Raw genomic sequence first — 251,818 nt, 5'->3', positions numbered from 1 at the left:
CTATGGATTAATTTAAAATAATTAAATATTAGTAAATAAATAAATAAGAATAAAATTTTGGGTATGTGTGTATATATATGTTGGGAACTGTGAAAACCTCAGAAATTGGAATAAATCTATGTGAACGAATCTCCAAAACCATCTATCTTGTTTTGAAAAAACCTCCAAAACCATCTATTTAAGTTCCATCTGAGTTCTCACCAATTCTAGTACCCTTTCTGGTATTTCAGCAAAGGCTCAGCAGTTTAAAATCTCATTCAGAAGATTTCAAGTACTTGTATACATGGGTGACATGTTATATTTTCTATCTTGGATTGAGGTCACTCCATTTCAGTGGACCCAATGACAATTTTGATGTGTTATCACCACATATTCTTTCTGTTCATCCAGCCCTGACAAAAGTTAGCCCTCGCCCTTTTCCAGGTGCTGATGATAGGGCTAAAAAAATAGAGCCTAGGATAATAGGATTCAGTGGGTAACTGCATAGTATTTCCTGGTGGTGAGTCCAACAGAGAATGGCTGGAGAAGAAGATGAGTTGGTAGTTCTAGGGAAAATGGGAACAGGTGCCATCAAGAAGCTAAGAAATAGAGAACCCAGGAGCATCGCTGAAATAAGAATGAGATGAGGGAGACTTCTACAGGTTGGGTCCTTTCTCTGGAAAACAGACTCTGAGACGGAGTTTGGCGTGCATGGTGTATATTGGGGAGTGTCCTTGGGATCAACACCTGAAGGGAAGGAAGGGAAAGACACAGAAGTGGAGAGAGGAAGAAATTGAGCTGCGATGTGGGGCTAATGATAGATTTGACCAGTTCATGGGAAGCTCATGGGTCTTTAGAGTTGTCTTGAGTTAAGTTGATACGGTCTGGCCCTTGTGCTCCAGCATCAATTAATCATTGGATGGAGGTGACCATCAGCTCCCTAAGGCCAATGCAATCTCTGAGGTATGAATGACTCAAAAGTACATCTTTTGGGTTTCAGAGCTCTGTATACAAATGCCTACTTGACATCTCTTTCCCCTCTCAAAACTGAGGAAAAGTTTGTGAACCAGGAGTGAGAACAGAGAGAGTAAGATGATGACGGCGCCTGTAGAAAAGTCACAGAATACAGAAGCCAGGGTACCAAAGCTTGTTTCACCCCTTTCACTATTTTACCAAGAGCTAATCATTATCCTAGAAATGGCTCCATTAAAAGTGTACCCAGATCTTCAAATGTTCCTGTAACCTTCATTCTTTCATGCAACAGTCCCCTCACAAGTGCACGAAACACGCGTGCGCACGCATGCACACACACGTGCGCGCGCGCACACACACACACACACTAATGCACTCCTTTCACACAATTGTGTGGATACTTTTTCCTTTTGCTTTGAAAATTGGTTTTCTTCTTTTATTTCATAATTCAGTGTTTATGAAAAGATCTTTAGGAATTAATACAAAACCAATGAAATTTAAAGATCTCTGAGCCAAAAGACTTTGGAAGGAAGAGTTTTAGGCCTTCAAAGTATAGGTGGCAGCCAACGGCTTCAGCTATTGAGATTTTCTTGGGCAGGAAAACTCTAGAATACTGGAATGAGACTTTCTTCCCCTCTCTCTCCCTCTTCTGACTCCAAATTGTTCCATAGGTCGAATATTGAAATGAAGAAGACTTAGAATTTGATCCTCAAAACTATGCTTTACCTCCAAAAATTTAGAGGAAGGAAAAACAAACAGGAAAACTTCAGCAGAATGAAATTGTACAGTTGTGGTGTTGGAAAAAGTACAGATTGGAAGCCAAAAGACTTGGGTTTCTGGTCCTAACTCTGCCACTGAAAGTAGCTGTGTGACCTTGAACAAAACACTGACATTTTCTTGGACTCTTCTATTAAAAAAAAAAAAAAAGTCTGGGCATGGTTATCTATAAGTTCCACCTCCCCCCACTTCTTTTTATTTTCTTTTTTCTTTTTTAGCTTGTAAAGCACTTTCATACTGGTTCTCCTTCATCCTGTTAAATTTGCTCAGTGGAATAAGGTTATTTTCTGTCCCTCAATAAAAATTTGGGCAGCTAGAGTGACTTTTTGATAACTTATAAGTAACACAGTTTCCCAGTCTAACTTTCCTTTTAATGCTGAGATTCTATTATTTACATAACTGCAAGTAACAACAGCACACATTTGCAGAGTTATGTTGAAATCAGAAATGTGCTTCCACATATAGTAATTCATTTGATCCTCACAAATGTTAACAGGTCAATGTGGTAGGGTAGGCAGGTAATAATATTTTTTCATTTTGCTACATGGGAAAGAAGTTAAGAGACAGTTAATTATATAGCATTCTTTCAGTCACAAGTTCTTCTTGAAAACAAAATTCAAATTGGCCTAATTTAAAATGAGAGCTCATTGACTAATGCAATTATAAAACCCAGGGGTGGATCTTCAGGTGCAGCTGGGTCCAGATGCTCAAACTACGACATTAGCACCTTGTTTGTTCTCCAGAATCTGGCCACTCTCTTCTGTGTATATTATTGATTAAATTAATAGATATTTATTGAAAGCTTATATTGTGTTAATCATTGTTGTAGGCACAAGGGGGTACAGTGAACAAAACATTGTATTTATAACAATGACTAATGCACAGCTATTTTAATAAATATTAATAAAATTTACATTCTTACATTTATGGAAATATTCATGAAATGTACATTCTAGTGGAAGAATAGAGCATAAACAACAAATAAATAATGTGTACTATGTCTAACAGTGATAAGTACTATGACTGTATCGGGAGAAGGTAAGAGTGAGGAGATATGTGTCTACTGTTTATATAGTGTGGTCAGAAAGGCATCTATAAGGTAATTACAAAAAGATTTAGTATGAAAAATTTCAAACATACAAAAGGAGAGAAAGTAGTTTGGATCCATCACCCAGTTTCACCAATTAACAACACTTTTCTAATTATGTTTCACCTATCTCCCTTCTACCTACACAGCACACACATACACACACAAAATCAAAATCATACATAGCGAGCCAATCCAAGACACCATAGCATGCCATCCATAGGTATGTAGTTATGACAGATGAGAACATTTTTAGTGTAATCTACAATAACATTGTTGTACGTAGCAGAATCAACAATAAACTCTTTAGTATCAGTGAATACCCAGTAATAGGGTGATGTATGAAAGACATAAGGGAGTAAGTCATTAGCTGTCTAGAGGAAGAGCTTTGCAGGCAGAGAACTGGGGGTCCAAATGCTCCACAGGGGGACCTATCTGGCATGTTTAAGGAACAGCATGGAAGCCAGTGTGGCTGGAGCAAAAGGAGCAAGGGGATGAGTGGGAGGAAAGAGGTCAGAGGCTGACTGGGAGCTCAGTCTCAGAGAGCATCGAGCAAGGTACAAACTTTACTTAGTGAGACTGGAGATTTCAAACAGATTACTAGGAGAATTTCAAGCAGATGTAGTGACACAGACTTTTCATTGAAAGAATCACTCTGGCTATATTGCGGAGAATGAACTCTAGGTATCAGGTTAGAAGAGCTAGAACTTTGAGAAACAATTGCAATATCCAAGCAAGAGATAATGATAGGTTGGAACAGGCTATTAGAGGCAATGAAAAGTGATTGGATTTGGGATATTCTTTGAGGGTAGAGCAGAAAGAGTTTCCAGCTGGATCAGCTGTAAAATGTGAGAGGAAGAAAGGTGTGAAAGACAACTCTATGGTTTCTGGCTAGGTAACTGGATCAATGGTGGAGCCATTTACAGGATAGAGAAGACCATGGGAAAAAAATGTTTGTGTGTGTGGACTCAAAGTTGCTTTTGGATGTGCAAAGATAATTGTCATCAATAAGTACTGATTGTCCCAGGGGAAGAGAAACTCTGACTGGCCAGGCCTGTGTTCTAAGTTCCCCCATTGAGCCAGGGTGGTCCTAGCATATGAATTGAGAGTGGGAAAGTTTGATTCCTCAGAAAGCTAAGTGAGAAGAAGGTCGAAGGGAATGCTGAGAGGCAGAAACCGTGAAAAATTGATGGTAGATATGGTACTAAAAACAGGAGACCCACACTTTTTAAAGTGAAATTTAACTGAAACAAACAAACAAACATAAAACAGGTTAACAGGTGACATAAGTTACAATATAGGCAAGAAATTAAATACTGAACTGTTTATATCTAATTTTCTGTTTTAAAGCTCCATGTTAGGAGCTCAAAATTAAACAGTTCTCAGCTCTATTCTATCCTGTTTCTGTTATCTAATGCAATGTAACAAATCACCTCAAAATTTAGTGGCTTAAAACAACAAACATTTTATTATTTTCATGGTCCTATAGATTGACTGGCCTCAGCTGGGCAGTTATTCTTCTGGTTTCATCTGGGTTATAGTCAGATGGTGGCTGAGAATGAGGTCATCTGGAGATTCACCTGGCATGCTGGGGCAGCTAAGGTCTCTTTGCCTGTCTGTGTAATGACAAGGTATCTCCTCTTCACATAGCCTCTCTACATGGTCTCTTCAGCAAAGTAGCCAGACTTCTTAAATGGCAGCTCAAAGCTCCCAAAAATAAGTGGTCTAAGGGGGAGAAGTAGAAGTTATGAGCCCTCTTAAAGGTAAGAACTGCAGTGTTATTTTTGCCCATTCTATTGGCTGACACAAGTCACATTCCAGCCTAGATTCAATGTGAGAATGGGAAATGGACCAACACAAGGGCATGGATACGAGGGACAATACTTGGAGAAGCTACCAAAACTGAATCATGTAAAACCCAAGATTTTTGGTCTATGCCAGCCTTGCCCAAAATTTATCTATAAAATACTGGCCTCACAAAATGTTCATAAAACAAAAAAGTATTGCCATGCCAATTAATTTAGAAAATGCTATATACTAAAACGATTTTAAAATATCATGCTGTCCATTAAAAATTAAGGATATAGAGAAGTTTTACACTAGAAAAACTCATATGACATTGTTTTATCTACAGTCTTAGATTATTGTAAAAAGCAGAGCCTGAGACAAGTGTTTGTGTGCAAGTAGATTTTTTTTTCTTTTTATTAAAAATCTTGAGGGACAGGAAGAGTGGAAGAGGAAAAGAAAAAAAAAATCCAGTCCAAGGGTGTACTATTGAGTTGATGAACACTGTGGCCAATGAGGATGTTATATGAATAGGGTCCACTGATGAGCTATATAGAGTAAACCTCAGAATATTCACTGCCTCCATCTCACATTTGTCGAAGATTTCCCCATAGGTGTTACCGTCCTCACATGTCTAAGATTGCACATGCACCAAAGCACTCAACAGGTTCCTGCAGGCATCTCAGCCTACGATGACAAAGAAGCCGTGAAACAGAAAGCATTATACCCAAGCAATAAAACTCTCTATCTCTCAGTTATCATGCCTGATTTCTTACAGACTATTCTTTCTGATATTCTGGTTGAATCCATCTTAGCATTGACACATCCATTGCACAGAATCACCTTTTCTCCATATTTACACTTGCTTACACGTCTACCATTCAGTATTCTCCTTTGTGGTAGATACAAGTTAATTGTCTACATAGCCCCATCCTTCCTAACTGCATTACACATGTGAATTGGGCGACATTGCTCCTACTCTCAGCTTAAGAGGTAAGCTATATTGGTTTCAAAGGAAATTGGTACATTCCATAAGCTAGACCTAGTGATTAGAGACAATTCTTAATTATTTTCTGGATGTCAATGAGGGAGTACATTACCTCAGTGGTTATTACAACTATAGAGAAAGCCAGCTTTGGGCTCAAGTCTATGCTGTGTGAGATAGAGTTAAGATAAAAAGACTCTGAAGAACCTGGGGTCAGCTCTAGCCTGAACCTAGATTCCTTAAACCTAGATTTCTCAGTTACGTGTGCCAATTAATCTTCTCTTTCACTTAATCTGGTTTGAGTTTGTTTTTCTTTTGTTTGTAACTTATTAAACTCTACCCTATTGCTTCTTTAAAAAGACCAAATTTTTGACTCAATTAATCACATAAGCTTATGAGATTAATTTCACAAGTCTTCATTTTTAGGATGTCTCTAAACTGTAGAAGAAATAGTATTTATTTGGCATGATTTCACAAAGGTAGAGCCCTAATGCCCTTCCAGAATCTGAGTTGGAAGAGTGTGAAAGGGAAAGGCCATTCTTTAAGAATAGATTTATCAATTTGAGGGGTGTTCTACAAAGTAATTGACCCAAAATAACTGACTCTTCAAAACTATCAAAGTCATGAAAGATTGAGTAATTGTTCTAAGTTGAAGGAGACTTAAGGAGACCTGACAATTAAATGCAACATGTAATCTTGGATTGGATCCTGGACTAGAAAAAAGATTGGCAGGACAGTTAATGAAATTTGAATACAGTCTATAAATAAGTTAATAATATTGAGTCAATATTTATTTTCTGATTTTGACAATATAGCTGTGTTTATGTAAGTTGTCAACATTCGAGGAAGCTGGATGAAGGCTACACAGGCATCTTTGTACTATTTTTTGCAATGATTTTGAAAGTTGGAGATTATTTTAAAATTAAAAGTTAAAATGTTTTTTAAATTAAAGAAATAAAGAACAGATTTGGAGTGACCTTTTTTAATGCATTGATTAGAATTTCCATTGCCATAATACTTTATGAATGTAGAGAAGATATGAGCCTATGAAACGGCCTGGAAACGCATGCATTTGCAAGACTTAGAATTAGGTTCTACCCCGAAGGATGCCAAACTGAAGTCAAATCTACTTCTTGTTCGTAAGACCTTATTAAGGGTCTCTGACCTGGTCTTGGAAGAATGTAAAAAAATGTTTTTGGTTTGAGAGTAAGACAGATGTCAATCCAGAAAAATTTTAAAGCAGATAATTAATCAAATAAGACTTTAAGTCTCAGAAGAGAGTGAAAAAGATCTGACAGAGAAATGCAGAGGAGACTCATCTGAGTGGGTTGTTTTGGCATCCATGAGTGAGTTGTAAGCCAGCATTTAGAATGGGTGAGCCTGGAAAAAAGATTTGGTGGAAAAAGAGGATGATTCACTTACCAATAATAATAGTGATAAATACTGCTGACAAGAAACTTTTAATTAGCAAATGGAAAATAAGCCCAAGACACATATGCTGAATCCCTTAGAAATGAGGTCAGAACAAATTCTTTTCAAAAATGGGAACATTTGCAGTAGCTCCTGCCCTGGAATTTATTGATCTTGTTTTTTTCGCATGTGGGAAATATATTCTCTCTTTCAGAGGAAATCAAATTCTTTTCCCACTGAGTTAACATCAATATTACTCTGAAATGTATCAGAAAATCAGGGCACAGCATATTTATTCATTTCTCCAAGTATAAAGAAATAGCTTGTTTTATTTTTCAGAATCAAGTATAATCCTGATTCATATTCTGCAATTGAAAAAGGAGGCCAGGACCAAATTCTGGGAAGTGAGCTCAACCAAAATTTGGAAACTTGTTTTGAGGACTTCCTGTTCTAGAATGAGGCATTGACTAGGGTGGAATAGATGACACACTAAAGACATTCGGGGGGAGAGATACTAAAGTTCTGTGCATAAAGCCTCTACTTGAGTTTCTACCTCATAGGTGGGCCACCCTATGTTAAATAGGGTAATCTCTGATTTTACCTTTTTTCCTGCCTTCTGACAGCGAATTCCCTAAAGTTTCTACTATGCCCGTAGTTCTCTCTCCTTGTCATTTCTCTTCTTCTTTTGTCTCTTTACTTCCTTATAGATCAATGGCAACAGTCTTCTTTGCTATCATCTGCAGAGTTTCATCTTGCGTGATTCTAGGGAATAGGGTGTTGGGAAGAGAAAAAAAGTGACAGCCAATAGCATTAAAAATCTTCTTCCCATTGAGGCTTTCTGGACCCTCCAACTCCAGATCCCATCCAGGGTTTGGTGTAACTATACAAAAACACTACCTTTTATATCATTCCCTTGAGGACCAATGCTGATTTCCAACCTGCTCTTACCCCTTGCTTAGTCAAAGCCCCATTTGCCAACCTCTTTGACCCTTCTTTTATACCCTGGAGTGCTTGGTGTTGATTGCATATTGTTCCCAATTCTTCACTGCTTATAATAAAAATTATATACTGATGCCTTTGCCAGGTGACTTTCCAGTGTCTCCTAGCAGAATGAACAAAATATAATCTGCATCCCATTGTCTTTGAGTTTAGCCATATGACTTGCTTTGGCCAATGGAATGTTAACAGATATCATACAATAGACGTCACACAAAAGATATCCTACAAAAGATAACAAGCAGGTTTTAAATGTGCTTGTATGGTTTGGCTTGCTCTCCTGTGTTTTTGCCATCTCTATAAGCCTGTCATACGCAGCTATTGTTTTTAGAATGAGAGATATATGGAATAGTCCTGAACCTGATCTTAAATCTGGCACCAAGTCCAACTAATTCACAACCTGAAGCAGAACTTCCCCAGCTAACTTGCACACAAATGCTTGCAAAAAGTAAGTGTTCATTATTATAAACCACTGATTTGTGTGTGTGTGTGTGTGTGTGTGAGATTTGTTATACAGCGTTATTTCAACAACAGCTGACTAATACAAGGACCTTTTGTATTTCCAGTAATGAACACATTCATGAGCTTTACCTAAAATTTATTACTGTATGAATTTGGGTGGGAGGAAAGTCCTCTCTTCCTATTCTTCTTCTCAATAGCAATAACACAGTCATGTGATCTGATTTAGCCAATCAGATGCTTGTCCTGCTCTCAAAACCTTGAGTGTGGGGCAAGTAATACAGATAAAAAGGAACAGTTTAGAAGTATTTTGTTGTTGTTGTTCAGTGGGAGTTATATCATAACCAGACTCTTCCTACAGTAAGATTTTGGTTGAGATTTTGCAAGCCTAGCCTGAGATATGGTTGTTGCCCCGTTTTCCAGCCTTGCTACCTATTCTGTAAACAACTAACTAATTCCTCTTCTGCTTCAGCTAACCATATTCATTTATTTTGTTTGCAACCAAAAATCCTGACTGGTACAAATAACCCATTTGAGAATGTAGAAATCTTTTAAATTTATTTTTAAGGCTCTAAAATCTCTGGAGACAGACGAGCTCCCTCCTCTAAAAATTATGTTAATACTTCTGTGAAACTATACCAAATGACATTGACAAGGAGTGTAAATCAGATCCATAATTTGGGAAATATCTTTCTTCAAACCTATATTAGCATTATTTTTCTAGAAGAGATCAGATTTTTCAGTCTTTTATGCCTTCATAAGTGGGGCTTTGACTTAGGCTATGGGTGGAATGAGATTGGAAATCAATATTGGATCTCAAAGGAATGATTTAGGTAATGTTTTTGTATAGAAGCAACTCAAAAAATTAAATATAGAATTACCACGTGATCCAACAATTCCACTTTCTGGTTGTCAAAGGAAATAAAATCACTATGTCAGAGAGATATCAGCACCCACATGTTCATCACAGCATTATTTACAATAGCCGAGACATGGAAACAACAGCAACAATAACAACAACAACAACAACACACACACACACACACACACACACACACAACGAAAACTCTTTAGCCATGAAAACACACCAGGAAATCCTGCCAACTGGGACGACATGGCTGTAACCTTGACAGCATTATGCAAAGTGAAAGGACAGATGGAGAAAAACAAATATTGTATGATCTCACTTATATTTAGAATACAAAAACTAAAAACAAAAAACAAAAACTCATAGAAAAAGAGATCAAATGTAGTTACCAGAGGTAGGGGGCTGACAGGGGAATTGGTAAAAATGTCCAGTTATAAATTAAATATGTACTGGGGAATGTAAAGAACAATGTGATGACTATAATTAACACTGCTGTATGGTACATTTGAAAGCTGCTAGAAGAGTAAATCCTAAAAGTTCTCATCTCAAGAAAAAACACTTTTCCCTCACCTTACCTTTTTTTTTTTTTTTTTTTTTGTATCGATATGAGATGATGAATGTCAGGTAAACTTATCATGGTCATCATTTCACAATATGTGTAGTCAAGTCATTATGCTGTATACCTTAAGCTTACATAGTACTGTACATAAAAAAAAATTAGAAGTCAAAGTCCTGGAGTTCTGGCTACTCTCTCTAAGCCTCAGTTTCCTCATCTATAAAATGGGCATAAATAAACAGATTACGTATTGTAGAATTGTACACTTGAAACTGATATAATCTTATTAACCAATGTCACCCCAATAAATTTAATAAAATTTAAAAATATGCACATAATAAATTGTATACAAAAAGATTTTTAAACCTCAAACAGCTTTACAGAAGAAAGTTGCTGTTAAATTCTGATTATATATTACTGTATCCATCTCTTCAATGAGAAAAAAAAAAAAACTTTATGGAAAGACTGATTGCCAGTGGCCGTTTCTGGCAAGCAATGAACATTGCAAGAAGAACAAAAAAAGTACAAGATTTAGACTTCTTGAGGTTTTTGGCCCAGCCTCCAGCTAGTCATGATTCCAAATGCTGGCCGGCAAAGCAATACAATCACATTTAGTTAGGCTCTTTTGCAATGTTATAGAACATGCATTGGGGAGAGTGGGCTGGGGGGTATGATCACCTGGGACTCCCAAGAATTCTGCAGAAGCTCAGCCAGAAGAGGCCACTGAGGCATTCCAATCATGTAAACTGAGTTATTATGTGAACCAAGTGTTTCTACTTGATCAGATATCAGAAAAATGGCCCAGCTAGTATGGAAGTGATGCTGGTGTGTTTGCAAAGTTACACTTATCCTGAGTGACTTCTCTTCAGAGGCACTGCCAGGCTATTGGTAAATTATATAGCCTAAGATAGAGATTGGCTTTGCTCACGGGTTTTGTCTTCTTGACTACATCTTTCCTAGGTAAACCCTTCTGTATAATTACTTTAATGAATGAATCTGTTACTACAGATTAAGGGATGGACTCTTATTTAGAGTCAGCAATCCTTTTCTCAATATACCAGTGGTTCCCAAAGTGTGGCACCCAAAGTAGCAGCATCAGCATTAACTGGGAACTTAGAAATTCAAGTTTCTAGGTTCCATCTCAGACCCACTGAATTAGAAACTCTGAGGGTGGGGCCCAGAAATCTATGTTTTTATAGACCCTCCAGGGGATTCTGACTCACACTAAAGCTCAGGAACCACTGCGCTACCATCTCCTTTGGCCTATTCATGAACAGAGTTCCAACAACTCTTCCCTCTCTCTTTGTTGGATCATTTTCCTTATTCATGTTGTTATTTTTTCCACTATAAAGCAAACATTCATTTGACCTCATGTTTCTTGTTATGACTTTGTTATTTGCTTCACTTTAGTTTTGATAAATAAAACTTTTCAGAAGAGCTGAGTTTTCCTCCCAGTCTCCTGTTAACTTACTCAAATTAGACTTTGCCATGAACACTCCAAAAAAAATGCTCCAATTAAGGTCGAACAGTGATCTTCATGCTGCTAAATCTAATGGACAATTTCCAATCTGCATCTTATTCGACCACGCCTTCTTACTAGGAATACTTCCTCACCTGGCTTACAGGTTCCCATGTTCTACTGGTTTTCCTTCTACCCCATTGACTTCTCTTTCCTGGTCTTTGTGGATTCACCCTCATCTCCTAGGCTTCTTAATGCTGTATGCTGGTATGCTGTAGAGTTCAGTTTTTGACAACTTCTCTTATTTATCTATATCCACTCTCTTAAGTGATCTCATTTTTATTTTCATGACTTTAAATATGAACTATATGTTCATGATTCTCAAATATGTATTTCCAACCAGGAAATGTCCCCTGAACTCTATACTCATTTATCCCACTGCCAAACTGACAGCTTCACTTGGATATCTACTAGATATACTAAAGTTAACATATCCCAATTTGACCTGATTTTTCCCTACCCACAATGAGCTGTTCATCCATAGTCTTCCACATTTCAATGATTGAAAATGCCATCCTTCCAGTTAAGGCCAAGAAGGTTAGAATTATCTTTTATCCTTCTCTTTTTCATGCAATACACATGCAATCTAAGACAAAATCATGGTGGTTCTACCTTCCAAGTACAATTGGAATCTGAATACTTCTTACCACATCCAGTTCCACCATCCTGGCCCCAGTCGCAACTATCCTTCACTTAGATTATTAAAATTGCCTCATGAATGGTGTTCTTGTTCTTCCATTGCTCTTCTACAGTCAATTCTCAGCCAGTAGAACAATCCATTTAAAAAAAAAAAAGAACATGTCGATCTTGGTCTTAAAGCCATGTAATGGCTCCTGTGATGTTGTAATTGATAATGAGAAATATATATTTGGTCTTCATCTGTTCCTGGCACAAACTTTTAAAACCCTTAGAAATTAACTAAATGATGAGAGCAGTAAAGATGTCTTTTATGTTAACAAGATAACTTTTGGAAAGCAGTTGAGGATGGGGGCTTACCGACAGGGAAACAAATTCATGTCAGTAGAGGGCTTAAGTTTCAGTCTCATTCCCTGACCTCTTGAGACTGAGTTCAGTCATAAATGGACAATGATTTAATTAATCATTCCTATGTAATAAAACCTCCATAAATATTCCAAAAGAAGGTTTGGAGAGCTTCTGTGTCAGTGAACATCTGGAGATTTGGGAACAGCAGCCCGCTCAGAGAGGGCATGAAAGCTCTGTACCTTTTCTCCATGCCTTGTCTTATGCATCTCTTCTATCTAGCTGTTCCTGAGTTGTATCTTTTTATAATAAACCAGTAATCTAGTAAGTAAAATGTTTCTCTAAGTTCCATGACCTGTTGTAGCAAATTAATCAAACCCAAATTGAGTTGTTAGAACCTCCAATCTATAGCCAGTGGATCAGAAGCACAGGTGACAAACTGGACTTGCAATTGGCATTTGAAGGGTGAGGAGTAGTCTTGTGGGACTGAGCCCTTACCTATGGGATGTGATACTGTCTCCAGATATATAGCGTGAGAATTGAGTTGAATTGTAAGACCCTCAGCTAGTGTTAGAGAATTGCTTGGTGTGGGGGGAAAAAAACCCACACATTGTAGTTGGGTCCAGAATCATAGCTCCTTATTTCATTCAGAGTCAAAATCAGAGTCCCCTGCCTCCCTCATTTGCCTCTCTGCCTCATATCCTAATTCTCTCCTCGCTTGCTCCTGAGCCAGCTACACTGAACTTGCTGCTTCTTGAACCCTTAAGGCTTGCTTTCGGTTCATAGCCAATGAACTTGTTGCTTTCTTCATCTGAAATGACTGGATACCTCTTCAACTTCAAGTCCTTTCAGAAATGTCACTTTTTAAAGCGAAGCTTATCTTGTCCACCCAAGTTAAATCGCAGCACCCTTACTCCATCTTACATATCCTGTTCTATTTTTTTCTCATTGTACTTACCATCTTCAACATACTATGTTACTTATCTATCTAGTTTTTTGCCTGCCTCCCTACACTAGAATAAATGTTTCATAAAGGCAGAAATCTTTGTCACAATGAACCCCTAGCTCCTAGAGCAGTTTCTGGCACATGGTCAGCAGTCAATAAATATTTGTTAATGTTCGATTGAATGAATAAATGAATAAATTACTTCATGAGTAAATGCATGTGGAGTTATTCGGGGCCTCAGTGATACTGACATCATCACTCTGTGTCTTTGATCTTAATATATCTTGTCCAGAAGAATTGGAAATTTTCCTCCAGTTGTCATAAATCCATATGGATTTCATTTTTTATTGCTATCATCACTGAACATCATATCTCTAAAATCTCAAATTAAACAGAATATAAAAATGAAAGGGGAAACAGAAAAGGAAACTGAACACCCAAACTATAAGTTGCAAGGGGAACTAACACTTCTAAGCTTGAAAGTATTCACTGCTGTTGGTGTTAGTTTTGTACTGAGGCCAGAAGAAACTGATGGCACTTAAAATGACTGCAATTAAGTTCAGTATACAGAAGGTCGGAAAAAATACAGAGGGTCCAGGTGACAGCCAAAAAGAGTGGCAGGACATTTCACATACAGGTCATGGGAGTTAAAATTGAGTGGATAACAAATGGATTATGGCTGTAACATATGAGAAGGTTTTGCAGTTTCTTCAGAAGCAGCAATGAACCCAAAAAGCAAATAGCGTCAGTTGCTCATTGTTGCTGTAACAAATTACTACAAACTTGCCTTTTTCCGCTTCTGTAGGTTACTCACATGCTTTGGCTATGGCTCCCTTTCCACCTCCAAAGCCAGCACTAGCCAGCCATTCAAGTCTTTCTTGTTATCATTACTATGACCCTGAAGGTTCTGGTTCCCACTTCCACATTTAAAGATACTCTAATTACACTGCGCTCATCTGGACAATCTAGAAGAAACTCCTCATTTTAAAATCAGCTATTATCAACCTTAATTCCACCTGCAACTTTAATTCCCCTCTGCCTTGTATAGTATCATATTCAAAGTTTCTGGAGATTAATACAAAGCAGCTTGTGGGGAGGGAATTATTCTGCCTACCATAGATGGTATCTGAATCACAACAGTTGTTGGTTGGTTGGTTGGTTGGTTGGTTTAGAAATGGGTTCTAGAAAAAAAAGATTCACCCAGAGAGCCTCCCTTTATTCCTGTTTCTCACTGGCAATTTAAAGTGTTGAGCACCCAGTGGCTGTGCAAAAACCAAAACAAAGACCAAGACAATATGACTGATGAAAAACTAAGAAGTATCTCTGGTCAACACTCAGAAAATATTTATTAGATAGAGGATTAAAAAGTAGAATAGGATTAGAGGTGCTTTTACTGGTAGGAGTGTTTAGGATCCCTTTAATGCAAATAAGACTATTTCTTACAACTTCCTATCTGTCATTATGTTTTATATTTGCAAACCTTAGAGATAAGTAATAGAAAATGGAAAAATTTTTACTAATAAATAATGTTTCACAGTTTCTTAGGGAATGCTGTTGGACTTCGATAAATCTACTGATATTTTTCTACTGACCTGTTTTCCACTGGTATAGATCATTTATATAACTAATTGATCTTCATCGAATTTCTTTCTTTCCCAGTTTCTATGAGTGTTGGTTAGTTAATAATGTATATGCAAACACTATATGAATAATGTATGCATTCATGAATTTGTCATTGGTAATACCCTTTGCTGGACTCTCAAAACAGCCCTGATGGAAGATAACATGGGCCCTGGGTAAGAAGCCTCTGTCATTTCCACTCTCTTAGAGATTCATTTCTCCATGCCTAAACTGTGCCCAGCACTCTGTAGGCCTTCAAAAAAATATTTGTGGTTTGATAGATTGGGTTAATTGTCTGTGAAATGAGTGAGTTGGAGCAGATGAACTTCCTCTTAGGTCTTACACAGGGTTCTTCAGAAGCAGATCCTAAGATGAAATTGATATGAAAGTAAGATGTTAAGGAAAGACTTCTAAGGAGGCAGGTAAATAGTTGAGGAGACAGGGCAGGGAAAAGGAAGAATCCAGGCCAAGGACTAATTTAGGGCAGATTTCCAGCCTCCACTCCAACTCCACCAGGAGACTCTAGGGTTTAAACCATACCTCAGAATTTGCACTTCCTTGAAGGAAGGGAGCTGCACCTTTTATATTCTAGTACCATGTACTAGTTGGCCAAAGGCCACTGTAGTGGAATGTGAACTCCCTAGCACTTTCAACTCTCAGCTAAGTGGACAAAGTGGCTTTAGCAGCCCGAAGAATGGTCTCGAAAAAAAAAAAAAAAAGCCACAGTTCTGGCTATTAAAAGCAAAAACACAGAAATCAAGGGAGGGAAATAGAAATGGTCAAAGAAATCAAAGGGGAGCTAAGTGGAGCTCCAACAGTGTTCGCTACAGCTTCTTTCAACTCTACAAAAATAGAAATATTGTAAAGTGACGATTTGTCCCTGTTGATATGTGCAAAAATTCACATTTTGAGAATTCTGAGAGATAGCTCTTTACTTGAGATACATTTGTCTTTAGCTTTGTTCCCAGGAGATCAATATTTTTCAGTGGTAAATCTGGCTTTAAATGACCATGGCATATAAAATTTTTTTCTCTGAGAAAATTCCATTTGGTTGTTTCAAGGGATATTTTGGACTTTTCTAGTCCAAATTTCACCATACTTGGAGAATTGGACTAGAATAATGCAGTTAACCACATACTCGATCCAAATGTCCTCTTGATTGGTTATGGTATTAATTTGGTTTAATATTGATGTTTTGGACATTATTCATGGCATAGTTAGAAAACCATAAAAATAAAACTTGAAGCATATGTTCTCTGGCTCGTTTCTGAACAAATATCCCAACAATTAAAAAAAAATTACTGAAAATAAAAGAAACCAAAGAGGCCCATTTCTTCATGATTTGGAACTACTGAGGGCAGAACAGTCCCTTGGAAGATTAAGACATTTCACTTGTAAAGTTTTAAATTAATCTGGTTTCCACTAAGGGCAGGTCAAAAAGGCACTTGAAAGCAAGGCAAACTGTTGGTTTTGGATCATTTTAATGCTAAAACACATATTTAAGCCATTTACACAAGATAAACTAACAATATTTTTGGCCAAGAGCCTGTCAATTATGATGTTAAAAGAGCAGCGTAAGAAACCATGAGTTGTTTGGGATGTAATTTGAGCCTGTTCTTTGGACCAGCAAAATTGTGAAAGACTAACATGTTCATATTTAGGACCAGCTTGTTTCTGTAGGCTTACAGGGCTTCTGTGTGTCAAAACACTCTTGGAGCTATTTATCTTTGTCTAAAAAGTGACTAGCAGGACTGCTGAGATACCATTTGGCCAACAGAGTTACAAACAACTCACTTAGAAACTACAGTAACTGATTATTAAATATACCACATATACTTCCAATCATAATGAAGATGTTGATGGTGATGGTGAAAAGAAGGTGTAAAAACTTTGGCAAGTTTTTTTTTTTTCTGTTGCTAGAGCATCCTGTTGCTTTTGCATTGGCTTTCCTTCCCCCTGGGTCTTGTTCCTCCAGGTATTGACGTAGTTGGTTCCTTTCCTCACTGAGGTAATAATCTAAGTCACCTCTTCTATGAGGCTTTTATAGGCTGATCTAATATCATTTTCCCTAACACAGAAACATGCTTTATGACATTGCTTTATTTTCTTCACAACAATCATCACTAACAAAAGTTACCTGTCCACTTACGTTTTTATGTATTTATTGTGGGTCTCCCCTAGGTTCACTATTCTTTTATGGAGAGTTCTGACTCATAGTCCAATCACCTTCCTATCCCAGTCCTGGCTCCATCCTGTACCATGAGGGGCCTTCAAACATGTATGTGGACAAGCTAGCTTGCCCATCTGAGCACCATTTAACACACCGTCATAGCTATAAAGTCTGAAGTATTGCAGAACGAAAAGAGAACTGGTTGCAATTTATCTTGAAATTTATTTTAAAAATTTACATAGTTTTATACCTGGGTAGAGTAATGGCTAGAAAGTTATAAAACCAATATAATTAAATGTAAAAGGTAGAATTTAAGTAGTAGATTAACAGGTGCTTGCTTTTTAATTTTTCAAGTTTTCTGTATATTTGAAATTTTTCATCACAGAGATTGGAAGAAACACAACAAAATTAAAGAAATGGTTTGGAATTCAGGAAATTTATGACTGGGTCCCAGTTCTGCCATTCATGCAACCATGTAACCTTGGACAAACCCCAAACACTGTGAGAATTATATTTTAAAACATAGTTTGACTATATTTTAGTCAGGACTCTTTTGGTTGGAAGTGATAGAAAGCCATCTTAAATTAGGGGAGAGAGAGAGAGAGAGAGAGAGAGAGAGAGAGAGAGAGAGAGAGAGAGAGATTGGCACCCATAACTGAGAGGGAGGGGGTTTCAAATCAGACCTTTGAAATTTCTCCCTATCTTTTAACTCTGCTTTTCTTCATGTGTTGGCCTTAGTTTTTCCAATTTCACATGGACTTTCTCCATGAAACAGGGAAGGGGAATGGCCACAGATTTTACATCTTTCTCACTTAGTAAACTCACATGCAAAAGAAGATTCTCTCTCCAAAAATCTATAATATAAGATTCCAGAGAAGAACTTGAATTGGCCTGGAAAGAGTCATGAGCTTAGACTTTCCCCCAGGGATGGTGTGTGATTAACTAGGCCTGGATCACATTCTCATACCTGGGCCAGACTGCCAGGGCACTTTGATGGAAAGACCCAGCAAAGCCACATAAATAGGGGTATGGATCAGTCTCCATAGTCCAAGAGACATTATTACCAGGACTGAAAGAAAGGGATACTGGAGAGAGAGAGGAAAAAAAATGAATGCCTCCCATAACTTGGGCTATTTAAGGAATCTTTTGTATTAATATTTTGTAAACACTGATCAGACTACTATGTACCTAGTAGATACTCAGAAAATGTTTTTTGAATGAAAGAATATGGCCAGTCAAAATGGCATAGAGGGTAAATGCTGTGCATACCTCCTCTGGTTACCACACCAAAATTATAACAAAACTACAGAGCAACCAGCACATGGAGTTACCTGAGATTTGGCTAAGCAGAAGTCCTATAACTAGGGACAAAAATAACAGGTCACCTCAAACTGGTAGGAGGGGTAGAAATGCAAAACAACCCAGTCCCACAACTGCATGTGGGAGAATCAGAAGGGTTATCTTGGCTGCAGAGACCCCTCCCTCACCTGAGGAGCGAGGAGTTCCAGCCCCGCACTGAGATCCCCAGCCAACGGTTCCAGGGCCAGGAAGAGAAGGCCTCACAACTTCTAGCTGTGAAAAGCAGCAAAGGTTGCGGCTGAGTGAGATAGAGGGCTGCAGAAGTCATGGATGTTCCTCTTAAAGGGCCTGCACCTGGTCTTAGGCCTTACTTGCTATTGGACTTGCTTGCTCTGAGCTTCAGCGCTGGGGAGCTTCAGTCCCAGGGGAGCCAGGGACATACAGGGAGGGGCTGAGTTGTTGGACTTCAGAGCAAAGACTGGAGGGGTAGACTTCTCTCAGATAGAGGTGCTGCAGTAACCATTGTTCCTTTGTTGAACCCTCCCATCTCTCAACCTGCAGACACAGGTGCTGCTGTATATGAGTTGTCATCAATCTAAATAACACAGGTCACTCTGCCAGGGGATTCCCTGAGACTCCTCCTTTCCCAAATTGTGGGCCCACCCAAGCCGCTTCCAGTGGTGTATTCCATACAAATGACCTGTCTTGGCTCTTACTGTGGACTTTTTAAAAATCTCTCAAAGGCTCACAAAACCCAGAGAAGCAGCATCTGGCCCCAGTGTGCCCTGTACCGCTTACCGAGCAGCCCCAAGCCCTGCACCAGTGGCAGGCAGCCATGGTGTCTGACTTGGCCCATCAAGGCACCTGTAAGCCCATCATGGGTGGCAACCATATGTGGATTGCTTGGTGACTGTTACCAGATGGCCTCAGAGGTGCAAAAGCTGCGGCTGAACTTGGCCTGCAGCCGAACCCTTCTCAGGACTCTGCCACTGGGCCCCACAAGACGCCTGCTACATAAAGCCACACTACTATGACTGGGAGACTTACGAGCCCTACTTAATACGTAGAAATGGTCACAGGGAGACAACTAAAATGGGGAGACAAAGAAGCATGCATCATATGAAAGAACAGAATAGAGCTCCAGAAACAGATCTAAACAAAATAGAGACAAGCAATCTACCAGATGCAGAGTTCAGAACACTGGTTATAAGGATGCTCAAGGAACTTAGGAGAAGAGCAGATGAATTTGTGATAATTTTAACAAAGAGATAGAAAACATAAAAATGGAGATTGAAAACATGATAAGGAACCAGTTAGAAATGAAGAATACAATATCCAAGATGAAGAATACATTAGAGAGAATCAACAAAGTGGATAAAACAGAGGATTGAATCAGCAATATAGAGGGTGGGGTAGCGAAGGACACCCAATCAGAATAGCAACAAGAAAAAAGAATACAAAAAAAGTGAAGATTGTTTAAGGAGCCTCTGGGACAACATCAAGCATAATAACATTCACATCATAGGAGTATCAGAAGGAGGAGAGAGAGAGCAAGGAATTGAAAACCTATTTGAAGAAATAATGACAGAAAACTTCCCTAATCTGGTAAAGTCAATAAACATATAATACCAGGAAGTTCAGAGTCCCAAACCAGAGGCCCACACAAAAACACATCATAATTAAATTGCCAAAGTTTAAAAATAAAAAGAGAATCTTAAAAATAGCAAGAGAAAAGCAGTTAGTTACTTACAAGGGAGCACCCATAAGACTGAAAAAAGTTTCTCAACAGAAACTTTACAGACCAGAAGGGCTTGGCACAAAATATTCAAAGCAGTAAAAACCCAGAACCTGCAACCAAGATTACTTTACCCAGCAAAATTATCATTTAGAATTAAAGAACAGATAAAGAGCTTCCCAGACAAGAAAAAGCTAAAGGAGTTCATCACTACCAAATCAGTATTACAGGAAATGTTGGAGGGACTTCTTTAAGAGGAAGAAAAAAATATGTATCAAAAATCTAAATACAGAATGATAATAATATCTATCAACAAGTACTTCAAATGAAAAAAAAAATTAAATACTCCAATCAAAAGATAAGGTGGCTGAACGGATTGGAAAACAAGCCCCTTACATATGCTGCCTACAAGAGACTCACTTAGGATTAAAAGACACACAGACCTAGAGTATATTGTGCTGAGAGGAGTAAGTCAGATAGAGGAAGACAAATGCCATATGATTACATATATATGTGGGATCTAAAGAACAAAACAAACGAATGAACAAAAAAACAGAAACAAACTCATAGATACAGAAAACATGTTGAGAGTTACCAGATGGGAGGGAGGTTGGTGAAAAAAGGGGAAGGGATTAAGAAGTACAAATTGGTAGTTATAAAATGCCATGGAGACATAAAGTATAGTAGCATAAGTAATATAGCCAATAATATTGTAATAACTATGTACAGTGTCAGAGAGGCACTAGATTTATTGGAGTGATCACTTTGTGAGTTATATAGATTTCTAATCACTATGCTGTACACCTGAAACTAATATAATATTGTATGCCAGCTATAACTGAAAAATAAAAAATATTATTAAAAAAGAATATGATAAAAAGCCAAGAAAATAACAAATGATTTAAAATGTTAGCAATGGGAAATCTCTTTAGAGATCAGCTAGTCTAACCCTTCATTTCACAGATAAAGGAAAATGAAGCCCCAAAAGTTTAAGCGATATTCTCAAGGACATGTGGTTACATCTAGAACTCAATTCTGATCTCTCATGCTGCCTTTCCACCTCTCTTTGAAGCCTGTTTATTTCAAACAGATTCCCTTTGCCCTCAACTCTCAATAGATTAACCATCAACTAATACCACCCAGGCATCTTTATAGCAAAGAAAATAGAGGCTAAAAATTACAAAAAAGAAAAGAAAAAAAAAAAAAAGAAAAAAATCCACCTTTGTTTAATTGTTATTCTAATGAGTTAAGCTTTGGATTCAACACAGGCAGGCTTTCCTAACAGAAAAGAAGACAGATTCTTTGGCTGCCCCTATAGTCAGCTTGTGGATAAAAGTATGTTTATACAGCTGGATTGGTCCAGAAGGAGCCAGGGCTGAAAACAGTTGGTGAGCAGGCTGATGGCAGGCGACAGCTGGGAGCATCTGTTTTCTGTTAGAGACACTAGTACTGTCCTCTGACCCTTGGGCCCAGCTTCCCTGTGGGTCTGAGTGTGCTCCCTGGTCTCAAGGTGCTGACAGCCAACTCACTTGCTAACACATTTTAAGGGTCCTCATGGATTAGAAAGCTCTGGTCTGGGATTTGGAAGTGAAGCTCAGAATTCAGATCTGGTGGGTGAAGGTATATGTATTCAACTCCCAAAGCACACTTTAATTCTATAGTAAAAACTGTCAGAAAAAACAGATCATCCATTCCTCTCTTCTCCTACTCTCTCCTCCCCTTTCCTCTCTCCTTCCTTTTGAGCTAAGCAATGATATTGGAAGAGAATGCTACTCTTAATTTTTGTAGTAAAGCAGAATTATGCTGCTCCTAATTTCTCTATAGCCATTAGCTACATAGGTCAGCATCTTGAAAAACAACTTGAGTCCTGTCTGCACAATGAATAGTTAGACTTTAATGGTAACCAAAAGATATGACTGGATGAAGAATGTCAGTCTTAGTTTGGATTCCCCTAAATATAGACCCTAAGACAGGAATTGACTTAGGTACAGGAAGCTTTTTGAAAGGTAGCTGTAGGTAGCAAAAGCGAGGGTCTTGGAAGGATAAAGCATGGAAGCCGGAAAAGCCAATATAAGGAAGCTTCATCGATCGCTGCTGTAGGCAAATCCAGGGCTCAGCATGCTGAGAACACTGAGAAGTTTACAAGATGTCTTTTAGAAATGGCCTGGAGGACAGAAAGCTGGAGCATTTACATCTTTCATTCATTGTGGGTTGCCACTGGGGTGTATTAATGCCCAAACACTTCCAGGATGTGCTCCTTGGGCATTACAGTTGAGCAAGCTACTGCAGTGCTGGAAATGGCCCTGGGCCAGAATGCAGAAAGACCAGGAAGCTGCCAGCCAGAGATGAAACCAGAGGCAGCCAAGATGTAGTAGGGATACCAGAGACATCTGCTAACAATAAACCCAGATACACTAGATTAATTGGTAATTGAAATGTGGTATTCTGTTATACTATCCTCTCTACTTTTGAATATCTTTGAAAATTTCATAAGAAGTAAAAAAAGAAAGTTGTTACTTAATATACAAATTTCTTTTTTTTTCAATGTCACCTTTCACACTTATGAAAAACATTGGAAAATATGCTAAATAATCTCATTTTTCTTCCAAGTATTATCAGGTGCACCTTGTGAAGATTATAAAGGATAGAGAAAAGTTATTGATTTTAAACTATATAAAATAATAAGGGTTAATAATTCCAAACAAATGATATGTTTTAAGTTTGCTAAGACTGCATTGAATTTACAGAAATAGACACTATAGCAATAGGCGGACATTAAGAAAAGTATAGAGACTGGGGAAGACTCTGACTGTTCTCTTTTTTAAGGCAAAGTTACACCCAAAGCATCCTGGACAATGAGCATCTGTTGTTTGTGCAGCCTAGGATAGCTTCCATGTCCACTGCTTTTGGAAAAGTTCCTCAATTTCTTTCCTCCATCCTATGCGGTTTTAGTGGGATTGTGAGTTCAAGGATTTTGCCTCCTATTGGACAAAGTGTGTATACATGATCCAATTTATGCCATAAGATTTTTTTTTCACCCTGGAATTTGAATATTGAACAGAGAAACAAAGTACCAGAAAAAGAAGTTGATTCATCTTGTGGTTTTACCTTGAAAAGCTTGTCTATTAGTACTTGCCAGGAAGCTAAAACTCCTTTGGTTCCTATCTTTCTGGAAGTTTTCCCATTGCCTCTGTAAGCTACCTCACTCTTTCAACAAATTCATTTTTTTTGTTGTTTGTTTTGTTTTACTTAATCAAAAGGGGTCTTGGTCACATGCAATTGTTGAACCGTTACTGAGTATGGCAGTTTGTATACAAGAATGCAACCACCAATTCCTTTCTTCCCTACAGACATATGTCATTCTTCCTATCAAGAGGTGGAAAGAGTCACACACCTCTTTAAATCTTATCTGGTCTTTGACTGGACTTTCTATGGTGCAAGTGGCCCTCTGTTAGTTCTGGGCTTAATTTGAGAGAATTGACAGTGTCCACTTCCTTTTTCTAGGAATGCCTGTACTAGGAGAAATCAGCTGCCATGTAAGAAGTTCAGTTACACTGTGACCTTCATGCTGTGAAGAAACCCAAATCATATAGAGAGGCTACATGGAGAGAGAGATGCCCAACAATTGCCCGGCTGTTCCAGCTATACTAGTCCAGACATCAGATATGCGAGAAAAGAAGCCTTCAAGTGACTCTAGCCCCAGTTGCTATATAACTACAACTTATAAGAGACTCTAAATAAACTCTGCATAGCTAGCTGAGCCTAGTCAATCTGAGAACTGTGAGTGTAAAGAATGTGTGCATGAGTATAGCAAAAGACCCTATTTCCAAATAAGATCACATTCATAGGTCCCAGCAGTTAGTATTTCAACATATCTTTTTTGGGGGGACACAATTAAAACCATAACAACTCCATATGGAAAGCGCCCAAATGACCATTTACAGTGGAATGGATAAATAAATAATCACACAATAAAATGCCACAGAGCAAAGAGAAAGAACATAAATATGGACTAATCTCAAAGCATAATGTTGATATAAGAGAGTTAAACTGTAAATTTTTTTTTTGCATAAAGTTCAAAAACAGACAAAATAGCTGAATAATATTAGAAGTCAGGATTACCCTGGGGAGAGGTTATGACTTCTTTCACTTGGTCTGAGTGATTATGCAGCATATTCACTTTGTAGTTATCAATCTGTACTTTTCTTTATTAATGTTAAATATCAATAAAATCTTATTTTCTTTTAAAGTCCCTGTCCTCATGAAACTGATCTTACAAGAGAGATGGTTGATAATCACAGTAAATGGGGAAAAATTATAGAGGACTAGCCTGAGCTATGTGCTGCTGACAATGATAAAACAGAGAGGGAACCAGTGAGGACTAGAAGGGGGATGTGATATCTGGTAATCTGGATGTTTATCTGAAAGTATTGAAATCAGGATCTTGAAGAGATAGCTGCACTCCCAGTTTCATTGCAGTATTATTCATAATAGCCAAGATATGAAAACAATGTAAATATCCACTGAAAGATGAATGAAGAAAATGTGGTATATACATACAGGAGAATATTATTCAGACTTAAACAAAAAATAAGGAAATCCTTCCCTTTGCAACAGCATGTATGAACATTGAGGACATTATCTTAAGTTAAATAAACCAGTAATGGAAGGACAAATACTTCATGATCCCACCTCTCTGAGGTATTAAAATAGTTTAACTCAGAATCAGAATGGTGGTTTCCAGGGTTTGGGGAGAGGGGAAATGGGGAAGTATTGTTTGATGGATATAGTTATATAAAATTACTAAGTTCTAGAGATCTGTTCTAAAATATAGGGCCTATAGTCAACAACATAATGTTGTGCACTTAAAAATTTGTTGAAAAGGTAGATCTCGTGTTAAGTTTTCTTATCCACCACTCCTAAACAACAAAAGAACACAGAAACCTTTTGGAGGTTATGGATATGTTTATTACTTTGATTGTGAGGACAGTATCACAGATGTATGCATATCTCCAAACTCAGTAAAATGTATACATTAAATATGTGCATTTTTTTGGTAAATTAAACATATCTCAATAAAACTGAAAAAAATAAAATAGAGTGGTCAGAGAAAGATGGTTGAGAAGCTGACACTGGTTTGGTTCAGTAAGTCTCATTTAATCTTCATGACAACCTTATGAGAGAATGAAGGATCGTTATATATTAAAATAAATTAAGTTAGGCAAATGTGGAGAAGGGCACTAAATTAAACCACAAATGGTTAGGACAGTTTGTTGCTCAGGAAACACATTTACAATTGTCCTATGAATCAGGGATGATGAGTTTCCTGGTCAGATACTTCACAGACAGACAGATAGATGGACAGACAGGCAGACCACAAGGATAAAAACAAGAGATGGCTACTGGGCTTCCTATAACCTTGCTAGTCTTTGTCAGGGCTCAGAAGACAATGTGTCGTCATCAGGGCTCGAAATGAGAGTCAAGTAATCTCTTGTTTGTCTTGCTCAAAGTTTAAAAAATTGTGGAAGAAAAAAGATATTTGTTGGAAGGATAGGGAGTAACTTATATAATTGAAAGAATGTGATACTTCTTATCACATTTACATAATTGTAGTACAATATTATTGTCTATGTTCATTATACTGTGCATTAGCTCTCTATGGCTTACTTACTACTTGTTATAAGTTTGTACCCTTGAACCTCCATCCTTTGGTAACCACCATTTCATTCCTTGCTTTTGACAGGTTTAACTTTTTCGATTTCAGATATAGATTTATCATACAGTGCTGTCTTTTCCTGTCTTACTCACCTTGCTTAATTTAATGTGCTTAAGGTCCATCCATGGTGTTGCAAATGGAAGGATACCCCCTTTCTCACAGCTGAAAAATGTTCCTTTGTGCATGTGTACCACATCTTTTTTTTTCTTATCCATTCATCCACTGATGGGCATTTGGATAGTTTTCATTATCTTGGCTAGAGATCTGTTCTAAAATATAGGGCCTATAGTCAACAAACTGTCCTATCCACCATTCTGATTCTGAGTTAAACTATTTTAATACCTCAGATAAGTGGGATCATGAAGTATTTGTCCTTCCATTACTGTGAATAATCCTGTGATAAACATGGGCATGCACATATGTCTCGTCAAAATTCTTTTTTCATTTTCTTTGTGTATATACCCAGAAGTGGAATTGCTAGATTGCATGGTAGATCTATTTTTATTTGAGGAAATTCCCTGTTTTCTACCCTTTTATTTTTAATCATAGAGAGGAATATTAGCAGAAAAATACATTGGATAATTCAAAAGTTATTACTAGCAGTTGAGAAATCTTTTCCATACAATTCACATATATTTTTTGATCCAGGAATCCCAGAGTGGGAATCAATTCCAGGGTCTCATTCCCATATTAGAACAAAACTCTCTTCCTTTTTTTCTTGATTGTTGGAGACACAAATTCTTGGTTGCACCCCACTCTTCTGAGGTGCTTTTCCCATCACCCTTTCTTCCCCATCTCTACAACTAGGCTAAAAAGTTCTGTGGTTCTCAGATTTTAAGTACATCGGAATCGCTTGGGGCGGGAGAGGGGGGAGGGAGGGCGTCTTTGTAAAACGTAATGTTGGATACCAAACCCAACATTCTCATTGGTTCAGTAACTATGAGGTGAGGCCTAAAAATTTGAGTTCCTTTTAAGAGCCCAGGTGCCCCCGAAGCTGCTGGACTGGGGACCATCTTTACTCCTTTTAACCTGTTTCCCAAGGCAGGTTTAAAGGTGGTTATATGTTAAAATATTCTTGTTAATAGTCATGTAAGGAAACGTTAAAGGGATCACATAGTTTACTGGATCTTTGTTTTAGATCTAGATGGTGAAAGGCCAATCACACATTCATTCATCCTAGGGCAAGGTTGGCCCCAGCAATGAAATGCTGGGAAAACCCCCGTTTTCCCTAGGGTGTAAGGGGCCCCCAAGGATTTTAATAAAATTAAGGTCTTAAGTGACACCTCAATAAATGACGGCTACTTTAATTTCGTTTTCTAGCACATAGCTAGTCTGCCAACCACTTAGAACAGTCACACCCGCCGACTCCCTAAGCGTCCGGGTGAAGAGACAGAGGTAAGGACGCCTGCGCAGCTCGGAACAACGTTCCAGATAGAGTAGGCACTGCAACACCGCAGCCAGGTGAAATGCTCTGGAGCAGAGGGTGGAGTCAGAGCGGCGCGTGAGCGTATGCTTCCGGCCACGTGGTTACACTCAACACCAATGGGAAGCAGAGACGTCACCCCCGCTTCCTCACCCTAGCAACTGACTGTGACTACTTCCGGTGCTCTAAGTGCTCGGGCTGACGCGGGTGAGTGTCCTTCTTTCTCACGCTGTCCGCGCTGCCGCGCTGCTTCCTCTGTCCTGGCTCTGTGCATTCGCTGGGACGTCCTCTCCGGGACCAGGACAGGGCGGTGCGCAGGATGCCCCTTGCCTGGGGCAATGCTGAAGGAGCGGTCCCGGGACGTCCCTCGTTCCCTCGGTCGCGCGTGGGGCCCGCGACAGCCCCCTTCCCAGCCTTGACTCCAGCTTCGCGGTCTCATTCCTGTTCCTGGGAAGGGACTATGTGTGGGGAGTTCTCGCTGTCTTTCACCTACTTTGCATTCTCGGGCTGCGGGTTTCTTCGAGTATGAGGCTTGCAGAGACGCGAGGGTGTGCGCCCTAGTCCTGCGTGCCCGGTTGGAGTCAAAGCAGCTCTGTGTGTAATAGAGGCCTGATTAGATTCCCGCGGGACGTTAGCATTTACTGTACATAGCGGAGGAGGAGGAGGAGGAGGAAGAGGAGAAGGAGAAGCTGGAGAGGAGGGTGAAAAACAGGAGCTGGAGGTGCCCTGGAAATTGAGGGCATCGTGTTTCCGGAAGGACGTTCAACTTGACTGGCCGCTGTAGGGGAGGGGATTGAAAGGTATTTTGGGGACCTTGTCACTGAGATCATTGACTACTAAGCTAAGGAATTTTTATACACGGGAGTTTAATAATTGTTTCTTTTAAATAAAGACCCCTTCCTCCCGACACCTCACCCCCTTTTTTAAAAAGCAGTGCATGCTTATTAAGTCGTGTCTGGGCAATGCAGAAATACTGAAAAAGAGATTACTTACAGTTCCACCAACCCAACATTTCAAGCTCTTTATATTTTTTATAGCACAGTCTTAATCTACTTTTGGTCATAGTGTATGTGTATAAAATGATTGCAGTTGGCCATCTATGTCTATGAATTCTGTAAGCAGATTCAACCAACCACAGTCAAAGATATTTGGAAAAAATGCATTGTAAGGGACTTGAGCATCCTTAGATTTTGGTATCTGTGGGAGTCCTGGATTCAATCTCTGAATACCGAAAAAGCCTTTTTTTTTTTTTTAATTTATTACATGGGTTTTTTTTTTTTCCTGAGATAAAGTTCACATGGCACAAAAATCCATCCTTTTAAATTGTATTTTCGTTGGTTTTTTAGTATAGTCACAAAGTTGTGCACCCATCATCATTACCTAATTCCTGAACATTTTTATCACCTCCAAAAGTAACTTTGTACCCATTATTGTCACTTCTCATTAGATCTAGCCTCTTCTTGCCTCCCTAGCCCCTGGCAACCACTAATCTATTTTCCATGTTTATGGATTTTCGTATTCTGAACATTTCATGTGCCCTTTTGTGTCCAGCTTTTTTCACTTAGCATAATGTTTGCACGGTTCATCTATGTTGTGTTATGCATCAAAACTTCATTCCTTTTTATGGCTGAATAGCATTTAATTAAATGAATTTGCCACATTTTATTTATCCAGCACCAGTTGATGGACATATGGGTTGTTTCCATTTTTGACTGTTATGAATAATTTTGCTACATACATCCAGGTACAACTTTTTGTGTGGACATGTTTTCAGTTCTCTTGGGTATTTACTGAAGGAGTAGAATTGCTGGGTCTAACTTTTTGAGGAACTGCCCTGTTTTCTAAAGTGGCCTGCACCATTAAGATATGAGGGTTCAGATTTCTCCATATTCTTTCTAACACTTAATTATCATTTTAATGATAGCTATACTATTGGTTGTGAAATAGCATCTCATTGTGGTTTAGATTTGCATTTCTCTGATAGCTAATAATATTAAACTTTTTCTGTGCTTATTGGCCCTTTGCATGTCTTTGGAGAAAGGTCAGTTCAATTCCTTTGCCCATTTTTTAAGTAAATTTTTTTATGTAGTCTGGGGAAGTCCCTTATGAAATATATTTGTAATTCTATTTTTTGCATTTTCTCCATTTTGTATAGCTTTTTTTTTTTTTTTTCATTTTCTTGAATGGTGTCCTTTGAAGTACAAAAGTTTAAAATTTTGGTGAAGTTCAATTTACTATTATGGTTGCTTGTGCTTTTGGTGTCATATCTAAAATCAAATGAAAGGGCATGAAGATTTACCTCTTTTTTCTAAGAGCTTTATAGTTTTAGCTTTTACATTTAGTCTTGATATAATATGTAGAGTTAATTTTTTATATGGTGTAAGATAGGCAAGGCATTTAAGTTCATTCTTTGCATGTGGCTATTCAGTTTCCCCTGCACCATTTGTTAAAAAGCTTGTCCTTTCCCCATTGAATGGCCTTGGAAACCTTGTCAAAACCAGTTGACCAAAAATATATAGATTATTGTTATCTTAAGCATTTTTCTATGTTGGACATTTAGCTGACTCCCAGGTTCTTTTTTTTTTTTTTTAAACCGTGTTAAACACAGCATTAAAAGCATAAAACGTTTTCTGTTTTTAAAGTTATTTTAGTAGAAAATGTTCTCAGAAGTTTAATTCCTGGGTGAAAGATGAAATAAGTATGTTTTGGAGCTCATTTAAAGAGGCATTAAACCTTCAGTGTCGTGATGTTAAGAGCAACAAAACACTTTATTCATCAGTTGCTGTAGCTTAAGAGCTGGATTTCTGTAAAAGCCTTTTGCTTTTAGAAGGATGGATTTCACAACTTCCTCCTTCAACTGCTTTTAAAAGACTAGGTAAATCTAGAGCAAAAATGTCAACACCAGAGGCAAACAGAAATTGTAGTTTTCTCAATGGCATAAAGGGTGAAAAAAAGTGTTATCACATGCAGTAGGAAAATAAAACAATCTTTGAGAGAAATGGGGTAAAAATTTAGACCTTAAATCAGTGCCATGAAAGTCACTGGATCAAAAATAATGTTTCATTCTGAGTTTCTCTTCTGGCTGTGATAATCAAGTTAATTTATATTCATCTTGGTCTGAGAGATAGTTAACTTAAATATTCTCTTTTAAGTTGATAGTACCCAGTGAAAAAAATGTTCAAATATAACAGGTTATTGGGAGAAAATCAAGTTGCCCATTCATTCTTGCATCTCAATCTTCCAGTTCTCCTTAGAGGTATCCTTGGTATTGTTGTTTGTGTCTTTATAGAGTATTTCATGCAATATCTCTGGAAAGATAATGTATACAAATTATACATTTTAACACTTTTGATACTTAGTGACAAATTCTTCAAAATAGTTACTCCAGTCTTTCAGTTGTTACAGTGCTAGTTGGAAATATTTTATTTTTGTTTGTATTTCTTTGAATGTTCCTTTCATAACATCGATATCCAGTTTATATTTTCTCATTTATATTTTGTCTTCTCATGTGTTTTTTTGGCGTGCTGTTTGTCTTGATTGGAGTTGTCCTTTATTAGATTTATTTTGGCAGCTTTTTGTGGATGAATGTTCTATAGCCTGGACTTGGAGAGAAAAGTTAAAATGTTTTTGTAACATTTAACACTAAGAAGTATGAGCTGAATAAGGGTCAAGGCAGTAGGGAAAAAGAAGTCAAATGCTTGAGGGAGAAATCTATAGAATTTGGAAACTAGGTGCAAATCAAGATGACTTTCAGGTAAGTTAGAAAACGATGATGCTATTAAAAAAAAATAAGGAGTGATATGGAAAGAACTAGACTTCTGGGGAAAGATAAATTTGTTTTGGGTAGGCTAAGAGTGAGGAAGATCCAGGTCGAGCTATCCAGACTTGTGGCTAGAGCTCAAGAGACAGATAGATGATAAAGAGTTAGGAATCATCGAGTTTACTGAGAGGATAGTTTGAAACATTGGCAGTGGTTGAAATTGCTGAAGGAGACATTTGAGGCTCATGGACAAGCTGTTTGAGAGTCATGTTAAGAGGAAAAAAATTTGGGAGGGGTTAGAGGGACCATGAAGAGCTAAAATAATAGATTAGCATGCCTGACAAGGAGGGCAGGGGATCTAAAGAATCAAAGGTTGCAAGCAGAGGATTAAGGCCATTGGGTTTGGTAACTTGGAAAAGATACATCTTATGGGTAAAGATACAATTTATGGGAAGCAAGAAGTTGTTCCCCCCGCCCTCACACAGCTTTATTAAGGTATAATTCATTTATCATATAATTTACCCACTTAAAGTATACAATTCAATGATATTTAATATATTCAGAATTTTATAACCATCACCACAATCAATTTTATAGCATTTTATAACACCCTAAAGAGAGCCTTCCCTCATCAACAGTCATTCCCCTCCGTTCTCCCAGTGCTAGGCAACCACTAATCTACTTTCTGTCTCTTTATATTTGCCTAACATGGACATTTCCTATAAATGGAGGTGAACAATATGTAGTCTTTTGTATCTGACTTCTTTCACTTTTTTCGAGGTTCATTCATGTCATGATGTGCCTCAGTACTTCATTTCTTTTTATGACTAAATAATGTTTCATTGTATGAATATTCCATGTTTTGTTTACTCATCACCAGTTCATGGACATTTGAGTTATTTTCACTTTTTGACTATTATGAATAATTATGCGCTAAACATCCATGTACAAGTTTTTGCTTGGACATGTTTTTAGTTCTCTTTGGTATATATACTTAGGAGTGGAATTTCTGGGTCATGCTGACTTTCTGTTTAATTTTTCAAGTTGCAGAGGATGACAAGTTGCCAGTGTTTTTGAGAAACAGTAAAACTAATTTTAATATCATCACTAGTAGGAAATTGAAAATGTCCATATTCAGACATATTATTCAGAAACAAGAATAATGGATCTATAAAATTGCTTTTGTTGTGTAAAACTATAACATGCTTATGCACAACTTTTATTGGAAACCTTTTGTGTTGAGTATTACTTCAGAGCTTAGCTGAAGTGTTAGACATTTTCCATGTGTATGTATTGATGTAAGAATGCTCCATCAATTTCAAAGTGATTTGTAATAATGACTAGAAATGTGATAAAAACATCACAGGGATATTTGATGTTAATCTATGGTCATGCTTTATTTTTTTACTCTTTAGTCTTAACTGTAGAGATCAAGTACTATGACTTATTTATTTATTTTAATTTTAGATTACCTATTGTTTGTGCTGCCCCAGAAGTTCAAGGTCCAGAAAAACAAAAGCAAAAAAAAAGAGTCCTTGGGCCAGTATTGTAGATTGGCCACATTTTTGTCTATTCCTAGGTAGGATGTGTGTTGAGGAGCTTCAGAATATGGCATTTCCCCTTTTGCTGCAGTTTTTAAGTGGGATCTCATAGGCTTGCCCTGTTTTGGAAATTGGACTTAACTAGTTGTCTTGTATTCCCATAAATAAATAAAAACTGTTTAATAAATAATACATTCAGATTGTTCAAAATTGAAAGGTGCAAAATGGTGAAGAGTGAAATTTCTATTACACCTTTGTCCATCAGCCATCCAAATTATCTACTGGTGACCGCTATTATACTATCTTTTGGTATATTCTTCTAGATAAATATATATACTTCATACATATTTTTAGCTGTATTATTTTTCCTCCCTTCTTTCAAAATGTGGTACTGCATATTTTTCTGTTCATGCTTGTTTTACTTACCAAAACGCCTTTAAGATTGGTCATTCCATATTTATGTATTAAAAACATTCTCATTCTCTCCCCCGGCTCCTCCCCTCCCCATCCAATGTCTGCTTTTATTTTTAACCCTTCCATCAAGACATATTGTTGGTTCATATCATTCCTATTACAGACAATCATTTAGTGTGCACCTGTGATTTTGTTAAATTTTGCCAAATTGCCCTTGTTGAGTTGTATTAATTTATGCTGCTGCTAGTAATGTATGGGAACTTCTGTTTCTCTATATCCTCAAAGCATAGTTGTTATCTTACTTTTTGATATTTGTCAATAAAAGTTAAAAAATGGTATTTGGGTGTAGTTTTAGTTTGCATCTTTCTTTCGAATGAGGTTTAGCATCTTTTGGTCTGTTTAAACTGTTAACATAATTTTTTTTTTGTGAACTGGGATTTGCCCATTAGCCTTTTTTTGTTTTTTTTTTTTTTAGTCATTTGATGGAACTATTTATTAGATAGGTCAGATCATTAATGGATTTTGAGTTAAACAAAAACTGATGTTGGAGAAGTTGCTTGATTTCTAATTCAGTTAAAAATATTCCAGTAACCATTGTGAATTGCAGGCTAGAGTTGTACATTGGATAGCCTGCTTACTTGAATTCTTTTTCCAGTCTAGCAAAACTTTGGGGCTAACATTTTTAGAGGAATTTGTTGAGATGGCATGGTTTGCAAAATAAATATATTTCAGATAGTCTCTGAGGGATGGCGTAGGTTGCTCAAGAAGTACCATATTAATTCATCTTCACATTTTATTTTTTTCAGACAAACTTGAGAAGTGGTTTAAAACCTCTCTTATGTTAAAAAGTCTATTACAGCAAACTTTATTCATTATAAAATGTATATGTTCTAATTTTTTATTTAATAAAAAAATGCATCTTATGACAGAGTAGCTTGAAGTTTAATATTACTTGGATATGTTTTCGTTTAAACTGAAGCCTTCAATTTTTCTTAAAGCCTGAGTTTTTACTCAGTCTATTTTTGTGGGGACTAAGTGGGCCCAAGATCATTTCATGACTGGGTCAGGCAAGATGACCTATGCTGACAGATGACCCATAATCATTTAAATTTAGCTGACACATGAATAAATAGAAACCTATCTCAGAGAAATAACCAAAGTCTAATAAAGATAATTGAGGTAGATTCTTGTGAAATCTTTGGAAGAAAATCCATCCTTAGAAAGACAGGCATTTTAATTCACTATTTATTTAATCAACTCAGTACTCTTTGTAATCAAAAAATTTTTCCCTGTGTTTATGAATATATGTAAACATTTTAATAGAACATATGCACATATATATTTGATTTAAAACTATTTGCCCTTTAAATTAATGTTATATAATAAAAATTATAACTCTTTCTAACCAGGAATTAAAGGAAGTTAAAATACCATATTGCAGTGCTTCTCAGATCATCTCTTGTGTAAAGGATCAATGAAAAACGTTTTTCAATTCGTTGGTGATCATTTCTTTTGTAAATGCAAAAATCAAAATCAAAAAGCAAAGCGAACCAAAACCAAACAAAACTGAAATATAGAACTGTGAGTGAAAGATAAAAATAAAAGCTCAAATTTTTATTAGATTTAACATAAAATTTTTCAAAAATATAATTATAAATGAAACATGAAGAAGCAAAAGAAATACAAAACAATACACATTGTTTATTGAAAATGTGCATGTAAAGCAATTAATTAATGTATTAATAAAATAATAATTTCTTGTACAACAAACACTGGTATGCAGACCACTCTTTGAGTAACACTGCTTTTTTGGACTAGGCAGCTAAGTCACTCTTTATGTTTTATTTTGGAAAAAAGACTTATGCCTCACCACACCCCCCTTTCCTCAATTTAGAATAAGATACAGATTTTCACATAACAGTATGAATCTAGGTGTTTATAACCCTTTTCCTGTTTAGAAAAATAAAATGCACCTCATGTCTAGCATTAATTTAACGTCATGTGTAGGAATGCTACATTTTCTAGGGCTTGACATTTTCAGCAATCGAGAATTATTATATTTTGTAAATGGAAATACCACTACTAAAAATAGAACGATGTCATATGTTTACAAAGACTATTGATATGCTAGAGCAATTCAAAAATAATAATGAAAGAGATATTTCATGTCAAACCTTGAGTTAAGGTTAGGACTATAAACATCAAATTATCTTTGGGGGTAAACTGCAGCTTCAAAGCGCCACTGGCGAATATTCTCAGAGAAAACAGGATATGGATTAAGTAGTTTCAACTACCTGACTCAGATTTTCTTTAAATCTCTGTGTCAATTTTTAAATGGTCTATTATTCCCTAATATGAAATGTGTTCTGCCATCATTATTGTTATTAAGGCAAGATTGCTGGAAGCTTATAAGAAAGATTAAAAACTTTGTCACATAAGTTGCTTGTAATTTACCTTATTAAATTTTATATTTCATCATTTTTCTGTTGAGGACCTCAGAAAAGATGCTTTCATGAAAATTAACAAGATTTTGCATAAGTGTTATTTTAATTTCTTGGTTTAGTCATATAATTTTGTTAGCATTCGTGTTTTACAACTGAACTGCGGAGAATTAAACTGTTTTCTTAAGAGATTCTAACAGCAGTGTGAATCTATATGTTGCTTCATTTCTTTAAGTAAGCAGCTATCTATAGATCTGAAATGTTCCCACCACACAAAAAATAGTAATTATGTCGAGGTGATAGATGTGTTAACTTACTTTATTGTGATCATTTTGTAGTATATACATGCATCAAATCATCATGTTGTACACCTTAAACTTACACAATATTATATGTCAATTATATCTCAATAGAGCTAGGAAAAAAAGTAAGCAATTTACACATTAGTTAAGGTTTGGTAATGTTGCCAGCATTGCCTGTGATTCTAGAATGTCCTAGAGATTATTAGCATTTGGTTTGGAGGGAGTAGAAAGTGATATTTAAGTTATACTGAGATTTTTTTCAACATAGGTAAAATAAAAGATAAAAATATTTTTGGACTCACTATGAAGTCTTTTTACAACAGTTCTTTTGTTTATATGTCTTCAAACAAGTACTGTCAGTTGATAGAGATATAAATTCTAACCTTTTTATATTCTTTGTATTACCCAGTTAAATAACTTTAAAATTAGGTTTTTTGAAAGTTATCTTTGTACTAATTTGTATAAGTTATATTCGTGTTAGTGGAAAGGAATATATACCATCTTGTCTGTTTTCCTTTAGGGTAATTCCTTTCCTGCAGTTACTTTTGGATGGGAGTATGCTCTTTTCCCAATAGAAGATGGTAATCTCAGAGAATGACCATGGAGAAGGGAACGAGTTCTGGAGAAGGGCTGCCTTCCAGATCATCTCAGGTTTCGACTGTTAAAATTACAGCCAAAGAATTGGAAACAAATCATAAAGAGAAGCGCGGGGGCTTTGTGTTGGTGCATGCAGGTGAGCTCTGAGTGAGTGAGTCAGAAGATGACAATGATGTTGATTTTTCTTTTTCTTGCCTTGAAGTACACTGAGAATTGAACTTCACCTCTGGAGGAGACGAACTGCTGGAGAGGAGTTGGAACCAAAGAGATTGACTTTGACATAGTGAGGGTCTTCCCTGATTTCCTACTTGGAAGATCTTATAAATGACAGTCCTTCCTATGTCTTCTTTACTCCACTACCCTATTACTGACTTTTATCCTAAATAGGTATATTTAGGTCGTGTTAAAACCAGACAAAGTAATTTTTTAAACTCTGGTTTGTAGTTTTAAAAATAATGCCACCAAAATATTTTATTGCCTCTTTTTGACAATGACCATTTCAGAGTGTAATTACACAGTCCTTGAACAAGTTTGGCTTCTTAATTTTATAAATGAGGGACCTTAATACCAGAGAGACTGAGTGGCTTCAGCCATATAGCTAGTTTGTGCTAGAACCAGGTGGAGAAACCTTTAAACGAGCCCTTTAGTCCCTGTCTAGTGCTCTTGGCAGTACATCAGCTTGTAATTTCTTCTTCAGAAGACCTCAAAGACAGATAGATGTTCCCTTGGGTCCCCCATCATTGAAGGGTCTTGGGTTTCAGAGCAGTGCACCTCTGCCCATATCTGCTCAGCAGGCCTTTTTTTTTTTTTCCTTTAGTCATTTTTATTTGCCTGCATTCAGATTCTAAAGTTCATGACCTCCACGAAGGAAGAGGAATGGTTGGGTCTCCTTTGAACTTTCCTCAGCCTGTCAGATAGGATGGGAGCAAAGTAGAATGGGAGCAAGGTTAGTTTTGGTATGGGGTAAGGAGTGGAATTGTTTCTTCTTGTCAAACTGGTATTCTGCTTGGTCATTAATCTTTGGCTATATTTGGACTGGACAACTTGGGAAGTCTTATGGAATCTAATCCAGAAGAATCTAAAAACAAAACAAAACAAAAGAAAACCCAAAACAAAACATGTTTCATTTCCTTGCCTTCCAAATAATTGTACTAAGAAACGAGGTAAATTTCTAGAAATAACCCTGGTTCTAGAACTCCTGCTTTCAGACTCATAGGCCAGTGTTCCTTCTAGTACACCATGTTGAAGGTACATCTTTCATAGTTCCCAGTGAGTTATTTTATTCAGAATGAGTATTTGAAAATTGTACAAGAAAAGGCTGACATTTATAACAAGCAACAACATAGAGCTTCTGATTAGTTGGCAAGTGTTGCTTTCTATGACTGTCATGGTGGTGCCTATCCTTTCTCAGACACACTTGATGTTAATCGCTCCTAGGGAAGGTTGGTGCTGGGGCCAGCAGTAATTGAAGGAAATCAGGGTTATGGCAGGATTGTGTGGATGAAGGGTGATCACTCCTCCTTCCTAATTTATTAGAAGATCAGATTGATCATGCAGAAGTATGTATCTTGCACAATTAAAGGATGAAATTTCAGTTCTTATCTAGTATAGAGATTTTATTGCCTTTTTTTTTTTAATACTAGAGGAGACTTATCCAAATTTTAGACATTCGAGTAGTATATTCTTGATTTTTCCCAGCTCTGTATACTACTTATACTGTTTATCCAATGTTAAAAATCTAAACACTTTTTTTTACTTAAAAATTTTAAAGAGAAAACTCTACCAAAATGGAATTTCCATTATCACGTGCATGAAGAGAAAATAAACTAATGCAAACAAAATGGGTGTAATTAAATTTTAGCTAGATCCTGTTTCATGTCAGTGACTGAGATCCTAAGCCTACCTTTCCTTTGTTAAATAGAGGAATTAGCAAGTGTTAAGCAGATATTAGATATACTGGAGCCATGTTGAGACTGTTTCCCTATTTTGAGCAGGAGTATTTATATGTTAATGCTATTAATGCTGCCATCCATACACTACAAGTTATCTGTTTGGCAATAGTGTCCCATGCTTTGGGAAACACTGCTGAAAAAAGACAACAGACCCGAGGTCATCTATTAGAGAACCATGAAGAGAGGCCTATAAAATATTGGCACATGTTCTATAAAGCATTCCTGAGAAACAGAATTAGAATTTGGGAGTATTATGGATTCCTGTTGCTTGGGTACCTTTTCTGCTCTCTTGGGTCCCTTAACCATGGCCAGTTCTTTCTGTGCCTTGAGAAAAGTTGGGTTAAGTTTGTGTCAGTCTTGGCCTTGTGTTAGAGTAGCCATTAGGCATAGAGATATAGTTCTTAACCTTCCTTATGTTGTAGCCCTATGGGGCCTTGTGAGCAAGGGTAGGAGAGGGGGGAAAATGGGAGAAGGTTTTAGAACTTTGATTAGAGTCTGATTATTATAGTAGGTTAAGGATTCTTGGTTTCTTTCTTATTTAAATTATTCTCAAATCCTTAACTAAGCAACTATTAGGGAAACAAATTTCAGAGCCCTTCTCTTGAGGAAGTTGCTGGGTGTTTGATTAAGAGACAGGGATTAACAGAATTTCTAATAGGAAGTCATGACTATACCGGCACTGAGGTTTCAGAGACATTCTGAACTTAACGTTTCAGGAGGTAAGAGGATTTAAAAGTTGGGTAGGAATGGCGATATTGGGGAGGTTGTGGACAGGTGGGATGTCCATACCCCTCAACTTCAAATGTTATTTAGAAACTACTTAGTTTTCTGAAGTTCCTTTTAAAAATTCTGGATTCCCAAATGGCAGATGCTTGCTAGAGGTCAACAGAGAGGAGCTTGAAGGGACTCTTTCCCTGGCACTGCCTGGATTATCAACTCCAGACCAAAAAACTCCTGGCTTTGGAGAGAAGTTTTTCAATGGGAAGGGAGTTGACCTTGACGAAACTTCTTTGGGGACATCAGCTATTTCTAGTGCTTCTCCCAGGAAAATAGCGTTTGAAAAAGGAGATAAGGCATGGTATTAAAAAGGTTGATGGTAGAGAAAGAAATCTATTAGATTTTTAAAACTCCCTGCAGTTAGGATAGCAGTTTTATTGTCACTAGGAGAACTATCAGTCTGTATGAACTATTTATATAGTATAAGCCAGATCTCTGATATTTTAGTGAATACTAATAATTGGTTGGTTTGTTCCACTACAGGTGCTGGTTATCATTCTGAATCCAAAGCCAAGGAATATAAACATGTATGCAAACGAGCCTGTCAGAAGGTATGAAAGAGATGTGCATGATAGAAATATTTCTGTTTTGACCATAAAGGAGCTTTACTTTGAAATTAAAAAACTTACGATTTGACTTATAAGGTAATCTTTGGTTTGGAACATAAAATATTTTTGCTCATATTTGTGAGGTTTATTTGTTTGTTTTGTGTTTTCTTTCTTTTCTTTCCTTTTCTTTCCTTTCCTTTCCTTTCCTTTCTTTCCTTTTCTTTTCTTTTCTTTCCTTTTCTTTTCTTTTCTTTTCTTTTCTTTCTTTTCTTTCTTTTCTTTCTTTCCTTTCTTTCCTTTCTTTCCTTTCTTTCCTTTTTTAATTCTCCAGATCATGCTTAGACTGTTCCCTTTCTCTCCCAGATTAAAGTCTGTATTTTTGGAATTATGGGCACATGGTGATATATCTTTTAATTTTTGCAAAGGCATTGAGCTCTGTAGAAGGAGTAGGGAAAACAGCTTAAAGACAACCAATGTGTCTTTCTGTAAAGGGGAGAAACAAAAATACTAACAAATGAAAATGAGTGCTTTTACTAGGGAGCTTATCCTGTATAATTTCTTTCAGTTTTTCATCATGCAAAGACTGTATCATAGAAATTCATTGTCATTCCTGAGTTAGCTTCGCCCTTGTGCTTTTTTCCTCTTTGGTTTTTGAGATTTTGCTAAATTATTGAATAGTTAATGTGGAGTCAGGGATAGACTCAGAAGAAATTTGTTTTTATTTTGATCCTGACTATTTACTTTTGTAGGCAAACCATCCATTACTTTTTATGCAAATAGAATGTGAATTGGATATTGTATATCAAGTAAATGTGATTCAGCTCTTTTGATTCATATTTATATACCATTTAAAAGAAATATTATACTTTATTAATGAGCCAAGCTTTTTCTTATGAATTAAATCTCATAAATAAATATGAGATTTATTTGTTATAGGGCTTTTACAAAAATTATAATAGAGCTAAAAGTTCTCTAAGCTTTGATAATTTTTACCTTATTTTTCAAAGTGTGAAATCTTCATTATCTTAAAGGAAATAAGTTTTACTCTATAAAACTACTATAGTCCTAGAAACCTAATACATTTGGAGTATATATTCAGCTTCCTCAATTTATACAATGAATGAACTTCTTAAAAATTTTGTATTTTGTGTTTTTGTTTGGCTTTCTTTTTATTGACTAAATTGGAGCTTTAAAGTTCATTTAGAAAGCAGTCTTCCTTCTTTTTCTTTCCTGTCTTAATTTATACCCAAGAAGCAAGCTGATTTTATGCACTTTTACTCTCTGTTGTTTATAGTACAGAAGAATGTTATTTGTTTATCTCATAAAATACATTATAGTGTCAAAAATGATTTTGTTAAATGTATATTTCCACCTAAGGATTCTGAAATGCCTCTGTGATTGGGAGTCACTGTTTTTTATAGTTAGGTGTGGGAGAGTAGTAAGAATGGGAGAAGAAGTTATTGGCTTAGTCTGAGATTCAATTATCTATATAAAATATGAATTGTCAGGATATTTAAACCAAGCTGAATTCATATAATTTCTATAACTGTCTGAGTTGCCCTGTGATGAATGAAGCCTTTTCCCTTTCGAAATTCCTTGCACTTTGCATTTAGGGGCTAGATTTTTTCATTGTCTTAATTTCAATAATATTAACTGAGCTATATCATAAACTATCCCAAATATAAACACTTGCTTTTTTAAAATATAAGTTGTTTGTATTTCAAAGTATGAAACAGAACTAGAATTCAATTTTTATTAACTCTTAATTTTTTTTTATACTTCTTTAAGCCTTTGGAAAATTTCTGGGTTGTTCGAGAAGCTGTGATTTTACAATGAATAATCTCTCCCCTTGTTTTCATAGGCAATTGAAAAGCTACAGGCTGGTGCTCTTGCCACAGATGCAGTGACTGCAGCTCTGGTGGAACTTGAGGTATTTTTTCTATTTATGTTTTATTTAAAATATTTGTGAGCTTACATTTATTCTTAAATGTTGTGAAACTGTTAGTCAATCAATTATATGACCAGTGTTTCCCAACAAAGTTATGAAGAAACTGTGATATTGTTAGGTGGTTTTCATTGGAGTCTTCTCTGAGTACTATAAAAAAATTGGTAAAATTTCCCTTTCTCCTGTTCTATGAAATACATGAATATAAAAGTTACTTTTGATTGGATCTGTATATTTCTTCCATATTTTCGGTACCATAATTCTTGAAGTTAACTTCCTCCAAAAGCAATGTATGTTAGAAAACAAACAGTTCCAACTGTTCAGAAGTGTCTAATGTGAAAGGGAGAGTTTCCTCACTGACCTAACAGTTCAGTGTATGTCCTGAAGCTGTGTTCTGTGAAGTATGTCTTGTACAATGTGATTCTTCGGTTGGTCTCCAGTTAACTGCAGACATTGAGGAATTTAGTGGGGAGGTGATCAAGTTTGCTGTAATCTTTTGTATTCAAGAGCGAGGGTCTCTAACTGCTCTTAATATGGAACCTTGAAGATGAGTTTGTCCAGGGGATATTGAGGACTTCAGAAGACTGACTTCTGCTGCTTAAACTTAGAGAAGATAGATTTGTATAAGTCAGTGTAGATAGAGTATTATAGTGAATGGTTTTTTGATTGAGAAGACAACTTGGGGAATCAAATAAGATAGAAAGGTAAAACAGATGAGTTTGAAGGAGGAGGCAATAGAGTAAATCTAACCAAGTTGACAGGATTGTGGCCCTCGTGTTTAAGCTCTCATATTAGGATACCTACCCTTATCATTGCCAGGCCTTGCTCTTCCCTGTGAAAATTGCCCAGGAGTTTACCAAAAGTCCTAGCTATGTTTCCTGTATATTTCCTTAATTAATTGTGGAGTTGCACTTTTGATCATTCTTTGTAGATTTTAATCTCTCCTGTTAACACTTTCAGCTTGGTTCTAGTGTAGTAAAGGAAGGTGAACATATATGGTGAGTTTCAGTTCTATCGTAGTTTGGTCTTGGTCCCAGAGGCATCTGACTTAGGGATATGTGGTCCCCTCCTATTGTGACTGGTACATCTTATACCAGCTCTACCAGTCATTAGCCATGTGTCTTGGGGCACCTCATAGCCTCTGTTTGACTCAGTTTCCCCATTTATAATATGGAATAATAATTTCTACTTTATAGAGTTGTGAAGAAAACTGAGTTAACATGGCAATCACTTAGAACAGTGTGAGGCACCTAGTAAACACCCCATAACTGTTAGCAATTATTACTATTATGAGGTGCTTTGGAAATGATATATATAAAGTGAAAATTTATGGTAACTATTAATGGTAAACTTTATAATGTCAAAGAAAGGTTAATTATATGTTGTGGATAAAAGGAGAAGAGTGATGTAAGGAAGAAGATTGATGTATGCTTACCACCAAATCTTACCTTTACTCAAAACACACACTGGGAAAGTTTTATCTAACTTAATTCAGTTGTTAATTGCAAATTACTCTCCTTTGTGCATGCAGAAGATGATGTCCTGAGATTACCAGTGCATGGAGTCAGTGTGGGTCTGGGGAAGGTTAATGCATAGCTGGGGGATATTCTGTAATGGCAACAATTAATACAAAATTGGGTGAAGTTAAGATTTCCTTAAAGTTATTCTTTTAGAATAACTTTAATTTTCTTAAGTAAAACTAATATAATGTTGAATATTTCATATTTTTCATCAGAGATGTATCAATCCTACTTTTAAAAAGTTTACTTATTTATACTTTAACAATGATTTAAAATATATTTTGGAATAATGCATTTCACATGACTAAGTGAACTTTATAATTTTGAATGATGACCTGTATTTTTTTAAGAGTGTGGATATGAAGGTTTTTCTTTTAAACAAATGTGTTCTATTATTTTTGATTATTATGTGGATAAATGGTAGCATAGAATACTGGCCTGAATGAGTTTAGTGTACCTTGCCCCCTTTAATTATTAAATTTAGGGAAGGATTTCCATGAATTATCTTTAAAAATTTATTTTTGTGTGGAATCTTTGAAATATATGTTAGTAGTTTAAAGGCTAAGGCTACACAAACTGGAAGAAGTTTCCTGAATCTTAAGAATTATGTTGGCAGGCATGCTAATACTGCCCTCTGCAGTTTCAGTCACCTTGCATAATTGTGATTTGTCACCTTTAAATAGGGTGAGGTTTTCAAATAAAGAATTCAGTTGAAGTATTGTAATAGTTTGGGTCAATCAAAAGATATCTGGAAATCAGATTCTAATATTTTTTGTACTTTGAGATATATAAGCAAATAACGGATCATTTTAGTCTACTAGAAAGCCCCAGAGAGTGTGATTTATACTGTTATGTTTAATTTGAGAGCAAATACTTGTCTTTAGTTTTGTTTGATCTATTCAGTAGGGTCCTAGTTCGATCTATGCAGTCTTGTCCTAATATTGACTACATATAGATAATCACTATACTTTAACTTTGGAATATACTTTTTGACTAAAACAAAACTGTACTTTTAAAACTTGCCTGTTACATTATTACTTAGGTAGATAGTGAAAATCAGTTTGAATCCTTGAACACTTTACTAACTGTGCATTTAAATGACTGAAATGGTTTAATAGTCCTTATTGGCTATAAGGGGTATCTGGCCTTGTATTTTGAAAAATATGAAAATTTTCAGTTATCCAAAAAATGGAAAGTACATTGATCTCAACTCAATGCCATAAAGGAGGAAGAGACAAAGTGAAAGAAAAGAAAGTTTTTTTGTATGTGACATGTAATAAAAAATGATGTGTGTAGGTGGCCTATATACTTATTTAGTACTCCCGGGCACATCGTTGTTGACCTTTTTTTAGAAACCGATTAACTGTATCTGGTTTCATTTATCTCGTCTACCAGTACAAATGAGTTGTATTTTCCTCAGACTACCACTTCTGGACACCAGAATGGTATTTCCTTTGTTGAAATAAGGGAGATGGGGCCAAGTGCATAAGTTCCTGTCTATTAAATTGACTAGCTTCTCTATTTAGGGTTTTGGGAGGCAAGGTGGCCATCCCAATAGGAGAGGTGTTTTGCAGTGTGGAAATGAAGATGATATGACACAAAAGTGCATTTTGTTTATCTATAAAATATGGGGAAGGAAATGGAAAGGTCAGTTTATAGATCATGTTTTAATTTATTATTAAGTCAATTCAATCCCATTCTTTCATTTAGCTATATATAGCTTTTTTGAGATTACCCTTATAACTATTGGGAAAGTGACTTCTATCCATTAGATAGTACAATTCTGATTTCACTCATAGTACAGAAGATAAATATTGTGAAACAATTTGATCTTTATATCTAGGTATATGCATTTGGAAGACAGTTGCTTTCATGGCTGCTTTTGAAATAGATTTTGGTTCAGGTAGTGAAAGTGAAATTCCAGACCATAATTTTGCACATTTCACGTGATATAGCTTCTGATATGAAGTTCTTCTTTGATGAAATTGGATATAGCTCAGGGTGGGTCTTGAAGCCACTGCTAAAGTAGAAAGTGTTTCATAGATTCTGATAGAAAATGTACTGGTACTCATAAAATACTGAAGCTCCCTTTGCATATAAATTTTTTTTTTTAAAAAAACACTAAGGCCTGGTTAAAAAGTTCTAATAAGCAATAAAGATTAAATATAAATGACAAACTTTTGAGAGGTTATATTCTTTTGTGAGAAAACTGATGAATCTGAGATTTTGAAGATCTTGATGTAGCCTTCGAGATATTTTGGTTAATTCATTTTGAAAATGGGTTATTTTGGTAGGTAGAATACTGTGAATTAAAAACGGTGATAGATATAGCTTTTACATTTCATATAGTGAAAGGCAAATTGCATGGTCCCATTCGTTAAGAATGTTTTGTTGGATTAATATTTTGTTATTCAAAGTGGATCCTGCTGTTCTTCTGTTGACTTTGATTTATCCTTTAAGGCTCCCTATGGTCAAGGAGTGATAAGTCAAGGTTGAAACTAGTTTATTGTCCAGATACTTTAGCATTTAAAAAACAGATTCTATTGGGCATGTTTTTTTATATCTGTCTGCTCAAAAGTCTTTGGATCTCTGTGTAATCCAATATAATGCTTGTTTATAAACTCTAGGAACCTTCTTTAAGAAGTAACTTCTTATCCAAATGGATGATAGTTTGGGGTATGATAGAAAAAAATAGATATTTGCATTATTTTATATTTATATTATTACATATAATATTATTACACATTTATCTGTATCTCTGCATCCTCTTATACCAGAGCCAATTCTGTATGCATGTCTATAACGCAGGAATCTCCAGACTGTTATCACTGTTGAGTTTCAGGTGTTGGTGGACCACCCACAGCCCAGGCCTCTGTGCAGCTAAGGGGTTAAGCCACACCCCTTCCCTTGGCTATATACTTTTGGCTGGAATTGTTTGTATGCCTTAGCAGGGAGAGAACTCCTAAGTCCTGCTAGTCCTTAAAATGCTTAGTGGTCATGGAGATTATGTGGCTCACTGCTGGCATATGGGCCTATCTAGGTTGGAAGGGAATGTTGAGAAGGACTGATAATAAACCCCTTTCTCTCAGCAAGCCTGTAGCAAGTTCATTTGTGGGGCTACTTTGTGAGTAGATGCTTAACCACACCCTACTCTGTACTCCACTCAAGTGTTTGGTTTTTAATTGCAAAAAAGTAGGAGCATCTGTTTTACAGCCATTTCTCTTTATTTGGGAGGTTAAGAAATGACTTAAATAAATGATCATCTCCATTCACCTGCATTTTTTCTTTTTCTAAGTAGAGGATAGCTGGTTAAACTTTCAGTGATTCCTTTTTTCCTCCCCTAATGCTTCCCCATAAGGCAGAACACATTGGAAAGACAGCTTGATGCATTTAACTCACATATACACAATTATGCATTTAACCATAATGTGACTGATGAGTCTAATTTTAGATCTGCTACCTTTGAAAAATCTTTTTTTTTTTTTTTTTTTTACCATCGATAATATCTTTTATTCTCTATACTGGGGGGCGTGGTGGGGAAGTTTTGTTTTTATATGTGTGAAGCAAGGCATTTTACCTTTTTTCCTTTGTAGTACTTCAAATATTTTCGTTGCATGAAGTTTGAGATGTGACTTTAGATACTCTTTTTACTTTTGTTTTCAGCTTGTATCATTGATTATTTTAGTCAATGACCCTATTTTGCCTGTCTGTTTAGCAGTGTTTCCAGTGGTGCTTCAGTATTTCTGTGTAATCTAGCTGTTTTATAGAGTCTTTATGTTTCTCTGCATTTTTTTTGTTTGTTTTATTTTTTGAGGTGTATACACACAGTTACACTTCATGGAGTTGCATCCAGCCAAGTATCCATGTTCTTCTTGTGAAGAGGCAGAGAAAATCACCTCTCCCAAGAATTTCCACCTTCTGACCAAGGGAAATGTGTCCTGAAGAGCTGTACGCAGACGGGAGGCAACTTGTTTGCTTGTTCTGCTGCTAGAGCATTGATTTAATTAGAAGACAGGCTGTGGGTGGCCATGTGCAGACAAAGAAGCACCAGACAGAGCCCAGTTAGCCTGGGACAGTAAAAGTAAGTTACATTCTTTTTAAAACACTTTTTTGAGTACCGATGCTGATTCTTGCCTTTAGTACTAAGGGGCAACTTGTAACTTACTGATTGTGTTTACACATTAGGTACATCTGTTCTTTTTCTGAGACTCTAGAAATTAAACATGTTCTCAGTACCTCCTTAGTGAAAAAGCAGTGATTTTTTTCCTTTCAATTTTTTAGGCTAAAACTGAATTATTATATTCTAGGTTAATTTTACACTGCATCAAAACTGTGTGTAGTTTTTGAACAGGTCAAAACACTTAAGTATAGAGCATGTTATGTTTTACCTTGTGCTGATGAGAACATGAAAAAATTTTTCACTCTTTTCTAGCCATTTATTGAGCTGTGTGGACCTTATCAGATGTATTCATTTTGGCTGAATCTGTTAGAAGATTTGGTCTAAGATCAGACTTAGCAGTTCCTGACGAGCATGTAGCTTTATATATGAGCCCTTATTTTGCTCTGGGAGTTGTTATTCTCCGAGAATATATTACATTTTGGAATTCAGTTTTAGTCAACTTAAGCTACATTTGGTAGTGTGGTGGAGTTGGTGGTAATTCTGTGTTTTAGCTATGTGGAAGCAATTTAGATTGAGTATAATTTTGAATTGAGTGTAAAATGTCTTCTTGTCCTATCTTAATAAAGATAATAGATTCATTGGCTCTTAGATTTATAGTGTGACTATTGAATCCTGTGTGTGTGTGTGTTTGAATCTATATCATTGGAGCATCAATTTTATAATCCAATACCTGTTTTTTGATTTTGTTTTTTGATATTTTATTTTATTTATTTTTTGCTTTTGGTAATGAAGGAACTAGGCGAAGAAGACTTTTCTGTGTTCAGCAAACTTATAGGCTGATACCATGAAGGTCAATCTGAAACACTCTTTTCGATTTTTAAGTTTTTGCCCATCTCTCAAACCCAGACCTCTATTCTGAATTGAGAAAGGAGTGAAGAAGAAACTTAAGTTACATAATTTTTAGGACTCCCATCAAGGTCATGTCCTAAATCCTGCTCCAAAGCAGAACAAAACAGGGTTTAATTTTTTTCATTCACTCTGTATCATCTTATTTTTATGTGGGTAGCAGGCTTTACCTAAGTGTTAGACTAATGAAGAATTGCATCTCACTATAGCAGAGCAAACAGCTTAAAACTGAATCCTAGGCATCCCAGTTGACAAAAGGTCTTTGGCCATTCCCACTGCCAAGGAGTTTTCACTGGCAGTCAGTTTCACTAAGGGTCCAGCCTCCTGCATGGTATACCTGTTTACTGACAATTCATGACAAGTGTATACTGTAGTACAGGGTGTCAACACCATCACACCTAGTAGGCTTCTCAGAATATCTAGAGTAAAGAACTTATGTTTTCCTCTTTCAGAGTATGTGCAGATGTTAACATTTTCTAGTGGGTTGGAAGTCTTTTTAATAATAATAATAATAAAACATAGGAGTTACTACTTATAAGTTAGTAATACCTCTCTCTCCCCATCCAATTCTAACCATGTCCTTACCTCACATTTAATAGAAGAATGGTTTTAGTTATTATAATTCCCTGGTCTGTTAGGATTTTTTTTTTTTGAGTGATATTTTCATATTATTGTCAACATGGTTAAATGATATAATTATTTAGGTTGAAGGGAAGTATAAATTGGTGCCAAACATGGCTTTGCTAGAGAAACAGCTACATTTGTCTTTTCTATTGTAGCTCATGTGGAAAGGACAATTTCAGGTACTGTGTATGTGTATGCTAACCTCTTCCTGGACATTGTAAAGAATCCAACTAAAATAAAATTTAAAACTATTTCAGATGTGCAGGTCTATTGAAGCCAATATTTTATTTTAGAGATTTGTGTTGCATTTGACAAGTAACTCTTTGTACTACAATTCTGTGGCTTTCAATTAAAAAAACCATGAAAATAAACTGCTGTGATGTCATTTTTCTGCTTAATTATATGTTTATTTGCAAATTAGTCAGGTTAATAATAGAAAGGAGTTCAGGACAGATGTGCAGTGTTTTTTCAGTAAAGTGTTTTAAATATTATAAATTTGAGAAAAATATGGTTCCAGATTATTATATGTCAGATCAACAAATGCTCTAATGAACAAATATCAACATTTATTGCATTTATTCTGACATTTCCAGAAGAGTTTGGATGCTTCAAGAAGATCATAAAAAGTCTTAGTTCCTAATACATATGCTGTTGTGTGTGAGGTTTTTTTTAAACATAAAGTATGTTTTCATTTGTGTAATTGAACAATTAAAAAATAAACTGTCACAGATACTAAAACTAGGTATTCAGTATACTGTATTTGACTCAAGTGTTCACAAAGTGTGATGCTGTGATACAAACAAATGTTCTCTCAACTTACTTCCATGATAGCTAAACTATTACTTTAACACATGTTTAAAGTAGAGCACTGTAACGATTTGGCTACATGTAATTCTGGACTGTCTAAGTTGAGTAATTTCCTCAGGCATTCCAACTTTGATCAACCACAGCAAGAACTTTTAGCATGTCTGTAAAGCAGCCAGTGCATCTGTAAATATGTCCTGAGGTAGAGAGAAAAGAGGGAATGCCAAAAAAGAAAGAAAACTTTCTATCATTAAGAAGCAATTACAGATGAAAATGGAAAGTTTTTTGCTTCTCTAGAACTCTTTTTAGATGATTGAGCCTCTGATGTCTAAGTATGCCCTGTGGTTCTGTATTAATGAATGAAAGATACTTCATTTGGGCCTAATAAAAATGTTTTCCAGCAAATTCTGCTGAAACTTATTGGTTAATGTTCATTAATTCTTTAACTTTTCATTCTTTATTAATATTAATTGGCTAAAAACACATAAACAATAGTATGTATCTGAGTAAAGCACATTGTTTATAATTGTTTATAATTGGCTAGTATTTGGTTGGAGATATTCTTACATGACCATGTTTTTAGAGAATACTAAGAATAGGCAGCATCACTACAGAAATAATCTCATATACCTTTTGTTTTTGATACATAGATGAAAAAGTTTTCTGGTTTTTAAGTTACTTGAAAATGAGTTTGCAGATGTCTACTGGTTTTTGTATACAGCATTAACTAAGAATGTTTATAATGCTAAATGGCTCTCTGCTATGTGGGAGCTGCATGTTTCTTGTATTTTTGGATATGACATGCTCATTTCACATGAATATAACTTTCCCTGGAGATCTTGTAAGGTGTAGTTAACAACTGCTTATAAATTGGATATTAAAATTGGATGATCTCTCTAGCTTCTTTCTGACATTGTTTTCTGTAGTCCCATGACAACAGATACCATGCCCTTCAGTTAGCTCCAGTTGTGAAAATTCTGCTTTTTAAGTCAACATTGTATCAAACATTAGGAGAGATTGTGATGTTCATGTTGCAGATCTCTATTTTTGTTCATATTCTCCAGTTAGTCATTAGAACAAGGTTAACATAGTCAAATAAAATTTATTAATGGTAAAAAAAAGTTTTACAGCAGTTTTACTTTCTTTTTTATTGAGAATTTTTTCAGAACCAGACAAAGGGCAGTACGATCGGTAAATTTAAACTCTTTAAGCTCATCTCCTGTATCATGAGAGGTGCAGAGAAATGGCTAATGGGCAAGTTAGGGGTTGGGGAAGATGGAAGGGCAAGGCCTGGATAAGCTAATTGTGATGTTCATAGGCAGAGTACTTGCGTGGATTTCTGAGTTGGTTACTTTGTTATTGTTTCTTTGTGTACCCCAGAGTTTTTCTTCCTGTAAATATTGTCCCTATGAATGCCATAATTTCTTCAAAATTTAATACTTGTTTAATTTCATGTGCCTATTGCCTTGATCTTGAAATTACTAAAGTTCACCTTGAGAACATAAGAGCCAATGTTTATAAAAGCTTTTTGAATTCTGTTATCTACTTTATATAGATTTTCATTATCTTTAAATCATTTTACCTGATTATCTCTTTGCCATTTTTTCCATGTTACTTGAACATTTATATTCCCTCTCCCATCTAACTGTGTAAGTTTTGTATGTGGGACATTTTAAATTTATTTTTTATATATTTTATTTTATTTTACTCCAAACCACTAGCTTCAAAGAGAATACCATGCTTTCTCTTAACATCTTGATTTTTGGCAATTCACCATTGCGTAAAGTTGTAGGTGAAGTTTTCTATACGAATGGTGATCAAGATATTTCTTGAGAAAATATCATGATATTTCATCATTCTTCTTGTATATTCTGGGTAAAAAGCTCTTCTGACTTATTTTGAAGAAGCAAAAAGGTATTATAAATTCTAATTGTCCTAATCAGAAGGTAATATGGCATTTCCGATCACTAGCCTGGCTCTTAGTAAAGATGTATCAACATATAGTAGTTAGATTGTAGCACAAGTTAAATGACTTACTTCTATATTTATCATCATGTTTTTTCTTTAAGTAGCAAGAGGTAAGAACATTCAATATTTTAAATATTCAGCTAAGCATGAGAATAAAATCACAATTTGTTGTCAGGACTGGCATTTATGACAAATGAAATCTGTATTGCGTGGAAAACTGAAGGCATGCCAAAGCTTAGATTTTGCATCTGGAGAAGTTTGAGACCTTATTAACCCTTGCAAAGTGATGTAGGCCAGAGGTTGCAGAAGAGACTGTTCATAGATGTGTGCTGAATCACCCATAGACAAATTCTTAAAATTCGGAATTTGTTGCCAATATTTCAAAATCGGGAGACTTATAAAAATCTGAACTTCTAACTTCTTTGGAAGAAAAAATGAGATCTGTCCACCTGGAGCGTACATTCTTTTAGGGCAGCGGTCTGCCAGGGCTGAGTGATAGCTGTTCCTTAAGTATAAGAGGCTATGTAACTAAGACTCTATTTCGGTTCAAGGTACAGCTGAAAATAAGGCTTGGGCAGAGATGCCACTTTTGTCTTGTTGGAAGGGCTGAGCAAATGAATCAACAGTTTACTTGTCGTTAATGCTCTAGAGGTTGCAAATTATGGCAACAGAGATTTCTACCAAAAGTAAGAGTAAAACTGGAATGGGTTTGATTTAATTTTTTAAAATTGGAATTGGACTTAAGTATTAACTAATTATCATAAAAATGCACTTCAAATCAAACTAAAGGCTTTTCAGAAAACTTCCCATTGAAGTAGTTTGAACCAGAACCAAAGAGTATCGCTCCAAAGAGTTTTACCTGGAGCTAATGCAGTCTTAGTCAACTAAGACTAAACCAAATTGTTCCTTTGTTTACTTCTAGTCCCAGGAGTAGAATATTGTTTTCAGTATTTGTGACAAAGAATGTACCAGAGATGACCATATTGTACTGATTTCCAACATTGTCTTGCTAATCTCCTAAAATATATTTAGCTTCTAACATCATTTATCTTGATTCCATTCCACTACTTCTTAATGGAAAGTTATTGATTTGCATGTAATATTTGTGGCTGCATCTTTGATGATTACCTGGAAGCTTCGTATGGCCTTTGCCCAGTGATTCTCTCACATTTTATTAATGTTTTTTTAGTTCATCCAGTTTTTCTCTAATAGCAATTGAATCCTGGCTCATGAGCGTGGTTAACATTTGTACCCTCTCACGGCTTATTTGTACTTTCTTACTCTCCACCTCCTCTGTGCTGTTGCTGATAAGTGCCTTTACAAGACTCCTCAAGAATAGGGTCTGTCGACAAAGTGAAGTTAAACAGCTTATAGAGTTTATTTAGGTCGGAGTTTCTCAAGGTGAGCTATATCATCCATCTGGATCAGAATCACTTGCAGTAGCTTGTTTAAAAAAAAAAAAAATGAAGATTCCTTATCTTCCCCTCACATGCTCTAACTCATAATTTTTGGAGATGGGAATCTAGAAATTTTTATTTCTGATTTTTAAAAAAAACTTTATATAATTGTAGATTCACATGCAGTCATAAGAAATAATATGGAGAGATCCCTTGGATCTTTTACCCTATTGTGGTAACAGTTTTTTTTTTTTTTAAAATTACAGTTAATTTTTTATTTTCAAAATTTTACATTATAGAGTCAAAACTTTTTAAATGTAGTATACATATGGAAAAGTATTTACGTTTATTGTTTTTTGGTAAAGGGACAGCTTTTTGAATTTTTCAGAGTGAACATAGCTGTGTGCAACCAGCACCCTGTTCAGGTAACAGAACATTTACAGCCCTCTAGAACAGGGGTCCCTAACCCCCAGGTTGTAGACTGGTACCGGTCCCTGGCCTGTTTAGAAAATGGGCTGCACAGCAGGAAGTGAGCAAAGCAAACTATCTGTGTTTGCAGCTTCTCCCCAACATTAGTGTAATTGTCTCAGCTCCACCTCATATCATTGGGCATTAAGTTCTCATAGGAGCACCCGTCCCTCATGTCAAAAAGATTGGGGACCTGTGCCCTAGAAGATCCCTCATGCCTCCTTCCAGTCGCATTAGAGTAAAGCCTCTTTGAAATGGAGTCAGGCGGCATGTAATTGTTTGTGTCTGCCTTTTTTAATTTATTGATTAGGGTGAAGTTCATAGAACACAACATAACTCATTTCAAAGTAAGTAATTCAGTTGTATTTAAACAATGCTTTACTATCACTACTTCTGTCTTGTTCCTAAACATTTTTATCTCTCCAAAGGGAACTCATACCCATTAAGCAGTTGCTCTCCATTCTCTCCTGCCACCCCTGGGGACCACCAATCTGCTTTGTCTCTATGAATTTACCTGGAGATTTCATGTAAATGAAATCATACAAATGTGCCCTTTTGTGTCGGGCATCTTTCAGTTAACATGATGTTTTCAAGGTTCATTCACATTGTAGCATGAATCAGTACTTATTCCTTTTTGTGGAATATTATTCAACATTATTCATGTATGAACCACATTTGTTTATCCATCCATTGATGGACATTTGAGTTTTCACTTTTTTTGCTATTGAGAATAGTGTTGCTGTGAACATTCCTGTTCAAGTATTTGAGTATAAATTCTGGGTCATATAATTATTCTGCATTTAACTTTTGTGAAACAACTAAACTTTTCATAGCAGCTGAAACATTTTATGTTACCACAGTTTGCAGGGGGTACAATTTCTCCATATTCTTGTCAGTACTTGTTATTTTTTGTTTTTGTGATTATAGCCATCCTCATAGGTGTAAATGGTATCTCATTGTGGTTGAGATTTTCATTGTAATGATGTTGAACATCTCTTCATATGTTTGTTGACCACTTGTATATCTTTTATAGAGAAATGTCTATTGAAGTCTATTCAAGCCCTTCATCCATTTTTTTTAAAAAATTGGGTTGTTTTTTGATAATGAAAGTTGTAGGAGTTCTTCATACATTCTAGATACCATATTACTCTTGTATTTTTCTTTATTTCTGAAATTATGTCAAAATAAACACTTAAAAGGAAAAATAAATTGTAACTACCCTTGTGATCTTCTTGTTATCCCTCTTATGGTCCTTTGAGCATTCCCAATACTTGTTCCTGTTTCCTGTACTGTTTCATTTTTCTCTAGCACATTTACTGCTATCTAATATGCTATCAGATTTATTTAATTTCTTATTGTCTGTCTCCCTTAGCTAGAATTGAGACTCCATGTGGGCAAGGTTATTTTCTGTTTGTATGTTTGTTTGTTTGTTTGTTTGTTTGTTTGTTTTTACGGCTCTATCCCCATAGTTTAGCTCAAGGATTAATAAACTATGGTTTACAAGCCAAATCTGAACTGCTGTTTGTTTTCGAATGGGCTGCAAACTAAGAATGATTTTTGCTTTTTTAAATGGTTGAAAAAGTCAAGAGAAGAATAACATTTTATGCCCCCAGAAAATTATATGAAACTCAGATTTCAGTGTTTATAAATGAAGTTTTATTGGAACATAGCCATGATCATTCATTTGTGTATTTTCTCTGGCTGCTTTCACACTAGAAAGGTAGAATTGAGTAGCTGTAGAATTTTCTGTGTGGCCTGCAAAGCCTGAACTGTAAAATATATTTGGCTCTTTACAGAAAAGACTTGCCTGGCACATAAGCATCCAATAAATATTTTGAATTAATGAATCTTAACCTATAACACCAGAGAGGAATCTAAATTGGATATCTTTCAACAGTCCAGTTCTTAAAAATTTGAGCTTAGTTTGCTACTAAACAACAAAATCCCTAAATGATTTTTTGGTAATGCATTTTCATTGGTCTTCATTCATCCTGTAAATAATGAGAATTGATGATGAAATACCAAATAATTTGTAGTTTCAAGGATAGTATCAGGTAAGATAGGTATGTTGCATAAATTTTACCAGCGTTAGTTTGAAAAAGACTAACAAGAATGGAGTATACATCCTGTTTTTATTCTCTATTTTAAAAAAACTTCAACTATTTTGAAACAAGCTATTTGAAATAGTTTGTTTCAAAAGTTGTTTGTTTTTTTTTCTTTACATTAATAAAGAAATGTAAGCTTTACATTAATAAAGCTACCTGCTTATTAATGAAGGCAGTAATTTCATTTTGATGTTTTAGCCTATTTAATTTTGAATAAGAAAGTATTATCACAAAGTTTTATTTTATATTTCATTCATCTAATGATGTGTTTGTTGAATTTGCACTTGAATAACAGTATGAATACTAACATGTTAGTAATTTCCTGTGTATGTCTAACTTCTTAAAGGAAGATTGGAAATTGGACAAATATAAATCATTTTACATAAAAATGATTTAATGTGCCAGTATAGTTTTTGTACATTTGAAAACTAAATTGTTTGCATCTATAAGAGCTGTTAATAGAGGTCTTATAATAAGATCTATACCCCAGCCGCAGAGGTACATTGTACCCCATAGCTTTGCAAACAGTTCTTATTTTATTTTATACTTTCAGCAAAAGACATTAAATGGGTAATACAGATTGTGTGGTTTATAGTGAAGGAGTAATGCTTTGAAGATCTTTGCCTTGGCTTGATGTTTCCAAATTTCATTAATAGGAAAAGGTTTCTGTGTCATGTTGGGGTTGTTTCCCTCTTGGCCTTCTTGCCCTCTGTTGGGTTAAGTAGTCAAAGCAATCTTATTTTTTTAAAAAGCTTTGTTTACTCTAAGAGGTATGAATAAGCTTAAAAAACATTTTGCCTTTAAAATTTCATCTTTTAGAAACTGAAAATACTATTGCCTGAATTTATTTCATTTCTCTTGTTTTAATTGTGAAAAGATTGGATTATTAACACTCTACTATATTTTCCCTGGCATTTCTTATAACAGTAACCTGCAAGAATCTATAATCAGTATCAGTTTCCTTAAGGGATTCTTGTTCACAATGATCAGTTATTCTAGTTATATCTGTTTTTAATTAATTACCATTCATTGTGCAAATATTTATTGGGTATCTACTATGTGCTAAGCACCTAAACTTGTAAGGTTTACATCAGACAAAATTATATACAATGTTACGTGGTAAAAAGTGCCATAAATAAATAAAATAGAGAAAACAATATGGTTGGGGAAATGCTAAGGGAAGAGAACTTCGAAAAGATGTCATTGAAGCAGAGACATCAATGAAATGGGGGAGAAAGCTATAGAGAGATGTCCGGGAAGGGAGTATTTGATTAGAGGGAAAAGTACCTCATTGTCCCTTTTTATCCCACTTCATTCTTCTTTGTAATACTTATCCACATGAGACAGCGGTTGTTTATATATACATGTACATGTATGTTTCTATACACAAAACAGTCTGTATTTATTAACTCTCCTACTAGAATCATTTACCACACTCAGCATTTCAAAGGAGCGAATGAACAAAAATAAAAGTCCTGAGGTGGGCGTGTTCTTGGTGTGTTCAGGGAATTAATTACAAAGAAGTCAGTGTAGCCAGTGCATAGTGAAGGACAGGGAAAGTGGAGGAAATAAGTTGGGAGTGGGAGGGAGGGGTCAGATCATGTAGGGCCTTTTAAACCTTGGAAATAGCACTTTGGATTTTATTCTGACTGTGATGGGAAGCAATTTTAGGTTTATGACAAGGGAGTAGCAGTCTGACAGATTTTTAAAGGACTGCTGGTTACTGATTGGACATAATGATTACTAGCTATATAAAATGATTCAGGTCAGAAAAATCAGTAACAAATGAGCATTTGAAAAGCTTATGATGTATATTATTTATAAGAGTAAAGTTAATATATAGGGTAATCAGTTTATATCAAGTGATAGGTATACTTTTTTGTTAGCTTTATTGAAGTTTTATGTACAACAAAACATCAATTTTAAGTGTACAGTTTGATAAGCTTTGACAAATGTATACAATCATGTAACCGCCAATATAATCACAAAATTTATGACATTCCCATCACCCCCATAATTCCCTCCTGTGCCTATCTGTAGTTGATTTCTTCCTCTCAGTGGTCCTTGGCAACCACTCTGCTTTCTATCATAATTTGGGCTTTTCTAGAATTTGGTATATATAGAATCATACAGTATGTGGTCTTTTGTGCCTGGCTTCTTTCACGTAGCATAATCATTTTGAGATTGATCCACATTGTTGGGTATATTAGGAATTTGTTCCCCTTATTGCCAAGTAGTATCTCATTGTATTGATATATCACAATTTGTTTATCCATTTACCAGTTAATGGAAATTTGAATTTTTTCCAACTTTTGGCTGTTCTGATTAAAGCTGATACGAACATTTGAATACAAGTCTTTTTGTTGATATATGCTTTTTTTTTTTTTTGATAAATACTTCAGAGTAAAATTGTTAGACTTATGATTAAGTGTATGCTTAACTTTAAAGAAAACTGCCAAACTATTTGCCATTTTCATTCTCACTAGCAATGTATGAGGGTTGCAGTTTCTCCACACTCTTGCGAGTACTGTGTCTTTTTAAATTTTAGCAGTTATAGTGGTTATGTGGTGGTATCTTGTGGTTTTAATTTACATTTCCCTAATGACTAATGATATTATGCATCTTTTCATGTGTTACTTGCAATATGTACATAAAATTGCTTATTAAAAACTGGATTGTTTATCTCATAGGATTGTATCGATTTTTAAAATATATTCTAGTTACAAGCCCTTTACCTTTATATTTTGTAAAATTTTTCTCCCAGGCTGTGACTTAATTTTTTTAAATAAACTTTTTATTTTAGAACAGTTTTAGATTTACAGAAAAATTAAGAAGATAGTATAGAGTAGTCACATTTACCCAACACCTGATTTCCCCTATTATTGGCATCTTATGTTAGTATGGTGCATTTTTCACAATTATTAAACCTATATTGACATTATTATTAGAGTCTATACTTCATTCAGAATTCCTTTGTTTTTACCTAATGGAAAAATCTTTTTTTTGTTGTTCCAAAGTTTTTCATCTTAAAATTGTTACATTTTTCATCTCTAGAAGTTCAGTTTATTTTTTTATAGCTTCTTTTTCTTTCCTTCTGATCCTCATGTTCTTTTATACTTACTTGAATATGTAGAGTATGTTTATGAAAGCAAGTTTAACATTGTTAGCTAATGTTAGAATTGTTTACTAAATCTATCTGTGTTGTTTCTGGGTTAATTTTTATTGTTTAATCATTTCGTGTGGTTATGGGCCATATTTTACTGCGTATTTGCATGTCTGGTCATCTTTGGTTTTAAACTAAATGTGAATCTTACATTTTTGGAGTTGGATATTGTAGCATTTCTTCAAATATTGTAGGACTTTGTCCTGGGACACTGTTAGTTTAAACCAGTGTGATCCTTTTGAAGTTTATTTTAAAACCTATTAGTGCAGGTCTAAAGTAGCCTTCTTTCTAGGGCTAATTTGACCCAACTCTTTAGGCTCTACCTCCTAAGATTTTCCTGACATCGTCACTATGGCTGATGGGAACATGGCCTATTCTTACCTCTGTGAGTTCCAGAAATTGTTCAGCTTACCAAAGTTTTCCAGCGGGTCTTATTTGGCCTTCATACTTTCCTTACAAGTAAGTATAATTCTTATTTAAAGACTAAGGGTCCCTTTGGGTCTCTGGAGCTTTCTCTGTGTAACTGTCTTCTTTGGGCTCTATACTGCATATTCAGGCCTTTCTGGCGTCCTTGAACTCATAACTTTGTTTCCTCAACTCTGGAGGAACTTTGGCTCTTTTTTGGGTTCCTCTTCCCTGTTCTATGACCCTCTTCCCTGTGCTATGGCCTGGAAAGTAGCTCTAGGAATTAAGTTGAGGCACCTGATTTGTGTCTCTTAGGATCAGAGTTCTGAGCCGGCTGCTGAATGAAGTCTGTCTGTTTCATATATTTTGTTTGATTTTCTAGTTAGGATTTTGACTTCATAGATAGAAACATAAGTTCAGTAGACATACTTATATAAATATATTTTGAAGTAGGAGAAACATTTTTGAAAAAAATTACTTCTAAGATATCTTTTAATTTTCTTATATACATTTTCCCTATGTATTTTTAAAATGTGAAATTTAAACCATCAGGCAGGAGTCATTTTCAGAATAACTTTGTTCAGTTTGTGATTTCTAATTGGATATTATGTTGAATTAATTTTGTAGACCTGACTAGCTGTTATATCTGATTCCAGAGGTTGTTGAGAGAATGTATACAGTTTCATTACATATGTGTATTTTGGGAATTACTAAATGTGGATGCTTTGCATTTTTTTCACATTTCAATTCCATTTTCACATACTTTGAAGATATACATGATTAGGCAAGGGAGGTTATATAGAGTTAAAAAACATTTGTAATATAGAAGTAATTGACTTTGCTTATAATCTCTTTGTTCCATGCTACAGAGACTTCTGATCTGAATTTTCATACTTTTCAAAATATGAAATAATCCAGGGCAAGAATTCAGTCTTCATCTGTTTTAAACCATGATCTTTCTTTAATTGTAATCTCTTTCTCAAGATTTAGTTGTAAACCGATTTAGCTAGAAGTATTCACTTGGAAGATCTTATTGATATTATTATGCCTAATTTTGCATACTCTTTCCTCCAACTCATAAAATGCCTTTTCTTATTGACGGTTTTATTTGTCTCTGAAGTTTGAAAGTTCTGATTCTTTCCCGTCTCTTTCTTCCTCTTTTAAATTCTTACTGCTATCATTCCATGCCAGGTGGTTAATATTTCAAGCCTACACTGAAAAACATTTAGTTTGATCGCTCTGATTTATTTCTTCCCTATTCATAGAATATGTGAATATGTCTGTTTATATTTCCTTGACCAAAATGCTCATCTTTAATTTCGCTTAACTGGCTTCTCACTGTTTTCCCAGTCAAGTCCAGATTTTGATGAGTGGTATAGGGCAATCTCCATATTTGGCTCCAGCCAACCCTTTTTGATAAATGTATCTTCTGTGGCTCTGACACTTTCCCATTGCCTACGTTTGGCTCACGTAATTTCCACCAACTGGTATTCTGCCTTCTGGCTAGAATGGAATGAAAGGGTATTGGATTTGTCAAATTCTTTTTCTGTGTCTGTTGACATGATTGTGGTTTTTGGGGGTTTTTTTTGGTCTTTTATTAACAATGTGAATTACATTGAGTTTCAGATATTAAATCAGACTCACTTTCCTGGGGTCCCTCTTATTCATGGTATATAATCCTTTTATGTTTTGCTAGTATTTCCTTGAGGATTTTTGTGTCAATATTCATAAGGTATATTGGTCTATAATTTTCTTTCCTCATGATGTCTTTGGTTTGTTTTGGAATCACAATAGTACTGGTATCATACAATGAGTTGGGAAGTGTTCTTTCCCTTTCTAGTTTATAGAACAGTTTATGAAGAATTGACATTAAATCTTTTTAAAGACTAATGGTATGTTAATTTTTGTGTTTATCTTTTAGGATTCTCCTTTTACAAATGCAGGAATGGGGTCTAATCTAAATCTCTTGGGTGAAATTGAATGTGATGCCAGTATAATGGATGGAAAATCCTTAAATTTTGGAGCTGTTGGAGCACTGAGTGGTATGTGTACATTATAACACACTACTTTTATTCTTAAAAAAACTGTAACTATTACCATTACATGCTGCCTAAAGACCTAGTCCAGTCTTTTCCATCATTCTTGCTCGAAATAGTGTTGAAAACAAACATTTTTCTTTCACCGAATTTAAAACATGAAATCTTACTTATGAATAGTTTTAAAAAAACAGTGAAATGGCTTATGTGCAGGTCTTTGTTAGAGTTTGATCATTATACTCCAGCCCAAGAGATTATAGACATTATAGCATATTCTACTAATTTTTTGATTATTTGAAATACAGATTTTTACAATTATTTGAAGTAATATATTTTTATTGTTAAAAATTGAAATGACATACAGGCATACCTCAGAAGAGATGTTGTGGGTTCTCTTCCAGACCACCTCAATAAAGTGAATATTGTAATTGAGTCACACAAATATTTTGGTTTCCCAGTGCCTGTTAAAGGTAAAAAAATAGATTCCCTTGGAATTTCTGTTTACACAATCGTATTACATGTGAATCGTGGCAGTTTTGCTTTTTCCTTTCCAGTGCTTAAATTTTTCAGTTTTTTTCTTGAATTATTATGCTGGCTATGACATCTAGTGCAGTGTTGAATATAAATGGTAATAGTATATGTACATCCTTGCTTTATTCCTGGTCTTAGAAAGAAAGCATTAAATATTTCACCATTCTGAATGCTGCTAGCTGTAGGATTTTCATCTATGCTCTTTATCATATTGAAGAAATTCCCTTCTATTCTTAGTTTGCTGATAGTTCGTATTATACATGAGTATCGAATATCATTAAGTGCTTTTCTGCATCTGTTGAGATGCGGATTTTTCCCCTTTATTTTGTTAAATACGATGAAGTTTATGATTGATTTTGGAACATTCCCTTCCTGGCATAAAGTCTTCTTGGTCATAAGTTTTTATTTTTTTATATTCTGCTGGATTTTATTTGCTGATGTTTAAGATTTTTGACATTATGTTTGTATAATAGATTGGTTTTAATTTTCCTTTCTTATAATATTCTTTTCAGGTTTTATCATGTTATGGCTTGCCTCATAAAATGAGTTGAGGATTTTTTTTCTCCGATCTTTGAAAAAGTTTGTGTACAATCGGAATCCTTTTTTTTTTTTTTTTATTCGGAAGAATTCATTAGTTATCCTATATTATTAGTGAAGGTTTTTTTTTTTTTTGTGGAAAGTTTAAAAAAATGGCATTTAATTTCTTTAACAGTTATAACACTGTATTTTCTTTTTCTTATTTTTTCCCAAGGAATTTGTCTTTCTCATATGAGTGTTCAAATTTATTTGCCTAAAAACTTTTTAGTTAGCTTTCTTTATTGATTTCTAGTTTAATTTTATTGTGGCCAGGGAACATACGCTGTATGATTCCAATCCCTTGAAGCTTTTTGAGACTTGCTTTATGGTCTAGCTTATAGTGTGTTGATAAATGTTCCATGTGAACTTCAAAAGAGTATGTATTTTGCAGTTGTTGGGTGCATGTTATATATATCAATTAGGTCTATTTGATGATTCATTTGTTCCAGTATTCTATATCCTTTCTGATTTGTGTGATAGGTAAGAACGGGTATTTCAGTTAGTTTTAATTTTAATTTTTTATTGTGAAATTTTATTGGTATTTAATGAAGTTTAATATGTTTGGAGGCCATTAACATTTTTCTGTGAACTATTTATACCTCTTGTGTGGCTTACCTTTTAAAATTCTACAATGTGCTTTATAATACTGGAATTAAAATTTTTTATTTGTCAAACATTACTTTCTCTTTTATGGCTTTTGTATTATGCATTTTTAATGGTTTCTCATAATTATAAGTACAGTCACCTATATTTTCTTCTAATACATGTATAATTTATTTTTATTTACCTCTTAAATGCATTGTTTATTTTTTCTGAAATGACCAACAAATGGTTCCTACATAATTTGTTGAGTAACAATAATAACAATAAAAATTATGATTTAATGGGTGACTGTTACACACTATGCATTGTTCTTTAGTTGTTTATATATTTTAAATCATTTATTTCTCATGAGATCAGTACTCATCCCATTTTACAGATGAGGACACTGAGACACAGGAGAGTTTTAGTAATTTGTTCAAGGTTACTGTAGTATTCTGGGTCCAACTAGGAGACAGAAACCACACAGTTTAAACAGGAAAAATTTAATATAAACAATGATAGAAGAGAGTAACTACATAAAGATGGAAAGAACACAAAGTATATCCTAGGGCAGAAGGAGAATACCCAAGAAAGGATAAACTTGAAAGGGGGCTATACCTTATAAAAGGTATGGTTGTTTCCTACTTTCAGGCAGAGAAATTGCTGGGGTACCTAACCCACAGTCACTGTGAGAGCTGAAACAATCTTTTGGGGTTCTGGTGAGCTCAGCCTGGTAGGTGGGCCCACAGAGGTCAGGAAGCCATGAGGATTAAACCTGTGTCAGATAGGATAAAGATTGGGCTTTCAGCTCATCAGACAGCCAGTCTCATGGGTCACTTGGCTATGTGTGCCTATTGGGCTGAGGAAAGGTGTGGGGATCAGTGACTTGAGCTGGGCACAGTCCTGTTTTTTCTGGGGCTGGCAGTTATGCTGCTGTGGCCTGAATCAGGAACAGGGGAAAACATGTGGTGGCCAGATGCTAGAGAAAGCTGCATCCTGCAGGCACTTAGCACTGGAGACACCCATGTGGGCCAGATAGTAGAGTAAAACTGGTGCTCTCCAGGAGCCTGGCCAGCAAGCCACCCTTTCCTCCTGTGCTGTGTCTCCAGTGCCCTCTACTGACAAAGCTTACCAGTGCCAGCTGGCAAAGGAAACATTTAAAGGGCCCATATCCATTTTCACAGATCAGGCAACAAAGGGTGAATTTGTGGCTGAGAAGCAATGAATTGATAGCTGGCACAGTTATAAAACAGTCTGACTCCCAGCAGTCTGTGTGCTTTCTACCTTTCATATAGTCTATTCTTGTCTTACTCATCTGAAATACTATCTGTATCATGTATTAAGTATCCAAATTCATGTGTGTCTGTCTGAACTTTAACTAATTCTATTTGATTGATATATTTGTCTCTTTTGTAAACAACCCACAATCTTTTAATTAGAATTGCTTTTAATGAGAAATGGTATCTAGTAAAGTGAATACCTCTTCATTTTTTTCCAAAAAGTTTTCCTGATGAATTTAAGAGCTTGTCATACATCGTGGGAATCCTTTTGAAGTTTTGAATTTGTAGATTTGCATTTATAAGTTTAATTTGGCAATTGCTAACGTCTTTACGATATTGACTCATAGGCAGGAATAATTTTAAGAGCTAGTGTAGAGATCTGAACTTTTTTTCCTTCTTTAGTATTTCATAGATTTTTGAGATAGAATTTTTTGGTAGTTAGCTAAATGCGTAGTCAGTTTTGTTTTATGTTAATCTGGTGGCCTCAATTTGAGTTTTTATAGCCTGTTTTTTACCACAGTTGTTTTTTTCTTTTTTTTTCTTTTTTTTTTTTTGGTATTAATTGTGTACTGAGAGGCTTCCTTAGGTTAGTAGTTAAAGGTATGGGCTCTCGCTTTAGCTGCCTTTGCTAAAATCTCAGCACTGTGATCTTGGGCGGGTAATTTAATCCTCTGTGCAAATGTTTCCTTATTATTCAGATGGAGTTCATAGGTGTATTTATGTGATAAAGTGAAGAGATCAGTTAATCAATCTGATACATTTAAGGATTGGCCCTGAGCCTGGCACATGTTAGATACTAAGTTACTATATTTTGTCAACCTCATCATTGTCATATTTGTTATTGTCATTGTCATCTCAATAATGTTTTTCAAACTAATACTTACTGTCCCATCATTCCTCCAAGATAAGCTCCCCCTTCTCACTTTTCACATTCTGTTTTTCCTCCTGGAAATAATCTGAACCATATGTTAGGTTACAATCTTGTATATACTTGGCCTATTATCCTCACCCTTACCCAGTTTGCAAGGCTTTTTCTTTATTTTATCTCTTTTTCTGGTGAGATTTAAAATTTTTGGCCATTAATTTTTTCCACAAGGTAAATTTGAAGCTGTTTGTCATCATGTTTATTCTTTAGAGGAAATTCATGGTTATGTTAGTAGAGGCCACATTTTCAGTTCATTTTTTAATTCTATTATTCTGTAGTCTATTGAGAAGGAACCTAATTTAAATATGTCTTATTTCAAATTCAGTCTTTGCTTGCTGTAGTATGTGACAAAACATGAGAATGTATATTTTATATTTGTTTTTGCATCTACTAGGTATTTATATATTTGTTGACTTGATCTGTTGTTGTTTATGGTAATTCAGGGTTTTCACTGGTATATAAAAGAAGAGTTTTCTAAGATATTTAAAGGTTATTTTATTGAGACTGCCACAAAACTGAGTGGGAAACTTGAACACATTTTTCTGACTTTATTTTCTGCCAATTTTATTTTATAGGAATCAAGAACCCAGTCTCAGTTGCGAACAGACTCTTGTGTGAAGGGCAGAAGGGCAAACTCTCTGCTGGTCGAATTCCTCCCTGGTAACCACTTTTTTCTGGCCGACTTTCCCTGGGTCTTTGGTCTACGGTGCATGCAGTGTTTGAAGGTTATTTTTATACACCTAAGGTTGATGCTGTTGCTTACATACCAGCAGCAGTATCTTGCCTTTGAGTTGAAGACTCACTTTGTTTTGTGATCTTGGAACACTATGTACACTTGATGGAACTCCAGATGGAATAGAATATTATGGATTAAAACAGAAAAAAGTTAATTTTTGGTTTTGTAATTGATTATAGGAATATTTTTGCTGTTACCAAGTGCTCAACTGGGGCCTTTTTATAATGAAACTTTAAAAGTATCTTACACACTGTAGAGTCTAAACTAATTTTTTATCTTGAGGAGTTTTTAGAATAAAAGTACTTAATTTTTTTCCTCTGGAGAAACACATTATGACACTAAGATTAGTAAGATCACATCTTATCTCTAGCGTTAACATACAATTTTCATTAAGAAAACTTTGAACTTTTCAAATATTTATCAAAGTAGAGAAAAAATTGTAAAGAGCCCTTACCAACCTGTCGTCCAGAGCCAATAATTGTTTGTGCCCTTCATCTACTTCATACGCCTCTCTTTTTTTCCACTAATATTTTAAAGCTAATCCTCAACATCATATTTCACCCCTAAATAGTTTTGTAAATTTGTCTGTTTGCAAAACATAACCATCATCCTGTTAGCATACTTAACATTATTAATAAATATGCCTTAGTGCTTGCCTAATACTCAGTATATATTCAGCATGCCTGGCTGTGAAGGTTACTGATGTTCTGTGTTAAAAGTTATGGCAGCAGTACTATAGAAATCACTTTATTTGACTGTTAATTTGAAGTCACAGAAAATAAATCAATACTGTTTTAAAAAATTTTGAAACCTTTTACCCAGACAAATTAAAGGTATCCTTTTAATCATATACTTCTCAGGTGTTTAATTGTGGTACCAAAAGTGTCAATTATAAAAAATTTTCAAAAAAATTAATTTTAAATATTTGTTTTAATAAAGCAAGGATAAGGAAAAGCAAATCTGATTTCTTGAGATCATTTCTAGTATGTGTTTCGTTGATATCAATAAATTTACTTATAACTCTGAAAGTAGGAAAAGTGATTTAAAAATTCTTGTATGTACTTTTCATAATTTATATTAAACCCATGTTATTTTGTTTAACTTGTATGAAGCCCACTAATCTAAATTTCTGTTTGTTTAGTATTTGTAGAATCTTACTACCCACATCTTTTTAAGGGAGTAATAGGTGTAAAGAGATTGTCTCTGGATTTACATTTTTCTCAATATTGATTTAAATGTCACTGTTTTCTTTTACCCATATTTGTTATTACACATAAAGATAATTAACCCTAACGAAATCAATTTAGAAGACATGTATGTACCCAGGTAAGGAGGAAACAATGCAGTTGTTTTAGTTGAAAAGAAAAATAGCCTCAAGCTGGTGGAAAGTATTCTAAAGTTCACCTACAAACCCATCACAGTCCCATTCCCGCTACTCCTTATGGCAGTTACCAAGTTGATTCTCACATTTATATGGATGAATGAGGGCACAATAATAGCCAAGACAATTTTGAAACAGATCAGAGTTAGACTTATTTACTGGCTATCATATTACTTTATAATACCATAGTAATGAAAACAGTTGATTTAAGCATAGAGATATGTAAAAAGATCAGTAGCGCAGAACTAGCAGTCTAGAAGCAGACTCAGTAGTTAAGTAAATTTAGTCTATAGTAGCAGTGTCATCTCAAAGTATTGTGAGGGGAAATAAAGATGGTATATTAAAAAAATTGTGTTGAAACAATTGGCTACCTAGTGGAAAAATGTTAATTTAAATTCCTTTGTCACATCATTAAAAAAAAGTTCAAACATGAAAATGAAAAAAGCATAGTATAAAATTTTCAGGAAAAATATGAAAGATTATGTTTATGACTTTGAGGTAGCAAAAACTTTCTTAAGAGTAAAAAATAAGGCTAAATATTGAAACATATGACAAATGAACATATAGAACTATTATACAACTGAAGGTACCACAATCTGAATTAAAGGACAATGTGGCCTTTAGAACTGAGAAAAATTATTTGCAGCATAGGTAGCAAAAAAAGATTAGTATCCACTGTGTTTAAGAACTATAAAATATCAAATAGAAAAAGACAACCAAAATTCTAAAAATTGACAAATGATACAAATAGACAATTTATAGAAAAGAAAATATTGATGGCATATAAATACACAAAAAGGTGCCCAAATCATAATATAAATCAAGAAATTGTGAATTAAAATAACAAAATGATATTTTCACCTTATTTAAAGTAGCAAAATTAACAAAGACTAATATCCAATAATGTTGAGTAAGTGGAAAATACAGGTTGTTTGTTCTATCGGTGGTGGGAACATAAATTGATATAGCCAGATGAGAGACATTTTGATATTATTTATTAATTTAAAAAATTGAAAATACAGATGCTGTGCACTCTTGCAATTATATATTTTAAGACACAACACTTTCACATGTACACAGGAAGGCTTGCACTACAAAAGAAGGTTACAGCAACATTGCTTGTGTGTAGAATTGTAAGTAACCTAAATATTCATTAATAGCTAAGTAAATTGTTTTCTTGTCATAGTATTAAATACTCTGCAGCATAAAATAAGAAGGAAATATTTATATAGTAACACTGATCTCTACAATGTAGGCTAAGAAACAAGTTGTTAAATGTTCGGTTTAACTTATGTTTTCTTAAAAAACTTATAAACTAATTTGATGAAGACCTGTTTCCTGCCACCCAGGTTAGGAAATAAAACATTACCAAGAGATGTAAGCTGACTAGACTGAACCCTTTATAATGTCATCCTAATCCTTACACCTCTGCTCCTAGGTAACAGTTGTCTTGAATCTAAGCTTTTCTTATTCTCTTAAATTCCTTTATAGTATTACAACATACACAATACTCTAATTTTCTGAGGCTACATATATATGTACATTGATATACAAAAATTGTCTGGAAGGAAGGTTGCCAAACTCACGTTGATTACTTTTGGGAAGGAGGAAGGAAAGAACAAGATGAGGCAATTATCAAAGAAGACATGTAATCTTATATTTACAAAGATAAAATATATGGGAAAAAGTGGTGGCCATTTCTCCATTAAAATGGCATATAGTGATGCCACACTTATTTGGAACTAGCTATTGATTTTCTGATGCACACAGTTCTTCAGCTTTATTCTTTGTTTTTTTGTTTTCAAATTGTTTTATACATTTTAGGCATTTTGCATTTCCACATGAATTTTAGAATTAACCTGTCAATTTTTATAAATACCCTGCTGTAATTTTAATTAGGATTACAAGATATCCATTTATTAAGAAATTTTTTAACAGTGTACAGGTCTTGCACAGCTTTTATCCAGTTTATACTTAAGTACTCCATTCTTTTTGATGCTGTGATAAATTGCCTATTAAAAATGTTAATTTCCATTTGTTCCTTGCCAATATATAGAAATATGATTGATTTTATTACATAGGTATATCATCCTGGGAATTTGCCAAATTTATTTGTTCTAGTACCACTTTTATAGATTCCATAAGATTTTTTATGTAAACAGCCATGTCCTCTGGGAATATTGTTTTACTTCTTTTGTTCTAATATGAATTCCTTTAATTAATATTTTTTCTTTATTACACTGACTAGGACCTCCAATGCAATGTAGAATGGAAGTGTGAGAGTGGACAAATTTTCATTGTTTGTGGTCTTAGGGAAGTAATGTTGGTCTTTTACTATTAAACATGATGGTTGTCGTAGATTTATCATATGTCTCTATTTTATGTTGAGAAAGTCCCCTTCTTTGCATAGTGGGCTGAGAGTTTTTAATAGGAATGGGTGATGCACTTTATCAAATGCGTTTCTGCATTTATTGACATGATCTTATAATTTTTCTTATTAGTCAGTTAATGTAGTGATTGGTTGATTTTTGACTGTTCAGGCAACACTTGCATTCCTGGGATAAATTCCACTTGGTTATAATGTATTATCCTTTTACTATATTGTTGGATTCAATTTGCTAATTATTTGTAATGAATTTTTACATTTATGTTAATAAGTGATATTGGTCTGTACTTTTCTTACAAATGTTTTTGGTTTGATTTCATTTTGCTTCTTGGATATACAGGGATATTTCATCAAATTGGAAAAAATTTTGGCTATTATATCTTCAAATATTTTTTTCTGATCCTCCCTTCTCTTCTATCCTTTAGGGCTCCAATTGCACATCTATTTGACCTCTTGTAGTAGTCTTATGGATCACTGATAATTTGTTAACTTTTTCCATTCACTTTTCTTTTTACTTCATTTCAAATAGTTTGTATTTTAATAAATACTCTTGAGCTTTATTCTAGGATGTGGCTAAGTTAGTGAGAAGCAGTTTCATTTTTTCAGGTCTTGCTTTATACTTTGTTACATGTGACTTGGGAAGCATTTAGCCTTGAGCTAGTTTTGCTTTGCTATTTGGGCCAAACCCTTCTGAGTACTATAACAGATGCATGTAGAATGAGGTTTTTTACTTAAACTGGTGGGAACAGGAGATGTTCCTGGCCTTGTATGAACTTGGGAATTGTGCCCTCTAAAACTTTCACGTCGTTCTTTCTCAGATTTTGGGTAATTTCCTCTTACACAGATACTGATCTCTACTCAGTTGAAGACTAGATGAGGACTCTGCAGATCTCCAGAGTCTTTTCTCTGTTAGCTCTCTCCTCTCTGGTACTCTGCCTTTTGAACTCTGGCCACATGGTTTCCCTGGATGCCAAGCTCTGTCTCTTCAACTCAGCAAAATTGCTAGGCTCTTCCTGAATTACCTTTCATGAGCTTTGCCCTAGAAACTCTAGTCAGGAAGCTGGAACAATCATAGAGTAGACCTTGTTTGTTTCCTTTTTCTCAAGGGTCACTGTCCTACATTGCCTACTGTATAAATGTCTAAAAACTAATGTTTTCTATATTTGTCTGATTTTTCTTTCATTGGTTCCAGCAAGAGTGTAAATTTATTCTGTTACTCCATCTTGTCCAGAAGTAGAAATCTTTCACATATATGGAAGTTCACTGTATACCTGTAGTAGTTAAAAAAAGACCCAATTCCTTGACTATCCCAAATTAACAAAACCAAATTTATCATGATTTTACTTTGAGCTTATTTACATGTGACCCTGATAAGTCTAATTTCTATAATGATAATAGCTAACATATATTGCATTTTTATTCTATGACAGGCACCGTTTTATTGGTTTGCATGCATTATAAAAATTATACAATGATTTATGAGAATAAGACACATTTTACAGATAAAGAAATTGAGTCCTATATTTGACTACTGTTATACTATTAGAATTAATAGAGTGCCTCCATTATCCATATCATACTAGAAGCAGCAGGTTAAAAGTAAAGGAGGAACAGCGAATCCTTTTATGATAATGAGAAGTAACTGTTTATACCCACTTAGTTATTAATTCACTTAGCCATTCATAATCATTTAGCAAATATTTATTGTTCACGCCCTGTGTGTTAAGCATAGAGGTAGAAAAAAATATTAAAAGCAGATGGAAGACTTAGAAGTTATGGTCCTCTGGTGTCATCTGTTCAGACAGATCACTCTATGGGGTCAAGAAGGCATTACGTATAATGAGTGTTTTCTAAGAAGTCCTTACATAAAAAAAAAAAAAACTCATTTATCTGTATACCTCATTGAGGAAAGCAGGAGGTCTATCTGTTTCAGCTGTATCTAAAGTTGTTAGAATTTTATAAACTCTTATTGCTTTGTTAGAAAAACTCTCAACAGAACCCTAGGCAGAACAGTGTTTCTGTGAGCTGAAAATTTTCCCTATTTTAAATTATTAAGTTATAGTCACCATGATATGTTGTATTGTTTAAGTATTGGTGTTTGGTCAGACTAGTAGAATATTTGATACTTCATAAACTTGATGGGACTATGACCATAAACTGTTATGTTTATGAATCTGTACCCTCGAATCTTTTTTCCTTCATTATGACAGGGTACAACTTTAATAGGCATTACCATCTACAATAGGAGTTTGGCCAGATCTGATCTGCTGACTGTTTTTTTTTTTTTTTGTAAATAAAGTTTTATTGGAATATAGCCATAGCCATTTGTGTGTGTATTGTCTATGGCTGCTTGTGCACTGCAAAGATCAAACTGAGTAGTTGCAACAGAGACATTCTGGCCTCAAAGCCTAAACTATTTACTGTCTGGCCCTTTACAGAAAAAATTTGCTGACTTCTAATATAGAAGTTATAATTTTTGGAAATTGTGTTTCTTTTGGTGAAAAAGAGAAAGCTAGACAAGTATTGTATTTTTATGTTTAGTATGAATGAAACCTAAGGTGCTCCTTAGATTCTTGGAGTTTTTGAGAGGCCAATTTAAGTTTTGGTATATTATTTCTTTTAAAGTAATATTTAATTTATTGTATTTCATAATTTAATTGAAATTTATTCTACTTTTGTTGTACGAATGTGGAAAATAATGACAGCCTAAAGACAAAAAGAAACATAAGACCTGCCAACTGATCAGAATGTATAGATTTAGTTGGATTCCTGTTCAAACCAACAGTTTAAAAAACAAAATACAAATAATAGTAAAAATTTTATAAGACAATCAAGGAAATGTGAACATTGGTTAAATATATTTTGATTCCGAGAATTTATTGTTAAAAAATTTTAGCTGTCAGTTGGCTATGTTGTGGTTATGTTTTTTAAAAAGTTATGTTTTGAGATACATGCAAAATATTTATATTTGAAATTATATGGTATCTGGGATTTGCTTCAAAATAATTCAGGTGGGGGTATAAATGAATGAGATTAACAATGTATTAATAACTGATGAAATAGGTTGATGATCCATTGGATGATTGGTGATCCATTTTCTATAAAGTATATGCTTGGAAATTTCTGTAATAAAAATTTTTTTTAAATATTTAAATTCTTATTTTTTAATTTGTTATATGTTATTTCTAAATACAACAAGTTTTCATTTCATTGTACTTTATGTGTCTGTAAGCTTTAAAAAATCAATAGCCACTGATTTGTCTTTCCTCAATTTTGTATATTTAAGATGAGCAAAGAAGTGATAAGTAAAATAGATAGAAATCAGTTTTTAGTTTGTTTTCTCCTATATCTTTCTCATTAATAATGTAATTTGATTGTTGGGGTCCCTGAGCATTCTTGAGAGCTTTCTGAAGTACTAAAATACACAATTTTAGACTAATTATCGAATCTTGGTTCTTTGAAAATGGGTAGTTCCCTCCCACACATAAGATTACCCAGATAGCCCTTTTTGGGATGTTTGTCTATCTTAGCACTTGCAGCAGCACTTACAGCTCAGCTTATTAAAGCTTTTAATCTACCCACATCAGGGCTGGTCTCAGAAGAGTGCCCTTGCTTTTTGTTTTATATTACTTTAGACTTGCTTTAATGTAAATTAAGGTGGGTATGATATGAAAAAAAAGTTTTGTTCTTTACGGGATTTTGACACCCTAGTTTATTATTATTTCTTAACATCTTGTTAATGTTTATTTAATGCTTAGTGTGCTTTAGGCACTGTTCTATATGCTTGGGATCTGTCGAAAACACAGATTCCCACTCCTACAAAGCTCGCAGTTATATGAGGAAGACAGAAATAAACAAGAAGGTGGAGAAAAGAAAAAAATGTGAAAAGAACAGAATAAGAGGGATTGGGAGTACTGGATAGGGCCATGCAATATGTTGGTGTTCAATTATAAATAAGTCTTATCAAGCACAGATATTGGAGTAGATGAGGGAATTTGGCCTTTGGGAAATAGGCTTGATAGAGGGAACAGTCAAGATGAAGGCCCTGAGACAGGAGCTTCTCTGGCATGTCTGTGTTTTTACAAGAGGCTGGCATAGAGTTAGCAAGGACACAAGAGGAGTAAGAGATGAGGTGAGGGGGCAGAAAGAATAGGATCACTTGGGAGATTGTAGATTCTTGTGAAAACTCGTTTTTACATAAGAGTTCTCATGAGAGATTTTGCAGGATTTTGAGAAGAGGAATGTCATTATCTGACTTGTGTTTTACAGGGATAGCTGGTGATAGACTGGGGTTGGGAGCAGAGCAAGGAAAGCATGAAAGTAATGAGGCCAATGCAACAATCCAGGTAACAGATGATGGTGGCTCAAACCAAGGTGGTAGCAGTGGAGTCGGTGAGAAGCTGTCATATTCTGGATGCATTGTAAATGTAGAGTCAATGGGATTTTCTAACTTGATTGAGGTGAAACTTCTTTGAAAGTTTTCTCCTTGGAGAGTCAGAAGACCGAGAATTTGAATTGATAATGCATTTAATGTTCTGGAAAGTGATTTTATTTTTGGAATGTTAATTTTTTTTTTAGCAAAAGCTTATGCAGCTTTACCACATTTTAAAGTGATTTCAAAAGCAGTTTACATGCCATTTTGTATGATGATGAGCTACTAGATAAGTAATTTTTGGTTGGAATTTAAAGTCAGATATTCAATATTCTTATCTATAAAATGGCACCCAAGTATTCACCTTCTTGTGAATGTTATAAAATGCTGAAAGTATTTAAAAACTTGAATAGCAGACAATGATAAATTGATTTTATTTGAACCAAACCTGTGAATGATTAAGAAATGGAAAATGAAACTAAGAATATTTTGTAAAATGCTACTGAGTCCAAATACTGGTATTAAACCCCAAATGAACAATGGACATGTTGAGAATATTGGATTCTACTCCAAATTTCTGTCCTGATTGTTTAATCTCTTAGTTTGGCATCTCTTTTACATCTTTGCACAAAGAGAAGTTATTTCTTAAATTCTTTCACTAGAAGAAGAAAGTGCTAAAAATGCCATCAGGACAGCTCAACTCAGATCCAAGTTTTTATTTAAGTTGTTCTTCCATTTGAACTGTATGGGGCAGCTTTTCTTTGTAGTTTCTTTGGTGGTCTTCATTTGATACAGGAATAGGAGACACCGTTTTCCATTTTCAGAATCCTTTCGAATTTTTTAAAAATGGAAGTTTGAAGAGGTAAAGTTGTTTATTCTTGTTGGCCCTCTCTCCTCTCTTTTTCCGATGTCTCCACAATTCCCTGCCTTTATGTACATTGGAAAACAGTTATTGGGCTTAACCATTCAGTTGGGTTTTTTTTTTTTTTGTGGAACCATTTAGATATGTTTTTGAGTGTCTACTTAGATTTTGTTTTGCCAGTCTGTCACTGACCTTATATTAACAATCAAATACAAAGGCTTCAGTATGTATTGCTTTGAGTTTTTAGTGTTGGAATGGTAGAATAGAAACAAAAAGTAAGGAACAGGAAACTAATGAGTAGGCACTTGTTCCAGGAATCCATTACTAGCTGGCTGAGATCTTTAGGAAGTTGGCTATAGAAGAAGATGAAGTGATTGATTATAATGGTAATTGCTTGCTATTATGTGTTAGAGAATGGGTAGTTAATTATCCTGCATGCTATTTGAAACCTCTGAAAATAAATCTTCTACAGTTAGCTTACAGTATCCTTTTATTTACTTCGTTATGTTGAAACTTGTGGTTTGGTGCATAAAAATTACTTTTGGAACATATCACAGTACTTTACTTCCACAGTAAAAAAAGATTCTGAGGGTCAGGTATATATTTTGTTGTATCAAGAGAAATGTAAGCACATCTCATTGTTTTTGGGCATCTCTAGATATACCCACTCATTTTGAGTTATACCATGTGTACTAGGCAAGAATACCATATCTGAAGACATTCTCTTAAACTTGACTCTTACCTCGATTAAATAGATCTTATTACATTAACTGAGAACCACGTCGATCCAAGGTAAATCTTAATATTTTCACTGGGAAATCAACTTTTTTTACTTGTTATGTTGAATTTTACCATTTTTTACTTGTTAGTTATTGTAAATGAAATGGTACCATTTCTAATTGTAAAATTTCTAATGGGACAATTTTTAAATAATTTTTTTGGCATATAGCCATATTATTATTTTGAAATAAATCTATAATTATATCAATATGCAAGACTTTTTCAGTTACCTTACTATATTTATTGCATATGTAGGAGAAAATTACACTGAATTTTTAAAAGAATAATTTTTCTGTTGTTAGCTTTTTAGTTGGAGAAGGAGCCTACAGATGGGCAGTAGATCATGGAATACCCTCTTGCCCTCCTAACATCATGACCACAAGTGAGTAAAAACTTTTCAAAATTAAGCTGTGTTAGCATATATACCTGAAAGTGTTTTACTGCTTTTGACCCATATAATACTGATATTTAAGGAAGAAAGCTTATATGTTGAAATAGTTCTAGTTAAAAGATGCATATAAAGTTATTTGATTTTAAGCTATCTTCGTATTCCTGAGATCTACACATTGCTTTCTCATGCCTTTATAGAAGTATTGCTGTAAGGTCCCATTTTCATAACTTAAAATAATTACTAATAATAAAATCATAAAACCACTCCTTTAGAGAGAGAGAAGAAAACAGGTCAACATTTAACTGCCCCTGAGCTGAGGAAGGTCTTTCTAGGTACCAAGTTCAAGAGAAGGAAAAAAGAAAGTGACCGTATAATAGTTAAGACTGCAAAAATACTTACAAATGTTACAAAGAGATACACCTTTAATCTATGAAGAAATTTATCAAATTAAAACCACACAAGTACATGTAATACTCTAACAGAAAAATGGTCCAAAGTCATAAATATATACGAATATGGAAATTCATATTAAAATGAGTACATGTTAACTTTGTTCCCTCTTAATGTATGAAAGAATTAAAAATATTGTATTATTGCTGGTAAGTGTGTGGTAAAATGAATATAATACATCGTAGGTACAAATGTAAATTGGCAGGAATTTTGGAGTACAGCTAAGTAAATAGTATATATCAAAAGCCTTAAACTTATTCTACTTCTAGAAACTTGTCACTAGAGACACAAAGGTTTATGTAGAAGGGTGCTCGGTGAGCATTTTTAAGAATATAAAAATATCTGAAAAAATCTTAGTTCAACATAAAGCAATGTTAGTAAATTATTATATATTCTTATAAAGAAATGTTATTAAGTAAATCAAAATTATTATCAAGACTAATATTTGATAATAATTAAATCTGATGACTAAAAAAAGTGAAAAATGAGGTTATAAATCTTTTTACATGTATTTTACATGTCTATTTAAAAAATCTTGGATGCATATTTATGGATAAAAAGATAAATATTAAAACAACACTTTTTTAAGTTAAATTTTTGTTTTTTTCTCAATGTAATCTATGAATATAATTTAAATAATCAAATGGAAAAATGAAGAATCATTAACTCCAAGAAAACCAACTAGTATAAACAAGAAATGATTATATATCATAGCAAGTATAAAAGTATCAGCTCTTAGTAATATTATGTTCAAAATGAATATTCATGTAGTTGGAAGTTTAATAGAGGAAGGATAGAGGGGACAGAAATGTGTATGTGGCAGGGAAGCCAAGAATAGGAGAGTTCTAAATTCTCGTGGTTCCCCATCACTCACTCTGCCTTAAAATCTATTACAGAGTTCGTGTATCAGGCAAGTGATTCAGGTCATCTAGTTCCATTTTGTTTTCCTTGAAGACACTCCATCTAGCCCTTTTGAGTCTAGAGTGGGTGCTCACTAGGCCTGCTGCATAATGGTTATCCTTGGTCACCTTACCATCATTTTAGGTTCCCTTTTCTTCTCTCCAAAATTGGATTCTTTGTTTCCTAAATCTCATGTGTTTTTCTTTCTTATTTTACTTCCTCATTTGGTTTATGCAAGACTGGAAATCATTTTCCCTTAGGATTTGAAGAAATTGCTCTCTAGTTTCCAGTCTCACTTTTATGCAGTCCATTGACATTTTGGTTCCCGGTTCCTTGTAGTATATTTTTACTCTTTGGAAGGAAGCTCTTAGTTCCCACATTCTATTATCTCAATGAAGCATCTTGGAATGGGTCTTTTTTATTCAGTATTCTAGGTACTCATTTTGCACTTTCAGTCTGAAAATTCATATGTATTGGTTTGGAAGAAATTAAAAAATATCTATTAATCTTTTCCCATATCCTCTATTTTATTTTTCTAATTTCTATGAATTAAATGCTGGATTGTGCTCAAATCTCTTGTTTTCTTTTTTTTTTAAAGGTTATTTTTCTTTTTAAACATTTCTGTTTTTTGTCCTACTATGTTGGAAGTTTCTTCAGTTTTTTCATTTTTTATTTATTTTTAATTTTTTATTTTTTTAATTTTAGGTGAAGTAACCGTTGGTTGACCTCACAGATTGCAAGGACCTTGTCAGTTTACAATCCCTTATTTTTTTATTGTTTACACGTACAGCACTTGGTCTTCCTAGCAGGCCTGACCTTGCTTAGCTTCCAAGATCAGGTGGGATTAGGGTTGTTCAGGATAGTACGACCATAGACTTCAGTTTTATCTCCTAAATCTTCTAATTCAGATGAATTTATAAATTTAGTTTTATAGTTTTAATTTCTAGAGATTCATCTGTGATTAATACTTTTAAAAAATAGAATACTGTTCTTGGTTTGTGAACTTTATATTTTTGCTTATCTCTCTTAGGATATTATGGTTTAAAATTTGTTCTTATCTGTGGTTTCTCCTTCTGTCTTTCTTTTTGTTCATTTGTTTCAGACCTTAATACACATTAGCAAATTTTCTCAACCATCTACTGACCCTCTGCTGTTATCCTACTCATAAATGTGGCACTTAAAAGCTACTTGGAGGCTTTGTGTGTGAGGGTAGGTCTGGGTGACCTCAAAGAGGGTGGTATTATCAGGCTTTTTTGTTGGGGGAATTCCTAAGTGTCCCCCCAACAGAATGTTTATACAATGAAACCAAATGTCTATACTATTTTTTTTTTTTTTTTTGGATTAGTCAGAGAGAAATCTTCCCAGCTCTGGGCAATAGGTAGTATTCTGGTATAGAACAAGGGAAGAGGCTGGAGGTTCCACCTTTCTTTCTCAAACTTTTATGTGAATCTCAGTTTTAAGTAGAGTGCCTTCTAACTGCTCCCAGCTGTGCTGGATGTCCACTAATTTGGGGTCCATCTGGTTCAGCCTCTCCAAAAAGTTAACCATGTTTTCTGTAAGCATAAGGAAGGGATTTAGGCATTTACTTGTTTCTTATTGACATTTTCTGCCAGTTCTCATGTTTTTAGTTTCAACCTGGCTTTTAGAGATAACAGGTGCTTTCTATTCTGAGCTCTCCTGTTGTTTTTTTTGGCAGGAATTAGTTTACTTTGGCAGAGATTAATTTGCTTTGTAATGTCTTGGCTACTAGGCATCCAGGTTCATCTTCTTCTACTCAGTTACTGTTCGTTCATCCATTTGCTTTCTTTTTTCTGTAATTGCATTGATATTGCCCTTCACATTATCATCATCCCTTGTATATGTCAGTTTTTTTTCCTCCTTAAATTTCTTTTTTTAGTAAGGTTTTCGTAGGGTGTGGAAATGAACTCATGTGTTTAGTCTGCCAGTTTTACTTCAGAACATTTATATAAAAAGGTATTATAAAATAACTATTACAAGATATTTTTCAGGTGACATTTTTTACTATATGTTAGTGTTTCATGCTTTTTCAAGAATATATGTATGTAATTATATAATTATGTGATATAATATATAATTATGTAGTATATAATCTTATGTAACATAACATAATGTAATATAACAATAGAACATAATATAATATATAATAATATAACATATAACATAATATATATTATATTATAGTATATGAAAATATCCTATATTGGGGAATTCTCTAATTCTTAATAAAAATTAGCTTGTGTATTTGCGGTAGTTAATAGTATGCTTTAAACTTGATTGCCTTTTAGGGAGCATAATTTGTAGATTTTTATCTCCCTTCAGTGTTCCAAAAGTTTATAGAATTTCTTTCTTTCATCTTAAAAGAATCCCTTACACATTTTCACACATACTTAATATTTCATTCCTTTATGTAGATCTGAAATTCTATCTGATAATCCCTGCAGCATGAAATGTGTGTTACCATTTCTGGTAATGTGGTAGGTGTAGTGGTAAAAAACATTGCAGCTTTCATTATTTCAAAATATCTGTTTTTTGATCTTACTTTTAAAAGGTATATTTTTTTGGATATAGTCTTCAAGGTTGGCAAGTTTTTCTCTTGTATTTTTTTTCATTTATTATATAAAATATACATAACAAAATTTATCATTTTAATAGTTTTAAGTGTATAATTTAATGGCACTAAGTACATTCACAGTTTTGTATAACCATGCATTTCCACGATGTTTTCATTATCCCAAAGAGAAACTCTGTACCTATTAAATTATTAAATACTAACTGTTCATTCTCCTTTCTTACCAACCCCTGGTAACCTCTGTTCTATTTTCTTTATCTATGAATTTGCCTATTATAGGTACCTTCTATAGTGGAATCATACAGTATTTGTCTTTTGTGTCTCGCTTATTTCACTTAGCATAATGTTTTCAAGGTTCATTATGTTGTAGCCTGTTTCAGAATTTTGTTTCTTCTTATGACTGAATAATATTCCATTGTATTCTTTTTATACTTTTAAAGATTTTATTGTCAATATCTTCTAGATTACACCATTTCTGATGGGAAGTCAGATATTTTTATCATTGCTTTCCTGTGTGCAATTTGTCTTCTTTTGTCTTTGACTTCTTTTAAGAATTGTTCCTTTATCTTTGGTTTTCAGCATTTTAACCATGATGGGTTTTCTTTGTATCTAGTTTTTACTGTGGGTTACTATTTTTAATTAAATTAGGAAAACTTTTAGACAGTTTTTCTTCAGCTGTTTTCTCTGGTTTATCTTCTTATTTGTTTTTGGGATTTCAATTCTACTTATATTAAAACATTTGGTGCTGTTACTTGTATTTGAGGCTCTCATTTCTTAACCTTTATTCTTTCTCGTTTTCTGAATTTTCCATAGAAACTAATCTCCCCCCCCCCCCCCCCCGGCCCCCACCATCTATCATCTATCTAAAGAGATTTATTATAAGAATTGACCTATGCAGGTATGGAGGCTGACAAGTCCCAAGATCTTCAGGGTCAGTTAGCAAGTTGGAGACCCAAGAATGTTGATGGTGTATTTTCAATCTGAATCCAAAGGCTCAAGAACTAGGAGAGCCAGTTGTTTAGTTCTAGTCTGAAGGCTGGCATGCTTGAGACCCAGGAAGAGCCAATGTTTCAGTTCAAATGAGAAGGCAGATGAAAGAAGTCAGTGTTCCCGTTTGAAGACAATCAGGAAAGAGGAATTCTCTTACTTAGAGGAGAATATTCCTTTTAGTTCTGTGAAGGCCTTCCACTGATTGGATTTGGTCTACCTGCATTCAACTTATTTATTTATTTATTTATTTTTTATTTTAATTCATTTATTTTTCTGCACCTACAGCACCTGGCCTTCCTAGATGGTCTCCCATCCAAGTATTAACCAGGCTCGACCCTGCTTACTTCTGAGATCAGACGGGATTGGGCATGTTCAGGGTAGCATGGCCATCAACTCAGTCAACTTATTTAAATGTTAACCTCATCTTCATTATGCATATCCTCACAGACATACCCAGAATAATATTTTACCAAATATCTGGACACATTTCATTTGTATGATTTATTTTGCATTGTATTAAAGTTCACTAATCTTTTCTTCTGCAGTATCCAATTTGATACTAATCTTATGTAATGATTTTTAAAAATACAAAATCTTGTGTTTTCAGTTCTGAAGTTTCATTTTTTAAAAATAGTTTCTGCATCTCTTAAAATTTCCTGTGTCTTCACACATAATACTCATTGTTAACATATTTATCATTGTTATTTTAAAATCCTTGACTGCTGATTCTAAAATCTAGATCATTTGTTGATCAATTTCTGTTGATAGGTTTTTCCTATTTAGTTGTATGTCTCATAATCATTTATTTATTTATTTATTTATTTATTTATTTATTTATTTATTTATTTATTTAATGGTGACATTGGTTAATGAAATCCAATAAGTTTTGGCTGTATACCACTTTAACAGTAAGGCATATATATATTTACACTGTGTGTTTACCTCCCACAGTTAGATTTTTCTGTCACCACATATTTGACCCCCTTTATCCCGTCTACCTCCCCCATCTTTCCCTACCCACTACCCTCTGGTAACCACTATTCTATAGTCCATGTTCATGAGTCTCTCTTTGTTCTGTTCATTTGTTGCTTTTAGGTTTTTTATCCCACATATGTGATATCATGTGATATTCAAATTTTTCTGTCTAACTTATTTCACTTAGCATGATTATCTCGAGGTCCATCCATGTTGTTGTAAATAGCAGTATTTCATCTCTTCTTATGACTGAGTAATAGTCCATTGTATATATGTGCTGCAGCTTCTTTAGCCAATCATCTCTTGTAGGATATTTCAGTTGCTTCCATGCCCTGGCCACTGTGATTAATGCTGCTATGAACATCGGTGTGCAAATATCATTTTAGATATGAGTTTTCAAGTCTTTGGGGGTAAATACCCAGTAGAGGGATTGCTGGATCATATTCTTAAGTCAAATTCTTAGTTTTTTGAGGAACCTCCATAGTAGTTTCCATAGTGGCCATATCAATTTGCAGTCCCACCAGCAGTATATGAGGGTTGCTATTTCTCTACATCCTCTTCAACATTTGTTATTACTTGTCATGTTGATTAGAGCCATTCTAACAGGTGTGAGATGGTATCTCAATGTGGTTTTTTTTTTTTTTTTTTTTTTTGCATTTCCCTAATAGCTAGTGATGTTGAGCATCTTTTCAAATATTTGTTGGCCATTTGTATGTCCTCTAGGGAAAAGTGTCTGTTCAGGTCCTCTGCCCATTTTTTGATTGGATTGTTTGTTTGTTTTTGTTGTTATTGAGTCATATGAGTTCTTTGTATATTTTGGATATTAGGCCCTTATAAATTTCTCATCGAAAATTTATTTTCCCATTTGGATGGTTGTGTCTTTTCCTTGTCGATGGCCTCTTTTGCTGAGCAGAAGCTTTCTAGTTTGATGTAATCCCATTTATTTATTTTTGCTCTTACTTTCCTTGCCTTTGAAGTCAAATTCATAAAATCCTCTCGAAGTCCAAGGTCTTTGAGTTTAGTTCCTATGTTTTCTTCAATGCATTTTATTGTTTCAGGTCTTATATTCAGGTCCTTAACTCATTTTGAGTTAATTTTGGTGTGTGGTGATAGACAACAGTCTAGTTTCATTCTTTTGCAGGTGGCTTTCCAGTTTTCCCAGCATCACTTATTGAAGAAGCTTTCCTTTCTCCATTGTATATTTTTGGCATTTTGGTCAAAAATTATTTGCCCATATAAATGTGGGTTTACTTCTGGATTCTTGATTCTGTTCCACTTGTCTGTGTGTCTGTTTTTCTGCCAGTACCATGTCATTTTGATTACTGTCACTCTGTAGTATAATTTAAAGTCAAGAAGAATGATGCCTCCAGCCTCGTTCTTTTTTCTTAGGATGGCTTTAGCAATTCAAGGGTCTTTTGTGCTTCTACACAAATCTGATGATTTTTTGTTCTATTTCTTTAAAAAATACCAATGGGATTTTGATGGGTATTGCATTAAATCCGTATAATGCTTTAGGTAATAAGGTCATTTTAACTATGTTGATTCTTCCAACCAAGAACATGGAAAATCTTTCCAATTCTTTGTATCTTCGATTTCTTTTAATAGGATCTTATAGTTTTCATTCTATAGGCCCTTCATGTTTCATTAGATTTATTCCTAGGCATTTTATTTTTTGTTGCAATTGTAAAAGGAATTATTTTTTCGACTTTTTTTTTTCTGACATTTCATTTTTAGGGCATAGGAACGTTATGGGTTTTAGAACGTTAATTTTGTATCCAGAAACTTTACTGTTTGTTTATTTCTAGTAGCGTTCTTGTGGAGTCTTTAGGGTTTTCTATGTAGAGAATCATGTCATCTGCAAATAGTGACAGTTTGATTTCTTCGTTTCCTATTTAGATGCCTTTTTTTTATCTTTCTCTTGCCCGATTGCACTCAGTAGGACCTCCAGTATTGTATTGAATAACAGTGGCGATGGTGGACAGCCTTGCCTTGTTCCTGATCTTGGAGGAAAGGTTTTTTAGATTTTTACCATTAAGCATACTGTTGGCTGAGGGTTTGTCATAGATGGCCTTTATTATGTTAAGGTACTTTCCTTCTATACTGACTTTGTTGAGTGTTTTGATCATAAATGGATACTGTATCTTGTCGAAGGCTTTTTCTGCTTCTATTGATATGATCATATTCTTATTTTTTAATTTGTTTATGTGGTGTATCACATTCATCGACTTGCATATGTTGAACCATCTCTGTGCCTCTGGGATGAAGCCTACTCAATCGTGGTGTATTATCTTTTTAATATGTTGCTGTATTCGGTTCATTAGTATCTTATTTAGGATTTTTACATCTGTGTTCATGAGAAATGTCTGTCTGTAGTTTTCTTTTTTTGCGTTATCTTTACCACATTTTGGAATCAAGGTAATATTGGCCTCATAAAATGAGTTTGCCTCTTCTTTGATTTTTTGGAAGAGTTTGAGGAGAATCTTTGAATCTTTGAAATCTTTGAATGTTCGGTAGAATTCACTGGTGAAGCTATCTCATCTGGGAATTTTACTTTTTGGTAGGTTTTTGATAATTATTTCAATTTCCATCCTGCTGATCGGTCTATTTAGATTTTTCATTTCTTCTTGATTCAGTCTAATAAGGTGGTATCTTTATAAGTACTTGTCCATTTCTTCTAGGTTATTAAATTAAGTGTTATATACTTTTCTTAGTATTCTTGTAAGATCCTTTGTATTTCTGTGGTGTCTAGTATTTTCCCCTCTTTCATCCCTGATTTTGTTTGTGTCCTTTCTCTTTTTTCTTTACTGAGTCTAGCCAGAGGTTTGTCAATTTCATTAACCTTCTCGAAGAACAAGCTTTGTCGCATTTATTTTTTTGATCGTTTGTTTTCAATTTCATTTATTTCTGCTGTAATTTTGATTATTTCTTTTCTTCTGCTGACTTTAGGCTTCATTTGTTCTTCCTTTTCTAGTTTTTTAAGATAAAGCATTAGAGTGTTTATTTGGGGTCGTTCTTGTTTTTGGAGATAGGCCTGAATGATATGAATTTTCCTTTTACCAAAAGTTTTGATATGTTGTATTATCATTATCATTTGTTTCTATGTATCTCTTGATCTCTCTTTTTATTTCTTCTCTGACCCAGTTATTCTTCACATCATGCTGTTTAATCTCCATGTATTTGTGTTTCTTCCTGATTTCTTTTTGCAGTTGATCTCTAGTTTCAAAGCATTATGATCAGAAAATATGGTTGGTATGATTTCAACCCTCTTATATTTATTGAGGTTATCTCTGTGTCCCAGTATGTGGTCAATCCTTGAGAATATTCCATGTGCACTAGAGAAGAATGTATAAGCAGCTGTTTTGGGATATAAGACTCTGTAAATGTCAATAATGTGTAGTTGGTCTAATGTGCCATTTAAGGATATTATTTCCTTATTGATTTTCTGTTTGGATGATCTGTCCATATCTGACAGTGGGGTATTTAAGTCCCCTACTGTGATAGTGTTTTGGTCTGTTTCTCCCTTTAGTTCTGTTAGTAATTGCTTTACATAGTTTGGGGCTCCCTGACTGGGGAATAGATATTAATAAGTGTTATGTCTTCTTGATGCTTGATTCCCTTTATCATTTCGAAGTGTCCCTCAGTATCTTTCTTTACCGTTTTTATTTTGAAATCTATTTCATCCGATATTAGTATTGCTACTCCTGCTTTTCTTTGAGTTCCATTTGCTTGGAATATCATTTTCCACCCTTTCACTTTGAGTCTATATTTGTCTTTGGAGCTGAGATGTGTCTCCTGGAGGCAGCATATGGTTGGGTTGTTTTCTGATCCAATCTGCAACTCTGTGCCTTTTTATTGGTGAATTCAGTCCATTTACATTTAGAGTGATTATTGAATAATGAGGTCTTCTTATAGCCATTTTATATTTTGCTTTTTGGTAATTTGATGTTTCCATTGCTTTCTTTTCCTTATATTTCAGTTTTTATTTATTTTATTTTATTTTTTTATTTTGGTTGGTTTTTGTGAGTTTTGCCTCTGGTCCTTCTTGTTTTATGTTATATATTTCAGTTCTGAATCTTTGGTGTGTGGTTGCCATTACGAATATGTAAAGGATAGTTATATATATACAGTCGCCCATTTTCTGCTGCACGTGCTTTATGTTCATTCCCCTTTGTAAACCTGGATATTTGAATCCTCCCCTTTTCAGTCATTATTGTCTCTGTTTGCTCCTATGTATGCTGAATGTTCATTACTATCTTGCTATAGCAAATCTCTTCTTATTGTTTAAGCTTATAGTGCCCCGTTCTTAATAAGGGTTGCACTCCTCTTCTTCTATTTGCCTGATAGTCATGTAACTCCTAATTATGGTTGGGTTTTTTTTTTTTTTTGTCGTTTTGTTTAGTTGAGCTGACCCCTTTCAGTATTTCTTGTATTGCAGGCCTCATAGTGGGGAAGTCTCTCAATTTTTGTATATCTGGAAAGATCTTTATTTTTCCTTCATGTCTAAAGGAGAGCTTAGTTGGATACATTAGTCTTGGCTGGTAGTTCCTTTCACTTAATATTTTGAATATTTGATTCCACTCCTTCCTGGCTTATAAGGTTTGTGGTGAGAAGTCTGATGATAATCTAATGGGTTTTCCTTTGTAAGTTACCGTTTTCTTCTCCCTGGGTGCTCTGAAAATTCTTTGTTGTTAATTTTTGATAATTTTAATACGATGTATTTTGGTGAAGGCTCTTTTGGGTTGAGATAATTGCTCTGTTTACTTCTTGAATTCCAAGCTCCAGCTTATTCCTAAGATTTGGGAAAGTCTCATCAACTATTTGTTCGAAAATGCTTTCTAGTCTCTCTTCTTTTTCCTTGCCTTTGATAATGCCCATTATTTTTATGTTTTCTCTCCTGATAGTGTCAGCTAGTTCTTGTATTTCTCTTTCATTATTTTTAATTCTTTGGTTTCTCTCTTCTTTCTTCTGATTTTTTATTTTAGATTTCTGTCTCCAATATCATTGATTCCTTCCTCCATTTGGTCGACTCTATTTCCTAAGGTTGCTATTTCATTTTTCAACTCTTGCAGTGTGTTTTACGTCTCCAGAAGATTAATTCTGTTCTTTTTGAGGGTTTCAGTCTCCTTGCTAAAGAACTCATTCTGCTCATCTAGATGTTTTTTCAATTCCTGAAATTGTTGATATGACTCATTTTGGAACTCACTAATTTTTTTTTTTTTTCAGAAGTACCATCCTAGAATCTCTGTCATTTAAGTTGCATATTTCTATGTCTGTAAGCTTATTTTCTGGAGATTTTTCTCTTTCTTTCTGAGATGCTTTGTCACCTTCGTTGTTCATGGTGTTTAGTGGACTATTTCTCTGCGTGGGCATTAATCAAGTGTATTTTCCTTTTTTTTTTTTTTTTCCAGAAGTTTTATTATATACAGGTCTCTCTTTAGCCTGTTGCAAAGAAGGCCCTTTTCTTTTGGTTTCCAGTAGGTGGTGTCTAAACCTCTTGGATCCATGCTTTATATAAAGCCTTAATGATGCCTTTTTTTTTTTCTTCTAGATGTTTAATTACACTCGCTACCCTTGGTCTCAGTCCCTGTTAGAAGTAACGACAGTTTCAGTAGCATTTCCTCAGGTTCCCCTGGGGCTCCCCTGCGGTCTATCTTGGAGGATATGGGGGGAGGGGCCCTCTGGGTTGGGAGTTGGGAACTGTGACTTAGCCTCGCTTTTGCAACCATGGTTGGTAAAAATCAACTGCTGTTTCTCTGTTGTCTCGCTTCTCTGCTTTCTGCCCTGATGACTGAGCCCTGCCATCGGCCACATGGAGGTCACTGCTCTCCCAGGCAGAGCTCTTCATGGTACTTGCTATACCTCCCTTCCCTCTCCTCCTGCAGAGAGCTCCAGACACTGCGAGAGGCAGTTTCTTTATTTCTCTCAGTCCACTGCTCAACAACTGGGTGGCTGTTCTGACCTGTGGTGACTCTTATGCATAGATCCTATGCTCAGACATGCTAGTGTGCAGTTTGGGTGTTTTTTATTGAGTTTTAGGTGTTCAGCTTATTGTTGTTTCAAGGGGAGCGATCTGGGGACATCTCTTACTCTGCTATGTTTCCAGCCATCTCATAATCATTTTTATTGGAATGTAGGCATTGTGGATGATATGTTTTAGAGACTATGGATTTGTTATCTTTGTTTGATTGAGATTGAGTTTTGTCCTAGCATGTAATTAAATTATTTGCAAGTAGCCTTCATATTGTCACAGCCTGGTTTTAGCCTTTGTTAACATGAGTCTTTTTTAGTTTTGTTTTTAATGCTGGAATCATTTCCTTAGTTCTAGCTTGTGGTCTTTCTTCGTAAGACAGGGCCTTTCTGGGGTTTCAGTGGAAAGGCTCAAACTCTAAACCTTGTCTTTCTCACAGTTTTTAGTATTTACCAAAATCTCTTGTCAGCTTTTTAGCTGTTTTTTTCCTCTCTAAACTCTATGGAATCTTGCATCCTTGTATGAATACTTAAGGCCTCATGCATGGATTTGAGGGGACATTTACATAGATTTGGGGCTTTTCCTCTCGTGGCTTCCTCCTTTCCAGGATTCCTCCCTCAATTTCCAACTGCTTCAGATCCTAAACTCAGGCCAGTGACTATAGTATTCTATTTGAGATCTATTTTCTTTGCATTTCACATCGTAGAGAGTGCCTGATGGTGAAATTTGTATGAACGTGGATCTCATCCAGTGGTTTTTTTTTTCTTTCCGTGGTTGAATACTCTCTCATTTATGCTAGCTTTTTGTCACTTGAATTCAAATATTTTTAAAAATATTTTGGAAAAATTTCATCCAGAGTTTATAGTTGTTATTGGTCTGTGGGTTAGTCTGATACAAGTTACTTACTCTTTCATTACCAGGAGCTAGAACCTATGCTTTGTAATTATGTAGTATTAACAAATATAATAATGCAAATAATAAAAAAATATAAATTAGCAATTATGAATTTGATATTATAAAAGTGATTATTTAAACATCATTGTTGTTACTTTTTAATTGTGTGGTACAGGAATATGTTATCTTTTTAAAAATTGGAGCATCCTGCATAACCCTGTACTTCCTCTTTATTTCTATTTCTAGTCTCCATCTCTCTACCATCCAGTAACCACAGTTGTTTTATTTGCTCCTTACCATATAAACAGAAAGATTGAATATATTATATTATTCTTTTTTTTAAGTTTTAGATAAATGGTGTTATAATATCTTTACGTTTTTAAATAAGCAATATTATAATATGATACTTATATTTTTGTCAGTAAAATATATTTTGAAGTCAACCCATGTTGATACATGTAGATCACTTAATTTTTACACTGATGATTAGCATTTTATCATATTTATTTAGCTGTTTATTAGTGGGCTTTCATGTTGTTTCTAGGTTTTTTCCATTTACATTGATAATCCCCAAAATATTCATGTATATATCACCTTAGACATATGTGTTTTATTAGAGTAGATAATTTAAAAATAAAATTGCTGACTTAGAGAATGTGCATTTATTGTTTTGCTGGCTTTTGCTAGATTCCCTCCTAAGAGGTTTGTTCTCTGTCCACTTTTGAGAAGCGCGGTTTTGTAAAGTAGCTGCCATTAATGACCATGAAGTAGCTCAGAGCATAGGTTTTAAAGGCATACACCTTTGTGTTACTTTTGTGGGCAGGTTACATCCAAAAAACTTTTCTTATAGAGATGCTGTGATTACTTGAGATAATATATAAAGAATTCTTACTCCAATTTCTGGAACATAGAAACAATCATGTGTTAACTGTTAAAAATATATATATATATATATAATTCTTACTATTATTAGTTTCTTGGATATGAAAATGATCCTGGTGATATTCTTTCATCAGAATTTAATAAGTCTAGCTCTTCAGCACTGAGTGAGGTATAACCATTAGAGCAATGATTCTCAACTTTGTTTGCATGTTAGAATCTCCGGCAAGCTTTGAAAAATTCTAAAGCCCTGGATGCACACAAAATCAATTGAACCAGCAACTCTGTAGATGGGACCAGGCATCTGAAGGCATCTGAAGTTTTTAAAGTTTTGTAGGTAGTTTCAATGTGCATTCAATTTTAACAATGTCTAGGATAGAGCTTGTACATTCTTTTGAGCTCTTCTAGAAGATTCATTAAAGTCAAAATTGAAAGGAAAATAATTTTGTTTTCTTTTGGTAAAGGATGACCTTAAATTGTTGTGCTACAAAGTTGCTAGCATCTGTTCCCTCCTACTTTTCAGCTATTTTATGCTTTGATTACAACTGAGGTATCTTTAAGTGAAGAGTAGATTAGGGACATTATTTTATCCTGTTAATTTATGGACATGATTCTTCTACAAGGAATCCTATTTTCTTCTTTTCTTTTGGCTCAATTGAATTCTTCTAGTTTTTCTATTTTTAAGTAGGCTACTCTGAAAGATAGCATGCACTAAGAACTGAAATTGACCCAAATTAACCACTATTTACACCTAAGCCTTCCTCTGGAAGTTACAAGCCTTTAATAGACCCCAGAGTTCCATAGTATTTAACATTAGACAGATTCTGGAAGGCCAATCGCTGTCTAGGTGGGAAGGTGGATTCCTGGTGCTTCCTACCCTGCCATCTTCCCTCTAGCTCTATCTTACTAATATTGTATTAGACCATTCTGATTTAAGGATATTAATCATATCCTATATCCCAAAACTATTTGCATATACTTAAAAATTTTTAAATGTCATGTATCATGTACCTCTGTACATGATATCTTTTGTCTTATAGACATTTTAAATTTTATATGGTTGTGTCTGTCAGTTATCTTTATGCTGGATTCTGGCTTTGATAACATTGTATGGAAAATCTTGTACTTTAAAATGAAAACAAAGCCAATCAAAATAGACAGTCTTTCTCAAAAAAGACTGATATTAATGCTTATATTTTTGTCCGATGGTTTAGTTTTTTTTGGTCTTTTAAAAAAGTTTTTATATGTTGAAATTGTTAATAATTTAAGATTTCATTTTGTGTGTTTGTGTGTAGCATAATGGAGGAATTTAATTTTTCCCCCTCACAGACAACTTACTGTGCCAAAACAGTTTATTGAATAAACATATCAATTTCTTACTGGTATGAAATATCACTATTATTCTCCAATTCCATTAGAGTATACATTAACTTGTTAATTTATTGCTCTGGTATTGTTTTTAGACTTTCTTTTGACGACAGCTCTGCTTCCAGCTAATTTTTCTAACAAATTATTTTTTATTTAAAATTTTCTTGGTTAACCTTAAAAATAATATGTTAGGATAACTTTTTTGTATTTCCATTATTTTGATTAATTTACACCAATTTGGGGAACATTGATAGGTGAATTATTTGAGTCTTCTGATCCAGAAAAGATTTATTCAAGACTACTTTTTTGTTTTTTAGTAAAGTTTTATAAAATTTTATAATTATCTTTTATTTTGGTTTTCTACATTTCATGATTTTTAAAAATCTGATTTACATTTTTAAAAAATTAAATTTATTGAGATAACATTGCTTAATAACATATACATTTCAAGTATAGAACTTTGTAATATGACAACTGTATAGTCTATGTATGCTCACTACCTCAAGCCTAGCCTCCTTCCGTCACCACGTATGTCATCTTCTTTACCATATTTACTCTCTCCCTACCCCCTTGCCCCTCTGGTAACCACCATACTGTTGTCTGTATCTACAAGTTTTTTGTTTTGTTTTGTTTTTTCATCACGATTAGTTTATCATTAGATATTTTGCATTTTTGGTTGGTACTATACATAATATCTTTATTTTGCTTTTTTAACTTCTTTATTTTGAACTTAAGTACACATACCTCTTACAGGTGAACAATTGTGGATTCTTGTTGATTCTTATATCATTTGTGCAAAAGGATAGTTTTGTTTCTTCCTTTTGAATCTTTTTATATATTTTTTTCCCTTTTATACTGACAGATTGTTAGGACGCAGTTTAATAGAAATGATAGTGGGCATCATAATATGTTTTTGATTGAAAATTTATGGCTATATGTTATTTTTAGGGAGTTTTTTCCCCAAGATTAAAAAAATTGTAAATGAATCTTATTTTATCAGAGTTTTGTTTTTATCTATTAAGAGGATTTTACTTTGTTAGTCTAACGGATTATATTTTTTTCTGTAAAGTTAAAACAACCCCCATATTCCTCATATTTTTCATATACTGTATCATACAAGAACCTAAGAACACTTTCCTTTTTCTCTCTTGCTAATAGTTGCCATATATTTTACTTGCATATATGTTAATAGTCCTACAAGAGACTTTGGTTAATTGATCTTATTATTTTAAAGAAATGACAGTCTATATCTAATAATGCTTGCTATCTTAAAGTCTACTTAGTCAATATTAAAATAGTTAAAATAGTGTCCTTTGGTTAGGGTTTTCATGTGTATCTTTTTCAATCCTTTTGTTCTCAATCTTTCTGTGTATTCTTATATTTAAGATGTATCTCTTAGAAATAACACATATTTACTAAAATTTTTTTTGGAGGGAAGATCTTTGTATTTTAAATGGTGCATTTAGTCCATTTACATTTAATGTAATTACTCATATATTTGGCTTTGAATCTACCCTTTTACTCTGCTTTCCATTTGTTTCACATGGTGATCTATCCTCCTTTTATCTAATTTCTTTCATTCTTTATGACAATTTTCCATTATTATGCTTTCTATTATGTTTATTTTACCTTCTTTTACCATTCATTGGAGTTAACCTAGAGATTTCAACATGCATACTTGACTTATGGATGTCTGTTAGAAAATACTTTTTACCACTTTTCAAAAAATGCAAGGGCCATAGAATTCTTGAATGAACTACATTTAACATCTTCCTAACTTCTGTTTTTTATAGTTTAAGATTTGTATGTATGTATTTAAAACGCTACAAGACACTAATTATTATTTTGTTAAAATCAATTTTCATTTGGTTTTGCCTAAATATTTAACCTTTTTTGGTGCTTAATCCCTCCTGCCCCCTTACTATTTTTGTCTTTGAGCTTTCATTTTGTATTATTTTCCCTGTTTCTGAAGAATACTTTTTAGTATTTTCATTATTACTGATCTTGCTGGTGATGACTTTGGTCATTCTTATTTATCTGAAACTATTTTTGTTTCACCTTCATTTCTGAAGGGTATTTTCACTGGATATAGTGTTTTGAGTCAGCAGATATTTCCTATTAGCACTTTAAAAGTTATCAGTCCATTGTCTCAGGCTTCATTGTTGCTGTTGAAAAGACTGCTGTCATTCTAATGACCATTCATTTGAAAGTAACCTTTCTTTTCTTTCTTGCTGGTTTTAGATTTTTCTGTTGTCATTCTTATTCTCTTTAATTTAGTGTATCTTGTTATGAACTTTTATGATTTTAATTTAATTTGTAGATATTCTTTGCAATTATTAAATCTGTGGATTAGTGGTTTTTATCATGTTGGAAGAATTGTTACCCAATCTTAAAAAATATTACCCATATTACATTCTTTTACCTTCACCGTCTGAAATTTTGATTAAATATAAAATAGACCTTCTCACATTATATTCTCTGTTCCTTAAACTTTTTTTTCTGTGATTTTTTTATTTTATCTGTTTCAGCTGCATTCTGAATAACTTTTTCTCATCAGTCTTTTAATTTACTAATTCCTTTTTTAAATATTCTATCACGTACTAAGCATGCATATTGAAATTTTAATTTTGATTATTTGTTTTTCCATTTCTTGAAGTTATATTTATTTTTGAAAAAGAATCTGTAATTTTGCTTTATAGTATGAAATAGAGATTATTTTATGTTTTTTGTCTAGTCTTTAGTCATTATAAGCATACTTGTTTAATATTTTTGCCTGGTAATTCCAATATCCGAGATCCATATTGGAATTTTTTTCTGATTGTTCACATTCATGATGCCTCATTTCCTTTGTACCTGGTTATCTTTGACTACATGCTTATCATTACCCTGGAATAGTTATTTGTGTAGATTCACCCATGGCCTAGGATGAAAATATCTTTCTCCAGATATTTTTTGCTTTTACTTTTGCCAAGTGTGTTACATCGTTTCTCCTTTACTCAGAACTCTCTACATCACTTCTGACACCAGATGTGTAGGTTTTCTGTGCCAAGCAACTCTCTAATACCATCTAAGTGTCCTATAGTTCAGTTTAATTCTGACACTAACTGGAGTTACAGACCCTACAGGTTAAAGGCTCAGTCTCTTAAGACTGTACCTCCCCTGCTTTAGATGCCAGTCAAAAGCCCAGGTTGTCACCTGGGCTTCCGACTGACAACACATCAGAGGTTTCCATGTCCACCTTTTAGGGTTTGATTAATTTGCTAGAGTGGCTTGCAGAACTCAGAACAACAGTTTACTTACTAGATTGCCAGTTTATTACAAAGGATATTAAAAGATATGAATGAACAGGCGATTAAAAGATATATAGGGTGAGGTCTGAAAGGGTCCTGAGTACAGGAGCTTCTGTCTTCATGGAGTTGTGGTGCTCCACCCTCCCAACACATAGATGTGGTCAGCCACCTTGAAGCTCTCCATACCTGTACTTTGGGATTTTTTATGAGGTTTCATCATATAGGCATGATTGTTAATTAACTCAATTACCAGTCCCCCTCTCCTCCTCAGGGGAAGAGGATGGGGATGGGGCTGAAAGTTCCAAGCTTTTAATCATGGCTTAGTTTTTCTGGTGACCAATCCCATCCTGAAGTGATTCAGAAGCCCATAAAGAGTTGCCTCATCAGAACAAAAGACATTCATATCATCCAGGAAATTCCAAGGGATTTAGGAGCTGTGTTTCAGGAACTGGGGTCAAAGACCAAATGTTAGAACAAAAGATGATCGTAGTACTCTTACCACTTAGGAAATTATAAGGATTCTAAGAGCTCTGTGCCAGAAATTGGGGGGCAGAGATCACTGTATATTTTCTATGATTTCACATACTATTAATCAGAATATCCTTAAACTTAGTTCAAAGCTTAATGTTCCTTGACCATCTAGGCCACATGTTTGCAAATCTATGCAAAGGCCCCAGTCAATCCAAAACTTCTCAGGCAAACATTTTATTTTCTTTCTAATTTCCTCCATTCTCCTTATTATCCTCCTTCTTGTTCTTGTTCTTTTCTTTCTCCTAAGACAATCTTGTGTGAATACACTTTATTTGAGTGTATTAGCCTTTTCAATTCACAACTTCTTGTGAGATATGTCTCCTCTAAAACTCCCACTTTTAATGGCCTGAGTTATGTCTTTCTTTGATGCTATTTATCCAAACTAATGTGTACTAGTGTTGGCAAATTTTCATAGTGCATTATTAATAGCTTTAGTTCTCAGTTTATCCCTAGAATTTAGTTTGGAACTATTTATAAGGTTTTTAATGCTTTTAAAGTAGTGTTTTTTTTTTTCATATTTTAGCTAACATTTTTAGTAATATTCAGATGGAGAGTTTCTCTGAATAATTTAGTCTGCCATTATCAGAAAACTTTGGTCATCTCTTCAGTGTTATATTCTAGTTCATAATTTTATCAGCTGAATCTAATTGGCTATTTAAACTTACAAGTTGTTTTAAATTTTTAATTGTTATATATTTTTTTAGTTTTAGAATCTCTATTTGGTTCTTCTATGAATCTGCTTATTTTATCTTTTGTTCCTTAGTTATATTTTCAGTATCTTCTTTTTATTTCCATGAGCATAAACATATTTTATATTCTCCATCTAATTATTGCAGTAGCTGAGGTCTTTGTAGGTCTAAGTTGAATTTTGCTTTCTGATATTTGGCTGACTTTTTATCTTGGCGCTTTATTTATCATGTGGTTTGTGCAAAAAAAAAATTTTTAACTGAAACATGGGAATTCTCTGAAGTCTGGTAAGTTAAGATGTGTTTTTCCAGGGAGTATTTGTATTTGTTCTATGGGTTTTTAAAGCATTAACACACTGAGATAATTTTTGAGGTCGCCCCCGCCCCACAGACTATGCAGGTAATGCGAATTCTTCTCTAAACCTATCTTAATGCCCTTGGTCATGAATTATCTAGAGACTTTTCCTCCCTTATATTATATCCAAGGGAGTTTCTTGTAAGTTTCTTGTTTCTTTGCATGTGGTGGCCATCCCTAGTTTTTCCTTTAACTAAACGTATTACCCTTTGGGGTTCCTTCCTTTTTTTGTGGATAATCTCCAGCAGGTTTCCTCATACTGCATTGTCCGCAGATTTCACCTCTTGTCCCTTAGGCACAGAGACCTTCAAAACCAAAATTGGCGGTGGCATGCATTAGCAGACCCCTGAGTAGCATCTACCTTCAGGATTCACTTGTCTATCTGTATTTGACCTTTCTCTTCTTTAACCTTAGATTATTTTTCATATTGTCCTGCTACCTCAGCATACATTGAAAAGACTTCTTTAACCCTTTACCCAACATTCTTAAGGATTTTGTCCTGAGAAGGCTCTTCAGGGTATCTCATCTTCCCCATTGCCCTAATATTTATCAAATGTCATTTTTAATGTTCTTTTTTATAGGATTCAGTTTAGCTGCATTTAAAAGAAACAAGAGGAAACTAGAGCTGGCAGAAAGGGTGGAAACAGATTTCATTCAGCTAAAGAAAAGAAGACAATCAAGTGAAAAGGTCAGGAGGTTATTTGAAATATTAATCAATGATGTATAATAATGCTATCTTTTATCTGCATTTAGATATGTAAGCTTTAAAATAGTTTGATCCAGTAGAAATATAATGCATGCCACATAGATACTTTTAAGTTTTCCAGTATTTACATTAAAAAAGTAAAAAGAAATAGATAAAATGAATTTTAATAATTTTTTTAAACCAGTAAATACAGACGATCACTTAAAAAATATAACCAATGAAAAATTACTAATGAGCTATTGAACTTTCTCTTTTTGTATTATGTCTTCCAAGCCAATGTGTATTTTACCCTTGTAGCACATCTTAATTATGACACTGAATTTTCATTGGAAATATTTGATCTGTGTTTGTATTTCATAAAAATTACAGTTGAAAAAGTAGTTTACATGACAAGTTACGTCAAACATACTTAAAACTTTTCAATAATTAAATTAAATATCTTTTAAAATTAAAATTAATTAAATTTTAATGAAATTAAAAATTTAGTATCTCATTTGTCCTTACCACATTCTAAGTGTTCAGTAGCTACATGTGGTTGATGGCTACTGTTTTGGAGCTTTAGATATTGATTCTTAACATGGCTATGTGGGGAGTAGAGTGTATTGTAAGGAAATGTATATATTGGATTTATGTAGATTTTTTAAAAAATACATTCTAATTCCATGTATATGTTTCTTATTGTTACACAGCCTTTGTTTGCATTTCACAAATCAGTGTCCTATCATGAGTCTATGTGTGGGATTTCTTAGGTGTTTTGAGGGTGGAAAGAAGTTGAAAACCACAACATTCTTGTTTGGTCTGGCTGGGGCATTTGTTAGCACACAGTTCATGATAAGTATCTCATGCTACAGTCATTTGATGTGCTTTGTACTCTCATTAGTGTCCTTTTTTGGTCAGTTTTTTTTACAATTGCTTATATACTGGTTCACGATTTCTGTCATTGTTTTATGTGGTTTACTCATATATAAATGCATAATATCATCTTTCATAGTGACATATTTCCACAATATGTTGTCACATTGGACAATTAATCACAAATTTTGTCCAAATCTTTAAATTTTTCTGCCAGAGAAAGAGTAGGAATTTAGGAAGAAAATGAACATTTCAATAAGCAGATCTTGGTGAAAGTGGATAATAGTGTGGTTTCCGTTTCTTGGTTTTTTGCATCTCCTGTGATGTCTGAATGAGAAAATTTAGGACTTTTGTCTTTCAAAAAAGTTGTGATAAAATTTGCATAAAGTGAGCAATTTAATTATTTTTATAAATGTATATACCCATGTAACCCATATACCTATCCAGACATAGAATGGTCTGGTTCCTTTACACTTCCTCCCAGACAATCTCCACCTTCTATAAACAATCACTGCTCTGATTTTTATCACCATAGATGTTTAGTCTTGCTCTTCAACTTTATGTAATTGGAATCGTACAGAATGTACTTTTTTTGTTTGGTTTCTTTCATAAAATGTTTTTAAGACATTGTCTTACTGTTTTTGTATCATTCTTTTTTGTTACTGAGTAATACTTCCTAGCATGAATATACTGTGATTTCTTTATGCATTCTCCTTTTGATGGACATTTTCTTTATTTCTAGGTTTTTACTATTATGAATAAAGCTGTTATGAACATTCTTTTTTTTTTTCATAGACATTAGTTTAGGAATTTTATGCCTAGAAATATCACTTGATTTTATAGAGAATATATTCAGCTGGTCTAATACAAAAGATTAATTTTTTTATTTAGAAAATATTTATTAAGCAGCTATTCTTGGTACTGAGCTGGTTAGTAAGAAAACAATGGTGAACAAGGTGGAAGAAATTCATGCTTTAATGAAAGTTTGCATTTTAGTGGATAGAGACAGAAACATATAATTAAAAGTAAGAAAGTCACTGTGTTTGGTAACCGTTAGGAAGGAAAAAACCACAAGATGTGATATAGAGTAAATGAGATGTGAGAGATGGAACGCCTTTAGTTAGGGTGATCAACAGAGACTTCTCTGAGGGCATATAACGTTTGAGGGGACATCTGAAAAAAAAGAAGCGAGTTTATGCAGAGTCAGTGGAACAGTGTTCCAGGCAGAAGGAACTGCATGTGCAGTGGCCCTGGTGGAGATTTAGTGTATCAAATGAATGGGGAAAAGGGTCAATGTGCCTAAAACAGAATGGGCACAGAGATAATGGTATGAGATGAAGCTGGAGAGATAGGTAGGTGCTAGCTCCTTTAAAATCTGATAGATCATGGCAAAGAGTTTTAATTTTATTCCATAAATAAAGAATTAAATGGGGGAGTTAAAAGTAGAGATGCTGTGCTTTCTCATTCACATTTTACAAAATTCTCTTGGGCTGCTCTGTGGAGAATGGATTGAGGGAGGAGGCAAGCACAGAAGGAGACTAGTTATAAAGTTATTACAGCTAGGAGATGATGGCAACTTTGATTATGGGTGTTGGGATGGAGATGGAGAGAGGTAAATATATCTAGGATATGTTTTGAGAGTTCCTGGAAAGACAGGAATTATCGATGCCTTAGATTTTGGTAAGGAAGAAAGAGAAATTAAAGCTTTTAGCCTTAGCAATTGAGTATTGCCATTTACTGATGTGAGGAGGGCTGGAGAAGATATGGCTTCATGGTGATAAAAGTGGAAAATGTCAAGAATTTTCTTAGCCTATGCACCCTAATGAACTCAATACCAATGCTTTCCATTTTCACCATAAAGCATATTATCTAATGCCAATTCTCAAGCTAATAGGTTATCTTTTATTGTGCCATTTCCTTTGCTTTTTTGAATTATGTGCCACCAAGAGCTTCATTATGCTTATTATTTTTATCATTGTAATTACGTAATTCATTAGGTCTCCTATACACTGAGGAATATTGATTTTAAAAATATAAAATTATCTAAAAACTAAGAGAGTTGAAACTAATTTTAAAAAATAGAGTTGGTTTATAAAAAATTGCTATAGAATTAAGTATGAACAAGCCAGCTGTAATAGATTGAAAAAGTCATAAAAATCTAGACGCATTCTGCATTCAGAGTGCATGTTAGAGTCTATGTGCTTGTTCTATTTTAGATAAAATGGAACTTGAAATCTTAAGACAATTCACTGTTATAGATTATGCAAGAAAGATGATATAGAGCATTTATTTGTGGGCCCACATTCAAACAAAAGGCTTTGTTCTTGTATGAAAAGATTGGCTAATGAATGAACCTTTGTGTTTTAAATTAAAGAAAATGTTTAAGTTATATATCTCTTTCTTTCTTTCTTTCTTTCTTTCTTTCTTTCTTTCTTTCTTTCTTTCTTTCTTTCTTTCTCTCTCTCTCTCTCTCTCTCTCTTTCTTTCTTTCTTTCTTTCTTTTTCTTTCTCTCTCTCTCTCTCTTTTCTTTTCTTTTCTTTTCTTTTCTTTTCTTTTCTTTTCTTTTCTTTTCTTTCTTTCTTTCTTTCTTTCTGATTCTCTACTTCACTGAGAGATTTTTCAACTTTTGAAAATTTCAACCAACCACTCATCATACTGGTTAAGAGGAATTCCAATAACAAGTTCAATATGACAAGAGGAAAGATTAACTATGGAGTTGGTTACATGGGTTTGAAGCTTATGTGTAGTTCAGGAGGGAGATTCCCATTTGGAAATTATTGGCATCAAAAGGAATATATGTACATGTGGCTGGATGAGCTCACTTAGGAGCGAGAGTGGATAGAGGTCTGAAAACTTAACCCTAGGGCAGTTCAACATATACAAGTTGAGAAGAAGAGAAACCAGCAAAAGAGAACGAAGAGACAGCCAATGAGGCAGAAGCATAAGCAGAAGAGTGTCTAAGAAGTCAAGAGAGGAGTGTTTGTCAGTCATCATTTGAGTCAAGTGCTACTGAGAAAACAGCTAAGAAAACAGAGGACCTGGTTATTGAATTTAGCACCTGAAGACTGTGGACCTGGATAAGGACAGTTCTGTGATATAGTAGATTATAGACTAGTGTGGAGTGGGTTGGTTGATCAGGCAGAACAAGGGCAGAGAATTCTTTTGAGAAATTTTGCCATGGGGTAGTGAGAGAGAGAGAAAGGGTCAAGAGATAGCACCATTGTTAGTTACTTCTGTGACTTCAGTGAGTCATTTAACATATGAAGTTTCAGTTTTCTTATTTTTTGGATGCGAATAGTGATATTCTGCTCTCTAACAGGGCTGTTATGAGAAACAAAAGTGATAATGGATGTTCAAGTGCTTAGTGGCTATCACTGACTTAGACCTATAGTCTTTGCTCTGTGGTCTTCATCTTTGAAGTCACTCAGCCTAAAAACAAAACAAAACAAAAAACTGCTACCTAAAGTAGTTACCCTGTGTGGAATCTTGTAATGGAGAAAGGGAGGATGGTCAAGGAGGTAGGTCTGGTGGGTGGAAAGATTGAATTCGGGCATGATTCAAATGGAGTATTTTAGACTTCTTAAATGAAGGAAAAATAGTTTTAAGACACAGAGTATATGAACTTTAATGTGTACAAAGCTCTGTGATTGACATTGGCCTACAAAAATGACTAGGACACAGTCCCTTGCCTTTCAGGAAGGATGCTGGCCAGAGGCTTCATTTTATAGATGTTTGCTGTATAACCTTAGTGGGCCTTGTTTCTATTAGTAAAGATAATCAAACATGCTCCCAGAAAGAAAAGAAGACCAGATAATGAACCAATTGGGCAGAAAATTATAATTTTTAAGAGGAAGTATGGTAATTTTTAGAAATATGACAGGAAAAGACAAACAGCTATTTTCTAAGTCAACCTGTATTTAGTTTTTTTCTCCCTGTCTTGTGTGTAAGTTTCAGCATAGTTTGGTTAGCCAGCATTGACTAAGGCCTGATAGTACTGTTGTGGCTACATAAAAGAAGATATGAATTGGGTATGTAAATATAATAAAAAGAATACAGCATTTAGTAACTTTCCTAATGTTCACATTTTTTGTTAATGTTGAAGGAGATACATATTATCTTGAAAGGAGTATTCAGTAGAGTAAGTCAATACTAGAAAGCCTGAAAATAAAGTAGGTAAATTTAGAAATTTTCGTTGCATTGATATTTCTTATTTTTCTTTGAAAAAGTAACTGATTATAGGGATGTTATAACAGTACTGATAGAAATCAAAATTAAAGCAAGATAAATATTAAATTAGCTTCTTAATAAATTAGAGTGCTTTTGTTTTCCTTAGTCTTTGACATTACACTTACATTTGACTTGATTTAAAATAAGAATGGTTAATCCATGGAATGCTTTGGCTGTACAGAATAGAAAACCTGATTTATGGCTTAGGAAGTGCATATTTGTCCCCCTTTTTCCTGGTCCTCTGCTGAATAATAAAAAGTTTAGAGGTTGTTGGTTGCTGCTGGTTGCTTATAGTTTGATGCTGGGGCCAACATATCTGGGATTCGCTTGGGCCTTTCTCTCATGCCTTTTGCCTTATGGGTGTAAATGGCTCTTAAAATTTTAGATGTCACATCTGTATTCAAGGTGAGAAGGCGAGAAGGTGGAGAGTGGGGAGACTAGTGCCAGATGTATCTGTCACTATTAATCTGGGATGCAAATGTTGTTCAGAATCTCCCTCAATAGGCCTCTCCGTAGTTACCTTTTGGAGGGTAGTGGAGAAGGGGCACAATTTGATCACGTGGATATTCCTGGTTGCAAGGGGGCCTAGAAAATTTAGGGCATTGTTTTAATTACTATCTCATAGGTCATGGCTTGCTACTGGACACATTGCCTTCCCAAACAAAGTAGCGGTTTTGTTGTCAGAGGAGGAGAAGGACTATGGTTATTAGGTAATTTGCAGTGTGTAGCAGGAATTGAGAAAGTTCTTCATCTCCTTCCCCAGAATTAACATGTCCCTTTTTACTGTAAACCAATATTGAGGTAAGTGGCTAATCTATCTACACATGAATCAAATAAAAACATATTTTGTCTTGACTTTCAGGACATATGGGTTTTAAAATATAATATTAAAAAATGAGGAATATAAATTCTTAGTAAATGTCCATTCTTAGTAATTGTCATCTCTGTTTCATCCGTGCATTTTTTTTTTTTTTTTTTTTGTGCACGTGTAACTTAGAAGGAAGACGTGCTGGAGAAGGAAAAGATTACTACTTAACTGTAGTATCGTGTAATATAAATATAGTTATTTAGTCTCTGTTCCACTCCCCTCTATGGGAGGACCCAACTCTTCTGGCTTTTTCTTTTACCCTTTTATTTTCCTTATGGTGCACAAACAGTTCATACTTTGCATAGTAACACTGGACCATAAAAATGACTGGACCAGGCAAAGAGATCTTACTGGCAAAATATTATGCTTGTTCCATGACTTTTATTTTGGCAAAACCCAAAAAACTCATATTATTGGTTATAAATGCATAGAGAAAAAAACAAACAAAAGTAAGTAAAACTAATATTTTTTTAGTACCCTAATTTAAAACACTAAATTAAAAGCATTAAGACTTATAAAGAGTTTTATTTCTGTGTAGAAAAGAACTTGTCAAGAGTTTGAACAGTGCTTGCTTTCTTATCATATAATTTATGATATGGAGTGAGCATTTTTTTATGTCACAGTGAACTGTCAAACTCCATTTTAGTTTAGAATTAGCTTTCAACATTTTATTCTTTGTTCTTTCCATGTTGTAAAATACCTCCCAGAGTTTCTTTCAGGTCAAGTTTTTTTGCCAGTGCCACTTCTTCTTGGATATCTTCATCCTTTTTGTCACAACAATGTTCCTTATTTATGTTGATACGTTTGTCTTCACTGAGTTTCTCTGACTGTTGGTCTAGAGTCTCTTAAATGGTAGCATTGTCGAACATTCCTACGTCAACCATTTCTTCTATAAGTTCATATATTTTTTATTAGCATTTTGATTCCAACATCATCACTTTTCGTTTCTTTGCTTTGGTTTCATCTTTGTTGGCTGATTCCCTTTTTTGATTATTAATTTTTGTAAAATTCCATGTGGAAGACAAGGAGGCAGTACAGCTACACTTTTGCTATCTGTGCACAGTGACTCATCACTGACAGACTTTGAAAGAAATGACAGATAAGATACTGATAACAATGAGTAACTGATCCTTATGTAGTGATCTTTGAGCTCAAGAGCTACCAGTGAAGTTTGTACGTTATGCAGTTATAGTTAATATACCATGATAACTGAAATTTGAACCATGTTATTGAGTGACTGGTATTATTTAACTAAGCTATGGTAACTAAAAGGCATATTTATCAGAATTAGGCAAAATGAGGATTGTGTTTCTGTAAGGGAAACTAAACTGTTTGTTCTGTGGAGTTTCCTTTGACTGAGTTTTGCTGGTCACATATTCATGGTGTAGTTCAACATGGTCTTTCGTAATTCCTGCAAATTGGTGTCTGGGTCTCCTCTGGCAGTATTGCCATGGACTCTCATTGCTGTTAGAATATTTGCTAATAATCCTTGTGGTATATATGATGAAGTGATACATGTTTTAAATTTATTTTTTGCTTTGTTTTGATACAAAAAGGAAAATGGCACTTGTGTTGGTATTAATCTTTATCATATTTGAATAAAGAAACCTTTCTTTTGGAATAAAGTGGTTATCTTGTTGGCCAAATACTGTTCATGGCTTACGCCACAGGACTGAATTTCTACAAAGAGGAGATGCTCACATAGGGAAAACAAACAGACTCAATGCACACCATAATCTAGATTTCATAAATATCAGTTTCAGACAGCTAGCCCTGAATATTACTAGAGGGACTCTTTTATTCTTAGAGTATTAAAAGAGGTTGGGGGTATTGTTTGATCTCAACATTTTTGATGTTTCAAACCTTTTTTTCCTCTTCATTTTTCACAAGCATATTGTTGAAATAGTTTCCATGTCTTTTTCTTTAATAACAGATTTTACAGTTGAATGTACATAGAATTCTTTACCTCCTCCCACCACTTTTACGAAGTAATTTAAGTTTTCAATTAATTTCATTGCTTTTTTAGGTAAAGTAATTCTTATATAGGGTAGTGAAATGAAAGATAATCAGGCCTTTTCCATTGTGTGACTATCTTTCATTTTTTTAATTTCTAATGAACAAGTTTAGAAAATTTTGCAATGCTTTATTCAATGTTGTGTGTTCAAAACCACTCTAAAGAGATGCTACAACTTTTAATTTTGCATTCTTTAGCCACCACATAGGGACATCAAATTGGCCACATGTTTCAGAAAGGAAATGTTGGGCCTTGCTTTGTGTGCTTCATATAAATATATTCTATTCTTTTGAAGTATATTGTGGGTAACATTTTTCCCTTTTATCCACCATCTTGAAATTATTATGTAAACGCTTAACTGTATCATACTAAATCACTGTATTTTTGGGTGAGAGGTAGGCTAAGATCAAAGACAATAAATGCACACAAAACAACATGTTTTCCTCAGATTGTTCTATTTGTACTGTATACATATCTGTGCATTAAAAGTGTAGGGAAAGGAGTAATTAGGATTTTATAGAAATTTACTCAATTTGGAGTTTTGGCATGTTTCTCAAGAAGATGGTTAATGTATAGATATATAAGTAAACAGAAGTTAAGAAATTAATTTGACTTTTCTTTTACATGAAGAAATATACTTTAAACATTTAAGTTTTTTCATAAAACTGAAAAATCTATCCCATGAAGTGATTATCTTCTGTTTGAAATTATTTCTTCGACTTGTAAGTAATATTTTAAAAATTACTTTTCCCTCACTTAAGACTATTTTGATTACTGAATAAGCCTATAGAATTTACATGTAAATAAGTAGGTAGGTCAATGACTTACATAAATGAATTACCAGATTACCACCACCTCATACATTTAGGTAGGTTATGGAGCCTGATAAGAATTCCTTAGCAGTATAACTTGATGGGAATTCTTTATTTGTCTGTGGTTTGCAGTTCTTTATGTCAATTAATCAGTTACCTAAATCCAGAACTCTCAGCCCTTGAAAGCTGGGCAATTGTAGTGTTTTTTCCCCCTTGTTTCAGGAAAAGCTACTAAGTTCTCATATAAAGAATCAAAAGCTAGTAGGTTGGATTTCTTCCCAAGTCTTCCTTAAATCCACACTCAGCTATGCCTTAAATACATACTGACTCTTAAAGTTATAAGTAAGATAAAATTGAGGCAAGATTGAGTAGTTAGCAAATCTTGATTACTGTTTTTATTTTGTAATGGAAGGAACCTGTGGTTTTCCAGGAGGCTTGTTATCAACTGGCTTCAGATATTGTCAGTCTTATAAATCTTCTCTCAATTTTTAGTATTCAATACCTCTGTCTGTAGAACCTCCTTTAAATTTTAGTGTTTAACGCGATCAGTGGAGGGGAAAGGAGCATTCCCTCATTGTTGTTGGAATAGTTTCAGTTGATCTCGTATATAGTGTAGAAGGTACTGTGTTGTAGCTTTCCTAACAGGAAATACCTCCAGTGAATGGAATTTAATGGGGACTGTATAGAAGCCTTCCTGTCTGGGAATTGGCTCAGACTGTGATGTTAAGAGCATTAGATTCTAAGTTAGAACTTTTAAATATCTCCTCATATGGTATTTCCATGCGCTAGTGACCTGAGTTGACCCATAACATAGTGATGCTGACACATGCATAGCTAATAAGACCAGCAGAATAAACCAGTGCATAAAAAGACAAATGTGTATGTGTGTATGTGCACACACACAGAGATCAATAACAAGGATGTTTTAAAAACAAATAATTAGGTTGAAGGAAAACTATCAGTGAGTCTTCGAAGGCTTGATTGGGCCACGTCTTCCCTAATCAGCCTAGAAGATTTTGAATAAAGAGTCAGGAGCTATTTTAGAATTCAAGACCTGAGGCTGGGATTACTTAAGGAGTGGAGGGAGTAGGACAGGCTGAGATGGAGTACAGTGGACTAGGCCTTCTAATTTAGGTCTGCCATTAACTAGCTCAGAGACCTTGGACCAACATGGAGCCTCTCTAGACTTCATTTTCCTCCGCAGTAAAGTCAGCATGCTGGACCAGATAATTACCATGATTCTTTTCAGCTTGATAATTCTCTAATATATTTTTATGGGCAATGTGAAATTTGTACAAACCCCTTTGATACTCTCATTAAGAGATTCTTTATTTAGTGTTTCCTAAACCTGGCTGACCATTTGATTCATCTGGGGAGTTTTAAAACTACAGATTCTTAGACTCTACTCTCAATATACTGAATTAGAATCTGCACGGATAGGTAATGTTGGACCAGCATTTGAGAATCATTGCTTTGTTCTGCTTAAATGTCACAGTGAGCCTAGAAAAGCACCTGTTTTGTTATCATATTTTAAATAAACACAGAACATTCCATGAGAGTTGGGAATTGCATGATTGCATTCAGTTAATAACTTCATATCCACTTTCACTAATTTAGTTCTCCTCTAGGTAGACTGGAGCTCTTTTCTTCTTGCTCCAGAATTTGTCATTGTCCGAAGGCACCTAACATAGCACCCATTTAATGAAACTTAGTTTAAATAGATGAATCTAAATTTATATTTCTACCCCCTTTTTCATGCCTTAAACGATTCCAACTGCTTATTACATAGTTTACTTCTTAGATCCATCATACCCTAACTCAGCATGTCTAGAGTCAAGTTTCATTACTCTCTCCTGGACTACTGCGTTAGCATTCTAGCCCATGTGCCCACAACTGCTGTTGCCCCTTCTAGTCAGTTCTACACACAGTATTTGTGGAACCATTGAAAAATGCAATTTGATTTTGTCATGCCCTCGTTTTAACTTTTCAGGCAGTCCCAACTGTTCTTAAGAATAAAGTGTAACTCCTTAATAGAGCCCAGAACTTGATGGGAGCAAGTGCCTATCTTTCTAACCCTTTGCCTTTTTGGGTCACGTTGTTCATCAAGATTTTTCCTGAGCCAAGTCTTTTGTTCCTATGATTCCAGAGCCCCAGGATATTGTCTCTCCTTTGCCCTCTCTCATTTTAAGCTGTCATGCCATTCCAACTGCCTGTGTTAGTGTGGTTATTTGATATGTTTCTCTTCCACTAGAGTGCAGGTTCTAGGATGATGGGGATCGTATCTGTTTTAGTTTATATAGCTTGGCATATAAGTGCTTGGTAAACATTTGTTTAATGAAAACATTCACTGTTATTTATTTTTGCCTGTTTCTTTTTGATAAATTTAGCGCTATCAAGTCCAATCCTTTTTACCTTTGATGGTTGGACAGTTGTAATATCTTTATAACTGGCTTCCCTGCCTACTTCTAGCCTTTCTCTGTTCCTCTTTAGTCCTATGTATTATTCCAAGATACATTTCCTTAAAAATACCTGCATTGGTCTTGTGTTTTCCTAGAATAAACCTTAATAGAATGTTTACTGTCTATAGATTAAAACTCAAACTTTTTAACCTGACTTTATGAATCCTTTTGAAACCTAGACCCAACCAACTTTTCCATTATCTCTCTTTTGGAATAATCTTTTTCTCTTACTAAATACATTTCTCTATTGATTTTTCATAAATTTGCTGAAAGTTCTCACTTCGAAGATTTTACTCATGTCTTTTTCCCTTCATAGAATAAATAATAGTTAATAATGAAATACTAGGCACTTTTCTGCTTACTGAAATTCTAATCTTAAGTCCTCTTCAAGAACCAGCTTGAATGTCATCCATTGGAACATATTTCTTTCTTTTACTTAGTACATGTTATAGACATCCAATAAATGCTTGTTGAATTGAATTATCTACACATTTACCATTTTGAGATTGCTGTGTGTGGTTATTTTATCATATTTGTGTAAGCTCATGGAGGCATGAACATTTTGGTTTTTTATACTTAGCACAGTGCCTAGAAACAGTGCCTTCATTCAGTACACATTACTAACTTAAACATCTACAATTAATGATTTTAATATTAATTTTGAGAAAGAGAAACATAGTGTTATTTTCTTTAATTGTAAATCTTATGGTTTTTCAGGATAAGTTTGAATCTATTATTTAAGTGCTTCAAGTATACATTGCTCCAAAGCTATGTTTCACTTTTAACAATAAGCTTGCATCTAGGGATATGATGAAAGAAGAGGGTTAGGTTATCTGAGATATTACTGATAATATTATTGCACTTCCTCAATATTGTAGAGATCTAAAGATACTATATAAATAAGTGACAGAAAAGACTGTCAGGAAATAATACCTTGAAACAGCCTACAATCTCACCTGACCATTCCAAAGAGGTGAGGCAGGAAGTGTCCACAAGGGGGCGTGCCCATCTAGAGAAACTTGACTGAGTTTCTTTCCTGTTATGTAGATAATATGGCTGTTTCATAAATGCACTTCTAGACCCTGTCTTGTTTTCTAGGAAAAAGAATGAACCCTCCCACAACAAGAATTTCTACCGGTTTTCTAGCACCTGTTTATTTGGGTTGTGTGATTTTCCAAGGAGGGACCGGGAACAGAATGGAAATGGAGATTGCCTTACAAACTAAGAAAAGTTTATGAAGCTTGTGATTGTGTGTGTATGTGTGTGTGTTTTCCTGCGTTGAGAACATTTTAATTTTACAAGTATTAGCATCTCTTCTATGGTCATTTTGGGTCATTTGCCCAAGAATAGGCACTGCTATATTTTCGTTGCTCCATCGATCTGTGTAGCCTAAAGTTATGAGGCATTTACCAGCAAGCCACCTTGGGGAGTGCACAGGCTCTGAGTGATGTTTCCACCAGAGGTCATGGCCTCATGGAATCGTTGGTTTTTCTTTTCAGTACTTTATCTTTGACTTCATTGTTATCACCAGTGAAACATGTATTGAGTGCTCGTTATTTACAGGTATTTAAGTAGGTTTTAGGGAGTAAATAGAGCATATTTGGTCCATCATATTAAACCGTAAAGAGAAATCACCATTCGGTATGCACTAAAAGAATGAAACCATAAATTAGAGCTACAGGAATTAGGATGTAGAAATCACTTTTAGCTCACCAAGTTTCTCATGGTAGGCTTTATGGAAAAAGAGGAATTTAAGCTGGGTCTTGAATAAAGGGTGGAATGTAGATGTGTAAGTGCAGAGAAAAGAGAAAGTCCTAGGTCTGGAAGTATGTGAGTGGGTAAGCTTGGTTGTGCTACAGCTTCTGCAGGACAGCAGTTTCAAACTCATATGCTTATGGGGCCAGGCAGGTAGCCTAAATGTGTGAGACAATCTGGCAAGGTGGAGCAGCTGGTGATGCATGTTCCATTTTATGGTATTCAAAAAAAATAAAATGTGTCACACCAAAAATACACTTTACTGTCAGACCAAACTCTGGTTTTGACAACTTCTTATGCCTGTGAGGACATGACAGTTGATAATATTCAACTGTCCACAGAATTTAGTAAAGTAAAATAGACCATATAGAAATTAAGTCCATAGCCCAAATCTCCCCTGAATGTCTGTCTACTTCTATTTGTGCTAATTGTACTTAGGAGCAAATAAGGAGAATATTTTGAAATATGTATGTGGTCTATCCTGGTGGCTAGTTGCATTAAACACAGGCTTTTGAGTGTTGGGAGTCTCTGAAAACATGATTGAGGTTCATTTAAATGGCATTAGAATTTCTAGGATATACTGTCATAATTAGTTCAGACTGTATTTTACATCAAAACATATTTAGCTCCTTTACTGCTCTTTGTAATTCTTTGACTTATTGCTATTTTCTAATAAGGCTTTAAGCTATTGAGGAATAAAAGAAGAAAAAGTATATGAGCATTTTCTCTTTGCTTTTTAATATGCTTATCTTTAGTAGTTATGTATTTATGATTTTGAAATAATTTCTATTTTTGTGAGTATATTCTTAATTGTATAGTCAAATAGATATTACTGTACCTTAAAGATCTCATGTAATAAAGTAACTTATTTTTGTGTTATTTAATTAGATGTCATATAGTTCTTGAATCTGGAGAGGGTCGAATTTAAATCCAGGTTAAATGATCCATCCCAATTGTCACGGTGTTTCATTGACAGGAATAGACTCCAGATTGTTCAAGTTACCTTTTAGTCCTTTATCTGTTATTCCCCACTGCTTTAAGACTCAGTTCAAAGGCAAATGGAGCTCTGGTATTTAAAAGAAAAAGTGTAATTTTATCCAGAGAAGGTAAATGTATGCCCTGAAATGAAAGAAAGAGCAGAGGTCCAGACCACGACCAGGTGTTCCTGAAAAGAGCCAAATTGGACAACTAAATTGAAAAAGGTTGCCTGCTCTTATTAAAGAGACTTTGCTGCTGTCTATTTAATTAGCAAGGTCTTAGCTTATGTATTTATGTGTTTTTTAATCTGCCCAGGTAATGAAGTTCATAGCCTATTAGTAAGTATTAGCTAGTAGCATGTTGTGCTATCTCTGTCATAGAAGTACAATGATATATGTGCCTCTATCAAGTGCAACTGCCAACTAATCTTGATTCTCTCCTTCTTCCTCGAACACATTTCCCAGATGGTGATGACTGAGTTTAAAATAGTAAAGGATGACCAGCTGTCCGGTGGAAAGTGCAAAGTTAAAGCTAATGTATAGTAAGGGTATTACTTAGAGCTTATAGGGAAGCAATTTGCAGTCAAATAAGCCAAATAGGTTAGTCAAAAATGAGAAGAATGTGATCTGGTGCTAGATGACCTAAGAGGATGGGAGGGCGGTAAAGAAGTGTTACTAAAAGAAAATATTGAATGGAGGCATGTGTGACCCATATCAAGACATAATTTATTTATAGATAAACCTAGAGGTTTAACGTTTGATAGTAAGAGTCTTGGAAGTTTGTTTTGAATAGTAGACCAAAGGGCATGCAAAACCTCCTGAGATAATGATCACTCTCATATTGTGAGAAATGAGTCTGGACTCATTGGCTGTTTTGGGGACCAGCTAGAGATTTCACAGCAGTTGTTTAAGGGCATACTTTTGGAAGAAAAAAAAAAAGATATTTAGGAGTGATGTGCAAAAGCATTATATTAGGGAAGCTCTAAATATGAAATAATCAGAGAGAAACATGTGAGGTAATAGTAAAAGTGCCGAAGATAGGCTGACTTTGGATCATGTCTATTAACTGAGCAAGATGCAGTTTCATTGGGCACAGAGTTTAATGAACGAGATTCAATTAAAAAATATTTACGACACTTTGTTAGTTGCTGCGTACATATGGATGAGGGACAAGACAAGCTACAAAAGATCCCAGAACAAGCCAGAGTATAAAGAGTCTTCCTGGAGAGCGGGGAATGAATGATGTGTTTTAGGTTGGGCTTTTAGGCACAGGGCTTCCTATGTGGTCGGGTAGGCCATTCAGGAAACTTTTCTGGAGTTATTTGAGAACACAGGACTTAAAGAAGGGCAGTGTTTTGATGTGGGGTGGGGGAAGGAATGTGAGAGACACATTTGCTTTGGACGAAGTGAGAGTAAGGCTGGAATGCCAGTTTTCTGCTATTTACTACAGAGAGACAAGGCTCCTGTTGGTAGAGAAGTTAGGAGGGCCTGCTGGGCCTTTGTAGAGATTTATGTGAGATACAGAGAGAATTACTGCTTTTCAGATTTAGTTCCTTCAGTTCATCCATTCCACAAGTAGTTTTTTCACAGAACTAATTTTTTTTCCTGATCTCTTTACTTAATGTTTATTTCTCTTTCTCTGATTTTTTATCTTTGTTTTCTCCTTTTCCTTTGTGTTCATTCTGTTCTCTTTCTTAAAATTTTTTTTTTCAATATTAGTTTCAAGTATACAGTACATTGGTTAGACATCTATATAATTCATAAAATGATCCCCCCCCAGTTGCTCTGTGCCTCAACCTTCCACCTAGCCATCATATTAACGCTAACTGCATTCCCTATGCCATGCTCCCCATCCCCTTGACCATCTATCAACTACTAATTTGTACTTCTTTAACCCTTCACCCAATTCTCCCAGTCCCCCAATATCCTACCCCACTGTCCGTTGCCAAATATCTTGTTCTCTTTCTAACTTTTTTAGTTGGACACTAAGCCTATTAATTTTTTTTCTTTCCTAATATCAACATTTTGAGTGTAAATTTTCCTATAATTACTACTTTGTGTCCCACAAGTTTAGAAATGTGATACTTTTATTATCTTTCATTATTTTTGCTCTATTTAGATTGCTTGTTTGATCCATGTTATTGAGAAGTGTATTTTCTTTTTTAACTACAACTTTTTTATTTATTTTTATTGACTCCTAACTTAAAGGTATTATAGTCAGAGGGTATATTCTGTTTGATATTATTTCTTGAAATTTGTTGTGATTTAGTTGATGGTTTACGGTATGATCAGTTTTTGTGGATATTTATATAGACTTGAAAAGAATTTTTCCTCTCTAATTATTGGGAACAGAATTCTATGAATGCCCATCTAATCAAGCTTTTTAATGTACTAATCAGGTCTTCTGTATATTTGCGATCATTGAGAGAAATGTGTTGAAATATCTCATTATGAGGTATGGTTTATCAATTTCTCCTTATTTGTCTGTTTCTGCTATTTGAGTCTATTCTTTTTAGACACATACAAATTCAGAATTATATCTCCTTGGCGACTCTGTAAACTTTCAGCATTTGCCATGTAGAGTCTCTTTATCTCTCTTAATTATTTGTATCTTAAAACTTATTTTGCTTTTCAATATAGCTACATTGTTTGGATTGGTACCTTTTTGGCAAATCTCTTTTTCTCCACCTCTGTCTTTTTACTTTCAACTTTTTAATATCCTTGTGCTTTAGGTATATCTCTTATAAATAACATATAGTCAGATATAAAAACCCAACTGACATGCTAATAACAAATTATTAATTTTAAAAACAGTATTACTTTTGATCGATATGCAGGTTTGTCATTTTATTTGTTTATCCATTTCTTGTTTCATGCCTGATTGTCCTTCTTGGATTATTGTCTTAGTCTGTTTGAGCTGCTATAACAAAATACCATACTGGGGAGCTTATAAACAACAGAAATTTATTTCTTATAGTTCTGGAGGCTGAGAGTGTAACATCGAGGTGCAGGTAGATTTGGTATCTAGTGAGGGTCCAATTCCTAGATAGCCATCTTTTTGCCGTAAATGAGGCAATGGAGCTTTTTTGGGACCTCTTTTCATAGAGGCATTAATTCAATTAATATGGGCTCTGCCTTTGTAACTTAATCATCTCCTAAAGGCCCCCACCTCCTAATACTATCACCTAGAGGGTTAGGATTTCAACATGTGAATTTTGGGAGGACTCAAACACTTATGCCATAACAATTGAAGTATGTCATTTATTTCTTTATTCATTCATTCAGTCAACAAATATTTATTGAGTACTTAAGAGGTGTCAAGTACTTTTCTAGGTACTTAGCATATTCAATGAATAAAACATATAGAGATTACTGCCTTCATGGAGCTTCCAATATTGTGACGGAGACTGGCAATTTAAATAATATAAAAATAAATTGTATATTTTAGAAGATGATGAGATGTTGTGGAAGTAAACAGAGCTAGGAAAGGGAAATTAGGTTTGTTCGTGAGTAGGAAGTAGGGAGGATGCAGAGTGTGGTAAACTCATTTTATGTACGTATGTATGTACATATGTATGTCTTTCTGTCTTTATTTTATTATTGTTTCTGAAGGGTAATTTTGTTGGGTGCCCATTTCTAGGTTTATAGTTACTTTTCTCTGAGTATCTTGAAGATATCATCCCACTGTCTTCTGGCTTCCTTTGAGCTTCTGGGAATTCTGCTGTCATGATCTTTCCTCTCTCTGGCTTTCTGGAGCTCTGCATTTTTTTCCATCAATTAGGGGAAATTTGAGCTGTTTCTCTTTAAATATTTTGTCTTCTTTATTCTGTTTATTTTTTTCAGTTGGACATACATTAGATTTTCTCTCATCCATATTTTTTACTATCTCTTTTATATTTTTCACCACGCCCTCCTGCTTACTATTAAAATCAAATGTGTATTAAATGTTATATGAATATAAGTGTGTTCTACTATTAAGAAAATGTTGAAATTTTTTTTTGGTCCTGATGTTTTGAATTCTTGGTTGTGTACTTTAAGAGTAATACATCAGCTATTGATTTTTTAAAGTTTTACACTTACATACAGTGAAATGCACACATCTTAATCATATAGTTCCATGTATTTTGACATCTGTCTACAATCATGTAACCCACATCCCTACCAAGACATAACACATCTCCTTTAGACCAGAAAGTTTTCTTATGCCCCTACATGTTCAATGCCTCCATCCCAAGACAATCTCTTCTGGTTCTTTTTCACCACAGAGAGTTTTACCTGTTCTAAAACTTAATAAAATTGGGATCATATATTTTGTACTCTCTTGTTTCTAGCTTCTTTTACTCAGCGTGTGTCTGAAAAGATTTTTCATATTATTGCACATATCACTAGTTCCTTTTAATTGCTAAGCAGTCCTTCACTGTTGCCTGTATCACAATTTGTGTACTCATTCCCCTTTTGATAGTCATTTGGGTTGTTTCTAAGTTTTAGCTGTTGCAGTTAAAAGTGTTACAAACATTCTCAATGCTTTGTCATGTATACTTTGATTTCTCTTGGGTAAATACTTAGGGGTTTAATTGCTGGGTCATAACAAGGTGTATATTTATTTAATTTAGAATGAAAAATTTTTGATTTTAAAATTTAAAATTGTAATTAATATTTATTCCATAAAAATAAGCCAAATTGAATGTCTTCATTATTATGTTTTAAACTGATTTTTGAAGTCATTGAAGTGTGTCTTATAACTATTTTGATCTGATGAATACAGTTTAATGATCTAGTTAATATTACACGAAGGAGCTTTTCAGAATTACCATCATTCTTATTTTTATTTCAACTACGGTATATCTTATGTTTACTAACCTTAACCAGTGGTACTTTATGGGTATAAATTAAATAAAGTTAATTAAACAACATATGAAAAAGAGTAAAAATGATTTAAAGTTGTAGAAAACTACCATTGTTGGGGTTTCTTTTCAGATATCTAATAATTTAAGTCATCAATATGTTCATCTGAAGCTCTCAGACATTCATTTTGAAGAGAAAAAGCCCATAATTAATTATTTGAAAGGTTATTAAAAAACAAACATTGCCTTTTTTCATTTTTAATGTTGTGAGTGCCAGAGCTCTGTATGGGAATTCTGCCAGTTGGAAAACATTGTCCTTTGCTATATTTGAGGGTTTGGAACTTTTAGGTAATCTTCTTGAACTTTGTTATAGTGTGAATTTATAATTAAAGCTGTAATCTAGATATATTAAAGCACCTAAAAATATGATTAACCCATTTTATTTTTATTTTGAGCTAAAAACGTTAAGTAGCTTTTGGTGAGTGATTTAGGGAAAAATAACAAAATTTTTTATGAAATACAAATTTTTCTCTATTGTAGATATGTTTGACACTAACTTGTATAGTGCTATAAAGATATTTAATGCATATATATTAAACAAAGAAAATAAAGTATTATTTAAGAGTAGATGTCTTGATTGTAGTTTTCAGGAAATCTCTTTCATAGTAGTGGATATCAGAAAAGTGATTTTCTAGAGAGAAGAGAAAGATCATTAGATGTTCTTATATCCAATTTTTCTTAGTTTCAACTAAACCAGATACATGAGGATAGATAATTTTAGCTAAATCATACTGTGTTTATACACGCCTGATATTCTCTGAGCCTACAGAGGCCCTATTCTAGGGGGCTGGTGTGTGGGAGGTAGACATGGAGCCAGATCTGGGTCTTCTGTAGCCAGAGCTATCATTCCATTCTTAGGATACTCAAATATGGCGTTGCTGGACTGTCATGGAAGACTTTAGTCATCTGCTTTTCTCAACCGTACACTCATGCCAATTATAATGCTGCTCACAAACCTAACAAAGGTGCATTAGGAAAGTTTGGCATATTTTCAGAAAGTGTAATTCTCCCTTTATTATTGTATTCAGGACAATTCTGCCATATGCCAGTTTCGGGATACAGTTACACATTTGAGATATTACCCATGTTTTTAGCTATTTGATGTCGAAAAATTCTATACAGAAGAAAGACCAAGTTAATGAAAAGTAACTGATAGATGTTGTCTCTTGGCAAATTTTAGAATTAAAAGTATAGTTTAGAGGCTTAATTTTCTTGTGGAAAGTACCTAAACTTTGTTTTAAGGGATTTATTCCTTTTAAAGTAGTTTACAGGTGTTTATTAATTTAATTCTTATGATACCTGTGTAACAGTCATCTCCAATTTGGAAAGAAAAATAAAAACTTTTGACATTAATCTCAATAGTGGTTAAATTCCTTAATATTCTTTTCAGCTTCAGTATATCTTAGGTTTACTTTCTTTAACCAGTGGTTCTTTATGGGTATAAATTTTTGGATATTGGTTACCTCAAGAAAGTTTCATTTCAGTGTTTTCCATAACATATGTACTCTCTATTTCAACTTTATATACGTGTGTTTATTCTGAAGAAAACTAAAGTTCACATAGTTGCTTTTTAGTCACAATTTTATCAAGGAAGTAATGCAAATACTATGTTTCAGTCAAGGACAATAGGTACATGTGTATCTGTGTGTGCATGTACTTTTAAGTATTTATGGAGTGTAAGAGTATAATAGTAGTTCTGTATAGTAACAGTCATTGTGTGTTTTTTAACCTTTCTAAGATTTCATTTCTGTACAAATGAGCGTTGTGAAATTATTATGACCAAAATACCAATGTTTGTCTTTCACTCAATTTATCTACACTTCATAAAAACGCTTAAATATTACTTCATCATCCTTAGATTTGCTTTTCAGTATATGAAATCTATGAACTAATTCTTGAATATTTATGAAGTAATCCTGATTTTTGCAGGTGTTGCAAGCTCTTAGGAATATTTAGCTTAATTTGGAACAGGATTCTCTATTTTTTGCTTGGTTTTTCATTTTTAAGAACCAAGTTACAGTAAATCCATCTATATATAATCCTTTTGACTCTTTCTACAGTAGTTTGGTTAGGCATATGAGTTCTCATAGTTCACAATACCCTGATTGAGACGCTAAGAAAATAGTTTTATAGATACTGTATATCACTGCGTATATGTTATGTATCCCTGCAGTAAAATTTCTGTTTTATAGACTGCTTGGGTAGGATCAGCAGTCTCAGCTGATTAAAAAAAAAAAAAAAACAACTAATAAAAAATAGTTTCTGGACTTTTTTGTTGTCGTTGAGGGAAGTTGAATTATAGTGTCTTTTATTAGTATGAAAGTTGTTCATTTCCAAAAGAATTAGTAGAATATCAATAATGTAAAATACGTTGTAGTATGTTCATAGCGATATGATCATGGTGATATGCTGCCAATTGATAGTTGAACAAGATGGAGCCTAGATCTTTTAGGCTGACATATTAGCCTTAGGTGTTTTAAGTTCTCCTTCAGCATATTTGTACCTATAAAATTATTTGCCTCAGAATGATTAGAGCAATGTTTGGGTGGTAATAATCCTGTTGGATGCTATCAGACCTATTTCTCAAGGTAGGGTCTATGGACCAGCACCATCAGCATTACTGGGATGTTCTTAGATGTACAGTCTTGACCAACATCAGATTACTCCATTAGAATCTACATTTAAACAGATTCTCTAGATGATTTGTATGCACATTAAAGTTTGAGAAGCCCTCCTATAGAAGACATAAGTCTTGGCATCTAGACAAGAAACAAACACTTCTCTCTGTGGTTGCTTGGATATGAAGACTTAGGAATTATTTCTTAGAATAACGAAATAAACGTTCACCTTAAAAGTACATTTCTCTTTAGGATTACCCATCTCTTCTCTAATAAAATGTGTCTAATGCATTTCTTTGATACTTTTATCTTATCTACCAAAGAAGATAAACTTTACTTCATTCATAACAAATGAGAGAACCTGGTTATTGTTAAGTCGTCCCTAAGATAGTGGCATCCTCTGGATTTACTTGAAATTGAATCTTGATAAAAGGAGATGGAAGCCAAGGCCTTGACATGAGGATGGCATGGCATATATCATCACTTATTAGGCATGTTTTTGCAACACCAGAGTTGTAGACATATACTTTATTTCCTCCTAATTAATGAATAAGTATACCCTGAACGTCTGCCATGTGCACAATGAAACAGAGTGGATCAGACCTTTCTCAGAGAGTTTACAGTCAGGTTAGGGAACTATCTTGAAAGTCAGGCAACCTACCACCAGCAGAACTGTGTGGTATTTTGGGACACGGCCATGGGGATCCATTGGCAAGACTTCTCCCCACTATGGCTTAAAGGGAGAGTAGGGATATAGGATTCATTTCAGTCAGACCTTTTCAATGAAAGTAAGTACTGTCACAGTATATTTCGGGGGAGTCAGAATTTTGAGCAAAAACCAAAGAAATGTAAATGTCTAGATGTACCTTGTCCTAACAGACTTGCTGTGATATTTGTTGTGGAATGCTCTGCCTCTGAATTTTTCAGTTTACTTTAAGAAAAAAATCTTTTGTTTGCATTCTGCTTCCGTTATTTCAAAACCCCCTTCAACGCTGCTCAAGTTCTGAGGTGGCCCTAGGTGCTCATCGACTTTTCTGGGGATTGCCTTAGTGCGGCACTTCAAAATCGTCTTAGCTAGGAATTCCTCAGGACAAATGAAGTCTTGCTCAGTAGTGTGAGCATAAACCACAGAGGAGGGGGGCTGCTCTTTTTGAACCAGGAGTGTCATGTGTCTGTGGGGTTGCAGGGATAAGGGTAGGGGCCCTCGGGTTCTGGGCACAGTTTGAAAACCAGTGTTTTAGTTAAGAACACTACCATGACTGCTATTAACCTAAGGACTGGCAGTAGTTTCCCTTTTTAATATATAAAAAAGAGATATTTTTCCATATAACCTTTTTCTTGCCTCCCTTAATCCTGATTTTTATCCAATAGTGTAAAGCTTGTCTGTCTTGCACAGGTGACCCAGAAATCTTTAAGATAGGGAGACAGCTGCTTATAGTCACTGCACATGAAATACCTTAAGTATGTGGGACCTGGAACAAGACACAGAAACATAAAGATGCCTCTCAGGAACATACAGTTTTCTGCCATGCAATTGGCAAGCATATTGATAAAGCAGAGAAAGGGGCTTGGCATAAACTTTCTCGTAAGCAAGAAATTATAAAAGAAAATTACGGCATAGTATACTTCAAGATTGTGAATACCATCCTCTTCATTTGTTGTCCTGACAATATTACTTACTTTTAGAAATTTGTATATAATATTTTAAAAATACTAATAATGACATTTATTGGCTCATTTATGCCGCAGATCTTTTCCTCTACAAAATGTCAATCATGAACTTAATTTGTGAAAATAAGAAGGCACTACGTTATACTGTAATTTATATTAAATTGATTTCCCCCCTCCCCTAGAAAGGCATATTAGGCTTGTTATTAGAGAGAAGCTTTTGATTAGGATTTTGCAGTGGAAAATACATTTTGACTTGAACAGGATTTAAATGGAGACTGTGGAATGTTCCACTTAAGGATTAGCTCAGGTTTTATGTCATGATTATACTGAAAAATGCCATGTAATCATATAAATTGTCACACAGCATGCTTAGTGAATGCTCATGCTACTTTTCGCTCTATAGGAGAACGACTCAGGCACTTTGGACACAGTGGGCGCTGTGGTTGTAGACCATGAAGGCAATGTTGCTGCTGCAGTCTCCAGTGGAGGCTTGGCCTTGAAACATCCAGGAAGAGTTGGGCAGGTAAGTAATTTAGGAGTTTGAAAACTAACTTTTTAAGTTAAAGCATGGAATTTTTTAGCTCAGAATTTTAAAACATAGAGACATTTTTTTCTTTATAAAAAATACATGCTTTCATTGTTCTTTAACATTTATGTAGTGTAAATTTCTTTTCTTAAAAAAAAAAGAAACCTATCTCAAAGTAGTAGGGTTCCTTCTGATTTTTACAATTGGTAATCCTATGTTTTACTATTCTCAACAGGCTGGGACTCACCTAGGCATTTAGTAGACATGATTTCCATTTTGTTTCTTTGCATATGTCATTCTCTTTAGGAGCAAGTACTACTTGACTATGTTGCTGTTTGCTTTTTAGGTGGGAAAATAATTTTAGTTATAGAACATTTTGACCCTCTAAATTTCTCTTCTGATTAAGCATTTCAGCTATTTTATAGACTAACCAGTATTTCAGGTCACCAACACATGATACCACCCAAGAAATCTAGATATAAGGTGGGTCTGATTTATGTACAACTAACTTATTCCAGTTCATTTGCACATCTTCTTCACCCCCCCCCCACCCCCATCTTCAAACTTTAGGACTATATGGAGAATGAAATTTAACAATCCATTTGATCTAGTAAGCTTTTGAATATAAACCAATTTGGCACATCATTTGTGGGCTTAATAAATATTTGTTGAGTGAACAAATGAATTGGACACTCTCATGGAGTCCATTAAAGTAGTGGCAAGGAGTGTGTTTAAGCTCAGTGTTTGGATCTCATGTTACATGTGGAGCACTGCTTGGCTGCCCTTTGCACTTTGTCTCTCATTTTTGAAGAACAGTCGGCATCATAGTTGCTTTAGACACAGTGGTTAGTGAATGCTTGAAGCAGAGTGATCGGTCACATGGAGGACATCTTCGCAAAGCCCCAAGTGTTGTTTTCTGACCTGCTTTTTTTGTGGACATGCCATTTACAGCCTATAGGAGAAACCAAGCAAAAAATTATTATTTTTGTGCAACTCTTTGTCTACTTACTGTACAAGGGGATTTATGGGGAATGATTACTCAACATGTGTATAATGCTTTGAACATTACAGAAAGCCTTTGTCTGGTCATGGTATTTTTCCCATTATAAAATTCTGTGTGTTTGTCAAATTTGGAATAAGAAAACCAAAGTTGGCATATCAGATTTATATGTCTTGGTGAAGAAGGAGAGAGAAAAACCAACAGAACCACCTTTATTGCATTGCAGTTCCCATGATTTTTTCACTGTTTTTTTTGTTTGTTTGTTTTGATTAGCAAAATAGCAACAACGGAATGAAGGGTAGTTCTGGACTATGTTAGCAGGATGTAACATCGAACGGTGGACTATGTTAGCAGGATGTAACATCGAACGGTCTTGAAGCTATTCTGCCACTGCACGATGGACCGTCCTGAAAAAAGAGATAGTTAAACTTACATGTCTTTCTGCTCCACTTGGCTAGTTTGTGAATACACAGTTTGTGAGAGCTAAAAAGTCAGGAAGGGTGTGGAGGAGAGGAGTCAAAGTGCTTACAGGAAAATACGGTCGCTTAATTGGATTATATTGCTTGGATAATGAGACATAATAATTTTGGAAATATGTAAGCCTCGATAAGAGGTAAAAACCTGTTCTTCCTGACAATCAGGACAGAATGTAAGAAAATACACAAGCAAATTATTTTAAAAAGCAAAGACTTTTTTTAAAAAAGTGCTAAAACTAGGTACTTTAAAATAGATTTAAATGTACAAATGTACTATTTAAAAATTTTAGCATATTACATTGCTCTAGATATATAACAGTTCAAATGGTGAAATGGCAATTTGAAGTAGAACTTATTTGCTTCTTTAGCTTACTATAATAATTAGAATTTACAAGTGAGACATGAGAACAGAATTATTATATTTGAACCCCCTCAACCTTCACCCTGTTCACACACAAATAGGAAGTTCAATTTAGTTGTTAAGAGTATGGACTTTGGATTCAGGTAAACCTTTATTCTAATCTCACCTTCCCATTTACCAATCTCCTTGCTATAGACAAGTTATTCTATGTCTTTTAAGCTCTACTTTCCATAGCTGTAAATGGGGGTAAATAGCAACCTTACAAAGTTCTAGAAGATTAAATGACATAATGAATTTATATTGCTTATCATAGGCTCTCATAATAACTTCTATAGCTACTGTTTATTAGTCACTTGCTATGTACAACAGGTGTGCTAATTCATGTGGCCCTATAAAATAATGAGATGGGTGTTTTTATTATCCTCATTTTATAAAAGAGGAAACTAAGACTCAGAGAAGATTAAATAGTAATATGATAAATACCATCATTTATATGATTTACATTTATTGCATGATAATAGCTTTAATTAAATTTTACTACTGAAAAGAAGGAAACCTTTTTAAAAAAATAATTTTATTTTTCAATTACAGTTGGCACACAATATTATATTAGTTTCAGATGTACAACATAGTGATTAGGAATTTATATAACTTAAGAAGTGATCACCTCAATAAATCTAGTACCCATCTGACACCATACATAGTTATTATAATATTATTGACTATATTCCTTACTCTGTAGTTTACATTTCCATGACTATTTTATAACTACCAATTTGTACCTCTTAATCCCTTTTTTAACCCCCTGTCCCCAAACCCCTTCTCATCTGGCAACCCTCAAAATGTTCTCTGTATCTATGAGTTTCTGTTTTGTTTTGTTCTTTAGATTCCATATGTATGTGAAATCATGTGGCATTTGTTTTTCTGTCTGACTTACACCACTCAGCATAATACTCTCTAGATCCATCCATGTTGTTGCAGGTGCCAAGATTTCTTTCTTTCTTTTTTTTTTATGGCTAACATTCCATTGTATATATGTACCACCTCTTCTTTATCCAATCATCCATTGATGGACATCCAGGTTGCTTCCATATCTTGGCTATTATAAGTAATTCTGCAGTGAATGTAGGGATACACACATCACTTCAAAGAAGCATTTTGAGTTTCTTCAGATAATACCCAGAAGTGGGATTACTGGGTCCTTCTCTGTCTTTTGGTATAGCCTTTGTTTTAAAGTCTCTTTTGTCTGGTATTAATTTTGCTACTCATTTTTTTTTTTAAATAAAATATTTTTTTCCATCCTTTTACTTTCTTTAAGTAAAGTAAGTATCTTTTTTGATCTAGAGTGAGTCTCTTGTATGCAAAATATGTAAGGGTCTTGTTTTCTTATCTATTCAGCCACCCCATCTTTTGATGGAGAATTTAATCCACTTACATTTAAAGTGATTGTAAAGTAATTTACACTTAAAGTAATATTCTTCTTAAAGAAGTCCCTCTAATGTTTCTCATAGTACTGGTTTGTACTGGTTTGTTGGTGGTGAACTTCTTAAGCTTTTTCTTGTCTGGGAAGCTCTTCATCTATCTTTTGATTCTAAATGATAGCTTTGCTGGGTAGAGTAATCTTGGCTTTTAATCACTTTGAATTGGCACGAGCCAATCCCTTCTGGCCTGCAAAGTTTCTGTGGAAAAATCAGCTGATATTCTTATGGGAGCTCCCTTGTAGATAATGAATTGCTTTTCTCTTGCTACTTTTAAGAGTTTATCCTTATCTTTAACCTTTGGCATTTGAATGATGTTGTCTCTTGGTGTGGGCATTTGAACGATGATGTGTCTTGATGTTTAGGACTCTCTGTGTTTCCTGGGCTTGTATGTCTATTTCTTTCATCAGGTTAGGCAAGTTTTTCATAATTATTTCTTCAAATGGGTTTTCAATTCCTTGCTTTCTCTCTCCTTCTGATACCCATGTGAGGTGAATGTTGGTATACTTGATGTCGTCCCAGAGGCGCCTTAAACTATGCTCACTTTTTTGGATTCTTTTTTCTTGTTGCTGTTCTGAATGGATGATTAGAAGATCTTCTAAATCACTGATTCCGTCCTCTGCTTCATCTTATCTACTGTAGATTTCTTCTAGTGTATTCTTCATTTCAGTTATTGTATTCTTCATTTTTGACTGGTTCTTTTTTATGTTTTCTATTTTTATGTTTTCTGTATCTTTGTTAAAATTTTTACTGAGTTCATCTACTCTTAAGTTCATTGAGCATCCTTTTAATGTTTTGAACTCTGCATCTGGTAGATTGTCTCCATTTTGTTTAGTTCTTTTTTTGGTGCCTTATTCTGTCCTTTCATTTGGGACATGTTTTTTTGTCTCCCCATTTTGGCTGCCTCCCTGTAGTTGTTTCTGTGTATTAGGGAGGGCTGCGATGTCTACCAGTCTCAGTAGAGAAGCCTTATGTAGTAGCTGTCCTGTGGGGCCCAGTAGAGCAGTCTTCCTTGTCACCTGAGCAGGGTGCTCCAGGTGTATCCTTTGTATGGGTTGTATGTTCCCTCCTGTTATAGCAGCCTTGGTTGCTGTTTGCATGTCTATGGGAAGGAATGACCCTCAGGCTGATCAATTATGAGGACCAACTGAAGACTACAGTGAAGTAGCTGTTGTGCAGGGGCTGACCCTACAGAGCAGCTTTTGCTTTAACAGGGCTCTGGTGCCTGCCCAGTACGCCATTTGGCCGTGTTGTCCTCAGATGCAGCCCCAGTAGTGTTCTAGCTTGGTCCAAAGCCAGCCACCAGGTGTGCTGGCCCTGGGGCCACCAGGGAGGGTCTCCACCTCAGGCCAAGTTCAGTGGCAGCCTTTGCCCTACCCATGGCCACCTGGCATGAGCCACCAAGCAATCCACAGATGATCACAACTGGCACTGAGTTTAGAGGTACCTTGAGAGGCCGAGCTGTGAATCAAGGATGACTGCCACTAGTGTGGGCTTGGGGCACCTCAGCAAGAGGTACAGGACATGCTGAGGTCAGCTACTGTTTGTTTGGGTTTTGTGAACCTTTTAGATATTTTAGTAAAGTCTGTACCATGAGTGAAGATAGGCCATTTGTATGCAAAAGCTACTGGAAGCAGCATGGATGGGCCTGCAAGTTGGGGGGGGGGGGGCAGGGCGGGCGGGGTCTCAAGGACTCATTAGGGCAAGGCGAATGGTGTAAGTGAGGTCGATGGATACTCAAAAGTGGTGACCATTTGGGTCTGCAAGTCACGAGTGGGAGGGCTCAACAAAGAGACAATGGATTCTAGCAGCATTTCTGACTGGGAGAAAGCCGAAGCTAGACAATTTAGTTCTTCTCCATATGTCCCTGTTGCCTTTTGAGCTGCTGCCCTAGCACTGGTGCTCTGAGCAAGTGAGTTCATCAGTAAGTAAGTTCACACGTGGGTTCTTTAAGTGGAATGCCTGTGACTCTAGCACCCTTCCATCTCACTCAGCCACAATCTCTGCTGGTTTTCACAACCAGAAGTTGTGGGGACTTCTTTTCCTGGCACTGAACCCTGGGCTGGGGATCCTGGCATGGGGCTGGGAACCCTTGCTCTTCCATGGGATCTTCACAGCTAAGATATCCATTTAGATCCTTAACCACCACACTCAGGTTTGTGACCAGCTCGTTCCATGTCTTCACCTCTCCTACCAGTCTCCAGGTAGCTTCTCCTGTGTATCCCTAGTTGTAGGGCTTCTGTTCAGGTACATGTCAGGTTATTCTCATTGATGGTTGTTCTGTAGTTTAGCTATAATTTTGATATGGTTGTGAGAGGAGGCAAGCACAGCATTTACCTACTCCATCATTCTCACTGGAAATCCTTTTTGTTATTGATTTTTAAGGCCTACTTATGGTTGTTATGTTTTATCCAAAGAAGTGGGTAAGAGAGAGAAAAACTCTGATTATTTTATCTTGTCTATCACTATCTCAGCCCAACCAATTTCAGAAAGTTAAGAAGTAAGACAATGAAATTGAGGAGGCATAAAGGGAATTTGCTTGGGAGAAATAAGAGTAAGGATAAATGTTCTTTCTTTTCTAGAAAGAGATGACCTCCACTGGGCTTCTAAGAGGTATCCTGTGGTTTTATTTACTGTTTTGGGGGGTTCAGGCTCCTGGTCAGGATATTTGTGGGGTATTACAAGGACAATGGGCTAATGTGCAGGTTTTTCAATGAATGAAGAATAGATCCTTCTACTGAGGTAAAGTGTTCTCTGAGGCTTTGGCTGACCCAGCATCTGTCCTAGGTGGTACATGTTGAATAGCTTATCCCACAATATGCCAATTTTATTAAGAAATCTGTGTGCTGAATCCCTTCCTTAGAGCTTTCAGTTGCTACTCTGATCCAGCATTCTTATGTATTTAGGAAGCATGATGTTTTCAAAGGCAATAATGAATTTTCTCCTGCCTGCTATATTGAGAGTGTTGTGTTCAGTTCTTGATTTTACTTTTAAGAGGGCTACTGTTGTGACAACTAAAATAGCAACTGTGGATCACATGAACATGGTAGACTTCAACTCCAGTTTTCCTAAATTTTGATTATTTCTTAAGGAAGGCAAATAGGGAAGTGGGATATGTGTGTGTGTGCATTTCAAGGTCTTGAGGAACAGTTCACAAATCTAGGGTTCTTTTAGTGAGAAAAGAGTAATTGTAGCACTAGGATAGCTGTTTAAAAAGATTCAGAGGGCTTTAGGAGGAGGTAAAGTATTTCCAGCGAGTAGAATCATTACTAGTGGGTAGAAGTTATAATAAAGCAGACATCCTTTATGCAATCTAAAGAAGAACTTTTCACCAATGGCAAGTGTCCAAAAGGGGTATATATTTCCATATGAGGCAGTAAGCATTTCAGTATCAGAAGTGCCTGGGATATTTTATAGAGATTCCTGCTCTGGGGAGAATATTGGAACAAATGAGTTCTGAAGTCCTTGTAAAGAAAAGTAGAATATTATCGAAAGCTGAAGTCTATCTTGTCACCATTCCCAGTCTTAGCTTCTTCCTCCAGTTCTTAGAATTGAGCTCCTAGAAAATAACAGTACTATTTTATGGGAAATTTTTTTTACTTTGTCAGTCATATTGAATAGTGAATGTATTGTGGCTTGCCTCTTTTTCTTTTCTTTTTTCTCTTTTCTTTTCTTTTCTTTTCTTTTCTTTTCTTTTCTTTTCTTTTCTTTTCTTTTCTTTCCTTTCCTTTCCTTTCCTTTCCTTTCCTTTCCTTTCCTTTCCTTTCCTTTCCTTTCCTTTTCTTCTTTTCAACTGATTTAATTTAATTCCTTGAAACTTGGCAGTGAATTCCACATATTATATGCCAATCTATAGCCATTTCCTTACTGATTGACATTTATGTTGTTTTCATTTTTTTTTATTCTCACCAAACATGTGATAATGAACGTTGAGCATGCCTCCTTGTATTTATCTATGTAAAGGTTTTTCTCACTCTGCTTCTGACTAAGGAGTGAAAAATTGTCAGTAGTGATTCCCTTCCCAGAGGCAGAGCCTTCATTGTGGATGTTGAAGAGATGCATCCAGATATTCTGGCTAGCATTAATTGAGGACAAAATAGGAATGATGGACATATTCTTTTATAATACCATAGTAGCCTATTGTGTTCCTTTCTGATAGTTTCAAACATATAAATCTGCTTCAATACCTCATAAAGTGATTAGCATGAGTAGACCTTTTTGCCTTCTTTATTTACATCTGACAGCCTCTAGCACAGTGCTGAGACTGTGGTCTATAACGGCAGTTCCTGTTTTGCCGCCCAAGGAGAGGTATGGGAAAGGCCCTCCTAAATGAGGTTTCCAAGACATGGCAGGAGGATCACCTGCATCCCAGTCTCCTGGAGCCCTGGTAAATGTAACTGATTCCTGGATTAGCTTCCAGATGACTGAATCAGAATATCTGAGAACCAAGGTTCCTATTACCATGTTCCCCAAATAATTTGACACACACCTAATTTGAGAACCACTATTTTAAGGCAACTGTAATGAATTCAAGGGGCCAGAATAGCAACTAGCTGACAAATTGCAATAGGGGGAAGATTTTCCAGAGAAGAAAAATTACTATTGATGAGACTAAGAAACTTTCTTTTGTTATTTTCTGAAAATTTTTAGATTAGTACAGTAGCTGAAAAAATAGTTTTGATATTGTTAGACTGTTGTTTGGGTAGGTTTTATGTAATCTCTGGTATTATTGCCCAGTTGATACATATTGTTATTAAGTTTATCAGATGGGTGTGATTGTTTTTTGTTTAAAGATAATGATTACATATAATATTTCTGAAATATTTATTTTCTTTTTCTTTTTCTTTTTTTTTCAGGCTGCTCTTTATGGATGTGGCTGCTGGGCTGAAAATACTGGAGCTCATAATCCCTACTCTACAGCTGTGAGTACCTCAGGTATTTACTGCTTTCATGACCATTTTTCATAACTTCAACCTTCTGGGTCATTAATGATTGAAAACAATATATTTATGTAAACATAAAGCATTTGTTAAAACACCGCATAACAAAAGCATTGGTGTATAAATGACCTTTGGTATTTAGGAGATTTTAAAGATTGTTTTACAATGTAAGTAATACAAATGCTTTTCTAACATTTTCAACATAACCTTGGAGTTGACTATACCTTAATAATATTTTTTTATGGATTTTTTTCTCTAATGACTCATGATAGTGCCAAATTTAGATTACAAAAAAATATAAAAGTAGCAAGTCATTTCAAAACTTAGAGATAATAACTTCTTGAGTAAAATGTTTACATAAAACTTATAAGGTGTATTTTGAAATGTATAATTTATAACATTCAATTCTCTAACTACACTTTTAATAAAATGTGCATCTTCTTTTTGTACCTGTATTAGAAAAGTCATCATTTAGAAATGAGTGTGTGTGTGTGTGTGTGTGTGTGTTTTGGGGGGTGAATTTTAATAGGAAGAATGGTTGACATATAGATCAAAGTTTAGATTAAAGTTTTTTGTGCTTGTGCCAGATGTACTTGAAGCCTTTTTAAAATGTGGTGATATGCATGGTTGACAAAATAATATTGGTTTATATTGACAAAATAATATTGGTTTTCTGTGTTATCTATCAAGTTACAGTTCTAGGCCTTTCTCCCATATCCTCAGGCTTTATTAAGAGAGCAGACGGATATGGCTGCCTTTTCTTCTTTTCTCTCTTTGGTTTCTTATGACATTCGTTTCTGTCCCACCATACAAAGAAACCACCCAATCCAATAGCCTTCTTCTCCTGATAACTCTTGACTCTTTCTGTGATCTCTTATGTAGATGACTGTTTTCTTTCTGTCCAAAGCACTGATCCTGGAGCTCTCTTGGTTTTCATTCTTCTCTGACCTGGTCCATCTTGACCTTCACAGACTCTTCCCAAGGCTAACCTCAGATTTGGGCCTTTGCTATCTCTTCTTTGTCTCACTGTATGCTTTCTCTTGGTGATTTGCTACTATTGCTGTTGTTCCCATGATTTCAGCAGTTATCTCTTAGGGTGTTGGCTTCCATGGCTATTTCTACTCTGGACTTTTCCCCAGCGGCCCACATGAGTCCTTTCCTACCTCCTGCTGTACATGTTCCTGTGGGTATCATGTATGCACATCAAATTCAGCAGACTCAACAAAAACACTTTGTTTTCTTATTCCTACTCCTTGGCTATCTTTCCTATCTCTTTTATTGCCATCACAATCCTAGATTTTGCTTAGACTTGAAATCTTGGTATTATTCTCATATTTTTTGCTTCTTTCCCTTCTGCTGACCTGACCCTGTCATTTCAGATCCATATTCTCCTGCCTACCTTTTGTAGCAGCTTCCTGACCTACATCCATTCCTTGTGTCGGTGGAAAAATAACTGAGTTACTAGCCTATCAGGTGAAGTCCAAATGAATTAATGTTGGATCTAAACCATAGTAACATAACTGGCAAAAGTTGTTTTTTCAGTCTTTTATTTTGGAAGAATGAGCATAATGTAATTATATGAGTTAATTTTTAATAATATTGGTGGAAATTTTTGCACATAGTATGTAGGAATTAGCTTGTGCCTATAATTAGGTATGGCCCTATGTCTATGGAAAATTGTAGTATTTGAATAAACTGAAGTTTAAAATAGATAATTTATTATTTTATTTCCCCAAAGAAGTTATCAGTCAGTATCATGTGTTGTGTCATTTTTGTTGTTTGTCAATATGTTTTTCAGTGAGTTGGTTTGTTGTTGTTTAAATCCTACTCTCATGTCTAGATGTTAGGAGACCTGGATTCTACTTTAAGTTGAAATACTGAGAGCTTGCCTGACTTTGTTACTTTGGAAAAGAAAATCAATTTTGGGAGGATTGTCCACATCTCTCCTTTTTTTAATTGGTGATGTGGAAATTGGAATAACATACTTAATGGATTGATTCTGTCAAGTAGAATGCAGTGGGTGGATATAGCTAAAATGGTAGAATTAAGGTCTTTCTTCTTTTCCTTTGGATATTTCTTCCTCTGCCCACCTTACTTTGTTGAAGATAGTTTCATATGACAAAACATAGCTTTAAGTATCCAGTTCATGATATCCATTGTAGCTTTTCAACTTGGATACTCAGCTTGCTATGTTATATCCTTCCCAAGTTTAAAGACTAACCATCATAAGCCTACGGAACCTGAAAGTGTTTGAGCAAGTCTCCAGTTCTTTCCATTTGTGGGACTTTATGTGATTGCTTCACCCTTGTTTCTCCTGGGGCTGTTGGTTTGAGGTTGACAATGGAAGCACATGGCAGAGGTGGATGACCAAATCAGAAGAAAGATGGAGTATAGAATTTTGCAATTGTTTGGCCAAAATATAAAGGACTCATGCCTTAGGCTCTTGAAGAAAATCTGAAGACCTGGCTTACATTGTAGGTTTAGGTTCTTGGAAGGTAATAATTGTAGCAGAGGGAAGATAATTATGGTAAGGGTAGGGCTCTTCCAAGGCCAGACAGGATGTGGTCATTAGCCTGAGGGATCAACTCAAGCATCTTGTTCTCATCACTGAGTGGGGAGTAATGAGTAGGGAGTAATGAGTAAGGAGCTGACCTTGCAAACTCTGACTAATGTTCTGGCATTGTGGAAATTTGCCTAGCTAGGGAGGAAGCAGAATAGATACCTGGGTCTTTGTTCAGACTTTCACTCATTGGCTGTGACCCCGGAAAAGGGTTATTTGTAAAACAGGAAAAATATCTACCTTAATATTTATGGGGCTTGAATAAGTTGACATGTAACAGGAACTTAGCACATTTCCTGGCCGAGAGTAGTGGCTCAATACTTACCTATATTTAATTGAAGCTAAGTCACCATCTTTTATAAGATACACCATTAATTTTAAAATACTAGGTGACGAAACATATTTTTTTTTACTGTGATAACACTTACCATGAAATCTACCTTAACAATTATTATTATATTTTTTTTACCATTTTAACCATTTTAAAAAATTAAAGTATAGTTGGCATACAATATTATATTTGTTTTAGGTGTACTAGTGATTTGATATTTATATACTTGACAAAGCGATCACTATGATAAGTCTAGTAACAGTCTGTTCTTGTACAAAGTTATGATGTTACTGGCTATATTATACTGTATATTATATCCCATGTATTTATTATATAACTGGAAGTTTGTATCTCTTAATCTCCTTCAGCTTTTTTTGCCCATCAATTTGGCAACCATCTCTCTGGCAACCATCAATTTGTTCTCTTTGCCTATTAATCTGTTTTTGTTTTGTTTTGTTTTTTAGATTCCTCATAAAAGTGTCTTTCTCTCTGAATATAGTTTGAAATTGGTGCATGATACTTCCAGCTTCGTTTTCCTTTCTCAAGATTGCTTGGCTATTTGGGTCTTTTGTGTTTCCATACAAATTTAAGGATTATTTGTTCTATTTCTGTGAAAAAAGCCATTGGTATCTTGATAGAGGTTACATTGAATGTGTAAATTACTTGGAGTAATATAGACATTTTAGCAATATTAATCCTTCCAATTCATGAACTAGTGTATCTTTCCATTTATTTGCATCATCCTCCTTTTTATTTTTTCATCAATGTCTTATAGTTTTCAGAGTATAGGTTTTTCACCTCCTTGGTTAAATTTATCTCTAGGTATTTTATTCTTTTTGATGCAATTGTCAATGAGATTCTTCTCTTAATTTCTCCTTCTGATAGTTCATTATTAATGTATAGAAACACAACAGATTTCTGTACATTAATTTTGTATACTTCAGCTTTACTGAATTCATTCATTAATTTTAATTTTTTAGTGAGGTCGTTAAAGTTTTCTACATATAATATCATATCATTTGCAAATAGTGAGTTTTCCTTTTTCCTTTAGAATTTGGATGGCTTTTTTTGTTTGTTTTTCTTGCCTGATTGCTGTGGCTAGGACTTCCAATACTATGTTGAATAAAAGTGATAAGATTAGGCATTTATGTCTTGTTCCTGATCTTAGAGGAAAAGCTTTTAGCTTTTTGCCATTGAGTATTATGTTAGCTGTTCCATAGCATTCTCAAGATCCTTTGTATTTCTATGTTGTCGGTTGTAACTTCTCTTTCATCTACGATTTTATTTGGATTTTCTGTCTTTTTTCTTGATGAGCCTGCCTAAAAGTTCTATCTATTTTGTTTATCTTTTCAAAGAGCAAGTTTTTAGTTTCATTATCTTTTCTTTTTTTTTTTTTTTTTAGCCTTTTTTTCTGTCAGTTTCTACACTGACTCTACTTTCTTTCTTTCTACTAACTGTTGGCTTTATTTGTTCTTCTTTTTCTAATTCCTTTAGGTGTTTGGTTAGGATTTTTGAGCTTTTTCTTGTTTCTTGAAGTAAACTGTATCACTATAAACTTCCCTCTTAGAACTATTTTTGCTGTGTCCCATAGATTTTGAAAAGTTGATTCTATTTTCATTTGTTTCAAGATATTTTTTGATTTGCTCTTTGATTTCTTTATTAATCCATTGGTTGTTTAGTAGTATGTTTTTTAGCCTCCTCAAGTTTGTGTTTTTTCTGTTTTCTTGTAATTTATTTCTAATTTCATACTGTTGTGATTGGAAAAGATGCTCAATATGATTTCTGTATTCTTAAATTTATTGAGATTTGTTTTGTGGCCTAATATGTGACCTATCCTAGAGAATGCTTCATGTGCAGTCGAACAGAGTGTGTATTCTGTTCTTGGATGGAATGTTGTATTAAGACCATCTGATCTAACATGTTGTTTAAGGCCACTATTTCCTTTTTGGTTTTCTGTCTGAATGAATATATCCATTGATGTAAGTGGGATTCTAACCACCCCCCTCCCAGTAATGTTGTATTACTTTCAATTTCTCCCATTATGTCTGTTAATGTTTCCTTTATATATTTAGGTGCTTCTATGTTAGATGTTTAGACGTATAAGAACTTCATATCGCATTATCATTATGAATTGCCCTTCTTTGTCTCTGATCAGTCTTTGTTTTAACATTTATTTTATGTGATATAGGTATTGCTACTCCAACTTTCTTTTCATTTTATTAGCATTTAAGATGTTTTTTCTTCACTTCACTTTTAGTCTTTGTGTGTCTGTCCATCTGAAGTTAGTATCTAGTAGGCAGCATATGTATGGGCCTTGTTTTTTTTCAATCCACTCAACCACCCTGTGTCTTTTGATTGGAGCATTAGTCCATTTACATTTAAAGTAATTACTGATAGGTATGTACTCATTGCCATTTTGTTAATTGTTTTCTGGTTGCTTTTTTTTTTTTTTTTTTGCCTTTATCTTACTCTTTTCCCTTGTGACTTGATGACTTTTTTTATTGTTATATTTGATGTCTTTCTCTTTTTTGTGTATGTATCTATTACAGGTGTTTGCTTTGTGGTTTTCATGAGATTCATATATAACAACTTATTTATATAGCAGTCTATTTAAAGTTGATGCTGCTTAAGTTCTAATGCCTTCTAAAAGCACTACATTTTTACTCACACCACTCACCCATTTTATGTTTTTGATGTCACATTTTACATGTTTTTTTGTGTGTATGTATAATTCTTAACTAATTATCATAGATACAGAAAAAATTACCGCTTTTGTGTTTAACCTTTTTACTAGCTTTATCCGTGGTTGATCCACTACCTTTATTATATATTTTCCTGTAAATTTTTTTATTGTATATATTTTCTTATTCTATTTTTTGAGTTTTCTTTTCTGCCTAAAGAAGTGCTTTTAGATTTTTTTTATAATGCTGGTTTAGTGGTGATGAACTCTTCCAGATTGTCTGGGAAACTATCTCTTCTTCAATTCTGAATGATAACCTTGCCAGATAGAGTATTCTTGATTGTAGACTTCCTCTTTCATCACTTTAAATAACCATTTCACTCCCTTCTGACCTGCAAAGTTTCTGCTGAAAACTCAGCTGACAGTCTTATGGAAAGTTTTCCTTGTGTGTAAGTAGTTGTTTTTCCCTTACTGCTTTTAAGATTTTTCTCTTTATCATTAACTTTTGACATTTTAATTATGAGGTTTATTGGTATTTGTCTCTTTGGGTTCATCTTGTTTTGGATTCAACTATGCTTCCTGGACTTGGATATGTGTTCTTTTTGCCAGGTTTGGGAGTTTTCAGTACTTGTTTCTTTAAATAGGTTTCTTTCCTTTTTTTAATCTCTCTTCTCCCTTTGGGACTGCTATAACGGGAATGTTGTTAGGTTGATGTTGTCCCAGAGACCCCTTAAACTATTCTCATTTTTTAAAAATTCTTTTTTGTTTTTTTGTTTTTTGTTTTTTGTTTTGAATCAGTGATTTCCATTACCCTGTCTTCTAGATCACTCATCTGTTCTTCTTTATCATCTAATCTTCTATGGATTCCCTCTAGTGTATTTTTCATTTTGGTTATTGTATTCTTAAGTTCTGTTTGGGTCTTTTCTTTATTTTCTATCTCTTTATCGAAGTTCTCATTTTGTTTATTCATTCTTCTGCTGAGTTCAGTGGGTATCTTTATAACCATTACTTTGAACTCTATCTGTTATACTGGTAATCTCTGTTTCAATTTTTATTTTTATTTTTTTTCCTTGGGTTTTATTTCGTTCTTTCCTTTGAAATACATTCCATCGTCTCTTCATTTTGCCTATCTCTCTGTGTTTGTTTCTATGTATTAGGTAGGTCAGCTATGTCTCCTGGTCTTGAAAGAGTAGCCTTATGTAGAAGGTGTCCTATGGGGCCCAGTGGCACAATCCCCCTTACCACCAGAGCCAGGTGCTTCAGGGGTTTACCTTGAGTTGTAGTTGGTCTGTGATTGCTGTGGGTATGCTGGTGGGTGGGGATTGTTCCCACACCTCTGTTCATGAGACCCTGCCACAACTTCTTTGGGCATACTAGTTGGTAGGGTTGGTTCCTGGCCTGGATGGCTGTGAGGCTTGGCTGCAACTTTCGTGGGCATGCTGGTGTGTGAGATTGGCTCCACCAGAGTGAGAGCCACTTCAAAGTGGCTCCAGTGCTGGCTAAGGCTGCCTGCCAGATGTGTTGGGACTAGAGTCACATGGCAGGGACTCTGGGGTGTAACCGGGGCTGCCTGCTGTGTGTGAAAGGGAGAGAGCTGTTTGGGAGGGTCTCTGGCCTTCATGGGCAGGTAGGACAGAGTGGGAACTCAGGGAAATGCCAGGGCAGGGAAAATGGTGTTAGCAAGGTTGATGGGATGTGTCAGAGTTGGTGTCCACCAGCACTGGGTCAGCTAGGTAGTTAGATAGTTAAAGAAAAGCACAAAAAATAAATGGTCCCTGACAGCACTTTTGTCCCCAGAGGAAGTTCTACCAATCCCCTGCCCCTCTGGCACTGGCCCTAAAATTAGTCAGTATATCTCCTTCATGTATGACCCAGGAACTTTCTAAACTGATGCCTCTCCTCTGGACCTTGGAGTAAGTTAGAGTGTGCATCAGCCCTTTAAGGCTGGAATTTTAGTTTCCCACAGCCCATTAGCTCTTCTAGAGGTGATCCCTGCTGGTTTTCATAACCAGATCTTATGGTGCTCCTCTTCTCAGTGCAGGTCTCTCCAGCTGGGGAGCCTGATGTGGGGCTCAGACCCCTCACTCCTCATGGGGCACCTCCATAGTTGTGATATTCCTCTCACTTGTGGGTCACTGTACCAGTGGTATGAGTCCTGGCTAGGCTGCATCTCTGCTTCTCCTACCCATCTCGGTGTGACTTTTTCTTTATATTCTTGGTTATAGAAAATTGGTTCAGCTAGTTATCAGGGCGTTCTTAGCAGTGGGTGTTCTATATGAAGTTATAGTTTTGGTGTGTGCTCATAGAAGGAGGTGATTTCAGGGTCTTCCTACTCTGCCATTTTAGTTTAAATTCAGCAAATTTTTAAATGTATAATACAGTATTGTTAACTATAGGCACAATATTGTATAGCAAATCCAGAACTTATTTATCTCACATAACTGAAACTTTAGGAAATTTGAAAGCAAATCCCTATTTCCTCTTCCCTAATCCCTGGCAATCACTGTTCTTCACTCTGCTTCTATGAGTTTTACTCTTTTTATTTATTTTATTTTTTATTTATTTATCTATTTATTTTATTATTCATTCATTCATTCATTCATTCATTCATTCATTTAACATCTACAGCACCTGGTATTCCTAGGTGGTCTGCCATGCAAGTACAAAAGAGGCCCGGCCCTGCTTAGCTTCCAAGATCAGATGAAATTGGGCACATTCAGGGTGGCATGGCTGTAGATGAGTTTTACTCTTTTAGGTACCTCATGTAAGTGGTATCTTGCAGTATCTGTCCTTCTGTGACTATTTTTTTTCACTTCAGGATTAATCCATGTTTTTATATATGATAGGATTTCCTTCTTTCTTAAAGCTCAATTTATTTATATATATATATATAAAACATATATATAAATACACGCACATATATGTATGTATGTATATGTGTATGTACGTGTGTGTATGTATATATGTATATATACACATATACATACATACATATATGTGTGTGTATGTATATATATATAAAATCACTTCATTCTTTCATTGATGGACATTTAAGTTTTCACTTCTTGGTTATTGTGGATAATGAAGCAACATACATGGTGGGTGCAGATATCTCTTCGGGATCCTAATTTCAGTTCTTTTGGATTGGAATTGATGGATTATATGTTAGTCCTATTTTTAATTTATTGAGGAATATCCATCTGTTTTCCATTGCAGCTGCACCATTCTACAGTTCCACCAGCTATGTACAAGGATTTACATATCTTCACATCCTTACCAATAATACTTGTTATCTCTTGTCTTTTTGATAATAGTCATTCTAATAGGTTTGAGGTGGTAGCTCAATGTGGTTTTGATTTTTCATTTTCTTGATGATTAGTGATGTTGAATACCTTTTCATGTACCTGCCGGCCATTCATGTGTTTTCTTTGGAGAAATGTCTATTTGAGTTCTTTGTTCTTTGCCCATGTTTTAATCTTACTTTTTTTTTTTTGCTATTGACTTAGAGGAGTTCCTTACAATTTTGGATATTAACCCCTTATCGAAAATATATAGTTTGCAAATATTTTTCCCATCCTGTAGGTTGCCTTTCATTTTATTATTTTCTTTTGTGTAGTCCCACTTGTCTATTTTTGCTTTTGTTGCCCTTAAGTTTAGTGTCATACCCAAGAACCAGATACACCAATATCAGAAAGATACACTAAAGGGGAAAAAAGATTGACAATTATAGTATGACACACTACTTTCTTATCACATAACACTAGTTGTTGCTTTACAAGAAAATATAGAATTGGGTTTATTCCTCCAACAAGAAACATTTGCTTCACTGGTAACAATGTCATACCCCATTGCTTTTGAACACATCTTAAGTGGCATTTAAAGTCAATACATGTAGTTCAAACATAGCACATAACTCAGCCAAAGGGTTAACAAATGAGAATAGCTTACCTCTGCAGACAGTGGTAGCTGCTTTATAACTGCAGCCTGTAAGACAGCCATGGGAGGATGACATCAATTGTAACACGCCTCCTGATCTCAGAAAATTTAGAATGTGGAAATGAAGTGTACTTTAGAATTGATAAACTATAGTAAAAGCTTTTAATATTCTCAGCTTTTTTTGTGTGAGAATAATTTCTTTCAAGTTTTCTTCTAGTGGCGACATAAGCTCTTGAGGAAAATGGGGCTTTAGATATTTTTGTGTCTACCGAGTGCCTGGCACAGGGCCTTACATTTAATAAGTGCTTAATAGACAAATTGAAATTAAGAAGTGCATATGTATAGACAACAATATTGTATTAGAATCATTAAACTTGCTAAGTGACTAGAATTTAATTATTCCAACCATCGAAAAGAAAGAGTAATTATGTAACATGATAGAGGTTCTAATTTTTGCTACAATGGCAGTCATATTATAATGTATAAGTATCAAGTTAACATGTATACCTTACATTTACACAGTGTTATGTGTCAAATATATTTTAATTAAAAAAAAAGAGAAATGCTTATGTGATTCCTCCCTCTTCTAGAAAGTTGCTTGTCTTTTCAGAAAGATTATTTACTATGGAACTTTTTTAAATAGCATTTTAAAATTTGACTTTAAAATTTAACTTGCCTAAATCAGAATTACACATAGTTTTTCAGTAACATATGAGATGTATATTGGCTATGGAAAGGTAGAGTAGATTGAGGATTAGAAGATCCGAAAGAGAAAAAAAAAACAGGAGACTGAGTTGATGCTCTGGTTGACCTTAACATTGTTCTTCTGTTACTTGTCTTTGTAGTCTGTTTTATTTTTAAAGAGAAATAGTGAGTCTAGGGGATATATGGCAGCTTACTGGTGATCAGGAGATGTATGCTTCAGTTCTTCTTCCTTAAAGTGTTCTGACTTGAAGAAAGATCTGCTGCTTTGTTTCCGATATGAGGCCTAGTGATTTCTGATTTTCTAGGTTCTCTTATTTTCTAGATCTTGGCTCTAGGTAGTCCTAAAACACTTGAGGTCAGTGAGGGTGTGCGCATGGCTTACCAGGTGTATGTTTAAAGGTGGGTGGATTAAAAAGTGCAAAGAATAAAACCAGGCTTTTGCCTAAATATTTCTGAGCCAGTGGTTGGGCAGTATGTCACTGCTTCTTGGTTTTTAGTCTAGTGGTCAGCCATAAGTCTCCCTCTCCCCCTCTGCAGCAGATTATCTAATAATGAGTCTGTGCTGCAAAACTTCTTCCTAAGGACCTTTGTCAGGAGGGCACAAGGCAGCCTTTCCTGCGAGAGTGGAGTCACATGATGGAAAGACCAGCAGGAGACCATTGCTGAGACATTGATATGTGGTCATTGCTCTTCGGGGGCCCAGAAGGAGTGGGGAGGCAGGCAAAAATCCATGTTTCTGCTTCCTTTGTAAAAGCAACTATTATTTTTCTTCTGTACTCTATATGTTGCACATTCTTGGTGGCTTAGTCTCTCGATTGTTATCCTGAATAAAAGCCTTATTCTACTCAGGACTCAGTGTATAGGTCACCTAGGGGTTCAGCGTCCCTTCTGACATTTGTCTTTTAGCTATGCTTCAAAATAAAACTTCAAGGAGTTGTCTGTACTTAGGTTCTTTTTTCCCTTAGTTCACTCTTCTCATTTACTTTTAAATCTTCTTCACTCAATCCTTTTCCTCCACTCTCTACCCTTAGTATCTTAAGCCCCTGCCCCATCCTCATCAGCATTCACTTGCTCACTGAGATCTTCCCTGACCATCCTATTTAAACATGTAAATCTTCCCTCAGCCAACATTTCCTATCCCTCTTCCATGTTTTATTTTTTTACCATAGTATATATCATTGTTTAATATTTTATTACTTTTAGGTATTTATTTTTCTTTATTCTACCCCACTCTACTATGACAGTCCATGAAGGTTGGGATTTTCATCAGTTTTCTTCACTGATGTGTGAATGGTGCTTCATCTGATTGAGCCTCTGATGTTGGTTGAATGAATCGATGTGAATGAAATATGAACAAAAAAGTACATTTAGCTGGTGTCTTAGCTCAAGCTACTATAACAAAATAGCACAGACCATATGGCTTATACAACAGTTGCTTATTTCTCACAGTTCTAGAGGCTGGGAAGTCCAAGATTATGGTGCCAACAGAATCAGTTCCTGGTAAGGGCTCTTTTCCTGGCTTGCAGATGGCTGCCATTTTGCTTTGTCCTTATACAGTCTGGTCTCTCTTTCTCTTCTTATGAGGACACTAATCCCATTGTGGAGGCTGTACCCTCATGACCTCATTTAACACTCTTACTTCCCCCAAAATATCATATTGGGAGTTAGGGCTTCAACATATGAATATGTTTGGAAGTATTACTGGGATGGGGAAAAAAATGTTCAATCCATAACAGGTAGAATGAGCTAGTTTAAGCACAGACGAGTCAGGGATAGAGAAAGTTAAATGAAGGGTTGAGAGTGATGTATTCTGATGAGAACAAAGGATACCTGAAGAAGATGAGTGAGTGCAAATTAAGTGGAACTTAATTTAAGGTGTTAAGTGGTAGTCACTAGATGGCCTTGACTAAGTATTTAAAATTTCTTATGTATAAAGTGGGGATCTTTTTTGAGGAGGAAGATGCTCATTCTTTTAGAAGATAGATGAAGACAGTTAAGTCTTTTATTTCTGGTGTTGCTCTGGAATGGTGAACAATGATTCAGACAAGGAGAGGCAAAACTGCTCATGAAGTTAAGTACATTGCTGTTAGTTCCAGTGGAATGGGATCCAGACTCTTTAGCTCAGTCTGGTTCCTTTATCTGCCTCATTGGGCAGTGCTGTTTCTCACTTACATGGCTGACACTGTGGCTTCTGAGAAGCTTCTTGTCTTTAGGAAATAATAAACTTTCATAATCTTGTCACATTCAACAAGATTCTTAGAGGGCTCAGGGTAAGGAGCAGCCACTTAAGCTGAAATAATTTGGGATATAATATGTGGGGTTGGGAATAATAATAAGAGAATTTTTTTTTTCTGCGTGAATTATGACTTCTAGATATGAGCAGAGATAAAACCCTAACATTTGTAAACATCATCTAAAAACACTTGACCCTTTGGATTGTTTAGTTAATGGAGGTGGGGAAGAAATAATGTCCATTTACAGATAACAGAGTATATTAACTACCAGTACATTTCTAAGAACTAAAGTAATTATTTGGGAAAGGAATTCTATTCTGTGATTGTTGCTTACTCTAATTAGGTCACTTTTTATCTGATGAACTATTAATATATTATTTCTACTTTTTATATAACTAAAGTCACTGATGGTTCAAAATAAAATGGAATGCTAGATCATTTCCTAGGAAGCCAGTTCAGTGTGACAGCTTTTGTTATTATGTATATTTGAAGCTTTAAATGAGTAGATTTTTTTCTGACTGTGAAATTACACATGTCCATTGAAAGGAATTTAGAAAATTAAGCTGATAATTTTACCATCTTGTGATAGCATGTTAATATTTCGGTAGATTTTTTGGTAGACAAAAGGAAACAACAATATTATTTAGATTGTATTATGATTTGTCCATTTCATATTGTATAATGAATATTTTTATATATCTTTAAATATCATTCAAAACAATTTTAAAGGATAATGAAGGATGTTGTTTCATGCACACATGAGTTCAGGTATCTTGCTCTTATGAAAGATGACTTGTAGTTGCTATCGTGCTATAAAACAACAGCTATTTTACAGGCTCTTATCTTGTGCTCTAGCTTGGGTATGATAAAAGAGAAGTAAGGATAGCCCTTGTACTCAAAGGGCATCAAATCCATGGCCTCACTTGATACTGTAGAGGAGTTTCTTACCAACCTGGAAATATGTCGAAATATTGGCTATACCAGAGACTTGCTAGGCCTGAACAAGGCTCTGCTGCATCTATGCACCTAAAGAAAGTGCACTATCGTGTCTCCCAAAGGGTTACTAGCTGGTGCCTCAGTGTACCTGATGGCTTGAGTGTTGTCACAGGCAGTAAGTAGTACATCTCCCTTCCTTCCATACATTTTGTCCCCAAAGTCCCACCAAAACCAGTTGATTTTAAGCTTAGCAATAGCCATCACACTCATATACTCACTGAAATGTCTTCAGCACCACAGGAGAGCTCAGGACATCATGAAGAAAAGTAGTTCTTTCTCTGAAAGAGATTGTAGACATGGGTTATAGTGCATCGAATGAGCCCCAAGATATTCTTTTGATGTTTGTACTTTCTCGGCATTTTTTTTTTTGCCAGATACTTATTTTGCATTGCTTTGTTGTTGTTTTGCAAAAGAACAGACTTCCAATTTTAAAATACACAGTGAAGAAATAGTAGAAACAGAAGCATAAGATCAAGTGATCGGTTAAAATGCCAGTGCTGTGATCCTTAATGTAATTCTCCCTTTGATTGTTCTCACTTAAAAGAATGCCTTTCCTTCCTATTGTGGAGCACTACCTGCTGTCAGTTGGAGAGGGAGTAAGTCAAGCAACTTGTCAGAGACTTTCTAAGCTCCCTTCATATGGTTCACAGAAACAGAGCTGGATTTTCATTTCTTCTTTCATTCAACAGGAGTCCCTTTCATGTTTGAAAATTGAAAACGCGTGTTTTTCAGTGTGGAGCGAGGATGTGTGTGCCCTCTGGCACACCTGTTTCTAATTTCCTGACTTGAAAGCAGAACCCATCAAAAGGAGCAGAAAAACAATTTCTTTCTGACACGCTGCTTCGTTCGTGTTCCTTACTGGACTGAAGGACTTCGTGGCTTTGCCATCTTAGTTCATTCTTTAGAAGGTTCTTGTTAGAGGCAGAGTTGACTCAATACAAGAAGTGCCTTTTATAGCACAGGGCCATTTTTGGTATTATTTTGTTGTGGTGATGGTGGTTCTTTTCTTTTCAGCTCAGGAAATGTACTTGAAGTAACATTTATTTTAAAAATACACAGAAAGTTCTTAAAAAATTTAAATATTAAATTTAGCAGGGCAGTATATATTGGAAGGGTGTATGTAAACTGATCATTGAGCCGATTGGCCAGGAATAAGGTTTGGTTGAGCATACGAATGTTTAAATTCCAGAGCACTGTTTAACATAAATCAAATATTTCCAATGCATTACTTCAGATTTGTGTGTACTTTAAAGTCTTGCCAGCTTAAATGACTGTGAGGCACAATATGTTGACTTTGAGTTTTGAAAATTGATAATTTGTTGCTATGAAACTTGTACATGGTAGAACTCATCACTTTTTGATGGTACATAGTATATCTGATGTTGGCAAGCTGTTATAAAAAAAAATGGTACCCAGGGAATTCAAGGCTTCAGCTCTCAGATGCTTGAAGTGTGGATCTTCAGTTCTTCTTAAGGTTTTTCTGGACATTTGCAGTGTAAGGGATATGGTTTTTATACCCAAACTTTAGTTTAGGCTTCCTATTTCTGAAACTTATTTGAAGTAATAATTTTAATGGTGTTTCTTCAGAAACAGTTACGGAAGCTGTGTTTTTAAACATCTACTCCTTTTACACTGTAGCATGTATGAACCATCTGTTAAAATGCAGATCATGATCTAATGTGTCTGAGATGGCCTTGGGATTCTGCATTTTTCACAAGCTTCCAGGTGATACCAGTGGTACTGATCCACGGATCATACTTTAAGTAGCACAACATTTCAATGGACAAAGTTGTGCTGTCCCCAACTGTGCCTTGCCTATAATACTCATCCCATACAGTTTACTAATCTTTTTTCATGTGTTTTAGTGAATCTAAAGCTAAGGAAATCTGGTATATATCCTTGACCCTAGGTATCACTGAGAGCATTAACAGATACTTAGTAAGTGACCATATGGGCCAGTATGGATAGGGACCACTGAGACAGGATTATTATGCTGGCAGAAATTATGTTTCCAGACTCTTCTGGGATACATCTAACTCTAATACATATTAACCAAGGTTCTTGTTGTACATAGAACTGAATCAAACAAACTGCTAACTAAAAGGTAGTGATAAAGAGATTAGAAAGACATAATGCTGAACCAATTGTGTTTTAGTTTAACTGGCTCTGTCCATGGTGGCTGTTTAATTTGGGCAAAAAGATTTATTGGTGAATCATGGAGAAAAAGTGGTGACATGTAAATGTAAAGTGCAGAAACAGTTGCATTTTAATTAACTTGTTATTGAATATGTTATGGTTCTCATTAGTGAGTCACAGTTGGATTAAAGCCACAATATAACACGTCATGACCAAAGGATACCTTACATTTTTGTTTTCAGATTGTTTTGTTCATATCATGAAAGTTTATTTGTGTTGTATTTGTCTTTTGGCTTTGATGAAAAAAAAATTTAACAAGCACTGGCTAATAGAAAACATGGTAACCATTTAAAAAACACTCTGAGTTAGACATTAAAAAATTAGAGACTTCATTAAAATTCCACAGTGGTATTTTAGGTCTACACATACTTACATCGAAGGGAAGAACAGGTACACTCTAGAGGCAGTTTGGTGTATGAGAGATCATAAGCTTAGGAATCAGACTTGGGTTTGAATCATAATAGAGGGAGTAAGATCAAAGGGTACACTAACCTGTCCCAGAACTGGGACATCTTTCTTTATGGAGGGGAGACATAGAGATATGCTAATTATCATTGACATTATCACTTTGTACCATTGTATCTCCTATTAGGTGGGACTCAATGTTGTATATTTTGTAATGCTGAGGAGTTCTATTTTCTTCAACTCTTTCCCTGAGTTCTAGCCCTAACTGAAAATGTTTTCCTGATTCTTTATAACTTCCTGGCAAATTATATGTGTTGTAATGTAGCATTTTAGTCATTGTTTACTAATATTGATGATGGAATAATTAGCTCTTGATTGCGTTCTACTATGACAATGTTGTGGTTTGTTTTCAGGCGTATAAAAGACTATTTGGCTCTTATAGCTAAAATAGTTAATTAAATTCATGTCAGAGGTCAATAAGGCTTTAAGATTTACTGAGCATTTGATTCATGTGAGTTCTTCCTTATCTTTAAAATTTATATTTGCTTCAACTTTACCTGTTAAAATTCCTTTGCCATACAAAAGTAAATTAAGTGGAATATAGAAATATTTTAATGGAGATATTTTTCATATATTTGTTTTACACATCTTTGTTTGACTTGTCTTACCTGCTTTGATTTCACTTTATATCTTAGTAGTGTAGATCCTTCTTTGTAGCCTTTCATCTGGAATTATAGCCTGTTTGCATCTGGAATAAGCATAAGCAATACAGACTTGGGTTTATGCACAGCCCTGGACTTTCCTCAGAGAAACTTTTGCAGGTTAAACTCTGCTCATGTCATCAAGTTTATGGATAGTTTTTAGCAACTCACTATGTGTATTACATAGATAGTTTTTATTTATCTTTTAAATGCCAGTTTATTTATTTATCATTATTATAGGTACATAATTTTTTAAAACATTTTGTTTTATTTTCCTCCTCCCCCCTTCCCTCTCCCTTCTGGTAACCACTAGTCCATTGTCCATTTCCATGAGTCTCTGTTTGTTTTTCCTGTTCATTTGTTGCTTTTAGGTTTATATCCTACATATGTGATGTCATGTGATTTTTAACATTTTCTGTCTGGCTTGTTTCGCTTAGTATGATTATTTCAAAGTCCATCCATGTTGCAAATGGCAGTGTTTCATCTCTTCTTATGGCTGAGTAATATTCCATTGTATATATGTACCATGGCTTCTTCATCCAATTATCTTATCATAGGACACTTTGGTTGCTTCCATGCCCTGTCCACTGTGAATAATGCTGCCATGAATATCAGTGTGCAAATATCTTTTTGGATATGGGTTTTCAAGTCTTTGGGGTAAATACCCAGTAGAGGGATTGCTGAATCATATTCTTAGGTCAATTCTTAGTTTTTTTCAGGAACCCCCATACTGTTTTCCATAGTGGCTGTATCAATTTGCAGTCCCACCAGCCATGTATGAGGGTTCCTTTTTCTCCACATCCTCTCCAGTATTTGTTATTACTTGTCCTGTTGATTATAGCCATTCTAATAGGTGTGAGATGGTATCTCATTGGGGTTTTGATTTGCATTTCCCTAATAGTTAGCGATGTTGAGCATCTTTTCATATATTTGTTGGCCATTTGTATGTCCTCTAGGGAGAAGTGTCTGTTCAGGTCCTCTGCCCATTTTTTGATTGGATTGTTTTTTTTTTGTTGTTGTTGTTATTGAGTCATATGAGTTCTTTGTATATTTTGGATATTAGGCCCTTATAAATGTGTTGCTTGCAAATGTATTTTCCTATTTGGATGATTGTCTCTTTACCTTGTTGATGGCCTCTTTTGCTAGCAGAAATAAATCTAGTCCCATTTATTTATTTTTGTTCTTACTTTCCTTGCCTTTGAAGTCAAATTCATAAAATCCTCTTGAAGTCCAAGGTCCTTGAGTTTAGTTCCTATGTTTTCTTCAATGCGTTTTATTGTTTCAGGTCTTATATTCAGGTCCTTAACCCATTTTGAGTTAATTTTGGTGTGTGGTGATAGACAACAGTCTAGTTTCATTCTTTTGGAGGTGGCTTTCCAGTTTTCCCATCACCACTTATTGAAGAGGCTTTTCTTTCTGCACTGTATTTTTTTTTGCCATTTTTGCCCATATAACTACGAGTTTATTTCTGGACTCCCAATTCTGTTCCACTGGTCTGTGTGTTTATTTTTCTGCCAATACTGTGCTGTTTTGATTACTGTTGCTTTGTAGTATAATTTGAAGTTGGGCAGAGTGATGCCTCCACCCTTGTTCTTTTTTCTCAGGATGGCTTTGGCAATTCTGGGTCTTTTGTGCTTTCATACAAATCTGATGATTTTTTGGTTCTATTTCTTTAAAAAATGTTGATGAGATTTTGGTGGGGATTGCATTAAATCTGTATAATGCTTTAGGTAAAAGGTCATTTTAACTCTGTTGATTTTTCCAATCCAAGAACACAGAATATCTTCCCATTCCTTTGTATCTTCTTTGATTTCTTTTAATAGGATCTTATGGTTTTCATTATATAGGTCCTTCATGTTTCATTAGATTTATTCCTAGGTATTTTATTCTTTTTGTTGCAATTGCAAAAAGGAATTATTTATTCCACTTCTTTTTTTTGACTCTTTGTTATTACAGTATAGCAACATTATGGATTTTTGAATGTTGATTTTGTATCCACTTTACTGTATTTACATATTGTTTCTAGTAGTGTTCTTGTGAGTCATGTCATCTGGAAATAGTGACAGTTTGACTTCATTTCCTATTTGGTTGCCTTTTATATCTTTCTTTTGTCTGATTGCACTTGCTAGGACCTCCAATGTTCTATTAAATAACAGTGGTGATAGTGGACAACTTTGCCTTGTTCTCGATCTTAGAGGGAAGGTTTTTAGTTTTTCACCATTTAATATAATGTGGTCTTTATTATGTTAAGGTACTTTCCTTTTAAACCAATTTTGTCAAGTGTTTTGATCATAAATGGGTGCTGTATCTTGTCAAAGGCTTTTCCTGCATCTATTGATATGATCATATTATTATTTTTTAATTTGTTGATGTGGTGTATCGCATTCATCGATTTGTGTATATTGAACCATCCCTGTGCCTCTGGGATGAAGCCCACTTGGTGTATAATCTTTTTAATATGTTGCTGTATTCGGTTCGCTAGTATCTTATTTTGGATTTTTACATCTGTGTTCATTAGAGATGTCTGTCTGTAGTTTTCCTTTTTTTGCATTATCTTTACCACATTTTTGCATCAAGGTAATATTGGCCTGATAAAGTGAGTTGGGAAGTATTGCTTCCTCTTTGAATTTTTGGAAGAGTTTTAGGAGAATAGGTATTAAATATTCTGTGAATGTTTGGTAGAATTCACTGGTGAAGCCAATCTGGTCTTGGAATTTTACTTTTTGGTAGGTTTTTGATTATTGTTTCAATTTCCATACTGCCGATGGGTCTATTTAGATTTTCCAGTTCTCGATTCAGTCTAGGAAGGTGGTATCTTTCCAAGTACTTGTCCATTTCTTCTAGGTTATTAAATTTAGTGTTATATACTTTTTCATAATAGTCTTGTACGATTCTTTTATTTCTATGGTGTCTGTGGTAATTTCCCCTCTTTCATCCCTGATTTTGTTTATTTGTGTCCTTTCTCTTTTTTCTTTAGTGAGTCTAGCCAGGGATTTGTCAATTTCATTAAACTCCTCAAAGAATCAGCTCTTTGTTGCATTTATTTTTTTCTATTATTTTAGTTTTCAATTTCATTTATTTCTGCTATAATTTTCATTTTCTTTCCTTCTGCTGACTTTAGGCTTCATTTGTTCTTTCTTTTCTAGTTTTTTAAGATGAAGCGTTAGGGTGTTTATTTGTGCTTGTTCTTGTTTTTGAAGGTAGGCCTGTAATGATATGAACTTCCCTTTTATGACCACTTTTGCCGTGTCCCAAAAGTTTTGATATGTTGTACTATCATCATCATTCGTTTCTATGTATCTCTTGATCTCTCTTTTTATTTCTTCTCTGACCCAGTTATTCTTCAATAGCATGTTGTTTAATCTCCATGTATTTGTGTTTCTTCCTGATTTCTTTTTGCAGTTGATCTCTAGTTTCAAAGCATTATGATCAGAAAATATGGTTGGTATGATTTCAACCCTCTTATATTTATTGAGGTTATCTCTGTGTCCCAGTATGTGGTCAATCCTTGAGAATGTCCTATATGCACTAGAGAAGAATGTATAAGCAGCCGTTTTGAGATGGAAGGCTCTGTAAATGTCAATTATGTCCAGTTAGTCTGATGTATCATTTAAAGATATTATTTCCTTATTGATTTTCTGTTTGGATGATCTGCCCATATCTGACAGTGGGGTATTTAGTCCCCTACTATGGTAGTGTTTTGGTCTGTTTCTCCCTTTAGTTCTGTTAGTAATTGCTGTACATATTTCGGGGCTTCCTGATTTGGAGCATAGATATTAATAAGTGTTATGTCTTTTTGATGCATGAGTCCCTTTATCATTTTGAAGTGTCCCTCAGTACCTTTTACTTTTTTTGTTTTGAAATCTATTTCATCCGATATTAGTATTGCTGCTCCCACTTTTCTCTGAATGCCATTTGGCTGAAACATTATTTTCCACCCTTTCACTTTGAGTCTATATTTGTCTTTGGAGCTGAGATGTGTCTCCTGGAAGCAGCATATGGTTGGGTTTTGTTTTTTGATCCAATCTGCAACTCTGTGCCTTTTTATTGGTGAATTCAGTCCATTTACATTTAGAGTGATTATTGCAATATGAGATCTTCTTATAGGCATTTTATCTTTTGCTTTCTGGTAACTGGGTGTTTCTATTCCTTCCTTGTCCTTGTGTTTCTGTTTTCTTTATTTTGGTTGGCTTTTGTGGGTTTTGCTTCTGGTCCTTCCTGTTTTACGTTATATACTTTGGTTCTAAATTTTTGCCTGTGGTTACCATTACGAATATGAAAAGGATAGTTGTATATATATAGTCATCCCTTTTCTTCTGCCTGTGCCTTATCTCTATTCCTCTTTGGGAAATTAGATCTTGGAATCCTCCCCTTTTCAGTCATTGTTATCTCATTTTGTCCCTATGCATGCTGAAAGTTCATTACTATCTTGCTATAGCAAATCTCTTCTTATTTTAAGCTTATAATGCCCTGTTCTTAGTAAGGGTTGTACTCCTCTGCTTTTATCATCCTGGTAGTTACCTTACTTCTAATTATATATATATTTGTTCATTTTGTTTTAGGTGAGCTGACCTCTTTCACTTTTCTTGTATTTCAAACCTTGTAGTGAAGAATTCCCTCAATTTTTGTATATCTGGAAAGGTATTTATTTCTCCTTCATATCTAAAGGAGAGCTTAGCTGGATACATTATTCTTGGCTAGTAGTTCCTTTCATTTGATTTCACTCCTTTCTGGCTTGTAAGGTTGCGCCGAGAAGTTCAATGATAATCTAATGGATTTTCCTTTATAAGTTACTGTCTTCTTTTCCCTGGCTGCCCTGAGAATTCTTTGTTGCTGATTTTGATAACTTTAATACAGTGTGTTTCGGTGAAGGCCTTTTTGGGTTGAGATAATTGGGTGTTCTATTGACTTCTTGAATTCCAAGCTCCAGCTCATTCTTCAGATTTGGGAATATCTCATCAACCATTTTTCTGAAAATGCTTTCTAATCCCTGCTCCTTTTCTTCTCTTTCAAGAATTCCCATTATTCTTATGTTTTCTTTTATGATGGTATCGGCTAGTTCTTGTATTTCTCTTTCATTATTTTTTAATTCTTTGGTTTCTTTTTTCTTCCTTCTGATTTGTTTCTAGATTTCTGTCTTCGATACCACTGATTCTTTCCTCCATTTGGTCGACTCTTATTTCCCAAACTTGTTATTTCATTTTTCAACTCTTGCAGTGTATTCTTTATCTCCAGAAAGTCTATCCCTCTCCTTTTGAGGGTTTCAGTCTCCATGTTGAAGAACTCATTAGGCTTATCTAGTTGTTTTTTCATTTCCTGAAATTGTTGATATGATTCATTTCACACTTCACTGAGTTTTTTCCGAAGTACTATCCCGAATTCTCTGTCATTTAAGTTGCACATTTCTATGCCTGTATGCTTATTTTCTGGCGATGTTTCGCTTTCTTTCTGAGATGACTTGTCACCTTGGTTGTTCATGGTGTTTAATGGACTATTTCTCTGCCTGAGCATTAATGGAAGTGTGTTCTGCCCCCCCCCCCCAAAGAAGATTTATTATATAATGGTCCCAAGGCTGTTGCAAAAAAAGTATTTTCTTTTGGTTTCCAGTAGGTGGTATCTAAGCCTCTTGGAGCTCTGCTTTATATAAAATGTTAATAATGTTTTTTCCCCCTTATAGATGTTTAATCATGCTCGTTACCCTCAGTTTCAGTTCCTGTCAGCGTCAGTAACAGTTCTGTAGTGTTTGCTGATTCCCCTGGTGCTCTGCGGCGATCTGTCTCAGAGGGTATATGGAAGGGGCCCCCTGGGTTAGGGGTTAGAGGCTGCAGTTCAACCTCAGTTTTGCAACTGGGGCTGGTAAAAATCAACTTGTTTCTCTGCTGTACCCGCTTTTCTGCTGTCCCTGTTTCTCTGCTTTCTGCACTGATGATTGTGGCTATGTGGAGCTCATAGCACTCTCAGGCAGGGCTGTTCAGGGAACTCGCCTCTCCTGTTCCTCCCCCCCCCCCGCCCCCCAACACACACACACACTGGGAGCTCCAGCTGCTAGAGGCAGCTTCTTTGTTTTTCTCCCAGTCCACTGCCAACACCCAATACCCGGGGTTCTGACCTTTGGTAGCTCTTATGTGCAGATCCCCTGCTCAGACATGCTGGTGTGCAGTTTGGGTGTTTTTTTGTTGAGTTTTAAATGTTCAGCTAATTGTTGTTTCAAGAGGAAAAGATCTGAGGATATCTCTCATGCCACCATGTTTAATCCAGTCTCTCAGATAATTTTTATTTAGATCATCAAATCTGGGCACCTCATATTAGAAGTTCTAGCTATTCACTTCGTTTCTTTATTTTCTGTCATTGCAAGGTAAACAATTTAGCACAATTTCTTAAGTCAGGAGTGCATGTTTCTCTTTCTGCTCCAGTTTAGAATCCCTTCCCTCCTTATTCATCTGGTGGAGCCTATTTCATCCTTCAAGATTGAGCTCAAAGGACTTCTCTTTTCTGCACCCTCTCACCTTCCCTCCTAACCCAGCCTAGCTTCACTGATTTATTCCCTCTGTGGTCAGTGGTGCCATGATGTAGCACTTATACCACTTCTGTTGTTTGTCTTCCCAAAAACTTCTTGCTCCTTGAGGAAGATGCTGGTGGCTTAACGCTATAGTTAGTACTCAGTAAATATTTATTGAATTGAATTCAGTAGTCCTTTGCATATTTTGAAGCAGTGTCAAACAGATTCTGATTGGCAAAATGACTTACTTGTTCTACAATGGTTTAGATATTCGTGCTAGAGGCTCTGTTCTATTGAAGAGGAGGGTGGCTTAATTTTAGTTTGTTTTAATAAAATCCTTTACAGTTTTCACACCTTTCCATTACTGTAGTAATTAGAGTGCTTTGGGCTGCAGATAACAGAAATCACAACTTAAACCTGTCTTCAACAATAAGGAATGATATGATTTCACATACAAGGAAGTTCAGAGGTAGGTGGATTTCAGGATTTGTTGGTTCAGGGGCTCCACTGATGATATCAAGTATCTGGCTCTCCACTTCCCTTGGCTTGTTCTGCTGTTATCATTCTGCTGATGGCAGAATGGCTACTGCACTGCCGGAAAATCTCATCACGCAAAAATCTCTAAGGGAAGAAAAAAAAATCTTTTTGTAGCTCTTTTTGAGGAGTGAAGAACTCTTTCCTCAGAAGTCCCCCAGCAGACTTCTCAAATTTTGTCAATTAGGTAATTTTGGGTCATATACCCATTTCTGACCTAATCACTGACAAAGAAGAATTAACCATGAACCAATCATGGGCGGATGCCATACCTGTGGGTCATGTACATGCCTGTGGGTCATGTACATGCCTGTGGGTGGGGGGAGTAGAAAGCAGAACAAACTCGGGATACTGATAGGAAATAGCTATTATGCAGGTAACTACCAGTATCCTACTAAACTTGACTCTTGCCTTAATTTTGTGATCAATAATAAGTATGATAATAACACCTACTATTTGTCAAGCATTTGCTGTGATCAGGTACTGTGCTAGGTACTTTTTTACATAATGATTCTTATTTTCAAATAAGAAATCTGAGGTTTAGAAAGGTCAAACAGTGCCCAAGTGCCTAAAAATTTAAAGAATCTTCACTTAACGGTAGTAGAGAAATGTGAAAAAGAAGTTGGGCTAAACTGAAATTTAATCACCTGTTCTAATAGAAATGTTATAGGTTAGGTATTTAGAGAGTTAAAAAATGTTTAGTTGTCATTTAAATCTGTCCTTACCAAAGCCATGCCTCTTGCCATTTTTTGAGCTGGCGGTGGAAAATGAATGTTTTTGTTTTGAAAAAGTAAATGCAGTAGATTAGAACAAAAAAAAAAAAAAAAGAAAAGAAAACCCAAAACGCACCGCCACAAAGTTTGTTTATATCTTCATTTCACTCAATTGAATAGATGAAATAGGATCTGGCCTTTTTCATATTGTTTATGTTCTGCTTTGCTTCTTGGTTCTGGGGCAGGATTCCTGGTTCTTTTTAAATTTATTTTCCTCTCAAGTATCATTTTGCAAGATTATTATGGAAATTAATAAAGAGAAAGCATTTCTATTTAATAAGCAGTGTAATTGTCCTATTATGACATAAAACAATGCTGTTTTATTAACATTATAAAATACCTTTCAAACATGAGCTCCCTTAACCTCTGTCTACTTTTTTTCAGTCTAGAGGGAAGGAAGGTGATTTACATAAGTAACCACTGTAATATTTAAAACGAAGGGTCATTTGTGGGCCTCCTTTTCATTTCTTTTAATATAAGGACAAAGTTATATGCTTGATCTATGTTCCATTTCTGTGTAATGAAAGGGCCTATGTAAATTAAGTATGTGAAATCGAAGTGACTAAAATTGTTTTTGATCAGTGCCATTATTGTGTGTGTGTGCACACACATGCGTGCATGGACAAGGATTATGTAGACGACTGAGGAGTGGTGTTATATCCACTAATGAATGATAGCTTCTGATTTTTTTTTCAGCCATTATATTGCGATATATTAGGTGCTTAATTAGTTGAAGTTGCTCACTCTAAACCAGCAGTTTGTAACTGTTTGGTTACCTATTGCTGTTTTAACAAATCACTCTTAAACTTTGTGTCTTAGAGCAGTGGTCCCCAACCTTTTTGGTACCAGCTACCAGTGCTCCTATGAGAATCTAATGCCTGATGATCTGAGGTGGAGCTGAGGTGGTGATGCTAGCGCTGGGGAGAGGCTGCAAATACAGGTGAAGCTTTGCTAGCTAGCCCTCCGCTTACCTCCAGCTGTGCGGCCCGGTTCCTAACAGACCACATACTGGCACTGGTCCACAGACTGGGGGTTGGGGACTCCTGGCTTAGAAGAACAACTACTTTCTTACCTTTTATGATTATATGTGTTAACTGGGTCTCAAGTGGACAGGGGTTTTAGTTTTTTGTTTTTTGTTTTTGTTTTTTGCCTCTTATGCTCGGGGATTCTCATTAGGCTGAAATTAGATGGTGGATTAACTATATGTCCGTGATGGCTTTATTACATGGCTAGAGCCTTGCCTGGGACAATCAGAAGGTTGGGCTCAGTTGGTACCCATTGGCCTCGCTTTCTTCTTACTTAGCATCAGGGCTTCTCTATCTCAATGTGGCCTCTCCAGCAAGGTAGCTCTGGACTCTCAAAGCACAAAAGTAAAAGCTGTCAGGCCTACTTAAGGGCTTAAACCTGAGACTGGCATTATGTTTGTTAAAGTGAATCACAGGGCTAATCCAGATTAGTGTAGGTAGGGATCACGTAAAGGTGTGAATCTGAGCAGTTTAATTCACTGGGGTCCATCTTTAGAGACTAACTATAGTAGTAACACCTTTTGGAGTAACCATTCTTCCTCTGAGAATCTAAAAACTATGTATTCTCTTCTTAGAACCATGCCTGTGAACCTGTATAAATGTATACACAATTCTAGTAAAATTGCATAGGATTTTTATTCATGGATTATCCTGCTTAAGTACCCCTAGTTTAACTCATAGTTTAGGAATTTACTAACTCCTAAGTTAGTGATTTAAATAGTAACTTTATTATTTTAAAATAGCTGCATAAAATTCTATTCGATGGTTATGTTAGTTTTTTAGAATGACCATTAGGGTGTTTCCTGGTGTTTGTTTTTATTTGTTGTTTTTTTATGCTATTCCAATAGCAGTAATTTCTACATAGCTTTTGTATATTTGTCTACTTCCTTACTATAAATTCCTGAAAATATATTTAATAACTCAGAAGGAATGGTTATTTTTAAGAATTTTGGTAGACATTGACTGATTATATCTTTTTTTTTCTTATTAAGAACTAAGTGTTTTTAAATTACAGTATTAGGTACATATGAAAAAAATGCATTATATATGTCATTTGTGAAACATAAAACTAAAATCCAATCCCTCGAACTTATCATCAGCTTAACACAAACATTAGTAATAGCCTTGTGTTTTACTCCTACTCTTTCCCAAGGACAACCAGAAGGTTTGGCTCGGTACTGAATTTTCTGTATCAATCCCTTGCTTAAAAAAAAAAAAAAAAAGTTTAATCATATATGTATTCATCTTAAACATCATATTTATTTTTATGATTCTTATTGAGCTATAGGAGCATGGTATTTTTTGGTATATATAGTGCTCTATGACTTGCTTCTTTCACTAAATATTATTTCCATAGTATTTGTTCATATAGTTGCTCTATACCTCTATTGATATTATTTTAAATTTTGTTTTATACTTCATTGCATGTCTGTATCCCAGAATTCTATTGTTTCTACTGCATTCATTAGCTAGAATTCTTCCAAAAAGAAAAATTTTTCCTCATCACCTATGTGGTTATTCAGAGGTACACTTTATACAGGTAAGGCAGAAAAGATGCTCAAATCTTTTTATTTATACATCTATTTTCAAAATAATGAACTGATGCCCAGGCAGTTTTCTAATATAGTCAATTAAGTTTTATATAATTCATTTTTAAATCTATATTTATTCATATGGGAAATTGTCAGTTTGTGGATTTTTATATATTTGATGCATTTTAGCTCTTTGCATCCATCATTATCTTTCTCCCTGAATGTAGAAGCTGTAATATTTAGAAATATTCTAAATATGGCTCCGTATTTAGATGTTATTAGGTACATTTACAGATTGACACTTTATCATTATAAAATATCCTCCTTGATCTCTAGATAATCCTGTTTTACTTTGTTTAACATTAATGTAGTCACATTGGTTTTCTTATGCTTAGTGCTTGTCTGATATGTAATTTTTCACTTATTTTACTTTTGGCTTGTCTTTATATTTAAGTGTGTTTCTTATAAACACACCAGGTTCTCCTCTTTAAAGATTAATCCACATTGATAATCTGAGCCTTTTACATAGAGTGTGTATTAGTCCATTTACATTTAATATAATTACCGATGTATAATTTTTGTTTTCTATTTGTTCTTTTTCTTTCTCCTCTATTAATATTTTTTTATACTTCAATGTATCATTTTTTGTGGTAGTTCTAGAGATTATAATATGCACCATTAATCATAGTTTACTTTAAATTAATAATATATTACTTCACAAACAACATAAGATCTTTTTAACAGTAGAGCTCTTGGCATATATTTTAAAGTCCATATTATATTATAAACCCCACAATGAATCATAATTATTTTGCTTTAAAGTCAGTCCATTATCTTTTAACAAGGTGACACACGTGTTTGTGCAAACACACACATGCACACTTAATGGCTTTTAAACTTTTAAAAACTTTACCTAACTAGTTCTTCTTTCTGATATTCTTTATTCCTAATACCAGGCTTCTTCTGGTAGTATTGCCCTTTAGCCTAAAGAATGCCTTTTAGTATTGTTACAGTTCAGATCTGCTGATGATGAATCTTGTCTTTTATTTCTCCCTCTCCCCCTTGTCTCCCTCTCCCTCTTTCCACTTTTTTTCCTTTACATCCTGGCTGCCAGCTTATTGGTTCAGTATCTAGATTTTAGTTCCCACCCCTATCTTTCTATACCTCTGAGATCTTCCTCCATCTTGCTGTGCTTTGGAGGACTGCTGCCACTGAATTTAGGGAAGACACAATATGCCTCTGAGGGATTTATTTCTCTTAGCTCTGCTGCCTGTCTCCTGTTATTTGGCTGCTACTTGCACTAGGTGATAGATAGCTTTGTGCATCCAGGTTGGTGGGAAGAAGCTCTTTCCTGTTTTGTTCCCCACTTTCAGCATGCTGCTGCTTTGCACTTAGGGAGGACATGTGTGATTGAGGGTGTGGTGTCTTTCAGCTCTCCTGCCCTGCCCAGGTCTTTGGAGAACTTTATGAAGATCTGCAAGAAAGAGTCAGTGAATGGAATCAGACTTGCTCAGTAAACTGGGCTTCTCTGGATTCTAATTCATTATGTTAGCCCCGATGTGGTCATTTAAAGTTTGTTAAAGTTCAACTAGTGTCTTTTTAGCCTCCTTTATAGTATTTCTCTTTTTTCCACTCCTTCCAGGAAGATAAAAGTACCATTTACCTGTTCTCTCATAGGAAAGGCTTGTATCTTTTGGGAATTTAGTTCATTGAAATATCTGCATCGTCATCTCTCTGAGTTTTAAAAAACTTCTATCTGGCTTGTTGCTGTTAGGGTAGGAGTGACAGACTTCTTGTAAATTATTTAACTAGAAGTAGAAATCCAACGGATCAGTTTTGGTGGCTTATAGGACATATTATAGCATTTGGAATCATTATTCTTTTCGGGGTTTTTTTTTTTTTTTTTTTTTTTTTTGTAAAATCGTTCCATCTTTTGTCAATGTCAGCCCCTTTCATTTGGCTTCTGTGGTCTTTGACGTGACTGTCTTTGAGAGTGTCTTTGCTTTTAGATAGAACCAGATGTCTGAGACTCCCCTTGGACACTTCTTTACCAGACCCAGAACTAGCCATTTCTTCGAGGATCCCTTTTTCTTTTTTAACAGATAATGGTATGATTCTAACATGATAATCTAATTTAAGTATTTTCACTGAAAATTTTATGTTAGCCTCTAGGAAATAATAGTGTCACAGTTGCCTTTGTCACATAGAATTCACAGTCCCAGAAGAAAGTATTTTTATTGGAAATCAAAATGAAAGTTTATCCGACTGTTTTATAACCATATGCTTGTAGATTTTTAAATGAAATAATAGCTATGTGGGTTGTTAACTTGGGGTTTGTGGGCCCAATGGAATCTATACATGGATTTTCATGGAGAATTCCGTGAATTTCCTGAGACTATTTTATTTTAGGCAAAGATATAACTTTGTTTCCTCATGACCTAGGAGAAATAAGGAAGCACAATATTAGGTAACTCTGAGTAAGATTTTAAATAAAATTCTTGGCTAAAATAAAAAGTTAGAAAGAATATAAGTGAGTGTACTTCCTTCTTTTACTAGCATGATTTTTTAATAATAGTGTCAAATGGAAATCTTGAGAAGTTCTAAATTTTGTCTTTTTGCTGTTGCTACTTGTCTCATTTGAGGTGGCCTATTTATTTTGCTTTTTCCTACTTTTATATGCTTATATGCTAGTTCTTCGAGTTGTGGTAAGATCACTTTGGGATCGTTTTTCCATTGTTATTCTTTAAATTCTACTCTGATATAGATAAATGAATATCATTACCATTTCACCCTTTCACCTTCAGAACTCTTGTGTTTTTCTTTAATCTCAGAACGACCCTCGACACTGTGTTGAGTAGAGAAAGGGATAAGCAATGACTGGTGAGCAGATTTAAAACTTTTTCCCATCATACTCCATGAAGCCTCTAAATATTGAATGTTGTTTTTAATCTCTGCATACAGCTTTAAAACTGATGAAATGATTTATGTTGCCTCTCTTTTGTACAGAGGAATTTATTGAGAAATCATATCAACTCCTTTTTTAGTTTTTAAAAAGGCCCTGGCCATTCAAATCACTCCCATAAATCCCTTCTAAATTTTGTCATTAAGAAAGTTATTAATTAAATGTTTAATTTACATGGCTGGCTTATTGGTTACAGGTTAAATTGTGGTATAGTGTGACCGTCTTGCTTATGTCCTTTTGTTTGTGGGTTTTATGCTTTATGTATATAATCAATATGTATACTGAAATATTTATTTTATGTTACATTACATCCACATTATTGTAAATGTTTATAACTGCATCTTGGCTTTTTTTTTTTAACTTATAAAATGCACACTATCATCTTGATGCAAGATGAAATCTCTAATTGTAGTATTATTCCTTTGGGACCCGCATAGTGACTATTCTAGGATGTTGTGGTTAAATATGAGGCTATCCTTGGTGCCCTAATTAGAGTGTTGTAAGTCCTAAGTGTTAGTACCTGCTACTTATCTGCAGGTAATTATTACTTTGATTTCGACCATGGATTCAGGATTTTGAAGCTTTTGAGTTTCCTTTGCCTCTACCTCCTTTACTTGTATAATGACATTAGCCCGATTTCTGCAGTGGTGGACATCATGGAACAAGCATGTTATCTTGGAGTTACAAGACTTGGATCTTAGACTCTCAGTTCTTCCAATGCACTTTTCTTATGTCAAATATAGATGACAATACCTTTCTTACATGTTAATTGTAAAGTTTTAATGATATGATATTTGTGAAAGCCTCAGATGTATAGTAGTTACTCCATTAATGGTAAATAAATGAGTCGAGGACTTTTTCTCTTTCTCCTTAAAAAACTACATTCTTTTAACTGAACTTAATATCAATATGCTATTTAATTAGTTAATAGCTTCTTTAAAAGATTTTTTTTCTTAAGTGTTCTGTCCATTGCAAACAATTAAATTTTAACTAAAATGTTATTGAAGTTTTTAAAGTATCTTCAGCTATATAAAACCTTGTTCTGTAAGGAATTTAAAGCGATTTAAGTCATTTTTTTCTGGTGAGGAAACTGAGGCACAGAGATCTTAAGTGATCCATTTCAGCTTCCACAGAACCTAGTTCTCCTCACTTGTAGTTTCTTTGCCTAATGGAACAGGAATCCCAGTAGAAAATGTACAAGAGCATCAACGGAATATTACCGACAGGCTGTTTCTTTTATGGCTACTGCCCTAATAAACTTTTCAAGTGTAGATAAGTCTAGTGCTTACATATGTAGTATGTTTCCCAGACAAATGCCATAATAGTGATAGAATTTTAGGGGATCCGTCATAGCTATAAGAGTACCAGTGCTACTATGCGTGGTTGCCTCTGATTTTTTTCATTCCTAGGCCCATTTGTACCTGGTGCCCTAATTAGAGTGTTGTATTATAGATAACTAAGTTGTGAAAATTTAGAGCAGAAAGCAAGATCCTATCTCATCATCTGTATTCATTCTCAAAGTGAACATTGAATAAATCCCTACATTAGATGTGGCTTTGACAAAAAGAGGGGCAAGGGAAGGGAGTAGCTCAAGTGGGAGGGGCATTTCTATGTTCTTAATCACACGCCCTCTAACGCGATAGATTGGATAAAGGATTTCAACTACTCATTTTTATTGAAGCTTTTTCTGTTATTCGTGTGTTTTAGTTGTTTTGAAATAGGTCTGAATTTATGTAAGTATTTGCATTCACAAAACTGGACTCTTCCCATTTATGCAGCAACTTCTTGTTTAGACAGTTGAATCTTTTGTGGTTTAGTTATAACTTCTCAATAAAATTAATAATGAAAATAACTAGTAAAAATCAAGTACTTATGTAGTTTATGTAGCATATGATTAGCCCTGTGTTCTAGATATTTTCCTATGTTTAATTGTAACCATTCTAGTGTATTTGTCTACATATTAAATAATTATGAAATGCTAAATCATATGTTAGGCACATCCTGGTTTGTAAGAGAGAAAATCTCTAAGAAATAATTATAAAATTTGGTATTTATTATTCATCTAGAAAAAAAATTGGAAAGGCCTGAGTTGTTTTTGATAGATTATGATAATACCCAAAATTTGCTGATGAGTTACGAGTTGGAGAGAACTGACTATCGGGGAAACACTAACTGTGTGTTGGTGACTGCGTCCTTTGGAATTGACTGGATTAGACACCTCCACTACTTGTTCTACCTTTTTATAATGCCCTTATGTTTTCTTCTTGAATATAATAAGTTCCAGGTTTGATAACCATGGGGACACTCCGAAGACTGAAATCATGTGTGTTCTATCACTTTTAAGGCAGCCCTCTCTTTAATTTCACAAGACAGGCTTGAAAACCAGAAGTAACCCAACTCCAAAATTGGCAGTAAATCCTCCGACAGGGAAAAGGTGACGTACTGTGTAATAAATTCCTTTGTTGAAAAAGAGATGTTGCAATACTGGAAACTGAAGTACCAAATGTTTCCTTTTAAATTTGGAAAGGCCTTTCCTCATTACTTATCTGTCCCTGTGGACTTCTAACGGGATGTGTTGAAAGATTTTTCAGATGCCCACTAGCCGCAGTGAGAGTGAATGGCAGCATTTATAAGATGACATAAATACTTCAAAATCATCAGTAATCCTTGGAGATGTGTGGTGTGCCAGTGGTACTGAATATGAGCTTTTGTTCCTGCTGATCCTGTACTCTTGTACGCAGGCTGCCTGGGAATGTGGGTTATGTCTCTCCTGTGAATGCAACTTCACTTTTCCCCCTCTGGAGGCTCTTTGTACCAGAACTGAGGTTAGAGTGGTTGGAAGAAATAAAGTCTCCCAAAGGAATGAAAGATTTGTGAGATTAGGAGTCATACTTAAAAATCCTAATCTTGTTTTGAGGTCTGGTGGAGGAATTATATCATAATCCTCTACCATATAAACACTACATTAAAATCCTGCATTTGAACACTACATTAAAAACTTGACACGTAGGGGCCTTTTAATTTTCATTTTGTAATAATTTGGCTCAAAGCACCACTGCTCCCATCCCTAAATGAACAATGATAAAAAAAGATTAAAAATTATCTTGAATGCAAAGAAGTTATATCTTAAATGTCAGCTAAGAATTGGTAAATTGTCATGTTTCTCTATCCTTATTGCAAATGCTTTTCTGGTTGTTACTTACTTTGTGGAACTAAAACATGATTTGACAATATATTATTGCGCTATAAATTTATAAATTTTAATTATCTTAATTTGAAGAATGCATACGTCGCTAGAGTTGAAGTGAAAATACTAAATGTGTGATGAAGGTCAAATGAAATAAAACATCTGTAGCAGTAGTTCATGTTCACTCTTACTAACTTATGAACTCAGATATAGGGAAGTGAAGTGTATGAGACCAAACCCCATTGGATACCCTGCCTTGCCTTTTACTATTGTGCCTTAGGAGAAAGTATCATGAATGCAGGAAGGTAACACTGAAGTCAGGCAATATACTTGTTGGGGAAAAAGATGATATTTATTAAAGAAGTTGGGGAAAGCAACAGAAGGAATAAATAACTAACAAACAAAATTCATGCATAATCTGTAATCCCTGGATAACCACAGTTAAAATGTTTCCTGCCAGACTAACAGAAATCTTTGTTATTTTATTTGTTTTGTTTTGATAATAAAAGGTTTACTTAGGTGGTCATTTTGACCTTGTGTGAAGGCTCAGCTTGCTTTGAAGAAGTAGCTGTTAGAATTGGAAATCAAAGACTAAACTCCTTTTTAAAAACTCTTTTTAACTCTTTTTTTAACTCCTTTTAACACTTTCTTAGTCTCAGGCTAGCTGGTAGGAATCACACTGTCCTAATAGAAGGAAAATAAAGATAATAAGATGACGAGGGAAAAATGGTAGAAAGTGATTTCCTTAAAGTCATTATTATCCTTGTTGTAGTATTTATTGTTTAGTAACTCCACGCTAAATATTTTATGTGCATTGTCTCATTTTGTCCTCACAACTCTGTGAGGTAATTGCTACTCCCATTCCCCATTTTACCGCTGAAGAAATTGAGACTTAAAGAGTTCTAGAATCACTCAGCTAGATTCAAACACAAGTTTGAAGAATAGAGAATACTAACCTCTACTCTGCAGGCCCTGTGTGCATGCGCACGTGGGTGTGTGCATGCATGTGAACAAACGTGAGAGATGGAGGGAGAGAGAGAGAAAGAGGAGGAGAAGGAGAGAGAAGGAAAGCAGTTCTCTTCTTAACAAGACCCTGCTACTTGGCCCAGAAATCTTAGATTTCTCTTCTAGGAAAGACATACAAGCTCTTTTGTAATGTAGGCCATTGTGTTTACCACGGAAATGATGGCACTGTTGGAAACATCTAGATGAGGGGAAAATATAGATACTCTATTAACTTTTCTAGCTTCCTTGGAGTTTTTCCAACTACTTCTGCATTCTAAATAAACCTCCTGAAATGGTTTCATGTGGTTGAGGGAAGTGGTCATTCTTGACATGGATAAAAAGCATTCTTAAATTTGTCAGACTCCATTTTTCAGACATCACAAAGGATTTATTTTAATCAAATTACTATCATTTGTTCAAACAAATTAAAAAGAAATTTGACTGATGGTAGCAATTAAAGATATTATAGATTTTTTAGAATAATTCAGTTAAAATAAATGTTCTCAGATCAAATGATCTTTTTCATTTGTTGCTGTAAATGTTGTCTGATAAATGCACCTATATGAATTTAGCAGAAACCATATTAGACTCAACATAAAGTTGTCTTCTTTCAATATAAAGTTTTTTGAGCCATTTTCTTTCACCAGCAAATAGCTCCCTCTATATATTTAGAATTCATTTGGCCCCAAATTTCCATCAACAGATGGATGGATGAGCCTTGAGGACATTATGCTAAGTGGAATAAGTCGATCACAAAAGGCCAAGAGTGTATGATTTCACTTATATGAGGTATCTAGAATAGTGCAATTCATAGAGAATGAAAGCAGAATGGTGGTTGCCAGGACTAGGGGGAGGGGGAAGTGGAGTTGTTATTTAATAGGTAAAGAGTTTCAGTTTGGGAAGATGAAAAGTTTATGGAGACAGTAGTGATGGTTGCATAATAGTTTAAAGGTACTCAATGCCATTGGATTATACATTTAAAATAATGGTTAAATTTTGGTACATTTTGTGATACACACACACATATTCTAGCAAAAGAAAAAAGAAAAAAGACAGATGCATTTTGGCTTTAAAAAGAGATCTCAATAACTCAATAACTTAAACATATAAGTTATTTTAAGTCTCAGGTGACAAGAAGCCTAGGAGGAGCCTGGGGCTGATCAGGCTACCCAGCAATGTTATCTGGAACCTGGATCTGTCCCTTCTCTCCTACCTCCCTCAGAGTAGGAGTTCCTGATCATGCTTGTCACCCCATGGTCAAAAGATAGCTGCTGCACCTTGTTTAGCTGTGCACTTGCGGGCTTGGAAAGTTGGATTTAGTTAGATATGGCCGAGACATTTAATTAATTAATGCTCCTTGAATAACTATATACTCTGCCATTTTTCCGAGCCCTGCTGCAATTGCCTGGCCAATGAACTGGAGTGGAAATCATATGTGTCACTTCCAGGCTAAAGTTGTAAATGGGCCCTCAAGTGATCTTCTTGCTCTCCTACAAGGGATAGGAGGTATGGTGACAGATGAAAGAGCCTCTGTCAGCCTTGGTTTGTTCCTGAGTGACCGAATGGAGCACAGCACCCTGGTGACTCAGGTACAACTGATAACATTAATGAGAATTATATTTTTGTTAGTTTTTGTAGCCTAGTATAGTTGTTCTGACTGATAGTCCAGGGTGGGCATTTGCCAGACAAATTTGGTGAAGTGAGTGAAATATGGAGACTTTTAGGATTAAAAGAATGAATATAAATTGATGAAGCATGAAATTTTAGTTGGGTAAGGAAGGCAGTGAGAACCTAAGGGGACTGACGGATAATCGGAAAGCAACAGAATTAATGAGTGGTGGTTTTTGGTGAGGCAGAGGAAATGCTGAAATTGGATGCTAGAGAGAGGTCAGCTGGAAAGATAGGAGGGGTGGGATGTTTGCAATTGAGCCTGTGGAGGAGTTAATGTTACCGATAATGACATAGTCATAGAAACAAGTTTATGCAGTTGTGTGGATAACTTGAGGAGAGGATATCAGAGAATTTAGAAGCCAAGATATTGGGAGAATTATCTAGGGAAATATTAAAATCAGCAAGAATTATGACGAGGAGTAGTGTTGGGGAAAGTGGAAGCTGGAAACTAAAATCTCAAAGGAACAAGTTTGTCTTTATAATTTTTTGTAACTTATATTTATCCTCACTCTAGAATGGTAATTTCATTCTAGGTTGACAAGTTTTTTTCCATTTGTTTTTTTGCCATCTTTACATTAGTTTTCTTGGCCTCTGGTTGTTTGGCAATATATAACTTATCAGTTAAATTTTAATATTTCTTTGTAGATGTTTCTTCTTTTCTTTATGATTAGTTTTGAATATTTCTCATTGTCTTTGCCCATAGTATACTTAAGGATGGGTTTATTTTTATTCTTATTTGGAACTCTGCATCTTCATTTTAAGGATTTCCTTTAACTAAATTCTGGAAACTCCGTTCATTGCCTCTTCAAATATTAGTTCCTCTTTCCCCATTCTTTCTCTTCTCTCATTCAAAATGCCTATTAATACTTCGAATATTCTCATTTTACACTCCAGGCTTCTTAACTTCTCATCTTCATTCTGTCATTCTAGGCGACTTTTTAGTTTTCCACGGATGTAACTTTTAGTCCTCTCACTTGAGCTTCATTTAATTTTCAGTTTGTTACATGCATTGTTTTAAATGTTTTTTAATTTAAAAAGTTTTTTTTTGGTTCCTCAAAAAAACTACACACCTCTCCTTGACCCCTGCTCCCAGATTGTTTTTTAAAATTATGATCTCCTTTCCTTTTTATCTTTGTACTATAGATTGTTCTATTACAAGAGTAGTAAAACTGTGGGTCACATCTGGCCCAAGCCTATGTTTGTACAACCCATGAACTAAGAATGATTTTTAAATTTTTAAAAGGTATTACAAAAATAAATGAAGAATATTTGACAGGGATCAAGTGTAGCCTGCAAAGCCTAAAATATGTACTTTTTTTTTAACTTTTTTTTTTTTTAACAGAAAAAGTTTGTCAACCTTTATTCTATTGTCGCCACTTCTTGGTTTGATAATCCTTCTGGTTTTTGCATCTACTCATTCTGCTTTATGAGTGAATGTGTATGTGTATGTGTATGTGTGTGTATGGCTTATAATTTTTTATTGTGCATTCATCTTTAGTGTGGGTCATGAAAGGTTAGGATCCCCACAAAAGAGGAACTATGTTGTAATTCTGAGGTCTTTGGGTATGGTGCATACTGCAATCTCTGCAATAGGAACCATACTGGGAAAGAGTCAGCAGAGACTGAGCTAAGGGTTGGGATTAACTGATTACTTGGCCATGGAGACTTGGTCTCAGCAGCCAGGAGGAATGTCCAGGGTTTCTGCTAAGTCCAGGATTCTCATCTAAATCCCTAAGGTTGGTCTGCAGAACACATTATCAGGGCACTGGCATCTGGACTGGCCAGAATGACAGTTGATTGAGTATTTAGTAACCAAGCAGGGGTCTAACAACTTTGGGGAAATCTGACAACATGTAACAGCACCCCTGCCAGCTGCTGTGTACTTTAGATGTAGCATGAAGCAGATATTCAATAACGATCTAGTGAGTGAATGGATAAAGAAATGAAAATCAAGTTCACACTTTGGGTACTGGTAAGTATAAGGGGGGCTAGACTACTAACCAGATAGGAAGAATGGAGAGATACCTCTAGTAGTTGTTTTGCTGATTCCCTTTAAGTTTTCTACATAAACAACTATATCATCTGCAAATCAAGGCATTTTTACTCCCTTTCTGATCTTTATGCCTTTTGTTTCTTTTTCTTGCCTTATTACAATGACTGGAACCTCTAGTATATTGCTGAATAACAGTGATAAAAGCAGACATCATTGCCTTGTTCCTGATCTTAGGGAGAACAATTCAGTGTTTAACAATTAAGTTTGATGTTAATCGTAGGTTTTTTGTTGATGCACTTTATATCTGGGGACTGATAATTAAATTCGGAGGCTTGATCAGATTCAGGTTTAATTTTTTTCAGTGGGAGTCAAGACTCCAAATATGTAATTTTATCAAGAGATATGTGATACATGGTTGTATCTTTTTGTAATATTAACATCCATTGATGATTGTCACCTATTTCAATTATTAAATTATAGGTTACAAATGGTAATTTTCTGATCCTGTTAATTTCCTCTTTATTTATTAGCTGGGATAATTCTATGGAGAGAATTTTTCTTCATAAACTTTTTGGTTACCCTGCTATATAGTTCTATAGGAACAGAGAAATCCTTCATGATTTTTTTCCCCATTTATCAGTTTTCAGAATAGTGACTTGTCTCATATCATCCTCCAAAGGTAAAAAAACGCTTTTTAAAATGTAAGTTGTGAATTCATTATATGTTTCAATCCATTCAATTGTCATTTTTATTGATGCTGTATAATTGTGTGCTCTTCTAAGTTCTTTTAGATCTTGGTATTTAACTTTTCCTCAAGGTTTGTTGTTAGGTCTTTATTCTATGTATAATCCATGTTTTCTGCCAAGATCGGAGAACATAAATATAGTCTTACTTGCATGAATAAGGACAAAAGGAGAATATAATGAAAAGCTTTTTTCTAATATCTGCGAATAAAGAATGGAACTGTTTGCCTTTGAATTACACTTCAGTTACATGGCATCATATTCTAAGAAACTGTGGAATTTTGTGGGTAAAACCACAAACTTTTCTTTGATTGGAACCTGCAGGAGAACAAGCTTTTGGTGTCAAGGCTCTTATGTTAGAGGTGATATATGTCAGAATAGAAGTCATAATTTAAAAAGTTTCTTGGTAAAAATCAATCATTGGAAAACCTTGCATATTCCTGTGTAACAACATAGGAAAAAGTCTCTCTGACATATATTGTGTATTTTGATGTAATGTTAACTTTATGTGGTTTAGCTGTTTGACTTGAGGTGTGTGTATGTAACCTTTTGAACACTCATTTAGCTTATAATATGTCAATTTCCTAACAATTATTATTGTTCTAAAGTATAACATTTCACTGTTCAACATCAAATATGTATACAAAGGGAATTAAAATTTATGGAGTTTCATGAGCTTAAAACAATGTCTCTACATAGTAAATGTCAAAAATGCTTTTTTTTCAATTAGCTTTATTGTCATTTCCCCCTGATTATAAAAATGATATTGCAAAAATTTAACAAACTAAGGATCACCATAATTGTGCCTATAAAGTTATACGTTAAATTACATATCTAGATCTTCCTCTAAGTATAGATATATTTAGATCTTGAAGTGTATTTATATTTACACTTTACCAAAAAGTACAGGGGAATTCTTTCAGGAAAAATGGCAGATGATTTTTTAAAAACTTTGATATTTTTCGAATGGTTGTATTTGGGGCATCGAGCATATATTGTATATGTACACTTAATGTACACATATGTGTATATGCATATATGCATGAATATATAGAGAGAGGAGAAGAGGAGGAGGGAGGAAGGGAGAGAAGTCTACATATGAAGCGAAAATTTCTAAAGTGAAAGGTACCAACATGGTGTAACAATTACAGATAATGTTTTTAAGTGAATTTTGTTGTTAGTGCCTAATGTCTATTATAGTACGTACTAGCTAAATGGAGAACTGTGCGTCATAGCAGTTTGTGCTGGTTAAATTTCATGAATTTAAGAATTTTAAGGCATTATTTGAAAGAGGTTATTTCATTTAATAATCTTAGTCCATATTCTTTGTGATTGCTAATAACCTCCCTTCACATGTGTGTGTATGTGTGCACGTAAAATAATGACATGAAAAAAAGTTACTTTGTCCCTGGTCCTGTTGGGGAATCTGAGTGGATCTGGAGATGATTCTTATTTTACTGTGTTTTTTCATTTGTTTTGTTGTGTGTGTTTTGTTTGTTTGTTTGTTTTTGTTTTTGTTTTTTTGGCTATACTTTATAGTCTCAGTAAGTGCTCAGACTATACCCTATACTTTTATATGAATTAATGGAGGACTTGATTTTCTAATGAACTAGCAGAACACCTTTGGCAGTTTTCTTTCTTTCTTTCTTTCTTTCTTTTAAGAGATGGGAAGCAGAAGTTCATTTGAGGGAGAAATCATTTTGAATGGAAAATGTTTTTAAAAAGATACCTTATAAAGGTCTTTTATATTTACCATTCTCATTTGGGTAAGATGACATTGTCATTTTAATAGTGAAATTGATTTTTTATATAAAAAGCATCCCAAGCAGCATTTGCTGTTTTAAAAAATGCTTACTCCTCCAGTGTTTGTCAAAGTAGCTTCTTCATATTTTTTACTTAAGAAAAAAATGAAAAGAAAAAAACCCCAAAAATTTCTTCAGAAATGTTTTATTTAAATTTACTAGCTTATAAATTAAATTTCCTTTGTCTACATTTTTGCAAGCAGTTTCTACTTTTAACAAGTAGAGACCGTAATAAAATTCTAGGCAGTGCTCATCATCACCATGCCTACCTTTTCTTAGTGTGTCCGAACAGTACAAATTCACCTCAGGGTGTTAGAATGTGCTCTTTCTTTAGAAGGACAGAGAGTATTCACCCCTGAAAGCAATGTAAAGTACTATAAGAAGGTGAGAAAGGTGCTATTTTATTAAGTCCACTTTATAGCTGTTGATGTATAATAGACATTTCGCTGAAAAGTGAATTGGGAGACATTCAGATGCGCTCTGGCTGGCTAGATTTTCCCATGCTCCCAGGTGTGTGAGGTGCCAAAGGGAAATGGGAGACAAAGGCAATTGAATGTAAACAAATAAATTATAAAACAGAGTTTCTTGTAGTTATTCAACCATAGAAATGAGACAGAACCCTAAGAGACTTTTAGGTAGGGAATCTAAATTCCTATATTATGTAAATCATTTCTGTGAAAAAGGGTTTTCTTTCATTTTATTTTTTGTTTCCTTTCTCGATTAGACAGTCATGTGTTTCTTTAGTTTCTATCAAATCTCATTATTAAAATTACTAGATTGCTCCTACGAATCATTTCATTCATCACTGAATTATTCTCCAGCACAACTACTTCTTAGCTGTGCATAAGGGTGTTTTTATGCTCATAAGACAAGCAGAATATTTAGTACTACTTTTTCTCAACCATTTTTTGGTTTTCTTGAATTTCTAGGCTGTGGGGAGCATCTTGTACGCACCATACTGGCTAGAGAATGTTCACACGCTTTACAAGCTGAAGATGCTCATCAAGCTCTGTTGGAGACTATGCAAAACAAGTTTATCAGTAAGTATAATATTAAGAAAATTGCATCCTTCTAAATATAGATTGCTTCACTGAGCTGTGTGCTCCGTGAGTCAGGTACCACATTTGTATCACTAGACCGAGGTCCAGGGCCTAGCGTAGACTTAGGCCCTCATTAATATTGGTCGTGAAAAGAATTCCATCACGGTAGCTACTACAGCATGAAATTTGCATGTAACTAATCTAATGCCCAAAATATGAGGCTTTGTCTAAGATTCGAGCGATAAACATTAGAATAAAATTTTACTAAAACAAAATTCAAGGGACAACTCCCTTTAAAAGTTTTTAAGTACAATTTGACTCTTTTTTTTTTTTAAGAGTCAGTGTTTTTAAATTTAATATTCATGAATCCAGTACTGTCATGTACAGTTGTATAGAGTTGAATTGAAATCCTGCTAGACTTTCATTTGCCAAGCCATTAAAGGGTTAAAACTATTTGACAGTCTGATTTTCCCATCATTTAACATTAAGCTTACCACCATGCAAAGAAATATAAAGCATAGTTAAATATAAGTTAGGGTAATTAGCTATGAACATATAAGTTAGAGAAAAAATATCACAGGGTTAATCTGGGGATGTATGTCCACTTAGAGAATTAAGACAACAGGATATAATAAGGTGCTAATTATGTGATGAGGACAATACAGACAACTGTGTAGGAAGAAGTCATCCCAAAAGGACTGATGGAAGATGGGGTCTTAAAACTGGCCCTAGGAGGCTCTGGGATTAGTGGGGAGAGGGGAAAGAGAGGAACATGAACACAGGCCTGACAATGAGATTAGGCATAGTGAGGGCTAGACACCTGCATAACTCTTACCTGGAGGGATGTGTTCCCGATGTGGGGGAGGGCTGGATTGGCCAGGTGAGGCCAGGTCACAGGGGGCCTTAAAATCTCAGTGTGGGTCATATTTGATGTGATATAAAGGAGAAAACTTTTATTCTTAAGTTGACAAATAAAATGGTGTTTTAGGGGAGGGTTATAGAGTAGAGCTAAAGTTGTCCAAGACCATCTTTATAGGAGAGAGACATTAAGGGCTGAGAATGGTCCAGGGGATAGAGAGGAAATCTTGGTTCGAGGGAGGTATCAGTGGAGAAAGTAGAAATATCAGTAGACTTCAATTTTGAGATTAGGAAGATGTAGCCCTCTAGGTCCATTTAGGAGATAGAAACCATACATTAGGTTAACCAAGGAAAATTTAATATGAAGAGGTGTTAACTTTGATGAAAGAGTTTGACGTAGGGAAACTGTATGTGGTAATGTGGTACTCTAGAACTGAGAGAAAGGGTTCAAGGAAGGACATACTTGGAAGGAGCTCATACTGTGTTGGAGAAGGTGTAGTGTGGCCACCTCACAGTAGAGAGTTCACTAGTTTGGCCAGGCTGGGACTGGTCTGGAGGTGCTGGGAGAACAATAGGCCATACTCTGGATACAGGGAGCAGATAATCAGTACTTTGTGGCTGAGTGTGCAGTGGGAGATTGGTACTGGCGGGGGCAGAGGACACAGAGGTCTTCAGAGCACATAGGCCACAGAGGGCTTGCAGAAGGACTGACTGCTTGGTATTTGACACATGGGGCTGCATGCAGACAGTGCAGGGCTTTGTCAAGGTAGTCCTCACAGGCGGTGGTGTGTAGCCACTGGGAGCCTCTGGTTTCTATGTTGAGAGGGCTGTTATCAGGTTATTGTCAAGCCCAGACTGCAAGGTCACAGATGGACTGAATTCTGGGTCTGGGTCTGGGTCTGGGGCAGACTACCAAATATCTTCACACCACACTGCCTCTCCTCCCCAGCACATGCTGGAAATTTCAGGAAGAGTGCCTATTTTTAACTCTGTTCATGTTCTCTAACTCATTTTAATGCCCAACTCTTTCTTTGCCTTCATTTTGCTAGTGCCCTCCATATAAACCTAGTCTCTTGTTACATGGCACTTTAAATTTGTTTCCCCTTCCATCTCTACTGAGTGGTATCTAGATTCCAGGGAGCTTCCGTGTCACTGCAGGAGGGACCATCTGATTTATGGTTATCCTCTTCCCACTGTTGGTTTCTACTGAGATGGGACTTGCCCTTCACCTACCTGTGAGTTTGTGGCCTCTGTTGTTGTTGAATTCATTATGGTGTTCATGGTCTTATTGTAGCCTCTGACTTCCTCAGTACTGATAGCACATGCTAGTGGCATCAAGTGATCTGAAAACTTGGAATAACCAGTGGGACTGTCAAGTCCTCATGGCCCAAGCATATCAAGTTACTATTTCTACTTTACTCTTACTGGCCTAAGGGTAGCATAGGAATGGAGGATTTCCCTACCTGGCTTTCTGTCTCTAGGTCTCATCTATTCTTGATCCTCCAAATCTTGCTAGGGCTTTTTTCTTGTCTCTTCTTTTTGTTCTACCCCCACCAACATGGGAAGAGGGACAGAAACACATTTAAATGGTCATTTTTTTTTCTTCCAGTTTCTCCACAAATGTCCAGGTGTCCAATCTCACCTCTACCTCAGCCCTTTGTTTAGGGTACTGGTGGAAACCTGGCTAAGCAAGGGTTGCTCCAAACTATTTATTTCACCATTTAGGCTTATTTCTCAAACACATTTTATTCCAAAGCTCTCTCCTTACAATTTTCAAAAGTCCACTTAGAAGCTCAGCTAGATAAGCACACAAATGATGGGATAAGTGAAGATTTCATGGATGGGGATAAAAGAGTGAATTTCACTATTGTTCAAGCCTTTAATACGTATCATACCCTGTTAGGAAATGTTTTTAGGGAAGAGAAAGAATGAAAAACAAATTATGGGAAAGAAAGAACTGGATTTAATCTGAAGGAAGAACAAAGAAAATTTTCAAAATAAAGTGATTTTGTACAGGTGCTTTCTTACAGTTATTTGAACTGAGGTTATGAAAACATAAATAATGGTGCTAACTATATGCATGTTAATAAGAATTGCCCAATGGCAAAATGTGAACTGAGAAAGAAGTTAGATACAAAACTTTAAGGTCTACCTCTAGTGATTTTCCAGAAAAAAGTTGATTACATTCACATTACTACATCCCCAAATATATCAGAATCAGACTTGTTATTGTTCTTTTAACAATGACCATTAATAAGTACAGTTTTTAAGGAAAACCAAATTTTTGGCCTTAATTGCATGTCATTTATATAATTTGTTATTAGTTGTACAGCTATATAGATGCATTCTAGGAACATTAGGGAAGGAATGGTAAGATACTCACTAGGAGTTAAATTTCTGGGAACCCTGTGGTGGGTGGATAATCATGTCACATTAACTTTCCGTTTGTTGTGAATGACCTGAACCACTGTACTGAATCTAAAACAACGGATTGATTCACTAGCTAGCTCTACGTCTCCAGACTTGGGTCCATGCTGAGAAGTTCCTGAACACCACTTCTTTTTCTTCTATTGCTTTATTGTACTTTCCTCTTTAAAACTACTCAGAGAGTTGGGCTGCAGTATTTCATTTGCCACTAGATCTTATTACGTAATGCACAGTGAACCCCAACTGAAATATTCCAGACTCATGGAAAGGAGTGAGAAACTTCAGAGCTCATCTTCTTACCTGCTCATTTAATAGTTAAAGAAACTCAGTTTATAAGAGCCCAGTGACTTGTCAAAAGTCACCTGCTTGGACAGTGGATGTTGGTTCTGCAAGATCACAAGATCACATTGCCTTTTTTTTTTTTTTTTTTTTTTTTTTTTAAGTAAAATGGATATGAAGTACAGAAAAACAATGTCCTGGGACTTAGGACACCTAGGTTCTATTCTCTACTCTATGTCTGACTTACTGAATGTAGCAAGTTACTTAAGCTATTTTTTTTAAAAACAACAAAAACCCCACCAAAAAAAAACAAAAAAATAAGAACATTAAAAAGAGACAGTTCTAAATTCCTTCACCATGCTAAGTTTTAAGAATTCTGTACTGGATCCAACCATGTTTAATCAGGTAATGTGGAAACGGGACTAGAAAATAAAGATTTTCAGGAATCACTTGAGAAATTTCAGGAACCACAGATGATATTTACAATGTAGTTAGAATGAAAGAAATTGAATTTACCAGAGACCTAGACCAGGAATGAGAAGGTTGTGTTGTTGCCTCTTTTAATGCACTGTCAGTGAAATCAGTTGTTTGCTTCAGGATAAGTCTCTTTGTTTTCAAATTCTCATGTGAGAAATGAGGGGGCAGATCTAGATGGTCCTTAAAATCCCTTCTAGCTCCAAAGTTCTATTTGATCCTTGGTTTAATCCACACTCCAATTTTAACTATTTGTATTGTACAGTTGTAAATCATATTAGTCCTTAATTGAAATTATAAATTAAAACTGTTAATGTTGGATCCCAAGTTCCTATTTGAAGTGATCTGATGGAAATCCTTTCTGGCAATGACTGCAGTAAATTATCAACCACTTTTGGTTTTATGGAAAGATTTATGGAAAGGATATTCTTCCTTTCTTCTTTCTTTGTTTATTTTTAAAAAGATTTGCTTGAATAATATATCTAGAGTATTTCATTGCAATATATGCACGGAAAGATTTTATAAAATAATCAAGACCGATACCATCTTTCCATTTACTCTAAGTCCCATTTCTCTTGCCAGATAGAACCACTGCTGACAATTTGGTGTATGTTTTTACAGTTTTATTTTTTTCTCTCTTTCACTCTTTCTCTTGCTCACTCTTGCTTGTGTGTGGGCACCCTTCTGTCATCATTTTAAATAATTATAGAGAAGAGATTTCTAATACATTGTTTTGCAACAGACTTTTCATTTAATGTGTCTTGGCACTCTTAGTATGTCAGTAAATATAAATCTATAGCTGGATATTCTGTGCTTTCATAATATTTTCATGCCCCTACTGAGAAAGATTCAATTTGTCTTTAATTTTTGTGTATATCATTTTACCATGTGTGAATACCTATTTCTTTATACTCAAATTTAGCATTTTGATACTGTTTTCTCTTCTTTTGTAGCATATCACTTATACTTCTTTTTAAAAACATTTTTAGTGGTTGCCCTAGAGTTTGCAATATACATTTACAATACTATACTACTTCATGGGCAGTGCAAGTACCTTATAATAAAATATTATTATGTCATTCATTCTTGCATGATATCTACTTTTTCTCTTAGAGACCTTAGCATGTTAATCATGCATACATCAGCATACATACACACACACATACACATAATATCAGATACATTGTTGGTATTATGATTTTGAACAATTTGTTATCTGATCAGTTAAAAATAAAAATAAAAGTTTATTTAACTTCACTTATTCCTTCTGTATTGCTCTTCCTTAATGGAGGTCTGAGCTCTGGCTTATACCACTTTCCTTCTCTCTGAAGAATTTCTTCTACATTTCTTGCAAGGCGGGTCTACTGGCAACAAATACTCACAATGTTTGTCTGAAAAGGTCATTATTTCTTCTTCGCTTTTTAAAAAAATATATATATATTTATTTAAATTAGTTTCAAGTATACAGTACATTGGTTAGACATATATATAATTCATAAAACGATCCCCTTAATTGCTCCCTCCCTCCCCTGGCCCTCCACCTAGCCATCATATTAATGCTAACTGCTTTTCTTCTGCATGTTACCCTCCCTGTGACCCACTATCAACTACTAATTTGTACTTCTTTAACTTTTCACCCCATTCTCCCAGTCCCCCGCCCCCCATCCGTCACCAAATTGCCCACTATGTTTTTGAGTCTATTTTTGATTAGTTCTTTTTGTTTCTTAGATTCTGTAGCCTAAAAAATATTCACTTTTGAAAGATGATTTTTTTAGGCTACAGAATTCAAGTTCGATGGTTTTTTTCTCTTGACACTAAATATTTCACTTCACTCTCTTCTTGCTTCCATGATTTCTGAGATGTCATTCTCATCCCACTCCTCTGGTAAGGTATTTTTTCCTCTGGCTTATTTCAATATTTCTTTCTTTGTTTTTGATTTTCCGCACTTTGAATATGATTTGCCTAGGTGCAGTTTTGGGGCATTTATCTTGCTTAGTGTTCTCTGAGCTTCCTAGATCTGTGGTTTGATATCTGACATTAATTTGCAGGAACTTTCAGTCGTTATTGCAAGTCTCTTTTTTCCTTGATTTTTCAGTTTTAGAAGTTTCTATTGAGATGTGAAACTCATAATTTTTTTTCTCAGCCATGTTCAGTCTAATAATGAGCACATCAAGGACATTCTTTACTTCTGCTACAGTGTTTTTGGTCTCTAGCATTTCTTTTTAATTCTTTTTTGGAATTCCCATCCCTCTGCTTATATATCCATCTGTTCTTGCATGATATCTACTTTTTCTCTTAGAGACCTTAGCATGTTAATCATAATTGTTTTAAATTTTCTGTCAGATAGTTCCAACATACCTGTCGTATCTTAATCCGGTTCTGATGCTTACTCTTTCTCTTCAAACTTTGCTTTTTGCCTTTTAGTATACTTTGTAATTTTTTTCTTGATAGCTTCACATGATGTACTAGGTAAAAGGAACTGAGGTATGTAGGTCTTTAGTAATATAGTAGTAAGATGCAGGGAGGGGGAAACATTTCATAGTTCTATGATTAGGTCTCAAATTTTTAGTAAGCTTATATGTCTGAGCTGTGAATTTCACAAGTACCTCTTAGTTTTGCACTCTGTCCTCTTCCTACATGTGGAAGGTTAGAGCTGGCTGGAGTTGAGTATTTTCTGGTGAGGTTAAGCTCTGATAGAGTAGTTTCTCTTGAGGGTAGGCCTTATTAACAAGAAGAGGATGCTCTTTTGTATTTATAAAAGGTTCTTTTTTTCCTTTCCCCACTGCAAGCACAGGGCAGTTTTTCCCCCAATCTTTACTGTGAGAACCTGGTAGATTTCCAGGAGATAAAAGTCACAAAAGTATGCCACACTGTCCTTACTCACTGGAGTTTTTAACTCACAGGCTTACCCACACTGAGACTCCAACAGTTCTTCAATTATAGTTCTGGTTTTCCTACCCAACATTAGTTCCTGTGGGGGTTTCTGCTTTGGTAACTTGTGATTTTTCTGTATCTCCAATTTGAGGGTATTTGTTTATGTAGTGACCTCATTTCTCTGACAGATCTAAAAAGAGTTTTGATTTTTAAGTTCATTCCCCTTTTTACTTTTTAGAGCGGTGACTTCCAAGCTCTTTACATGCTGAACCAAAAACCGGAAGTCCCCCGTACACTCTTTTGCAATAGTTATTATCAAATTTTTAAAAATATCCAGAATCATGGATTAAAAAGTGGTTTCCAGCTTTATTTCATCTTTTTCTTATGATTGAGGTAGGCCATACATAACTTGGCTTTTTGTATTAATCTGCGAATTTTCTGTTCATAGCTTTTGACAATTTTTCTGTTGTATTATTTGAGTGATTTCTTTTTAATTGACATTTAGCTCTTATTAATGGTACAGTTACCTTGAATGAAAGATTATAAAATGGCATAGCAGTAACCATCTGTGCAGAATTTTAAAATAACCTTGTCTTTTTCTGAGTGGTGGTATGTTTGATATCTGTGACCTTCTAGACTAATAAGGGATTTTTTAAAAGTGATTTTACACTTACGTTGAAATAATTTTTTTTTATGTACTTTTTAAAAGTTATCAGTGACATTAAAGTTTTTTTTCTTTTTCTGCAATTTGGAACAAATTCTAAAATTATCTTAAATGTAGGGTTCTTTAAAAATCTATTTTTGATCAACGAGACTTTCATGTAATAGAATGAATAGAGTAAAATTGAAAGACATTCGAAGATCTGAACTGTTTTTGTTTCCACTTGAATTACTATTATGCCAAGATCCAGAGCTTTGGTTTGACTTAATATAGGAAGCATAAAAGAGAGTAACCAATTCGTGCATTTTTTTTTAAATCCCACTGTTCATGTAACATATAAAACCCATAAAAATGGGCACTGTAAAAATAGTGCCGTAATAATACTTCATGGTAACCAACTGATTACAGACTGAATGCTTAGTTGAATAGGGAAAAGAAATAAATAGATTTCCTTTTTAGTTGTGCTTTTTAAGTGATTACATACACACACACACACACACACACTCGCACACATGCACACACACACACATACCCACAAGCCCTTACGATTGAGATGTGACTTTTTCTATTCATGGTTATTTTTGGACGAACTTGGTTTCATGAATTATTCTTTTTTCATGCAAACTGTAGCTGCACGTGTGGTATGTGAACTTCAGAGTGGCATTATAACTTTCTGCTTAGTTCTCAACAAATAATGTCACAGAACATTTTTTAATTGGTTCTGCTCACTACTAAATATAATGGCTAATTATATTTATATCTATAAAAATCAAATATCCCTTTTCTTCTCTTTGAATTTCTAAGCTAATTTATTAGTATTATCAATACGCAGTCTATGTGACTATTGTTGAAAAATTCTATGTGGTATTAGTATTATAAAAAAAGTGGTTTTGTTCTGTGTTCTTTTATTTCTGTGGGGACTGTTCTTACATTATTATTGACATCATAGGTTTATTGTCAAATACAGAATGCTATCAATAATTGATGTTGAAAGTAGTTCACTCTTGTGATTTTTTGCCAAATTGAGAAGTTGTATTCAATAAATGTTTTCTTTTAATGACCAAATAAAACCACAATAATTCGTGAACATTAGCCTTCATAGGAAGAACAAAAGTACATTGTAATTATATATTTTTAACTTCTTATCTGAAATTATCAATTATGTTTCATGAGTTTCTTTATAGTTTAGAAAACTTTAAAAATATACTGTTCTCTAGTGCATTTTGGATTTTTACAAGACTTTTCTCCATTTTCTTTATAAATGTTTCTCTTTTTCAAACACTAAAATACGTTTCCTTTGCAGCTATCTGAAACTTGAGGGACTCCTAAGAGAATTTATTCTTTTTATCTATTAAAAAATCAAAGATGTTTCTCCATAATTATTATAAACACTGTGTTATTTATCCTGGTGTACTCACATGTCCAAATTGCAAAATAAGGAAAACAATAATTTAAGCATCCCCTAGAGTACTAATTCTCAAGCTCTGTGCTTTTATACTTTCAGAATTTTTACCTTCTTTTTATTTAACAAATATTCATTGAAAGCTGTGTATGTACTTTGCTAGCTGTTGTGAGAGATTCACAGATAAATCAAGCAAAACAGTCTTGCTATTGAGGAATTTGGATTCTAGGAGAAGAAAAATGGCAAATGCACAATAAATAAAATACAAGATGTAATAAGTACTATACTAAAGTTCAGGAAATATAGTGACTTCCATTTCTGGCAATTTTGTGAAATGGCGATCCTAGAACCTTCTGATTGCAAATAGTCTAATAATGCTGAAGAAAATACTAATAGCAAAAAGCTATTTCAAATATGAATTCAAAATAAAACCTCAGGTTAAAATAAAATACACATTAAAGAGAGATACTATTAGAGAGAGTATGTCAACAGGAATTTACCCAGACTATCAGAGACTTTAGATATTAAAAATCACTAGATAGAAAATATGAAAAAAGTATGTTTTTGACATTGATTTTTTAAAAATAGGTATAATCATTTTGGCAAAATTTGACATTATCATAGAAAGTGGAGCATGAGTGTGTCCTACAACCCAGAAATTCTAGTCCTAGGTATGTACATGTGTACAGATGGCATGCACAAGAAAGTTCATAGCATTGTTTTTCTTAACAGCGTAAAATAGAAGCAACTCTAATGTTTATCAACAGGAGAATACCATGTGCCAGTGAAAATGGATGCATTACAGCTATATACATCAGTATGGATGAACCTTAAAAATCATAGCACTAAGTTAAACAATGCTGTTTGTAAAGGGTTGCAGTCAGTTTGCCGCCATTAATATGACTTTGCAAAACTAAACACTATTTAATTATACATACACATATGGTAAAACTATAATGAACAACAAGAAACTGTTGAAAAGTAATTTAGGGTAGTGATTTTTCTCTGAGATAGAGAACATGGGAAGTCTCGACGGTATTGGTAGTGTTGGATTATTCTAACTGTTGAGTGGATCAATGGATGTTTACCCTATTAATATGATTGATAAATTATGTTTTTTGTTTTATGAAAAACTTTATAATTAAAAATTAAACTTTTAATATGATAAAGTTCGAAAGGCAGAGAAGTTCAGAAAAGGCAGAGGAAGAGGTGTCCTTTCTGGTAGAGGAAGGATAGTGTATCATGAATGAGGTGCCTTCAGGAGGGAAAATCTTGGACTTGTGAACAGCAAATGATCTGATTATCAAGTGGACAAAATACACTAAAGGGAGTGGTGTAATTACAAGTGAAACAAAACACAGCAAAACAAATTTTGACTTCATGTAGTGGAAAGCCACATGGCTTGGACAATAGTGTTGTGCTAGGATGTGGGACAGATTGGATGAGGGAGACCCTATATGTGAATCTACTAATTTGAAGGCCATGGCAATTAGAGAAGCAGAATTAGTTTGAATAAGAAGGAGAATTAGGGACCAGATACTCTCAAAGATAGAATCTCTGGGGCTTGATGGTTGGTTGAATGTGACAGATACAGTGAAAGAGGCATCAAAAAACTAGAATTTTGATTCTGGTGGACTTGAAATTGTATGCCGATAATAGTTTATGAGAATGTCATATATGGAACATTGGACGTGCCGGGAGAATGAGATTGATTTAGACCATGTTGGCTAGACGTATTTGTAGGCAAGACAGTCAGTTAGGTGTGCGGGCCTGGAGCTTGAAAGGGGAGTTGAGACTCTGGGTTTGTCATAACTTATGATTTCTTCCATAGAATGGATGATCCAGCTGAGGAAGCTGAATCCACTTGCATGACATATCCTCAAAGAGGTCTTTTCTAACCACCCTACCTAAACTTCTTACTCCTTTCCCCACCCTCCTATGCTGGTTTATGTTTCTTATTAGCACATCTTGATTTAATTCTATTCATATTTGTTTATTATTGTCTATCTCCCTTCAGTGGGACATAAACTCCATGAGAGCAGAGATTTTGACTGTTATTCCCCCACACTGTTATATCCCTATCAGCTAGAACAGTTTCTAGTGAATAAAATATTTTTTGAATGAATTGAGAATAGATCTGAAGGCGAAAGCCTTAAAGCGTGTCTGTCCCTGGGATAGGTGGAAATGCATCCTGTGAAGGAGATAGAAAAGAGAAGGAGAATGGATGCAACCAGGGAGAATACTGACCTGGAAACCAGAGGCACAAGGAATTGTTTTGACATAACCAAAGGATTTCCATGTGATTGGAGATATAAATGAATATCAAGAAAAAGTTTTTGGGTTTAGGCATTATGAGGGTATGAATTCAAGCTTATACAGAAACAAGGTAAAAAAAGAACTCCACTGAGCAGCTAAGAAAGAAAGAGGACCAGAAATAGTTAAGAAGGTCTTTGAGCCTAGGTCTTAAGTGACAAGCTAGATGTTTTAGAGTTTGATAGATGTCTGGCATCTACAACTTTGCATTTAAACTGCGCACTAATACACAAACTGATTGAAGAATACTGTACTTTTCATATTTTTTTCTTCTCTAATTGGAGTACATCTCATAGAGGGTCACAAGTTGCAAAATAAATCAGATTTTCTTCCCACATGAAATAAGATAATTATGTAGGATCACAGAATGTTTTTAAGTGTATAGAAGCTTTACAATTCAGAATAAATTTAAGTAAGTGAGTGGAATGGGGAAAAAAAGGAAAAAAAAGAAAAGATAGCAAGTGGCTATAAGAGTGACAGTCATTTTAGAAATGAATGTGGTTTTCTAAGGGCCTTCAAGAATGTTCTTTAGGAAACTAATGGAAAAATTGAATACTTTTTGCTTGTCTCTTTCTGGGGAGATGTTATTGTAAGCTCTATAATACCTCTTAGAGTTGCCTCCTTTTTTTTATTTTAATAGAAGCTTAAGAAATAATCATGTATCTTATTTAAGACAAGATGTCAAAAGCTTGTACGGGAAGACTAAGAGGTTTGATAATAGGAAGAGTGATTAGTTAAATAATACTCAGAGGATTTGTTGAAAGAAGTAAAAAATGGAGACATTATTGGTTTTTTCTTTGGCTAGAATGGATGGTTAAAAATCACATGTATTGACCCATGCAATCATCATTTGAAAATAAATAGTTCATCTGCTTATTAAATTGAGTAATACCTAATTTTGATTTTTCAGTAAATATTGAGTATAAGAAACAATCATAATTTCCAAGAAACCTAGAAGTTACTTCTGCAACATGGCTGATGCATTGTTTCTAAAGGAGAGGAACTTGGGATAAAACAAGGTCATCTTGTTCAGGGCAGTTTCAGTCATTTTTAAATTTTCCTCTCCTTTTCAAATAAGAACTAAGAAAAACTTTTTTTTTTTTTTTGTATTGAATTACTAACAGAGTTGATCAGCAGCAGACTAACAAGATGGACTTATCAGTGTAAATGGAAGTGGGTAGCCAGCAGCAGAAGTGTAACTTTCCAGGGCTTTGTGCATTCACAGCTGAAGTTGGTTTCCTCCATGTGGCCTAGGTTTCCTGTTTATGCAAGAGCTCTAGACATCTACTAGAATGTGGAAATCCCATATATTTTGGACACTTGGCGCTTTTCAAGTAGCAGAAGATTATTGTTATCAACCACTGATGTGGTCTTACTCAGGCCTTTTTGGAAACAAAGAAAAGACCATTTAAATTAGCTATCAAATTTTGATAATTGGAAATAATTTAGTAATATTATTTGTTGGAAAGCAAATAATGTGCACAGTTCTAAAAAAGGAAAATATCCACCTCTGTAAACAGTGTCATGTTACTTTAAAATGAACCATAGTTTTGTCGTTGATCTATTTGATTTTTAGGGACCAGGGACTTAATTATAAAGGTTAGTGCCATCACAGAATTAGGAGCTGCTGAGCTATTCACAATAAGGACTTTATTTGAATTTTATGTTAAAACATGATTATGAAGTATTAGGACGTAATTAAAACCATGCAAGGAATTTGTTTAATCCCATCCAGGAAAAAAAAAAAAGAAAGAAAGAAAAATAAAAATCTTTGTTTCCATATTAGCAAATTTTTTTCTCCTAAGGGTACTGATTAGGTGATCAAAAAGCCTTTTTGTCTGTTCCTTTAGTTTGTGAGCATGTGGAGAAAACCACTAATATTAGTTACAGTAAACTCAGAACACATAATTATAATGTTTCAAGAAGGAAAGGAAAATTAAATCATATGAAGCCGAAGGCTGAGTTGTACAGTATATTGAGTGACTAGTTTGAATAGAGTTTAAGTTATACTTGGTGGATGTGAGTAAATAAATAAATCCATAATTATTACAATGCTCATAATAGATTTTAGAATTGCTTTTATGGTTGTAAAGTTGTCCCTTGCACTGTAACCTCAATTTTTTTTCGGCCATCAGATATTTGATAGTAACTGATTTTTGAGCCTGTGAAGACCACATATTCATGAGAAAATAGAGTATATGTAAACAACGTTATTCTTAACTTTTTAAGAATATGGTAAAACCCAGTCCATTCATTAGCATTAATCATGAGCAGCTTATGCTGAGTGCTTCTCACATAGTCCATCGGAGGCTCAGTGACACTGATGATTTTCTGCTATTTTATGTCGATTCTGGGTTGATTTTCAGTTTTGTATTGGGTAAGCTCAGAGTATCTTGTTTATTTGTTTGTTTGAAGTAGCAGATTTATATTTATTTAAAACAACTCGTAGCAGTCTTCACTTACTTGAATTTGTGATTAGAAATTCTATAATTATTTTGGGGGGATAAATTTTTAATGTGTTTGCTATAAGTCTGTGCGTGTGGGTGGTGTGTATGCATTTTAGAAGTTTTTTTAAAGATAGAAAATAATACTGCCTGTCTTCCCTTCTTTCCTTTTCTTTCTGTAAAATATAATGTTCAGAAGAGCTTCTTCTTATATTCTGTAAGTATATAGATACAAAGATTCAAAACAAGTGGCTATTTTATAAATATAGAAACCTGCATTGGAGAATCCAACCCAAATACCAAATGAATGACAATGAATAAAATAATATTGGTGAAAATTAACTCCCTTCAGTTGAATAATTTTGAAGCGACAGCATTTAAACACAAGTATTTGAGAGTGATTAGCCTTTGATAAAAACAACAACAACAACAAAATCTTCTTAAGACAATTGGAGAAATTTTAATAGATTAAATGATCATTAATACTTATAAGTATTACTAATTAGTAATCTTATTAATTAGATTTATTATTAATAGTCTCAGATATGAGAATATTGTGGTAGGTAAGAAAATGTCCTTTCTTAGAAATTGCCTTCTGAATTATTTAGGATGAAGGATTATAATATTTGAAGCTGATATTTAAATGACTCAGAAAAAAAGTATTTATGTGTATAATGCTTTTGTACTGTCGGCTGATGGTGACTTTATAAGTAATTGACTTTTCTTTGTAGGAAAGCTTACGATAAAGTAGCAAATTTGGGGGGCTATAGTTAAGTTATAATAAAACTTTATCATTTATCAAAGCTGAGGAAACATAATTAACTTATAGATCCTGAGAAGTTAATTAAATTTATAAAATATTTTATTAAACAAATGAACACTTATTTAAGTAAATGTGTATAATATTTGGATGTTCCTTTATTTAGCAAGAGAATTACATTTTAATAAAGAAGTACGTAAATATATGACTTGTAGATTAATTTTTTATTTTTGAATTTGTGAAAAGCCCTCAAAATTTTTACTTCTCACCTCATGCATTTAATCTAATCTATAATATTGTCACATTTGAATATGTTCTTAAAGCAGGTAATAATCGATATAAACTGTTAAAAGTCATTCTTCATCACCTCTACATGCCAACTTTTGCACCCTATTGGAGTACTTGGGTCACACACTGTGGGCTGGCTTGTTGAGTAGTAATTCTTAGCTTACCTCACCTTTGCATGCCTCTATTGCACAGACTGTAAAAACCAGATATTCATATTTTAAGACTTCCTTGCGGCTAGAAAGAGCCATATAGTATGGGTCAGAACAATGAGACATAAGCAAGTCTGCTTACAAGTTTCTGGGAGAGCCTTTGTTTTCTTGATAAAAAGGGCTGACATCATTCCTTTTTCCTTCTTTCTGTCCTGAATATGAATGTGATGCCTGGAATAAGAGCAGTCATCTTGTAGCCATGAGGGATTAGACAGGAGACTACAGAAATACTGGCCTTGACACGGCAGACCTGCTGCCACAAATGCAAAAGCTACTTTCTTTCAGACTACTTGTTAAGTGGGAAGAGTAAACTCTAATTTATTATAGGATTTCTGTTAGTTGTTGGGTTTCTTTTGTTGCTGAATATACTCTTAAATTGTTCCTTGTATATCCTCAGTGAATATTTGTGAAATGGAAAGTATGTTGAAGATTTGGGTACTCATTTATTTTCAAACTATACATATACATTGTGTATGTGTGTGTGTGTGTGTACCCACTTGCATATATACATACCTACATAAATGGAGGAGATGCTCTTATTTGAATATACCTAGTCACCTAAAGTCCTGTATGTTTCTGCTAATAGAACCATGAGTTTGCTCAAATATAGAATGGCCATGTGCTTCATGGTTCCCACCATGAAGTTGTTAGGGAAGGGCAGGGTGGTTGTTATATAGCCACTACCTTATGTTAACACAGCTATTGTGTTAGACTATTAAAGTTGATTATTCTGGAGCCCAAGTGCATCTCCCTCTGTGCTTGGTTATTAGAGATCTGTTTGACCTGGTGGTATGTTTGTTCTTCCATAAGGTTTATGCTATATGATACTATTAGTCTTTTATTTATTTCTCACAAAGCTAATATATTCATATGGTATCGGACTCGAAAGATATTAAAGGATAAACAGGGAGAGGTCTCTCTCACAATCTGTCCTTCAGCCAACCCAGCTCCTCTTTGTAGAGGCAACCAAGGTAACTGGTTTCATTGTATTCATCCAGAGTTACGTCATGAATTTATACTAGTGGTAGCAATCTATATACTAATCCTTCGCTTTGCTTTTTTCACTGAATATATCTAAGCAATCCTATCTGAATTAGTCAATTAAAAGTTTATTCCTGATGGCTACATTGTATTCCACTGTATGAAATGTATTATAATTTCATTATCCATTCTCCTTTTAGTGGAAATTTGGGTTCTTTCTATTGCAAACAGATGCCACAGCAAATGACCATGTATATGTCAATTCATACAAGTCACTTACAGTTTAAAACAATACGTATATGGTTTCTTAAATTTTTTTATTATTATTTTGGTCCTTGAAGATCAACAGAATGAGGAAGTGTGACTAGAACAAATATGAGGTAGAATGAGGCAAGTCATTTTTGAGGAGAAGATTATGAACCTGTTAGTAGTCCTAGGAAGGTAGTGTATTTCATTTACTGTCTAGGAAGATTTTAATCCGAGGCCTCTTATGTTGTTTATCATGGGAACAGATATTTTAAAGGTTTTATAGGTTTGGATGAGGTAGTAAAGGAAATCTTTCATATTTGCTTTATATCAGTTGCATTTATTCAGTTATTTATTATAACAAGTCTACATAATGATATAGTACTTTATACTTTTCAAAGATTTTTCAAATATTCTTAACTCTGTCTTTTAATACTTAAACCTAATGTAGGATGAGTTATCTCTTTTGGTAAATAATTGGAAAACTGAGAACCAAAGGTCATGTGTCAACCTGTTGGCTTGCATCTAATTAGTCGGAGAACTAAGGCTACAACCCACATCTTTTAATTCCCTAGGATAAATACAAAAACATGTCATATGTGCATATATGTGTATATGTGTATGTGTGTGTGCACACTTTGACACTCTTTTCCCCATATCTTTTGGTATCAGAGCCCTTTTTTACTGGAAGGAATCATTCAGACCCTGTTTGGGTGGGACTGACCCATTCCCATGCTACAGGGTTGAGAACATGACCTAGTCTAGGGCAATCAGAATAGTCATCCTTCTGGCTGTAGTGGTTGGTTCAAGGATGAGCATGATACCCAAATGAGGCTGATCAGAATCCTCCCTTGGGTTTTTCTGCCAAAGCTATATGGAGAACCATCTCTTTCTGCTTAGGCTGTGAGGACAGGATTGGCTTAGGCTGTCAGCAATGGGGTCTGACCATATCTGAAACTAGGTAATATCCTCAGAACTTCTAGTTATTTCTTCCTGGAAAATAATCCTTTGGGGATAGAAACGAGGTTTGTCTCATTCACATGCCGTCTGCTTTGAGCAGAATAGCATATTGTGTCTTTTATTATGTCTTTGAGAGGGCAGCGGCATGACAGGAAGACTACTGAAATGTAAGTTGCAGGATCAGTTCAAGTCTCTATGCTGCCACTTGCTGGCTTTTAGGATCATGGAGGATTCATTTCTCTCTTTAAAAGCTGCTTACAGTGGTTTAACCAAAGATTTATTTTCTCTTTTTAAAAACCTCTCTTTAAGTCACTTCTCATGGCCTAAATAGTAATTAATTTTTACTCTCATAACAAGAAATCCAGAGGACCTGTGCATTAGCTCCACAATATCTTCAATATTCCTGCCTCCTCCTTTCCTCCTACTCTGAGACAAATGACTGTTGTGTGTATGTTTGGGGAGGGATGAATATAGGGGATGAATTGCTGTTGTGATGTCCTGGGCTGGGTGAGAAAATAGTGGACTATGGAAATTAATCAAGAATATGTGGTGGGAGCCTATGGAGATTCTCTCTGCTTCTGTTTTTCTCGGGGAATTGAGAAGCAAGGTCAGTTTCAGAGTTAGGGTGGAAGAGGAGATACCGGATTTGAGAAGAAATGAGAAAGTAAAACCCATACTTGGGAAATGTATGATTGCTGGGCAGCATCAAGGGCCAACGCTGAGGGTCAGTGATCATGAATTTAAAGAGATTGGTTAACATGGTAGTGCCATTTTCCAGCTAATTTCAACTTATGGGTAGCCATAAAGTAGGATTTAATTCTGGTTGGAGTTTTGCCAGGTGAGTATGGTAGCCAAGACCAGGCCAAATAGTTGACAGTTTCTGCTAGGAATTAATTATAATGATGGATCATGGACTTTAGTCCCCTTGAGGACTAAAGTGAGGACTTGAGGGGGTGGGGGTTGAGGGACAGGTTGAAGAATTGTTGGGAATGGGTACTACAGAATGTGCACTGGAAGGATAGGAGTAGTTGTTAGTGAGGTGTTTATAAACAAGATCTGTGGAAGAGCCAGAAATTGTTGGTAATCATGAGGACTAGGATATGATAAGGGGAATGAGTGGCTGACATAGAGTAGAGAACAAGATTCTTGGGAGAGAAGAGGTCAAGGAATTGAAAGTTCAGATAGTTGGAAGTATAATCTCCATACCATGAAATCACTAGGAATTATGGCAGGGCAGCTGTCAGAGAAACAATGATCCAGGAGCATAAATCTTTGAGGAATGATAAGGAGTGACCTCTGGGGGTCAGTAGATGAACTGCCACATGGACAAGTCTGATGACAGGAAACTCAAATCTGGTTAAGGGCGTGTGGGAGATACTATCTAACTCCAGGCATGTTGTGAATAGTTTATTGTTTCTACAGATCTCATTTACATTAGCATAAATTCCAAACCTTGTATACCCCTAATAACTACTTGTGACAATTAAAATAGAAAGAAAAATGCACAATTCTCTGAACCCACAAACATTAACACTGTATGTTGTTGGCAAGTTGACCTGCACGTCCTCAAATCTGCTGTTTTCTGCTGAATTGTGGCGTTAACTGACATGAACATGAGAGAGCCACAGGGCTTAGGAGTCCTGAGGTGGAGCCCAGCTGGATGGGTACAGAAAGTAAATGATTCTTTTCTTTAGCCCAGAAATTGATGCATGAACTTAAGTATGAAATGAAAAATTTGAATTACTAGCACTCCCCTCTTTCCTTTATGGTGTTCACCATCAAAACAACATTGTTCACTCAACTGTTTGCATAGATCTTGCTCTTATTAAAAATGGCTCTAAAATAAGTGCGCTGTTTTGAAATGTTTTGGATTGACTGGTATTTCTAATGTTAACCTTTTTGGTTGCACACTAGATTAAGGTTTTGTGTGCCACCACCGACTGGGCTATATTTAGCTGTCTCTCTTGGTGGAGTTGCATAATTGAAAACGTGCAAATAAAAACATCCCTCTATCCCCTCTTCAAATTTAGAATTTTTTATGAGTCTCACAGCAGTACTTCGCTTGATTTCTATGTTTCCAACAATTTTGTGGGTGGAGTATCTTTTCACTCTTTAGTAATTATCCCTTTCTGGGAGACAGGTCTAAAATTAACCTTGCTTATATGGAATTTCTCAGATTCTTAGAATGTCATTTCAATGTGTATCTCAGTTTATTAACATAAAAACTCTCTTTATAAAATTCTGTGTATGTATCTGTGTATCTGGATAAACTTGCTAATTGTAGAGTTCTCAGAATTCTTAAGAGTGACATTTCAGCTTTATCTCAGATATTAATGGCTATTTATGAAGTTGTGATAATTTTCTATATTCATCTATACATATATACATACAAAAACATGTAAAACATTTTTCTTCATTTAATTGTATATTAATTTAAAAACTTCAAGTAGATCTACAATATGGTTTTAGTTTCCTTATAAAAATTGTATAAAATGAGTTGTTTTTGAGCCTAAAGGGTTATTTATTGATTTGTAATTTCCTACAGCGGCTTTTTATTATATGTACACCATTCTGTTTTTCAAATTTTATTTACTTGAATGATGGAATTTTTCATAATTATATAACTCACATATCCCTCTTCTTATATATTATAGATAAAAGGATAAGTTTTCCTGTGGGTTGTATTGCTTGTGTTTTCCTACTAGTATTGCTTTTGGTTTGGGCCCTTTTCTCATTACAAGCTTTGAAATTTTGTTTAATATTATTTTATTACTTTATTTTGTTTTATTATTTTTTCCTTAGAGTTGCTTTAGTTTGGTGGTCTATCCTTCTATAAATTAAAACAAAGGTAACTGACAAATCAATTTGGTCTTTCAATGCAGTTGATGTCATATTAATTCCAGGAGAGATACTTTTGCAAATGCAAACAAAGGAGAGGAGTTAACATTTTTAAATTACCTCTGCTTTCTTTCTAGTTGTTCTGTAATGACAAAGCTCACTCTCTGCTATTTTAAAAAAATTTTAAAGTCATGGCTCTCATTTTTGCCTATCAGCCAATTTTTAAGATATTTATGGTTTATCTCTGCAATTCCTTTTTTGTTTTGTTTTGTTTTATTAGACATAGTAAAAGGTTACCCACAGCCCAAGGCTTCTAGGCATGTGTAAGCTATAAAAATCCACAATTAAATCAAACAGGGCGGCTAAAATTCCACAACGAAGGTGAAAAAAAAGTTCAGGGATTTATTTGGTAAAGAATGACAAGCTGAAAAAATAGATCCTGCCTATCATGCTAAGGTTAACAAATTAGATCTCTACTGAATTAGGACAAGGAGGGAATTCCAGAGATGAGCAAGACCATGATGGACCAACAAAGGGGAAGAAGTTGTAGCCTTGAAGCTAGGGAAAGAATTTCACAGGTAACAGTAGACCTCTCTGTGCCCAGGATTCTAACTCCTGGAGGCACTGTAGCCAGTCTTACATGATGATGAGACGACATGTAAATAATGTGATTGAAATGACAGATTGAGATAAGTAACCCCTTGCACACATTCTAGTTTGGTGCGTGGAACTCCTGATGGAGAACAGTGACCCAAATTCTTGGTATAGCACCTGCCTTCAGTCCCCAGTGGAATTTCTTTTTGTCCCACTTCTACTCTAAGCAGCATCTGCTACAGCATGTATTCTGCATAATGGAGATGGGTATGGTCTATTCAGCCATGCTAGGCCACTTCATTAGGCCCAGGGTAGGGGATGCCATCCAGGGTGCATGGGGGTATCTTTCCACACTCACTGAGGAACTCTCAACTGGACTACCAGAGAAGCCTCCTCAGCAGTCTTACTGCCTTTTTTGACAATTACTCCCAGCTCCAACTGTTTGCCACTTAGCAGCCTGTTCCAATTCCCTTTCTATCCCTTTGATGGTCATCAATGGTAAAGGGAATAAAATACAGATATTACCTCATGGTCTCTGTGATCCCTGTCACTCTCTCTCCTTGCTTATTATGCTGGCCTCTTTGGTCTTGTTTTTCTAGGTTCCCAGGTTCTTTCACACCTCAGGATATTGGCATGTCCTATTTTCATCATCAAAATTAAAATGCTACCTACTCAGAAAGGCCTGTGATCTGTGGGTTCTGCCTGCCCCCATTCATCTCCATCCCAGCCTCTCATTTGTTTCCTCTGTGGAACTGTCACAATTGTAAATAACAAACATGTGTATTTGCTTGTTTGACTCTCCCATCAAAAGGTAACCTCTCTATGAGTCATGACCAAATATGTCTAATTACTAATGGAATCCCAGCACCCAAAATAGCATCGAATATGTAATTAATAGTTATAGAATAGAAAAGGAAAAATAACAGTGATACACAAACACTGTTGTAAATGATGGGTCACCTTTTTGATGTTCCCTCTCCCCTTTCAGTATATAGCCTTTTTTATTTTTATTTTTCTTAACTTAATTTATGTGTGTGTGATATTCCTAGAAAGAAGTTAAGAACTCACTGTGGCAGCTCTGGGTCTAGCCATGTTTGCTTGACTTTTTGAAACAATTAAAAATATTGTGAACTCTGTTGGAAAGTTAAGTCCCTAGTTATTATGAGCAATGCCATCAACTTGCTAAGCAGAAGTTTGTGGAAATGATACCACCTTCCTGACTTTCTGGATCACTAATTGCCATCTTTTATAGCTGTCATCTCATCCTTTTCTTCCGCTACAAGATCTCTCAGGTCTTTTTCTTCTGATGCTGCACACATTTTAGCAAGCTGACCAGTTCTAGACCACCGGTTCCTTGCCATTCTCCTCTGATCTTTTCAACTTAGTTTGATCTGTTCATTATATCATTTCTCTCACTGCATAGTCATAGACATACTCTACACTGCTATCCCTGAATCTCCAGATTCTGTCTATTCTCTTCTTGGCTCCTCTCATTAATCCTTAACTTCTTGACTGGACAAAACTGCCCTCTGTGCCCAAACCCTTGTGTCTTGTCCCAGGTTGCCTATACCAGGAACACCATGCCTCTACATACCCAGTGCCAAGTAGCCTTTTACCCTTTTCTAGGTCCAGATCATCTAACAGATATTAAGTATCTGCCATATTCTGAGCATTCTATACTCTTCTCTGTGATCCTTCTCAAGGTTCACCTTTTACAAATAATCAAGAGCTGTGACTGCTCATTCTAGAGCTTGCTCAGTATAACCTACTATCCAAGGGCAGATTTTCCTCTTTGCTCCACTCTGAGGCCTTTCCCGAATAAAGTGAGTTTGCCCATGTTACATCCTAAAACACTTACTACAAGACCCACTATTGGGCTATTTATTCATTTGTTTAACAGTTATTTATTGATCACCTGTTATGTGTCAGACACAATTCTAGATGGTGAGAGATGAACAAGATGTTGTAGTTGCCCTTACATTCTATATTCTAGTGGATACATGCACAAATTTATAGTATGTGTATAATATAAATATTTGTTTATATAAAATATGTTATATACTGTTCTGTAACTTTTAGCTAAGTAATTGTGTCTTGCCAACAGGGTTATAAGCTTCTCAAAAACATTTATTTATTTATTTATTTATTTATTTATTTATTTATTTATTTATTTATTTATATTTGTATTTGTATACCACATTGCTTGGGAGAACAGTGAGTATAGAACAGGTATTCAATAAGTACAGTGACTTCATAAAAATGGAATGCATAGAGAAGTGCATTCAGTTGACATGCAATACTCCACATGTTATTGCATTGATTCGGTATCTAATCTCAGTCTAGCCCTCTGTGTAAACGTCCTCCTGCATTAATGGCTGTCTCCCTGTTATAGGTTCAGGATATAATAACTCACTGTATATGGATATCAAACAGCGTCATTTAAAGTTCACATTGTAAACAGTATGGTGTTTCTAGATCTAGAATTGTAATATCAAGCACTGGAAAATAATATTGATAATATGCATTCATAATAATCTATATACCCTCTCCATATAATAGCAAATGTAGAAAAAGCGATTGATGCATTCAGAAACCTGATAGGGACCACTATGTCAGCAGTCATCATTTGCTAAGGAAAACCATACTCCTGTGTGTCTCTTCTACTCTCAGTTTTTCACTTCTGACATTTTTGGTCACCAAATGTGTGTGTGTAGAGGGGAGGGAGGTTGTTCCCACACCAAGCAATTCTTTGATTATCAAGACACTAGTCAGACGTTCTACAATTTAACTCAATTCTGACACTATTTGCCTGGGGATGGCATCAGATCTTATAAGTTAAGAGCTCATCCTGCAAGACTCTTTCCACTCCAGATGCCAATCACAAGACCATGTTGTTAACCTATTCTTCTGACCTACAGCTATAAATCGGAGGTTCTTGAGACCCTCTGCTTGCATTCAGTCAAGTTGCTAGAGTGGCTTACAGAATTCAGGAAAACAGTTTACTGACTAGATTCCTTGTTTGTTACAAAAAGATATAACTCAAGAAGAGCGAGATGGAAGAGATGCGTAGGGCAAGTTCTGCAGCAAAGGGCATGGAGCTTTCATTTCTTCTCCCATGAGCCACTCTCCCAACACCTCCATGGTCACTGCCCAGAGAGCTCTTCCAACCTTGTCCTTTAGATTTTTAGTGAGGCTTCATTACAGTGGCATGACTGTTAAATGATTGACTATTAGTGATTAATTCGGTCTTTAATCTCTCTCCCTGCCCTGAGATATAAGGTGGGAGGCTGAAAGTTCCTACTCTCTAATCACATGATTGATTTTCCTGGCTACAAGCCACCATCCTTAGGTTACCTAGGGGCTTTCCAAAAGTCACCTTGTTTACATAAACTCAGGTGTGGTTGAAAGAGACTTGTTATGAATAAGAAAAGACTCCCATTTCACTTTTATTGCATTGGGGCTACGTTAGGAACTAGGAACAAAACCTGATATTATTTTAAAAAAAAAAAAAAAAGATGCCTCTATAGCTCTCATAGGAAATCACAAGGGATTTTGAAGCTGTGAGTGGGCTAGGAACTATGGATTAGGACCCAAATACATATTTTTTAGTATATCACAATAGCACATCATTTTATCAGGCTTGTCAGACAGAGACTATGTGAAGCCATTTTGCCACAATAAGAACAATTTATTTACATCAAAGCAAGTAATTGCTACATTAAACTGAATTAAGAGCATGCTAGTAAGCCTCAGTGTCATGTGTTTCTGCACAGTCAATGAGCACTATCTGACCTTACAGAGTAAAAGTGCAAAAAGTTTGTTCTTAGAGGAAAATGGCATATATGAGGAAACAACTTGGAGAAGGGAAAACACTTCGAGCAGCAATGTGCAGCTCAAAACAGCCCCAACAGATGAGTGTCTAATGTGCCTTAAGGTCGGATGTCCTATGAGGTTATTCGTACAGGGATTGCTCCATCATCCCCCAGGTGCTAATCTGCATTATTTGATCACATCAACTCAATAGCAATAACTTTATTCACCCGGAAATTTTTTTTATGTTTCAAACACTTTCATATACTATTAGTTGACCTAAAACTTTGCCAATCCAGAGTGTTTTCACCTCACTCACAGACAATTTGCCATCTAAACCATTTTAAAACTCAGAGTTTTTTTTGCTTTTTTTGATCCTGTTTTGTGGGAGTAGGCTGAAGGTCCTGAGAATGATTTTCCTGACTTAGAAATTTTATGGATAGTGACTATAGCATGTAGTGAATCAGGTAATATGGATCAGAAGAACTGACCATGAAGAAAAAAATTTGGTTTTCATTCTAAGTCTACATCTCAGAAGACATTCCATAAAGATACTTATTTGATTTTTTAAAACTATAGGTGTGCTTGCAAATTTTTATTTTAGTGGTAACATGTCATATTCCCTTGTTAAAAAATCTACATGGCTACAGCATTCAGAGGTGTCAAGAATATAACTGACTCCATCTTTATGCTTTCCTGGGAAAAATTTACCAGGGCAGTCTGACTCAAGTAAAATCACGATTTTATTAAATTATGTTCATATGAAAATTTTGGTGGGGGTCAAGAGCACTAAGCAAGCCTATTTTTAAAATCATATGGAAAAATCACATGAAAGTAACAAAGAATATTGTGAAAATAGTGAATAATGAGAGGAAATTGGCCCAATTAGAGAATATACAGTAAGCTAAAATAATTAAAGCATTTGGTATCTCTGGGAATAGTTTCATCAATAGAATGAGATAATCTAGGTATAAATGCAAATACATATGGGAATGTAATATGTAATAAAAATGCATTTCAAACCAGTAGGTAAGAGGTGAATTTTCCAACAAATTTATGTTAGGTAGTTTGCCTACCATTTAGAAAAAATAATAATAAAGCAGGTCTCCACCATAGTCCTTATACTAGAATTAATTCCTGAAGAATTGCAGTTTTAAATGTAAAAACTGAGATTATAAAAGTACTAACAGAAAACATGAACAATTTATTTTCATAAGTTTGCATCACTGAGGCCTTTCCAGTAGAACTTCGAGCACAGAAACCATAAAGGAAAAAGACTGATAAATTTGACCGCATAGGCATTAAAAACTTATCTATTACCAAAAAAAAAAAAAAAAAAAAAAAGCTATAGACAAAATTAAAAGATTCATGACAAACTAGGAAAAATATCTGCAACACATATGACCACAGACTTACTCTCTTAGTATGTAAAGAGTATAATGAATTAGTAAGGAGAAAAACAAGAACCCAATAGAGAAACGGATAAAAGAAATTTTCATTTTTGGATTAGGTTTGATTGATATGACAGAAACCTAGCTATAGAGGCTTAACAAAATGAGGACTTTCTTTTTCTCCTATAAGAAGCGTGAAAGCAGTTCAAAGCTGGCACAGCGGCTTGAAGTGCATTAGGGTTCTAGATTCTTTCTATTTGATTTCATCTTCATAGCCACAAGTTGGCTGCTTCACCTCCAGGCACTATGTTTGCGGCAACCAGCGGCAGCCAGTAAGATACATGTTACTCAAGTCTGTCCTTTAACAGACTCTACTAGGAACTCTGTCATGTGGGTTGCTGGCTGCAAAGGAGTTTGGAAAGCTGAGGACATTTCTGCCCCAAACAAAATAGAAATTTGTTTGTAGGGGAGGAAGGGAGAATGGGTAATGGGTAGGCAACCAGTTGAGTATGCCACAATTATGAAAGTAAGTTGCAGGTAAAGAAATACAAATGGTTTGTCAACATACAGATATTTAACTTTATTCATAATTAAAAAAAATAAAAATCAAGATGACAGTGTGATACCATTTTTTCATCTATCAGATTAGTAGAAACCAATGAATTTGGTAATACATAGTTTTGTTAAGGTTATAAGGATAGTAGTGCTATCAAATTCTATTTCTTGTGGGTGTAAATCTTTTTAGAAGGCAGTTTGGGAATCTGTAGCAAATTAAATGAGTATGCTGATTGATTCATCAACTATACACTTAGAAACGGATCCTATAGATATATCCATACCTGTGCGAAAGATAAATGTATCCAGATGTTCACTATAACATTACTTGTAATGGCAAAACAAACAAATAAAACTAGAAGCCATCTAAATGCCTATCACTAGAGAACTAGTTAAAGATGTGATGGTACACACACAAACACACACACACACACACACACATACACACATATACACATTTCTTGTTAAAAAGAATGAGCTAAATGTTTGTGAGCTTAAATGGAAGGTTCTCCAGGTCATATTATTGAATTTAGAAGGCCAGATACAGAATCATTTGTATAATATGGTCCCGTTGAGTGAAAAATTGAAAAAAGATGTGTGTTTAAGTATGGATAATTTCAGAAAGGATATACACAGAACTCTTGATGGTATTAACCTATATGGAATGGGACTGGAGTGTGGCAGATGCTTTCATTGTATATTTTTGAGTATTTAAAACCTGCATGTGTGGTTTTCATAGTGTATTTTTTAAAAGTACAATAATAAATATACCTTTTGTCAGGAGGTAGTCAAGAGAGTTAACCATTGGGGAGATCAGCCTTTAACAATCGGCTGAATACCAGCTCTTTCTTAAGTTAAAATGAGGACTACCAATCCTGGTTGTTAGGCATGATAATATATGAGAACATATTTCTTTACTATGCTGGAAACTTTGTTGTTCCAAGGCCCCGATACCTGTAATGCTGTTCTCTCACTTGCTTGGGTTTTTCTCCTTCATCAGAACAGCTATCTATATTTATCTCTGATTGCTATCTTTCTCCATACCATAATATCTCCTTTATTTGATTTCCCTTTCTATCATTAATTGTATCTGTTTATTATCATTGATGACTTGGTATCTTAGTCTATTTGGGCTGCTTTATTTATTTATTTTTAATAATTTTTAAATTTCTCAATTACAGTTGGCAAACAATATTATATTAGTTTCAGGTGTACAAAATAATGATTAGATATTTATACAACTTAGGAAGTGATCACACTGTCTTGTTTTCTTATCCATTCAGCCACCCATCTTTTGATTGGAGCATTTAATACATTTACATTTAAAGTAATTGTTGATAGATATATAGTTATTGCCATCTTATTATTTGTATTATTGATTTTTTCCCTTTTTCTTAAAGAAATCTAACATTTCTTATAATTTTGGTTTGGTGGTGATGAACTCCTTTAGCTTTTTCTTGACTAGGAACCTCTTTATCTGTCCTTGGATTCTAAATGATAGTTTTGCTGGGTAGAGTAATCTTGGTTGTAGGTCCTTGCTTTTCATCATTTTGGATATTTTGTGCCAATCCCTTATGGCCTGCAAAGTTTCTGTGGTGATATCACCTGACAGTCTTATGGGAGCTCCTGTGTAGGTAACTAATTGATTTTCTCTTGCTGCTTTTGGGATTCTCTCTTTGTCTTTAACATTTGACATTTAAATGATGATATGTCTTGGTGTGGGCCTGTTTGTATTCATCTTGTTTGGGACTCTCTGTGTTTCTTGGGCTTGTATGTCTATTTCCTTCACCAGGTTAGGGAAATTTTCCATCATTATTTCTTCAAATAGGTTTTCAGTTCCTTGCTCTCTCTCTTCTCTTTCAGGTCCCCTCTATGATGCAAATGTTGGTACACTTGATATTGTCCCAGAGGTCCTCTAAACTATTTTTATTTTTTTGATTCAGTTCTCTGCTTCATCTAATCTACTATTGATTCCCTGAAATGTATTCTTCTTTTTAGTTATCGTATTCGTCATTTCTGACTGCTTCTTTTTTTTATGTTTTCTTTCTCCATTTTCATGTTTTCCCCTTGTTAAAGTTTTCACTAGTTCATCTACTCTTTTCCTAAGTTTATTGAGTATCCTTATAACAAATATTTTGAACTCTGCATCTGGTAGATTGTTCATCTACATTTTGTTTAATTATTTGTCTGAAGCTCTGTTCTGTCTTTCATTTGGGACATGGTTTTTTTTTTATCCCATTTTGGCTACCTTTCTGTATTTTTTTCTATGTATTAGGGAGGCCTGCTATGTAGAGTGGCCTTACATAGTAGGTGTATTGTGGAGCTCAATGGCACAGTATCCTGGTTGCCTGAGCTTGGTACTCCATGTGTGTCCCCTGTATGGGTTGTGTGTGCCTTTCTGTTGAGCCTTGGTTGCTTTTTGTACATCAGTGGGAGGATTGACTCTCAGGCTAATTGATTGTGAGGACTGCCTGGTGACTAAAGTGGAGGAGCTGTTGTGCAAGGGCTAATCCTGTGAAGCAGGATTTGCTTTAGCAGGGCTCTGTTGCCTGCCCAGTCTGTCCTCTGAGTGTGTCATCCTCAGATGTGGTCCCTCCTAGGTGCTCTGGCTAGGTCCACGTGTGCCACCCCAGGGCCTTTTGGAAGGGTCTCTGCCGAAGGCCAAATTCAGCTGCAGCTTGTGCCCAGCCAGGGAACACCTGGCATGAATCACCAAGCAATCTACAGATGGTTGCCACCTGTGCTGGCCTTGGATGTGCCTTGAGAGTCCAAGCCAGAAGCTGAGGCCAGCTGCTGCTAGTTCTGGGCTTGAGGCTGCTCAGCAAGAGGTACCGGGCATGCCAAGGCCAGATGCTGATTGTTTGTTTTATGAACCTTGAGGGATTTTAGGAAAGTATGTAACATGACCCAAGACAGGCCATTTGTATGGAAAAGCCACTGGAAGTGGCTTAGGCAGGCCTACAAGTTGGGCGGGGAAGGGTCTCAGAAAGTCACCAGGGTAGGGAGACCAGTGTTAGTTAGGTTGATGGAGACTCAGATATGGTGGCCATTTGCATCTGCCAGTTGATATAGGGGAGGGTTCAACAAAGAGACTATCGATTCTGCCAGCACTTCAGTCTGGGAGAAAGGTGCCCCTCCAGCCCTCGCTCTGAAGCAATTCATTTCCTCCCAATATGTTCCTGGCATCTTTCAAGCTGCTACCTCAGCAGTGGAGCTCAGAGCGAGTTCATTCATCAGCAAGTAAGTTCCCATGGGGGTCCCTTAAGAGGAACACCTGTGACTCACTCAGCCACTATCTCTACTGGTTTTCACAGTCAGAAGTTGTGGGGACTTCTCTTCCTGGTACTGGAATTCTGGGCTCTGGGGCCTGGTGTGGGACTGGGACCCCTCGCTACTTGAGGAGGGACCTCCACAGCTGAGATATCCTCCTGATTTTAACTGCCAATCACAGGTATGAGATCAGCTCATTTCAGTCTCCACCCCTCCTATTAGTCTCCAGGTGGCTCTTTTGTATGTCCTTAGTTGTAGAACTTCTGTTTAGCTAGACTTAAGGCAAGTCTCATTGATGGTTGTTGTGTAGTTTAGTTGTAATTTTGATGTGGTTGTGAGAGGAGGCCAGCACAGCATTTACCTACTCCACCATCTTGCCCACTTGGGGTGCTTTAACAAAACATCACAGACTGGATGGCTTGTAAGCAACAGAAATTTATTTCTCACAGACTGGATAGCTTGTAAACAACAGGCTGGAGTTTCAAGATTAGAGTGCCAGCATGGCTGGGTAAGAACCCTCTTCTGGGTTGCAACTTTGCATGGCAGAAAGAACAAGAGAACTTTCTTGGGCCTCTTTTATAAGTGCACTCATCTCATTAATGAGGACTCTGCCCTCATAACTTAATTACCTCCTAAAGGCCCTACCTCCTAATATCATTACACTGGGCATTAGAATTTCAACATACGAATTTAGATAGGACACAAACATTCAGACCATAGCACTTAGGAACACAGATTTTACTTTAATCATTGCATAGCCAAGGGCTCCAAACAGTACTTGACATGGTTGATTCTTATATATTTTTAAGTGACTATTTAGAAAATATGGAATATTTGTTGAATGAATGTTGTCCTCAAATTCATGTCATCTAATCTAGTATTAATAAGCAAGTATGAATCTACACCACCCTACCCTACCCTCACTGAAGACAGTTTGCCTGGTCTGGACCCCTTTTTTTCTGCCACTATCACCATGTTGTCCTCCTGCCTTGTGACACTCCTGAAAACGGAAGTTCTGATAGCTGTAACTAGAGGGAAAAGGTGTTTTCTGCCTTCCCTAGAAGTTTAGGGGACTCAGTAGGGTTTGAGGTCAGTTAATTCTCTTCTTACTTATTAAAGTTAACATGGGAAGTGCAAGGACCAAGGCTGGAAAACAGGGCCCATTTGGCCTTCCCTCCAGGGAGTCTTAAGGTCCCGTTAGGCCACTCTCACTTGCTTCCTCTGTCAGGGATCCACATTTCTCACCCTGTCAGTGTCACTTGAAGGTGAATTTGTGGAATCCTGGATCCTTCCCTTCTCAGATAGAATACTGGCCTGGAATATTCAGAAGATACTTCCTGATTCTTTTTGAATTACTTCACGATTTTTAAAGTGTTTTTGTTATGTTTTGTTTTTTTTTTTTTCTCAGCTGAATTGTTCCTTGAAGACAGAGATCCTATGTCTAACTTCTTTTTTTTTTTTTAAATTTTTTTTCTAGAACAGCATCAGGTGAATATATTCTATAATTGGTTAAACCAAAAAGCAGAGGCTTTAATAGAATCTTCAATTTGATTTCTGTTTCTAATCTTTATGGAAAAGTCAGAAAATTTTCACAAAGATTGCCTTTCTCTCTGATATATTTAGGTTCTGATTATTTTGACAAAATGGAATGGAATTTTCTGTTCTAAAACAAGTTAACTTTTCTTGTCTTTCAAATTTTGGTAGATTGGTAGATAAGGAACTTCAAAGGGGTTATTTGCCACACTCAACTCTCCTCTTTAAAGAGTTAAATTAGAGTTTTTAAAACTATGTTGATTACTGGAAAACCACACATGATAACATTGATGGGCTATGGTAGCGGTGAGATTTTGAGGAGCAGGTGTAGTTCTCAGGGTTTGTGTTGAGAGGATCTGGTTCAGTGGTTTTGTTGTCTGCTCCCCACTTCTACTTCATGTTTCTGTAGACCTGTCATTTACTTCCCTGTGCTCAGCTTCTTTCTTCCCTTTCTTTGGTTTCTCATTTATCAAATGAATATAGTAATAATTATTCCATTAGGATTTTTATGGGAGCATGAAATGATGGAATGCAGTTAAATAGTATATATCTAATAGGATAATGACATCAGTCTGTATATTTCTGTTCAAAGGCATAATATAGTGGCACTTTATTAATGAGCTAACACTTCTGAACTTGGCGATTGGCTCCTCTCATTATGTCATGCCATGTTCATATCATTCTGCGTCATGTCCATGAGAGATATGTAAACCAACTTCACGTCCATGAGAAATATGTAAACCAACTTAAGTGTGTCTTTAGAGAAAAGGTGCTTGGTCTTCCAGGTACTATAAACTTATTCTGCTTCCATGTTTAAAGAATATTTATAATCTTGATTGTTCTTTTAGAGTTAGAGTTGTGTGTTTTCATAGGGAACATTTATTATTCTCTAGTTCATTTTCTTGCTCACCTGACTGCCCAACCATCTCTTTCTCTCAGTTTCTTTCTCTCAGTTTATGTGTAATTTCTCCAGGAAAAAATGGCATTCAAATGATTTGGCATATAGATATTAAAAAGAGGAAAGAAATTACAGAAATGTATTTAAAAGACAGAGGTTCTTTGTTAAATGTTATGGGAAGATGGAACACTAGCAGATGCCTTCTGGCTACAGATTCATTCTCTTGATAAGTTCTCACTCATTGGAGAGAAAGCATTATATCATGTCTTGCAGAAAGAGCTCTAATGTTTGGGCTTGCCGGCATTAGGTAATGGCTGGTCACTGCTGATGGGTAGACATGAATCTCTAAAACTGACAGTAATCCTAGGACTATGCCTGTTAGAACTGGTAGAGACATCAGAGATTGTTTGTCCAGTCTCCTAATTTTTCAGATGAGAGAAGAAAGCAGAGTTCAGAGAGGTAAAGTAGGTTGTCTAAGTTCAAGTAGACTTCACCAAATCTGGAACCTTGATTTTCTGGTTCCATAACCCAGTGTTCTATCTGTTTGTGTTTTGTGGATTCGTCTGTCCATCTGTGACCCCAATCCGTGGCCTCTTGGTCACAGTTGATTGTTTTAGGCTTGCCTCCTGACCAAAACCAGGCCAGTCAGGTTTCTCTATTTTTCTGAGTCTGATTAGTGGCTCCTGAGAATGTTAAAACCAATAAATATTAAAACTATTGATTTAAGTTGCCAGGTATTTAGTTCTAGAACTGTTGATGGGTATTTTTATCCATATGGAGGAAGATATTTCCAGCTATTTCTGAATTTCATTACATCCCTACCCTTCCAGAAATTTGAATTTTTTTCTTAGATTTGATGAGCCAGCAATCATCCTTTTTACTTAAAATCATTCTAATTGGGATTCTGGTACTAACAATCAAGAATATGGATTAACATGCCCTTTGACATCTCTATTTTAATACTTATAGTGATTCTCTTCAATATCTTCAAATTCTTCATCCTTAAAGATTGCAGCACAAATATAGTAAAGTAGTTGTCTCCTTTGTTTATCATTTGGTTTTACAACCTAAATGAATGTTCATATTATATAAATTTGATCACAGAGAATGTGTCTCTTACCATCTGTAATTATAATTTCATTCCATAGCAGTTATAGACTTGGGTATTTAAAGAATCTGGGCATTTTATTAGGGTGAATGAAGCTTAATTTTTATTATTTCTTTATTAATCTTCTTTACTTATTTTATACAACTACTTACATATATATTAATAGAACTTTGGGTAGTCTTAATTTGTTTATTTTGCCACAATTTTCTGTATGGATATAGAAAGCACTAGCACGATGCTCAACATGCCACTCCATGTTGATTTTTCTTTTACTGGGAAGAATAAGAAATAGTGTTGCCTTTTATACAGGGACTGTTTAACATTTTAACTTGAGAAATTGATACTCTATCACCACCACCATCCAATTGCTGAATGTTAGTTGAGCACTGGTTCCAACTATCCTAGAAGGTTAACCAGGTAGATATGTTAATAGAGTTTGTTCAATGTGATAATCTTTGAGAACCAACAAAATGCTATAAAGTGTATTCTATCAATGTTACTACCACCAAATGTTTAAACAGCACCTTAAAGGTGACTAAGTTCATATATATAAAATCATATAAAATCAATCTTCACCACAACCCAGAAAGATTCTTTTGATATCTATGATTTATAATTAAAGAAATTAAAGCATTTAAAAAAATATATATCTTGCTTAAGAACACAGTTGCTACACTGAAACTCAAAAAAAAGTCTCTTGAGTCAGTATTTTTTTTTTTCCTATCATAGTGAAAATAGGAAATCTGAATGCTTTCCATGAAAAATTTGGAATCTTTAGATATTATTGAATGAATTCATACCAGGGACGAAGAGTCCTAATAATAAGCTTCCATGGTGCCCTGGAGACCCCATCCCCTTTTAGAGCACTCATGTGCTGTTTAATTGTCCTCGGTGCCACACACATGTGGCAGGAGTGTGTGTGTGTTTGTGTGTGTTGGAGTTGAGAATGGGAAAGGTGGTGAATAAGTGAAAGCACTTTGTTAGACACTAAGTGGATTTAAAGTTGAATCAGATACTCTCACCTCATAGAGCTTTGGTCTGTATAAAGGCACCGGAGCTGAAGAACAGATTTAGTTCATGGGGGAAAAGGGAGCCAGGAAGGACTGTTCACTACCGTGGATCTGAGCAGGGGGGCATCCTGAGGAAATGGGATATTGGAAGTACAACTGGGCTGGAGCAAATGATGTGTAAAAATAAATAAGGAAATAAAATTGAGGAAGGAGAGGAGAGCTGGGCCAGGATAAAGAGTTTGGACATCCCTTGGTGGGCAGTTGGGAGCCATTGATGGTTTCGAATGGTTTAATGATGTGATCATAGCTTGGGTACATATTTCTTATTAAACTTTAATGACCCTGTTTCCCATGCCCCTCATACCCATTCTGTGAACAACCCTGTGGGTTCTATGTAGAGAATATATCCCAGACCCAAACTCTGCTGAGAGTCTCCACTGCCACCAGTCTCACACAGGCCACTGTCATGTTTCATCTAGGCTGCCACAGCAGCTTCTTTGGTGGTTTGCTGCTTCCACACTTGCCTGCCAGTCCATCCTACACAACAGAATAACCTTGTACAAGTGCAAATAAAAACAATCAACTTCCTAGTTAAAGCCCTGCATCATCTTTCTGTCACACTTGGAGTAAAATCCAAACTCTTTGCTGTACCCACAAAGTTTTGTGCATCCCTATGTGACCTGACTGACCCTGCCTTTCTCTGAACTCTTGGTCTACCCTTTCTTCCCCTCTCTCATTTGGCTTTCACCACTCTGGACTCCTTTGTATCTTCTGAACACCCAGGCTTCTTCCCACTTCAGAGCCTCTGCATTTGCTTGGTTCATCTGCCTGGAATGTTCTTTCCCCAGATCTTCACATGATTACCTCCTTACCAAAAAGTGCCTCCCCTGACCATTGATGTAAAGTAATCCCTACCCAAGTCTCCACTTCAGCATTTACCGCGACTCATTTTCTTCACAGTACTTACTGCTGTCTGGATTTTTTTTTTTTAATTGACTCATGAATTTATTACTTGTCCCTTAACCTGTTCAACTAGGGGTAAGCAGAGACTTCATTTTGTTCACTGCTGTAGAGCTAATACCTAGAAGAGTCCTGGCTCATGGTACATATTTATTGAATTAATGAATTTAGAGATTTGAATGACCAGAGCAGATAGGCCACATTGGAGCCCACTGCAGTGCTTTTAGCACAATGAGAGTGTGCTGCGAGTTTTGTCAGTGGAAGTGAAGGGACCAAGGCAGGTGCAAGTGCACAGTGCTAGAGAGAACTGACAGAATTTGACATGGTGTGAAGTGTTGAGTCATTGGAAAGGGAAGAGATAGATTTTGAGATCGAATGAGCTATACAGAACCCAGGAGAAGTTCTCAGATTTTGTGAGGAAAGGAACAATTCTAGAGCTGCCAAGTTTGGGGGCTGGTGGGGTGGGGGTATTCAGTGGGCACTTGGAATGTGACCTTATCCAGAGTGTTGCATTCACTGAGAGGCATTGATGCAAAGAAAGCAAAATCCATGGGCTCAGAGGGATGTGGGAGGGACCCACTCTCCCTGCTCAACTGTGGCATGGCTATTGCAACTTGTTAAACCTCTTTGAATTTCAAGTTCTTCATCGATAAAGTGATAATAAAATACCTCATGGCAGGGTGTAGTTCTTAAAATTAAACTACAGAACATGAAAGCATGGAACCAGGGCCTGATGCAGCATACTTTCTCAATGACTGTAAGTTCTCTGTCTCTTTTCCCCTTTCTCTAAGAGGCTGAGGATAAAGAAATTTACTGTAATGCCACAGTTTAAAATTGTGTTGTCGTTCTTTGCAAAATGATGCATTTATGTGGTTTAAAAAGACAAAATCTCCAGGCTTATAATGAAAATGGGCAGCCCCCTCCCCATCCCCACTCCAGTGTCCTCTCCTCTGAGGCTACTACTTTTGACTCTGAGCTATTTCTTCTAGACCTTATATATCTCAACATAACATACTTATACTATTTCTTTGTTTTCAATTTTATGTATTATTTGGCTATCGAATTTAGATATTTTATTCTTCACACCAGGGAAGTTGAGGATTTAGTTTCTTTATTCTTCCAACCCCAAACCTACCTATACCACAGGAGCCTCTTATCCTCTCGTGACATCTAACATCTGAGTTACACAATATACTGTGATTCTATTTCCTTTCTTGTACAAATTCTCTTTTTTCCTGCAGTTAATGTTCACCTCATTGTTTTTTAGGGCTTTTTTGTGTGTGTGTACCAATCATTCTTTCATTCTCAAACTTTCCTCAAAATCTGAAATATTTCTTCTCAATAATTTCAAATCCAACATGTATTCTCTAATTATTTTTTACCCCTTGGAAATATCTTTCTGGCCTGCTCTGGCCTCCTGTTCTATTTTGGACTGTTGACCCTCTAAGCCTGCTGTGTAGCTGTGTGTCATCTGGGAATCCCTTTGTCCACTCTTGTTTTGGATCTCCTGTTTCCAGATCTTATTTTCTTTCTTATTATTTACCTTACATTTTCAGTTTGCCAAAGCATATTCTTCCTACAGCTTTCTGAGAAAGAATGTATGGTAGGTCAATTCTTTGAGACTTTGTAGAGCTTTATTCTATTTTCACACTTGATTGATATTTTGGTTTAGTGTAGAATTTGTCTTCAGAATGCTGAGGAAAAATTATTTCCAATTCTAGTTTGGAAATAATTTTCCCTCAGCATTCTGAAGACAATGCCTCCTAATCTTCTAGTTTTTGGTGTTGTGTTGAGAAATCTGATGCCATTATGATCCCCTTGTTTTACATATATCTTTTCTTCCCATTTGGAAGTTTTTAAACTTTTCTCTTGCCTCAGTACTTTGAGATTTCACAGTTATATATCTTCATGACACTTTTTATTTTTTTTATGAGTTGTGCTGGGAGGTTGATAAGCCTTTTCATTCTGAGCACTCATCTTTGAATTCTTGGAAATGTTTTTATTTCTTTTATATTTCATTTCTTCTATCGTTTTTTGAAACTCCTGTTTTTCAGATATTGGACCTTCTGGCCTGTCCTTCTGATTTTACATGTTTTTTCCCCCTCATGTTTCTGTCATTTTTCTTTCTCACTCTCTTTTTTACCTTTTTTATTTTTTGTTTGATACATTTGCCTCAGCTATCCCTGTGCCACTCTTTTACTTGTTTTGGTCTCTGCCTTTTCGAGAGTCCTAACTGAAAGGACTAGTGATCCTAGGTTGTCTGTACTCTCACTAGTTAAGTACCAAGAAGCTGAATAAAAAACCTGTGAGTTACACTTGTCATCTGGAATCTGGAATCCCTTACATAAGGCAAGGACAAACCTTTTTTTTTTTTTCTTTTTTTTTTTAAGGTTTCTCAGGTAGGTCTTTATTCTTACGTTGTTTGGGCAGCTGATAAAGGATCTATTCAGTCTCTTGTTTGGAGGATATCTGTCTGATTTCTTATATCCTGAGAGCCTGTGGGTGAAGGGAGCTTGTTATCTCACTGGCATAAAGACTTCCACTTCAACACTCTGTTTTTAGTATGGAGCCTTCCGCCTGTCCTAGGTAGAGCCCGATGCCCCCAAGTCTCAATTCCCTCTGGTTCAACCTCTCTAGAGAGTAAATATCCTGATTTCTCAGGGTTAAGAAGTAGTAGCTTCCTTCTTCTCTAGGCAGGAATCTGGGGCTCTAGATCAGGAGTTGGCAAACTATATAAAGGGCCAAAAGTAAATATTTCAGACTTTGCTAGCTGTATCATGATCTTTATAACATATTCGCCTCATCATCTTCTTCTTCTTCTTTCTTTTTTTTCTTTTTAATAACCTTTAAAATGTAAAATAAACATTCTTAGCTTCACCATACAAAAATAGGCTGTGGACCAGACAGGTCATAGTTTACTGAACCCTGGTCTAGAGGATCCTTTTGGACACTATGAACCAGTTGTCTTAATTTCATTCCCATCTTTCACCCCTGCCTTAAGAAGAACTTGAAACCTACAATTTCCAATACCTTTTGGATTTTATAACAAAAGTTTCTTAATAGGTGTCCACTGACTCAAACCAAATCCCCCTTTCCTACCACCACCCCGGAAGCTTAGGTTTCAGCTTTCATAGGTCTGTTGGTCTACTTGTCCATTTTATTTTCATTTTCTAAAAGGTCAGGTTTTTTTTCTTGTCTGCCTTTTTCTCTGTTCTTATGGGGCCATGCCTTTTTTCTCTTTTCCCCTCAGCTAACTGGGATTTGAGGAAGGAGTGGAGATAAATGCATGCATTTAATCTACTAAGCTTAACCAGAAGCTCCCCCAAATCCAATTTGGTTGGTTTTTATTTTTACTACTTTCTTTGATAGTGCTTGGGTTAATTTTGCATTTGTTCTTCACGTGCTCACTTGCTATGCCAGATGTTCGAGGATGTCCTTGGGGAGGAAAAATGAGGGGTTTTAAAATGTGTTCTTGAAATGCTCACAGTGGTTCAGTGTGTGAGATCTCAAAGAGGCTTAGTCGTTTATAACCATGAGACTCTCATAATAGAAATACAGTTTCACCCTTATTTGTGTAAACCATCAGGAGCATTTTTAATGTTTGTAATAAAGTTTGTGGCTTATTGTTTAAAATTGAATTTAAGGTGGTAAATCAAAGCTTTTGGTGGCATGTTCTGACAGCAGGGAGAGCTTGGCAAGTGACCCCTAAGAACTGATCAAAGGGAGTTGCTAAGCATTTTTCCTGTATTTGTCTTTGGTTCTTTAATCTGGTAGTGTTTTCAGTTCCATTCTGAATGCAGTGTTGCGCACTGCACCCCCACTCAGGTCTTCTTGGCAGCATCTGGTACTCTCTTTGCCAAATAACCCTTGTTCAGGCATCAGCCCGCCTTTGCTCTCAAGCCTATACAAGCTACGAACAATGGTGATTGTCAGGAAATGGGCATCATTCAAGATCTTATTCATACCATGTTTTTGTTTTGGTAGTCAAATCAAGATTGAAAATGAAAAACGTAAAATTAACTGAGAAATGACCACTAGTCATTTCTGCCTAGGTTCACCCTTCCTGGCCAGTGAAGATGGCGTGCTTGGAGGAGTGATTGTTCTCCGATCTTGCAGATGTTCTGCAGAGCCCGACTCCTCTCACAATAAGCAGACACTTCTAGGTAAGCTGGGCATATACATTGTGTGTGTGTCTTTCTCTTTAATTTTTTTCAAGATATGGAAAGATTTATATTCTTAAGTCAATAAGCTATGGGAGGGCCAGGATGCTCTGTTGATTTCTAGCCTTCTCTATTCTACTGATCTTTTTGCATAGATAAACATCTAAAAGATGAATGTTTACTTCTGAGTGTACACTTAGAGCATATTTTTCAAATGGGCTTAGAACCTAGGACCTTCACTAAAGTCCAATAGTAAGAACAGTGGACCACGTGTTTATCCTTTGCTTATTCTACAAAACATTTGAGATGACCCATAACAATATATACAGTAACATAGAAAGCTTCTTCCTGTCCCTCCTCCCAAAAAGGAATCAGAGCCATCTGAAGAGCTAGAGGGCTGGAAGTCCATCCTGGCTCCACTGCTCATTAGCTATGACGCCTTCATGCTCCTTGTTGTCCAGTGCCACTTCCACATCTGTGGAATAAGGATATCTGCCATGTCCTCATAAAGCTGTGGTGAAGAAGAATCAAATGAGTATTTTGTAGATTTGCAGATGTCCATCCAGATGTGTGATTTTGTATCTAGATAAGTGTTATCAATGGGAATAAAAACCAGCCCGTCCTCTATTTGCCAAGGCCCAAACTTGTGGGACTACCTCTGTCCATGGGGTGCCCTTTTCTAATTCATTCCTCCAGAGGGGGCATTTAAAAAATCTGCATAAAGGTGCCACATACACTAGCAAGGAGCCATATATGTTATTTCTTTAATTGACTTTTTAATTGAAGTGTATATACATTTTAAAAAGTGCACAAATCATAACTGCAGCTGCTTGATGAATCTGAACAAACTGAACCTACTTACATAATCAACACACTGATTAAAAAAATAGAACTTTCCTGCAACCCCAAAAGCCCCCTTGCAGTCCCTCCCAATCTTTACCTCCTCCAAAGTTTCCACTGTGCTGACTTCTAACACCATGATTAGTTTAGCTTGCTTTTATATTTGACATAAATGAAATCATAGAATATGTACTATTTGTGTCTGATGTCTTCAGTCAACATTAAGCCTGTTAGATTCATCTATGTTCTATGTGGCAGTAGTTTGTTAATGTTCTAGATGTTTGTTCGTTCTAGATGGTATTTAATTGTATGAATATACCGGTGCGTATTTACCCGTTCTTATCTAACTTTTCTTATATAAGCACTATTCGTGATCCTCAGGAGTTGTAGTAGTTCAACCCTTTGTATAAATTTCCTTATAGAAAGTGTGGCTGGTACCTGATCTGTACTGCATGACTGTCGTAAATTGCTATAAGTCTCTTCATACCTTGAGATTCTATGAGTCTATGAAATGAAAGACTGAGCATTTCTTATGAGTCTAAAAAATATTTTTTTTCTATAGAAGCCAAAAGAGCCTTTATAATCCCCTCATTCCTCAAAGGAAAAAAAAAATTCACTTTTATATAAAAGCCCCTTTCTCCATCTGGACTCTGACCATGAACTCATCATTTTTCTTACTGTACTTGGTACTGATGTGGTCACCTTTTGCTAAACCAAGGCGAATTAGCCATTCGCTTCTTGGTATCTTAATCATTGTTCAGTTCTTCGAATATCTTCCACAGTTAGATGGCAGGAAATTCACTTTTAAAATATGCAGGGGATGTACCTGGGCCTTCTAAAAGAACGTAGAACAACCTCTAGCACCAGGAAGTCAGGGGCAGTTATTAAAACTGCTTCATGACTGTTCCTAGGATGGAGACTTAGTTCTTTACTGATCCCAGACTATTGCCCATTCAAGTTAATCTTGAAAATTGTAAGGTATTTTTGCATTCTTAAGAATAAGCCATTTTTTAATTCTTCACCCACAGATACGGAGATAATGTTTGTTGTTTTAAACCACTACATTTTGTGGTAATTTATGCAACAATAGATAACTAATAAACCTTTTAAACCCTCTCCCTGCCAATGTTTGTATAATGATCTACAGTGGCAGACCAAGGTGCTCTGCTGCATCTTCAGGCAGCTCAGACTGTCAGACTTCAGTTTGCATCACTGGATCCTAGTTCCCTTCTTTGGATGCTCTGGGACAAATGCGATCAGTGTCCTCCTACTTTGCAGGCCCTAATCACTTTTTTCCAAACCATCTCCTTAGCCTTCCCACATCTATTTGTCTCCCATTTTTATATTGCCACTAGACTTCTCTGTATATAGAAAGCCTATCAATGGGCTGAAAAACAGGCAGTCAGGAGAGAAGCAGGCTGTCCTTAACAGCAGAAAGGGCAGAAAGGAGAACCTGACCTAACTGAGGCTTAGAGAGCCATGCCAAGCTCAGGATCAAAGGGACAGTGATCAAAATAAGAGCCACATAAGTGTTTGTTACTAGTTTATTATATGTCTAAGCTAAATGTTGAGTAACTTTCTATTTATGTTAAAATAAATTCAAAATATGTATCCCTTACTATCACTCCCATGCTCCTGGCTTTTAATTTTTCAATGAGGGTACACACGTACATACACACTCACTCACTCAACTCTGTTGCTCATTTCCCTAGGAGATGGATGGGAACTACTTAACTTGATGGGAAATGCACTCCCCTCATGTGACCTCAAAACACGTTTTCAGTCATTTCTGACTACTACTACTTCTCCTCCACTCATCTTCAAAGCCCAAGTTCTGGCCACTCCAAATTGCTTGGTCTTCTTCCAAAAAGTCATGTTTTTTTCCCCAGTGACTTTTACATGCTGTTACCTGTGCTTAAAATGTCCTGGGCTGATTACATTCCTTCTCTAAGACTTAAGACAGATAAGAATCTTTTTGCAATCCTCCAGAAGCCCTTCCCCCAGGTGATTTGTTTCTTCCTTGTGTTCTTTTTGCAACATGCAATTGGCATCCCTGTAATACTCACCATGACACATCCTACGCATGTGTTAAAGTATCTGTCCCTGCCTCTAGGCCAGCATTTCATAACCTTTTTTTTCTGAGCCCAGTTGTTTCAAAGGAATAGATCACAGGTCTTTGAGCCCTAGGGACTCACATGGAAGGTACAGTGGTTTGAAATATCTTTCAACTTATTAGAAGATTCCACTCCCTATGAGGTTCACACTGCCAGATTGTGAATCATTTGAGAACAAGGACTGTGCCATATCTACTTTCTACTCATCCTCTGTAGTAGGCTCCAAATAATTATTGGGATTTCCTTATTGATTATTTGGCAGAAATTTTTCAAGAAATTGACCACTCTTTTAGAAAAATGAAGTCTGTAAAACAACCTCACATGCTCTTGAAAACAAATAATATGGGTAGAAAATACTGGCTAATGACAAGTGTCCAGGAACAGGAAGATTTGGAGACAGTTTAAATGGATTGCAGAAGACAGTCTCAACAAACAGCCTTGTACAGGACAGTTTGGATGTAAATGTGTTTGCAACACCCATCCCACCACCTCCCACTCCCCAGATCATGAGATGCTGGCAAAGCCCAGCCTACAAATCACTTGCTTTAACGCAAAGCAAATGCTTGTCCCTGGAAGGAAACAGCTGAAAAGAATTAATTTTCTCTGCTTTTAGAGAAAAAAACCAATATATTTTTACCTGCTAATGCACAATTACATGTGCTCTCCAGGCCTCTACAGAAGTGCTTTATTGAGGCCGCTGTATATAGTATGGTTAATAATTGTGTAAACAAAGACACATTAAGCCTTCCAGTGGAAAAACTGAGTTGTTTTTTTTTTTCCCATTTTAAGCTTGTGATTTGATACAAGTAATTAGAATATATGCAAATATATGGCATAAAAGGCCAATCTTACTATATGGGTACATTTCTTCCCTTGTAGTCTGCCCTCACTCTGCTAGTAGGAGCCTGACAGACTTTGTGAAGTTCAGGGTTTCCTGCCTTAGAGTAATTAGTAGGAAGCTGTGAGCATGGGAATCAATGAGAAACAGACTCTATATATTTAAGGAAACTCTTAAACAATTCAGAATAGGAGGCAGAGGGCCTTTTAGGGGGTTGAAATGCTGTGTGTTTGGCCAGTGGCCTTTGTGCCAAGACCGTGTCAGAATCCTTCATCCTAAATATAATCGAGGCCCACAGTTCAGCCAGAGCCTGATCATCTGATGAGCACATATGGTAATTGTTACTTCCCCATTAAGTACCCTCACCTTACTCAGAGAATGACTTCAGGTTCTTCACTATCTAGGAATAGGTTTATGATGCTGATAATTAAGTTTTGTACATGATATTACTTCTTATTGTCCAGCCACCCCTTTTTCCCTGTTTTTTTTTTAATCTTTACTATGAAATGTTTCATATATTTTTAAAAGAAGAATGTAATATATCTGTAAGTTATAAAGGATAATAATAAAATGAACACCTGTGAACCTGCCACCCAGCTTAAGAAATTGCCCATTACCCATATCTTTGAAGCCCCCATGTGGGCTTGTGTGAACTTTATATAAATGGTGTATCATATGATTTCTTTTGTGAGAGTTTTTACAGTTTCTTACATAATTAACTGAAAGGATAATGAGTCCCTTTATCATTTTAGACTTTGTTCTATCAGATCAAACTGTTCTTCAGTTGCCATTAGAACTTAAATGTGTCATTTCCCCTCCCCACTCCTCATCTTTTCAGAACAGGCAAAGCACTTTATCCAGTACTCTTTTCGTCACTGTTACCAAAACTAGCTATGGTTTAAAAATAAAAAATTTTAGATTGAATTGATACTTCCTAGAACATTAAAAAGATAAAATGTCATTTTACTGAAAGTTAAAATTCCAAACCGCCTTTTGGTTTTACTGGCATTAAAAATTTGGCGAGCACATATAAACACATGCACTTCAAAGGAGCTTCATTCTTGGGGCCCCAGCAATATCACTTATTTCCATTTCATGGCACATGCCACTGTGAGCACTTATGAGTAGGCATTCTGCTGGGCTCACACAATCATAAAAATAACCCTCAAAGAGAAGGCAAATTGGTTATTAGGCTGGTAGTGGGAAGAGATACTTATGGATGTTCATCTGATGTTAATAACTTGTCTTAAAAATATAACTAAAACTTTATTCTATGGGAGGGTCCAATGTCATGGTTGGGAGCAAATTTTTTTAGTGCTTCAGCAATGCTTTGGGATTGTTACATCTTCACTGTAGTCTTAAGAGATAGGCTGGCATATTGGTTCTTATTTAAGGATCCAATGGAAAGAACCAAATTAAGCAATTTATTCTTTGAGGCAAAATGAATAAGGCAGACACGATATTTTAGCTTCAACAACTGAATTGGATTAATCTGTTTAGGAAAGTGCTCTGAGATTTATATAATTCAGAATTAGTTTTCACTTTTAAAACACAAAGATGTAGATTATGAGTTACTGTGATCTGTTTTGTTTGCTTTAAAATAAAACTTTTCTTCCCTTAACTATCACCAATATACTTTTTGAAAACTGGAAATAAATTTTCATCTGTAATTTTCTTCTCCATCACGAGAAGTGTAGTCCTAGCTATAATCCTATAATCTAACCATGAAGTTGTTGTTGTTTTTTTGTCACAAAGTTTTCCATCTGAAATAAAGAATACAAAGATTTATGAATAGAATTCTAGTGACTATGTAATTCTTATTACTGTGGTTCTAAAACTCTCAGAAAAAAAACATTTTGACAAATTTTATAGTCAATTCCATCTGCTCAAAGCATAGAGATCACCCTAGCATGAAATAAATCCCCCAAAAAATATTTGTTGAATGAATAAAATCATGTTTCAGTAAAACGTGTTTCACTGAATTCTTTTCTTGTCAGGAGAAAACTTCCAAGCCCTAGCCAGTGGCCCCTATTTCCAGCAGTTTCTAATACAATAAAATGATAAAATAGTAAAGAATTGAAATGTCTTTCGGGGCTTGTATTACTATTTGACCCACAAAGTCCTTTTCAGTCAGCACCCTTCATTTGTCTTGAACAAATCAGAATGAGCCTTGGAATGAGGATAATTATTTTCTTGGCTTAGTATAACTGGGGTGCCTTAGAACTACATCCGCAGCCCTCCCAAGACAGTTCAGTGCTGAAAGTTTTTCAGGGAAGCACGCCAGCTCAGAGCTACTTCATGACCATAATGGGACAGGCATTATATGAATCCGAAGGATTCCATGTCAAGACAGTAAAGCATCCTCTTAGGAGCCCACAGTTGAGTTATGAAGAACCTAACAACGGGGGGCGGGGAAATCTGCAGAGATAAGAGGAGCCTGTTCTATTTACAGTTCCTCATTCTTCTTATTTTAAAAATGAACTTATCTTTATTCAATAAGGAGTAACTTAAACACTGTGCGAAATGTCCTAGGGTAAGAGATTCAATCCAAGGCTAAGGAGCAGCAGCTGACTTGGCAACTGCCCAGCCTAAGACAGTTCTGATTTTAGAGTTCTGTTTTCCTTGCAAGCAAGTCTGAGATGTGAAGCCAGACGGAGAAGTTTTAAATGGATGCGGGAGCCAGTGCAGCTGGGGGTTGTTAACAATTGGAGAACAACATTTTTTAAAAGGTGGAGTAGCTGAGGGCTTCTCTCTGGTCAGAAAAGAGAAACCGTTAGGATAGAAAAAACTTGCTTGGAACCCTGGCAAGGAAAGTTTGTTTGACTTAATTTAAACAGTATGACATTTGAATCATTTTGAGAGAGAAAAAGGTATTCTGGGGGTGGGGGTGGAGGTAGGGGAAACAGCATCAGACAAGGGGTACCTTGCAGCTCTAATAATAACCAGTGGAGGTGGTGATTTAAATGTCACTAGGAGGTAAAACCTTGCATAAGTACTAAAGGCTGTCTCCTAGAGTGGAGGGGCAAAACTAAGACTGAAGTGGAACCGTTCTTGGGCATTATACCTGTAGGTGAATTGATTTGTTGCAAAGCATTAGATATAACTTTCCAGAAAGGCTGGCCTCAAAGATTATATGCACAAATCCATTCTGAATGAACCTATAATGTCATTAACCTGTCATTCTTGTGGGACACATGGGTAGCACATTCCCTCCTAACACATTCTCCAGCACCGGAACAGATCAGCAGTCTTGACCTTTTTTCACATTACACTCGTGTGGTGTGATGTGCTGTGCTGTGTTGTGAAGTCACCTTGTGGAGAAGAATCCTGCCCAATTCCTGTGCTCATCTTTAACATGTAAAACCCATTCAGGAAATTATTTTAGCATAGCTTGGGTGTTCTGCATGTTTTCTGATGAAGATCTTTTCGTGGTCTGGGATATTCCAGTAGCCTCACAATCACTGGGCTTTGGCTTCTTAAAAAAATAAAAGCCTTTACAAATCGGTAATTGAGGTGTAAACAGTCACAGTCACCAGCCACTAGGAAAGGAATGTTGTCATTACCAAAAGTCCAGGAGCTTCTTTAAGTGGAAATGTGCTTCAGTTTGCACACCAAAGGCTACTATACATAATACTTTCACAGGCTCAGGCCAGTCACTCCAGGCTAGTCATTTACTTTATGAGTTGCTTGAGTTCATGGTCACCTATATGTAGTAATTATATGTGGAAAAATCTGATACTATGATGTAACTTCTGCCCAATTTGCAGTATTATTATTAGAATCGTTTTTAATTCTGTTGCTGTGAACTTTAATTTTTAGTGTTTGGGACAATTTCAGATTTAGCCCCTAAAATCAAAAAGCAAATTATATACTTTTAGATATCATTGATGGTAAGAAATGCTAATTAATTTTTGCTAAAATATTAATTTTTTGCTGAATATTTTTTCTCTCTATTTGAGCCAACTTTGTGGTACTCTTCGCTGGGTTTTAATTATAATTCAGAACTTAAACAGTTTTGAAAGTTTTTGTGAGGTAAACTTTACCTTTGAGGCAAATAAATGTTTTCTACTCATTTATAATTACTTATAAAGGTTTTGACTTATTAAATTTCTAGTGGAAATAAACACTAGTTTTGTTTTGATTGCTCTTCGACTATAACAGGCTTTTCTCTGAATACATGTGCTCAGTAGAAATTGAAATAGGGACTTATTCATGTCCCTTCATAATTTTTGATCATGTTTTAGTTGTGAGACATGAAACAATTTGAAAGCATTAGATCAGTTTCACATCATAATAAAGCATTCTCATCAAGGATGATTAAAATATATATGCTATTTTCCATGTCCATGAGTCTCCATTTTTTTTTTGTCCTATTTGTTTGTTGTTTTTAGATTTATATCCCACATATAAGTGCTATCATGTGGTTTTTTGTCCTTTTTTTTTGTCCAGCTTATTTCACTTGGACAATAGACTAGTGGTTACCAGAGAGTATCGGAGTATGGAGGGAGGAGGGAGGTAGATAGAGTAAAAGGGGTCAAATATGTGGTGACAGAAAGAAATCTAACTATAGGCGGTGAACACACAATGCAATGTATATATGCCTTAATGTTGAATTGTACATCTGAAACTCACTGGATTTCATTAACCAATGTCATAATAATAATAATAAAATAAAATAATAATACATATACTAATATCCCATTACATCTAATTTCAATAGTTCAGAATGTCATAAACAGAGAAGAAGTTAATCCTTCATAGATAATATAGATTAATAGGGTAGTTGAGATTCCTAGGGACATTTTTTTAAAATAGAAAATAAATAAAAATAGGACAAAATTCAGATGTTTCAGACGGCTTTACGGTGAAAAGTAGGCTGCCTTCCACTCAACGCCCTAAATCAACCAGTTCCCTCTGTAGTAGCAGCCAGCCACTGTAGCCAGTTCCTAAGATATTGGGATCTTCCAGAGAGATCCATTTGTTTGCAAACATGTTCATTTATGGTGCCCATTTATTTTCTTTAACAAAAATGGCAGCATCATCTCTATATATCATTCTCCACATTGTCTTTTATATTAGATAAACTATGTATCTTGCAGATTAGTGTTTTTTCATACTGGAGCATATCTTGTTAATGAGGTCTAAGTCAATTTAGTGAGTCACAAGCAGAATCTCTTAAATGCAGTGGGTAGACTACAAAGAACCCAATAGAATAGACCAATGAATTGCAAGTAAAATGGTAAGTATTACTTCATGAAATTTCAATAAAGAAATGTGTGTATGTGATATGTGAGGCTTTTTTGTTTTGTTATTGTTTTACTGTGGTTCACAGTTAAAAAGTTTGAAGAACATTGTAGATCGTTTTCTATTACCCATGTAGAGCTTCTTTCTTTTTTTTTAGTTGTTACATAGTATTCCGTTGTATAGAGTATCATGATTTTTAATATACTCTAACCAATAGGAAATTAAGCTATTTTCTTTCTAATTAAAACTACTTCAATGCATGTCTTTGTAAAGATGTTATTTCATACATTTAAAGACATATCTGTAGAATAAACACCTACTTGCTGAAATTTATTTGTAATCTCAAAATCACTGCTCTTGGCACTTTCACAGTCATTCGTGGACATGTGCAGAGGGGTGACAGTTTGAGTTGCCTGATACATTCCTAGCTGAGGTTAACAAAAGTGATGCTCTGCCTTCTTGCCTCAGTTCTCTTGCTGTAAACAAGTGTCCTTTTTGTGTCTGTTTCATGTCATATTTTTGCGCTTTTTGTTGATAATTTCTCTGTTTAAAATGGCCCCCAACCTGTCTAGTGTTCCTAAGTGCAAGGAGGTTGTGGCATCTTGTGGAGAAAACATACGTGTCAAATAAGCTTCATTTAGGTAAGAGTTATAGTGCCGTTGGCCATGAGTTCAAAGTGAATGAACCAACAATACTCTACATCCAGAATAAAGAAGAAATTTACCGATCTGTATGATCCTCCAGAAACTGCTAAAGTACCATCTATGGTGCATAATGAAGTCATGGAGAAGCTGAAAAAGTGAACTTGTGGATTCATGAGATGATGACTGGTAAAAAGAGTGTAGGGGACAGCATTGTTGTGAGGCCGAAAGCTAAAGAAATTCATGAGCAGGTTATCCAGTGTCAAAAGAATGTTAAACTCGTCTTGGCTATTATAAAGAAAGATGGCATATAATTATTTGTGAGAAATATATATTAAATAAGATGTCTTTAAACAGAAACACATAAAATGAGGTTGCTTATTGATTGAAAATGTTTTTACCAGAGGCTTGCAGGGAACTAACCCTGTATTTTCTTAGGAGCAATAATGCCATATTTGCTAATCCAGTGGTCAGGTGACTTTATATAACTACCATAAATTACAAGAATATATTTCGAAATGGCCGTACTCCCATCATCATTAGATGAGAGTGCTCCCTTCACCTCCAGCTAACAAAAAAATGCTGTTTCAAATCTTTATATCTGATAACCTGATAGTTGAGTAATGTTATCCTGTGGTTTTAATTTACATTTCTTTTAGTGGGTAAAATGTAGACTATCTTTTTGTGTTATAGAGCCATTCATATTGCCTTTTGTTCATATCTTTTTTTGCTTTCTCTTTGGATATTTGTCTTTTTCTTATTGATTTGTAGCAGATCTTTATATATTAAGAAAATTAGTCCTTTTCCAATGCTGTAAATTGGAAATATTTCCATAGCTTGTCATTCATCCCTTGACCTTTTTTCCCCACATGGCAAAGAATATACTACAAACATTTTTTTAATGTAGTTAAATGTATCGGTCTTGTCTTTTATGGCTTCTAGATTTTGTTATAGTTTTAAAAGCTTTCTTTAAAAAATATTTAAGAGTTGTATTCGTGTTTGATGTTTTGTGGTCTTTTGGTGTTCGTGAGGAATTTAATCCTCTTAATATGTAACACTAATCGTAAATCCTTTTCAAGCTGAGTAATAGAATAATGGAAGATCACAGGTTTAGGAATCCAAAAGTCCATTTTTAATTCCAGTTTGTGCACTCACTAAAATGGCCTAAGCGGTGTTATGTACTTTCTGTGAGTCTCAGGTTCCCCATCCAGGCTTTCTGAGTTCTACAGAAGACAGTGCCTAGCATATGACAGATTCTGAATATTAGTTCCTCTCCTGCTTTTCGAAAGTCCTTGATTAAGAAATAACTTGTTAAATTAAGACACGTATTAAAAGAAATAAAATAGGATTTTTTACAGAAATATTCTATAATTTAAATTGGAAATAATTTCTGCTGAGTTTCTCAAGCTAGCCTGCCCTAGCTATATTGCTGAACTGATCACCATAAACTGATTTGAATTGTTGGTATTAATGTCAGTACAATGTACCTCTTTTTTTGTTTGTTTGTGAAAAAGCGTTAAATCTCAATTTCTAGACATTGAGTTACTTTCTTTAAGGACTTCTGAAGTCTATATCTAGAAAATTATTGGAAACCCTTCAGTATAAAAACATTTAATGTGGTCAGCCAGCATACCCAATATATTCTGTTTGTAAGTCTGAATTTGTTATATATTATATTTCCTCAGCGTAGGCTATATTTTTAGAGAGAATAATAGAGTTTAAAATAATCAAAATTGTGTCTTTAAAAATAAATATAGTGCAGTGTTTTTATCCTTTACTTTCATGGTTAGATTGACTATATGTCTGTGAATTTTTCTTGGCTAATTCATGAGCAGTTAACTACTATAATATTTGAGATATAAAGAGAAGTTACAATTTTAGAAATACCTAAACTTTGTATTTGTGAATACAAGTACATTGTCACAACTTTAGGGAAATTCAGTAAGACTTGGGTGCCTTTGCTCTATTAAGCAATTTAGAATATCCCAGACCTTGCTCTGGACTTCAAGATTTTTGAAGTTCAAAGGAGATGTGTGAGGAAGAAAAAACATCTGGTGAAGAGAACTTGCTTTGTTGCGTGACACTGTTTTCCTGCACTCTTCAGTAGAGCGTCTGTTGAGCAGGTTGGCAGGTTTGATAATTAATTAATGATGAGGGAATGAGCCACATATCTGAGGAACTCAGTTTTGCCCCTTACTGCTTCTTTCTTCCCCACATGTCTGGCAAAACCTTCAGAGTCTAGGATCACTGATCCCACAGTTGTGTCTCAACTCAAACACTTGTCTTCAGGCTTAATTAGCTTGGAGATATAAACAGATGGATGGCCTGGGACCCAGAGGGTTTAGTGTTGAGCAATGCAGTTTTATTATCAGGGACTTTTGAAATTTTTGTTTGAGAAGTATCTCAAAACTTAAAAAATATCTTTATAAAAACTTAGAATTTTGAAAGTATGTACTGAAAGGTGACCAATTTTTGTATTTATCTCTGTATGTTTGTAAATTTTTCTTGTTGTAACTTAATTTAGATGCAATTTCAAACTTGCAGGAAAATTATGAGAATAGTACAAGGTACACCCATGATTCCTTTATTCAGATTCACCTATCGTTTTCATTTCCCCCATTTATTTTGCCACTTTAACCTCCTCCTTCCCTCCCTCTTTCCTTTACACACACACATGCACGCACAAACACACACACACATACATACATTTTTTTCTGAACTATCTAAGACAAAAATGGAGATTTCAGGGGTCTTTACTCCTAATATTTCAGTGTATATTTCTTAAGAACAAAGTCATTTTCTAAATCATGTACAGATATCAAAATCATAACATTTAATATTGATACAAACTATTATCGAATCCGTAGTCCATTTTCAAACTCCATCAATTATCTCAGTGATGTTCCTTATAACACGCCCCACCCCAGTCCAGGATCCAGTCCAGGATGACATGTTGCATTTAGTTGTTGTGTCTCTTTTGTCTCCTTTAAATGTAAACAGTTTCTCAACTTTCTTTGTATCTTTTGACTTTGATATTTTTTAAGGGTTCAAACCAGTTATTTAGTAGTGTTCCTATATCAGATTTGTGTGGTGTTTCCTCATGCAATTCTGGTTCTGCAGTTTTGGCAAAATACTGCAGAAGTAGTGGTGAGTCTCGGGGTGTCTAATCAAGAGGCAAATTGTGCTGATTTGTCCCTTACTTGATGATATTAGCGTAGATCGTTCAGTTAAAATGGAGTTCATCAGGTTTCTCCACAGTGAACTTGCATTTTGCCCCTTTAATAAGAATTTTATGGAGAGATATTTCGGGACTATGGAAATAGCCTGTTCCTCTTCAAATTTTCACCAACTAGGTTTAGCAACCATGATGATTTACTAACTCTGTTATTTATTAGTTGGCATTTTCCTGCAAGGAAGAGCTTTCTCTTCTCTTCCGTTTGTTTATTAATTTATTTGTTTGCATTAGTATGGGCTAATTGGTTCTTATTTGTTTAGTGGTAATAATTCATAATTATTATTATTTATTTTGACACTTAGATTGACAAAGATTTGGCTAGTGGGAACCCCTTCAGGCTGACCTCTGGTCCTTTTGATAAGTCCTCATCATTTTTTGAGTACTTCCTTACTTTTTGGCACAAGATGTTCCAGATTCTTTTTTTTTTTTTTTTAATTTTTTATTATGGTGACATTGATTAACGAAATCCAGTAAGTTTCAGGGGTACAATTCAACAGATTCATTTTGTGTTTTCTCTGCCCCAGCCCTAGAATTGACATTTCTCTAAGGAATCCTGATTCCTTTTCACGCAGAATGGTGTTTAGAAACCAAGACTTGCATGCACACATGCACATGTGCGTGTGTGTGTGTGTGTGTGTGTGTGTGTGGCTGTGTTAAAGGAAACTACGTTATGGAATATTACATTTACTAAATCACTGTGTACTGTACGTATGAGTGTGTGTGCATGCGCACGTGTGTCTTTAATGTTGCAAGTTTCAAACAGAAGAGCATTTATTTTACATGTAATAATCATAAGTTTTGACAAGAAAGAAATACATTTTTCATTTCACAGTAAATGGTATTACACAGTTTTGAGTACTAAATCATCTTGACATTTATGAAGGGCAAATGGAAAGTGGGGAACTGAGTGTGAAGTATAAAGCTATCTTTAACTGTTCTATTAAAAAACAAAGATCTATTTTCCGTCTGTGATCTGAATGTGCCTATTTGTGCTCTCTCCCATGGCAGTGGAATTTCTCTGGAGCCACACGACGGAGAGCATGTGTGTTGGGTACATGTCAGCCCAGGACGGGAAAGCCAAGGTAAGCAGGAAAACTGAGACGTAACCTGTAAACCGCGCAACCATTGTGTGAACCTCTAACAGGCTAAGCTGATACATATAAATTTTTTGAGCTGCTTTTGGGCAGCAGCTCTTTGATTTTTATGAGAATTTGATTAAGAACAGGTAATGATCCCAAAGAAAAACAGCCGATTTTTTTATGCTTTGATGATGAAGCAGGGAAGATTAGGAAAACATTTTTTTTCCTATCTCATTCTTCTTTGTCCATTGTGAATAATTGGAAAAGAGGAAAGTGGGATTGGGAAGAGGAAATGTGAGTGAAACTGATGGGCCGTCATGACTGGGTGATTTTGCAAGGAGTGTTGGAATAGATAAAGGAAACCAAGGCAAAAAAAAAGCTGAGTGCCTGGACTGCATTCTGCATGTGTGAGGGCACAGGTAGCTGACGTGCTTGCGAGTACAACCTGGCTCATGGTCCGGTGTGACCTGGCTCATGGTCCGGTGTGTTCCAGCATGCCCTGGCATGATGACCTCGTGGGCAGAGGCAAGGACCATGGCACACATCCTTCAGCGAGTCCCAAGGATCACATGAACACCCACACAGCCCCTCTTGAGTTGCTTGGCTTCCCTGCACTCACAATGGTTGAGCTTAGAGTAAGAAACATAATTTGTGGATTTTATTTTATACTCGCCTCATGTTCTTCTTGTTCATAAAAGTTTTAGAAACAGCTGTGGTATATGATGTTTACTTGGCATTAAAATACCTCATTTTCAAAGCTGTGAAGTTAGGCAACCTCTTGTTTAAAGGATGTGATTTATTTTGCAGAAGTAAGGAAACGTCTGATATAAACTATCTGATAGAGATTAAATCATTAACAAATTAAAGATACATGTAAGAAAGAGTAGTTTATTGCATATTTGTCATGAAACACCCATCCAGACTGGCCTCTGTACATGATCCAGCAGGCTGGCAGCGTCACAGGGCTTCTGTGAGTCCAGCGTACGAGAACACCTCATTAGACAAGGATTGGCTTACATTCGTGAAACTGTGACTGAGCTCCCCCTCCTCTTTGTATCACCCTCACCTAATACAAGATTCATATTGTATCAGCAGACATGTTTCATAATAGTATGAATAATGATTACTTTATTTCATAGATTACAGAGAAGGGAATTATAACTGCCCATTTTAAAGAGGATTTACAGGTTTAGAGCAACACTAACTTACAGAATTTTCTGTGATGATGGAAGTGTTTCCCAATAGGATAGCCATTAGCCATATGTGGCTCTTAAGCACTTGAAATGTGGCTAGTTTGCCTGAGGAACTGAATTTTAAATTTGACTTAGTTTATGTTTAAATAGCTGTATGTGGGTAGGGGCTACTGTGTTGAACAGCATAGGTTTAAGAATGAGTGGGAAAATGGTTATTCAAGTAGTCAGAACATTCTTTTCTTCCCAATGACAAAATGGTTCCCAAATATAAAATAAGCCTGATAAGCCACAAGAATCCTTGCACAAGAATGGCTTGCAGCCATTTATGTTTCTCTCACCCCTTACATGTTGACTGAGCTAAAACTGCTTTTTAACAAAAGAACGTTGTATGAGGTGGACCTTAATGCTGAAGCCAGTCTGGTGGGGTATGGTCATATTATTAAGTCCCTTGTGTTGAAATGTTCTTGTTATCCCTGCTGGTGGCCTGTGGAAGACACCTTACTATTTAACATGAAATATGGGTGGTAAAGAGAGGAGAGTCCTGCCTTGAACCCTAAGACGTTTGGCCTCCAGTTGCATTGCTTGACATCTGGTGGATGTGTTTTTCATATTGCTGGTAAATTCTCCAGCTGGTAGTCTTGATTAGGCCAACAGATACAGCTGTTCCTCTTGCCTCACTTATAAATTATGTTTTGACCTTCTTTACAGAGAGTCAATCCCTCTCCCTTTCTTTCTCCTTTGAGCCTGTGGCTACAAATGCTTTCCAAAAAAAAAACCAAAAAAAAAAATTAATGCTTTGGCTGCTGAATTCTATTGAATACACACACACGCGCGCGCGCGCGCGCGCACACACACACACACACACACACACACACACACAACCCCTATCTCTTCTGTCCTAAAGGCTGGAATTTTATTGTATTGTAAGTAAGACAAAGTTATAGATGAGAAATGAGAAGCTGGGCTCAAAAGAGAAAGGACAAAATTTATATTCTTTTTAAGAGAGTAAGCCTTTGGCCTGTCCTCCTGGTTTCCTGGCTTCTGTTAAAGACTCGTCGAATTGGTGGCACAACTGTTCAGCATAATAATCTCACATGATGTTGAGAACCATGGTAGCAAAATGGGAAATTAGACATCTTTAAAAACTTTTTAAAAATTCATTTAAAAAATATTTCTAAAAAGTTGGTTTTTTTAAAAATTTTCCCTGCTTTCCAAAAATTGTCTTTTTTGTACTTGTTACCAAATTCAGAAACTAATATATCCACCTGGCCATTTGAACATTTTATGTAAGCTGACTATGTTTAATGCAAGTTAAGGCCTTGAAATAAAGCTCATCTCAAAATCTTACTGCTTAAAAAGGCTGGATAATAATCAATATCATTGTAACCAGAATCCATTTATAATTTGAATAAACAGAGGTAGGTTCTTTTACAGGTTTCTTTTCTTTTATTAAATGTTCTTTCAATTATATCATTTAATTTTTAAAGTCTTCTGTAGCCAAAAAAGATATTTCTTTTTATTGAACAAAAATTAGGGCATTGATACCAGTTGGATTTAAAAATCAGATTGCTCATATGGTACCTAGATAGCAGTTAATGAATAGTTTTTAATAAACACACAGTGTGTGCACTAATATAATAACAACAGATGTTAAAACAGGCATAGAACTTATTCAAGGATTATAAGTGAAGCCAAGCTTTCTTTTACTATGTAGAGGTCATTTTTTATAAAAACTCGTCCTTGAAGAGGAGCAGGCTATTTTGTGGCCTTAAAGTGTCTCCCCACAGATTTCTTATTAGAGGCAGGGGGAAATAATAAGTATATAATGTAGGAACCAGGCAACAACGTGGCTGTGTGGTTAGAATTATTGTCATCAGCAAGGGGCAGCTGGACATCATATGCCTCTAGATGTGATAACTTGAGAAAGATACAACATCACTTTTGTTCAAGGGCCAGCTGTATTCTTTCGTGTGTGTGTGTGTGTGTGTGTGTGAAGTGAAATAATGTATTTGTAAAAAAAAAATTTGCTTTTTTATTATGAAAATGATATGTGCCCATCTGTTTTTTTTTCATTATTGTTGTACCTATGGTGTGAATATACCATGGTTCACTTAACAGAGCCTCTATTATTAGACATTTAGGCTGCTTATACACAATGCTGTAATGAACATCTTCATACATAAATTATTTTCTCATTATTTCTTAGAAAAGAGCCCAAGACTTGGAATTTCTGGATCAAAAATGATATATTTTTTACCTTTTGCTACATTTTGCCAAATTGCTACCCCAAAAGGTTGTAGCAATTCTTATTCCCACTAACCATGCATGGGGTCAGTGGCCTTCTTCAGGTAGCATTGGAAGTTGGTTATCAAAGGGGTCAACTGTATTCTTAAAACATGTCAATGTCATAAAAGACAAAGGCTGCAGAAATATTCAGGTCAAACAATACTGAAGAGTTGTGACAACTAAGTGCAGTAACTATCCAGGACTGGGTCCTGTACAGGAGGGGAAGCCATGCTTTTTGTTCATTATCAGGTCAATTTACAAAGCTGGAATATGGGTGATAAAAATTATGTTATCGTTATTAAATTTATTAGATATAACTGTACTGTGTTATGTAAGGAACTATTCTTTTAGGAAATACAAACTAAAGTATCCAGGGGTAAAGAACAATAATATATGCAATACCTTTTGAATGATTCAGGAAAAATAAACATGTGGATGGATGTATAGATAGCAAATTGCAAAGCAAATGGAGCAAAATATTAATTAACAATACGTGAACCTAAGTAAAGGATATATGAGTGTTCCTTGAACTATTTTGTAGTTTTGAAATGATTTTCAAATAAAAAGTTAATTATCATCCTTGGATATTATGGCACATTTGATTAGTACTTTGGGCCTTGCAGTTGAAATGAACAAGTATTGTAATGGATGCAGTGCCAGGAAGTTGGACCTGGGTTCTCCCTCTACTTCTTGCACGCTGAGAGACTTGGTGTGATCATGCTGTCTCTCTGCATCTCACAGGACTTATCTGTAAAATGGGAATAAAAATAGCTTACTATGCCTTTAGTCCTGCCCAGGATAAGGTATGTGATAGAAACAAGGAAGCAAAATCTTGTCTGAAAATAGATGACTGGTCCCCCATTAAGTCCTTCATATATGGATATATTGTATATATTATGGCCCTTCGCCCCAGTACTTGCTTCCAGTCTGCAAAATTCTAAATTCTACATGCCAGATTACATAAGCAGAAATGTTGCTATTCAATTTTCAGTAAGATTTTTGTGATGCCAATGTAGTATCTACCATGTTTTGGTGAAGACAATTTCTGGGAATTCTTTAAAAAAAAATTCTCAGTAAATATCTCTTTAGAAAGGATAGCATAGATGATATTTCCAAGAGCTTTTTGTTATAATTAACTTCTCAAATAAAGCCATAGGAGAAAGACTTTACAGTCATGTGCAGCTTAATGATGAAACATGTTTGGAGAAATTCATCATTAGGCAATTTTGTTATTGTGTAAACATCATATAGTGTACTTCAACAAACCAAATGGAATAGACCACTATACACTTAGGCTACATGGTATAGCCTGTTGCTTCTAGGCTACAAACCTATATAGCATGTTACTGCGCGGAATACTGTAAGCAGTTGTAACACAATGGTAAGTATTTGTGTATCTAAACATAGAAAAGATGCAGTAAAAATATAGTGTAAAAGATTTTATTTAGATGGTACATCTGTATGGGGCACTTTGCAGTACTGGAAGTTGTTCTGGGTTTGTCAGTGAATGGGTGGTGAATAAATGAAGGCCTTGGACATTACTGTACACTACTGTGGAATGTATACTATACACTTAGGCTACACTAAATTTATTAAGCAACATGAAATTAAGTCAAGCACAAGAAAAACTGATGCAATCAAGAGACACTGTAAACACAAGATATAAGAAGCTGCTGCTGCTATAACATAGCATACTGTTTTATAGCAGTATTTTTTTATGAGTAGAAAGAATATACTCTAAAATAAAAATAAAAATAAAATAGTAAATATGTAAAGCAATAACAGCCATTTATTATCATTATCAAGTATTATGTACTGTATATAATTGTATATACTGTACTTTTATGTTTGACTGGCAGTGCAGTAGGTTTGTTTACACCAGCATCAGCGCAAACACATGAGTAATGCATTGTGCTTTTACATTAAGACAGCTGTAGGCAATAGGAATTTTTCAGCTCCGTTCTGCTTTTATGGTACCACCATCGTAGGTGTGGTCTGTCATTGACTGAAACATCATTATGTGGCCCATAACTATATAAAACTTGAGGTACACAAGAAAGAGATCAAAAGAAGTGAGAAAGGGACTCCCACTTCTAACTAGGATGAAGAAAGTTACAAGAGACTGTTGCTCCTATTCCCAATAATGAAATTAGCTGGATGAACTGTGAAAATTATCCCAAAAGATGAATATGCTAAAAAAAAAAAAAAAAAAAAAAAAACTAAACAAACTGAATTTCAAGAAGAGAGAAGCTTTATCTAGGAGAGAAAATATACTTGAGTGCTTCATTCCTGGCAGAGCAGCAGGAAGGGGAGTAAAATCGACATAGATGAATATAAAGAGAAACCGACCAAACTTTTAATGAACAACATTCATTGGCAACATGTGAGCTGATGTGGCAGATTAAAATCTCGAGAAGCCAGTCACAGGGTGAATCTTATACCCAATATTAGTTCATCCCTGTGAAGTCTTCCGGTAAGCACACCAAAGAGCAAGGAACTGAGAGTGAGTCGTCAAGGTGCATAGGATTTTCACCAAATGCATGGCAATGGCCAAAGAAATACCGGAGGCAGAGCAGACAAGCTGAGAGGCGTATGCCATGGCACAGAACTCTGGGGGAGCTTATCAAGAGTAAAGAGAACACCTAAACATCTCAGAAAGTTGGTGCCTGACTGTAAACTAAAGGAAATCTTCCATGGTTAGAAAGCCAACAGCTAGACTATAAGACAAAGGAGTCTCCAGAGTCTCACCAGGGCTCAGATCTCAGATGGTTTAAGGGAAACTAACTGATCCAGACCTCAAAATATTAGCCAATAATGAACTTAATCTAAAACTACCAGAAAGCCCAGAACCAGCTCAACTAGAGATTAGGTAGACTCAGAGTCCTAACCTAGTGGAAAGGGTGTGTTATTTTCTTAGGATAAATATTATTTGTTTGAAATGTTATTTACTAGTTTTTACATGTAACGTCCGTCATACAAAAAAAAATTTTATGTGTCCTCTGAAGAAGTCAGAAAAAGTGATTCATACTTAAGAGAAAAATTAGTCAATACAAGCTTAACCACAGATGACCCACATGTTGGGATTAACAGAGAAGGACAATAAAATAATTATAATAACTATAAAAAGAAACAACAAAATGGAAATGGTAAACTGAAAAATATAATATTAGAAACAAAGAATTTATTCGATACGCTTAACAATAGACTGGGGTGGGAAATATGTTTAGTGAACTTGAGAACCAGTAAATACAAATTATCCAAACCACAAAGAGGAAAATGAACTTAAGAAACTAAAGGGGTATCTGTTACCTGAGGAACTATAACAAGTGGTCTAAGATATGTGCATTTTCAGTTATATCCATAAGCTTCTTAATGTTGCTCATGAGGTAGCTCTAAGGTTCTTGCATTGCTGTGAGATAATTTGTGCTAATGCCTTTTTAATACCTAGAGTAACAAGTTTAAATATAATAACTAAACATACAACTAAACTAAAAAACAGTACAAGGCACAAAAGAAAGTACTACAGATTACTCAACCCAAAAATAGGCAGGAAAAAGAGGAACAGGAAAGCAAAGAACATATGAGACAAATATAAAACCAATACCAAAAGACTTAAACTCAGCATTATCAATAATTATATTAAAAGTGAATAAACATTCCATTTGTTTATCCAATAGTGTTATATTTTTCAATTCTTAAAAATTTTACAGTTATTCTTGACATCAATATTATATTAGTTTCAGGTGTACAGTATAGTGATTAGAAATTTATATAACTTACAAAGTGGTCTCTCTGATTAATCTAGTACCCTCCTGATACCATGCATAGTTATCACAATATTATTGACAATATTCCTTATGTTGTATACTTTACATCCCCATGATTATTTTGTAACTGTCAATTTGTACTTAATCCCTTCACCTTTTTCACCTGTCCCCAAATCTCCCCTCTACCTGGCAACCATCAGTTTGTACTCTGTATCTATGAGTCTGTTTCTGTTTTGTTTATTTTATTTTTTAGATTCCACATATAAGTAAAATCACATGGCATCTGTCTTTCTCTGTCTGACTTATTTCATTTAGCATAATACCCTCTAGGTCTATCCATGTTGTCACAAATGGCAAGATTTCATTCCTTTTTATGGCTGAGTAATATTCCATTATATATGTGTCCAACATCTTCTTTATCTAATCCTCTATCAAGGGACACATAGGTTGCTTCCATATCTTAGCTATTGTAAATAATTTTGCAATGAATATGGGGATGCATATATCTTTTGAATTAGTGTTTTGGTTTTCTTTGGATAAATATGCAGAAATGGGATTGCTGGGTCATAAGGTAGTTCTATTTTTAACTTTTTCCATAGTGTCTTTACCAAATTGCATTCTCACCGAGAGTGCACAAGAGTTCTCTTTTCTCCACATCCTTGCTAACACTTGTTGTTTGCTGATTTTTTGATGATAGCCATTCTGACAAATGTGAGTTGATATCTCATTGTGGTTTTAATTTGCATTTCTCTGAAGATTAGTGACATTGGACATCTTTCCATATGTCTATTGTCCATCTGTGTGTCCTCTTTGGAGCAATATCTACTCAGGTCCTTTGCCTATTTTTTAATCAGATCGTCTTTTTGGTGCTAAGTTTATGAGTTCTTTATATATTTTGAGTATCCCCTTATCTGATATACCATCGATGAATATCTTCCATTCAGTAGGTTGTCTTTTTGTTTTGCTGATGACTTCCTTTGCTGTGCAAAAACTTTTTAGTTTGCTGTAGTCACATTTGTATTTTTGTTTTTCTTGTTGTTGTTGTTGTTTCCCTTACCTGAGGAGATAATATCTAAAAAAATATTACCAAGAGAGATGTCAGAGTTTACTGCCATTTCTCCACCCTGTCCCTCCTTCCCAGTAACCTCCAGATTTGAAATCAAAAACTGGATTCATCACTAGATCACCTTTTATAAAAAATTGAAAATTTTTACACAAAAGTTTTTGATTTATATGAAATACAAATTTTGCATTAAAATTTTATATAAAATTTAAACATTTTAATTTTTCATAAAAATACAATTATTTCTCTTGAGTTATTTTTGACTATAAGAACATAAGATTTGTCAGCACTGAGACCCACTTCCTATGCAGCTAATGATTGGAACGAAGTGGTAGCCACCCTGTTTGATGGGGCCTGGGCACTCCACTTGGACAGCCCTATACCTGGCCTGCTTCACTCACAGACACTTGAGACTGATCCATGTTGTAGAGTTTGAACCCTGAGCAAAGTCTATCTGCTAGAATACATTTTCATTCCACTACCATTCATTCAAATAATATAGTTTCTGTCTTTTTTTAAAGCCTTCATATTGGAGTGTCCATTCTGTCTAATCATAAGGATTAAAACCCATTTATGGTAGTTACAGTGTATGACTTTTATGTCTCGTAAGTAAAGCAGTGGTGCAAATTGGTGAAAATTTAATATTTTAGTAGTAACTAATTGAGTCATTTGGAAACTGTTGTGCCGCTCTCTATTTACACTTCTTTCAAATACTTCTGGATGCAATAAGTGGTAGGTACTGACAATTTACTTTTATGTTCTTGAGCTGTCATCACTGTACTGTACATGTTTGGACTACACTATCTGCTGCAGTGTTGAAGGCATAAAAAGAAACTTAATTTAGGATGAGGGCTGTATTAATTAATACTTTGTTAGTAGAAGATGCTTAAGTACTTGGAAACAACTTTTCTTTGCTTGAAATAAAAAATTAATGTTATTTTAAATGTGCCTTCTGTAACAGATGAAAACCCAGTAATCCTCTGATTTGTTCCATTGATAGCTTTTATGAATATTATGGTAAAATGTTAAACCTGCCAAATTATACTGCTCCATTAAAAATGTTTATGATGTGTATTTTTAGGACAAAAATGGAAGACCTTGGCAAAACAAGCTCTTAATAAGCAGTTATTAATAAGCCCCAGTAGTTCCTGACTAAACATACTTCCATCCCAAATATCTACAAACTTCTAAAGCCATATGGTCAAACAAGAAGGCTTGGTCTTTAAGGCGATGACTTCTTAGGTATGACAAGTTCCTGAATCTAGTAATTTACATTTTTGTTCAGTAGGCCATATTTGGGGCAAAAACAAACAAACAAACAAAACAAAACAAAACAAAACAAAACAAAATAACATTTTCACCATCAAAAATGACAAAAAATGCATTTTTTTCCTAACCTCAGTTAATCAGTGTGAGAAACAATCAGAGGTTTATTATAGTGACTGATGATTCACTAGGAAGTAAGCCTTAACTCTTTGCCTTTGAGGTTTAAGCTATTAAAGAAACTTAGTTTACCTAGGACTAGAATTAAATTGTATAACTCATGTGAGTGATGATAATGACCTGGACTAGAGTGTTAGCTCTACTGGTGGTGAGAACCAGTTGGATTCTCTGTATGTTTTAAGACTGAGCCAGTGGGATTTGCTGATGGATTAGATAGAGGTATGGGGGAAATAGAGAACACAACAATGACTCCTAGGATTTTAGCCTGAACAGTTGAGAAAATGAAATGTCCATTTACTGAGGTGAGGAAGAAGGTGAGAGGAGAGGAGGAAGTTTTGAGGCAAAGTAGAGAGAGACCAGTTTTGGACATGTTAATTTTGAGATGTCTATTAGGCATCACATGGAGATGCCCACTAGGTAATTGGATATATATGTCAGGTGAGAGAACTAAGCTAGAGATATATATTTGGGAATCTCAGCATAGAAATGCTGTTTAAAACTACAAAGCTTCATGAGATCACCAAGAGAGTGAACACAGACAGGAGAAAAGATCCTGGGGAATTCCTGTGTTTATATATATATTGGGAGATAAGGAGGAGCCAGCAAAGAACACCACGAAATGGCTATAGAGGTTGGCGGATAACCAGGAGATTGTGGTTTCTTAGAAATCGAAGAAAGAAACTATTCCAAGAAGAAGGTGATGAGCTTTATCAAATGATGTTGTCTGGTCCCATGCAATTAGGTCCAAGGTTAGACCATTGGAGTGGTCAAAATGAAAACCTGATTGTAGAAGGTTTAAGGAGAGAATGAAAGGAAATAATTTTAGATAACAAGTATAGACAAGTCTTTTAAAGAACTGTGCTGCAATCAAAGTAGAGAAATGGAGTAGTAACTGAAAGAGGAGGTAGATCTGAAGAGCTGTTTTTCTTTCCTCATTTTCCAATGCAGCCAGATGTTTCACTGTATGTCCAAAATACTTCATAGATATTTTTCTATAAAATGAACTGAGGAGAAGTGGTTTAACTATTGAGTCCTAGGGTACCCTAACATTTAGTTGTTTGGAAGGTGAAGGAAGAACCAGCAAATGAAAAAGAGAAATTTCAGCAGCCTTTATGTAATAGTTCTGGGTGCAGCTGGAATTCAAGGAAGGCATTCATTGACATTTGGGATGAGTTGCCTTAAAGAGTCATGCAGGTTTCTTTGCTGAAGGATGCCTGAACTTTTTGTCCTCATGTGCCTGTCTAACTCTAAAAAGAATGGACTGTGGCCAAGCAGTTTGGTTGTATCATTTCCCTGACATTTGACCATATTCCTTCCCCCCCCCCCCCCCCCATAGAGCATCTCCTGGAACCCAGCAGAAGTCAGCTTGGGAAATGTTGCAATCTTGGTCTCAATGCCTTAACAGTTTTTTGGAGTTACAGGGGTCAGATCAATAAGAAATCAGGAGCAGATGGTTTTGACAAGGAGAACTTACTTTAAAGAGTTTGTTGGTGGTTTTTATTTTTACCCCTCCAAAATTCCTCACTGACAGATCGACTGAAATTCTCAGGAAATAGTCCATTACACAAATAGTAGTTTCACTCTTTATTATAGTTTAAACATTAGCCTTTCATTTCTTTTCAAATACAAGCTGCTATTTTCAAGCTATAGTGAAATTCATGTTATCTGGCAGCTCACCAACCAGAATATTGTAACTGACATTTTGGATTTTCACCCTGTGCAAATAATCAGGATGTTGAGACTTCCCTAGCAGTTTCTTTAAGAAGAAGACTCTGAGCTTTCACCAAGGAAATAGTCACTCAGAGCCTCCCTTTACTGGCAGAAGGCAAACTCCCAGCCTCGGTGCAGGAATTGGGGTGGGGGGGAGCTGCACCTCAATCTAGAGTGCTCAGCTAGATCCTCTCTTAGCTGAGTACCTCCTGCCATCATTGGTCCCTCAGAGAAGAAATCTCTAAGATATTAAGTTACATATAAAATATCACACAGCTACAAAGAGGTAGAGTTAAGATTCAGGCCAGACAATCTGAATTCCAGAACCCAAGCTTTTAAGTCATCTGAAGAGGCCTAAACTGGAGATGTATATTTGGAAGTTGCAGCATATAAAGTCTTTTTTTTTTAAACTATAAGCTGGATGAGATCACTAAGAGTGAATACAGACAGAAGAAAAGAGGCCTGAGTCCTGGGAAACTTCCATGTGTATAAGTTGAGGGGGTGGTGAGGATGAGGAGCGACCTGCAAAGGAGACTGAGAAGTTATGGCCATAGAAGTTGAGGACAACCAGGGAGTGTGGAGTCTTAGAAACCAAGGGAAGAAGGTGTTTCAAGGAGAAAAGAATAACCTATATTTGAGTGGATGCTGTTGCTGGGTCCTGGGTGGATATTACAGTTATTTATTCTCTTTTTTTTTTTTTTTTTTTTTTTTTTTTTTTTTTTTTTTTTGCCAGTGCAAGGGAGTGAAGTAGAGACACAGGGATGGCTTCCAAAATGAGTCTAGAACAGTAAGAAAGGACAGAGTAATTGCTCAATAGATTATGTTGCTGCATTAAACACCCACTAAATCACCCTGCTACATAATTAAGAAAATACAGGAAAATGACAATAAGAAAAAAACTTTAATCCTGGCCCTGAGTGACTCTCAGGAATATAGTAAGCTATGCTGTATTAACTACTGTTAACATTTTGGTGTATTTTCTTCTGTTTTTGCAACTGATTTTTTTTTTTTTTTGCAGTTATGATTGTATGGATTACATGGAATGGCATATAGTGTTATATTCTTTTTAAAAATCAGTTTCTAATGTAAAAATAGTATGTGTTTCTCTAAAAGTATTTGAAGAAAAGAGTAGAGGAAAATTCAGAAATCAGAGGAAAGAGTGTAAAAGGTCTCTACAGTCTCAGTATGTACCATTAACAATATGGTATCAGATATGTATTTCCATATGTTCTACGTGACGTAACTTCCTACCTTTCCTAGGGACAAGCTTTATTGCTGCAGATTTGGAGGTACAAATCTTAAGAGTGAGCATGGGAAGTTTGGTGAAACTCTAGCTGACTGGACCCTAACATTAGATACCCTGTTGTAGTGGGTCTCAGTATGTGGCCCTAAAATCACCCTCTCAGATCACCGCTCTTAATGTTAGGCTGGGTCTAAGGAAAAGATGATACAAAGCCCTAGGACCAATTGAGATTTTAATTAGTTCTTAGAAGAGATATTTAAAAATCGATAACCTGAGTTCTAAGAAAATCTAGACGTGGTCTTTTTTTAAAAAAAAAAAAAATAGACAGCATCTAGGGAGTCTGTTTAAAGCAAAACCAGATAGACTGTTAGAATCAAAAAGAACTCTGAATATAATTGAGTCATACTTTTCATTTTTCTTTACAAAGATGCTGAAGCCCAGAGAGCTAGTGGCTTTCCCGTACAGAGACTAATCCATCAGCAGCAGAGTTAAGTCTCAAACCCTGATCTCTGAATCCCAGAATCATCCTGAAATTTATTGGTATAATTTGTGGTAATAGCTTTTCTCAGCAAGCCTTATTTCATCTTGAAAAACTACTTAGTCATAAGCCTCCTGCAGTGAAAGGTGTGTGTCTTAACAGAGCTAGATTTAGAATCCTTCATGGTAAGTCTTTGTGGTAGTAAAGAGAGCCCTAAATTTGGAGTCCTGAGGCTTTCATTCAAGGCTCAGTTTTTCCACTTCCTCTGTGACCGTAAGCAAACCACATAACCATTCCAAAGCTTGCTTTTTTCCTTCACCTGAAAAATATGTGTAGTATACATTTTTCTACCTGGCATGGTATTTTGAAGATCTTGATGCCAAAGCACTATGCAAACTAAAGCATTATGCTAAAATAGGGACTAGGTATTTTTACTAAGATTTCACAAGGAACTAGTTTCCACATCCTACAAAAGCATAATTGCCTTCAGAACAAGATCCATGTGTGTTTCATTCTTTTTTTTCTCTCATAGTAAGTGCAGAATAACTATTTGCTAAATAGTGGAGAGCTTTATCACCTTTGGCAAAAATGGAATATTCATGATAATTCACCATGTGAGTGGTGGTATAATAGGTACTGTGAAGATTGCCAAATTTATGTGGATGCCTTCACTGGGCTTTTAAGCTAAAAATAGGAGGGCAGTCTTGTCTGATGTTGCCTCTGAAGTACGGTGGTGTCTGCATGGTAAAAGAAGTCAGTCACAAAAGTGCTGTCAGGCTGGAACAACATGCTGTTCTCATCAGACAGCATTTTAATCTTATTTTAAGGCTCCTTGGACATGATATTTATATGTGAGAACAATAGAGCTTTTCCTTTATGTAGCCTTGTTTTAGTACTAATAATGAAATTTACCGTAATGCTGTCTTTGTGTTTTGTCCACATTTACCAATGGATCTTTTATGGCATCCTTGTTTTAAATGTGGAAAATGAAGTAGGGGCAACACAGTAAAATGACTAACATATGGCATTAATTCCTCATTCTGTTGATATTTCTGATTTTTTAGGTTGAACTTAGGAATCACATCTTCAAGTTGCTCTGGCCAATTTTTTACTTTCAGTTTAAAGCAATGATGGAATAGAAGTAAGATATTTTTAGATTCATTAACAATGAATGTATATAAAACTACATGAAATCAATGTCAAAGAATGTGAAAACTTTGGAACACTGCTCTAGAAACCATGTAATTCAGAGTCCTTATTTTACAGCTCTGAGACATTCCTTGATTTGCCCAGTATCACACAGGCTTAGGAAGTGAGCACCAAGATCTGTTGACCTGTAGTTAAATGGGGATTTATTCTATAAAATAGACACATTGTTCTGGACTATATAAAGCAGGTTCATGTGAAACTGTCAACTAGTTGAATACATCTGCTTTCAGGATGAAGACTGAAGACCAAACTATTTTTAGAGCAGTAAACTGCATTCCAAGGTTTAATGCCACACACAAAGAATGCTCAGAATATACTTATTCACAATTCGTGTTGCCTTGAAAGACAACTCTTGAAAAGCAATGGGTAGCAAACTTCTGGGTAAAGGGTGAGGTGAAGAGTCGAGGGTGAGGGGGAGGGGAGGTCTCCTGATCAACTCATTAAGGGGAGGGAGGTTAAAGAAAAGCTTGTAATAGAAGCAAAGCAATAAAACCAACCAGACACATTTCCCAGCCCTTTTCTTTGGAGTGAGTCATTTAAGGTCTATCACGTTTGTGCCAGTAAAAGAAAGAAGAGAGTGACTATTATCACATCAGGTAAGAATTTGCTATGTAAGGACATAAGATATGCTCAGCCAACTGTGCCACCTCACAGTAACAAATTTACATGCCCTGAGTAGCACAGTGATACAGTTAGACAAGCTTAGCCTGTAGCAAAATGGTCTTTATTCTACAGAATAAATACATTATTCCGTATTATACTAAGAAAATTCATGTGACATAGTTAGTAGATGGGAAAATACAAGTTGCCTTGGACTCAACAATTTGATAAATAAGGCAGAATTAATAGAAGAGAAGATGGAAGGGAAGGGAAATATCTATCTCTTCAAATGCTCACGGTAATGTAAAATTGATTTTGAGGCACCTGCGTCTCTCTGTTCTGCTTTCCAGAAGGGAAAATGCCCATGCAAGTAAGTTTGCCTTAGTGTTTTCCATGTTCCTCCTTGTGCTGAATTCATCAGAATTTCTTTAATGCAGCAAAACACAACAGACACACAAGGCACAGTGCTCCAACTTGACCACGATTTAGGTTGCTGATGTCTCCTCTGATCTCTCTCTGAAAGAGGATAATATGTGTGCAGTTGTGTAAGACAGATGAACAGATACTGTCAGTCTTGGGCATATGTAGGCTGCTTTTTTCAGAATTTTAAGGTCCACAATTTCAGTATTATTTTGAGTGCTTAATTTATATAAATCTCTTAAAATTTATAACAAATTTATAAACTATAATAAAAACTAAAAAATTAAGAAATATAAAATGTTTAATTTGCAGTTTGTTCTCTTTGATTTCCCAACCCTCATAAAAAAAAAAAATCCTTTAAATAATCTACTGAGTTCCTAACATATGCTAGGCTACTTTTTAGGTACTAAAGAAAAGCAGTGAATGAATAGATAAAACTCCCTGAGCTGTGAGGCTTTTGTGAATATGGAGGAGATAAGTAATGAGTAAGATAAAAAAGCAAAATAGGTGGGTGGTTAGATAACAGTAAGGATATATGAAAAGCTGAGCCAGAGAAGGTGGTGGCAGTGAAATTCAGGTAAGTAGCCTATGTACACCTTCCTGGAAAGGTGGCTTTGAGTAAAGATCTGGCAGAAATGAACAAGTGAACCAGGCGGACATCGGATGGAAGGAGGACAGCACATGTAATGGCCTTGAGGCAGGAGTGTGCTTTGTGGTTGAAGAATGACATGGAGCAAGCAGAGAGGAAGAGGGCCTGGCAAGGGGGAGATCAGGCGCATTTCAGCTCAGAGAACCTATGATGACCAAAAGATAAGGGGAATTGTTGGATTTTACTCTGTATCACCATATCACCATATGAACTTATAGAATGACCTCTTTCCACCCAAATTTATATCTTGAAGCCCTAACCTCCAATGACTATATTTGGAATTTGGGCCTTTAAAAAGATGATTAAGATAAATGAGGTCATAAGGATGGGTCCCTAATCCAATAGGGCTATGTCCTTATAAGAAGAGGAAGAGACACAAGGAATGCACGTATGCAGAGAAAAGTCCATCTGAAAGCCAAAGAGAGAGGCCTCAGAAGGAACCAACCAACCGACACCCTGATCTTGGACTTTCAGCCTCCAGAACTGTGAGAAAATAAATTTGTTATTTAAGCCATCCAGCCTGAAGTAGTTTGTAATAGAATCCCTGGCAGACTTAGATGTTATCTTAACATCAAATTGTCTTTGACAAGAGAACTTTCTGTTAAGTGGTTAAATTGATCTTGAGCAAGCTTTACTATATTAACTGACAGCAATACTTATTTTGGATCAATCTAAAAGGAGCTAACTCATCCTACAGGTACTGTATTTGACTTAAAACAAAAAACCCTCCAGATTAATCATTCAAAGCAGAGCTAGTAAATCAATCCAGCCACATACATAGTTCCTTTTGCATTGGCAGTTTAAAAGCAATTCTTACAATTTTTTTATTTTGTGCAGTCTTTTTTTTTTTTTTTTTTTTTTTAACAGAATTGGCCTTTGGCTGATAAGAAGAAGAAGCCATACCTTCTCTTTCTATCCTTCCCCCACACCGTGCCAAACCATACTTCCATTTTAATCTCTTACCATCTCTCTTCTAACAAAACTTCTTTCTTAACATCACAAATATTGATGAGGGCAGGGGGAGCAATTGGCTGCTTTTGCAGGTTTATTATTTTGAGCCCTGTGTTTAAAGATAAACTGAGGCGTATTCAAATTTTTAAGAGTTCATTTGAAGACAAGTTTGTTCGACTTGGGCAGCAGTAAACTGGACGTGGTTAGGAGCACTCCACCAGCAGAAGCAAAGAAAAGAAATAATCCGATTGCCTATAGCCTAAAAGCCTAGCTGGCTGTTTGTGATTGGTTCAGGCTGCCACACCCAAACCCAATGGATTAATCATAACTGCAATGAAAGAGGATCATCAGATATTAGTTGTCCTCTGAACACAACAGGAAGAACACAACCCAGATTGTGGAAAATTCTTGCCAAAAAATGCACTTATAAAGAAGGTATAGCTCTATACGTCCCTCTGATAAGGGAATGCACGGGCTGCCTGCCGTATATTTTTCAAGAGACACTAGAACTCAAGATGCTCACGTACAACTTCCCCATTTTAAAATATAGTTTATTAATTTTTTAAAAGTTGTAAACACTGTGAGGCCCAAACCAAACAGACTTGTTAGCTCTCCCTTACTCAGCCCAAACACATCATTGTTGTGTCCCACCGCCCTCCAGTTCTGTTTGCCTTTCAGTGCCAAGGCCTCTGGAAAGTCTTCCTCAATTCCTTGATCTGCATCCATCCTCTCCCTCTCACGACTTCCTGTGTCATTTGTGGTTGGATATCTGTAGTATCGTGGTTTATAAGAAATATACATTTGGTATTCATGGTTCCTGACTCAAAGTTTCCAGAACCCTTGGAATTTCCTGATAAGAGCAATGGAAGCATCTTTTATTATAATATTTGGTCTTTTGTCCTCAGTTCCTGGGCCACAAGGTGAAATGGGTATCTCCTTATTTGTAATGATCCCCTTTCAACCACATCTGAGATGATGTTAATGAGGTGACTTTTAGAAAGCTCCTGCGTAGCCTAAGGATATGGACAGGTTGCCAGGGGAACCAACCCTGTGATTAAAGGGATGAAACCTTCAGCCCCCCTGGAGACTGAGTTCAGTTACCCAAGGCCAGTGATTTACTTAATCATGCATATGTAATGAAGCCTCTAAAAAAATCCCTGGACTATAGTTTGGAGAGCTTCCAAGTTGGTGTACACACAGAGGTGCTGGGAGAATGGCATGCCATGAGAGAGGGTGTGGAAACTTCGTGCACCTTCCCACATACCTTGCCCTATGCATCTCTTCCATCTGGCAGTTTCTGGGTTATATCCTTTTATAATAAACTAGTAATCTACTAAATGAGTTCTGTAAGCCATTCTAGCAAATTATTGAAATCTGAGGAGGAGGATTGGGAGCATCTGATATATAGTCAGTTGCATCTGGGGAGGGGGAGGGTCAGTCTTGTAAAACTGTACTCTTACCTGCGGGGTCTGATGCTATCTCTAGGTAAATAGTGTCACAATTGAATTAATTGCTCTGTGGTATTGGAAAACACATATTGGAGTATTCTACCCATGGTCTCTCTCCATGGTTACAGAGGAACCATGTAGTGCATGGTCACATGCTTTTGTTAATGGTTTTCTAATCATTTCATGTGGCTGTACTTGTCTTCACAACAACGTTACAAGTTCTTAGAAGGCCATTTGCCAGTGGTACAACACTGTGGTCTTCTTTGTAGCACCCAAGCATGATTGTTTTTGAGCCTTAGAAGATTAGCGAAACAGCAAGCGGTATGTATAAAACTCTTAGCAATTGGTAAATACTCAGCAATTGTTAATTATTTTATCAAGAACAGCAAAACAACGGCATGAAAAATACAGGCCTAATGATTTCCCTTTTCTTCAGTCTTTTAGCACGCAGCTAATTTTTCATTAAAATATCTCTTCTATTTTTGTAGACAATCAAACTTTTCAAATACAATTTCCCAATTCTGGGATATCCAATAATCCACAACAGAGATTGGGCTGTATCATGTTCTGTTCTATGGCTATATATTTTTTGAATAATAATAATCTAACATTTATTGACATCTGCATGTAATGTCTCATGTAGTTCTTATCAGCCCGATGATAAATGCTATTATAATACGCATTTTAGAGATGCAGGTCCAAGGAGCTAAGTAACCAGAATAGGTTATATAGCTAGTCAGTACAGAACCCTGGATGGAAACGTTATTGGTTAAGATAACACTAGCTGCTATAACAAGCAAACCCCAAAATGTATAGTTGTTCAAACATAGTAAGTGTGTTTCTCATTCACATTAAATCCAAATTGGGGTTCCAGATTAGCAGAAAGCTCTCCTACAGAATGTGATTCAGGATCCTGGGCTCCTTCCGTCATCACATAAGCCTTAAGGTCATCAGAGTAAGAACATGGAAAATGTTGCATAAGAAGATTTTCTGCCAGACCGGGTAGTGGCACATGTCACTTTAGTCCACTGATTTCATTTCAGTCATGTACCCATACCCAACTTCAAAGCAGCCTGGGAATGTAGTCTAGCAATGTATTCTGGAAAAAGAAGAAATGGCCTCAGAATCCAAGGTGCTCTGATTCTGTAACCCATTCACATAGCCATTGTGATAAACTGCCTCTGTAAATTAATTGTGGACTTGGACATAATGTTATATGCTACATGTACTTTTTTAGCTGCCAGTTGATGAAGATACCTCTGCTCTGTTTTGAAATGCTGTTTCTTAAGTCTCTGCATGTCAAAGTGCTTTTCCAATGTCATTTGTTCTATCTGTAAATGCATGCTTTGCTCTGACTATAGTATCTTGCTTCAAGCTCTCTCTACTTTTAAAAAAAGGAAAACTGCAGGGATGTAAAGTAGAGCATAGGGAATATAGTCAATAACATCGTAATAACTATGTTTGGTGTCAGATGAGTACTGGACTTATCATGGTGATCACTTCTTCAGGTATATAAATGTCTAATTACTAATGTTACACATCTGAAACTAAGATAATAGTGTATGTCAACTATAACTGAAAAATAAATTTTAAAAATAATCTTAAAAAGGTTTAAAATAATAAAAGATGAAAATAGGAGCCAAATCTTTACAACTGTGAAACCGATGAATAAAATATTTCTGAAAGCTTTTTTTAGACTGCATCTCTCTAGATTTTATTTTCCTGACCCCACCAAAGGAAGATAATAACTTGCTTAAGAGAATCTTTTCTTGACTCTTGTGGCAGATCTCAAGCAACTCTAAGAGTGGAAAGATGAATTAAAATATAACCACTAAATAAAGGCTTTGAGACTTTTAAAATTAAATCGTGTGCTTGTAGTTTTCCCAGAAACCACAAAAGAGCAGTCACTAAGGTGGTCTTAAAAGATTTAAAGACATGAGTATGAATGATAGGAAGTCTCAGCTACTACTTAGGCTATGATTAGAACATCAAGCAATTATGTAATTTCTGTATTTTTTCTTTATCATTTTGAAATTTTCAAGATAAATATGTTGTTATACAATGTATTCGGTTTTACAAAAAGATATAGCCCTAAGAATATTAGCTTTGAATAGTGAGTTTAATTTACAAGTTGATAGTTCTTCAAGGAGTGTTAAGCTCAGCGATCTGTCTGTGCCACTCGGGAAGTCAGCAAAAAAGCAGAGAATTCTAACTACTGGGCCATCGGGTACACTGGTATGAAGCTATGAGCATCTGAGAAATCTAAAGTTCCATTTCCATTCTAACAGTACAAGTGCTTGGGAAGTCGAAAAATTTAGTCAGTCTATACTTTTTAAAAATCTATTTTAAAAGAATTTTTACTATGACAAACTAGCTTAATTGACTTTTTAACCAAATTGATTGGTCACATTAGTTTAAACACTTGAGATTCTTTGCGTGTTCATAAACATAGCCTTGGAAGGTATATTTTAGTCATGTATCCACTCAGTGAGCTTTGCTAGATATGCCTTCAATGTCAAGCACTTTGAGCGGTTCAGAGGATACAGAAGTGTGTGTAAGGCAAGCTCCTATCTCCAACTGACTTTCAACTACAGAGACCTAAAAGCTCAAAACAACCCAAAATCAAGACAGTTATATCACAGGGCAAGAGATGCTCAGATGGATGCTCTAGGAGCTAGGATGAGAGCTTCTTTAATGAGTGCGGAATCCAGTCAAGGAAGTCTCTCCTTGAGAAAGAACCAGAAAAGGATATTAGAGACATGAAATCGCGGTTAGAAAGGTATATGAGTGAGGTGTGCAGCAAGGAATGGAGGAAGATAACCTAAAATGGATCAGTCATCTGCTTTTTCATCTGTCATTTTCATGTGTTATTTCTCATTAGTTCTAAATTCCATTAAAAGTACATTGCTATTTAAATGGTTTTTAAAACACCTTGCTAAGTTCTGATGCCTGTAGGATACCCTAGAGTCTGCACAGGCCTTAAACAATATAAAATAATTTATTGTACTTTTAAATGCAGACATTCAAGTTCATTGTAGAAAGTGTATTTTTAGCCTCATGAGGAATTCAAACACTTTCCTCTAAAAGAACTTTTAGAGATAAACACTCATATAAAACATTCTCTTAAACAGCATCCACTGTTCATAATGATTTGCTGCTCCATTGAAATCTCTATAGGAAGCTTTGGATACATCTTGGCTCAAACTTTTTCAGACCAAGGTCACTATTTTTTTGACAAGTCAGAAGGTAACGTTGATGGATGAAACTGGTAAAGAATTGACATTTGGATGGTTAATCATTTTATTTCTTTCAACACCTAGGTCATGCCAATGCGTTTTGTAATTGCAAAATCCCCATTGACTAGATGATGATTTAGGGAAAAGGTAATCCTGAGAAGTTAATGTAACAACTAGTTTGTCTAGTTGAACATTTCTGTCTTACATAAACAGCTCAATTTATACAAATCTCAATGTATTTTTGAAGTATTTTGCCCATGTACTGCTAGTATCTCAAGAACACTGTCATCATTTTCAATCTTTTTTTTTTTTCCTTCCTAGCTCTCCTTGACACTTTGTGATTTAGCTCAGTTTATTTAGATGTTCTTCTATCATAAACTTAACGGGGGTGAGAGTGTTAGAGATAAGTTTGGATTGGCCGTCTGTTTTTATAAATCTCCAGGGATTGCTCTTAAGTCCTCTGGTCCATGGTACAGGAATTTCTTCCTTCTTGTTCTGGGTCTTTTCCATGGTCAGCAGGAAATTAGTTGCTTTAAGACCAACATCCCCCTGGTCAAGTTGCAGGCCATCTGCTTGGACATATGGTCACTCTTTGATCCTTTAACAATTTTTTCTCTGTTGCCTCTGGTTCCCGGAACACCAGGCCTCCCAGGAGGCCCCATTGGATTCTCCCTGAATCTTTGGGAAACATGAGGATGGATTTTCCTGTGTGCTTCTCTTTTAGGGACAGATATTTAACTGACATAATTGGAAAATTTGAACTTATTTCTTTTTACAGAACTTGGTAGTGTTAATGTTTCTTTGAAAGGTGGACTCATTCCTAGCTAACCCCTTCTCTGCCATCTTATGGAGAACTATTCTGAACCAGGTAGAAAAGTATCATTTCTGCTTTCTTTTTTAATTGTGGTAAAATATACAGGATATAAATTTTATCATTTTTACTATTTTTGAGTGTGCAGGTTAGTGTCATTTAGTATGTTCACATTGTTGTGCAGCCATCTCTCTGCACAACTTTTTCTTCTCAAGCTGAAGCTCTATACTCATTACAGTGACTCCCCATCCTCACTTCCCATAGCCACTAGCATTCTACCTTCTATCTCTATGAATTTGACTACTGCATATCTTACATAAATGAGTTCATACAATATTTGTACATTTTTATCAATTATTTCATTTAGCACAGTGTCTTCATAATTTATCCATGTTGCGACATATCATTTCTTGATCAAGCTGGATAATATTCCATTGTAAGCATATACCACATTTTCTTTATTTCTTCATACATTGATGGACATTCGGATTGCTTCCACCTTTTTGGCTATTGTGAATAATGCTGTTACGAACATTTGTTTACAGATATCTTTTCAAGTTCCTGCTTTCACTGGTTTTGGGTATATATCCATCTAGAAGCAGAAGTGTTGGATCATATGATGATTCTATGTTTAATTTTCTGAGGAACCGTCATACCGTTTTCCATAGTAGTTCTGCTTTATTTTTGATCCCCATGATAGCTGCATGCCTATGTTCATGACAGATTAGAGATGAAATTGACTGAGAGACTTCTACTCTTTCAGGGATCTTTTTCGTTTAGGAGAATCTTTTAAAAAGTGATGAATGTTGTTTAGACAAAAAATTCTTTCACCTTATGTTAATGAATTCCTGAAAGAGTAAAAGTGGCCCCATCAACAGTGAGCCCTGGAAACTGTGAGGTTTGAGATTTTTGAGCCTAATATGACAAGAGCTGCTAGATAGCAGAATCAAATAATGTGTCTTCTAACTCCTCCCACAAGGTTAATGAGGTATCATAGAAACAAAAGATCCACAAGTTTGTCTTCCTGTGGCCTTCTCAGGTATAATATATCCAAGTAGTGAGACCCAAGTTTGGCCCTCAGATGCAATAATGAGGCCAGAATCTGTGACACAGTTCCCAGAGGCATGTGCCTGGTACTCACTAATACTCACATCCCAGGAGACACCACAGAGACCACCTCTTCTAGCTCTCCACCCCAAAGTCAATGGACTGCCGTAGGTTACAGCTTGCTTTCTGCTTTGTACACAGAAAAACTAAATACCCAGAGAACATTTTTGGTTCTCCAGAACTTTCCAAATTGGTGACTTATTTTGGCTACTCTAGTAGAACTTATTATACAGTGAGACTCAAGAATAGTGTCCACCTCAAATACAAACCAACTATCTTACCTGTTACTCCATCTAAAATGTATGCTTGCTTCATGTTTGTTTGCATGAGAAGACGTCAGTCCCACCCTGGGCTTGGCCGCCTCTCCAGCTGCATCTAACAACTGGGACTTGAACTCACCTCAGTTCAGATCCTTAGAAATAGCTTGTTTAGAGAAATAGAATTAGAGAGGATTACCTAAAAGATATACAGGCCCTCTGTTCTTCTTAGAAACTCCCGACATTTATCCCTGGATTAAGCAGGGCCATCGGAAAAGGGATTCCTGGCTGACGTCATCTTGACTCCTTATGGAACAGCTTTTACTGTCTTCCACTCAGGGCCAGAGTAATGTTGTAACACTCAGCCCTACAAAGCTCCTTGTCGTACATGTGATGTCTACTTATCCACTATACATGACACTTACTGTATATGAAGGCTGACAATAGAAATGGCTCCGCGGCCTTAGGACTAGGAACAGTTGTTCTTTGAGCAGTTGGTTTGTTGTGGTCCCATGTACCACACAGATGACCTTTCCGGTCATGGCCACTAGGAAGCTGGAGACAGGGCAGCAGTCTGCCTCCAGCACAGGTGCAGAGGCTAGATTTTGAGTGTTAACCTCATGCCTGTCTTGACCTTATTTTGTAACCTCTTTTTTGTTTCCCCCCAATTACCTCACTTACTTTAGGCTGTTGAATTATCTAAATTTGTGTAAGTTTTTCAAATCCTTTAAGGAATAAATTGGAAATATAAACATTAACCAGGTATTCTTAGTTGCTTTGACTGTTGAGAAGACAAAATGTTTATGGATTCTTGGTTTTCAGAGAACCATAATATGCTTAGTATAGTTGGCATTAAAACCACTACTATTCTGAATATGATGAAATTATAAGTTGTGTGCTGTCAAGGGCCTTGGCCATCTTGGTCACTCTGTCTTTCCACTTGCTAGTGGTGTGCTTAGCATGTAGAGGTGCACTGTGAACAATCCCTGAGAGATGTGAACAAGCAGGATCTTTTGGCACCTAAATGTCACCACTGTCACCATCTGTAGATGCTAATGACGCTCTGGTATTTTCTCCACCTTTGTCACATGTGAGGGGATGCAGCTGGCACTTCTAACATTCTCCTGTCTCCCTCTCTGCAGACTCACATTTCCAGACTCCCTCCTGGTGCGGTGGCAGGACAGTCGGTGGCAATCGAAGGTGGGGTTTGCCGCCTGGAGAGTCCAGTGAACTGAACCTTCAGGCCGAGCATGCAGCACCTGAGAGACATTTCAGAACCTGAGCTTTTCAGTGTTTTTAACTGAAGTTGAGCGATTTACCTTCTTCATTTTATAATTCCTGTTGCAGCCTCGTGCACTGCTCGTGACACTAGTGCTGCTGTGGTTAGTGCGTAGTGACGTGTGGGCCTTTGGCAACTGAGTGGGATTGAGTGGTGTGCATGTGTGCGTTTGCTTCTCCCTTGATGAAATAGAAATTCCTTATTGTGTAACCTAAGAACAGGAATGATTAAATCATTTTACAAAATGTGTGCTTTAACTGTTTACAAGTAAAACCTAAAGTTGCAGAAAATTTTTTTTTTTAATTTCATGCAGAGGTACCAACTGTCGTTGATGTAATGTGTCTGAACTGAAGAGTTAATCTACTTTAAATGATTTGACAGTGGTAGTGCTCCATTTAATAATAGTAATAAGTAATAAAGTGTTTTTATTTGTTAACCAGTTTAAGTGGATCCTGTGGTAACTTAAACTGTTATTCTCATCCCTCATATGGGGCATTTTTCTTTAACAAAGAATGGTTTCAGTGAAACAATCTAGCAGAGAATTAAGGTCAGAACCTTTTTAAATAATAGTCCTATTGATAAAGTTTGTACTTCTTTTCTCAAGCCTTTCTAAGCTTAAATACTGCATAGCTTCGAGCTGTATGTACTGTATTATGAAAGAGTATGTAAAGAGAACATACAGTAATGCACAGTCCTTAATTTGTGTATAATGGAATGTTATTTACAATGTAACACTGTAAATAAGAAAGCAGAATTTATGGAAAAATTCAATATTATCTTTGTTTCTTGTTTAAATATATTTTTAAGGTAAAGCCACAAAAATAAAAGAAGCATATTACTGGGTATAGTGTGTGACTCCTCTTCTCAGACTAATAAATTATCTTTGAATCCTAGATTTGAGAGCGATTTTTTATTTTCTTTGTAAAAAGTTACTTCTCTCAGAAACCTTACCTTTAGGCTTCTTGCTATGATTTTTATTGTTCAAAAGCCAGTCTTATCTTTGTGCAGTTAGGTTGGACACTAGCAAGGTAAACATTGAACTTTGTGTGTGATCGAATGGTCAGTATAGAAATCTCTGAAATTTCCATTGCATTTTGATAAAAATAACAAAAAGAAGAAAAAGAGCAGTTTGCTTTGAAAAATTGTAGTGGCAGCTGAAAATTCAATGGTTACAGTTGATAAATTGCTTCACAATGTTATATTTAGTGATTCTGCAGCCACATGAGAAAACCAAGACTTTCCTTTTGATTTTCTGTGTAAGAAGTGGTTATCAGGAAGACACTAAAGATAGACTCGCTCAGGGGGACGAAATTCCCTGCACCATAGAATCATGGCTCTGGGCGGTAACTGATGAAACCCCAAATGAAATTATATACTCGACATCAATGTATGGCCAAATTATAAAGTAAAGACAACCAAAATGGAGTGGGTGTAAATATGAATGATTTGGGAGTCACTGACTTATCTCCCTCATACAGGCAATTATATTTGTTTCGCTGTGTTCTCTAGACAGGTTGGTGCCATGGTATCTGTTTCTCATTCTTAATGAGGCTGAGAATTTAGTGAGAGATGGGCTGGCTGGTAGGGAGACTTTGGCTTCAAAAGCTTTCAAAGACCTGTTACCTGTTGGCAGGGTTCCCCTCCTCCCCCCTAGTAACTGGACTGGATCACATAAAACTATGAGGACACTTTGGAGTCTGAAAATCGTCTGACCTATTTCACCAGGAATGCCATGTCTTTCATCTCCTTTTGACTTTATTCCATTCATATTTAAAAGTTTGGGCTTGTTAAAAACTCTTTTTATGAAGAGTTTAAAAACTGGTCAGTATAAAAGAGCATGGCCCCTCCAAGAACACTTGGTTAAGACTTTATTATTTAGTTTCTATTTAAAAAAAAAAAATTAAGGAATATTGTGAAACCAGGAGGGAAAAAAAGTAGTATTCAGAATTATGGAGGTAAAAACATAATGGTGCATGTAAGTTCTTTCATTATAAAATAAGATGTTAAAGAATAGATACTATATCCAGAGGATATTGACAGATATAAAATCAACTTTATTTCACACAACAGTATAAAAGGTAAAAACAGATAAGAAAATAACCTCACTTCCTAGTCTAGCTTATATTGCCAAGAATCTAAAGCTATATGTTAAGGTGCCTGCTTTTAATGTGAATGATTGTGGCCGGATGCCTATATTCTATTTCTTTTTAAGGCCTGACCATTGGACGTCTGGTTCTCCTGAGTATAATTAAGCCTGGTCTGGATTCCTCAAGGTCATTACTGGAATCCTGCCCTGATGAGAAGGTGGAGGAAGTATGCTCAACCTTAAGGAACCTAGAGTGCGTGTGTTGACTGACGACACATGTGGCAGCCTTGTCTAGACTTCGTCCTCTCTTGCCAGCTCTGCCACTTCTCCCTGCCTCCTGTGTGTCTGCCTATGGCAGGCCCTTTCTCATCTTTTAACTGCCACTTCTGAATAAGAATTTGAACTCATATCAATAGCTGTTAGAATTGTGTACAAAGTACATATAAACAAGTCCTAAATGCTAATCTTTGGTGTTCGTAAACAAAATGGATAAGTTTTAGTTCCGCGATATGGGGACTTATATTTTTGCTGCTCAAAAGCCTTTTATGCCTAATTCCTCATTTTCTCCCATGTTTGAGAATAGTGATATTGCATACCAGTTACCTGCAAATAAGCAAGGTTACTCTGTTTTGAAGCATGGGAAGAGGGTGTGAGGGAGGAACAGAAGGAGGGAAGAAGGAAAATTTAGAAAGTGCTAGAATTTTTGAATCTCGAGAATGTATTATTGTAGAGCCTTCTTTTAAAATCTGATCATTGTTATAAAGGCAATCCATGCTTATAATAAGAAATTGGAAAACAGATAAGGAAAAGCAAGAAAGAAAATGAACTCATAACCCCACATTCCTAAAGAAATTAATAACACTTTAGCTCGTATCTTTATAGACTCTTTATGCATAAATTTCCTATATGTTTTTAACACAAAAAATGGAGTAATATTAAACCCGCAAATGGGCTTACATAACTTGCAGTTTTCACTTAATATCATAGAAAGGTATCCCTACCTGTGGAGATATATAATACCTCATTTACGGCTTCTCCATACAATGCTGATTCAGCTAATGCTGTTAAATACTATAGTTATCCTAAAGCTTTTGTGGAATCCATTACAGTCCTGACAGTATAGTCAACATCCATTTTCTCGGGCTACAGGGCCATACAATGAACACTGTGGAAGGTCTTAGCCAATGAAAGCCAGCGCGTCAGGCATGCTAGAACAGGCCATTGTCATAGCGTATGGGTCTTCTGTTTGAGAGGGCCCCAGACAACTTTTAAAGGCAAACATTTGCACCTCTGTGCCTGAAGACTTTTTCTGCACACAACAGGCCAGAAGTGCCACAAAATCAGCACTCCACAGGAGCAGCTCTCAACGAGTGATGGAA

General features: G+C 35.4%; 1 protein-coding gene and 1 pseudogene across 6 annotated transcripts; one reads left to right on the top strand and one right to left on the bottom strand.

The window, feature by feature from the left end:
• The first annotated feature begins 27,450 nt into the window (after positions 1-27,450).
• TASP1 (taspase 1) lies at positions 27,451-249,246 on the top strand. Of its 6 annotated transcripts, none has more exons than XR_004953653.1 (14): positions 27,451-27,490; positions 36,262-36,474; positions 39,551-39,618; positions 41,477-41,545; positions 60,962-61,082; positions 65,546-65,630; positions 75,790-75,869; positions 96,336-96,442; positions 120,022-120,141; positions 128,316-128,381; positions 169,799-169,909; positions 209,105-209,215; positions 223,133-223,206; positions 248,217-248,278. XR_004953653.1 is itself a non-coding variant. In XM_036229670.1 (14 exons), the coding sequence occupies exons 2-14, from the start codon at positions 36,336-36,338 to the stop codon at positions 248,307-248,309; spliced, it is 1,257 nt and encodes a 418-aa protein (XP_036085563.1). In that variant the 5' UTR covers positions 27,451-27,490; positions 36,262-36,335; the 3' UTR covers positions 248,310-249,246. The 6 variants fall into 6 exon arrangements, 5 of the variants coding, with proteins under 5 accessions (XP_036085563.1, XP_036085565.1, XP_036085567.1 ...); XM_036229670.1 differs by having other exon boundaries at positions 128,316-128,394; positions 248,217-249,246; XM_036229672.1 differs by lacking the exon at positions 27,451-27,490 and adding an exon at positions 27,508-28,083 and having other exon boundaries at positions 128,316-128,394; positions 248,217-249,246.
• LOC118610345 lies at positions 136,590-136,708 on the bottom strand (annotated as a pseudogene).
• Positions 249,247-251,818: the final 2,572 nt, after the last annotated feature.

The sequence above is a fragment of the Rousettus aegyptiacus genome, unplaced genomic scaffold, assembly GCF_014176215.1.
Source record: "Rousettus aegyptiacus isolate mRouAeg1 unplaced genomic scaffold, mRouAeg1.p scaffold_m13_p_12, whole genome shotgun sequence".
In the NCBI taxonomy this organism is placed as follows: domain Eukaryota; kingdom Metazoa; phylum Chordata; class Mammalia; order Chiroptera; family Pteropodidae; genus Rousettus; species Rousettus aegyptiacus.
The sequence above is the reverse complement of the archived record's forward strand: the minus strand, read 5'-3'. Positions and strand labels throughout refer to the sequence as shown.

What these genes read in the sequence shown, in the direction of transcription:
- TASP1 (XM_036229670.1), top strand. Translation starts at nt 36,336, where the DNA reads ATGACCATGGAGAAGGGAACGAGTTCTGGAGAAGGGCTGCCTTCCAGA. An exon ending in ATCCAGGAAGAGTTGGGCAG is followed by an intron (nt 120,142 to 128,315) that starts GTAAGTAATTTA and finishes TTTTTTTTTCAG; the next exon opens with GCTGCTCTTTATGGATGTGG. An exon ending in CCCAGGACGGGAAAGCCAAG is followed by an intron (nt 223,207 to 248,216) that starts GTAAGCAGGAAA and finishes CCCTCTCTGCAG; the next exon opens with ACTCACATTTCCAGACTCCC.